General features: G+C 42.3%; 1 protein-coding gene and 1 long non-coding RNA gene across 6 annotated transcripts; one reads left to right on the forward strand and one right to left on the reverse strand.

Moving 5' to 3' along the window:
• Nucleotides 1–18,231: 18,231 nt before the first annotated feature.
• HMGA2 (high mobility group AT-hook 2) lies at nucleotides 18,232–211,632 on the reverse strand. 5 transcript variants are annotated; one of them, XR_007244920.1, is made up of 6 exons: nucleotides 210,827–211,632; nucleotides 209,748–209,834; nucleotides 184,709–184,759; nucleotides 57,662–57,813; nucleotides 49,216–49,248; nucleotides 18,232–22,272 (listed from the first exon to the last, which is right to left on the reverse strand). XR_007244920.1 is itself a non-coding variant. In XM_048502170.1 (6 exons), exons 1-6 carry the CDS (start codon nucleotides 210,938–210,940, stop codon nucleotides 22,262–22,264), a joined length of 429 nt encoding a protein of 142 aa, XP_048358127.1. In that variant the 5' UTR covers nucleotides 210,941–211,632; the 3' UTR covers nucleotides 18,232–22,261. The 5 variants fall into 5 exon arrangements, 4 of the variants coding, with proteins under 4 accessions (XP_048358127.1, XP_048358128.1, XP_048358130.1 ...); XM_048502170.1 differs by having other exon boundaries at nucleotides 57,662–57,794; XM_048502171.1 differs by lacking the exon at nucleotides 57,662–57,813 and having other exon boundaries at nucleotides 210,827–211,629.
• Nucleotides 210,403–219,890, forward strand: LOC125435791. Its single transcript, XR_007244921.1, has 2 exons — nucleotides 210,403–210,784; nucleotides 219,661–219,890. It is a non-coding gene; the product is annotated as an uncharacterized LOC125435791 (long non-coding RNA).
• The last annotated feature ends 68,468 nt before the right edge of the window (nucleotides 219,891–288,358 follow it).

The raw sequence follows: 288,358 nt of genomic DNA on the forward strand, positions 1-288,358 counted from the left end.
TACCTCTTCGTGTGCAACTCCGCAGCGTCCCCGTGCCGAAAAGCCTCCGCTGCTTATGACCACGGAGACTATTTGCTCCCCACTCATTTGCCATTAAGGAGCTAACGTGGGCGGCCAAGAACGGGAGTTTCGTGGAAATAGAGGCAATGAAGCGTTTTCATTGGCTAGCACAGGTGTGCGTCATGGAGGGAGGGCGGGCCTCCATTTTCATTGGCTGGGACGAGGTCGTTTTTGATAGGCTCGGAAGTCCACACGTCATCAGAAAGGCGCTGGAAGCTTTGGAAGCATTTGTTTGAGACGTCTGCACATGCTGACGTCAGCATTAAGTCGCGGAATGGCGGAAATGCAGAAAAGAAACTTAGCGCATGCGCGACGCGCACGCTCCTACTCGCGGCGATATGATTGGGCAGGCAGGAAAAAGAAAGTGAAAATCAGTTCTTGCCGCCTCCACCGACTACTCGTCTGGTCTGCTCTGCAGCACCTCGCTGTGTGAATTCGCAAACTAAATTCGCTGTGAATTTGCAGCAGTAAACCGCGAACAAAGGGAACAATATCGTCACGTCACGTTGTGCACACGTCTCAATGCCTGCATTGTAATATAGGGTGTCCCGATGATTCTACATCTTCATGTGGCTTCATTCCGCGCACTGACGGTGATGCCCTCCCCAAACAAAATGGAGGATTCTTTCCCCTGATTGGCCGGAAAGCTCTGCGCCCCAGCGAATCAACCACGCGTCATCTTTCGGGTTCCCCACCACCCCGCGCCAAGCGCGGGGTTTGGGAAAAGGTTGCTGTTTTTCGAAGAGCAGATTTGACGCGCGCCAGGGAGGAGGAAGAGCGGCAATTTCTGCGCAGCCGCGCAGTGGACGCTGGGGATGTGGGGAACGTCCTGGCTCCTCGCGTCTGATCAAGAGAAAACCCCGCGGCTAATGGTGAGTGGGGAGCGACCCACTGTCTCCCAAGCCTGCAGTTTAAAACTTGATCTAGCCAAGCTGAATCCAGCTTGGGAACAGCAGAGCTGAAGGCAGGTGTTGGCTCAGCAGATCTCTGAATTCAATTCTGTGGCTCAGAATTTTTGAGGTTCGGTTTTTAAAAACTCAACTTTTTTTTTTAAAAAAAGGTAAAATAGCCAGCATGGAAGTTTGGCTTTTAAAAATCTATTTTGAAAATTTCCTGGTCTTTTAAAGCTGAACAAAAAAAATACTGGGAAAAACCGGTGCACACCCTTAATGATCTATACTAACCCAATCTTATTAAATCTTGGCTGCTGATCCTGGTTAGTACTTGGATGGGCGATCACCAGAAAACTGCAAGGTTGCTATGCCGAGGCTGAAAATGCCAACTACTGGATGTCTCTTGCCTTGAAAACAAAATGAGATCACCACAAGTTAGCTGTCACTTCGGAGTGCTTTCCATTACCACTTCCTGATACTTTTAACTGAAAATTCCATGGATTTTCTTCATGCAAAGCAGAAGATCTACCACTGAACCACAGCCTTCCTGCAAATAGGTCAGTTAACCAGAGCCCTGTCAAAGAGTTTGGTTCTATGGTTTTCTGAAATTAAGTCTTAGGCAAGTGAAATTAATTGGAACACTAGGCCCTTTTAACATCTTGGGAGCTGTAATTAGATCTACCGCCCCCTCTCTGGGAGGGGTTTTTATTGTTAGTTTTAAATCCTGGACGCCAAGTGGAATGCTGTAGTTTCATGTTTTAAATATGTATATTTATATTGATTATTTATTGTTATTATTGTTTCTGGAATATTATTTTGTTGTTCACTGCCCAGAGCCCTCAGGGGATGGGGCGGTATACAAATGTAATTATAAATAAAAAATAAATAAATAAAATACATTGCCCAGGAACTGTTTGGGGGAGGAACCTGGGAGAGGAAGCTTTGTGGATGCTATGACATCATTTTGCGATCTTTGAATTCACTCCTTCCCTGAAAAATTTCAGAAATTCACAAAACTTTAAGGTAAATAAATACCATAGCAACTTGTCAATTTCCTACAGTATTGCAGTGTGAGTTCAGTAATATTACTTGAGGGTCTTTGCTCAGAAGCAGTGGCGTAGCGCCAACGGGACGGGGTGGAGGGTGCAACACCGCTGGTGGAGCTGTGGCAATTTCCTACAGTATTGCAGTGTGAGTTCAGTAATATTACTTGAGGGTCTTTGCTCAGAAGCAGTGGCGTAGCGCCAACGGGACGGGGTGGAGGGTGCAACGCCGCTGGTGGAGCTGTGTCTGGGCCATGGTGGGGGTGTTCTGGGGCAGGGAGGGGCGAGCATCGCTGTGGCAGGGGCGCATGGTGCAGGCATGGCACAGGCACAGTTTCCCCTTGCTCCGCCTCTGCTCAGAAGTGACATGAAAACATTTGTGATCAGTGATGTTGTCCACCCCAACCCTCCCCAATTTTCCTGCTGCTGCTAACTGAAGTGAAGGCAGGGGAAGTGGGCATCTGGAAGCCCTACAGATTTGTAAGTGGGGCAAATTGCTGCTCTCTTTTCAGTGGCAAATTTGAATGAAATCTGGGCCTTTTCCAAATAATGTGAAAGCTCCATTGTAGGGACATTCTATTAAAGAAAGAAATGTGTGAACTAAAATAATAAAAGCACCTCCAACTATTGCATTTATTATCTATAAAGACAATATTTTGAGCCTGTAGCCTTAACATGCATCTTACACATTTTATCTTACTCTATACATGGCTCCTTTGTTTGCTATATTCATGCAATGAGCAGTTGGTCCACAGCAGATCGTCATAGAATTGTTTTCAGAACTATAAAGACAGTGCCCTGAACCTTGTAGTTAGATGGCTTGTGCAATCTTCATATGGCAATTGTTATGTGTATTCTAGCACTCAACAGGCTTTACCACGTTGAAATAGTTACTCTCTGTGGTTACCAGTGTCTAGTGAGTCTGACTCAAGGTTTTTTTCATATCTTCTGAGGCACAGGTAATTACATTTTTGTTGCCCACAAACCCCTAGCTTGGCACCACATAGTAACTGCTACAGGAGTCATCATATGCTCAGTTCCCAGGTTATCCCACATAGCCTGGCCACCATCAGCATGCTCTCAGAAGTTTTGTGGTGGAACACAAGATGCGGTAAGATCTCGATCAATAGTAACTCTCATTATTGCTTCACCAGGAGACCCAGTTCTGACGCTCTGTTACTTTCTAGATTGACTATAATTTGACTAGTATCACACATATAAGAAAATAAGTTCGAATTGAATCATGTTTCTCTATAAAGACTTTATTGCTTCCTAAACCGACAAAGAAAACCTGAGGCTCCCTGGCTGTGGCACATGATGCACCTGAAGGGAGGATGCCTGCGACAGGCTAAGGGGAGTCTGGGTTTCCATATCCATAATGGCTTCCTTGCAATCAGTTTGAGACCATCCTTTATTGCTCCTTTGCTTGTGTTGCTTTACATGTTAGCTGCCTTGGAGCCTTACAATTCATCTTGTCCAGGGTAGTTCAATGCACTCCTCTGACCAATGCACTTCTCATTTAGTCCTACTCAGTCTTCCATTCTAATCATCTTAAGATCCATTCCCAATAACCGAGAATGCTCTCCTTGTTCTAGCTACTGCCCTTCTGGTTGGCAGCATAAGAGCCAGTGTGATGTAGGGGTTAAAATCAGCAGACTCTAATCAGGAGGACTGGGTTTGATTCCCACACCTCCACACAAAGCCTGCTGGGTGACTTTGGGCCAATTACAAATTCCCTCGGAATTGGTTGTGGTGGGTTTTCTGGGCTATGTGGCCGTGCTCTGGTGGATCTTGTTCCTAATGTTTCGCTTGCATCTGTGGCTGGCATCTTCAGAGGTGTATCACAGAGGGAAGTCTGTTACACTGTGTCCAGAGAGCAGGGAATGTTTGGGGTATATATTGTCCATGTCCCAGGGTGGGGAACCAATCAGTAGTGTTTGGATAGAACTTGTTATGCAAAGATGTGGTTGATAGTATTGTATTGCGGGTGGGGCTTATCAATCCAGTGAGTGATTCACCTTTTCATGCCCTGCGGCATCAGCAGTATTGGTGAATGCAAATTTATAGCCAATTTGCTGCTTAACAAGGGTGCACAGTATTGGAACGATCTATTGCGTTGTTTACATAACAGTTTTCATCTCATTTTCAGCAATAATTTAAATAGAAATGTTTAGTTTTCAGTAAAAACTACTATTATGTTCATCTATAGTCTCCTTCTGTACATAACAAAGGTCATGAATAGAATAATGAGTGTTTGAGGTTTCTAGGATTGCTTTGATGTAAATTCGATTTGCCACTGGTATTCTCCATTTACCACACATCTCCCTGGAGAATGGTTTCCCTGCACAACATATGAATTTGTTGTAAATCATAATACTTGGATTACATCATCTCCAGTGTATCAGGCTAAAAGAACAATATCACTTTTTTTTCTCTGTGTGAAATTTCCAGTTTGGTGGCATTTTTGCATCATAATAAATTCCAGACAGCCTTTCATGGTAGATCTAAAGTCTGCTGTAAAGTGATCCTACAGGCTACAAAGACTGTTGGAATTCTGTCACTGGCTGCAAGGGAAGGCTTTTAAAGTTTTTAACTTTTCTTTGTTGTAATGGTGCACTGTTTTGAAATTAGTTTTTTCAACATGTTTTTAAACGCATATATTCTGCCAGTTATAAGCTAAAAAATTAAATCTGATACCAGAAGTGTCCATGCTTTCAAAACTGTTTCCTTTTCTTTAAAATGCAGCATCAGCAACAAAATGAAACTGGTATTTCATGCCAGTTTTGCTATCTATACATATGTCAGGTTTATTTTTCAACCCAGATTCAGATGTTACCAGAACAGGGTTCTAGTCTCTACCCAGTGCCCAGTATAATGGTCTCTACCCTGTGCCCAGTATAACAGTCAAATGGGAGTTGCAGGTGCTCCTCAATTCCTTGGTGCGTAGTGCTCAGTTTGGCTTGTGGCTGTGACATAAGCAGGGAAGGGGCTTAAGAGTGCCATTTTCTCAATTAGAAACAGTCCTGAGGTACAACTATTTGACCTTTTGGTGAAATCCACGTGTAGAGCTTTTGTTTTTAAACGAGGTTACTGTCCCGGGATAATGGCCAGCCCCAGTGCCAAGGCAGTAGTTGCCTCTCAGATCTTCACAGTAACTAGTGAATTAGGTACTTTTATATTGGACATTTCCCACATATTGCCAAGGTCTGTTAAGAAGTCTGCTATCAAATAAGTCTTTGAAACTATTTATTCTTTAATACCTGCAAAGTACGGTGATGTGATTTTTTTAACAGAACAATTATGAAAAGTTAATATGCGGCAAGTACTTAAAGCATCTATGAACCTGCTTTATAACTAGAGCTTGTTATAGTACAAACTACATGAATGTACGAGACCACTGGATGAAAACTTCGCTGACAGTGTTACAGAAAAGGTCAGGATTTAACTTGTGATCCTTTATTTGTTTAGGGTTCTGTAAAATATAGCTAGCTAGAGTGATTAAGAACATTTCTCCTGGTAAAATCTGTTGTCAACTCACCCTGTTGGTTAATGGGAACAGATCCTAAGAAGTAATACTTTGGAATTTTTTCCTTAGCACTGTACTGGAATGTAGACAAATTTCCTAGAATTGTACATTCTACAGCCTACCAGTTTTAACCTGTCCTGAGACAGATGCTGTTAAATTACACAACAACTGGTTTCCCTGCTAGCCAATTGTTGTTATTCTGTATTCCCACCTTGTTAAAGAAAATCAGAATAGACAGGTGCTCCAGTGCTGGAGTGGAAGAGTACAGAAACTAGATTTTTTTGACGGGATAAATATCATTCTTCATTTTACTGGATGCAAGGATGCCTTTTTGGTTAATAAGATGTTTTTGTCCAAAGACCATTAGGAAACCTCCACATTTCCCAGAAGGGAGTTCTTGAATCCAACCCATAGTCTTAATTTTTTTCTCTACCTGTTTGGAAACTGAGACATGTAGCCTATTATTCTGTTCAGCAAGCAGGGAAGCCTTCCTCCAATCTAAGGAGCTTTCTCCAAAGTTAAGCCTCTTCCAGGGAGGAGCTACTTAAATTAGAAGAAGTTTCTTTAGAGTAGGGGGAATGTTTGCTTCCTGGATTACGGCCCATACATTTTACTTAATGGGCATTACCAGAATAAAAAAAGTTTTTTTTCTTCTCTGGAAACTTTGAAAATTGAGATGAATTCCGGTTCAAATGTCCAGAGAAAGCTGCTCAGTTCATTGGTTTCTTTCTTTAAACAATCCTCCTTTAAACAGAACTGTCTGGACCAGTTCCACATAGAAACTGCAGCTTCCACTGAGCCTCTTATATGTTAGAAGAAGAAGAAGAAGAAGAAGAAGAAGAAGAAGAAGAAGAAGAAGAAGAAGAAGAGTTGGATTTATATCCCCCCTTTCTCTCCTGTAAGGAGACTCAGCTCCAAATAGTGCTGTTGTTATATTATTTGTTTGGATAAGAAATGTACTTTGTGGTTTGATTTAGGATTTGCTATTATTTACTTAGTATAAGTTCCTCCCACCAATTGTACCAAATCCCTCAAAAATCCATACATTTGTTTTTAATATTTAAATCAGGTCTCTGTCATTCTTTTTCTACTAAAAACTTGCTGCTCTCAGCCACTTTTCAGTTTTCTGCTCCCTGCAGAAGCACACAAGCTGATTCCCCATTGCAGTCTGAACATATGTTCATGTCTTCATGGGTATGTGATAACACAGGATGAGAACCAAGAACTTTTAAACTCTAGCCCTTTGGCTTACATGATGCTTTGGAAAGTTTTTTGCAGGTTTTTGCAGGTTTCAGTTACCTGCAAAAGAGCAGGGACTAGAGTTAAAAGGCAAAAGGTTAGAGTTAAAAAGGTTCAGGAACAGAGTTTGTTCAGATAGCTCATATGCTCCCCATTCTCTTCCCTTCATTAGATCAAATAGCAATTTTAAAGCTGTGCATGCTTTTAAGTTACACAAGATTCTTCTTTGAGCAAAATGGGTATTCTTAACACAGAAAGATGAGAGTAATTCTGCATATCCAGCTGTGTATATCTGAAGAACAGGGAGAGCTTTGTGGACAGTGGTGGGTGGGGGGCCTCTTTTGAGTCATGTATTCTAGTACTGAAAGCAACTTGAGTATCCAAAACTCACAGCTCCTTCAAGGTCCACCGATTTTGCAGGGTGTTGTAGCTTCTGCTGCAATAAAAGTCATATTATTCTATGGAATTCCCCCTTTCTTTCCAGCAGATCAGTTGTCTTGCCTTTTCACTTTGATTGCAAAAATTCTATAGTTTGGTTCTATTCATATTCACTAAAAATTAAAACTTTCCTTCCTTGCTTGCTTCCTGTATTCCTTCACATCCCAATTTTGTCCCTGATGACAACAGAGCATTCAACCTTCCTTCAATTTATCCTCACAAGAACAATCCTGTGAGATTAGTTAGGCTGAGGGACCATTCTGAAGTCAGCTGATAAACTGCTTTGGCAGAGCACGATTTGACCCCAGTTGTCCCAGGTCTTAGTTCAATGCTGTAATCACTGTGTCATGCTTGCTCTCCCTTGTTCTCATTCCGTTTTGCTAGTGCAATTCTTTGACAGGATATTACAAAGCTTAGAATAGGATAACTGAGAGATCCCTCCATGCATTTCCTTGTGATTCTGCCATTGCAAACTTGGCAACAGTCCTGAAATGTCATCTTTAAGAGCAGGAAGCAAGGCATCTCCCCTGCCAGACCCTTGGCAAACACTTGCCTGTCCTAGGTTGCTCTATTCCTGATTTGTTAATTTTTAGAAAACACTGCAAGATCTGCCATATGTCAGACCGAGGCTGGTGCTGAGAGACTCGACCTCTGTGCTTTTAATCTTTGTGGTCTTAATCTTTTCCCATTTGCTTCTCTGTGGTTGTTTGGCAATTGTTCATTCTGTCCATTTCAATTATGATTTAGGTTCACAGTAGTATCTTGCCAGCAGAACTACTTTTGGAATCCTAGCAGATGGATAAGTTTTGTCAGGGCTGTCTTCTACAGAAAAGATGCTCACTCATCACTTGGGGGGGGGGGGGTCCTTGTCCAATTGCTTAGGCAGTAGTGAGATGATTTGTGCATTTGGCACTGGCATTGATGGCCTTTGTTTATGCAAGGCAAGTTGGTTGCCAGGGCTGCACATCCCTCGAGGTGTATATAGAACCTTGGAAATGTCTATAATTTAGAGGTATGAGCATTGAAAAAGTAAATTTGCACACTTGAGCTGATGTATGTTGAGGCTTAATTTTTTAAGCATAAGGAAAAGGCCGTCCTCAAGGTCACTTTTTCCAGATCAAGGATAATTACTAAAATGAGTGGAAATGACTCTGAAGTTGTTAATGGAAAGCAGATATAAAGAAAATTGTGAATGTTTCCTGTGTTCTGTAGAAAATGAAAAATCACTGTATGTCTTTCTTAAACATATTTCCTCTGGAACTCAGGAGATGCACCATATAACTTTATGTGTCTGGTAAGGAAAAAGGTTGGCTTCATGTTTTTTGTGACTCCTATTTTTGAAGGGGAATTGTTTTTTGGCTTCAGCTAAGCCCACCCAACTCAAACGTTGCTTGAGAATATTGTTATTAATCTGCCATAGAAGAAAAGTTCACTGATTTCAGTGACATTTATGTGATTGAGCTGCTTATGAGTGCTCATTTCCATTTGTAGGTGTCAAATATAAATTGGGCATTCTCTTGAAGCTTTTCACATTTGAAGCTTTTAATATTTTCTGCAGGTGTGAACATTATTATAATAAACTGAAGGAAATCTCCAGGGGTGACAACAGATGAGCCAAAACAGAGCCAAAACAAAACCATCACAAAACAAGAAATTATAACGGACTTCTCTCTGTGGTACACCTCTGAATATGCCAGCCACAGATGCAGGAGAAACATTAGGAACAAGATTTACCAGACCACGGCCACACAGCCCGGAAAACCCACCACAACCACTAGATATAGTGTTTGGAGACCCAGGGTCTAATTCTTACAGGGTTTGCTGCAACAAGTAATTAACCTCATAGGAGTGTTGTAAGCATAAAAATAGGGAAGAGAAACCGCTCTGAGAACTTTGGAATAAAGGCATGATAAAACAATCACAATAAACTGATTTCTTAGAAGTTTTGCTCTCCCTCTGGGAGGAAGTGATAGTCTTAGGCAAATGGCCTCAAGTCAGACACATGGATTATGACTCACAATGTAACATTATGGAATTACAATGGATGATTCCCCTTGGTTATTGCTTGGCATCTGTTGTAACATAGACCCCCTGCCAAATTGTGTTCCCTATGTGGCATTGTGTTTAGAAACTGAACAATCAACCTTAGAAACAAAAGCCTGCTTGAGAACTTTTAGGTTCTGGTTACGTGTCCATTTTCAACAGGACCCTTCAAGCTATTTATATCTAATGATAACTGGCTCCCAACTAGCTCCCATTATAAACAAAATCGAGGAAATTGGCATTTCTATTGAATCCTTGGATATGTTGTCCCATGTTGAAGCCTATAACAGTTTAAAAGAAAGATTACTAGAAAAAGAATCTCAAAACCTATTTGCAGAGGCACCCAAAACATGTTCACCCCTTAGCTCCTCGATACCAAACGGGGATGCATAGCAGATTATATATGCATAATGCTGAGCCCTAGCCTTAGGAGAGCGGTTCAATGTTCTGCCTTCAGCGCTGCTATATGGTAGATTTTTAAAAATAGAGGGTACGAAGAGATTCTGGTCCTGTAACTCTAATCAACTGGAAACTTTAACCAACTCCCTCTTCTATTGAACTAAATATGAGGAAATTAGTAGAAAATATGCAAATTCTCTTCCCTTGAACTGTGACTGGATTTCAGATACTCAAAAGATCTTATACTTGCTAAATAACCCTGATCTTGTAGTATATGAATTGGTGGCCAAGTTTTTACTAGAAATTATACACCCTAAATGATAGTTCTGTTTTTTAACTTTGTTGGGTCACTCTGTTATTAAGAGATTCTTTGTTATCATTCTCTTTGGGGATTGTTTTAAATCTGGTTTTTGTTTTTTTTCTCTCTGGCCGTTTCCGCACGGCCTCCTTCCGCCCCCACGCCGCCAAGAGTGCGGGCGGCATGGGGGCGGAAGCCCGTTCGCATGCTAAAAGCATCGCGAAAGGGCTGCCGGAGGTCGGCTCAGATCGGCAGGCCCGGCTTCCCACGGAGTCCGCTTCTCTGCGCCCTCGCTTCGCCCCACTCACGGTGTCCTCCTCGTGCGCCTGCGGGGTGTCACAGCCCACGCCGCTGCCCTCCGACCCTGGAGGTCGGAGGGACAGTGTGGGCAGGGCTGGCACGCCTCGCATGGCGTCTTCCAGGAGGACACCGTGGAGTACGAGATCGGAGACAGCGCTCGGCGGGCGCGTTCACTGCCACCGCAGGGAGATCGCCTTCCCAAACAACAACCCTTTAAAGGTTGTTGTTTAGAGAGCGGCTTGACGCGCCCTGGGGAGTGGAAAAGAAGAGTCCAGCTGCGCGCTGCGTTGCAGCAGCGGGCGCTTCAGGTGGACCAATGGCGTCTGGGGTGCCTTTTTTGGCCCCAGGTCAGTTGCGTCATAAATGGGCCGTGCGGAAACGGCCTCTGTATTTTACCTGTATTGTCTTATATGCCAATAAAGGTTTGGTGCTACTACACAAACACACTGGGTTTGGGACTGCCAGAACAGGCATGTAATTTTGCAGTTCACAGAGATGACTTAAAAAATAAGATGCTATGACAGGGGTAAATGTGTGGAATGGATTTGTGCTATCCCCTTTTCTCTTTCAAATAAGATCAGAGGGCTCTGGGACATGATACCATTGGCGGGGGGGGGGGGGGTTTGCATCAGAAGAATGAACTGACCAAAATTGACCTCTGTTCTTGCAGGAGTCTGTGCAAATGGTGCAACTGTGTGTCCCTAATATTTTCCATACCTTGCCCTCTATTACATAGCCCAGGTGGTACAACAGGCTGCAGTGAGAAGGTGATAAGCAAATATATTTTCTATAGACTTGCTCCATTCATGGTCCTTAGAACGCACCCCAAATTTGACACTTATAACTGATAATTGGATTGGAGACCTTTAAGGCAACTATTAAAGAATAAATCATTTTACAGAAGGAATATATTGGAGAAATGTATTGCTGTTTGGCTATCAAGTCTACATTTGCCCTCAAGTTAAACATTAATTTCTAGAGGAAATTCACCTGTGCATAAAAAACAAAACAAAAAAACCTGTTACCCCCTGCTTTTATATTGGGGCACCTTTTTTCCTGAAATGTAGTATTTTCTCAATATGTACATTTTGAACTTTTTGTCCTTTTCAGAACTAATTGTATTGCACAATTGGACATGGGAATCAGGGAAGATGGAATAATAAATCAGCACATCCATCTCTCATCTGTTGACTTATGATGGTGATAATGATGTCTTTGCTGATCTATTAAATTCAGTAAAATATCTGTAACATTAAAAAAAAAACCTGAAGTAACTCTGCAAAACCTTGGCAAGCTCATAAGTCCAATCAAGATGAATCTTGCTCAGTCCCAGGATCTGAGTACCTAAATCAATAGCAAAAATCTGCTGAATGGTCATCTTACCATCTTACTGACAACTGTAATTTTAAGTAATTTACATATTTATTGATTTTAAATGTGATTGTTATTGTTGAATTGTTTATGATGTTTGTTGTCCACCGCCCAGAGCCCTTAAGGGATGGGGCGGTCTACAAATACAATAATAAATAAATAAAATAAAATAAATAAACTAGTAGGAACTTAAAAAGACAGAGCCATGGCTTGGAAACATGCAGGGTGGCCTCCATGTACATCCTTTGTCTTCTCGGCTAGAACCTTTGCAGGAGAGTGCAGGGCCTTGAACTGTCAGTGGAATGACAGTCCCTAATGTTAGGGTTCATTGTGCATGAAATCTCATGGAGTGGAGTCCTGTTCAGACTAGACAGAATGTGGAATTGCTAGAGTTTGCTTACCTAGTTCACCTAGTCTAATACAAAATCCAGACTGTATCACTGACAAAGTACTGCAGTCCAAGTTTCTGTGTTCACCTCCCATTAGTTTTTCAAGCCACTATTGTGTTGATTTCTTTTAAAAAACACACTTTGAATGGGACTGCAGTGCTAGTAACTCATGTGGAATGGCAGACATTCTGAGGTTAATACACAATTGACACTCCAGAAGAATGTGTGCAATAGTATCAGTCTTGCCTAAACAACAGGATCAAAGGTTCCAATTTAAAATCCCCATATAACTCAGATAAAGAAAACTGGATCTCCTGTTCCTTTAGTACAATCAATGGCAATTAGAAAGAGGAATTAGGGATTCCATCCTATCAAAGTTTCTGCAGGTGAAAGAGTGATGGGGTCCCTTTTGCCTACTAAAAGGGCTAAGCTGCTGGGGATGTTGGACCTGCAGAGACAAAAGCCAGGTGGAATGGAAGGCTGAATTGAGATGCGGATTTGGACTAGTAGGATCCAACTCAAGGATTACAGCTATAGTGCCACATAAAGATTTAACTCCCTCTCCCAATTTTCCAATAGATCAATAGTTGAGCAGTTGAATTATATCAGGGAAAATGTAGTGTGAGGAAGGGTTTAAACACTTCTCATGCAGCTGAGGGGAAGTAATATTCATTTGCTCTCCCCCAATCATGACTGCTATTGATTAAAATTAAAGAGACAAGAGATCTTATCTCTTCTGGTTTTGTAAACTGACTATCTTATAACCCCCCACTCCCCTTGCATTTTTCCAGTTTCTTTCCAATTGAGAGAAAAGAAGGAACTATTCATCTTTCTTGGAATTCAGTAAATTTTGGAGAGTTGTCTTTTTCTCTTCTTCTTTCCCCATGAATCTTAACCAAGCTATTTTCCCAAACTGCCTAAAGTAATTTTTTGCTTGCATGGTTTCGATTCCACAGATGTCAGTAAGGCCAGATTGAGGGTAGGGGATAGAGAGTTCAAACAGCAGGACCATTTTTGCCATCAAGTCATGGCTGATGTATTGTGACCCCATAGAATTTTTAAGGCAAGAGGCATTCAGAGGAGGTTTGCCATTGCCTGCCTCTTCCTCACACCTCTGGTATTCCTTGGAGATCTCCATCCAAATACTTGCCAGGGTTGAGACAGAAAGTGTGTGACTGGCCCAAAGTCACCCAGAAAGTTTTCATGATAGAATGGGGATTTAAACCTGGATTTTCCTTCAACCACTACAACATGCTGGGTCTCCCAAATGGTAGGAGAGCTTGTGCTAATGGGGTCACAAAAAGGATCAACTAGCTGGGGAAAATCAAGCTAATCCCATCACCTTGAATGGACTTACTTTGACACTCCCTTTGTCTGTGTTGGTTGAGCAATGCAGGATTTTAATGACGATGTATCACCATATTAAGTGCTGTGTGGAAACACAGCTTCAATTCCACTTCCATCAAACTGTAGAAATCACTTGGAAGCAATGTGAAACAACCCTCATGAGGATGATCCCTTAGCTGCAGAACATTCACATAGCCAATTGCTTTGGTACAATGAATGGCCAAATGAACGGGATAAGAAAGAAAAGTTAGGAGACTGTTTCTCATGCAAACTGTTTAAAACAAATTTATCTTACATTTGGATGTTCATAATTTCAGTTGAGCATCATAAGCACTGTAAACTCTGAACTAGGAATCCAGAAATATAACTTCTCCAAGGTCTGGTAAGTACATTTTGGAGCATGACTTGTACCACTTATGTTTCTACACAAGCGGGGAAAATGTAGCTGATTGTATTGTGTGAATCAGGCAAAACAAAGGCAGGCAGAGGCATAGCTAGGGAAAATGGAGCCTGTGGCAAAATATGAGTTTTCCATCCCCCCTCATATGGGTGCCACCCTCCCCCACCATGGCCAAACAATCTACTAGCTGGAGAGATGCAATGGGCCCTAGAAAAGGGTAGAAGAGGAAGGACATCCCCAGCAATGGGCTTTAGTGGGACTGTAGCAAACCCCACCCTTGCTGAAGGTGTGACACTTAACTGGGTGTGCATCTGTGGCTTAGGGATGGAACATGTTGAAGATTGTGGCTTGAGGTAGGAAAGAAGGTGAGGATAGGTGCAAGGTGGAGAGGAGTGGGGTGCGGGGCAGGTGGCAAAGTAAAGAATGGAGTGGAACAGAGTGGCTTGGGGCGGTGGGAGGGTTGAAAGGGCACGCTTGGGGTGGCAGATTGGGAGAGGGTGGAATGGGAGGTTTCAGATGGGGAAGGTCAGAAAGGTCAGGGTTCTGGTGGAGCAGGGTGGCAAGGGGGAAGGTTAAAAGGTAAAGCTTTGGGTGGTGGAGTGGAATGTGTGGCTAGGGGTAGGGGATGGTTGTAGTAGAGTATAAGGGTGGGTAGTGTTAGCAGGTTAGTGTTTGGGTAGGGGAAAGTGGCAAAGTGAGGGTTAGCGTGGGGGAGGGTTGAACGATAAGGCTTTGGATGGTGGGAGAGCTGGAAGGTGTGGCTAGGGGAGGATTGGTAGGTGAGTATGAAGGTGGGGAGGGTTGGCAGGTTAGTATTAGGGTGGGGGAGAGTGGCAAGGTGAGGGCTGGGGGTGGGAGGGCTGGCAAGGTGAGGCTTGGGGCAGGGAGCGTTAGAAGATAAGGCTTGGGGTGGGGAGGATTAGAAGGTGTGACTGGGGTGGGGGAAGGGTGGAAAGATTAAAATTAGGGGGGGAGGGTGGAAAGTGGCTGGGGAGTTGGTAGGTATGAGGGTGGGGAGGGTGGGGAGTTAGTATTACTTTATATTACTCTGAATAAGTCACCAGCTCTGCTGTCTCTTTCCTGGCCCAGTGACTAGAACAAGTAGGTGACCTGAACATATAAAATTCTTTAAAAGGTACAGTTAATGTTATGGTTGAAAACTGCATTTTCTCCATCTGTTAATGTGCCTATGTGATTGATAGGATTACTTTTGTTCATTGTTGGGGCCCTCAATGCATATTTTACAGGGCCATTTCCCTACATACACAAAGAAGTTTCCTATGGTGGAGGGAGCCACTTTTGTGTGTATGTGGTGGGGGTGGTAGCTTGCCAAAATAATAAAATAAGAGCACAGATTCTGTAAAGCTGTGTATGCACATTGAAGTCCCAGACCTCACATTGATGTTGACTTTAGTGGTAGAAGCTATAAGTTTAGAAGGGTGTAGCTCTTCTTAGGTGGCACTATCAAATATACTTGTAGATGTTGCCACTTTATCCCCTTTGACCTGTGCCTGGGGGGGGGGTCCCAGCTGGGACCCCTGTTGCCAACCCACCTTCCCCTGCCTGGATGTTAGAACTTCAGGCCTCACTCCCGTTCTCCGGGGAGTGGCTGGACTGGGACAGCCGCTTTAGCCACAGGATGTCCCGGCTGTCTCCTTCTCTCCCCTCCTTAGGTCTTCTTCCCGTTGATCCCCTCCCTGTCCCCCGCAGTCCTTTACCCTCGCCTTCCACGCAATCACACCCACCCTCCTTCCCTCCTTCCAGTTCTCTCTCTCCCCGCTTCTGTCCGACTTCCCCTCTTTTATCTGCTCCCTCATTGGCCGAGGAGTTGAATAGCCCTCCCCTCTTCCTCCATAGTCTTTGCCGCCACCCGTCGTCAGCCCAACAGGGCTCAGCTGTTCCTGCCCTCCCAGCACAGCCCTTTCCTGGCTGCCGCAGCACCTGGGCTTGTCGACGCCTCGATCCTCGGCTGGAGGAGCGACGCGTCTTCCCCTGCCGGCCGGACCTTGCCCGGGCCCAACGATGCAGCGACGGGTCTCCCAGACTCTGGCGGCGTCCTGCGTTGCCGGGGAATCCGCTGGTCGCGCTGCCGCGGGGGTCGGGGCTACAGCCGGGCCGTCCACCGGATGCGGGACAGGGAGCCTGGCTGCCGTGGGGGTCGGGGCTACCCCCGCCCCCGGACACCCTTGTTAATGTATTTTAGAAAAAAGCTTATTTTTAATGTATAATCCCTCTTGCCTTAATAAAGATAACCCATGTGCATTCTTACAGTTTTGTTTATGTGTTTACACACACTTAATGCATGGAGTGCCTATCCCTGCAGTGGGGATTCCTTGTGGTTCTCTGTTTACATGGGAGAAAGCACCCCACTGCCTACTGTGCAGCTTCCAGTCATTTTATCTGTCCCCACTTCTGGGTCATTACCTGTCAATCTCTTAGATTACCGCTCCCCCCCCCCCAAGCCTTTTAATTTTTTTAAAGACATTTGTTCAAAGCACTTTAATTAAAATTAATATTATTGTTTTTAAAGCTGACCAATGATCACCTAGAAATGCCTGCAAGGTTAGGAGAAGACAAAGAGGGGCAGAAACTGCAAAGTCAAAGAAAACATCAGTGTTCACCCGCTAATAGGAAATGCAGGGCTTCTCGCACTGTGTGAGTGGCTGTTTCCACACAGCCAGAGCAGCGGGGCTGCATCGGCATGGTTCATGCCGATGCAAGTCCCAGGGCTGTTCACACTAACAGCCCTGCTGGCTGTGCAGCTGGTGGAGCAGGCTCTACATGGCCACACAGCCCCACAAATGCCTCCTTACCTCCTCCTGGCTTCCATCACTCTGTGGAGGCCAGGGGACACACCCCCATGGCCAGAGCGATGACTGCAGGGATGGAGGCAAGAGGCGTGTCCCTTTACCCCCACAGTGTTAGCCCACCCCTCACACCCCACATTATTGAAATATGGATCTCATATTATTTTTCTGTTCAACTGTATTGGTAAAAACCAATTCCCATGTTTGTATGGGTGGATAGCAGAGTGTCCAAGCTAAAAGCAAGCCTAAGGCAAAACGGACTGTTTGCAAAGATTAGATCTATGAGTTACTCCAGTAATACAATCTGGAAGCCTCATAGACCATGGACATATCTTGATTACCACATCCCGCTAAGCTATTCTGATGCAATGAATCCTGGAAAACTCCCTGATATTGGACATTATATTTAATCTACCTTTGAGAAACCATTTCCTCAACAATTGCCCCCTAACAATCAATCCCTTCCTGATACAATCAAAGCCTCAGCCAAATTGAATACCTGAGCAGAAACTCCAAGGAGTTACTCTGCATAAAGCCTTTCAGAGCTCCTGATGTAATCAAGAAACAATTGACTCTATTATTCCGGGACTTAGAAACAATAGATAAGTCCTTAATTAGCGCAGCCCTGCAATCCCAGCATGATAACCCAGAAAATCCAGGAATAGAAACTTACTTTAAAATCCAGGAATAGAAACTTACTAGCTCCCGCCCCAAACTGCTCACAGGGGTATAAAAATACAGCACACCTCATGTTCCACGCTGCTGAGGCTGACTCTTTACTCTAGTGCTAGCTGGCTAGCTAGCCAGCTCCTAGCGAGCTCGCTGGCTTGCTCCAGCATTAGAAGTTGGTTCTCAGTGCTGGCTCTGCAAGCTCTCCAGGCTGGCTCTCCAGGCTGGTTCCAGCTGCTGCTGGCCCCCAGTCTCCATGCTGGCATAGGAATCCTTGCCTTCTTCAAGAACTTTTTCAGCTGAATTTAGGTAACGTATAAGTCCCCTGCTTCCCCTCCTATTCTATCATCCAAAATCTTTTCCTACCTGTTTATATTCTTAGGAACTGTGTGTATGAGCCTTAACATCTCACTGTATGACTGCTTGCAACCAAAACTTATATAAAAATATTTAAAACTACAATTTGGTCTCTTTTGCCTTCTCTGTAGAACGTTTCAAAAGCCAATTCTGGTATAGTTGTCTAAAAGATCTCACCTAGCCTGCCTCTCGCACTGCCAAGCTGAGTTATTTTCCCCATTGCTACTTTTAAAAGATTCTCATACTGTTAAGCTAGGTAACAAAAGTGATGGAAGCCAGGAAGAGGTAAGGAGGTGTTTAGGGCCTACGCAGGGAAAACGCCACCTTCCACCTGCTGCAGTTTGCCCAGCAGTGGGTGGAAGACGCTGCTTTTGAAAAACCTGAGCAAGGGTTCAAAAGCAGCATTTTCATGCCGCAAGCATGCCTGCTGTGTGAACAGTGCCCCAGGGACAGTGTTTTTGCTGTCCTTAGGGCACTGTTATTGGGCTGTGAAGAAACAGCCATAGTGTCTGCAGTCAAAACACTGCCCTGAAGGAACTGTACCCTCACTGCAGGGCAGAGGACCAAATTGGCCTTGGTCTACCAGGACCAGACTTATATTTTTTCTTTCATTGTGCTGTGACAAAATTCTAGAGATCAAATAACATGGGGATCACAGAGGCTATTATGTTTATTGTGCTGAACAGATGGTGATAATCCATTACAGGAACATGTTCAACAAGCAAGCAATTCAAAGTACAATCATAGACAGCAATTCTATATGGATAATATAGCAAAGGATTAGGAGACAGGCAAGGAACAGGAAAAAAGGTAAACTGTAATTATACATCCTGATACTTTTCTTCTACAAGTATCTCCATCTTACAGAAATGACAGAAAAGTGAATGTCCAGTCTTATTTAGCAGTGGCCAATGACAGCAAAGAACAGTCCTATAAAATTTATCTCCCACAAAAATAAACTATATATATAAAAAAATTTTATGATGCTCTTTCTGTTTCAGTGGCCTCAAGCAGTTCTTCTCAGTCTGAAAAATGAGGTATAGAAGACCCTGAGAGGTAGTAATGTGTTTTGATTGTTCTACAATATATAGAAAGTATAATTTGATCACAGCCAGACGTTTTTTGGAATTTGATATCTGACCCACTTGCGTTGATAACTTCTGTTTTATCACACGGATGCTGCAGTGCATTCCAGCAGCTTCAGTACAGAGGAAACTGATGCACACATGGAATTCTACACAAAGGGAAATTGATGCTCTATAAAGAACTCTCATTTGCTCCAAATAGTTAGACAATAGGCTATGTACACAGTGCAGATTTCCCATTGTGTGTTCAGAATACTCTCTGAAATAGAAGAGAATGCATAGCCCCTTCAACCATGGAGCCTGTGGACATGCTAGAACTTCCACAGAATTTTTTTAAAAAATTATTATGGCCTAGTTATTTTAAATCTAAAAAAGTATGAGGTTTTAAAGACTTGACCCAGTATCCCTGGTTAGTCCACTTGATATTTCCTTCCAGTGGCAGCCTCTGGCACCTCACTGAAAGGTCCCATGAGTTGGAGGGAGGAGGCTATCACTGCATAGGGAGCTGAAAAACTCTAGTGCACAAGTGGAACTGACCTGCAGCCCTTTGGATCCCTGCCAATCACTTGAGCAGACATGTTGGAGTAGAGCCCCTGAAGACCTTTTGTGAGGTTAACTAAAAGTAAAACCTTCTTAAGCACCCCAATGTTCTCTGTTTCTCCTATAAGCTCTTTCTTAGTGATCCCCAACAAAATGTACTCTTTTACTTGAGGAGATTACGTGTGTTTTCACTGATGAGTAAGTAGTATTTCTTAATTACATTTGGCTAAGTATGAAAGTCATAATGGCACAAGCCTTCCTGAGAAACTACCCCTGGCCAAAATTATAAAAACGTGTGTGCAATGCTTGGTCATGTGAATATTTTTCCTCAATTTTTTTTCCTACCCAAAGCAGGTATAGAAAGTTGAAATTTGGACTGTAATTTTGCATTGGGGGGGGGGGGGTACTTATCTTTAGTACAGAAGATCCTTTTTTCTTACCAAAATATTGTTGTTCAAGTTGCTTTTTACCAAGCATGGAGAAAAGACAGGAATACCTGTACTTTTTCCCTCCAGGGCACAAAGCACTTCAGAGAAGGTGATTTTGATCAGAAAAGCAATCTGTTGGAAATGAGAAGCTCACCCCCCCACCCCGAGCCAGAGTGCAACCTCACAAAGTTGTTCTGGAAACAGAAATGTGAAAAGGCATTTATGCAACTGACATGAAATTTGACTTGCAGATGGGAAAAAGAAAAGAGACAGAAGTATTGAACAAACTCTATATAAGAAGCATTTAAAATAAATCTGGTTGATACATATTATAAAAAATCACATTTGTGAAAAAATATGTGAAAATACTTGATAAGTATTCTCGTACAATCTACTAGTTTTTTTTAAAAAAACACACATTTGTGATTGCATTATGCAAAAAGCTAAGCTTGTTGCCTCCCACCTACAAAAGGTTCAAGTTTCTTTGAAGTTTTTTTGTTAAAGAATTAAAGTAAATTACAACATTTTCATTTCCCACAAATTCTTTTACAAAACTAGGTTTGATTAGGGATTTACTGCAGTCCTAAACATTTCAAATCTTCTCAAAAACTAATGATGAAAGAAACAACAAGTTCATTCCATTTATAATCTGGAGGTAGGTTTTTGTCAATCAACTAGTCCATTTCTTTAAAAAAATTCATGTGAGGTACAAACTTGATAGTAATGTTTAAACATTGCAGTTAATTGTTTGTCATGTAGTGTCATTCATCAAAGAGAATCATTTTTACCAACCTTGTGAGAAATTCGGTACAAAAATATATTCAAGTTAATGGAACATTACATAGAAATTTAGCAGAAAAAGGCATAGTACGTAAAAAAGAAAAAATACATTGGGCTAGATCCAGAGCAATGCAAGTGGAGTCCCACTCATGCAACAAGGCTCTCCTGCCTTCTCCCAGAGTTCTCTGGCACCCTATCAGCCACTCCTGAGGTCAACGACCTTCAACTGTGATGTGGGTCATGGCATTGGGTGGACAGAGGGAATTCTCAGAAACTGGTGGAACTGCATGTGGAATTACCTTCCATTTGCACAAGAAGCCCTTTGGATCCCAGTCATAGTTATACTGGAAAACTCTAAAGTTCTTGACTCCTTAACTGTAATTAAGTGTCTAGAGTAGAAATGGGGGTTGAGGGTGTAGAAATTCATAATTACCTATCCATTAATTATTCACTGCATTCTATGATTATAGCAGCAAATGTTTATCACTGTTGAGTTAACTGTAATTATCAGAGGTAGTATTGAATAGTAGGGTAATATTGCATTTTTTTGCTAAAAGTGCTGATCTCCGTGAAAAAGATTTGGGCATGGGACTGCCCAGCAAATGATATTATGCCAGCAGTTATTGCTTAAAAATCATACACAAGCTTACTTGAGGTACATGGTATTGGCTCTTGTGCTGAGATGTGTGAGTAAAAAAAGGGATCCATTCCCTTTGTAACTAAGGAGTAGGTCTGGCAGTGGTGGGTTAATTCAACATATCTGAATTTTGTCCTCCATTCCAGTATGACCATGACTTAGAATTAAACTGAGATATTGGTTTAAAGCAGTGGTGGGATTCAGCAGGTTCGCACCACTTCAGCAGAACCGGGTGTTAAAATGGTGCTTGTAAACAAACAGTTGTTAAATTATTTGAATCCCACCACTGGAACCGGTTGTTAAATTATTTGAATCCCACCATTGGTTTAAAGTAATAAACCCCCCAGATTTTAGCTTCTAAATCTCAGTTGAGAAGAGGTCTGACGTTAGTAATTTCTGAACAACATGAGGCCTTTCCAAAAAGGTGAGGTGTGCTGTTGAGTTCTATTTTGTATTATTTTTGCAGATATATGTGTATTAGGAAATATACAATGTATCTTTGTCATGTTTTCCCTTTTGCAAAGTAAAAGTACCTTTTTTCTGGCTTTTCTCCTGAACATCAGCTGAATTAAATGAAAAAAAATCAGCCTTCAACTTATCTGAAATAACAGTAATATTTTTTAAAAAAATCAAGCACAAATCTAGAACAAGGCTATAAAAAGAGTCTAATCCTTATCTTTGGTGTTCTAAACAGGAAGTTTACTAAGCTAGGGAGTGGGTTGACAGAAGTGTGATGAAGCCTGGTGTTAAACACCAAAGCCTTCCTATTTGAATGCCCATTATAATTAATATGTTACAAAAAAAATCTTATTTATATGCAGTGCAGTGAATGACTTAAAACCTGGTTCAAAGATTTACTGACCCATTCACCCTTACTTAGCAGCTCAAACAAACTATTAGTAGGTTAAGGAAAAATAAACAGAAAATCAGTAATTATATGTTGCATCATTAATCTGTGTCCCCCTGTATTACAGCAGTTTTTCACTAAACCTGGGACAGTGAAGGGATTACAACAAGGATAATTATTAAGTCCTTTTTAAGGTTAAGTGATTTCCTTCCCCCACCCAGGCCAAAATGGAAAGATTGTGGCAATACAAAGCAAGTGGTCAAGGCAGTGTCTTCTCCCTTCAAAAGACGCAACTGCTGATGAGGTAGAAATTGTGAGGTGTGGTCTCCTAGTCGTCTTCTGCAGATTCTTGTGAAGATGTTTCTTCAGCCTGTTCCTGCAATGTTCGAACAAAATGTCAGATTAGTATTATTATTAATTATATAGGTTCACATATTATGTTTCACCAAAGGATCTAAGGAAATCTGTGAATCAATACGCCACTTCTTCCAGGAGCTTCTTTGCAGTGGAATGCTACACAGTACTGCCTACTGAGTTATGTTCCCCCCTTTCCAATGCCTATGTGCGTTAAATGATCTTTTTTAAGCACAGCATTCCTCAAAAACATCTTTCCATGCACATGTTACTTGGATTAGAGAGCATTTATAGTGCCTTGAACCACTTTCGGGGAAACTTGGGGACAGTATCAAAATGGCCACAGCAGCACAGAGCCTACTGAAGTTGACTCAAAATGGTGAGTTCTACTGTAGAAACAGGCACGTTTCTCTGATAGTCATTCAAGGCACTATAAATGCTCTCTATTCAATGTAACTGTTTAATAGTACACAGAAAGATCTTTTTGAGGAAGGCTGAGCTTTAAAAAGGTTGGGGTGTTGTGTGGTTTCCGGGCTGTATGGCCGTGTTCTAGCAGCATTCTCGCCTGACGTTTCGCCTGCATCTGTTGCTGGCATCTTCAGAGGATCTGATGCCAGCCACAGATGCAGGCGAAACGTCAGGAGAGAATGCTGCTAGAACACGGCCACACAGCCCGGAAACCACACAGCCCCCCAGTGATTCTGGCCGTGAAAGCCTTCGACAATACTTTAAAAAGGTTCTTTAAAACTATTAGAATTGGGACTATTTTCTACAATGGAAACATGCTAATGTAACTTTTGCCACAGCATGAACAACCACACTTTGTTCTTTTAGTGAGACAGAGTATAGAAGAAGAAGATGATTTTGGATTTATATCCCCCCCTTTCTCTCCTGAAGGAGACTCAAAGGAGCTTACAATCTTCTTGCCCTTCCCCCCTCATAACAGACACCCTGTGAGGGCTGAGAGAGCTCTGAAAAGCTGTGACTAGCCCAAGGTCACCCAGCTGGCATGTGTGGGAGTGCCCAGGCTAATCTGAATTCCCCAGATAAGCCTCCACAACTCAAGCGGCAGAGCGGGGAATCAAACCCAGTTCCTCCAGATCAGAGTGAACCTGCTCTTAGCCACTATGCCACTGCTGCTCCCTATAGTCACTCTTTCCACTAATAGCCAGTGTATAACCTCCTTTTGGCTCCATAGCAACTGTGTTAAGTGGTTTGATGGTATATAGGTACACTTTGCAGCTGTTTCTCACAAATGTGGTATCTTCCGCAATATGCTTCTACAGAAAAATAGATTCCCCAAACTACTGTGTAAAACTAATTTCTCTCTCATGAAACACCATTCAGAAAACTGAAACTATTATTTTCTAGTACATCACTCTGAGACGGCCTAACATTGTCAAAAAAGCTTTTAAAAACCTGTTCAGGCTTATTCTTATTTTTTAAACAGCACATATTTGTTTGGAGATGCCAGTATATCTACTCCTTCAACACTGAGACTGCAGAAAGCATTTCTTTCTAAATACAGAGAATTACATATAAAATGGGGTTTCTTCCATTTAATAATATTTACAGTACTTTTTATCATACAAGGAACTTCACAACAGCTATCTAATTTATCTGCTCATAAGGCAAGGAAACAGCTGATGCTTGGAAATGGGGACTTGTCCACGGCCACCCAACTAGCTTCACAGGCAAGTGATGATATGAACTTTGGCCTCCCACATCCTAACCTATCATACTATACACTCACTGAAATAATTTTCCAACTTGGCTATTTTAAAAATATTTTTAACTAAGTGCAATCTAAGTGCAATCTAAAATGCACATCAAGCTAATACAGTTTGAGAGTCAGTGTCCAAAAGTTGTGTGATCCACTCAAAAAGAAAATCTGATATAAGGTTTCGTGTACTCTCAAAATCAACACACACACACACACACACACACACACACACACACACACACACACACACACACGCCACTAGTTTTAACATACATAGGGGCCATCTTATAACCTTGCTCTACTGTGGCATCTTCTTTACAATCCTTATTCAATTAATGTGAAATACCTTTCAGGATATGGGTGATAAACTGGAGATAATAAACATTGCTGATAAAAAGGGCTATTAGTGAGAAGTTGATTTTTATCAAATGCCGCACACCATCTTGTTAAGACAGCATGTGAAAAAGATCTAGGGTGAATAGGTAAACATTTATCCTTACAGCAAACGGGAGACCTTTTAAGAATGACCAGCTTATAACAGTCCTCATTCTTTAATAGATTTGATTTTCCACATGGCTTCATTTTGTCTGGGTGGCTCACTGACACAATTTATAACTCTCTTCCTTTCCCAGGCCATGGCAGTGCACCATTCAGCAAAGCACGCCTTACAGCTTGTCTGCATTATGTGACCAAACTTCCATTCATTAGTGTTTGAAACACTTCAGCTGTGAAGGGAATCCTAAATGCTACCATGTGTGACACCACTGCACAAGAGCAGCACTGAAGGGGGAAAAACAACTCAAGCTTTAATCATAGGCCTCTGCTTACTGCAATCCCCCCCCCCCCCCCAAAAAAAAAGGTTTCAAACATCCAAACCCCTCTCCCCACCCAAAAAAGAGGCTAGAAAAAGCTGTAAATCCAGGGAATAAACACAAGGACAAATGAATGGATGACAGCTTAAAAATATAACCACAGCAGCACCAAGCCATGAGCTTTCACACTGGTTTTGTTTAGTCTGCTTTGGTTATGTGGGAAATGGGGAAAGCAAGAAGCAAAAAGCCGCCCCCTCCCTCGCTAAACTGTGGGCCTCAAATATTTAAGCCAGTAGGTTTATACCTCTTGACTAGGAAACAGGCCATGACCCTGAGATAGTCTCTGGAGAGTGAGGCAGAAAGAAAGATGTAGCATGATCAAAGCCACAGACAGACGAAAGAGAGAGAAGTCAAGTGTCAGCTCACCTCTGACCTTATCTTTTCAATTAATATTTAAATTCCAAAAACCACTGCCACACAGATAACAGTATTCTTCTTCATAATAACTCACTACCAGTCATCATAATATTCCTATAGAAGAAGAAGCCAATTAGGTGACTTTTACACACCATACCATAACTGCTTACTTTTTAGACTCTACTGCCATCCTAGTGAGAGGCTAGTTGAATTTCTGTTGTCATTTTTGTTTCCTCAAAACAACTCCACCATTTGGTGAGTTAGCTATAGAAACGCTGATTTGCCCAAGGCCCTGAGACAAGGCTGTGAACCTTGACCTCCCACATCCCAAGCGACCCCATCCTAAAGCAGTGTTTCCTCTTAGTCTTTCCACAGGAGGCTAGAATAGCTGCTCTGTCCTATGAGTCTACTTCAGCTGCTGGGATAAAAAAAATGGTGTATCATGAATAAAAGTGATATCCTGCTTTTTTCAAAAGGGCAAGAGCTATCAAATTCTGTTCCAGCTGCTATTAAAAATCTCCAAGTACAGGGGTGAAAAGGGGAGATGCTTCTGTATCATTCCAATGGTTTCAGGAATTCCATTGGTGGCTGTTGCTGGTATCACCCTGCCTCCAGCTTCAAAATATCACTGTACTAGTGCCATCATGCTTATGGCTGTAATTTGTCCAGTCTCTCCAGGGATAATGTCTTTCGGTTTGTTTCATATATTCTCTGTACAATTCCTTGAAATACTGATACTAATGGATACTAATAGATTCTTATGTCCTAAAACACACAGACGAAAATTTTATAATGGGTCAATATAGCATGGGTATTTTTGTTAGGTTATCTGTAATATAATCCAGCAATGCTTAAAAGCTAAGAAAAATCACATACAGAAAACTTCTGTTCTCTCTGTTCTTTCTTAGCTTTTTTAAAAAGAGTAGTTGCATCACTGAAATGCATCATGTAAAAATTTTAGATGTGTACATTAACATACCCGGGGTGGGGGTGGGGAGATAAAATTGCAACAGCTCTCCCTGACCTGTTTACATTCATTAAAAAGTACAGTTATAGTTTATATGTAGCAAATTCCATGAGATGAGAAACTTATGTTTCAAAGGTCCTTTAGTGTAGATCAGGGGTAGGGAACCTTTAACACTCAAAGAGCCATTTGGACCCGTTTTCCACGGGAAAAGAAAACACTTGGAGCCGCAGATAATTTTTGACATTTAAAATAAAGATAGCACTGTATATATAGGGTTTTTAAAAAACCTTTTACTCTGCTCATTCTGAGAAGCGCATGGATGCGCCCGCCCTGCTGCCTGCTGCCTGCAGGGCAGGCAAGGATGAAGCCGGTAGCTCGGCCTTGCCGGCCGCCTGGAAAGCGCCCGCCCCGCTCCAACGGGGCGGGCGAGAGGGGAAGCCCATGGCACGGCCCAGCCGACCATGGGCAGTTGGTGTGCCCGCCCTGCTGCCTGCAGGGCGGGCAAGGATGGGGCCGGCGGCTCAGCTCGTGGAGCCACAGTGCAAGGGCAGAAGAGCCGCATGCGGCTCTCGAGCCGCAGGTTCCCTACCCCTGGTGTAGATAGTTCTAGTTGTGTACGCTTGTATGTACTGGTAGGTTTCAATGAATGTATGTAGGTTAAAAAAAGTAAAAGGTAAAGGTAGTCCCCCTTCTGCTTTTCCACTTTTCTTCTCTCTGGCAGTATCTGAAGTTTTTCTCCCTTCCACTAACCTAGGTAACTTTTTGTTTGTTTTTGTTTTTCTGTGCTGAAACTAAGCAGCTTGGAGGCCTCAACATGTGGGCTGTGAATTACTAGCAAATCTTCACAATAGCCGCTGAGCTCTCACAGCATAATTTTGCAAGAGAATAGTGACATTATTTTCTCAATGACACAGGCATTGCTTCCATTATTTTAGGGGTTTACACACCCCATTTTTAACATTTCATTTTCCCCTGCAAATCTGGAGCTTTCCTCAGTCTTATAGAGAAAAACTCCCATTTTTTACATAGTCACATTGTATGAATTTTTAAATTCACACTCTGTGACTATTGATTAGAATTAGATATAAAGATAATAAGTTGGTCTCTGAATGAGTCACATAAAATAATATCTATTTTCAGACACTATACAGAACTTTTCTTTGATGGACTCAAATACAGTTTGCTGCCATGCTCATGCACTTACCTTCCTCTTCCTTGTCTTTTTGCAAATCATGCATTTGAAGTCATCCTGATTTGGGAAGTCTTGAATTAAGCTCCAATTTAGCATGATATGCAAATCCGCTAACTGAAGCTTGTTTTCCCTCCACCCGTCCCCCAAATAAAAACTGGATTACTAAACTTTGATGTAATCTAATGTTAGAATCCTAATTTTCTGGGGTGAGGAAAACAACCTCCAATTCATTTAGCTAATACCATGCAGCTGTCATGACAACCTGTGGCTAGTTTCAAGGCTTTCTGAACTCATGAGGGAACAAACGAATGTGCGTGCACTGCAACAAGTTATGTTTGTGCTTATCATGGACAAATCACAATTTGTGATGATGTCTGAATGCAAAAAGCAGTTAAAATAAGTCCAAAGAAAGTAATCCAGACAGTTCTCTTTTACGAATGGGTAAAGGAACCTACATATTTATGTATGAAGCCTATGACATCTGGAGGAAAAAAAGCTGATTAGGTTCTCCAAGGATATTGAAGGATAGGATTTATGTTTACAGTTTTGATGTATCAATGGCTCCAAGGTTAACCTCTGCCCACTCACTGAAAATGAACAGGGACTTGGCTGAAATATACCTAAAAAGGACAGCAGAGCAAAATTTCCAAGAAGTATTTTTCAGTAGAGATACATTTTAATAAAAAGACAACATCTCTTCTTGTGGACAATCTTAGAAAGTTTTCAAATTTCTGGCTTGATTCTGGTTGGCAGAATATGAAACTTCTAATCAGTATCATACTGCATTGGGGGAAGATGGATAACATCTAGGATGAAAACACTGATGCTATTCAGTACAACACTTCGTATCTATTGTAGGTTCAAGTTCTACAAGATGAAAATTCAAAATATATTTAAAACGAGAGGTGTGCATTTGGTAAAGCCCCCCTCCCAAGGCTGTTAAACTGTAATACAATCCTGAAAAGGCTTAAAATGGCTTGTTGGGGAACATTTTGGGATCTGCAGCTAGAAATGGAAGTGATCCCTTTAAAAAGAAATCCCTTGACAAAGAAAAAAAAGTTTCAGCACATTCGCACTGGGTTCAGCAGGACTTTAAAGTTTAACAAACCCCTTTGGCTCCATTATAGCCTACAGAAAATCTTTCTGGGACTCTGGGAGTTGTTAAGAGGCTGCACCAAATTTAGATCAATTAAAAAATAACCTGCCATTTTGAATTCCATAGTAATATCTGATGTCTATATTTCCACAGCTACATGCACTTCGTATATTAAATGATACTGTTCTTCCCCCACATGCTGGTTTCAGGCATTTTCCCTGTTTCTTCTCTTGCTCTCAAAGTTCTGAAATCCATTTTCCTGTGGTGAGTCTGAGGCCGTTTCTGCACGGCCGTAAGGGCGCCTCCACGCCGGCAAGAATTCCGCCGGCATGGAGGCGGAGGCCGTTCGCATGCAAGCATGCGGACGGCCTCCAGAGAGGCCGGCAGACGGCAGGCGGCTCCGCACGGAGCCGCCTCTTCCCCCTTCCCCGTTCCACTCACCGTGTCCCGTGGAATTACGGCCTGCTGGCGTCGCCCAGCCCATACGCTGCCCTCCGACCTCCAGGGGTGGGAGGACAGCGTGGGCGAACGGCTCAGGCCGACGACTCTGAAACGGCTGGAACTGAAGGCAATCAATGTTCCCGGTGCTTTTATTCGCTGCGCGCCGCCCGAGGCTGCGCTGTGGAAGGAAAAACAACCCTTTAAAGGGTTGTTTTTCAGGGCGGCTTGACGCCGCCCTGGGGGAGAGGGAGCGGAGTCAGGTCGGCGCTGCTGCATTGCAGCAGCGCCGCCTGTGCGAATGGCTCCCTGGGGACAGCGTTTATCCCGTCCCCAGGGCGCCATTAATGGGCCGTGCGGTAACGGCCTGAAAGAGTCCTGATTAACACTAACTTATTTAGAAAACATCTAAGTCGGTCTATTTTAGCTTCAGTTAGTTTCATTCTTTCAAAAATAAGGTTTGCAGTTTTAGAAGTCAGTTGGGAGAGGTCAGTTATAGCACTGTGAGAAACTCTCAAGTTATCAGTTTTAGTGTCATTGTTTCCTTCTTAAAACTCCTCTCTATCTTCACAGTTGGTATCAGAATCATAATTGGATAAAGCAAATAGGTTTGAGGCTGGAATGAATATACTGCCTTGGAATGCGGTGGAGTCCCCTTTGGAGGTTTTTAAACAAAGGCTGGATGGCTATCTGTCAGGAGTGCTTTAATTGTGTATTCCTGCATGACAGGAGGTTGGACTTGATGGCCCTTGTGGTTTCTTCCAACTCTCTGATTCTCTTCCATGAATATTCTGGGGAGAAGTTGTTCAGTTTTTTTAAAAAATCATCAGTGTATGTTTGCTTACATGTTGGTGGTGAAGACAGATCTTCTGCATCATGGGCCCATTTACAAACACCCATTGCTTAAACACCAACACTTTAGTCAATTAGCTAATTTAATTAGATGCCAGACTGGGCAATATAGCTTGTCCCAAATCAAAAGCAGATTCAAACTTTCCTATCACCACCCTCTATTCTTGATACAAACAAAACTAAGGGTAGGAGTTCAGTCTCCAAAAACACTGCTGTAGGCTGCCTATATTATGTGAATGGATGTTTAGATGTGATGCTAGGCAAGCAATATCTCAGTCTATCTGTTCCCCTTGGTTTAACTGTATCCAAAAGAGTATATAAGATCTGAATATTTGGCCAGCATTACTTCTCATAATCTCAGAATGGCACTTCCATCCATTTTCAGGCAATGCTGACAGCATTAGCAGTTGGAAGATACTCACAGAATCCATTGGTCTTATGCCTGTGAATTTGTGGGGAGTAGTGGAGGACCTACCACATTTTGTTTTACTCTGTCCTCCCTATAAAGGACCCAGAGACAAATTTCTTGCTGTTCATTAACAGATCTAAATTTTTGTTCTGACCTTGAGAAATTGATACTTCTTTTATCTGATACAGATCCATTTATTTCATACAGAGCTTCACTTTTTATCCTGGCTGCTAGAAAATTACAATACATATATACCATTAAAATCCCCCCCTCAAAATTGTTACTAACTGAATGCTGTTTAATTTCTCTGGATATTTTATACAACGTATATGATTTCTATTTTATATGTTTAACTTTTATACTTATTTCTAGGCTTGGTCAATACCCTAGAAATTTGGTAAAATTTGGATTTATTTGGGCATAAAATTATCTGTATGCTTGAATAAGACAAATAACAAATAACATATTTAGGTATACCTGGTGTTGTTTCACGTTTTGGCCTTGGGGGTGTGTGTATTTTTAAAGCTAGTGACACCAAGATTTCAGGATATTATCCAGAGACTGTCCTGATGAAAACATCCAAGTTCAGTGAAGTTTGGTTCCAGGGGACCAAAGTTATGGATCCCCAAAGGGGGTGCCCCCATCCTCCACTTTTTCCAATGGGAGATAACAGGAGATGGGGGCTACTCCTTTGATACCCTGAAATTATGGTGCCACTAGCTTAAAAAATGCATCCCTGACAGGCACCCCAAAAATTTGCCCAGATTCTCTGCTTTGCTGTGCCTTGGCTCCATTGTAGCCAATGGGGAAATTTCTGAGTGTGTAAGCAGGCTGCACATTTGTGAAGATAGAGGCACCAGACTTTCAAGGTGGCTCCAGGAGGCCTAGTTGAAGATGAACCTCCCAAGGAAACTTTGGCAAAGTTGGCTGGTTCCTTTCAGGAGATTCACACCAGCAGCCCTGCTGGAAATTAGGCGCCCCTACCAGTGGTGGGATCCAAAAATTTTAATGACAGATTCCCATGGTGTTGGGATTCAAACAGTGGCGTAGCGCCAATGGGACTGGGTGGGGCACGGCGGGGGCGTGGCCGGGCATTCTGGGGGCATGGCATTAATAATTTCTCTGTTACTGTAAAAAACTCTTACTGTAAAAAAAAGTTCCTAATTTCCAGCTGGTATCTTTCTGTCCATAATTTAAACTCATTATAGCAAGTCCTATCGTCTACTGCCAACAGAAACAACTACTTCTCCTCTAATTGACTGCCTGTCAAATACTTAATACCTTCAAATACTTAATTTTGTTTCTAGAAATCAAAAGAAGGATGCTTTTCCTTAAACAAGGAACTTTACCATATTTCTAAAACATGTTTTTAAAACAGCCCAACAGGGAGAATTATCCCGTTTTCTACCTTCGCTAACTTAATACATAGGAAACAACGGGACTTTGTACCAACTGTGAACTCATGAGTGGTCACTACAGTTTAATTGAAGATTCACCATCACCACTGTTTATTAGCTACTTCTGAAGGAGACTAATACATTCCAGCCTCAAGAATAATTTGCACTTTAGGTTAAGACACAAATTCATTGAACATGGATCCGATGGACCATTCCTACTGCATGGGAAGTGGCATATTCCAAGAGCTAGATATCAAGGGCTACTGCCAGGATACACAGGTCATGACTTTTTAAAAATTGAGTAAGCATTAGTAGGTGGTACCTTTAACCTTTCATTTTAACAGCAGGCCCTTTTGTAGCCATGCAGCCCCATAAATACCTAAAACCAGTCAGTAGCTTACTCCCTTTTTATTCCCTGGATGACCTTGGGCTAGTCACAGCTTTCCTAGCTCCACACCCACCTCACAGGGTGTTTTGTTTGTGAGGGGAAGGAAGGGCAAAGGAGATTGTAAGCCCTTGCTAGAGTCTCTACTGCAGGAGAGAAAGGCGGGATATAAATCCAACCTCTGCTTCTTCTTCTGTTTAAAGTAAAAAATAAACCAGAGCATCATCCAAATTGTGAACTAGGAATTCCTGACAATCCATAACTCGTATATTCTGCAAATATTTCACATTAATTAATCCAGGATTAGAGACACGGATTAGCATAACGTTCTCACATACAGGAATACAGAGCTTTTAAGTGGCCAAGCATCATGGTAAATCACAATTTATCATAAAATGAACAGAGTGCCAAAATAAATAGCCTACCAAGCAAGTAAAGAATCCCCTGGACCCAACAGTAGTTAAAGGGTCCCTCCTCTTACTAGCCGGCAAGCTCCAGGCTACGAGAAAGAAGAAGAGAGGGGGAGGCGAGGGCGTGGAGATGGAAAAGCGGACCCAATTAATAACCCCCTCTTGGCACACACAAATTTATTTATTTATCTATTATTAGTTTTATATACCGCCCTCCCCCTGAGGGCTCAGGGCGGTTCACAACAGATTAAAACATACATTAAAACATAATTTAAATATTTAAATATTAATTACATAAAAAACAGAACCCATTTAAAAATATGGATGGCGTCTGGCTACCCCCCTCCCCCCTTGTGCCCATGGGAGGCCAGATGACACGGTAGATGTATATTTAACCAGGCTGGCCAAACACCTGGCGGAACAGGTCCATCTTGCAGGCCCTGCGGAAACCCGCAGGGCCCTGATCTCCCTAGGGAGCCTGTTCCACCAGGTAGGGGGCAGGGCTGAAAAGGCCCTGCCCCTCGTTGAGGCCAGCCTGATCATTTTTGGGCCAGGGATCACGAGTAGGTCCTCCTCCGAGGAGTGGGGGGGCCTACCAGGGCAATATTGGGAGAGGCAGTCCCTCAGGTATGCAGGTCCGTGAATGGCTTTGAAGGTCAAAACCAACACTTTAAACATAATCTGTAACTCAATCGGCAGCCAGTGCAGATGGTATAGGATCGGTGTAATTCGATCCCTGCTCGAACTGCCAGTAAGCAGCCTGGCTGCTGCATTCTGAATGAGTTTTAATTTCCGGATCATGGCTAAAGGCAAGCCCGCGAGTTACAGTAGTCTAACCTGGAGGTGACAGTTGCATGGATCACCGTTGCTAGATCAGAATGGGAGAGGTACGGGGCCAGTTGCCGTGCCTGCCGCAGATGGTAAAAAGTATTCTGGGCTAACCGGGTGACCTGGGTCTTCAGCGACAAAGCTGGATCCAGGATCACCCGTAGGCTTTTGGCCGATGAGGCAAGCTGAAGCGCCTCACCATGCAGCATAGGCAGGCCAAAGGACTCCGGACACTCTCCCCCCCCGACTCCAGCCAGAGGGACCTCCCGGCCTTTTCTTTGCTTAGGATTTTAACTTCAAGCAGCCGACTTGCACTCAACCAACCAGCAACAGCATCTAAACAACGCTGGAGAGAATCAGGGGCCGAAGACGGGTGACCCGCCATCATGAACATGAGCTGCGTGTCATCTGCATATTGATGGCACTGAAGCCCAAAACTCCAGACTAAACCTGCCAGGGGGTGCATGTAGATGTTAAAGAGCATTGGGGAGAGGAACGCCCCCTGCAGCACCCCACAAATTATGGGATGACGCCTGGAGTTCTCTCCCCCCAATGCCACCTGCAGTCCCCGGCCTTGGAGAAATGAAGCCAGCCAACACAAAGCTGACCCCCGAACTCCAATACCAGTGAGGCGGTGGACCAAAAGGTCATGATCTACCACATCAAATGCTGCAGTGAGATCTAATAACACCAGCAGCGCCGAACCGCCTCTGTCCAAGTGAAGCCGGAGTTCGTCCATGACGGCAACCAACACCGTCTCGGTCCCATGACCAGCGCGGAAGCCGGACTGGAAGGGATCCAATACGTTTGCATCATCCAGGAACTGCTGGAGCTGCTCCGCCACTGCTCGCTCAATTACCTTACCCAGAAATGGAAGATTCGAAACTGGGCGGTAATTGGCCAGATCCTGAGGATCTAACAGCAGTCTTTTCAGGAGCGGGCGGACCACTGCGTCTTTAAGCCGACCTGGAAAAACTCCTTGCTCAAGGGAGTTGTTGACAATATCCAACAGGTGGCTCTGTAGTTCCTCCCTGCTAGCTTTCACCAACCAGGAAGGGCATGGGTCAATAATTAGTAACCCACTCTCGGGAACTGGTGAGAACCTGCTGGATCCCACCATTGGCCCCTACCCAGAACACCCCAATAAGATAAGAGATGCTACAGAAAAAAATCAACTTCCTTCATGGGAAATACATAAACCAAATGCTGGAAAAATTAGAGCAGTTTTGCTATGGAAGTTGTCTTCAGTATACAGAACATTAACATGCAAAGGACATCCCCTAATAATAGTTATTAGAAATGGGAGTGATTCAGACACAGTGAAAATCAACACTGAGGTCACTGACCGCAAAACAGGAGGAAAATTATTTATTTATTTAGTCACATTTTTGTTTATTTTGTCACATTTTAAATATGGAAATAGCTGGGGTTTTTTTAAAAAAACTTTTGAATATAAGCAAAATGTACCAAATTAAAAGTTAAGGAAGTGAGATAATTCCAATAAGGTAATTTATCCAGATCAAGGTATGCTGGGCTACATTTTGCAAAGATATTTGGTAGGGCAGATAGCTGGTGAGGAGTAGTTTTTAGTGATTTAAAAAGGTCAACCTGTAGAAGACTAGTAAAAGAGTTGCCAATGTTATATGAGGTTTCCACAATTTACACTTCTTGCTTATGTTTTTTGAAAGGCTTGTTCTTGACATTTCTTATGCCACAATAGTTTATAGGCTGTAATTGGAAACATAGACTCACTTGTGTTTAAAAAGATGAAGTCCCCCCCCCCCCACCCGTATTTAATTCCTCAGTGGCTACTGGTTTTAGAGAAGCCCACAGCACTTTCTATGTAATTTATTACACTTCTATAAAGTGATTATAATTCACTTAAGTACCACAAGTGACAAATTGTTCTTGCAAATATCTATAGTTCTCATTTGAAACACTGAAGGATTTTGCGAAGTAATTTTATACTGTATTGCATTTGAGGTAGTTTGGGCTTGCTGCAAATAGCACATGTATCTGTCTGTGAGGAGAGAGCCAGACACTAGTAGTGACTGAGAAAGACAGAGGCTGTATTCAGAAATCATATTTAACCAGGGTTAAGGAAAAATGTGCATGAACACAGCCAAATTGTCAGTCTTCTGACAGTGCTTTTCTTTTCTCTCCCTCATTTTTACTTAAAGAATTATGATTTTAAAACTAACTTCAATTAACAATGATGTACAATTACAGGCGTCTAGACTAGCAGGAGTTATCTCTTCCCACGCTAAAGTCCAAATTACTTGTTGCATTTTACTCATGGTCCCAACTGGGATTTGCAACAGCATGCTAACTGCAAGTTCTCTGTGGTGACTCAGTTAAGAAGTTCTGCAGAGGTCTGATTCAGACTGGGACTGTGGCACAGTGGCAGAAGAAGCTTCTGCCTTGCCCACCACACCAAATCCCAGAAGTGAAAGACCTCAAAAGGCAGTTATTTGCCTCACTGGGGCTGTCGCACATGCATTGAATACAGGGCAAATTACACTCCTGGGCCATTTGGAGTTAGGAAAAGGGTGTGTGGGGCGGGAGAAAGCACCCATTCCTCCCCCAGCACCACAGCCTCAAACAGAATTGTATCAATTGGCTCTTGCCAATGGGTAACTTGCAGCTCGCATTCTGTTGCAAGTCCCCATTGAAACCCGGAGTTAAAAATAACGTGTAGTTTGGCCCTAAGTTTCTAAACCTAGATAAACTCTGGTTTAGAATTTGTTAGTGGGGGTGCTGATATCAATTATCTTATTTGCCTTCCGAGGTCACTGGAATTAATGGTTAATTATGACTTTCTGTGTAACAAGAAAAGGAGAGGAACTGCGAACTATGGCATTTATTTGAGACTAGTACTAAGCCAAGCTTTTGTAAACATTTTTCCTTAACCACAGTTAAATGTGATATCAGGATAGAGCCAGTGACTATAGCCCAATGTATGCTTTTCTCTAAAAAGGAAGTTTGAGTTCCGCATAAGATTGAGACTTATAGCCACTTCATATGTTGAGCAAGAGGAGAAAAAGAGAAACTTTAAATATGAACTCCCACCCCCATCAATCTATTGATGCTGATGTTATTGTAATTGAAAAGAAAGCAATATTAATTCCTGCAGTAGTGGCTGTTGAAGTGGTTGCTGCTGTAAGATAAGAAGCTTCATTGCAGAGATAGCCATGATAATTGGGAATTGGACTTAGGATCAGAATTTATCCATCCTAGAAAAAGCATATGTAAAACTGGTAAGGCATTGATTGGAGTAAGCTCCAATGAACCATTACATTGGAGTAAGCTACAATAAACTTGCATTAAAAATTTACCTGCATAGGATAAGGCTCTAAAGTACTTATAAGAGGAAGGTGCACATACCAGCCAAAACAATGGCTGCAGGGTTCGAGTTAAATGTTAAAGCAGCTTTGAAGTTATAAGAAAGAGATTGAAAATTTAAAGCCAAGAGCTGTGCACACCTCATTAGAATCAAGCTATGTGGGAAGGCCAATCTGCTGCTTCCTGGTCAAGCATGCTTACCCACTGGAAAGGGGGCTTCAGAAAAGCAAGATAAAAGAGCCTTTCAAAGTAGAAGTGCACAGTGACATTTTTATGAGCGCCAGTCAAGAAAGTTTCTGAGCACTGAGCAGCTCACAGCCATTTACATAGCGAATATCACAAAGGGCAACGAAGACAGCTATAAAGGATTTAACATGCTGGTTCTTGGGTGGAGTGGCGCGCTACAGAAGGATGAATCAGACAACTTTGGTTGTCATAATTACAATTCCAAATCTCTCTGGTTTTCTCTTGATTTTTTTCTTCTTTAGATGAATGAAGAATTCAACAGTTACATCTAAATTTTCACTGAAAGGTGCTCAGGGAAAAACAAAACCAAATGGAAGGAATGTATTCAGCCCTCTGATATGGCAAAAGGAGACTAAAATTTTGTGGTACAGTCTGCAGTATGAATTCTCTCCATTTCATCTTGAGGGGTTTTTTAAAATGAACTTTAAGATCCTTCTACAATGCTTTTAAAATGTCTGAAGAGTTTGGTCGTTGATCTTACCACACAGACACTGTACAGCAAAGCCGAAGTTCTGGATTTAATTTTCAGTTTCAGACTAAACAGTGCATCTACAGTGAAAAGCAAGGCGACGGCTCCTGAGCAAAATGGGATGAAGGAAATGCTTTTCTTGAAGACCACTGAATGTGAAACTACTGAGCACCCTTTTGAACCAGAAAAGAGCTTTTCAAAGCTGAAAATTTTTGCATTGGTTTTAATAAGTCCTGCAACTTTAAAAAAAAGCAGAAACACTGTATTAATTCAGCTGCCATTTCATTATTTAATATTCCAGCATATATATCTGTAATTTAAGCCATCTTGTGGTAAATCTAGAAATATGTGATTCTGCCTCCCTAAAGGTGGTAATGGTTTGATGACATACCCTTCTCATCTGGTTACTATGATAGTCTCCTCAAGAGTATACAGTACTGTGGTCAGAGGTCTTTGTTTCTCATGGTCTCGAATACCCCTGAGCAGCAGAATATAGCTCCATCTGCCAAACAAACGATATTTCTACAAACAAGGCTCCCCACCCCCCCAGTTTCTTTTTGTACTTAACAGCTTAATGAAAAAATGCCTGTCTGGTTCAAAAGTTACAGCAGCCATTCAAAGGGCATTTAGGAATGCTTTCAGTGTCTCTGTGAAGTAGCTATAATATATAATGTGCCACACAAGCTGGTCCTATTGTTCTGTGGAAACTCTTCAAGTGAAAAGTGTGGCAGATCCATTCATTGTATGGCTGCTATGTAGAAGCCATAATATGGAAAAAATGTTAATTTGAAGCCTCTACCCAGCTACCACAATGTATAATGTGGCATGAATGGGTAATGGTAAATCAACATAAGATTGTTAGCAGAGGAATTTGATAGGAACATACACATGGATTAATTACACAGCACTGTACATCTCAGATGCTACCACCACACTTACCAAAGGCCCACCAACTATGTGTAATGGAAGTATCCACCACCCACTATCCTCCTGATATAGCCACCATGGTGTGAGACAGAGGCAAGGTGCAAATTTGCCATGCATGTAAAGTCTCAATATATGAGAACCCAAACCCTGGAAAATCTAGCTGTCAGTTTGTGCATACAGCAAATGTACATGCACTGTACAGACATACATTGCTGCTGTTCATTCAACAAGGTGACAGTACATATTATGGAGGGATAATTATGCATAACTGGCCCAAGGACTTTTGGTGCTCTAGGCAGTGAATTTATTTATTTATTGGATTTGTAACTTGCTCTCCCTCATCGAAATGGACTCAGAGTAGTTCATATGCATAAACTTATACAGTAAAACCAATTGCATATTATATTTCCAATCTAGCCTTATGGCACCTTTCCCTTATACATAAACCCAGTGAGTGAGTGAGTGAGTGAGTGAGGGAGGGAGGGAGGGAGGGAGTGAGCGAGCAAGCTTATTAATAAACCTAGATAAACAAAAATAAAAAATAAAAAGAGGAAAAAATGGGGTCCACTAAAATAACACTGCTGCTGCTCTCAACAATAATTCTAGTGGAGAATCTCTGTCTTACAGGCCCTGTAGAACTCAGATAAATTCTGCAAGGACCTGGTCTCAATGGACACAGCTTTTTATCAGGTCTGGTTGAGGACAGCTGGACAAACTTCAGGTCAGGGACCACAAGTAAGTTGTTACTTGCTGCTTGCAATACTCTCTGGGGGACATATTACGAGAGGTAGTCTTGAAGGTATGAACGGTCCCAAACTGCTCAGGGCTTTAAAGCTTAATATCAGAACTTTGAATTTGAATTAGCACTCCCTCTGGAGCCAATACATCTGATGGAGCACTGGCTGGATATGCGCTGTCCATGGTACACCCATGAAGTCCCATTCTGAACCAACTGATGTTTCTGGATCAGTCTTAAGGGCAGCCCCATGTACAGTGATTTACAGTAGTCTAATCTGGAGGGGCCATTGCATGGATCATTGTGGCTGGGTCGGGATAAGCCAGGTAGGTCACCAGCTGTTTAGCTTGGTGCAGATGGAAAAATGCCTGTCTAGCTGCATGTGTGACCTGTGCCTCCATAATAAGGGAGATGTCCAGAATCACATCCAGGCTCCTGACTGTTGGCATAGCTGCACCATCAACAGAATAACTATGCCACAGCGCCAAACCTCAAGGAAATGATTGCACACACACACAAACACCTGCATTGAGACAGGAAGCCATGCCCACTCTTCTTGCCCTCCAATAGTGCAGCAAGGCAAGGTGCACCATGGGTAAGCTTCTGCCTACCTTCCTCAATCCACCCCCACATTGAAAGGAGGTAGTGAGAGAAGAACATAAGCCACTGCTGATTATTCTTGCCTCCTAGCAAAACAAGCAGAAGCAGCATGGCAGAAGGAAGGAGGAGGACTGTCCCAGGCTCAGCCCTCTCTTGCTCACTGGTGGAGGGAGAGAAAGTGCAAGCTAGCTGTGGTCACTCACTAGGGCCCAAGGGTGTTTCTCTGTTTTGCTGCTTGCTGCAACACTCCAATGCTGTAGGCAGGAGGGCTGGTAAGTGACAGACCTATCTGGCAATCTTCTGTTTCTGGGGCTCACGACACTTGTCTAGGGCTGCCTAGTGGACAGGCAGGCCTTGGGTAGTAGTAATGTCTAATAATGGTGATGTACTTGAACCTCCAGATAAAAGAGAATTGTCTTTAAAACAGGATTTGTAGTGGTGAAAGTGTCAGGTTTGGATATGGGAGACCCATTTTTGAATTCCCACTAACTCATAAAAGCTTTCTGGGATAATTTGAGCCAGTCACGCACTCTCAGACTCATGTACTCACAGGGCAGTTATGAAGATAAAGCGGAAGCCACTTTAGGTCCTCAAGGGGATGAAAGTGGGGCAAATAATACTTGGGTGCTGAGATGCTCAGGAGAAAGGGAAACATAAATATTTTGAATAATTAATGTACTTAGCTACCATATATACTCGCGTATAAGCCGAGTTTTTCAGCCCTGTTTAAAGGCTGAGAAAAGCCCCCTCGGCTTATACGCGAGTCACCATTTTCTATCAATGGCAAGCAGGCTGGGGGCTAGCTGGGTCAACCTCCCTGCAGCCCGGAAGCCCCTTGTCGCTGCCCTCCTCCAGAGTGAGGGGGGAACCCCGAGGCACCCTGGCTGGCTGGGCTTCCTCAAACCGGGAGGCAGAGGGAGCTCCTTATTTGGGCAGTGACATCAGGGGGAGTCACTGCCCAAATAAGGAGCCTTCCTCTCTCACCCGCCGCTGGAGTTTGGAGGAAGCCCAGCTAGCTGGCAGGCAGAGGGAGGTCCTTATTTGGGCAGTGACTCCCCCTGATGTCACTGCCCAAATAAGGAGCTCCCTCTGCCTGCTGGCTGGGTTTGACAAAGCCCAGCTAGCCGGCAGGCAGAGGGAGCTCCTTATTTGGGCAGTGACTCCCCCTGATTTCACTGCCCAAATAAGGACCTCCCTCTGCCTCCTGGCTTCCCACCCTCGGCTTATACCCGAGTCAATAAGTTTTCCCAGGTTTGGGCAGTAAAATTAGGTGCCTCGGCTTATACACGGGTCAGCTTATACACAAGTATATATGGTAGATATGCTCCAGTTGATTGGGGTTTGGCTGTTGAGATCAGAAGAAAGAAATGAATTAAGTATTCCATGGAGCATTCTTCAGTGGGCTTTGTACTAATCCTCTGAAAGTAACTCACCACCTCAAAGCTCAACCCAATTTTAGGAGAGTTTAAATTGTATGTTGGAGTATTCACAATGAAAAACAGATTAAAATCTTTACAGCCATCAGCTCACATTGACTGTGTAAATAATTACGTGAATTGGTTTGTTTTAGTAAAGCAAAAACCCTGAAAGTCCTAGTGGCTTTTTATCATTCTAATTTGTATTAAGAATATGCAAACAGTAGTTCAGAAACATCAGGGAAACCTGCAACAATTAGTGTGCATACCTACCTCGGATACAAAGGATAAAAAATTATATTATTCCTGACTCCAAGGACAACTTTATTTATTACTTTTTCTGACACAGAGGTCAATCTCTTTTGTATTAGAAAAAGCATTTTTGAAAACAATATTTTAGAGGTATAATGCAAACATTTTCTGCTATAAGCCTCTGTAAGATCCTTTCCGCACAGGTCAATAAAAGCAGGGGAAAGGTGGGTTATATGAACCTGCCTTCACCCCAGCCCCTTTGCACAGCTGGCTGTCCTGTGGACATTGGCCAGGGTGCACGCCTTCTCATGAAGGCACTTCCCCCCCTGCCCCTGCCTGCCTTTCCCCCCGCTGCCTGCTTGTGAAGCAGGCAGGGCTGCCCCCGGGCCATGTTACAGCCCATTCCCCCTGCATTGCTTTGCAGATGGGAGCCGGGGAAGGAGTTTTTGAGAATTGGGTTATGTGCAATTCTCATGTTTTAATGTGGCTCACAGCAGCAGCCAAGCCAGATTAGAACAAAAGAATCGCATATAACCCAATTGTCAAAAAAACTGGGTTGAGGGGGAAATGTGGAGTGGATTCACATTAGGATCAGGATCCATGCAAAGTCCCCCTCACACCAGGTTTTTTACCAGTGTTATCCCAGTGTTATCCCAGTTTAATTGGCCCATGCGGAAAGGGCCGAAGTTTCTGATCCATGGGTCCAGGGAACATATTCTCCCCACCATTCCAATATATACAAAAGATGTTCAACTAAAACAGACTGGTTCTTAGACCAAGCCATGTGACCGCAAGGATTATACTAAATGTTAATATATAATCTGGTAATATATGATTTCCTGTAAACAGATGGGCTTATAATGATGCCAATCATTCTAAAGACATTGTATTTTCAGCCCTTTTTTTATAGAACATCAGACTATTCAAAATTTTAGATACTTCTGCATGCTATTTTTATGCTCCAGAAAATATAAAAATAAAGTATGTCCTGTTATTTTTAAAAAGTTTCACTCTGACCATTTTTATAACATTTCCCCAAGAATAAGTATTTCCTTTGTATTATTACTACAATGTATTTCATCTACATGATACTTAGGCTTAAGATACAGCTGTTGCGAATGGCTTGCGAAGCAGGAAACTGGCCAATTTTGTCCTTTTGGGTTTTTTTGGTAATTTAAACAAACAAAATGACTATAGTACATTTTACTGGAAAGATCAGTCTAGTTTTAGGGCATCAATGACAGTTCAAGAAACTTGCCGTATTTGGATATGAGAGATACATAAGTACTTTTCTCCACTGGTAGATCTGCTATCCTTTTGTAACTCAAGTTCACCACAGGGATTCTCCCTGTTGTTATAAATCATTTCAAAGCTATCATGAGAACCGCACATATCTAATGATTTAAGAGTTTGTATTAATACTGAGAGAATATCACTTCCCAGTGGAATCTGCTATTGCATTCTCCAGCTGCAAGATGGGGAATCCTCAGGGTTCTGTAATTGTCTGAAAATACTGCTGAATTTTACACAGAGCCTTCTTGGCTCTAAGCAAGAAAGCATCTGTCTCGCAAGTAAGATTTAGTGAATGTATTTGCCATGTAGTGTGTCTAAAAGCTAGAACACAGTGACATTTATAGAATTGTGGTAAAAAAAGGGGAGTATTGTATGATGTACAATGATCTAAAAAAACAAACAAACCCAGTTACTATATAGAGATGGCAACAAACATTACCAGTTTAATGTAAAGCAAAAATCTAATCTGAACATCCTTGAAAATATACCACTCTAAAAAGTTTAAGCCCAAGCCACCAGCAATAAAACAATGTTTTACTTCATTATACTGCATATGCACAGGCCTGGTGAACATAGCAGGCACAAATTAACGCCACCAAGCTAACATAATAGGATCTCTGAAATAGAACCCAAGTCAGTTTCAACTGTCAAAATAAGATCATAGATGGCTGATATGTTCCCAACGGATCCTTCGACTGAAATAGGACCAAATAGGGAAATAGGCTCTAATTGTGATCTTTTCTTTCACCCTGTTATTTCTCATCACAACTCCACCATTGCTGGTCCCAAGCCCGGATGCAAAAGGAGTGGGTTGAGAGTTAAGTTAGCAACCCATCCCCATAAAACCCCAATCACTATGGAAACAACAAAAAGAACTTCAAGCATTTCCGGTAAACCAGGAGGGAGATTGCTTTCACATAACATGATGTGAGAGCAAACCAGCACTCGTGTCCGGTACCTGATGTCAGAAACGATCTTCTCTGCCAAAAACATTACAAGCGTTGGAGCATGGAACATACGAACCCTTTACCAAAGTAGACTACTTGCCCAACTCCTACAGATATTTGATGACTACCAACTGGACATTCTAGGTGACAGTGAGGTCAGCTGGACAACAAATGGGTGGATCAACAGCAATGGCAACACCATCTTGTAAGTGGGTCATGAACATTGACATGAATGTGGGGTCGGCCTTATCCTGAGCAAACGAGCTGAAAAAGCACTCATCAATTGGCAACCCATCAACAACTGGATCATCACAGCCTGTTTTGCTCATGGACATGACAAAGCAACTGTTGTACAGGCTTATGCACCAACGAACAGTGCAGATGATGCAACAAAAATGAATTTTACAAACAGCTCCAATACGTCTTTGCTAACATCCCAAATCACGACCTAAAGCTCCTGATTGGTGATTTCAATGCCCAATTAGGTGGCAGCCGACAAGGATTTGAGAATGTGATTGGAGCTCACACATCCTCTGTTCAGCTCAGAGACAATGGTGAGCGATTGCTGTCGTTCTGGAAAAAAATGGGTTGTGTGTTGAAAACACATATTTCCAACATCGGAGGATCCACAAGAAGACTTGGCAGTCACCAGATGGGCAAACCTTCAATGAAATTGATTTCATCTGTAACAGCCAGAGGTGGAGGTCAGCAATGCATGATGCAAGGGTCTACAGAAAGGCAGATGTTGGATCAGACTATTATCTAGTCAGAGTCACTGCCACTGCCACCACCTTTGCCTTGGAACTCCATAATTGCTTCAACCTTCTCAAGAAAATGGCAAATGGCTGGAGTAATCTTAGGGACACCATCACAGAATGTGCCCAAAACACTATTGGGAGATGCTGAGGGTGACGGAAGGAACACTGGATCCAAGACCAAACATGGAAGCTGATAGATGAAAGAAAATCCATAAAACTGAAATGGGAGCAGGCTAAAGGTGCAGATGAAATGGAAGAGCTTGACTGACTTGTTAAGAAAAGCTGCCGAAAAGACAAGAAGGATTGGATGGAACAGAAAGGCGCAGAAACACAAAAAGTAGATGACTGAAATTATCTTAAAACCCTCTACCACATCATCAGTGAACTGACTGGAACCAAGGACAGCTCTAATGTCCCGATTAGGGACAAGAATGGAAAGCTCCTAACCACCCAAGAGGAGCAGAACAAAAGGTGGATTGAACACTTTCAATAAATCCTCAACCAACCAGGCCCGGCTACCACATATGACTTTGATTCAGAAGATGCCCAAGACGAGTTCCAAATGAACACTGGTGAGATTACCAATTGAAGAAGTAAAGACTGCAATCAAGACTCTCAAAAACAACAAGGGAGCTGGGTTGGATGAAATACCCGCAGAGATTCTGAAACATGGTGGGCAGGCAATGGCAGAAGCACTGACGTTGCTATTCAACAATTGCTGGCAAAGGGGTGCAGTCCCAGAAGATTGGCAAAGAGGTCCATGGTCAAGTTCTCCAAGAAGGACTATATCTCCAACTGCACCAATTGGCAGAGCATCACACTCCTCTCAGTCCCTGGGAAAGCATTCTGCATGACCTCCATTGTGATCCTGACAGCCATTTATGCTAGTGAGACCTGGAAGGCATCAACAAGTGTCAACAACAGGCTCGACAACTTCCAACAAAAATGCCTACTCCAGATCCTGAAGATCCAATATTATGACCACATCACTAACGAAGAGGTGCTCCAAAGAATTGGCACGTGCAAACTCCATACCATCGTTGCACACAGAAGACTGACTGGCTGATCACGTCCTTCACATGGAGAATGGTTGGATCCCAAAGATGGCAATGTGGTGAATACCTCCTGATGCCAAATGACAACGAGGACACTCCCAAAACATTTGGAGAAGAACATTTGAGCAAGACCTGAAGGTACTGAATATTGCATGGGAAGAGGCTGAAACACTCACCCAAGACTGGAAATGCTAGAGAACACTTGTTGCCCGATATGCTACTGAGCATGATGGATTTGATGATGATTTCTCATAATTGCCATTTCTTCTCCTGGCCATACACTTTTGTGTACACCCCTGTCCCATGTAGACTGCTTTCAATTCCATCATCATCATAGTTACAACCATCTATGGCCATGGATTGAGAAAGCTGCAACTGTGCTTGGGATGTCTGTCTCCCAAACACGTAGTAAGAAAAAATCAACCTCCCTTTACCAGAAGGAACAGTTTAAACATCTTATTGGTATTACCTCTTGAATCATGCGGAATAATATTTGTGTTTATCCACAAAATACTGACACAATTATTCATAACGACAGGAAGAACTCCCTTGGGGAACCTGTGATAGGATACCTGATATCCTTGCAAGCCTGCAGAAAGTTTTAAAAGATCTTGTAGAAAAGTGTATACTTTTACACTATTTTCTTATTTACTTACTTTCTTGCTTCATTTATAATATAGCTTTCTCACTGAGACTCAAGGCAGATTCCAAATGATAGAACTGTACATATGGGTGTTATGATTTCAAATCTATGTTCTTAGCCTATTTGCCTCCTGGGCATTATATTACTTTCTTTTTGCCCACTAGATAGAATCATTGGCTCTAGCTTTTCCCTTATCTCTGAACTCACGTAGCTGGGTCTTTGGATTGGGTCTTCGGTTTCTGACTCCAGCTCTCCCTTACAGGATTGGTGAAAGAACTTGCAATTTGCTTTTCAGGTAGAAGAAGAATCTAGAGCAAGCTAGATCTTTCAGATCCAAACTGTAATGAAATATGTCAGCTTGTTTGGGTGCAATATTTCCAAGTCTCACATACTGATATGTTTCTAACTTAATCCATAATGTCCCATGAAAAACCATCTGTGAAGATATTTTGAAGGAAACAGATGGAAAAGGAAGTGATTCCTCTGAATGTAGTATAAGATTTACATTATCCTCCATGAAACTCCATGTAGTCCATATGTTTATATAATTTATTACTATTTCCTTAGACAGCTCAGATTAGGAAGCCTGCATGAGCTCATACCCTTGTTAATTTTGACCATGAACTATTTACTTTTGCAGGCCAATTTGACAGGATAGAATAAAAGGGAAAAATAAAATAGACTGAGAGGGAAACATATGGCCCAGTTGTCTGGGCCATGTTTGTCCAATTCGAGGACAGGCCACCTATACTTGTACAGGACAGTTGCGGGCCTAGATTCCCCAGATCTTATTTACCAAAAAATGAACACCTCTAGCCCTTGTAGACCCATAAATAAGAAGCCAAGAAAGCACAAATTATTCTGCCTGCTCCCACTTTCTAGTCAATGGGGAGAACCACTGCTATGATAGTCATTGCTATGACTGACTTGCCTGCTATGTTTCTTCCTGACAAACTTCGCTGCTGAGAAGAAAGAATTAACAAATCCTGACATGAGAAAATGCTTTCCTTTTGCATGATGTAGGTGTATGGAGGATTGAATGCAGGCTGTAGGAGATCATTGTTTGAATCCTTGCTTAGCAATAAAATATACTGGGTAACCCTGTGTCAGTCTCTCATTCTTTCTCAGCCTACTTTCTATGAGCAGACACAAAACAAATGAAAAACAATGCAATGATTGATGTGCGCTGTTTGCATATTTTGAAAGCACATGGCAAAATATGCAGATTCAGCTATCCGGTTATAGGGAACAAGAAAACAACTATCTCAGAACTACAGACAGAATTTTCCTTCTTCCCAGGCATTATAGCTTTCAATTGTTTAATATTTAAAGCTTTTGAAATATAGAGTTGCCAATTATTTGATTCTAAGATTTAATGTGCTGAGTTGCTTCACTGTCCAAGTGGCTGCTTGAGGGCCCATACTGGTGTGGACTGATCATGTCAGAGGATTCAAGGTGAGCTACAGAGAAAGTATGTCTTCTGCTTTCTGTTCTAGAATGATCCAAGCCACAGTGCAGAGATATACTCTGCACTGTGTTTTTGGATCATTCTTTCTGCGGTCCACCTTTTTGATTTAGTTTGTTATAAAAGTCTAACAATGCAATCTAAATTGGGGGGCGGGTACATGGAGGTGGCGAGGGATGCCACTACAAAGGTGGTGATGCATTGCCTTCATGGGGACTTCAGGCAGCGTGGAAAGGAGGGGGCGTTTAAATCCCTCTAGCCGCCTGAATTGCCCCATAGGACAAACAGACTTACACTGGACTTTCATGCAGCATAAGTCAGCAGGGCTGGGAGCTGGCGTTCCCAGTCTGGAATGCCAGTGGAAGCCAACTAGCATCAGCTCCACCCCCAGGAATGTTCCAGCCAACTCTGCCCTGCACTGGCATCCACTTGGACACCAGCACAGCTTTGTGATGGCCTGGACTTCTGGGTTTGCCTGCCATAAAGCTGGGGGGTGGGGGGTGGAACACTGGTGTTTTTGCACTGTCTGCTGGCGTGGGTGCCCCTTACACCAATGGAGGGGGCAAATTCACTGGCACAGCCCTCCAGCACTTCCACAGCAAAGTCATCCCCCCATCTAAATTGGGTTGTAAGTTCCTGATCAGGAATCCTATGGATAAGTGCTGAGCAGCAAATCTCTAACAAGTGGCTCCAAGAAGACTGAAATATGAGTCATTATCCAAATAATAAAATAATCCCTTTCTATAATTATTTCATTAATTATATTTTAAATAGCACATGTTCCTATTTACCAAGTGGCTACTTTTTTTTTGTTCAATCTGTTGTGCTTTGATTTGCATTTCACACTTCTTTCTAGTGGTGCCCCAAACCTTCATCGCACTAAATGAAAGAGAATACAAAAATTTCAATCGGTTGACTAAAATTCTGCCAAAATGGTTGACTAAAATTCTGCCAAATTTAGCAGAAACAAACCATTTTTATTCTGAACCTCACACAATCTATTCTTGTACTTCATATTAATTCACACAGAATAACTGCCATTCTCAAATTCTATTCTTAAAGTCAGTAACATAAACTTCAAATCCAAAAAAATAAAACAAAAAAAGAATCAAATGCCACAACAACCAATGCAGGAGCAGAACAACATTCAATTCCTCCTGCCTGCAGAGCAGCAGGTCCCCAGGAGCCCTGCCACCTCCCCCCACCCCCAACAGCTAGCCTGGGCTGCAGTACAGCTGATCCACAGCCCAGCACCCAGGCCCACAGAGCTGCTTATCTGCAGACCTCTCACCCTCTCCCCATCCCAAGCCACACCTTCCAACCCTCCCCCACCCGAAGCCTCACCTTGCCCCCTCCCCCACCAGAACTCTCACCTTTCCGACCTCCCCCCATCTGAAGCCACTCCGTCCGCCCTACCCCAATCTGCCACCCCAAGCCTCACCTTGCTGCACTCTCCCCACCCCAAGCCACTCCTCTCCAGTCTTTCCCACCCCCCAATCACAGACCCAGAACCAGGTAAGTGCCAAGAGTCGTGCTGCGAGCAAGGAGGGGGCACTACTGCCCCAGTGAAACCCATTGCAGGGGAGATGCTTCCTCTTCCACCCTTTGCTAGGGCTCATTGCATCTCCCCCACAATGGGCGTTGATGCTAGTTCATCTACAAACATTAATTGAGAAGATGCAAAACTATTCCCTTTAAAACAACAAACTGCCAAAAGTGGGCTGTAATTCATGCAAGTTGAATATATGGCAGCACAAGAGTCTTGGTTGTGTAATCTGAATAAAATCATCTTGACTAGTGTCAAAACATTCCTTTCCATTCCCTACACATAATTTTATTGTCAGCTACTGAGCTTAACACTCCCTAAATAATTTCCATATCCATTTCTTACCTGAGCTGGTTTCTTCTGGACTACCTGTTGTGGCTGCAGAGAAAAACAAAGCGTCAGAATGAGTATATCTCAGGATCCTGATTTCATATAAACTGTACAAAATATGTATTGTTGAAGGCTTTCATGGCCAGAATCACTATGATGTTGTGGGTTTTCCAGGTTGTATGGCCATGTTCCAGTAGTATTTTCTCTTGAAGTTTCGCCTGCATCTGTGGCTGGCATCTTCAGAGGATGCAGGTGAAACGTCAGGAGAAAATACCACTGGAACACAGATGTACAAAATATGTAAGAGATCTGTAAGATAGTACAAATTCCCTGTTCTGAGTATATGTCTAGAACTACATATTTTACCATTTTGTTATATCAAACTGATTAATTAGGAACTGATTAATTAGGAACTGATTAATTAGGAACCTTCACAACACTGAACAATTAATAATAGTTGGTAACCAATTTTTTTGCATAATCTCTATGTTCAGCTGCATGCAGTTAAAATCATGCATACATGATTTCAAGATGGATGCCAGAAGTACATGCAAGATATAGTTGTACAGTATATTCTGTTGTTCTTCATAGTATTTCAGGAGAAAATACAGATGTATGTTAAAGATTAATGATATACCACTATATGCTACATAAACCTAAAGTGACAGGTTAACAGTTGCTATTATTGAGGCCATACTGTTCTGTGTACAACATTATTCTGTTCTAAAGGATTCCTATTTGTCCTTTGCATCTGGAACTTGAGTGGGAAGTATTTTTAAGCATGTGTTCAATTTTCTGTTCACTCTAAAGATGTAGATTAAAATACAATGGGCTGTTGAACAACAAGGTTCTGATTTCATTCCCTTTGGAACATGCAAGAATTGTCTATCCCTGAGAATGTGCAGCTTCTTGAAAGGAAAATAGTTCAGTCACTCTGCAAAGAGCTGACAAAGGAATTAACTACACATACTCATTTACAGATAAAGAAGTATCCTTTGGAACAAAATACAAGACATCAATTTAGGACCAGATTTCAACAAACCAAAGCTCAAATTTATAGAAAAGTTGTCAAAAATATTTAACTCCTATTGAATTCTGTATTCAATAAGCTGTGAGGAATGGGTGCAGGGGCAATTCATTACAGCTTGTACAGGGAGGTTTCAGCTCTTGGTCAAGGGTTCAGATCCACAGAATAGCTTCAAATGGTTTCTGTAAGGCTCATAGGTGGGATTCACTCAACTTTTCCATTGGCGGAAAGGGAGGAAAAGTCTCTTTGACTAACGGAAAGCTATGTTGGGCATCATGGGACCTGTGTGGACGAAAGCCATATGAATCAGGAGCTGCAGTAAGGGGAAAAGTTGGGCAATATTGAGTAAAAAAGCTGGCTGGATCCCATCCCTAATATTTTAAAAAATAACAATACTTGGATACTTCAGATTGTGTAGATAGCACTATATTTCCGTAGGCCTTGCTGATGTCAGAAGATTTTCCATTGAGAGGAAATAATCTCAGTGTTACAGCCCCTGAGAAATGTCAGTTTCTGGAAGTCTATTTAGACCACCTCTATGTGAAGTTTGTTACATTTGAATAGGTCCTTGGTAAAAACTTTGGGAAACACTGAGAAAAGGCATGGTAATACATGGAAACAAGAATTCACCACCATCATGGAAGGAAGAATTCTACAATTGCAGAATAAATCCCAGTCCTGCCAAAGGAGAGATCTTATTCAAACATAGAACTCATTCATTCACAGATCTCAGCTTGACTTAATAATTACTGTAGGAGCAAAGTCCAAACAATTTCAGCCCTAAACTATACAGTGCTGCATACCAATGGTAAAATCTTCTACTCATGCATATCAACAGAGCTCTTAATTTACTATATTTGAGGGATCTTTTCCCTGTTTAAAAGCTTTAATAACTTTATCTGAACCAAAGCAGTTTCCCTTGTTAAACTTGAGAGCAAATAAGTATTGTAGAGATGGTATCTTTTTTTCAGGTTCTCTGTGTTGATCATAACGTGAAATAAATTATCTTTCCGTTGGCATACCTCTTTTTCTGGCTGAAATGAAACCATTGGAGAAGTATTAAAATTTTAAAAAGAGAGGATAAACTAGCATGTTAAGCCATTGTACTTCATGTCACAGGTCAACATTTAAAAAATCATAAACTATCACCCAGCCTGATAAAAGAGAGCAGCCATCAGCTTGAAGATAGAGGAAAATCTCAGAACAAGAAAGATTTCTGTAAACCTTGGTCTATATCCATTCATTCAACGTACTATATTTTCCCTTTGCTTTAAAATATAAATATATGAATGGACACTCTATTGTGCTTTCTCTTATGCAGCTATTCATTAAAGTAAAAACAAACCAAAATAAACTTTCAGAAAAACTTTTGGGTCCAGTCTGGAGTCACTGGGTGCCAAAGGCTGAGAAAACATATTGGCAGCTTCAACCCCAAACAGCACTGAAAGTATTCAGGGATCTGCTTGGTGGTCTGTAAAGTATGAAGTACTGTATGGAAGGGCAGCGGGTAGAATTACTGTGACACATACTAGGCAGCAAACCAGGGCTGGCCTTGTTTCAGACATTGTCTTTCCTCTCATTGAAGTGTCAGGACCTAATTCATGGAAAATTTGGCGAGTTGGCAGCTGTTTCAGAGGATTTCATTGAGTTGCAGTGTGCTGGAGTCACATGAATGCAGGGTAGCTAGCCAAGAAATAGGGGGATTTCTGAGCAGAAGAAATGAGTCAGCCTGCAAGAATGTCTGTGGGTTTGATGTGGTTTTGGAGTAAACATGTGTACAGGTGTAATTGGCAGGGGAGGGGAAAGAGGCCACAGGAGTGCTAATGGTTGACATTATTAAAAAGAGCAAGAGCTTTTGAAATGTACAGCCATATTGCAGCAACACTTCAATCCCAAAGGACAGCGTGGAGAAGGAGTCTGATCAGCTCAAGATTTGCAGTTGATATTCAGGGAGAATTACCAAGGATTGCATCTGCCTGCATGGGACAATCCCCTGCAATATAACTTAATACGGAAGAAAGTTGCCAACTAAGATTTTAAAAACCCACAACAAACTACCTATTTAACCATAAATGTCTTTGTGCATTTGCAGCTCTATGTTATTGTGTAAGGAGAAAGGCATTGTGAACAGGAAATGGGTAGGGGTGTGTGCGTGTGCTAGTGTGATAGTGATATCTTCTCAATGAGTTTAAATTTTTGTGTATAATCTATACTAAACTACAGTTTAATGCTCAGCTACTTGAAAAAGAAGCTTAGAATGCTTCCTTTTGTAATAATTAGACCCAAAACATTCCGATACAAGCTAGGCTCTTGGCTCAAATTACAGATGGGAAAGGAAAAAGATAGATTTGGGAGTGAGAAGGGAAAAGAGCTGAAAATGTAAACAGGGCACTGGGGTTTACCACATCTCATCCAATGTTCAGCCCTCTTTTCTGCTGAATGCTTTTGGAATATTGCCAGACTATGCAGCAAGAAAACTTTTGTCTGGATACTGGGCTCAAATGGGCTATTTATTCGTGGTTCAGAGGTTGTAAATCTCTGACTACCAGTGTCATAGGCCCTATTGTTGAATCACCACAGGAACTGGTTGGCCACTGGGTGAGGCAGGATGCTGGACTACATGGACCACTGATCTGATCCAGCAGGGCTCTTCTTATGTTCTCATATCCAAGGACAATTCGGAGAACATTGTACAATTATAATGATATTTAGTATTATGCATTTTCCCAAAGCATTTATACAAATTATCTCAGTAATCCATGCCACCAAACCTGCCCAGCAAGTCTCCAATATTATCTTTGTATTAGGGAATAAGAAACTGAGATAATATTTTGCCTAAAATGATCAATTGGGTGTAGATAACTTCCAGTTGAGAGCCTTTGATCCAAAAGCAGGTATCTGCTGATGGAAAGGATGTCTGTCCATAAAAAAGGGCAGCCTAACCTTCCCTGTCATACAGCAGCCAACTGATTTCCAAAATGCTGTTCCTGGATGACAGAGGACCCCACTAATACCAATCACTTCTTTATTAGCGGAATTTTTCTGTAGAACTCAATCCATACTTGTCAAAAAGCTTCCAGAATGCCTGTTTCAAGGAGTAGTTAAAAGAAAGGCAGAAAGGGGAGAAATCAATGGCTGTGCATGTATAAGAAAAACCAGAGGCGTTCCTCCCATTGGGCAAAGTGGGCAGTTGCCCTGGGCACAGCCCTGTGGGGGGGGGGGGGGGGCAGGTTTGTTTGTGGGATTTTTGTATTTTCAGTGTTTTTCCATTTTTGGCCTGCAGAGGGCGCAGTTTTTAGGCTAGCAGCACCAAAATTTCAGGGATGTTCTGGGAGACTCTCCTGATGCTATCACCCAGGTTTGGTGAGGTTTGGTTCAGGGAGTCCAAAGTTATGGCCTCCCAAAGGGGGTGCCCCATCCCCCATTGTTTCCAATGGGAGCTAATGGGAGATGAGGCTACACCTTTGAGGGTCGATAACTTTGGACCTCCTGAACCAAACTTCACCAAACCTGGGAGATATCATCAGGAGAATCTTTTACTGATACCACCCAGGTTTTGTGAAGTTTGGTCCAGGGGGTCCAAAGCTATGGGACTCTGTGTGCAAAGGGGGTGCCCTCCATCATCCATTGTGCCTACTGGGAGCTATCAGAAGATGGGGGTTAAGACCTTTTAGGGTCCAAAGTTATGGACCCTCAAAGGTGTAGCCCCCATCTTCTGTTAGCTCCCATTGATGTAGCCCCCATCTTCTGTTAGCTCCCTAAACCAAACTTCACCAAACCTTGGGTGTGGTAATTAATAGGGGAGTCTCCTAAAGATGCTCCCTGAAAGTTTATAGGTGTTGCTAACACCATTGCACCTCCCTGCCAGCAGGCACCTTCCTGAAATTTCCCCTAGATTTTCCTTTAAATCCCCCTGCCTTGACATGGATTTAAAGGGAGAATCTGAGGTCCCTAGTTTAAACATTGCAAGTGATAAGCTGTTTCAGGGTGGGGGAGAATCAACCCTGGCAACAGGTCATCATCATCCACTGTTGTTTAAATTGGGAACCCCAGATTCTCCTCCTTTAAGGTGGATTTAAAAGGAGAATCTGGGCAATCCCTAGTTTAAACACCATTGAAAATGATGCTGTTTGGGGGTGGATTCCAGCATCACTGGTTTAGGGAGCCCAGATTCTCCCTTTGGAAACATTGGAGTGACAAGGTTTCCCACCAATTGGGGGTACCTGGATACAACACCATAAAAAAATGTTTTCATAGCAGTAATAAAACATTTTGAGCATTTTTGAAAATGTTTTCAAAAAAAAATTTTCTGCTGTGTGGCATGGCCTATTGCTGTGCTCAGGATTTCCGTGAGTTGGGCCATGTTCTATAAATGTGATGGTGGACTTTGAACAACCTTGGTGTAAAAAAATCATTGCTTGGTCACAGTGGGGGAGGGTGTGGCTGCCTTAAAATGGGGCGCTAAACTCCAGTTTGTCTAGATACACGCTCACTGGCTGGCGTGGCTATAAGGGGGGGTGTGCTACAATTGGGTAATGGCCTGGGGGGCATCAAACTCAGGTTTTGCCCAGGGCTCCAGTTTGCCTAGTTACGCCACTGAGAAAAACACTTTGTTATAGTCAGCATTGTGAGGCATGTACCCAGCCTGGCAATATTGCATGTAATGCTGTCCATGGAGAGAGGAAGGTAAGGGTGATTCATGGAAAGGGAGGGATATCTGATACCCTTGTCTTCTGCCAATCCCTAAAGCCCAGTTAACTGTATTTCTGCACCTGGTCCAAGAACAGTTTATAGGACTAGGCAGTTACTGGAGTTTGTGCTTTTACTGAAGTTTCCGGAACAAAAGGTCATGATTTCAGCTTTCCTTACCTCATGTTTACAATTAACTAGCCACTTGTGGGGTTTATGAACATAAGAGTCAAAAGTAGCTGGAATGCATCCTAACATTTGATACTGTCAAGAATATTTGTAGTTAACTTCATATGCTTAGGAATTAGGACAATAGTAACCTGTAGGAAATTTTGGAATTTCTGTGTTTTATTTTCTTTTTCTTCCTTTTTTATTGCATTTGGCACAGTGTACGGACTTTAATATCAAGTATAATAAGTTGAATAATGCAAATGAGAGCTATAGTTTTATTAAACTAGCTTCCTAAATTCTCCAGGAGCTTTATAGAAAAACACATACAATCTCATGGTGTTGCATTGTGTGTTCCTGCATTGCAGGGGGTGAGTGGCCCTTGGGGTCTCTTCCAACTCTATAATTCAGGGGTGGGCAATTATTTTTTCCATGGGGCCACATAAGAAACAGAAAATATTGTGGAAGGCCAGGCCAAAAGGCAGGGGGGCGAGGCGCTTTTGAAAGCCCCGCAGAAGCCGGCAGCCAAGGCAACCGACTTCTGCAGGGCTTTCAAAGGCGCCTCGCTCCCCAGTACAGCAGGGGGGCCAGTCAGGGTCATCCGGTGGGTCGGATGTGGCCCGTGGGCCGTATAATGCCCAGGTCTGCTATAATTCTATGATTGCAGAAATCATTTCACCACTTGGAAACTAATTTTTACTTCACAGGGGTTAAACAGAAGAGTAGTATTCCCAAAATGATTTCATGGGTACTCTTTTTGGACTCAAAATACATTCCCACAAAAAAGCCAATTCAAGCAAATTAACATTTTCAAGACTTACAAAATATCAAGATTGCACTAAAATAACCTTTTGTGTTGTTGTACTGCTTTTTAAATTCTGAAGTGCCTAAGTTTGTTTGTTTTTTTTGGTCCAGCAGGACTTGGACATAATAATTCTCCTGGGATTTGTTTTATAGGATACAACAGTTCTTAGTGACACTGTCAATGTTCATCATGCAATAGCGAGTGAGATCGTCTGCAGCTTTCAGGCTGGGTAGCACCAACATGCACTGAATTTCATTACTGAAACCCTTGGAACTATCTGTCTCTGTACACATGTATGACAGTGAACAATCTGAAAAATGAGTTCAGTCAAATGCTAAATAACTGTCACTCTGTGAAGTAAGGATCTTAGGCAAGGACGTAGGTAAGGGGGGCTCCCGGGCTTAAACTCCCCCATTACATGTCCAAAGCTCCGCCCCCCCGTTTGTGGGTTTTTTGTATTTTTAATTTTTTTTCCAGTTTTTAGCCTGCAGTGGGGCACATTTTTAGGCTAGCAGCACCAAAATTTCAAGGATTTTTTTGGAGACTCTTCTGATGATACCACCCAAGTTTGGTGAGGTTTGGTTCAGGGGGTCCAAAGTTATGGACTCCCAAAGGGGGTGCCCCATCCCCCATTGTTTCCAATGGGAGCTAATAGGAGATGGGGCTACACTTTTGAGGGTCCATAACTTTGGACCCCCTAAACCAAACTTCACCAAACCTGGGTGGTATCATCAGGAGAGTCTCTTAAAGATACCCTGAAATTTTGGTGCTGCTAGCTTAACAATTGCACCCCTGACAGCAGGCACCCTCCAAATTTCCCCAGATTCTCCTTTTAAATCCACCCCCTTCGGCATGGATTTAAAGGGAGAATCTGAGATCCCCAGTTTAAACATTGAAAGTGATGCTGTTTCAGGGTGGGGGATAATCCACCCCAAAACAGCATCACTTTCAATGTTGTTTTAACTGGGGACCCCAGATTCTCCCTTTAAGGTGGATTTAAAAGGAGAATCAGGGCTTCCTAGTTTAAACACCATTGAAAGTGATGCTGTTTGGGGGTGGATTCCAACATCACAGTGGCCACCCATGGGCCCCCTCCCCTGCAAATCTCAGATTCTTCACCAGGATCCATTTTCCCTAGCTACACCTCTGCGTGGAGGGGAGGGCAGAAGGGAGTGCTGGCTGGTAGCCCAGCCGCTGGGGGGTGGGGGGCAGGCAGGCAAAGCAGGGGACGGGCGGGGCAGGGGAGTCTGCTGTCCCTGGCCTCAGAGAGCTGCTGACTGAATCTGTTGCTTAGGAGTGCTTTTTCACTTACATTTAGGGTGCAGACTCTATCTCAACAGGTCTGCAATTGTTACATTCATCCAGGCTTTTCCCAACTTCCAGAAATAATTATTTGTTCACCATACTTTTTACCAGTTTGCTTCTGAGTTCAATTCAAGGAGAAGTTTTAATCTACGTAGCCTTTTACAGCAAGGGACCAAAATACCTGATAAACTGTCTTTCCCTTTTGACAGCAAGATCAAGCAAGAACAGAATCTTCTTTGTGATAGTTCTTACTCTCTGGAATAATTTCCTGAAGAGTAGAAAGGAATGTAGCACTTTTCTTTTTATGGCATTTGGCTGAATAAAGTTATTTTGCCGTTATTACTTTTGTAATTTTGACTTGTTTATATTACTGTATTTTGGTGATTTAAGTCATTGTTGGTTGGTAATAATGTTAACTAGGGAAAAATGGTATAGAAATATTTTGAATAAACAAACAAAGAAATTACCTGTCACCTCAGGGACCATTTGCTGTTCTCTGCATTTACGAAGAGGCTGCTGGTGTCTGCTTCCTGGCTGCCATGTTTCCTTATTGAGTTGTGCATGTTCGTATGGCAGCCAGGACTGGAGCTTGGGCAGCCACTGCCAATGGTAGAGAAAGCTGTAGTTATGACAAGGGAAGGGAAAGGGGATAGTTCCTCAGCTCTCCATTTGGAGAGGATCAGTGGGACATACAGTCTACGTACTGAGGAAGGGTAAGATAAACATGAAACTGAGCCATAGTTGAGCATCATAATGTTCTTCCTCAGGCAAAAAATGGTCAGAGAAAAATCAACAAAAATGCTGATATTAATGTATATTTCTGAGTTATGAAAGACAAAAGTGTACTTTCTTGACCCTTTTCGGAATATTCTGGAAGAAAAATGTCCAAACACAGTTTTCAAGGACAGATGTGGCCTTAAAGTGACTTTATTTAATCATTTCTGGAATTTTTTCCCCTATGCAAACACATTTTTCTCCAGGAAAGAAAGAAATATGGGCTAGATCCCATGGAACATTTATGCTGATACAAGAATTGGTTAATGGACCACAACTTCTTTCCTCCCCCTACTGCTGCAGCTCCAAATGCCCCCCCCCCCATCCTAATGCTAGAGGAAGGGAAAAGGAGAAAAATTGTTCTAGGCTGATGGAAACGCTTCCATCAGAGGAAATGGTCTACTGGATCCAAGCCCATATTTTTCTCTAACACAATAATTTCACAAATCTTTAGGCACAGAGCACTTGCTGAGAACTCACCAATGTTTTTCAAAGTTATCACGTAAAGCATCCATAAGAATAAGATGTAGATTTCACTTGACCATTTTAAGATAGTAATAAAGCTTCTACAAACTGCCATTTTTGTTTGACTTGATGGATCTTTTTAAAGATCTCATATGTGTAAAGATGAACATCATCTCCTGGCTCATTTTAAATTTAAAGCTTCTATGTGATGAATTATAATTTCTTAATTCAAAATATAATTTTCCCTTGCACAGTTTCTTAGAGTTAATGAATTACAATTTCAATTATAATAATATCATACAAGAGGTCAGTGACAATGCTGAAAACATTGCAATTTATGGAGGTTTAACCAGGGCAGTCCCACATCAGCTCATATAGTAATTTGTACTGCCTTTCTTTGGTATGTGAGCATAATGTGATATTTTGTTACAGACCAGTCTGCACAATCAGAAACACTTCACTGTAGGCCAAACACATCCTAATTATTTGTATGATCCTTTACACCATATACATTTTTGATTCCCATTCTATCCTTCCTCCAATTGACAGTTCTCCATTTTGTCCTTGCAACCTGAAGTTACCTAATGAACTTCATGATGCACAGAATACTGTTTCCAATGGGAGATAATAGAAGATGGGGGATACACCTTTGAAGGTCCATAACTTTGGACCCCCTGAGCCAAACTTCACTAAACCTGGGTGGAATCATCAGGAGTGTCTCCTAAAGATACCATTACAGTTTGGTGCTGCTAGCTGAACAATTGCACCCCTGACAGCAGGCACCCCCCAAATTTCCCCAGATTCTGTTTTTAGGAGCAGCAGTGGTGTAGGAGGTTAAGAGCTCGTGTAACTAATCTGGAGGAACCGGATTTGATTCCTAGCTCTGCCGCCTGAGCTGTGGAGGCTTATCTGGGGAATTCAGATTAGCCTGTACACTCCCACATACGCCAGCTGGGTGACCTTGGGCTAGTCACAGCTTCTCGGAGCTCTCTCGGAGCTCTCTCACCTACCTCACAGGGTGTTTGTTGTGAAGGGGGAAGGGAAAGGAGATTGTAAGCCCCTTTGAGTCTCTTGCAGGAGAGAAAGGGGGATATAAATCCAAACTCTTCTCTTCTTAAATCCACCCCCTTCGGCATGGATTTAAAGGGAGAGTCTGAGGTCTCCAGTTTAAACATTGAAAGTGATGCTGTTCAGGGTGGGGGAGAATCCACCCCCAAACAGCATCACTTTCAATGTTGTTTCAACTGGGGGCCCCAGATTCTCCCTTTAAGATTGATTTAAAAGGAGAATTTGGGCTCTCTAGTTTAAACACCATCGAAAGTGATGCTGTTGGGATGGATTCCGGCATCACAGCGGCCGACCATGGAGGGAGGGGGGCGCAAAACTCAGATTTCACACCGGGCTCCATTTTCCCTAGCTACGCCTCAGCCCGAAGGGAAGGGCAGAAAGGGACTGCCAGTTGCTGGCTGGGAGCCCAGCTGGTAGGGGGGTGGGGGGGAGTGGGGTCTGCCATCCCTGGCCTCAGAGAGCTGTTTTTATAAGCACTGAGGCTGGGGGCAGGGCTTGGGGAGATGTGGCCATGCCCCAGGGGTGGGAAGGCATGGCCCCACCCCCGAACCCCCCCATAAGAAATCTATACCTACGTCCCTGGGCAAAGACAATATGAGCAAAAACTTAAAACTTAATTATGTTGGGCAGGTATGTCCACTGAGTTCCTGGAAGCCAGGGAGCAATTCCAGACAGAAGGCTGCGAATGAGAAATCTGCTGGCTGGAAATTGAGAATGAGGCCCTCTTCCATAAGATGAACTTTCTCAGCAGAGGGATGGGAGACCTCATCCAGCAGGTACTTGGGCTGCACATACAGATGACCTACAGGGCCCAAAGAGCAATCCCACAACCCATTCAACCAGCCCCACCAGCATGACCACCGGTGGGTAGTCCTGGGAATCAACCTACTGCACCAGTGGGCTAGCTGCCCGTTTCACTGGCCCTGCAAGCACCACCCCCGTGCCATTTGAGCTGTGAGGTATGAGCCTCATTTGGGACTGTCTTAGTTAGCCAGACATGACCCTGAGATCAAATGGAGCCAATGTACCATACAATTCAGCTCCCTGCTGTGTGCAAAGCATTCTTGGGAGATGCCTGGAAGTGGGGAGAGATGCATACTGAAGCTGAAAGCAGGGATGGCTGAGGTCAAGCTGGTGGTTTGACTCATGAAGAGTTAGCATCCATTCCTGAACTGTATAGATACCTGCAAGAGGTGTTTCAAGAAAAAGAACGTGATTTTCTACCTTCCCATTTTGCAGTTGACTATGGGATTGAGTTGGTAGATGGAGCTAAATTACCAAAAGGGAAAATGTATTCCATGAGCCCCAAAGAGAATTCATAGACAAGAACTTGAAAAGAGGATTTATTGAGCCCTCCACTTCTCCCATGGGGGCACCTGTTCTTTTCAGGAAGAAAAAAGATGGGGGCTTCCTCAGCCTGAATTTTGCAAAAAGTGAGATCATACCAAGATAAGTCTTCTATCAAGTCCTTCCAAGATGCGCTAGTTCACAACATTTACTGCTGTTGCCATCACAACTAAGCAGGATCCGCCCCCCGCAGTCAGTTTATATGAATTTTTAAAAGTTTTAAGGAAAGAAGAAAGGGGAAGAAACATTTGCCTCAGCTGAACACCTGTGATGTACATTTGCCCTCTTGGGTAAACTAATTTGCACTGACAGTGTGAGAGTGATCTGAACTAGAATGTTTTACAACCACTTATAAAGAATTATTGCTTTCACTCTAATAGTTTCAGCAATTTCAACTGGGGGAATTCAGACACATTATTTTGGGTGTTTCTGCATGCATTATTTGCCTTAATACTGTTGAGAAGTGGCTCTTCCCTGCTTACCCATAGCATTGTTGTACATTTGTACCTGAAATTTCTTTGGCTTTGGTTCAATCTTTCTTAAGTGTTCTATGTGTGATGGATTAGGCTTTAAAAGTGTTAATATGAAAAGGTGCAGTTCAGCCAGAGCAGGAGCATCAAGTGTTAACCAGAGCACCACCTAATTGGCTGGCTGAGATGCAGTAGCCAGGAGCCACAGAGAGGGTGTGCCTGCATATATAAAAGCAGAGAAAGCCTGTCAGAAAGACAGATGGGGAAGCAGAGATTTTAAAGCAGTTTGTGAGCTTGTGTGGCACATATATAATGTCAGTCCTCAGATTCAGTCAGGGGAGATCATGTCTAAAGGCAGAGAGAGCCAGAGACAGGGTGAGAATGACTAGGGGGTCTGTGATCTCTAAGAGATATCAAAGACTGAGAGGAAAGACCTTTGTTTTCAGTAGAGGCTAGGAGGCCTGGTATGGGTAGAAAACAAGAGGGAAAACTTATTTCATGGGGACACTCCTAAGACTACACAGAGGGCTTGGCTATTGTCTCATGAGGAGACCACACCTAGATACTGAACCAGCGAATCCATGAGGGTGTGATTAGTTTAACTGGAAGAGTTAAATGTGGGTTTAGTGAAATCCCAGAGCTTAATCTGTCCCTAGGCAGTGTGAGTTCCCTTCGGAGTTAAGGGTGGGTGTTTTAGGAGAGTGTTCAGGACGGTGTTGAAAAGGTTTACCCTAAACAAAGACACCTGTGCATGTGTGAAACTACACCTTGTAACTGAAACAGCCATATTTAACTGTATTTTGATCTGTAACCTCTACGTAAATAGGAACCAGAAACGCTTAAGTACCTCTCTGTAACATCAAACTGAGAAGAAAGCTTGTAAAATAAAATCTAGTTTTGTTTTAACTTTAAAAGCCTCTTAAGTTCCTTATTTTTACCTCAGAACTGGTGGCAGAGTTTTACTAATCTTCCTGACAGGATTTTTGACCAAAGGGCTGGTGTGTGCATAAGTGGGGAGTACCTACGCGATAGACTCCTGCAGAAGTTAGAAGATTCCTGCAGGAGTCTACTGCATACCGTGCAGCTGTGGACAAATCTACATAGGGACCACCAAATGCAGCACCCAGACACAAATCAAAGAACATGAAAGGCACTGCAGACTAATTCAACCGGAAAAATCAGCAAAAGCAGAACATGTGACAAAACAAACTGGGCACAGACTATTGTTTGAAAACACAGAAATTCTGGGCCACTCTGACAACCACTATGCCAGACTACACAAAGAAGCCATTGAAATCCACAAGCACATGGACAATTTCAACAGAAAGGAAGAAACCATGAAAATGAATAAAATTTGGCTACCAGTACTGAAAAACACTAGAATCAAGACAGTGACTAATGAACACCACCCAGACAAAGGATGTCTCCAGGCAGTAAGCAATCAAAGGGCTAGTCAACACCACCCAGACAAAGGATGTCTCTAGGCAGTAAGCAATCAAAGGGATCAAAAGGCCAGGCTACTACAATGCAGATGCCCTCACTAATTGACTATGCTATCTTCATGGTTACTCACATGCTAAATGCTTGCTAATTGCACCCTTTACACTTGTTAACAGGCAAATGGTTCTTTCTCTCACCCTGGACATTCCACAGGTACATATATTCCACTTGCTTTACTACCATCAGATCCTCTGAAGATGCCAGCCACAGATGCAGGCAAAATATCAGGAGAAAATACTACTAGAATACAGCCATACAGACCGCGAACCACACAACACCCCATTGTTAATATAATTCATCATTATCTTTGCCTAGAGAAATTGGTGGGGGAGCATGTCACCAGCTGCACAACCTCTCAGCTGGACTTTTGCCACCTCTCTGTTCACAGATGTTAAATGAATGGGGATAGATTTAAATATTCCCCAAGGAGATCCGCATCACATCCCCACTAGTTTTCACAAGTCAGGTGGACTTCACAGCTCTGAGGATGGCCCACATCTTCCTTGGAGATTTGACTGAAGTGATCCAAAATTGGGCCAGAAGACAGGGAAGAGGTGTTCAGAATACTACCTGCAAGTATGTGGCTAGAAGGTCCTGGCAGAATAAGACTTTATCTGCAAAAAAGTTTGTCAAATCATCACAGCTAAGGTGCTGTCTGACAAGGCTGTTAATTGCCAAAGCACCCTAAACAATTGTGCTGTATGTAAGCTGTATTATCTGTTTTCTTTTCTGTATTATCTGTCTTCTATCCCTCTTACCCCTCCAAATTCTCAATTTAATCCCTTGGTGTATATAACTTTCTATTAGGAAAAATGTTAGAAAGGAAAGGCAGCAGCAAGCACTTTAAGGTTGTCTGGAGTTCATTTTTTCTTTTTGAAGAATTTTCTTGCATTCTGAATATCTGTGATCTTGTGATAGGATCCATTGTTGGTGAATCCCAACCTCTTAATCAGCAACAATCTAATGAATTTTCTTCTTTTTTGAGAATGTCTGTAAGATATTCTTGGTGCTTCAGCAAAATCTCACGTGGCAATTACTTCATGAAAAGTAGTTCATGACCTGGAAAATGCATTTTTTTGATAATGCAAATGAAGGATCTCTTCTTTAAATGACCTTTTTGTCACGTACATGACACAGTCCAGGGAGATTCTTACTGTTGACAGCTAAAGATCTAATACGATACATTTTATCCACCATAGACTCTATTTCTGTAACAGGAAGATACATGAACTCCACTAGCTCTGGAGTTCTTTTCTAAGATTTTTGCCTTCTTTTTCTGGCAGTCTGCGAATCCTCACTTCACACTCATTTTGCTTTAAATCCAGACAGAGTAATTTCTCAGCTTGATGGTTAATCCCTTTCTGATTTACTTCTGCCTTTGTCATTAGTGATTTAAATTCTTCTGTAATCCTTTTAAAATATGTAATTGGTTCTTTAATCTCAATTTTATGTCTCTTATCTCCCCCCCCATCATCTTGTCCTTCATATCCAACATCTCATTTTGCATAGAAGATAGCAACAGATCAATTTTTTGTACTGGATCCAACGCACTGAGGTCATATGCAGCATGCATTCTTCTTTTCTCTGGCATCTTCACTTTGGACACTAGATGTCCTGCTTAACTCATCAAAAATCCTTCTCGATTCACTCAATTTTAATCAGTTTAGTCTCTGTGCAAGCTCCTGTCTTCTCTCCTTTTAAAAAAATCACAGTCACCAGGATAAACTTTCCCTTTCAAGATGGGTTATAGTTATAGTTCATTTGCTTCTCCTCCTATTCTTCCATTATCTCTTTTAAGAAAACAGTTTTGGAAGAGTTTTTCACTTCGATTCATTCAAACAAAATGGGGATCATGATGAATTTCATTAAACCGACATACAAACAGATAATACTCATCCTTCAGGAGCTCTGTAGTTCTCCATGGTTTCAACATAAGGTGCCCACAATATGTGCCTCTTGCATTCCATTCTATCAATCATAATTCACCAGAAGTATTGTATCACCAAGACTTCAGACAGCTAAAGCTACCTCTTCTTCCTCTATGAATTTGACATGAAGCAGGCTCCAGTGGGAGAAGTAGGCTGGGCTACTGGCATACTTCCAGTGCCCTTTGCTCCTCCTCCCACCTTCAGGAGCAAAGCGCTTCCTATTCCAGCTTCATATAAATTACAAAGCTGGTCTTGCCCACAGGATTACATTCCAGAAGAAATAAACAGAGAGGGAGTCCCCTATCAGGAAAGATGTCGCTATTAGAGAAGACAGGAACCAGATCCAGTGACCCAGATTTGTTGAATGAGATTTTATCTGTCCCATAAGGCTTGGTACATCATTAGTATTTTTTTTGGAAAAGTACATTAAAAAAGGATTAAGCAATAAAATATGATGCAAATGAAATAGTAATATAGTTTTTTGTGATATGTTAGCTTGCACATCATTTTTCACTTCTAAATGTTTATTCTGAGGTCACTATTTTTGCAACAGCAAATTTATTTACTATATGAATTTTATTTCCTTGGTACACAATTAGAAATGCAGATTCAACTCAGCAAATAATCATTTGCATAGGTAGTACTGTCCTTGGATCAGAAAATAAATTGTTCTTACAGTGATCCTAAAGAGCTAGGTTGGCAACTCCAGATTGGGAAACACCTGAAGATTTGGGTGGGGGAGGTCTGAAAATCCAGGATTTGGGGGAAGGGAGGGATTTCAATGGGGTATAATGCCATATCCTCCAGGTAAACTGGTCTCTATTTACTAGATATTATATGTAATCCAAGGAGATCTTCAGACTCCATCTGGAGGTTGGCAACCCTATGCCAAGCTGTTTCATTAACCTAACCCAAAATAATGGCTTCCAATGACAACAATAAAATCTTGTGCACAGTTCTGAATACTGTCTTCCTCTGGCCTAATCTCTTCATACGCTAACATTCATATCAAAAATTCACTTCTTGTCAGGCATTGGAGGTACCCAGTTAAAATTCCCACAATAGGAAAGATCCATAGAAGTTGCCTCTAAAGTGTTACATTAGCATGAAAAGGTGGCTGGAGCCACAGGACTTGCCTGATGTTTGTTTTTGGAATGGAGACCAGAGTCCACCCTATACATTCTCACCTTCAAATAAAACTCAAAATAAAACCAAAAAAACCTTGTTGGTCACTAGAGGTCTCAACCCTGGAGCACTGATTCTACTATCAGCAGCCTTGATGGAAAAAAGAACCCAACAACTGAGATGCAAGACAGGGATAATGCTATTATAAGTGAGACCAGTGCCCAAATGTGTAATAACTGGTGGATTTCGTCTGCCTTGGAGAGTTATTAGGTAACACAACATTTGTTTAAAGCTTGAACTCTGGGATTCATTCTGTTTTTCCTGAATTCAGCATAATGTTCAAGAATATTTAATTTCTTTTATTTCATTTATACATTACTTTTCTCCCTAACGAGAACCAAAGCAGTTTATACCATTCTCCTGTCTTGCATTGTATTTTCTCAACAACCTTATGAAGTAGATTAAGTTGATTGTGTGTTGATTGGCCCAAGACCATGCAGCAAAATAGCAACACTAGTCATACACCTAACTTGATTGACTAAAAGTGCCCCCAAGCATTATTTACCTGCTGTAGGGTAAGGAATAACGCGGACCTAGATAGGGTGGGGACTGAGGGCAGATAGGAGACTGGGCTTTCCCAGCTTGTCCTTAAGGGGTGGGAGAGGGGACACAGATGGATGGACAGGCTGGTGGCAGGCTCAGCAGGGCACCTGGGGGCCATGTGCTGTTGCCCCACTAGTCTGCCTTGTCTTTGGAGGGTGGGAGAGGATGGGCAAGGGGATGGTTGCTGTGGGACAGAGGCAGGGAGGGCTTGTTTGGGGTTGGGATGGTCACTGTGGGGGGCTGGGAGGGCTTGTTTGGGGCTGGGATGGTGGGTGTTGGTGAGGGAGGCGGGGAGGGCTTGTTTAGGGTCAGGGTGGTTGCTGGGGGTGGCGGGGAGGCAAGTAGGACTTGTTTGGGGCTGGGGTGGTTCCTGGGAGTGGGGAAAGGTGGGGAGGGCTTGCCCAGGTTAGTTTATCTGCAGGATGGAAGCAGTTACTGGGGGGGGGAAGGCCAGGAGGGCTTGTGCAGCCCTGGAGCAGTGGCGCCGGAATGTCTCCCACGAATGGGGGAGCAGGACTCACCGTGAGTTCTTCTTCCTTATTGGTGGAGAGTTTGTTGTTGGACATTCCATCCCTTAGTGTTTTATTATTGGTAAGATGTTTTGTTCAGTGTAGAAATAAACTTCTACTTTTTATTATTTCCTTCAGACAAGAAAGGATTAAATTCAATTATCTGAATGCATGCTTTGTAAAATATATTCATTATTGGTGGCTAATTCCAGGAGGGTTGCACTAGAATAAATAGGATTTGGAAGATTTCAACAATGGCTTGGATCGAACACTTGCTTTCTGCTGGTGGAAGGGCACTTCCACATTGGAGAAGGGAAGCGATTTTCACCAATTCCCACTCTTATTGGATACATTCCCACTGCACTCAAGTGCTGTTACTGAAGGGTCTGGTGACCCATGAGAGAGGCAAATAATTTAAGGACCACAGTGAACCACAGCAGGAAAGGAAAGTTGGTAAATTTCATTCTTCTTGCTGAAAACTGCTTATGCTACTTTGGATTCAAGCCAATGTTTGTTAAACATCATAATGGAAATCAGTGAGATTTCATTACACATATGGATGTTCAAAGTTAGGATTTCAAATGTTTTCTGAAAAGGAGCTAAGCATTGTACTGAATTTTGAACAATTAATTATTTTTATGTGCAGCATGTCTACAAGAGAAGTTAAAAATAGGGATGTTTCAAGTAGACTCTGGGTGTAATTTGAACATATGCTGGCTGGGGCACTGTTTAAATAGATGAGTATTTTATGCGTTCACTTATATGGAATGCAAAGTGACCACTAGGGAAAAGATCAAGAGAGTCAGTGACTATTGAGTCTGTTTCATAAATAAATGCAATTTTTTAAAAAAAATGTGACAGTGAACAATTTCCACAATTGCCATCTGTCCATAATCAAGCATGCAATTCTGTCCTCACTAAAGGAAATCCAACTAATGCAGCATTTTTGCTTTGATTTTGCTCTCATGAATGATAATGTGCTTGTCTTGTTATAAACGCCATGCCACCTTTCCCTGAAATGAAATTCTATTCTAAATACTGCACTTGTGAAGAATATCTCAATAACAGTTTTTCTCTCTTCAAAAGTGATTCATCAACTTTTCAAATTCACACCCTGCTGAATAAAAAAGAAGCATAATACATTTTCAGTATTCAAAAGGTAAGCAATGCAACCAATAGTTATCCACTCCACCTGAAGTTCTGCAAAATAATTTCCCATTGTTTTATTCTGAAAGATGGAGCTTGATGCTATATAGACTTCTCATAGTCAGCTCAAAAACACAAGTTTGCCTGAAGGTTGTGAATAGTATACAGTGGAATCTTGGTTTTCGTTGGTAATCTGTCCGAAAAGAATCGATGAAAACAGAAACCGATGAAAACCGAGGCAAACATTTCCATAGGAATCAATGTAAATCCAATTAATTCATTCTAGGCACTCCAAAAAACATACCAAAAACATATTTTTGGTCAATAAGCATAGTGTTTAATGCTGAAAACAGTAACAAACAATAACACTAGGACCAGGTTCAGAGCCAGTGGACCAATGTCGCACCAGAAAGCCATCCAAAGAGGTCTGTTTGATGCCTCTTTAAAATTTGTCTGAAATGTGGCAAGACATTGTCATTAAACAAGTTGCAGACACGTCCTGCAACAGCTTTGTCCGGGTGATTTTTCTCCACAAACCCCTACACCTTACTGCAAATCGATGAAAACCGAGGCAAATCAATGAAAACTGAGACAAATTTTTCACTGAAAAAAATGATGAAAACTGAAGGCAATGAAAACCGAGGTTCCACTGTATAAGAAATACCACCTGCTATTCAGGGATATCACAGGAAATTTGTTTTCCATCTTTTAAAGTGTTATTATTGTGAAATGAGAACCAACATTATTTAATTATCCCAAATGTTTTATAATCCTTGATAACTGCAAACAGAGAAACCAAAATAATTACTGCCTTTTGCTGAGTTAGAAACAGAGTTGCTAGCTCTGGGTTGGGAAATACATGGAAATTTTTGGGGTGGAGCCTAAGAATGGCAGAGCTTGTAGAGGGAAGTGACTTCAATGGGTATAATATGCCATAGAGTCCACCTTTCAAAACATTCATTTTTTCCAGGCGAACTCTCTGTCGCCCTGAGATTACCTGTTATAACATGAGATCTCCAGCTACCACCTGGGGGTTGGCAACCATAGCTATTATGGTCATTATGATCTGACAGAAAGAAGACAGAAAGCTTGAACTTGAAAAATAATCATGTTCCACATACTGTTCTCTGATCTGCTCAATAATATGGAAGTAATTTAGCATGCTAACTTGTGAGTCTTGTTATTGAGCAGCCCTTTGCAAATGGATTATGCCTGATGACATTCTTCCCCTTTTCTTTAGTAGCACACAGGCAATGCTGTTTTAAAATTTGATCAAAATTACATATGCCTTGGAATGCCAGCTCTGGGTAGGGAAATACCTGGAGATCTGGTGGGGGGTGGGGGGTTGGAGCCTGAGGAGAGAAGGTTTTGGGGAGGGACTTCAGTAGGATATAATACCATAGAGTCCACCTGCCAAACTCTGTCACGTGGAGATCAGCTGTAATTCTAGGAGATTGCTAGCCACCACCTGGGAGTTCACAACTCTATATAAGGCCCAAAGTCTGAACCAAAACAAAAACTTATGCGTGTGCATTACTATTCAGGATCTCAATAAAGTATGTTCAACTTTTGAAGTGTTCTGCCACTTCTGTTTAGGCTTATAATAGAAGCATGATTGAAGGGAATTTTGCATTCCTTTCTGAGAACAACAAAAGGAACTTCCCTTTGCTAGCAAGGTTTCTTTCATGCAATTTTCTTTTCTATAACCTGCATTTACAGCCCTTGGCTTCATTTGTCCAATCTACCTTTTAATTGTCTTGGATCTGGTCACCCATGGGACTTTGTTGAAGACGCTGCAACTCTATGTCTCACAAAGTATGAACCTACCCATATCATAAAACCTTTCTAGGAGTCCCTGGTCAATGTGTCCTCACCATACGAAGTGTGGTTAGTGGCTATATGGGACAGGGCCTTCCCAGGAATGCTCTCTCTCTCTCTCTCTCTCTCTCTCTCGCTAAGATCACCTTGCTTGAGTCCTTCAATCACTAAAAACTGCAATACTTCTGCTAATACTATTACTGGCTTCATTGATCTGATGTTTTATTTATTATGCTATTATTTTATTTATTTATTATTTAAATTTAATATACCGCCCACCCCCAAAGAGCTCTAGGCAGTGTACACAATACACTAACAGTTAAAACCAATAACAATAACATAAAACCATAAATACAAAATAAAACAATGCAAAATATTACAAAAATATCAGATGGTGAATAGCATAACATATTATGTCCTGAGGGGTCGTCAAGATGTTACATAAATGACCTGGAAGTAGGGGTGGGTAGGGGATGATACCAAATTAGGTAGGGTGGTGAGAACCACAAAGGATTGCAAAGAGCTCCAAGCAGATCTTTATAAATTAGGTGAGTGGGTGAAGAAGTAGCAAATGCAGTTCAATGTAGCAAAATGTAAAGGGATGCACATAGGGGCAAAAGATCCAAACTTCACATAATTGCTACAGGGGTCAGTGCTATCAGTCACAGACCAGGAAAGGGATTTGGACGTCTTAGTTCCATGGGAATGTCAACTCAATGCATGGCAGCTGTGAAAAAGGCAAACTCTATGCTGGGGATAATTAGGAAAGGAATTGATAATAAAACTACAAAGATTGTCATGCCCTTATATTGTCATGTATGGGCGGTATACAAGCATTAATAATAATAATAATAATAATAATAATAATAATAATAATAATAATAATAATAATAATAATAATATAAAGCAGTGATGCAACTGCCCTTGGAGTACTGTGTTCAGTTCTGATCACCACATCTCAAAAAGGATATCGAAGAGATAGAAAAAGTGCAGAGAAGGGCAACGAGAATGTGAGCTCACAAAGGCACTGCGAGTAGCAGAGTAATGAACTAGATGGACTCTGGTCTGATCCAGCAGGCTCTCTCTTATGTTCTTATGTACGGACAAGCTAGACTAAGATGTAACTTCAATACAGATTGAAATATAGCTTGAAATATAGGGGATGGCACTCACTTCAGCGGCTACCCCTCCCCAAAGGCCCGGTGGAATAATTCAGTCTTGCAGGCCTTGTGGAACAACTCAAGATCCTGCAGGGCCCTAATAGATGGTGGTAGAGAATTCCACCAGGCAGGGGCCAAGGCACTAAAGGTTCTGGCCAGGGTGGAGACTAGCCGCATCATAGAGGGGGCAGAGACCACCAGTAGATTGGCCTTCACAGTGTGCAGAGGCCAAGTGGTGGTCCAGCACTCCATTGGGAGCCAGTGCAGCCGGCACAGCACAGGAGAGATATGGTTCCGTATAGAACTACCTGTGAGAAGCTGTGCTGCTGCATGCTGGACCAACTTCAGCCTCCAGATCAACCGCAAGGGAAGGCATAGAGCGAGCTGCAATAGTCCAATCTGGAGGCAACCATAGTATGGATCACAGTGGCGAGGTGGGTCTGGGAGAGGTAAGGGGCCAGTCATCACGCCTGGTGCAGATGGAAAAACTTCATCTGGATTGTACGGGCCACCTGGGTTTCCATAGATAGAGAAGAATCCAGGTGGGCCCCCAGGCTACCAACAGAGGAGGCCAGCGATAGACAGATCCTCTCAAGCAATGGCAGTTGAAACCCCTCCCCCCTTCACGACCCACCCACAGGATCTCCATCTTAGACGGATTCAGTTTTAACCTGCTATGCTTCAACCATCCAGCAACTGGAGAATGCCTGGGAAGAGCCCTGACAGGAAGGCAGAGTGACCAAAGAGAGATTTCTGACTGACCTTGTCTGAGAGAAAACCAAGACAATTGGCCCGTAAGTGTGACTATGCTGGTGGCAGAAATGCAGCCTCCAGCACAGGCTGACTTGTGGTCATGGAAGGTGGAGATTTACCTATCTATGGGCGATTCCCCACTGGCAGAGTCGACCTAGGTTCGACTTAGGTTTGTCCCAGCAAATCTTTCCTGCCGCTGAGTTCGACCTGGGTTCGTTTAAGTTCTGCCCCCCTCAGAACTGGAATTTCTGATTCCAGTTCTGAGGTACAGCTTTTCCTACAAACCTAGGTTGAACTCAGTTGGAAGCTAGACAGTGGGGAATCAGCCAATCAAGAGCTGTGTTTTGGGCATGCGCAGAGTCGCGGCGGGAAAAACGCGCCTTTTTAATTTTAACTGCTATTTTCGAAGTTACGATGATGCGACCATGGTCTTAGTTGTTAAATCTACATATCTATGTTTTGGTGCCAATTCTACGTAGCTGCGATGTACAAAAACTAAACAAAAAGGGCGCATGCTCATGTTTCCCGCCGTAAAGCAAGAGCCAATCGGAAACAAGGAGCAAAAAAGGTACCGAAGATGATCCTGCCTTCTGGGCTCGGTTCCAGTTGAACTCAGTTGCTGTGGGGACTGACGAGAGTCGACCATAGGTCAGTACCAGTTAAAGGAACTGTGTCGAACCTAGGTCGACTCTGCAGTGGGGAATCGCCCTATGCTAGCAGGGTTTCCTCAGATGGGGCTAGATCTGTTTCCAATGAGTCTCTACCACTTGATGACTGCCTAGTGAGACCAGGGAGATGGTAAGATAAAATTAGGGAATGGAGAAGCAGAGCATGAAGTGAATGTCTGAGGAGAGGGGCTTGGTTCTTCCTATAAGAGGGGAAGAAGCCAGCTTGGAATGCTGATGGCATTGGCTTGATGTGGTAACGAGAAAAGAAACAGAGAATGGCCCACAAGGAAGAAGTGGAAAAGGGAGAAGAATGCAGTGGTAGAGACAGGACTCTGCTTAGCTCTAGACCTCAGGGAAGAAGGACAGAACCACCTTAGAGAACCTTCATAGGAGGCAGAGCTCAGTACCTTAGGGGGGCAAAGGAAGGTCCAGGCAGGTGGTGACTGTTGTGCCTGGGGTGATTTTAGCTTGCTGTATTACAATAAACCAAGTATCAATAACTGGACTTTTGAGCCTCTGGACTCTTCTTACACATCTGGGGGGCTATAATATTCTGGCAACCCCAAACCAAAACACATTCTAAACAAAACACAGTCCCATAACACTGTTCCTAAACAAAACAAGTTCATGTCAGAAACTGTCTTCAACTGCAGTATGAGCTGTAAACACAGAGGAGGAAAATAGCATCAAGAAGCAATAACAGTCAGGAGAACAAAATGGTACCAAATTACCAGCAAAACTGTGAGCTGAGTATTTTTTAAGCAATTTGACCATATCACATTTCTAGAGCCTTTTGGAGCACATTAACTTGTGTTTGTATATATGGCCATTTACACACTTGTGGTTTCCTTCACACTGAGTGCACATTACTTTCTGGCTTGATTCTTGATTGTACACACATTTCCGCCCTCTTCAGTAGTCATACCACCTTCAGATCAGAGAATCCCAGTGGTTTTAGATAGTCTGACAGAGTGACTTTTCCTCTCCTTTTTCAGGGAAAGCAAAGGAGATCACCATGTGTTTAGCTTTCTTTAGGTTTTTGCGCTCCCACCTGCCTTTCCCCACCCATACCACAGCAGTTCTTCCCTTCAGGCCACCATATCAGAAGGATCAAAAGGGCACTGCACACATTCTACGCAAATACCTCTAATATCCTAGGTCCTTGGGAAGGACTCTATATTCAGAGATGAATTCCAGACACTTGTGCTGTGTTGTTATGTTAACAACAACAACAACAACAACAACAATAATAATAATATCATAATCATGATTATTGTCATAAGCTTCCGAGTTTTTCTGTACAGGCTGAGTTGGATAGAAAAACTCTGAAGCTTATGACACTGCACCATGCCTTACATCCACACAATGGCCCTTTCCCCACTTACCGTTTGCTGCGCGCTACTCTCCCCAAATAGCGCATGGTCCAGCGGCGCTCCCCACGAGTCCGGGCAGCGACAACGCAGCCGCCCCGACTCTGCGCTCTCACGTCCCCTCAGCATGTGTCATTTTTGGCGCTGAAGAAACAGCACCTTCTGACTGCCCCGCGCTCGGGGAACACGACTCCGTGGCAGAAATCGCCCACGCTGAGAGTAGCGCGCCACAAACTGTAAGTGGGGAAAGGCCCAGTGATACTGATAGATTATACCTTCCCTGGAGATCTGGTGGCAGAGGCTTACTGCAAGTACAGCAAACAGTGGAAGAGGAGAAGCATGCACTGGCCAATTATGTGAATGAAAGTCAAGAACAGGCATTGATTGAAGTAAAGAACATTTGTTGAAGACCCAGAAAACCAATCAAGAATACAGAAAGAATGTGATTAAAATGAGGACTGAAAGCTGGCACAACAAAGCACTGCATGGCCAATTTCTGGAGAAGATCAAAGAAAACGAAAAGACCTGGCTGTGGTTAACAACTGGAACTCCGAAAAAGGAAACTGAATCCCTGATTTTAGCCACTCAAGAGCAAGCCATTAGAACAAATTTGATCAAGGCCAGAATTGAAAAATCCTCGGATGATACAAAGTGCAGATTGTGCAAAGAAGCTGACAAAACTGTAGATCATGTCCTCAGCTGCTGCAAAAAGATTGCCCAGACTGAGCACAGAGAGACAACTCAGTGGTCAAGATGATCCACTGGAATTTATGCAAGAATTACAACATAAGAACAGCTAAGAACTGGTGGGAACATTGTCCAGAGAAAGCAATGGAAAATGAGAAGGTCAAGATCCTGTGAGACTTTTGAATCCAAACGGTCAAAGTGTTGAAACACAATACATCAGACATCACCATGACCGAGGACAAGAAAGCGACCATCATTGACATAGCAGTCCCCGGTGACAGCAGGGGCAATGAAAAAGAATACACGAAGGTCACTAGATACCACGGTTTGAAAATAGAGCTTTAGCGTCTATGACCCAAACCAACTGAGGTCGTCCCCATAGTATCGGCACCCTGGACACCATCCCAAAAACACTAGGGCAGCACTTGAAACATCTTCGAATTGACAAAATTAACATCTGCCAAATTCAGAAAGCAGCCCTGCTGGGATCCGCACGAATACTACGCCGATACATTACAACTTCCTAGGCCTCTTGGTGAGGCTTGAATTGTAATGAAGGCCAACAACCAGCTAAAGATCTGGCAGCTGTGAAATCTACCATTATTATTATTATTACTAGCGGGACATGGCCACACGTTGCTGTGGTTTATTGTGGTGAAATGGGAAAGGAACAGTAGCAGCAAATCAATTGCAGAGGCCAGCAGTACGTGCTCATGCAAACACTCAGCCTGATACTGTGCGATGTCATTGATGTGTGTGCCCGCATTCCTTGGGGGCGGGGGATGGAAAGGTACTCCTCACACACATCTAGGCTGGCTGGTTATGATTCTTTACCTGGGAGTAAGTTTGGTTGGTGGCAATGGGTGTCACTTCTGAGGAAGCCCTCTGAGGGGCGTGACGCAGCCATTCAAAGTATGTCATGGTTGCTGTACCGAGCTTACTCCTAAGTAATGCGTGCCTGGTTTTCTTAACTGTAACCGCAGTATTCAGGGAATCTAGGGTGCCTGGCCCCTCCCTCCCGCCCCTTGCATGTTGCCCCTCACTCTCTTCCCTCCCTCACTTCTCTTCCCTTGCATGCCACCCCTCTCCCTCCCTCCCTTCCCTTTTCCTCCACTAGGATGGGTGGGTCATATCAAGATGCTGGGCCCCCTGCCTCCCCTCCCTTGCATGCCACCCCTCACTCTCTCCCCTCTCTCACTTCTCTTCCCTTGCATGCCTCCCCCTCCGTCCCTTTCCTCTCCCTCCCTCTCTTCCCTTGCATGCCACCCCTCACTCCCTCTCCCTCCCTTCCCTCTCCCTCTTGTGTATTTGTTTCACTTCCACTCGAGTTATTGCCTATGTACTGTTTTCACTGCTCATATCTGGCCATCTGAGCAAACATTCTAAGCAGCACGAACATTCTAAGGGTGACAGTTACACACAGGCAGCTGCATGTCCTTCACCAGGGAGCACCAGGAAAAAGGCGTTTTACCTGGGCCAGGTGTGAAATTTCAGGTATATCGCCTGGCTGACTATAGTGGCTGGGAATTTTCAGAGGAATTGGCCCAGCAGTTACTGAGTTATACTATCATCAACAAAAACACTGTTAGGTTTTTATATATATGGATGATGATGATGATGATGATGATACCACACTGGCAGAATTACACCAAATTGCCTCTTCTCAAGATCAATTCCTCCGTACAATTTGTAGGAGGTTGGAGCCATCCCATAATGCCCATCCTGTATTAAACCAAACACTTTTAAAAACTGTATATTGCACATCACAGCTGATATATGTGAAATTCTGGGACACTGATTTGTGAAATCATAGTTGAGCTGGATTGAATGCAGTACACCAGCACCTAAGTCACACTGTGTTTACAATGGCACCAGAACTCAGAAAAGCAATAAAAAACCCCTTAGGCTTGTAAATCTGAGATCTCTCGTATCCAAAGAACCATTTTCCTAAACTAGTTACCAGGACATTTTAATTCGTGTTTTTGTTCTGTTAGTAATGTTAGTTTTCCACCAAACTGCCACCCCAGCAATCTTTGTCAACATGTAAACATGCCAGCAACACATGAGCATTCTTATTATCACACAACTAAGACACCTTGCTGGTGGATATCTGACTGGCACTATGTTGGTTTGGATCTGATGGGTGTTTGAACTGTGATAGTTTTTCAAAGCTTATGACTGATTGAAGCTAATCACTATGCTGACAGATGTTCATGAAATGTAAGCTTCTTCCTTATACACTTTAATACAGCTGCTAGCAAGTTTCAGCTGGGTTTGAAAAAGTCACTCCCTGCTGTAGTGTGGCTCAGTTAGAAATATCAATCTGTCTGACACATTAGAATGCTTGGACCAGCAGTTGAAAGTTCAAAAGGTAAGAAACACCTCTCACCACGAACAAACAGTGTGAGGTACATTTAAAAATAACCCTTTCAATTGCAATTAGCCTTTGGAAAACTCTGGCTGGTTGGCAGCTCTTATGCTGAAAAGTGACCTAGCTAAGTCAAGAGTGCCTAAAACATTTTTTGCCTTTCTTTAATGTGCCTTGAAAGCTAAAAGAAAATCTGGCAGTGTTTAATATTTCAACATAATATGTTTAATTTTTAAACATTCATGTGTTTTTATGATTGTTAATCAATATTAGCATAGAATATAAAACTGTTTCATAATTTCTGTAGGGTTTCCTTACAGCTACTTTCTCAAATATAGTTTTTTGTGGTAAGAAGAGCGCCACAGAAGAAAACAAGAGCCAATAAATATGATATGTATGTACACACACATTACACTTAGATGCATGTTCCCACTTGCTGAATGTAGCATAGTGTAGGATTGTATGAGTTTCACATGTTTGTGTAAAACTTAAAGTGTATTTCATGCTTGCTCTATCTGTCATGCAAACAAAAAGCTTACATGTGTTACTAGAGTTAAAATGGCAATCTTCTGCCCTCTGCCCTGCATTAAAAGCATTCATACATATACACAAATAATAAACATGGGGTACCATAGGATCACATTTGAAGTTACATAGCAGATTTGTGATTAGATTCCCTTACATTCCTTATTTTGTCCCATGCTGTCCTCTCCAAGCTGCTATTAGCCATTGTTCAGGTGGAAAAAAACTGTATGGTATTTGGTGATTTTCTCTGACTGTGTCTAGTAGCATCTTTGCTTTATGTGCATGATTTCTAACAGGCAAATAGCATGGAGAAAAGAACTGTCTTTACCACAATCCAAATTAAGTTCCCATGGCAACCTTTTTATTGTTCAAGGCACAATAAACAATTCCATCACAGATCTGCCACAAAATGAATAGTTTTCGCCTCTGGTTGTTTGATATGCCAAATCTGGCAGATTTTTTTATTTCCTCTAGATGAGTCCTATAATAAGCCTTTGATGATTCTATGAGAAATCTGCAACTATTTCATGATTTTAGTTTTTGGGCTTTTCCATTCTCTAACTATGGTTGCTAGCTCCAGGTTGGAGAAAAGAAGCACATTGCACTTACCTATGTAACCGTGGTTTATCAGTTGTGTTTCTGTGCAGGCACACATTAAAATTGTGCATGCACAGGCTTGTTTCAGAGACCAGAAAGCTTATTTGCTGTAGCCATAGCTTTAAGAGGCACTCACTCCCCCTCCCTTTGTTTAGGCAGGAACTTTCCTGCCCAAACCCAAATGTATAAAGGAGAAGGAGTGCCATCTCCTCAGTTCTGACAGCTTATGCACTAGAGGCAAAAGCCATGGGTTGTTCTTTCCTTTGCTACTCTCATAGTGTTTCGTAAAACAAACTAATTCAGTCAGTTGACAAAGGTAACTGTGTTTCCATTCCACTCCCTCCCAAATTCCTCTTTAACTAAAACCCTACTTTTTGGCCCACACAGCAATTCTATTTGTTCCCATGCATCTCCCCTCTACCCTCTTTGCTTTCTTGGGTTGTCTCTGCCATCTATTTTACTAACATTTCCAAGCATATGGTCCGAGTGCTTTAAATGCCATGGAAGATTATTGTCACATGACTCAAACCCCAGCATATCTGTTGACACAGTATCATCTTTCATAAATTGCTGGATATCATTTCCTCACTGGCATCACTCTTAATGACAGAATTACTGCCAGCACACAAATCCAAGCAGCCCTTATGTACTTAAGGGAATAAATAACTTGGATGTCTTTTTTTAAAAAGGATCTTCAGTTATTTTACTTCCACAGCTTTCTCCTAAATATCCTTGTCCTTTCTTAAGCCAGATATGAGACTTATGTAATTTGGTGGAAAAGGCAGAGGAGAAATTATATTAAAATTATGAATGAAATAAAGTTAGCATAAACAATCTGTAATACAATACACACACATGAATTTTAAGCATTTATACTCCTTAAAACAACTTTTTCACTAATAAAAATTAACAATTTGGGTTAAATAAAATAATAATTTTCATTTCTGATACATGATAATACTGATCATGAAAACAGTATTATATAAATACAGTATTTTATATATACACACACAGTACACACACACACACACACACACACACACACACACACACTGAGACACTCCAAATACTAAAAAAAATCTATATAAAGAGGGGAAGGTGATAAAATGTAGGTAGTATTGGGCACATTGGCACGTACAAAGCCTAGAATGTACAAAGCATTTTATTAAGTCTGAAAAAGGGGAATTATTGCAACTTCCAGAAAACTGCGAAAATGAAGTTTGCCTTATAAAGGAGACAAGAACTCACCACACGGAAAACCAAGTAAGAAATGTGACAGAATGTCAGGGCAAGGAATTCTATTACCATTTTGCATTCTTGAATAAAATCTGGATTTGGGACAAAGCATTTTCTGGTAGCAGAAATAAATATAAATCTATGCTGACAGAATGCAACCATAATTTACAGTTCGGTTTCACTCAGTTACTTACCCATAAGGGTATCACAACAGTCAGGACAATTTCTTGTGATGTAGAATTCTGAAACTTGATACAGTCCCAAGGCACTCTGACTGGGTAAGGAACCATCATTCTGGTCTCATTTTCTTACATCCTTCATGTGTGGTTCCACTTCCAGATCAAGCACCTAGGACTGTACTTGCTGAGCACTTTCCCAAATCTCATTACTCAGTTATTCAGGAGAGAGAAAGCGGGGTTTTATTCAGTTTCCTCTCATTCTTTTAACTGCAACTCCAGCTGTTCCACATGTGCTGCACTGGATTAGAGCTATGAATTATTAAAGATGTCTGAAAATTGGATACATTTGCATCTAATAGTCTAAAATGTAGGTCTTGAAATGTATGTTATGACATTCTAGTACACAGAGTGTGTACTAGTATTGAATTCTAGGACACAGCAAGCAAAACTGCACATCGGACATTGGACTATGGAGGTCTTATTACCAAACTGGGTAAGGAACATATTTGGTAGCAACCAGGAGCATTTATCTATTCAAGTTTTGTTTACTAACAGAAAGATAGAGATATCCACAGTGGGAAGACAAGAGAGAAAAACTGAAAAACAGTGGGTTTTTTTTAAAAAAAAGCAACCTGATAATCACAAGCTGGAACATTCTTATAGCTTTCTGTTGACACTCAGGACATGGAGGATGAAGACATACAACGACTTTTCTAGTCATATGATTGTTTCATCATATGTACTACTACACCTGGAGTGCCATAGGTTGGCCACCCCTGACTAAGGTTTAACTTGAGGAAATAGTACATGTTGTCTTCTGGGACAAACTGGGAGGTGTTGTGCCTCTGAACAATTACTGTACAGTTATCCAAAAGATTGGAGTCAGATATTTCAGAGGTGCAATTTCAGTGCTTGCTCTGAGAACCACTTTCTGTAGCTACGCCCCAGCCAAGGAGTACTGAATAAGAAGTCATTAGGAAATAAAGCAAACCAAAAGATATGCATCTGATCAGCATGCCATCCAAACAGAACACCTTGTTCTATTCCTCGCCTTTGTTCCTTTGGCGAAAGAGGTAAAAGTTTTGCTTGTATCCTTGATAATGTGGAAGTGTTGCTGCGAAACCTGAGAGAACCCAGAGATTCAGCTTCCTATTCTTCATTCTCTCCCCAACCCCACAAAGTGCAGGAGAAAGTTTCCAGGGTGAATAAAAGACAAAGGGAAAAACACACAAACACATGCACAACGAGAAAGAAGAAATGGATCAGAACTGAATGTGATCGGGTATCTTTGCTTCTCTACAAATAACTCTGGGAAATTAAATTATTCACAAGTGTGCCTGTTTACACATAAAGCAAGTGTAGTCTGTGTTTTGCTTTGTAGGACTGATTTCCCCCCCCCCCCAAAAGTAGAGCATGTACAAAATGGGAGACAACCACTGTCTTACAGACCTATCCAAATGATGAGGAGGGCACCACAATTGTGTTGCCCCGATGATCCCAAAGAGGCTTCTCGGTGGCACAAGGAGGCTTGCAAACAAAAACAACTTCTCACCTCCAAGAAACCTCTTACCCAACAGAGGGTTGGGTAAGTCCAAATTGGCTGCTGGTGGCTTAAACTGGCAAATGGATGGGAGGAAGCCAACTAATGTTGGCTCCTCTCCCAGCCATGCCCTTGGACCACCCCAAGGCAGTTGCACAGGCTTAAACCGGCTAATGGTTGGGAGGAAGCCAACTAATATTGGCTCCTCCCCTAGCAATGATCTTGGACCGCCCCATGGCAGTGGCACAAGCTCTGGGACTCTGGTACAGTGTCCTGCACCATGTCCCAGAGCCAGGGGAGAATTGTAGCAGGTGCACACTGGCGGTTTCACCCCTCCACCAGGGTAAGTGCTCCGGGGAGGGCATTTTTGCTGGCGGAAGCCCAAACTGCTTCCACCAGCAGATTCAACCCCTTCTTCTGGATGATGACTCTTGGTTTCACAACTTATCTAATTTCTGAGAGCCAGTGTGGTGGAGTGATTATACCCAGGCTCCAGTCAGGAAACTCAAGTGGGTGATCATGGGCTAGTCACTTTCTTTTAGCGTAACCCAATTCATAGGATTGACATGTGGATGAAAGAGAAGAGAGGAGGATCATGTCACCTAAGGAAAGCGTGGATTACAAATGTAATAAATACATATTTTGGTGTATCAAGTGCCTGGCTTCACTTTGCCACTTTTGCTAATATGTGTGAAATGTTGAGGGGGTATCCTTTGGGAAAGGGAACAGAACCACTGAGAATGACATTTCAATGGAGAAAAGAACAAAAAGGTCACAGTTAGCAACGTATATTACGCTTCAGGACTATTAAGGTTGAATTTTTCACAGAATGTTTGGAGCAATAGGTATTACATTTACTCTCTTGAAACTTCAGTCACCTGTCCATTATCACAGACTATGATTTTTCATCTCATTAGTACCACTACATGGAACTGGATATCTGACTTCTAGACTTTGGATTCAGAATATATTGCTAGCAGTCTCCTAATTCACCACCATGGTAGAGGTGGTCTCTATGACTGCTAACATCAAGCCTTTTCAAAGATTTATAGGTTCACGCTAACACCTTGCATCTGGAAATCCCCTGAGGTCAGTGCAAATTATAATATGCTCCATATGGGGGAAACTGCCAAGCACAAAAACAGGCATATCCTATATAAAGTAAGTTTTCCAAATGGACATTATGCCTGGGGCACCCTGGAATAATGCACTTGGAAGGCAACCCTATTAAGAACAACTCTATCTGGTTATTTCTATTAAGAAATGTACTTCTGTGTCTTCTTGCCAAAACTCCACACTACAAACATATTTAAACACAGATAGAAGACTAAAGACCCCTTTCCTCTCTCTGTACACATTTCCCTCCCTCTACTGCTCTCTATAGGAAATCAATAGATCAATATATATTATTTAAACATAATTATTAAAGAATTATTATTTGTTAATTAAAGAATTATTATTTGTTAAAACTATGTATAGCAACCCCACCAAGGCGTATATTTCTGAGGAACACACACAGTGATGAAGAATCTACATTCGTAACTTTTCTGACTAGGCCAGTGAATGAAATTACAGAATTAGAGCATCTTAAAAAATAAATAAAGCTCTGAATTCTTCTAATGTGCATCTTTGACAATCAGTTACCATGAGTTTTGGGAAGCTGACATAAATGTCAGTGCAAATGCGTCATTTATAAAAAGTCTCGTGACAGGTGCAATTTACTCAATATAGATTAGAGAGACATTAACCCTTTTCCTGAGGGCTGCCACTATCCATATCTACAATAGGAACAGTCTTTTTGAAGTGGAGGTCACTGACATAAACCCTCTTCCTGCCTTCTTCAGAGCTTTAATCACATCCCTCTTTAACACAAAAATAACAACTGAATATAGACATAGCACATCTATCAAAAAATGACTTGGCTTGGTGTGAAAAATCAGTCTCCATTCTTTTCTTGGTAGGCAACCCCCAGCTCTGCACTTGATAAATACAGGTTTTTTGTAGTGACAATCTTGTATTGTTCTTATAGCAGTTAAGTGAAGAGCCATGAATACCTCCTCACCCATCAGAAAGACAGGAAGAAAGATAGTTAAAAGAGAAGGAGATAGAGAACTATACCAGTTACTTATCTGGAAACCCATAGCAGTATTGACATGTACATATTAGACATCTCTAACCTCAGCACAAGATGGCTGTGCCTTTGGACTGTTTTAAGGCTTTTTGTGGGGACTGAACTGCCTCTGTTCCTATGTGTGACCTTGACAACTTTGCTCAAATCAGCATGGGCTGCTACAGGTGCCAACCAGAAAATGGACAAAATCAACAATTGTCCGCATGCATTGCTTCCTCCATGGTGGCTTCTGCCTTGTGAAATTTATTTTATTTTATTTATTCTATTTTTATCCTGCCAATCCCCCACAGGGCTTGAGGTGGCTTACAAAATAATTAAAACATAATATAATAGGGTATTGGTGGAGCCAGCAGCTGGGGGGGGGGGGTTTATGGCACTATATCAATGGCACCCGGGACAGAGGGTACCCCCTGCCCCTAGGCAAATATGCCACTGCTGGTGGGCCACTGCGAGTAGCAGAGTGCTGGACTAGATGGACTCTGGTCTGATCCAGCAGGCTCTTTCTTATGTTCTTAACAACACATATCACATTAAAAACATTAAAACTAAAAATTAAAGAAGAATAAAATTACATAAACATGACATAAAATCTGATTATTCATAACAAAATTGGACTATAAGAATCAGCTTATTACACTTGACTTTTATAGCAGGAGATAGTATTATCATTTCCTAAAATTAATAACGTATGACTCTTTAAAAACATTTAAGCCAAAAAATTAAAAATACCAAAATCTAGCATAAAATCCTATTATGCACTTCAAAAATGAGTACATATTGACCGACAATGTTACAGCTTAGCTTTTAAAATAGGAGCTTCAGTTGAATTTTTTCTAACTTTTGCTGCTAGAAATGTAAAAGTGGCTACTTTGGTTGTAATCCCAGCAAACACATCAGCCATAAGGAAGCTAACTTTGTCCTTCTCACTGCCTGTCAGGCCCATCAAGATGTCATTGAGCTATTTGGCTCAAATAGATGTATAGAAGGGACAATGTAGGATGTAGTATATTAAGTCCTCACTTTGGTTTAAGCTACATCTACATAATTGTGACTCTTTTGGACTTTTAACATATCTCCCCAATAAACATTCTGACTTAAATGTTTGAAATCTCAGGCTTGTAAATGATTTTCTTGAGTTTGCATTTGTAAGATCCGTGAGATATCGAGCGAAACATTTGTTCTTTTTAACCTTAGAAAACCATGGGGAGTATTTCAGTGTGGCAGGTTTTTTTTAATCTTGTAAAGCGTCATTATTGAATAGTCACTCACAAATTTTGCTATTCTCTCATAGCAAATAGACATTTTCCTAGGCAGGAATGTAAATTTAGAATGGGAGAAATTTGTTCCTCCCATTTACTTGTTCTCACCTTATATCTATAACTTAAGCTCACTAAATGATCATTTTTTTTAGAACCGATAGCCTTTTATAATACAAGAGTATTCTGAGGTGTATTTTTTGTCATAATAGATGGTATGCCTACTTCCATATGTAGAGCAGGGGTAGAAGGCGGAAGGCCGAGAATCTTCCTTCAGAAAAACATTTTGAATCATTTCTAATTTTCCTACTAAACTAAACCAATCTTCCATCCCCAAATTTCTGCTCCATACAGAACTTTACTTTGGAACATTTTCAGGATTAGAAAAATCAATTGGCCTCCTTTGACATTAAAAAAAATTTAATAATGCATTTGTAAACTGTCTTGTACTGGAAATTTTTTCTTTTACGTGGGCTCTCCATGATAAAGTTTCCTGAAATATTATGCTTAAATATTTATATAAGGAGGTTTGCTCGACAGGCTGATCCGCTATTTGCCAATATAGTCCCAAACAAATATGAGAATTATCATCCACTGCTTAAGCACTGCTTTTGTCAAAACTATGATTCTGCGCATTATTAAACATGGTACTTTTTGATGCAACAGCATCTATGCCAAAATGTATTTTCACTTTCAGACGGATGGGAAAAGGAGGCTAGGTAGGCACTAGGGCTCAGGTGGAGCATTCTACAACAAAGAAGGTCTGCCAATGTTTTGTTCTGTGGCAAAGGAACATACAATCTACTAACATCCTTATGTGAAACAGAGCATGGACACATTTTATTGAGGCCCAGGGGTTTAACAAGAGAGACTGGGCTTCAAGGCCCTCTACCATATTGTGGACTTTTTAGTTTACTTCAGAAACAAAATGGGATTTTTCTTCCACATATGGGTTAACAGTTCCAGTGGTGGAAGTATTATAAGTTTGTGCCAGAAACAGTGTTTGGGCCCTGACTCTCTTGTAAACTGAACATGAGAAGGGAACATCAGAGAAGCTGCTAACAGCCATGCATGTATACTTTATTTTCATATATTGTATAGCACCTTGTGTGCACCAAGCTCTTCAAAAACTTTTGCTTCATTAAATATCACAACAGCCAGCCAAGGAAAGCCCCTCTTATTTTTGCAGCTGAGTGTTTGAGACCCGCCCAGATCCACTGAGAAAACCAATGACTGAGACAAAACTTGAACCCATAACCACATCTAACACTACAAGCTTCTCATCTCTCTTTTCTTCCCACTCTGCACATATCCACTTTTCCCATCTACTTTTTTGTTCCAAGCATCCAAATGCATATGAGATATAATCTGTTTTCTTAATTTGTTAAACTTAAAAGCTACAGAGAACATTATGGTTTCAAATGTATTTTTTAGTCAAAAGCAATGCAAAATATGCATTAGTCAAAAGCAATGCAAAATTTGCATTAGTCAAAATATGCATTTAGTCAAAAGCAATGCAAAACTTGGCCAAAGTGCTATTTTTGTATTTCTTCTAACTAAATCATTGTCAAACCAATTTCCTTTCAATTTCGTAAGGAAGAAAAAAAATATACTTGGACTTTAGCTGAGAACTATACACTACATTTTAGTCTGGAGAGAAGTTTATGGCTATGTTATACACTACTAATAAACAGTGCAAGAATGGAAACATTGACAGGACCTCCACTGAAGCAATACCAGAAAGAAAGAGTACTATATTAAATTCAATTAACATACATTAGAAATTGCAAACTTTGTTGTGTGACAACCAGTATCAATGATATAAAAGCACCTTTGACCAGTTCTTGTTCCATCCCTAGTAATGTTATAGTCAGATGCAACACACTATATAGAAACTTTATATTTCTTTTCTATATGGAGGAACTACACATTCCTGACCATAAACAGATCATGGTTTTACTAGCTCCAGTCTGTCATAACTACTGCATTTACTGGTTCTCAGAAAGAGCAATGGAAACACAATAAGTCGGTATGTATGTGAATTGAAGGCAGAATTGGGCTCAGTAAGATTAAACAGAAATTAGTGATTCCATGAATACAAAATATTTGAAAGTTCAACAAAATTTAAAAGAACAACCCTGGTTTGTTTCCTGCCCTTAGGACATGCAACACCTTACATCCTTTTACATTCCACAAATATTAACATTTACACAGAACTGGACAAGCCCCAGAACAAGCATGCAACAACGTCAGGTATAACATTCACTTTGATGTGTTCTAGAAAGCACTCCATAGGATTTGGAGTTTACCAAGGTATGGCTAACATTAAATTCATAACAAGATCCATGCAAATAACACTCTTATTGTTACTGTTTAAAACATTTTAGTAGGTTGAGTCACTAGAAAGGGAGACATAAAAAAAAGAAAGGGGAAAACCCCTAAAGGGGCAATCAGTACAAAGAACAGAACACTGTCTTGCACTTCTGAGTAAACAAAATACACCCTTTCCTGAAGGATGCACTTCAAGCCCAATTTTCATTGGGCAGAGGCAGGCAGTGTGCTGTAAAAAGTAATTACAATGGAATTTAAACTGTTGCCAGAGTACAGAGTGTACAAGCCATTATTTAAGAGACTCATGGTATAGATAAACCCACAAAAGGGTTTGTAAAAACAGAATTGGGATTGTACCAGTGCACGCAATGCATTCTGAGTCAACCACTACTCAGAAGGAAACTGATATACAGTTCAGATGTACTGGTGCAGATACACCCTCAGACTTACATTCAAGATGTTTTTTTGGTCTCCCAGAAGCAACACACACAGAGTCTCATCCTTCCCCCACCCTTTGCTGGCCAACAGGGAAATAATGGTATGAAAAATGACACATGGAATGATTGCAGAGAACAGATTCAGTTCTTCTGTTGAATCTATCAAAGATCTACCCCAGCAAACTGTCTGGATAAGAGACTACCTGAGCTACAACTTCTGGAAGAAAGTGGATACCTGTCAAAGAAAGAGTGAGATATAATAAGAGTTATCAAATATCTAGATGCTAGTTTAACACCATGGAGTTTCTGCTATGCCAAAAGGTACAGATCCGTTCTAGGGCAAGAATTACAATGCAAGTATATACTCGAGTATAAGTCAACTTTTTCAGCACATTTTAATGCTCAAAAAGCCCCCCTCAGATAATACTTGAGTATATACAGTAATTCCAAGATGGTTGCCGGAGCTGTGGCACACCGAGAAAGGAGAACACACCAGCTGTGGCAGAAGCATTTTGCCTGCATCCAACTTTGAGTATTAAATTCACCATTCCCTTTTGTGTTTTTATGTAAAGCTTGGCTTGTAAATCCTCCAGCTTTGATAAAGCCACAGTCTTTGCAATTAGAGTTGCTCCATTGGCTCTGAATGTCGTGTTAGGTATTACTCTATGCCCTTGAAATTTGTGTTCTGACATCTTCTTGGAGAGAGATTCCATTGCACTTGTAGCGTTTAAAGACTGCAAAATGCAAGTCAAGATTTGTTACTAGCAAATCAGGTCAAGCTGAGTTTTTGTGCAAATTCCTCTCTGTAAAGCAGTACAAATTAAAGCTGAAAAGAAGGTCTTCAGTTCTAAGGACAGAAATACCCTCTGTGATATTTAGCAAGTGTGGTAGGAGACAAAGAGACACTGTAGATCTTCCTAATGCTAAATCTTACCTTTGAATAAAATATGTCCCTAAAAGCGTACACTGTTCACAAGGTGGTGCTAGCAAACGGTATCTCCTTCCTTTAAAAACTGCCTTGCTTAATGACATTTTTAAAATTCTAGTGAGCCATTTTTGTCACAGTCTTTGGCATGAAGCAGCCAGGCAGTCTCCCTTCTTGCCTTCATCCTGTTCGTCCTCTGATCGTGAAGATTTTTTTTAGTCAACTTTGCTTACAACCAGTGAGATACCTTCATGACTTTTATTGGTATCTATTTTACTTTTGAAATTTAGCAGTAGCTGCTGCATTTCCCACCTTAGACTTACACTTGAGTCAATAAGTTTCCCAGTTTTTTGTTGTAAAATTAGGTGCCTCGACTTTATTCATGTTGACTTATACTCGAGTATATACGGTATATCATTTATGAGTGTGCTTTCCTTTTACTTCATGTACACTGGTCAACAAGGAAACTGCACACACACTACACTAGAGTACTGGCAAAAGACTGAAGATCTCTTTGCTTTTCTGCTATGTTAAGAAAAAGACAGTTGTAGGTTACATACATACATAAGCCTTTATCGGAAAGCAAAATGAATAGTGTAGTAGGTTACAAACCAAGATTCTCTACACAAGAAGACAAAAGCAAAGGATAGAGCAGTCGTGTCATCAGGGTCAACCTTTAAAGCAAAATCTGGGATTTAGTCATGCTGGTTCAGTAGAGGGAGGAACATTTTATACGCTAAAGCTGGAGGTGGTAATTTCAATCTGTATACATCTATCATTATTCCTCCATAGAAACTAGATGGAAATTCCATTTCTACAAGTTGGAAATATCAGAATGTCTCCAGAACCTTTGTACATGTATGGTGTTAATGGGATGGTGTTAAAAAATCCTGAAGGGTAGGAATGCGATCTATAAAAGAAATCATTAAATACAAATTGGAACTTGTAAGAACGTGTAGGTGACATCACATTTCTCCCACCCCACTATTTCTTCTGTCTCTTTCCTGGAAGTCCTATAGCTTCTCTCCTTATCCAGTTTCCTTCTCCTCTCCTAAATTTTCATTCTCCAGGTGGGGCCTGGAGATCTCCCAAAATAACAACTGAATTCCAGATGACATAGATCTGTGTCCCTAGCTAAAAAAATGGCTGCTTTTCCCCATCCCCAAACTTTACCCTTATCAAACTCCACAACAAAATTTCCAGGAATTTCCCAACCTGGGGCTGCAACCTTTGTCAGGCCTAGTCTCATGGAGTCCTCCTTCAAATGCCAAAATAGGACTGGCAAAGTCCCCCTTCCCCTGGTTTTTACTGACAGAGCCAAGCTTGGAATATTATGGTTGCCTGTGGTCAAGACAGACAGAAGATCATAGTTGAAGACACAGAAATTCTTGACAATTCAAACAGCTATTATGTCAGAGTACACAAACTATTTAAATCTACACACACTGGGCCAAATGCAACAAAAATGAGGAAAGTCTGAAAATCAACAAAACCTGGCTACCTGTACTAAAAATCACCAAAATTGAAAACCAGAGACATTCAAATACAATTGCAAACACAACACCATCCCGAGCCATGTGAATACATCTCAACCCCCCTCCCACCTGTGATGTGGACAAAACATATACCCCACCTCACAATCACTCCACACCGTAGCCCCTTCTGCACAGGCAAATAAACAGAGGTATAGGATGCTAAAAAACCCTGTTTTTTTGGGGGGGGGGAGTTTGCCTAATGCTATTTCCCTCAAATCGTTTTTTTGGAAAATCGCTAAACAAGCAATCCTTTTCAAAAATCCCAGGTTGCAGCTGCTGGTGAGCGAATGGCAGGGAAGGAGGTGCTTTATTTGCTTCCATTTTCCCCTTTTTAAATTTTGTGGCTTGCTTCTGCATAGTTACACAGGTGCAGATGGTTATATTGTCGTGGGACATTGTCATGGCTGTAGGGATTAATTTGTGCATGCCTGCATAGCTACGCATATGTGGGAAGTAATTTTTTAAAAATAGATGCATCTCTGTGTGAAAGCATGACAGCAACCAGGATTGTTTCCGTGAGCTCCAATCACTGCCTGCACGGATTCATGTGAACACAAAAACAGGAAAATGGGTTCCTTTATCCTGACTGCAACCCCTTATACATTTGCTGTGCAGAAGGGGCCTGACTCATGGAGAGAAACACATCTCACTGTGACAAAACCTCTGAAGATGCCAGCTTTTGGGAGCAAAAACTACCTGAACATGGCCATACAATCCAGAAAACCCACAACAGTTTTTTAAAAAAGTACCCAACAAAGGGCACGTTTGAGGAAATACAAGGTGTAGCAAAGATTTACATTTGAGCCAGAAAATTCAATGTCCAACAATATAAACTGTTTTGTTTCAAAGGACTCAGAGGACTTTAAGCGTTTTTCATTGTTCCAATTCCAACTAGTCCAGAAAACAGAAGCGTAGCTGGGCAGGAGTGTGCCCGTGTTTTCCGCCCCACTGCAGGCCTGCCCCTCCTCCTGCAGCACCCCTCCCCTGCGCCACTCCCCACTTACCTTTTCCAGCTGGCAGAAAACAGCTGAAAATGGGCCAGGCTGGTGGGGCTGGGCCAGGCCTGGCGAGGTGGGGTCGGTGGGTGATTTTCATGCCCCCAGGTACGCGCATCGTGCACCTCCCGTCCCCTTGTAGCTCCACCACTGCCAGAAAATGCAGTTTAAAGAAACTCTTGCTATAACAGGTAAAAGGGCCTTTTGACTGCCACTGATTTTAAACTATTGCTTTGTACTATCCATTGAAGATTCAAATACATGAAAAACCAATCTGCACCAAAAAAGGACCTTCTCACTAGAAACCTGACCTCCACAGTGATCCCTTGATGATTCTGCTCTAGCTTCCAACAGAACTCCAGAAGGGCTTCACCTTCAATCAGTGTTAAATGTGACCTTCTGGCTACTTCCCTATATGAGTTTAGCTTCAGGCTTCCTCTTAAAGTTCAGGAACTATAAAAAACAGATTATTAGATGCAATCAAGACTTTGATTTCAAAGACCTTTCCTCTGTCATTTTTAATTAACATATTAAGCCATGATTGCCATTTTAAAGCACCAATCCTCTGAGAAAACTGAAGCTACTTTTTAACAGCAGTATAATTAGCAAAGATTGCACTAAATTTCAAGCAAGTAATAAACTGGTTTAACATAATACAGAATCTTTAGACAACATATTTCTGGAGAAACTGGAAGCAATTTGTATTTGTGTGTGTGAGCACTGGTGTGCATGCGGACATACACATATATCCTCACTAGTTTGTGAAGTGAACTTTAGAAACTTCCCATGAAAAAATATTGGATAAATGTATAGAAAGGCACCATAATATTGTAAAACATTCATGTATCTGTTATCAATCATTCAATCATAAAATTCAGGATAATGAAATATTACAACTGCCATAATAATGTATAAAGTATATTGCAGATCTTCAAAGTCCTTTACAAATATTATCTCAATAATCCTTAGCATATTCCTATAAATTGCCAAATATTATTAATGCCCTCTTCATTAAGCAGTTGAGAGCTGACATTTGAGAGAAGAGTAGCTTTCCTAAAACTACCTACTGTTGGTTGATGTGAAGTCTGAAATCAGAATTTTACTGTTCACATGCCTTTGTATAAGAGCTTGCAAAAAGTCTGCACAGACATAAAGCTGCTCTAAACCAAACCATGGTTAGGCAACTGGCTTTCTTCCTTCTTAATCATGAATTTTTCCTCCCTGTGCTAGCATTTCCACAAACCATAGTCTGGTTTCAAATCACAGGGGGCAACAAACGCATTTAAACAGCAACCCAAGATAACTAGGGTTAGTGAAAACATCAGCACAGATATCATTCTTTATCTGTAAATCAGTTGTAACCAATTAAACCCATACAGTTATTTGAAAGATTTCAGTTGATTGCAGCAGGGTCAGCATATATAGTTTCAGATATGGGTCATTTTGCAGCATTAACATGCAGTATAGCCCCTAGACAATATGACTTAAACCTACACTATTAGTAACTCATGAACAATAATGGAGAATTAGTTATGAGGAGGAGGTGCCTTGCCAAGGGAGTCATGATTAATCAAGGGCAAAGAGGATTAGTCACACTAATCGCTATGTGCAGTGATTCAGTTAATTCTGCCTTGGTATTTTTTTTTGAAGCATTCATAAGACATTAATATATTTCCTTTTTTAAAACAAGACTTTTATTATGAAGTTGCCAGCTAGGCTGTTTGATTCATAAATAACTTAGTCTCTCATCAGTTCTCAGTCAGCTAAGGGCATCTCTGCTCTACATCAAAAAATGTTAAGAAAACACTACTTTTTCCCAATTAGTCCCATACCTACTGCACAAGAAAAGATGTTTGCAAATAAAAGATATAAGCAAAACAATACTAATCTAGTATTGTGCCAAAGTCAGTGAAGAGGGCAAAGGTGCTGGTGGCCAGCTGACCTTCATAGCTGATGTTAGTCGGCTTCCACCCAGGATTTGCAGCTAGTCACACGGACTTACACCACCCAAGTCCATTAAGCCCTATGGATAGCTTTCCGGTGACAGGTTTTTTTTTGGGGGGGGGGGGTTGGCCTTTTCTGCTTCCCCACACTACCAGAAAGCTCTCTGGGAGCAGCGGACAGTGCTGCAGCAGTGCCATCCCCAGCTGTCCAGGGCTCTGAATTGGGCTGCCCAACCGGGGTGATCCCAGTTTGAGTCCCTACTCTGTCATGGATGGTTGCTGGGTGACCTTGGGTCAGTTACACACTCTAAGTTTAACCTACCTCACAGGGTTGTTGTGAGGATAAAATGGAGAGGAGAACAATGTAACCTGCTTTGGCCCCCCAATGGGAAAAATACTGCATATAAATGAAGCAAACAATAATAATAACAATAATAATAAACAGAAACTTTTGATGTTTCCAAAGCATAGCTAGGCATGTTGAAAGATCAATATGGAAACACACTCAATGTGAACAAGCCAAAAATAAAATAAAAGATGGGAACAATACACTGAGGAACTATACAGAAGAGATGAAAGGATGATAGATGCCTTCCAAAAACAATATTTTGAAGAATAACCTGCAGTTTTAGAAAGCAAAGTGAAAGCTGCACTGAGAGCAATTGAGGAAAAAAACCAAATCAGCAGGAGTAGCTGGGATATCAATATAGCTATTTCAAGCCACAGAAATGGAGTCCATCAAAACCTTAACAAGGGGGTGGAGGTGGAAAGGCAATGGGGGCACGGATAAGGGGGGTTGGAGGTTGGAGGGGAGGAGAAAAATGTTTGGAGAATTTCTCTTGGGCAGTAAAAGCCAGCTCCAAAACCGTTTTTTTTAAAAAAATCACATTAAAAGGCATGTGAAAAGCACAGAGAAAAAAATATGGGTCAGTGAATCAAGAACCAGAGCAAAATATTTGCGGAAATGAAAATATAAAATGAAGCTTCTGAATATATGAAACATTGTAAACCATTTGTGTAGAAGAGCCCATGAATGATGATGATGATGATAGTGATGATTATGATTTATTTTATTTCTATACCATCCACAACCAACACTCTCTGGGTGGTTTACAACAAATAAAAAACAATAAAAATACAACAAATAAAAGTTAAAAACTTTTCAAAGTATAAAAATATTAAACCAATAAAAGCCATAAAATTATGTATTTTATTTCCCTATCTGTTCAATCTCTATGCATAACAAATCAAAAAGAAATATGTATTAGATTCAGATGAAGATGAAGTGAAAATTGGTGAAAGTCTGAACATAAAGAAGACAAAAGTAGTGTCCACTGAGGAATTACACATTTTAAGGCTATTAAGAAATAAAAGAACATTTTCTATTCCTTGAATTCCATCATCAACCACGCGCCCCCCCCCCAAAAAAAAACTGTAACCAAGAAATCAAATTGAGACTGGAAAGGGCAGTCATGAGGGAGCTAGAAAATATTCTTAAGTGTACGTGTTGCTAGTGACCAAGATAATTCATACCAGAATGGTTGTGGTGGGTTTTCCAGGCTGTGTGGCCGTGGTCTGGTGGATCTTGTTCCTAATGTTTCACCTGCATCTGTGGCTGGCATCTTCAGAGGTGTATCACAGAGGGAAGTCTGTTACACACTATTATACACTGAACCACAACCATAGCTCTCAGTTTGCAAGGCCTGACCAAAGCTGTTAAAAATAAGATGTTTTGGACATCATTAATTCAAAGGGTCACCATTATAAGTTGGAAGCAACTTGATGACACTTATCACACACACATATTTTTCCAAAGAAAATGTTTTGCCCACTGAAACAGAGTTTTGAAAGCTCAGACTCCCTTTCTGGAGTCTGCCTCACTCCAACTCTCCCCAGAGGAAAAAATAAAGCCCCTGACCAAAAATGGAGGGAAACTCTGTGAGAGAGTTTTGGCTTTTACGCAGCCAGACACCACCCTTTGTAGACACACACAGGAAAATAGACTGGAACTCTTTGGTAACGTGAAACAGAATTTTTAAACTTTATTTGGCTAGAAATGATGGCTTCTCAGTTGACTTGAGAGGTTTTAAACGCTTGTTGGTTACAGAAAGTAAAACTTATTTCTTGAGAGGTTATTCAGTCAGTTACACTAAAGTTTTCTGTTTGGTCACACGCAGGTGGCCACTATATTCCTTCTCGTGAAGAGGTTCTGGTTCTTAAGCTTTATATACACACAGGTTCTGATTTACTTCAGCTTTCTCTCACAGAGGTTTCAGCTTTTAGTTGTTACACACACAGACACTAGATTTTCTCTGTTCCACACCCTTTCCAATTCATTTAAATACCCAAGTCTTAAGACTGGAAGGACTCTGGCTTAACACTTGCCACCTTCCCTTTCAGACCCCTGTTACGGCCGAACTGCCCCCTTTATGGACTGGTCTTCTCCTGACTGGGTTTTGAACTGAAGTTGGACAGACACTAGTCTGGACAGCCAAGCAGCCAAGCACCTGAGCGGCGGATTCACCTTCCACCAAGGCCAGGGCTTTCCCTCACACTCCATCAAGCCTCCTCAGCCTGACTAGAGCAGTCTGACTCCTGCCAGAACGCACAAGCATTGACAGATCTCTCTTTCTCAGCTTTCTGGAACCTAGTCCAAGAATGAACCAAGACAAAAGAACCCACAGCACTCCTGCTACCTCCTTTTCTTCTCCCTGGCAATTTCCTTCAGCCAATCAGGACTGAGCAGGACTTAACTATTTCAGGGCAGTCTCTCCCCGGAAACCACTTCCCAAATATGGGCATTTGTCACACCCACGCATCTAAATATAGTCTGTTTACCCATCATTGTTGGGCCTGTTGTGCTGTAAATCATTCATGTCAGATGTGCTAAATGTAGGATGTGAAATATTGATAAACCGCAGTGCTTGTACATGGTACAGACCAGTATGCAGCATATTTGCCTTGGTTTGCTAACATTTCTTAAATTTTGCTAACATGATTTAAATTGCATATTTAAATGCCATCGAAGTTGTTGCTCCCTGGCGTCCTCTACACCCCCGTTCTCGATGCGCTCCATGGTATACGGAGGAATTGCGCCATATGAAGCGGGGGCTTAGACACCTAGAACGAGTGTGGAGGAAATCTCGTGACGAGGCTGCGCAAACATCTTATAGGACGTTTATGAAAGCCTATGAGATGGCGATGAAGGAGGCGAAGAGGGATTTCTTCTCCTCCTCTCTCGCATCCGCTAGCCCCCACCCAGCACAACTGTTCCGCATAATTTGGTCTCTAACCTCCCTATCGGAGAGTTCTTCAAATTCTCAATTGAGCATTAGCTGTGAGGCATTTATGAGCTTTTTTGCGGACAAGGTCACGTCGCTCCGCCACGATCTTCCTTCCACGTTGGCTACAATTAGTGAACTGGAGACTCCCTTGCCGTCTTCTGGCCCTTGTTTGGCCCAGTTTTCCCTGCTCTCTGAAGCCGCTGTCGACAGAACCTTAGCTGCTGTTAGACCTACTACCTGTCCTCTGGATCCGTGCCCGTCCTGGCTTGTGAAAACTTGCTGGGTGGAGTTATGACCCCATCTGTTAAGTATCATCAATGGCTCCCTTAAGCGAGGAGTCTTCCTGGATGGGTTGAAGGAGGCAGTGGTCCACCCACTCTTAAAAAGACCATCATTAGATCCAAGGGATGTGGCCAATTACTGCCCCATCTCGAATCTTTCGTTTCTGGGGAAGGTAATTGAGAGAGTGGTGTTGGAGCAGCTTCAAGGTTTTCTGGATGATGCATCGGCCTTCGACCCCTTCCAGTCCGGCTTCCGTGCTGGGTATGGGATGGAGACGGTTCTCGTCGCCGTCACAGACACACTCCGTATACAGCTTGACCAAGGCAGATCGGCGCTGCTGGTATTGTTAGATCTTACCGCAGCGTTTGATGTGGTCGATCATGACCTTTTGACCCACCGCCTGGCCGCCTCTGGAGTGCGGGGCACTGTCCTTAAATGGATTGTCTCGTTTCTCCAGGGCCGGAATCAGCAAGTGAGGTGTGGGGATCAGGCCTCTCGGAAGTGCCCGCTTCAGTGCAGTGTACCCCAGGGGGCATTACTATCCCCGCTGTTATTTAACATCTATATGCGACCCCTTGCTCAGCTGGTACGGAGTTTTGGGCTGATTTGTCATCAGTATGTGGATGACACACAGCTCATTCTGTTGATGGAGGGGAGAGCAGTCACTGCCCCTGCAGCTCTACAGCACTGTTTGGAGGCGGTTGCTGGTTGGTTGCGACAGAGCAGGTTAAAACTGAATCCGTCGAAGACGGAGATCCTCTGGCTTGGCCGTGAGGGAGGGGGACTTTCCAGCCGCCAGTGTGGGAGGGGGTCACATTGACACCGACCCCCTCCGTGTACAGCCTGGGGGTCCACCTGGATTCGTCTCTTTCTATGGAGACCCAGGTGACCCATATAACCCGGTTTGCTTTTTTCTACCTTCGCCAGGCCCGGCGGTTGGCCCCCTTCCTCTCCCAAGTGGACCTAGCCACTGTGATCCATGCAACGGTCATCTCCAGATTAGACTATTGTAACTCGCTCTACGCGGGCCTTCCCTTGCGTTTGATCCGGAGATTAAAACTGGTTCAGCATGCAGCGGCATGTTTGCTTACAGGCAATGCCATCTGGGTTCATATCCAGCCTGTGCTGCGTCAGCTGCATTGGCTTCCAGTAGAGTTCCGAATCATCTTCAAGGTGCTGGTGCTGACCTTTAAGGCCTTACGCGGCCTGGGACCATCGTATCTTCGAGACTGCATCACCCCATATGTCCCTATACGGCCTCTTCGATTGGTAGAGGCCAATTTACTGGTGGTCCCTGGCCCCTCAATGATGCGGCTGGCCTCCACGCGGGCCAGGGCCTTTACGGCTCTGGCCCCAGCCTGGTGGAACGCTCTCCCTCCAGCTGTCCGGGCCCTGCGGGACCTTGGAGAGTTCCGCAGGGCCTGTAAGACAGAGCTGTTCCATCGGGCCTTTGGAGGGACCAGCCACTGATAGTGCCCCCCCTTTTTAGGCCCTTACATCCGGGCCGTTTGTCATCTAATGGGACTCACCGCTTCTCCCCCTAGGGGAGGGGATTTTGAAAATTGAGTTGCTGGACGTCACTTATCTTTAAATTTGCATTTATTATATTAGTATACTTAGTTTTATTGTTCTTATTGCTGCTTTTAAAGGTTTTAGTTATCTTACAATTGTACCACGCTATATGTTGTACACCGCCCAGAGCCTGTCGGGGTCAGGGCGGTATAAAAGTCTAAAGTATAAAATGAATGAATGAATGAATGAATGAATGAATGAATGAATGAATGAATGAATGAATGAGCAAGTTTCCAAAAAAATTTGATACATATTTTTCTCAAAAAAACTCACATCCCTTTGCCTTCAGCAGGTCTCTGAAGAAGCCTTTTTCTAGATCAATTTGAAATAGCAATCTTAATGAAAAGAGTGAAATGACAGGGGCAGATTGTCCATTTAACTTAGTTCACAGTGGGCTGAAATGCTAGATGGCTAGGAATGAGCAAGTCCAGCCCCAGAAGCTTCACCGGCTCTGCATTTCTTCAGCAGCAATGACTGATATTAACTTGCCAATTGCCACCACAGAGAATGAGTGAGCTGGTGCTGATTGTTGGCACTGCTGGTCAGGTCTGAGCTGATTGGCTGCTAGGGTGTCTTGCTGCGCTACCAGGTCCTTAAATCTGGGTTTGTGAATAATAAATCTATAAGTCATCAACCACATTTGAAACTTGTTAAATTAGTACAAAATGCCCAAATCCCAAATCCAACAGTATTGCTTATTCATATCTGATAAAATAGTGGGGGAATTACAATTCGGGTCACAATCTGAGGATCATTTAATTTTGTACAACGGAACAAGTGGAATCTTGGACACAATTTCAGCAATATCTGAGACTGATGGAAAAGGAAGATACTGGGGAAGAGACACTCTCCATCAGCTGGCTGGATACCTGCCTAGCTGGCTGGTGGCCACCAGCTGGCTAGCTATCATAACAGCAGCAAGTATTACACTAAATACAACTGGAAGACAGGAAGAGAAAGAGGGAATTCTTCTCCTATGGCTTGTATATGCATTCTAGAGAAGAGTTCAGGGACTGAAAAACTTACCTTTGTATTGAAGGTGAGGTTCACAAGCTTCCTAAGATCATATTTCTGAGTTTGGAAGCAGGGGTGTAAACTAGCATTTGTAGTCTTCCTTTCTCGAGTCAGATCTTATTAAATCTCATGATAATCATTCCAATAACCATTCTGTGGCAAAACCATTATCAGAACGACTTGTTGGGGGAATTTTTGTTTAAAATGATTTCATCTATTTCACAAGCAGCTTCTGAAAATAAGTGTAGAACTGTCTGATCCTTGTGGTTTCTGAGATTAAATTTTATGGACCAAGACTACATTTATCTTACTCCTTTGAGAAATTATTATTTACAACATTTTCTTCTGTGGGATAGTACAATATTTGTTTTGCCAAATTCTAAGAAAGTTTTTAAAAAATGTACTCAGAAAGAGAAAGATTATGAATTGTGTCACCTGTAGAAGATACCTTGATGCCAAGGCGAGACATTCCTGAAAATAATTTTCCTCCCCATTCCTATCCCCAGTTCCAAGTCCAGAACCTGCACTATGCAAAACCAAACTTCGGGATCATACTCCTCACACATCCTCTTCCCATGTGACATAAAATCGACTGGAGGGGAAACACTGTAGACCTCCCAGTAGGCAGAACATTTGTCACATATCTTAAGGAATCTTCTTCTGCAACAAAAAGTGGCTGAATAGACTATTGATTTATAAGGTTTCATAAGTGTTCTAAGATGTGCCACTACATCCATGTGAATTTAAAAGAAGTGTATTTTAAAAAGGGGGGGAGGGGCAGGATGAAGAAAACACAAAAGTGAGAAAGAAGCAAAACATTCCTCTCCTTTGCAACAGCAGTTCCAATTCCTCTTCCACTAAAATTACTGTGTTTTGTTTACGGTGAAAAGATCCCAGTAATGCCTCAGTCCCATCAAACAGCAGACCAAGTCCATGAATGGCACCTATCACAGCCCAGGGTAAATCCAATGATTAGAGGAAATTTGCCAAAGGGCCTTTGTAGCTAGAAAATGCCCACTCCAGAGAGGAATGCAGAAAATTCCTATGAGCACAGGCCCTCCTTTGTTGGCAGTCTGGCGGTATTCTGGAGCAAATAAAGGCACACAAAATAGGAACTTAGATGCAATGAACATTTGAGGAAAATCTTGTTCAAAGCATTCGTTAAAACATTCCTGATTTTATAAAACTGTAGTGACTTTGTTCATAACCAACTTAAAAGAGTTTCTCTCAAATTACCATTTTTCAGTCACTTAATTTAAATGTTTCTTTTGCAGAAACAATGTATTCCTTTTTCCTGCTATTCGCCTAAATTAATTGAACAAATAATGTACTAGTCCAACCATTTAAACGCAGATCACAGGGCAGCTCCCTGTGTATTAGTTTTGCAAATGGCCTGAAAGAATTCTTGAGTGCTTCAGTTTGGTTAACTAATGCTATTAAAAGCTGGAGCTAAATCCTTACCAAACAACCAGGTGTGACAATATTTTAGTAGGGGTGTGTGAGTGCACTCTCTGCCAGCCACCTCTGCACGGTAGGCCACCTTGGTCTCATAGGAGCTTGGCTACCCTATTGGAACAAGCAAGACACGACTCTGGCTTCTGTTCATAAGCTCTTTACTTTTGTCAGGTAATTAACAGCACTCCTGTAAGCAGTACAGTACAGTATGATCTTTATTAGGCATATTATATAAAACAGTATATACAATGTAATCATAACAACAAATACGAAGTAATGGAATATCCAATATCCAAATTATATTGAAAAAAATATATATACAAGTCATTGAATGGAGGATGGAAAGGTGTTAACTCTAGCAAGCATAAATGCTCTGCGCAAAGATGGGTTATCAAGATTAAAGAAATATTGTGCCATTTTTCATTGGAAGGTGATTAATTTCAAAGTGTCAGGCGAGCACATGGCCGGCTGCCATCATTTAGGGGTTTAAAAAATTCCATAGAAAAACCTAAAGATTTTATTTTGGTGTCTACATTGTATAACCAGAGAATACTAAACGGATCGATTTTAAAGTAGGATAAAAGAGAGTTGGCATTTGGCCTAAAGAATATTTTTAACCAGAATCTAAAGAATATAATCCAAGCTTTGGTTTCAACAAAATGAAGGCCCATCTCCGCATAAATAACAGAATTAGAAACATATGTTGAGACTCCCAGAATTTTCCTATAGAAAGAAGACTGTATTTTCTCAATATTACTGTCAAAATCCTGAATCCAGAGTGGTGTTCCATAGAGTAAAGAGGATATTGTTTTTGATTCAAATATTTTGGAAGCAGCCAGAAAATTTGGTTTCCTTTAGCATAGAAGAATTGTATAATTGGAGTAGATGAACAATTGGCAGTTCTGGTTATTTTAGCTTTATGTTTGGTCCAGTGAAAATTGTGCTGGAATATGATGCCAAGGTAATTAAATTCCTTAACTTGTGTAAGGGAATTTTTCCCAATTGACTAATTTTGCGGATTCCAGCTTTTTGAAAATGCTAATATTTTTGATTTGGAGTAATTAATAACCAGACTATTTTTTTACAATAATCATAGAAAGTTTGTAAATATCTTGAAAGGCTGACTCTAGTAAATGATAGAATAGTGGTATCGTCTGCATAAAGTAATTGGGGAGTATCCCTAGTATCTAATTTTGGAGAGTGGCCATTAATTTTTTTGAGAGCTGGAGCGAAATCATTTAAAAAAAATTAAAACATGAGGAGCAAGTATACATCCCTGTCTTACTCTGGTGGTAATTGGGATTTTTGGTGTTAGTTCACCGTTATTTGTAAATTTCACTTGAGCAAAATTATCTGAGTGATTTTTTTTTATAAGGAATAGTAGCCATAGATCCATTTTCAGCTTCCTGAGTTTTCCCCATAGAATTCCCCTTTGGAGGGAGCCAAAGGCACTTGTGCCCTGATTCATGTATTTGTTTGCTAGAAAAGCAAGGAGAAAACAGTGATCTAAAGTGGATTTGCCTTCAATGAAACCAATTTGTTCCTGTCCAATAATTGAATTCTGGAGGATCCAGGACTTAAGAAGGCACTCTAGATGTTTTGTATAGAGTTTACCTATAATGGACAATAGGCTAATGGGCCTATAATTTTCTGGAAAATTTGGGTTGCCTTTTTTAAAGATAGGAATAATAATGGAGTTAAGCCAAGTCTCCAGTATAATTCCTCCAGTGATCTATAAGTGAAAAGAGGTTAAGCAAAAAGAGGCAGCCCCATGTGTATTAGTTTTGTGAATGGCCTGTGAGTGCACTCTCTGCCAGTCACCTCTGCAGGGTAGGCCATCTTGGCCTTGAAGGAGCTTGGCTACCCTATCCAGACATGACTCTGGCTTCTGTTCATAAGCTCTTTACTTTTGTCAGGTACTTAACAGCACTCCTGTAAGCTTCAGCGCCTGCATCACATCAACCAACCTCCCCCTTTTGTTGACTCCCCTTTATCCCTCTCAGAAGATTCCCCCTTCTGGGAGCTTCCTGCCCCAACCTCCTAGGGGCTGGTGAGCTGTCATGCTCTTCCAGCCTGAGAATGGAACCCGCAAGTGAGGACTCGAGAGAACAATACACATTATCATATTGAACACATGATGGCATCTAAATTTTTTTGCTTACAATAGTCAGAATGAAAACAAACATACATATAATTTTAATATATTCACAAACACACATACATACATTAAATATCACTACCTCTGTAGAAAACTCCATAGCTTACTTCTTACCATCAAGTAAAGCTATCAGTTTATTCCTATTCTCTAGTTTCAGTTCAATATGGTAATCAGTTAAATGTTATCCTGCTATTCCTTCCTTGAGCTTCAAGCAAGTGCATGTAATCCTTTTAAGCATGTGATGCAAATCTGGTTGAGAGTGACTGGCTCAAGGTCACCTAGCAAACTTTACTGAATCCCGAACTTGTCTAACATACCATGCTGTGTGCCAACATATTCTTAATTGGTTACTGATCCATAAGAGGACCTTCCCTTCTTATCTTAAGTCTGCTTAGGTTTTTTAAATAGGGTATTTGATAGTACATTTACAGAGTAGTAGCATTTATGCCGGTGTTGGGGAGCCATGCAGCAGTGCAATGCCTGCGTGCCAATGCAGCTTTGGCGCCAGCACTTCTCTGCCACAGAAGCCCATCCTGGTGTTCCAGGAGGTGTTCTTGGGGATTAAGCCATCTTAAATCAGTTTCCTGAGCCCTTTCTGGGCCCCTTCTGCTGGTGCCCACCTAAACCAGCAAAATCAATGGTGTAGCCCACTGAACTGCATATGCTACTGGCACAGGGAAAGGAGCAGTGTCTCTTTTTGTTTGCTGGTCTGTCCCTGGTGCATGGCATAGTGGTTAAGTGCTTGCACTGCCACTCACACGGCTAGGAATTCAAGCCCCCTGTGGATCAGATATCCTGGCAGTTGGCTCATGGTCAACTCAGCCATCCATCCATTCCTTGGTCAGTAAATGAGTACCTAGCACAGGGGTAGGGAACCTGCGGCTCTCCAGATGTTCAGGAACTACAATTCCCATCAGCCCCTACCAGCATGGCCAATTGGCCATGCTGACAGAGGCTGATGGGAATTGTAGTTCCTGAACATCTGGAGAGCCGCAGGTTCCCTACCCCTGACCTAGCACATAGCTAGGGGGTAAAGAATAGCCGGGGAAAGCAATGGCAAACTACCCCACAAAAAAGGCTTGCCTATGAAATCACTGCTTGCAGTGGTACCCCAGGGTCAAACACAACTGAAGGGGAAACTTTACCTTTTCCCTGGCTGCACCACAACTAATCCACTGCCCATCCAAAGCTTTTCAAAAGTAGAGGTATACATAAAATCTTCATAGCGCAAGTACATAGGTGGGCGGGAAGGACATTATCCCTATATTATCCTTATATGGACAGTGTCCGGGGGCGGCTGGAACGCCCCTCCCCAGACTTAATGGGCCGCACGCAATGCCCCTACCTGGACTCGAAGGGCCGTCCAGGCTGAGCCAATGGCCAGGGAATGCTCTCCCTGTTGCCGGAAGAGAAGCGGCCAGACAGGGCGGGGGGCAATGGTCTGAATGCATTGTGGCAAGCTGGCTGCGGGCCGAGAATGAGGCCCAGGGGCGGGATAGGGAGCGCCCCAGAAGGCACCAGGGGGGATTTAAGGCAGGGACGGACAGACGTGCGAGGCTTCGTGCGGAAGGCCGAGGTTGGGGTCCGTGGAGTCTGGAGAGGGTAGAGCGGAGGCAAGAGAAAGGGAGAGCAGCAGAGGGAAGAATAGCGGAGAAAGGAGTGAGAGCGGAGAGTGAAGAGAGGAGGGGGAAGGAGGGAAGAGGAGAAGGTGGGAGAACAGAAGAGACTAAAGATGAATGGAGGAAGGTCGTGAAGAGAGAGGGAGAGCTGAGAGAGGGAGAGAAGACCAGAGGAGTGAAGCCTGGGAAGGGGAAGAGTGTAACAGGCGGTTTGACGGGGAAGCCTGCTACTCCGGCCAGGGAAGCCTAGGGCAAGGGAGTGGTGAGGCACCTTTACCAGCAACCTATGGCTCAAGTCGCTGACACTGGCGCGGGCACCTAAGACGAGGAACCCAACATCCCGGAAAGGGACAGTGGGACGGATTGCCAGCCTCAGCCTCAGGGGGGGAACGTCACAGACATATAGGACATTATCCCTATATGGATCTAAAATGGTCTAGGCACACACAGTACCTTGATTCTTGAGCCACCATAGTTAGGGTGAAATATGACATATAAATGTTTTAATAAATAAATAAATGTCTTCCTTGTTCGTAAGGGGGATTCTCACCCCTAATTATTTAGAGGTGATCAGGCAAGATCCAAAATAAGGTGCACACAAGTAAAGGTCTCCAATGGGGTGGAGAGGTATGAAGGCCCAACTATTCCACAGCAGACTAGGGCCAATTTTAATATTGCAGTGTTCACAAATTAAATCTGGAATTCCCACCCATTGTCATATGTAACAGTTAGGCATGAGTTGCACATTCTTCTGGTTTTTTCCAACAAGCCAAATAGCACTCCGAGAACTTTTTCAGGTTAGGAAAACAGTGCAGAGGAGAAGACTTATGTCCTTTCTCCATGTAGGTTGTGATTGCCATCCAATTCAGGCACTGTGAATATCAGAATTTAGAATGTGCGACTCACATTTGACTGTTACACAAGACCTTAGTCCCAACTTGTGTACTCCATAATGTGTATGTAGAGAAATGGCTCCTTCCCCCTCCCTTTCCTTTTTCTTTCCTCCTCCCATCCTCCCATCAGGTATCATAGATTTGGAAGACTTAGAAAGGAAGTTCTACCTGACCTAAGGGGAAAAGTTCTACCTGACCTAAGGGGAAAAGATATCTTGACTCAGCCTGACCAGGTCAAAGGAGAGTGGGGTCTGGGGTCTGGTAAATTGCTGGGAGTGAAGGGACGAGGTCTCTTCTCTCTTTCCTTCTGCTGGGGAGCAGACCTCTTGCCTGGGCTGTGAAAGCAGCAGCCATTTTTGGACCATGTGCTCAGTCAGGTAATGTGAACTTTTTGAGAACTGCAACCTTCTAAGTTTTACATGCCTACCTTACGTTCAACAACTCCTAGCTAGGGTATGTTAAGAGATGGGGCTGGGGATTTGTGTTTATATTGCCTTTGCTTTGGAAACCCTTGCTCAATCTGGTGCTCTGCTAAAAGATAATTGTGACTTTTATTTTTAATAAATACTTTTAAAACCTTAGATGTGGAGAACAGTTTTCTGTACCACGAATGCCCCATTGTCTTGGAGCTATCTAAGTAGGAGGAGAGAGAGGAAGGCTGAGCGGTTTTTCCTCCAGGATCTCCAATCTACCCTGTGGAACCCAGGAGAGGGGAACCAAGGGGAAACTGAGGCAGAGGCCTCACGGTTAGAAAGGAAGCCGGGGAATCCTGATCTTTCCCAGCAGGCAGTCCTCAAATGATCAGGGGGTGCCAGTGGTTTACCCAGAGAGAAAGTTAGCCCTCCCCAGGAAAAGTTGGCAACCCCTGGGAGAGTGCAGAGAGTGGAATAGGGTTTGCCAAGAAAAGCAAGCCCGTTTTGCCACAGTGTAAATTAGGTAATTTTTTTCCACTTGCCCAACCTCACCCCAGACCAGTTAACAGAAGCAATTTTCTTTGAAGCAGGCTTCACAAAATGAATCTCTGGTGGAACCCTGTCTCTATAACAAGGTCCACTGTTTACTCGCATCTTTTAAAAATTGTGTTCTTGGAAGCAGTCAACGCAAGTCAGTTAAGAATCTAATTTTTACACAATAAGGAACTAAACATGATTTTACTTATAAGCACAGATTGTAATAAGTGTACGGATGTACATATAGATGCAAGTAGCAGAATACCTAGGTCACCTCTCTGAAACCTTTAAGTCTACTCAGTAAGTAGAATGCTGTTACTAATGATCAAGACCAGAGCCCTTCGGGGGTAGGGCGGTATATAAAACTCAGAAATAAATAAATAAATAAATAAAAGTAATGTGAATTATTATTCATAAGCCAAAAGCAGGCCAGTTGTTAAGATGAAGAGCCAAATAACAGAAGACAAATTCATACATATTGGAGCTTTATCGCTTCCTACAGCATGACATAGTAAACGGTAGTGGACTTTAATCTGCAGAATCAGGTTTGATTCTCCATTCCTCCACATGAGCAAGAACTCTGTAATCTGGTGAACTGGATTTGTTTCCCCACTTCTACGCATGAAGCCTACACTTGGGCAAGTCACAATTCTCTCAGAGCTCTTTCAGCCCCACCTACCTCACATGGTGCCTGTTGTGAGCAGAGGAAGGGAAAAGAGTTTGTAAGCCACTTTGAGATGCCTTGCAGGAGAAGTATGAATCCAAACTCTTCTTCTGCTTCACTTCATTTACTTTAAAAGAGGGCTGTTTCCCATGTTATGGTTTAAAAACATTTTAAAGTACAACATGAAGAGGGTTTTATTTGTTTGTTTGTTTGTTTGTTTATATATTTGGTTTATAAACCACCCTCTCCCGAAGGGCTCACAGCGGTGTACAACATAAAACTTTAAAACATTAACATTATTTCAATTGAAAACCATGTAAAACACTAGTAATAGATTTTAATGAAACTTTAACTATAAAACTGTAAAAGATGATGATAAAACCTCCCCACCTCCATCCCCCAACCAAGCCCACTGGAGGCCAGGATCAAATGGGGTCTCAATCAACCCGGCTGGCCAAGTGCCTGGCGGAACAGGTTCGTTTTATAGGCCCTGTGGAAGGCTTGTAAATCCTGCAGGGCCCTGGTCTCCTTCAGGAGCCTGTTCCACCAGAGCGAGGCCAGGGCTGTAAAAGCCCTGGCCATAGTAGAGGCCAGCTGGATGTCTTTTAGGCCAGGGACCGCCAATAGGTTCTCCTCTGATGATTGGAGGGGCCTAGCGGGGCAACATGGGGAGACACAATCCCTTAGGTATGTAGGTCCAAGGCCGCTAATGACCTTAAAGGTTAAAACCAGTACTTTAAACATGACCCAGAACTTGATAGGCAGCCAATGGAGATGGTACAGGACCAGTGTTATCTGGTCCCAGCTTGATGTCCTGGTAAGGAGTCTGGCTGCTGCATTTTGGATGAGTTAAAGTTTCCGGATCACCCTTAAAGGCAGGCCAGCATAAAGTGAGTTACAATAAGGTGACCGTTGTATGGATTACCGTGATTCATCCGCTCCGTGACACATCCGCTCCAAAAAAGAAGCAGGTACTGCCAAGTCATCCTAGATTCTTGCCATATATTCTTGGTATACAGATATATGCATTCCCTTCCCATGTAGACAATGAATTGATTTGTGGGTGCATTTCTGAGCACCTTTCTATTGTGATTGTTTAATAAGTTCAGAATCAGTTTCTCACAATATATTTCAGTTATGAATCTACATTTGATCTGTAAGTAATCATGAACATCCTCAGTTTTAGATGCAAAAATATTAGATTTCTGCCACTGGGTATAAATTATGTTTTCCTTGTGCATTTCTGAATATTGAAACACTTTTACGACACACTAAAACAAGACAGATTTATATAACTAGAGGCAGCTTTACAAAATTTATGTTTATGGGAAGTGAGGCTATCTTTCTCCCCAATGTGTCAGTTGCTACAATCAGCAAAGCCAAACTTTTTTTGGTTTATACAACATTAGGTTGGGCTTTAAGATGCTAGTCTTTAAGATGTTGCTGGTAGGAGGTTGATAATTGTATAGTTCCAAGTAAACAAACAAAGCCCCTTCATGTTTGAAAGAAGACCTCTGGCTAGCCTTCCCCATTATATGCTGTTTTTATAAGACCTGGCGGGGGGGGGGGGTTGAGGAGGGGAGGACATTGAAATGTAATCCTGTACTTGAAGCAGTAAAATCTAGGAAATGCTTCACCCACATGATTCTGCACCAACTAATGCTCTACAAATATGACCCAACTGTACATTGACTGAATGCATGGGGAGACCAAGTGGGTATGAGCATGCAAACCAATCACTGAGTTGTCTGCATGATGTCAAGATATGGAAGGACTGCATACTCCTTCCACATGATTAGCGATGTTTGCAAAGCAGCTGATCACAGAATGAAACTGGACACATGGACACTTCCTCCAAGCATTTGCACTATTCAGATCATTCTGCAATTATGCAGAACAAGGGAGTAGGGTCTCTCACCTTACACTGTCCATCAATACATGGACAAGTCAACTGTAGAAGGTTTGGGTCTGAACCTTTCCAAATAGATAGAAATTTTGATGTGGGGAAATTTTCAAACAACCAATCCTGTATGCTCTTTCTGAGTGGATAAAGCTGTAAGAGACTGCAGTGCTAATGAAGTGTACGGTTTGATTGAGTCTAAGCCCTGAGCTAAATTGCAGCAAAATTATTTGTTAAATTGTTTTTGATTAACCAAAACAGTACATGACCAAGTTGATGAGTAGGCATAATATGCAGTTTTCTAGAGGCTAACTACTGCACTGCTCTCACTGTTCCCAGGATAAGAATGGCCCCTATATTTCCCACCATATTTCCTTAAAACTAAAACAAAACCATTTGCTGTTTAGTGTGAAGCATAACCTCCCCAAGATGTTATCTCCAATTGAATCCCTGAAGTATGCGTAATTCTCATTTAAGCGGATTCAATAAACGTGACTTCCTTCCCCTGCCTCTCCATTTCCTACAGATTCAATTATCTTAAGGGCTTTTCTTCACAATATGTCCTTAACAGCAATATGTTTCTTCATAAAACCAGTTATAGACTTCTATTTAATATTAAGGTTTTTTTTCCCTCCTGCCAGACTGTTCACTAAGATGAGGAAGGAACAAAGCAAGAGTGGTGCAGTGGAAGTCTGATCTGGCGTGTGCATTCACTTGAAACCTAATAAAATACTATTTATTTTCAAAGCTCAGTGACCGATGCTCTTGTGTTTTTCAAAACAGTAATGAAGTTGCAAAGGTGCTGCCTTTTATTGCTCTGCAAATGTTGTTCATTTTACTATTTGTTTTAAATGCTCTTTTACTGCTCCAGGCGGACTTGCATCTATAAAGTAGTGCAATGGCAGTGATGGAACACAGAACCTCGCAAGCGTGTGAGTTTAGGGGCACAGAATAAGCTACTGAAGATTACTTTTGGTCAATTCCTAACTTGCCCTTGTGTAAAAAGCCCAGAACTGTCACAAGCATGTTTTGCATAAAATAATTTCAAACTATTACAATAGGAAAGCAACCATGTTGTTAATACAGCCACTTAACACATCATCAGTTTTGGAATCTTACAGGGCTACATCGGTTATGAGGGAAGCACAAAAAACATGGTTGGGAAAGGCTGTAGCTCAGTGGTACAGCATTTGCTTTGTATGCAAAAGATGCCAGGTCCAATCCACAGAATCACCATTTAAAGGGAGCAGATCGTACGTGATGTGAAAGGATCAACCTGATTCCCTGAAGAGTACACAGTATTGAGCCTGATAGAACAATTGTCTGACAGGACAAGATAACTTCATCGGTTCCATGTTATATACCATGGACATTAGTGAATATATAGTATGGATTGGGTCATCTATCATGGATTTTCACCCATCAGTTCAGTGAATCAGAACATTCCAGCTTCAACAAACATCCCATTTGTAGTTAAAGACGCTTTGTATTTCTATTGGAATCTGTGATAATGTTTGCCACCAAATGTCATGGGAACTTTATCATGCTGTATATATTTATCATATGACAGTGATAGATCTGTGCCAAAATACAAGGTGTGAAATACAACAGGGTGCAAATTCGTAAATACTTTGGGTACAAAAATTGAATTCTACTATATCAATATTTCTATCTCTCAACATGGATGCTTAAATAGAGATTGGAGCTATGAACACAATTGGGGAGGACATGTTTGTAGAAATATCTGAAACACACACAAATTAGGCATTAAACCTCCGCAAATAACAGAATTGACATTCATAGTTTTAACAACTATGAGGCTGCTGCTAGGCAACCACAACAACATTGCTAACCTTTAAGGCCTAATTTTTGTCACTAAATGGTAGGGAAAAGGGACAGGCCTTTTTTGTTTTGGCCTTTCAGGGAGGACTCATCAAGGCCAGCCTGGCAGCAACCACTGGGTGGCTTGATACCACACAGCTTGTGTAACTCATCCAGGCCTAGCTGCTTGCTACTGTTTAACACCAGTCAGCGTTGAAAGTCAGTGCGGTATGTTGGTTAAAGTTTCAGACTAAGATGAAGACTAAGAGAAAAAGTGGTACTTATACCCAGATTTCTTTGCCCAAAGGAGTCTCAAGTTAGTTTACAGATTCCTTCCCTTTCCCTCCCCACAGCAGAAACCTTGTGAGGTAGGCAGGACTGGGAGTTCTGAAGACTTGCGACTAGCCCAAGGTTAACCCAGCAGGCTTCATGTGTAGGAGTAGGAAAACAAATAAAGTTAAACAGTCTGCTACTCATGTGGAGGAGTGGGGAATCAAATCCAGTTCTCCAGTTTAGAGTCCACCACTCTTAACCACTACATCATGTGGCAAGGAAGGCCCATGTTCACATTCCCATTCTGCCATGGAAGCTCAGTGGGTGACCTTTGACCAGCTTGTACACCAAGCCTAACTTACCTCACAGGGTTGTTGTGAGGATGAAAATGTAGAGAGGAGAATGATGTAAACTGTTCCTACTGTGGAAAAAGATGGGGTGGGGGTGGGGGTGGGGGTTTTGCAACCCAGGTGCTACTCACCTCAGTCATATGGGGAGCGCATTTCGCCACTTGCCATCTCCCTCCCCACCTTGCCCTCCTGCCAGCTTGCTTGCCCACGACCTCACACTCCTGTCAGTTCTCTGGCCCACTACCTCACACTCTGGCCCTCCACCTTGCTCTCCTGCCTCTGGCCTTGTTCTCCTGCTGGCTGGCTCACCTGCTGATTTGGTGAGGTAGGGGTGAAATTTTGGGGGGCCCTTGGGAGTGCAATTTCAGTACTTACCCCAGGCGCCATGTTTAGCAGTATGTCATTGGTGCCAGGGAGAGGCAAAGGTAGAAAGTTGAAGCCAGAGTGGCAGAGAAATATGGGTTGGATGGTGAGTGGGAAGGAGAGAAAGAATCAGCAAAAAAGAGACAATGGGCTTTGGGAAAGAGAAAAAGAAAATAATGGGTTAGGAGGAAATGAAGTGTTTCCTGTACATTTTTGTGGGTCTACTGCTTATGCCTCCTAGTTTCATTCTCTGAATCAGCCAAAAATGAGCAAGAAGTATGTCTTAACATAACCACAGCAAAATACTAACTGGGGTCAAGACTGCAGAGGTAGCCTTGAGCATAAAAAGTCCTCCTATATTTCTCAAAGGTTCTCCTGTACTAATAGCAATTACGAAAGTTCGGCTGTAACTTCACCCCTTGTTCACACAGGACCTTGTCTCACCTTAACAGGAAATAGGGACTAAGTTAGCTGAGCCTGAATATAATGGAAGTCTGTGACTGCAGTGTAGCATAGCCCTCAGTATAAATCTGTCAGAGACAGGCTCTTGGAGGAAGAGGAACTTCCATGCACTGCAAACCTGTGTGTGATGCTACCACAGATTTATGGCATTTGAGTAGTAATAAGCCTTTGAAACAGCAGTAGCCTTGCAAATGTTCAGGGCCAGAGAGATTACCATTACTAGACAAGGTGACACATTTACAAGTTTGTTCATGACCAACACCTCCTTATAGAAAGGAAAAAGGATAGTTTCATGCTATTTCTACAAAGCAAGACGGGAAAAAAAGAATAGAGCTTAGAACATATTTGGCACAACTACTTTACATGCTCTGGCCTGTAGCATTAAACTACAAGACTGATGCTATTTCCACTACTCGTACCATAAGCTGCAGCCATAAGTTTCACACCATATTAATTTCAATTGGACTGCTCATGATGAAAGATGCTATTCCAGCTGTGAGCACCCCCTTTGTTTGTCACTCCTGCAGGGCAAGGCACCTTGGTCTCATAGGAACTTGGCTACCTTCAAGATCAAAGAAGCTCTTTACTTCTAGTCAGGCAGTTAACATCACTGCTGCTATATCAATCCCATACTCTACACATCACACCCTTTTCATTCCCTCCCTGCTTGTACACCAACCAACCAACCAATCTGGCATTACTCCAGTCTCCTTTTTATCCCTCCCAGCAGGGCCCTTTCCCCAAGAGTTCCCTGTTCCAGCCTACCTGTGGTCAGTGGGCTGTCTGTCAAGCCCTGTTGGCCTGGGATCTGCTTGATTGCATCCTGGTCAGGGCTTTGACCTACAGCTGATTGCAGCTTTGATTGGGGCTGTGTTGGCTCTGCCCTTCTTCATGGAATAGCTGAGAACTACTCCTGCTGCTCAGTCCCTCCTACCAATTCTCTGCAGTTTTTCCTGGCTTCTGACCTCCTGGAGGTCCCTGCTCTTACTGGTAAGTCTGAGGGCATGGCTGCTGTTTCTGAGGTGTCCTGCAGTCCATGGGTAGGCATCTGCGACAGTGGGGAGGGTGGAGCAGGCTGTCGAGAGTTTTTTCCAGTTTTTAGCCTGCAGGGGGGCACATTTTTAGGCTAGCAGCACCAAAATTTCAAGGATTTTTTTGGAGACTCTTCTGATGATACCACCCAAGTTTGGTGAGGTTTGGTTCAGGGGGTCCAAAGTTATGGACTCCCAAAGGGGGTGCCCCATCCCCCATTGTTTCCAATGGGAGCTAATAGGAGATAGGGCTACACTTTTGAGGGTCCATAACTTTGGACCCCCTAAACCAAACTTCACCAAACCTGGGTGGTATCATCAGGAGAGTCTCCTAAAGATACCCTGAAATTTTGGTGCTGCTAGCTTAACAATTGCACCCCTGATAGCAGGCACCCCCCCCCAAATTTCCCCAGATTCTCCTTTTCAATCCACCCCTTCGGCATGGATTTAAAGGGAGAATCTGAGGTCCCCAGTTTAAACATTGAAAGTGATGCTGTTTCAGGGTGGCGGATAATCCACCCCAAAACAGCATCACTTTCAATGTTGTTTTAAGTGGGGACCCCAGATTCTCCCTTTAAGGTGGATTTAAAAGGAGAATCAGGGCTTCCTAGTTTAAACACCATTGAAAGTGATGCTGTTTGGGGGTGGATTCCAACATCACAGCCGCCACCCATGGAGGGCCCCCGCAAAACTCAAATTTTGCACCGGGCTTCATTTTCCCTCTCTCCTCCTTAGGCTCCATCCCCCAAATTTCCAGATTATTCCCAACCCAAAGCTGGAAACTCTAAATGGTATACATACCCTGTTTCCCTGAATATAAGACATCCCCGGAAAATAAGACGTAGCAGAGGTTTTGCTGAAGTGCGAAATATAAGGCATCCCCCAAAAGTAAAACGTAGCAAAGTTTTTGTTTGGAAGCATGCCTGACGAACAGAATACAGAAATATAAGACATCCCCTGAAAATAAGACATAGTGCATCTTTAGGAGCAAAAATAAATATAAGACACTGTCTTATATTCGGGGAAACACGGTAATAAGAAAAGCACAGAGCTGAGCATGTTTTTTGGTCTGGTAAGGGTAGTAGTAAGGTAGTATTAGTAAATCAACATTTGTGTCATCAGGCGCAATTCAAATTCTTGCAGTTTTCAGCAACTTGAATCTATGGACGGATATTCACTGGTGCTCTGCCTTGCAGGAAGAGTAGGTTTCATCCAGGGGCAGAGATTTCTGTATTGATGCAATCCCACTTATGGTGCTGAAGATCTTGGAAGCCCTATGGTTAATAAGAGAAGGGTAACCTTAATGTTTTCCCCTTGCTTCAGGGTTTTTCACTCCTTCACATTCCTGTTTGATGCAAGATTAAAGATTTCTGGCTTTTTAAAAGCTCTTTAAATGAAATATAAATATTCCTTATTTCAATATTTTTTCAGGCTGCCATGATTTTTTTAAGGGAAATGTCAGCCATCGATCCCTACAAGGAGTTGGGGGAACCCCCCACTCCTTGCAGGGATTGATGGATGGTATTTCCCTAAAAATCCCAAAATAATGTTAGCAGCCCACACAATATCAATATCAAAATATTGATATTACATTTAAATAACTAAAAAAATGCCATCTAATTTGTGTTAAATGGGGGAGCAACCTAGAAGTGGGGGCAGATAAGCCACACAAGAGTCAGTGGGGCATCTCCTCTTGTGTAAACAAGGAAACGTGAGGAGATCCCACTGCAAAGTTACTGCTGGTGAGTAGTGTTCCAGGCAGTGCTCCATCCATAATGGACCTATGAGTGAAACTAATTCTCAGCAAAATAATAAACTGCTCAGTGTCACTATTTATTAATTTAAAGCAATTTTTTCCAAATCATCCTAATAGAAGGCTTCCTACGTTCTACCACTAACTGCTTAACTGAGTGACTCAAGCCATAAATCACAATTAGGCCTGTTCTCTTACTACTAGGAAGCCAAGTTCAATATTTTTCCTGTGAGGCATGCCTGTACTATAAAAAGAATGTGATATTTTAGTGTCCCTGCACTCTCAGTGTTGGCACTAAATCTTTTCCTAGGCCTCCTGGCATATTTCTAGAGTACAGTATGAATCACAGTCATGTGGCCTACCTTGCTGCCAAATGCGCTTTCGCAGCTACCAGTGCAAGTTCCTCTCACGTCTCTGCCAACAATGTAATGTTCCCCAGCCAAGACCATCAAGTGTATGTGTCAGTGGAAGAAGGAAAAAAAAAGGGTTCCCTCCATCGCCCTTAATCCTCAACTAGGAAATAAGCAGACAGTTGGTTATAAAACTGTAATTGCAGGGCTAAGTAGGTGGTGCATGAAAGCACTGGTTTCAGAAAAGGACAAGAAAAAGTGGGAGATAGAATATGGTGCATTACAGGAAAAGAAGAGAAAGAATGTGAATGGATACTGCAGTCACATCTGTTAAAGTGGCTCTCTTTCTTCTTTCCATACCCTAATAGATAAAAATATGATTTGCAGAATTTGGCGACGGGTGAGATCTGTATGTCAGTGATTCATTACTTTATCAGCAGATGAGGAATACAATACTGTCTTGCCCTTCTGATCTAGCTAACAATGTAACATCCAAATTAACCTTTAAACATCCAAGGAGAAGGTAGATGGAGACATACAGAAACAGAATTCACTAAATTGTGTCCAGGGTGAAAATTAAAAAAATGCTGAATTTTAAGGGGCAGTGCCTCAGAAATGGAAAAGAATTAAGGAATGGGGGAAAAGAATTAAGGATTGGAAAGGTGCAAGATACATTATGAATATTGTGGGAGCTGCCAGCGTGGTACAATGTTGAACTGTGAACTGGGAGACCTGAGTTCAGATCTCTGCTCTGCACGAGGCTCCATGGATAATCTTGGGCCAGTTACTCTTATGTAATCTTATCTCACATTGTTGCTGTGAGGATAAAATGGAAGAGGAGAGAAACGTGTATGCTTTCTTGAAAGAAAGGTGGGATTACATATAATAAAGAGAGAACCATTTTCATCTTGCAAGGTGGTATCTTCCACTTCTCAGCATTATTTTGGTTCACCATCACAGGTGGATTCTGCACAGCACAAATATAACAGGGGTAGGGCACAATACAAACCATCTGGAGGGGGGACTTCACACAGGTCCAGTCCCAAAACAAGTTTGCCCTGTTGTATTACCAACCTGGGATTTTTGAAAATCACTAAACCAGCAATTCTTTTGTAATTTTGTAATCCTAGGTGGAGGGCGGTCTATAAACCTGACAGACAGACAGACAGACAGACAGACAGACAGACAGACAGACAGACAGACAGACAGACTGAATGAATGAATGAATGAATGAATGAATGAATGAATGAATGAATGAATGAATGAATGAATGAATGAATGAATGAATGAATCAATCACAGGTTGGAGCACTCCTGCAAGATCAGTCAGGCAGGAGACACTTTATTTCCCTCTCTTCCACCTGTTCATTGTAAGTTCTGCACCTTTCACCATCAGGGAGAATCCACCTGCATGCCATTCTGTGCAGGTCATTCAGCAGGTTGTAGGCAGATTTTCTGAGCACCCCACAGGGTACAAAGTCCCCAAGCACTTTGTCTCCCTGTGGCAAGGATTATGACTGATATACATGTTCATTATTACCCTGTTGCAGGGAGGTCACTTTAATTTTTTTAAAGTGTGCATGTTGTACCTGCACAGCTAGGCAGGTGCAGCCAACCATAATGTGGGATGATCAGTATGGCTGCATAATGTGGGATGATCTGTATGCCTGCACAGCTACGCATGTGTTGAACTGCATTTAAAAAAATAAAGAGAAGCAACCCAGATTGTTTCCCTGGGCTCAAATTGCTGCCTCATCAGCATGCATGTGAACAAGAGAAAGGAAAACAGGTTCCTTTATAACAACTGCAACCCATTATACATTTGCTGTGCAGAATCCACCACAGTTAACCTTCCCTGGAAATAACAGGAATCTCAACTTATAGAGAAAGAATTATGGAGACTGCATTAGTTAGGAAAGTATTGTATGTGTGTATAAAGTCAGTTCAGAGATTATACAGCTGCTAACAGAATAGGAAGAAAGATGGAGACAACTGTAAATTTATTTTTTATCCACCATATCCACACTTGGTGAACAATAAATCAAACTGAAAAGGAATGAAAATCAATGCACAACTCACTCAAAGTGAAGGAAAGGGAAGTTGCTGTAAGTGATTATCCAGCTCATTCTGCCAGCTGAGAAAAAGATTTGACTACCTCCTGCAAACTACTTTCCTTGGTCCTTTTGAAAAGCTGGGAATATTGAAATTCAATATTCTTACTAACCCCTTCCGGTCATCAACACATTCCAGGAAGAGAGAAAAGAAATGGTCATGTTTCCTCTCTGCAGAACCCCTAATACAATCTCACATGCCATGGAGATGAATGAAGTATAAATATGCAGACAAATTTGAAGTTTCTGACAAAACTGGAAAGATAAAACTTATATCCATGCATTTGTATCGGTTTTACAGACCACCATAAACTATTCGCACATTTTCAAGGAAACAGCCCACCATGAAGGGGACTACTGAAGTAAGAAAGCAGAAAGATTTCTGTCTTGAAATCCAGATAAATACTGCCTGAGACAGCCATTTACCTGCACCTGTTTACAAACAACCCCACAATTCTAAATTCATTTGCCCCAATTCAGGCAAATTCAGGCAATGCTGTCAGCACATGTAAAGAAAACTCCACATTCCTATTCATTAGCCCTACTGTGACTCTAAGATTAGCTGTTCTGTGGCTTTAAATAACATACATTGTTTTGCATACTATCTAACTGTAGTATGCCTCATGCATAGCTGCCCAACTGCTGATTCCTCATCTGAACCTCTGAAATGACCTGGACTTAGTCTAAGTGTTCTTCCCCTTCAAATTTAATCAACATTGACTTGTGACATTCTGATCATACTTGTTAGTGCCTGCTGCTTCAGGTCCACTGTATATTTCAGTAGTAGTTTTGCTTTCAGCTTATTTCTATATAATGCTCCTCCTAATGTCTCTATGAACATCCGTGGTTACATCTGCTGGTTCTTAGGGGTGATTTCTGTGATTTTCTACTAAAAAACCCAATTTTCATTGTTAAAGAAGTTACTATTAAGAAGGAGCAGCTGCACATACAGAGATACTGGTTCACACATTTATCTATGTGAGTATCTCACAGAAGGGACATTTGGAAAGCATCACCTCTAGGAAAAAAGTTTGACATTCACAAAAGAAAATTACCAGTAGGTTTTGTCTCATTATAGAATTCAAATTTCAACCATTTCATCTTTACAATTGGTTGCCATTCATTATCAAGCATCCTAGGATGACCAACCTCCAGGTCGGGTCTAGGAATTTCCTAGAATTACCACTCAATTACCACTGGCTAGAGAGATCAATTACCACAAAGGAAATGGCAGCTCCAGAGTCTGTCGTAGATCCCTGAATTATTTCTGTGAATGGAAGGATATGCACTCAAGAGTGCAGCTTTCTTCCCTCTTCCCTCCCAATCTGATGAAAAAGTTGTGTTCCATGAGCACATATCTTTCCACCCATGAAAATACTCTGAGGGATCTAGGTTTATGGCATAACATCCTGCTGAACTCTCTCCCTGCTCCAAACTCACCTTTTCCAGGCACTGACCCTAAATCACTTGGAATTTCCCACACCTCAGCTAGCAATTCTATAAAATACATGTATAGTATTAGAAAGCCTTGACTTCAGATGCAATGCTATGATCCTGTACTCTTTCTTGCATCAACTACATTTTAACTAAAAGAATAGCATGATAACGCCACTCCTTGGTTCGATAAGGAGTGTATAGCAATCGACTATACACACTTGGGCGAGGTCACGCCACCAGGTTTTGCGTGCCTCCACCAGTCACGAACACAGGGCCGGGGGGTGGTGTAGCAATGTTCATCCGTGATTCTATCCCCTTTAGGGCTGCCCCTGTCCCGGAGATCACCGATATGGAGTGTGTTGGCCTAGAGTGGTTTACTTTGGAGAGGTTGGCCGTCATTCTGGTGTACCAGTCGCCTAGCGCACCAGGAGACGGCCTGCTACGGCTACTGGAGGTGGTGGCTGACTGGGCGTTGCAGTTTCCCAAACTTATTGTCTTGGGTGACTTCAAAGTCCATGTTGACACTGCCTCATGTGCTGTGGCTGTGGACTGGTGTCATCCATGGCAGCACTGGGCCTCTCCTTAGTAAGTTCTGGCCCCACTCATGAGGCTGGTCACACACTGGATTTGGTCTCTGGGTCAGGGGTTGACATGCTCATATCCTCTGTTGATAGAGTGCCATGGTCTGACCATTATGCCCTGAAGGTTCAGATGGACCTGCCGAACCACTCCCGTCTAGGCGACAAGCTGATTTATGTCTGCCCATGGAAACTTATGGATCCGATTGGTTTCCTGAATGCTGTGCAGGATCCTGAACCCGCCAGCACACTCAATGAGCAGGTGGAAGACTGGAATTCCAGGCTTTCTGATGCCATCGAGGTTGTTGCTCCCCGGTGTCCTCTGCACCTCCGTTCTCAGCTGGCTCCGTGGTATAGAGAGGAGCTACGCTATATGAAACGGGAACTCAGACATCTGGAGCAAGTGTGGAGGAAATCTCATGACGAGGCTGCGTGAGCATCTTATAGGAAGTTTATGAAGGCCTATGAGATGGCAACAAAGGAGGCGAAGAGAGCTTTCTCCTCCTCCTCTCTCACATCTGCTAGCTCTCGCCCGGCACAATTATTTTGTGTGATTTGGTCTTTGATATCTGAGGGTTCTACCAACCATCAATTGGCTCTTGGCTGTGAGGCATTTATGAGCTTTTTTTGCAGATAAAGTCACGTCACTCCGCCAGGACCTTCCCACCACTTTGAATACAATTAGTGAACTGGAGGCTTCCTTGCCGTCTTCTGGCCCTTATTTGGCCCAGTTTTCCCTGCTCTCCGAAGCCACTGTTGACAGGGTCCTGGCTGCTGTTAGACCTACTACTTGTCCTCTGGATCTGTGCCCCTCCTGGCTTATTAAAGCTTGCTGGGAGGAGTTGCGACCCCACCTGTTGAATATCATCAATAGCTCCCTTGAGCAAGGAGCCTTTCCAAGTGGGTTGAAGGAGGCAGTGGTCTGCCCATCGTTAGATCCTGGAGATCTGGCCAATTACTGCCTTGTTTTGAATATTTCGTTTCTGAAGTGCGGGATTGAGAGAGTGGTGTTGGAGCAGCTTCAGGGCTTCCTGGAGGACACATTGGCTTTCGATCTCTTCCAGTCCAGCTTCTGTGCTGGGTATGGGATGGAGACTGTTCTCATCACCATCACAGACACGCTCCGTATGCAGCTCGACTGAGGCGGATCAGCACTGCTGGTATTATTAGATCTTACAGCAGCATTTGACGTGGTCGACCATTAACCTCCAGGTTAGACTACTGTAACTAGCTCTATGCAGGCCTACCCTTGCGTCTGATCCGGAGGTTAAAGCTGGTCCGACATGCAGCAGCTCGCCTGCTCACAGGGGGTGCCTTTAGAGATCATATTCAGCCTGTGTTGCACCATCTGCATTGGCTCCCAGTCGAGTTCCGAATCATTCACAAGGTATGGGTGTTAACCTTTAAGGCCTTATGCAGCCTGGGACCTTCATACCTTCGGGACCGCCTTACCCCATACATCCCTGCAAGACCTCCGCATTCGGCAGAGGCCAATCTACTGGTGGTCCCCGGCCCCTTAATGATGCGGCTGGCTTCCACTTTGGCCAGGGCCTTTATGGCCCTGGCCCTTGCCTGGAAGAACACTCTTCCTCCATCTGTCTGGGCACTGCAGGATCTTGGTGAGTTCCGTAGGGCCTGTAAGACTGAGTTGTTCCACCAGGTCTTTGGAGGGACCGGCCACTGATTAGTGCGCCCACTCCTTTTGCTCTTCCTTACATCTTGGGTCCCTTAAACATCAATTGGACCCACCATTCTCACCCTTTTCGGGAGGGTTTTAATGTTGGACACTGATAATTCTGTATTGAATGCTGTATTTTAACAGGATTTAGTATTTTATGGTTAATGGAGTCTATATTATTTGTTTTATAATTTGTATTGGTTTGTGTGCTCCATTTGTTCTGTTTTATCCTATGTTGTGCACCGCTCAAAGCCCTTCGGGGGAAGGCCGGTATATAAAATTAATAATAAATAAATAAATAAAAACTAAAAGAACAGATTACTGTTGAAGGCTGTCACAACCAGAATCAACTGGTTGTTGCGGGTTTTCCACAACCTACCTGTAAAGATGCCAGCCACAGATGCGGACAAAACATTAGGAACTAAAATTACCAGACCACTGCCACATTATCAAAAAAAACCCCACAACAATCAATAAAAGAACAGATTATTTGCATTTCTAAAAACCATCTTCTTTATGCAACACTGGTCCCTTCTGCACAGGGAACACAAACAGGTTAACTGAACTAGGGTTGCCTGTGTTGCCATTTGCATGGTGGTTGCAGGGGCCATCCGGGATAGCTGGGATCTCAGCATCAGAATGTGGCATGGCTCGCACAGGAAAACTGTGTTTCCCTGCAAACTGTGCATCTGATAATGCCCCCACCCGGGAATTCTTCCACACACACTTATCGGCACAGAATGGCGGCTGCCTAGAGAATTCACTCTAATAGTGGCTGCCTGGAGAATCCACCATAATGGTGGATGGGGGAGGGGAATAGAACTCTTCCTGCTTGCCATAGTTCACACAGACCAGCAGGAAGTGTCTGAAACCCATGTTAAAGGGAAAAGTCACTAATTTAGGGACTTTCATTGAATCTGGGTTCAGCCAAATATAATGGGTTAGAAGCATTTGGGGGCGAGTTCTGTGGGAACTTCTCCCCCATAACGTTTTTTCCACACCCCTGAACCTATTATATTTGGTCTGTGCGGAATCACCCAAAATTTTTCTCCAATTATTCAAATCCTCTGAAAGGTGTTGTGTGTATTACTGAGACAATAGAGAGTGCTTGTGCAGCCTACATACTCATTCTGTTGTCACACACTGCTTACCTAATAAGCAGAATCTAAGGAGAACTACAGCTCATTTGTCCTTTTCAGTGCTGAATCTGTCTGAAAAGTTTAAATCACACCATGGCCTTTACTTTAAAGTTGATTTTTTTTAAAAAAATGGCATTAAGCCTTGTCATCAGTTTACCACCCCTTCACAAGCTCAGTGTAAGAAGGAAACTATTTAAGTCTTCCTAAATGTATGCATGCTTTTCCTTTTTAATTAATTCAAGATATGGTTTTGGTTTGTTTATGAATACTTAGAAACAAAAGAGAGAATCAAAACACTGATGTACTATTCAGAATGTGGATTTTTATAAAATACAGGGCTATGGTATGAATAATCTAAACTAGCATGCTTTATGGAGGATGTTACAGCGTACCTGAACTCAATGGATTCTGGAAAACATCTAAGATTTATTTAAAATGATACTGTTCAAAAATGTTTATCTTTCAATTATAATAAAGGTCTTGATTAAATAATAAGCTGTCTTAAAATTAATGCAAACAAAGTCTGTATTTAGAATGTGTTAAAACTTAACCAATGATCCTTTATTTCAAATGGAGTGAAAGCTGCATAAAGCAAGAATCCAGTGGCTCCTTCAAGATTAATTTAATACATTGTAGCATGAATATTTGTGAGTCAGAGCATATCCACAGTTGCGTGCAGATGTGCAGATTCTGCTTCCCTCATTAACCACACGTATAACACATAACTCTTTTTGGAAGCTGGGCAAGCATATCAACCCCTAGCCCTTCAGGCAGCATACCGCTGAACCCGGCACCGTACCCCCATGGGGATCGGGACAGGAGGTTACTAGATGCCACTTGGGTGCCTACCCATTTGTGACACCCCCTCCTGCCAGGGGTAGCGAGCTTGAAACAGGACTTCCAAGCCTGCACCCTCAAGCCCTCCACTATCCCCAGACCTCTTATTGAGGCCCCCGCCATGGGAAGGTCTGGCATGCAAGCCTGCCTCCCCTAACGGATGTGCCCCTATGCCCTGAAACCGCCCAGACTGCGACAAATGTCTAACAATAAAATAATATTCATTAAAACAACAGCCCAAAACTTAGGGAGGGAGGGTGGGTTCTGCTTGTTGGAAGCCTCGTGAGGAGGCTGGGCTGAGCTGGGCATAGGCTTAAATAGCCTGCCCGGCTCCCTTGTCACGTGACAGTTCCCCCGTCACGTGACACTTTCACTCAGCTGAACAGGGAAGGCAAGCCAAGTGCTCCCTCCTCCCCTGCCGCAACGAGTAAGTCCTGGGTGTGCTTTTTAACGGGGTGCCCCATTTCGACTTTTTTAAAAATAATGTAAAGGCAATTATGGTGAAAACATATAACAAGAGCAGGACTGGGAGAAGTAAGCAGGCTTAACCATTACATACTTGACGCACAGCATGTATTGTATTTATTACTGGAGCAAATTATCCATATTTAGGACTCTAACAAACACAACAGACTTTTGCTTTCTACACCATGGATGACTACAGTTCTGTTCAATGAGCACAAGCTCTCATTTCTGGAAGGTTCTAGAAACGAGGACTGGCTATCATGCAGCAATTTATGCTGGAATTTGAATTTGTGCCTCTCCTCCCCTCCCCCTCTAATAACTGATTCCCTAAAATATGAAAAAAAATTGCTTTTGAAACATCCACATGTAGTATGAGCCCTTCGGGGAAGGGCGGTATAGAAATTCAATAAAATAAAATAAAAATAAATAAATAAATATAGGAAAACCAACAAATCTTGATCTTGTTTTGAGCCCCATGGTGGTGGTGGTGGGAGGGGGGGGGTTGAATTCTCTGGTGGACACAGCTCAGGCTTCAGCTGGTAGAATTACCCTCCCTGGAGAACTTACCCCAGCAGAGAAGTGAAACTACCAATGTGTGCCCACCTCCCCTGGTGCTGGAACATGGCGTAGGACACCATCAGAATCTCAATGCCCATGCTGCCACCACCAGCAACCCTTTGGGGTTGCATTAAGTCTATTCAATCCCATAGAGCCCCATAGAGGCTTTGGTTTGAAAGCCTCCCCGCACCACCGAGAAACTGTTCTGGGAGTGGTGGGATGGCACCGTCGCAGTGCCACTGCTGCCCTCCTTGCTGCTTGGATAGGGCTGGCTGTGATTTCCATGGGTCATTGTGTGTGTACACAGAACCAATGAAAAACCAGTTAAGCTGATAGAACTCTGTAATTTTAAAAAGTGCATTGGTTTTATGACTACAGGTTCAGAAGTGTTATGATAAAGCTGCAAACCAGTATATTAATTGTTCACACTGTCAGTCACCCTGCACATAAATTCTGAGAACATGTAAATTTCAAACCATAAACTTGATTAAAGTATGATTTAGAGTGTTCTCTTTCTTTCCTTTGGTGATTTAAAAACAACCTTGGTGATCCTACAAAAAAAGGGTCTGTAAAGTGCTTACTCTTTGCTAGGCTGTGTTCTGAGTATATAAAATCTACTTCAACAAAACAGCTGATTCAGTAGGGTTGTTTTGTTTTGTTGCTGGCTCTACTACAGATTCCACTGCAAACACCGGCACAGCAGTTAGAAGCATCTGAAAAGGGGCTTCCTTTCAGTAGTGCCGACTGCTTGAGCATTAACAGAGAAAATGGCCCCGAGCCAGTTGGCAGAAATAGTAGAACTAGCAGTGCATGATTTTAATGCAAGCAACTCAAAGGCCAGGCACACATACTCTCTCCCCCCATCCCATTGATGAAGGTTGCTCTTGGCACACATCAGCACAAAGCTTTTCCATGCCTATTTCCATCTGGTCAGAGCAAATAGATTTCATTGCCTAGAAATACAAGGCAATACAGCACAGGTTCTTGCATCATTGGCACAGGAAGCTAATAAATGAAAGGCAACTGTGAAGAGTCACTGTCATGCAAGGCAGGAGTTCTTTCTTTGCCTTTTTGGAAGCAATTCCAAAGGACTTCCCAAGTGATCTGCTTAGAATGCAAATATGTAAACATAAGTATCTTAGTCAAATCAGATTATTTATGGAAGATAGGATAACTGGGCTTAATGTTTCCTGCATAAACAGACCTCTAGAGTTGCCAACCTCCAGGTGGGGACCTATGTGGCTAATGGTACTGTCATACCTATAACTCTAATATTCAGTAAACAATTAGAATATAAGTGTTTATACTGTGTTAGACTTTACAACATAAACAATATCACTTATTATTGTGATAATTTATGCAAAGATTCTTAAACCAAATTGTCCCTCAGGAAAGGGCTCAACAGCAACAAATTAACATAAACAATATGCACATGGGCTGTTACTCCCTGGTCATTGAGTGACACTGTGAAACCTTCACAGTGGCCCATTATCTTGTAATTTTCCAAAAAAAAATCCTTTTCTAAAAAGGCTACCAAAAAATCCTTAAGGTTATTTTATGTTCTGTTGCATAAGAACTGGCTCTCCACAATAGCGACTGTCCTGTATCAATGCCCCACCAGCAGGCTTGAGGTATGTGCTCCAAGTGTAATGGGCCAATATGTACTTCAACCAAATTTTATGCTTTTGACTGATTGAAGTACACTCCAAAAAGACTGTCAAAATATTCATAACTTTTTTTGAAATTAGTTGATGGTTCTTAGGCAAAGAAGATAAAGTGCGGCCATGCCTAAAACACGGCCACCATTGGGGAAGGAAAGAGGGGCCCCAACGAAGGCTGTCTGCCCAGCCATGGGCAGGCTGGGTGGTTTTAAGGTCCTGTTCATGCATGCATGAAGGCCAGGCGGCTTTGAGCCTGGTTCGTGCATGTGTGAGGGCTGGGCATTGATTGGCCGACATGCTCTCACAATCGGCGCAAGAGCACATCATCAGAGTGGGCCGGGCAGGGCCTATATAATGCCCTGCCTCATGGTCCGAGGCCCACTTTGCTTCGAGACAGCAAGCGTTTCAGACTTCAGGAATCATCAGCTTTTTGGGGGGGGGGGCTGATCAGGGCTCAGAGGTAAACTGCCGCAGCCTTGTTGGACCAGCAGGGGGGGGAACGATCAGGGCTCAGAGGCAAACTGCCGCAGCCTTGTTGGACCGGTGCAGGTTGGCATTTGGTGGGGGGAGTGTTACCAGGAGCAAGCATGCTCCCCCAAATCTGTACATCCACATTTGAAACTCTCCTATTCAAAGCAACTTTTAGCCTGGCCTTCTTTGGAGCCTTCCGTAGCGGGGAGCTTGTGGCCACATCAAGGGATGACGCCAGCACTAGGCCCTTGTCAATCCAGGATGTTAACATTGCAGGGCATTCCATTTTCATCTGGCTGCGCCAGTCCAAAACGGGAATTCACATATCAATGCAAGCTTCCATAGTCCCTGGCCCTTGCCCGGTAAAAGATGTAGCAGCCTATCTGGCCATCCTGCAGCGGGGTGGCCCTTTATTTCTACACACAGATGGTTCGCCACATTGCGATACCAACTGGCTGCCGTATTGCGGCTTTACCTCACTGCCTTGAACCTCCCACTAGCATCTTATGGGTTACACTCATTTAGGATCAGGGCAGCATCTACGGTAGCAGCACTGGGGGTACCCACCAGCAGGGTCATGGATGTCGGGCATTGGCGCTCAGCATCCTACAGGACATACATCAGGCCGTTCTCCGAGAACTGAGGTTTTACAACACCCGGCTATGACTCATTTGTTTTGTCTGTCAGCTTTTTCAGGTTCACTGAAAAGTGGTCCCACATATCCCAGTGCTGGCAAGGCAGTGAGTCAGAAGACTGTAACTGTCTGTGTTGAATGCTGCCATCAAAGTCAGTAGCAACAGCAGCACCAACCCACCTTGATTCAGTTGCCTTTGAAGATCATTTGTGAGGGTGACCAAAGTCAACTCCATACCACAGCCAGGATGGAAGCTTGGTTGAAATGTGTCCAGCATCCTTTGGGAAGTCCTGGTGCTGTTCCATAACTGCTCTCTCAACTACCTTACCCAGGAAAGGAAGATAGCACACTGGGCAAGAGGATGGAATAAGAGGATCCAAAGATGGCTTTTTTAAGAGTGGCCTTACCACTGCCTCTTTCAACCCCCCGGGAAAGACCCCTAAATATATGTCTCTGAGATGAGCCTGGCTTTAACCATCCAAGATGGGCATAAGTCCAAAGTTAGAACCATCAGCAGTCAACTTAGTCTCCTGCAACAAATGTCTTCTCTAACACGTGAATGGTATTTCGTTGGAAGTATCCTAAGATTGATGGTCATTTTTAAGAGATAGCCCAGTGTCCTAATATCCAAGCCCACAATATTATGGTAACTTCTCTGATCTTCACTTCATCTTTTGGGACTTGGTGGTCACCTCCATGTGATCACTCTCTCTGATTCCCTGTCTTCCAGGAAGGGAGTCCAAATCTCCTGCCGCTTTACTTTTAACTTTTAAGACTGACCCAGGTTTGTACAAAAATCTCTTCTGGCTATACCTGGCCCAAGTGCAGGTTTTGATGCATGATGCATGGCCAAGGCCCAGATTCTACATTAAGTATGTGGTAATATGGCTGCTCTTGAAAAATTCATGGAAATATCTACTTGTGCAAAATGCAGCTGCTCATAGTTTGACAGTAGCTTGGCCTGTTTGATTACACTTAGGGTTGGAGATTCGGACAGTCCGAATCTGGATTTTTACCGAATCTGCACGGATTCGGACGAGAAGGGTCCGAATCTGAGCTGTCTGAATCTGAGCTGTCTGAATCTTAACCAGCCGAATTGCGTTTTTATTTTTTGGTGTTTTTTTCACGTTTCAGCCTGCAGGGGGCGCATTTTTAAACATATCGGCACCAAAATTTCAGGGTATCATCAGGAGACTGTCCTGATGATACCCTCCAAGTTTGGTGCAGTTTGGTTTAGGGGGGCCAAAGTTATGGACCCCCAAAAGTGGTGTCCCTATCCCCCATTCTTTCCAATGGGAACTAAGGAGATGAGGCTACCCTTTTGAGGGTCCATAACTTTGGCCCCCCTGAACCAAACTGCACCATACTTGGAGGGCATCATCAGGAAAGTCTCCTGATGATACACTGAAATATTGGTACCAATACATCTACAAATGCATCCCTGCAGGCACCCCCAGAAATTTGCACATAGACGGTTCTTTGTTCTTAACAGTGACTTAGCTGCATTAGCTGTCAATAAAGGGAATTTCTGATAGAGGGCTGTGGAGTGCACATTTTTCATAGGTAAACCCACAAAACTTTCCAGGGGTATCTTCAGGAGAGTCTCTGGATGACACCATCTAGGTTTGGGGAACTTCTACTTCAGGGGGGGCAGTGGGAGATGGGCCCTACTCCTTTTGGGTCCCATAGAATTTAAAACCTCCTGGAAGCAAAATTCCCCAAACCTGGATGGTGTCATCCAGGAGACTTCCTCCCTGAAGATACCCCTGAAAGTTTTGTGGACCATACCCTTTCAGAAATGTGCACCTCACAGCCCTCTACCAGAAATTCCCCATTGACAGCAATACAGCTAAGAATCACTGGCAGAACAAAGTAAATCTTAAGCAAATTTCTGGGGTGCCCAGGTAGGGGACTTTATTCATTTTGAGATGTATTGGCACCAACATTATCCAAGGTTATCATCATCAGGTGATCTGTTCCTTGATGTTGCCCCACCAAGTTTGGTGCAGTTTGGTTCAGGTGCATGGACTCCTGCAAAAGGGGTGCAGCAAACTATCCCCATTGTTTCCAATGGGAGCTGATGAGGATGGGGGCTACACATTTGAGAGTCCATAACTTTGGCTCCTTCTGAACTAAACTGCACCTAACTTTGGGGTAATTTCATCAGGACAGTCTCCTGATGATACCCTGAAAGTTTATGTCACTTCAGCTTTAAAAAAAATGCTGGTTTAGGTGTGTTTTACCGCTCACTCACCCAGCAGGCTTCATGTGAAGGAGCGGTGAAACATGAAAACCGGAATTTACACTAAAGCTAGTGGCACAGAATTTCTCAGGGTATCATCAGAGGAGACTGTCCTGATGACACCCCCCAGGTTTAGTGCAGTTTGGTTCAGGGGGGCCAAAGTTATGGACCCTCAAAGAGGGTTCCCTATCCCCCCATTGTTTCCAATGGGAGCTAAGGAGATGGTGGCTACCATTTGAGGGTCCATAACTTTGGGTCCCCTCCTAAACCAAACTGCACCAAGCTTGGGGGGGGTGTCAACAGGACAGTCTCCTGATGATACCCTGATATTTTGCGTGCTGATATGTCTAAAATGCGCCCCTGCAAGGCACCCCCAAGAATTTGCTTCCGAAGATTCTGTGTGCTCTGCAGGTGACTTCTGCATTGCTGTCAATTGGGAATTTCTGGTGGAGGGCTGTGGGGTGCATGTTTATCAAGGTATAGTCACAAAACGTTCAGGGTAGTTCTTCAGGAAAGAGTCTCTGAATGTGTGACACCATCCAGGTTTGAGGAACTTTGCTTATGGGGGCAGTGGGAGATGGACCCTACCCATAACATTGAACCCTCTTTGAAGCAACGGGTCACTCAAACCTGGATGGTGTCATGAAGAGACTATCCTGAAGACACCCTGCAAAGTTTTGTGGGTTTACCATGAGAAATGTGCACTCCACAACCCTCCCACAGAAATTTCCCATTGGCTGCAATGGAGCCAGCCAGCCACTACAGAGCACAGAATCTGGGGAAATTTCTTTGGGTGACTGTGAGGGGTGCAGTTTTAGAGCTACTGTCACCAAAATTTCAGGGTATCGATAATAAGTACTGTCCCTATGATACTCCCCAAGTTTGGTGCAGTTTGGTTCAGGGGGTCCAAAGTTATGGACCTTCAAAAGTGTAGCCCCCATCTCCTGTTAGCTTCCATTGGAAACAATGGGGGATGGGGCACCCACTTTTGAGGGTCAATAACTTTGCCCCCTCTGAACCAAACAGCACCAAACTTGGGAGGAATCATCAGGACAGTCTTCTAGATGATATCTTGAGATTTTGGGTGCCGCTTAGCTTTAAAATTGCGTCCCCTGCAGGCCAAAACGTGTAAAAACACTAAAAATTCAAAAAAATAATAAAACGGACCCGAATTTTTCGGATTTACCCGAATTTTTGGGCATATCCGAATTGGCTATGATTCGGATTCGGGTATACAAATCATTTTATGCCCCAAAATACCCAAATCCGAATTTTACCGATTTTTTTTAGTATTGACCAACCCTAATTACACTATATAAGTGAGACAACTTTACTGATTCTCATTGGCTCATTCCGCACACGCAAAATAATGCACTTTCAAGCTGCTTTCACAACTGTTTTTGCCATTCCGCACAGCTTCAAAGAGCCCTGAAAGCAGCTTGAAAGTGCATTATTCTGCGTGTGCGGAAGGAGCCATTGTTTCTGGGTTCAGTTCAAGGTGCTGGTTTTATTCTTTAAAACCCTAAATGGTTTGGGACCAGATACCTCAAGGACCACCTTGAGGAATCAGGTCCCAAACCCATACCTAACAATTGAAATAATCTGAAGAGGCCCTGCTTTGTTTTTCTCCAATTTCTGATATGAAGGAGAAGCCATATGAAATATTGTTATTGTGGAACTTCCTTTCCAGTGACAAACTGAGCTAAGTTAGTTTTTCATAAAGCAGTGAATATTTTGCTCTTTAAAGAGGACTTTAATATAGTTTAATTTGTTGACAATTTATGCTTCTGTGTTCTGGCTGATTTTATACTTTTTACCATGTCGCTGTTCAAAGTTTACTTGGAGACCAGACATTGGATCTTTTATAATCTGATTAATATTTTAGGTTTGTTTATACAAGTGGTTAAATACTTTGAAGATCATTTGAATAAATAGATAAAATAAAGATTCCAGAATCTATGGCATATGGCAAAAGGATGAAAAAAACATTTTAATGCTTTATATACATTACAATCTCTTGAAAGCAGTGGTTTCTGCACAAATAAAATGTTTTGCAGACACTGAAAAAACATGTTTTTCCTTTGGGGGGGCTGCACAGCACAAAAAAAAGTGTTGCCAGGGAAAGTGGGTCTTTTTCTGACTCCCCCCCCCAAGCTGACTGCAGCTTGTCAGTTTCATTTTGCTGCACCTGCCATTTTGCGCTGCTGAGATTTTCTGTCCCTGCCTCCATTACTGAAGGTCTTCCACAGAGGTTTCCTCTGCTAGCAGCTCATCCATGCACGATTTCACTGTAAACAGTACATGAATAAAGTTTCTTTGCCTGGTGATCCCATGCACATGTTGTTTTCCTTTTTTGGTTTGTTTTGAGGGGTAAAATATGTGCATATTGCAGATTCTCGTGTTCTGTTGTGGCAGCTTCATAGACATTCTCCCCAAAACAAAAAAAAGGGGGGGGGAGGAACAACTTGTGTGCAGGATCACCAAGGAAAACAAACTTTGTTCATGTACTTTTTACAGTGAAATAATGCATGGATGAACTGCAAGCAGGGGAAACCTTCATGGGAAACCTGTAGCAAATGGCGGAGGCAGGATGCTCTTGAAGAGGACAGAAAATGGCAGGTGCAACTGCAATAAAAATGAAAGTAAGAGCTGGGAGGTGGGAGAAATAAAGCATCTCCTGCCTGCTTTTGTTCGCACAGGCAAGCAGGAGTTGTCCTCAACCCATCTTCAGGGGGGGAAAAGATACGGTAGCTAGCTTAGTGATATTTGCAAAAAACCCAGGTTGAGAGAAATAAAACACCCTGAAAATGTTTTGGGGGAGAAAGCGGTGCAAACCTCTTCTCCAAAACACTTTATATAACGTCCTCAAGATGTTATATTTCTGCAGTGCAGAAAAGACCAGTTGTCAAAACTATGAACCAAACATAGTTTAAAAATAGTGTTTTAAAGTCATGTTAAGGCATGCTACCCACACTTCTATTTCAGTGCCATGTAAACATGATCAGGGTTCAGCTTATACATGTCTTCTAATTACATATTATACAAATCACTGACTCACTATCTTGGCTCTTCACCCGCTGTCTCATGTATAACATTTTGAGAATATGTCGTATGCTTTTCTGATGGAAACTGGAGAGGAAACTATAAAATTTATTATAATGCAGGTATATGTTAGTATCCTTCTTTGTTTCATAACTAGAGGGCTACATTGCACAATAACACTTTTGTTCAAAGGGACTAACAACTTCAGAACAAGCAGCAATTCAATGGTTGTTTTTGGGGGGAGGAGAGGATCTCAAAAAATAACAGGAATTGTTCACCAATTCTGGTAAGCCAGATCCACACTGTGCACACATTGCACTAATTCAGTGGCCATTCCTGCCAGGTCTAAGGAAGTATGGAAGGCTAACTCAGGCTGGAATACCAGTGGATAAAGAACAAGCATCCTGCATTTGTCAGTCCACCTGCCCTCCCAACTAGCACTGAATGAATGTGCTCTTCTTGCTAGTCTCAATGAGCGCTGTGGTATCCATTCCAGAATGCTTTTGCAATTTTGCATGGTAAGAAGAAAACAGGTGTTGATGGTGTAGCATAAGGATCTAATGCTGTTCCACCAAGCAGGGCAGGAACATTTGTTTAAGGCTGTAGGAAAGTCTTTCAAAAATGTATCTCATTATGTGACAGACTATGGAAACAAACCAGTGCTATAATGCTGCATTGTGTTTAATATGACCACATGATCCCTTCAAACAGATTAGTTGCTGCTTAGCATAGTTGAATCTTACTTGACCGTAATAGCAATATGGGTAGATTTTCTCCTCACTATTTAACACATGCTTGTGGGCAAAGCTGGCATTCTAATTTGCATTAATGACTGGGTGTACATTGGAACAGGAACGGGGTCTTTCTTCCAGCTAAATTAATACACATTGTAAAGATATGGAGCCAGCATGGTGTAGTGGTTAAGATATCAGACTAGGACATGGGAAAACCAGGTTCAGTTCTCCACTCACGCCATGGAAATGTTTTGAGTAACCTTGGGCCAGTCACACACACTCAGCTCTGATCCTGGCTAGTATTTGGGTTGGGAACCTCCAAGGAATACCAGGGTCATGATGTGGAAGCAGGCTATGACAAAGCAAAACAAAACAAAGATGTGACTTTGTGCAGATTAGACTAAAATTCATTTTTCCAGCTTATGCTCTTATAATGAAATTGCCACAAGACTCTTTGGACAGGAGAACAGAAGAACAACATAAGAAGATTAAGGGGGCATGGTTGCCATTGTGGTTAATTTGAGGAAAGTCCCTGCAAGATACCTTATTTAATGTCCGAGTTTGGCAATCAGCAAAACAGCTCATGATATACGCACAGGCCCGAGCTTCCTCCTTACTCCTGAAGAAGAAACCCCAATGATACACAAAAATTCTGTAAACAGGCAGGCGACTTGCATAAAGACAGAAGGAACCGATGCTAGATCTGCTGCACTTTTGCCGGTACTGTAAAGACCTGTGAAAACCTAACATGCTGGGATTGAGGTTCCTTGACAGTCTAACGAGCTATTGTCTTCCAACGTTAAGGATCTGGAGACCTGTCAATTGGAACAGGGGTCTGTTTGTCGAGCAGCTAGTGGCAAGCTGGTAGAACAAATGGAGCTACGGTATGCCTTCTGGTGACTTCATTACAGAGAATAGAACAGGCAAAGGGGAAACACACGTCTACTGGGAGGAGAGAGCTAAGAATGGGAAAATCAGGATTCTGGAGCAGGCGCTGAAGGGAAAGCAGACACCAGAATTTTGAAAGCTATCATCTCAATGCCACTTGTCCAACAAAAAACATCTCAAATCCTAATTACAAGCCATAATAGAAACTACAGTTACTGTTACAAAACAAAAGATAGATATAATCAATCAACATTGCAAATAATAGGAAATCAAATAAGGCAAAAAGGCGTTGGATTCTTTGGGAGAGAAAATGTGCACTTCGGAAGTCAATAATACTTTTGAGCTAAAAATGAACAAAATACTAGACATGTTAGGAAACTTTCAGAGTAATATGAATAAAAGATTTGACAAACTAGAACAAAATACCAAGAACCATTTTAATAAACTAGAACAGGAAATGTGCGATATCAAAAAAGAATTGGGGAAATTTAAACAAATAGAGGAAACCATGAGATGCCCAGAAGCCACAATACACAATAACTTAGAACGAATGAATGCAGTTGATGGCAACATACACACACTCAACAAACAATTTCGGCAACAAACTGACACAATGGCAATGATAGAACTCAAACACAAAGAATAGATGCCTAGGCTCATTCCGCACATGCAGAATAATGCACTTTCAAACTGCTTTCAATGCTCTTTGAAGCTGTGCGGAATGGCAAAATCCACTTGCAAACAGTTGTGAAAGTGGTTTGAAAACGCATTATTTTGCGTGTGCGGAAGGGGCCCTAGATTAAAAGTTCTTCCGGAAGCAACGAATGAAAATCTCCTTAAACGTATATTATCAATGCTCTCAGCAGCTTGGGGCCTAGAAGAAAAAGACGCTGCAAAAGAATTTGATAGGCTATACCAAATGAACTCAATAGCAGCTAAAGAGAGAAAACTATCTTGTGACATAATAATCAAATGTGAGAGAAAAAATCTCAGGGACAAACTTTTACAAAGACATTCCATTAAAAAATTAAACATAGAAGGAACAGACCTGATAGTCTTCAAGGAGTCCCAAAAATGCTACTACAAAAAAGGAAAAATTACACAGAACTAGTAGAATTGCTACAGCATGACAATGTTGCTTTTCGATGGCTATATTCTTTCATTTAAACAATAAATATCACAACATTGTTAATACAGAAAGGGCACAAGACTTCTTAATATATTGCAAAAATAATTCAAAACACTCAATAAATTGATACAGAATTCTTTCCTGTCCTGGAGTGACATTATATGTTAAATAAATTTACAATTTCAAAGAAATATGTAATGATTCAGAAGCGTAATTTTTAATGATAGAAATAAAATGGAATATGGGAACTGGAGGGACGCTATATTAAGAAAGACAAGATATACATGTTTTACCAATAGAATATAGTATTGTTAGGTGATGGAACACTGTCAAATTTAGAATTTACGAACAGAATAGAATAGATATTAAAGAGTTAATACAGAGTTAATAGCAGCAGCATTAGAAATAAATATATTGAATTATCAGTTAATATTTGATGGTTAGATGTGAAATTGTATATAGATATGACAAGTTATTGTGATACAGATTAATATAATTGGATGTTTGTGAAAAACTCAAAAAAAACTCAATAAAAATTAATTTTTAAAAAGACTCTTTGGACAATATAAAAAATGGCCCTAGTGATACCCTTTAAAGTAAATCAAAGAGTTGATTGGTATATTTGTGAACTCTAAACCATAACACACACATTCATGTATACAGAGTTCATCCTCTAGTGGTGACCTTTTGGCCTATCCAGTTGTTCCCATTGTTTCCTTTCTGGTATCTTTCTTACCTTTAATAAAATAAAAAAGTAAGGCCCTTCCTAAGCCCTGATAAGTAGCAATGACAAGTGTTGACGGTTTAACTGTTGCTCCTGTCTTGGCTGTAGGCTAAACATAAAACATAGATAGTCTACATCCCATATCTGACATGCTGGCTACTTCAGGCCATGGAAATAATCTGAGAACAAAGTTAAACCCTCTCCCAAAGAAGAAGAGGAAGAATGCTGAATGACACATACCTATTTCCCGGAAAATAAGACATCCCCTGAAAATAAGACATAGTAGAGGTTTTCTGAAGTGCTAAATATAAAGCATCCCCAGAAAGTAAGTCGTAGCAAAGTTTTTGTTTGGAAGTATGCCCGTCGAACACAACACCAGAGCATGCAGCTGTGGAGCGGAAAAACAAGACATCCTCTGAAAATAAAACATAGGCATTATTGGGAGCAAAAATTAATAAATGATTTTCGGGGAAACACGGGAGGCAATAACCATTGCTAAAATGGATTAATTTCAACCTGCTTTTGATCAGGCTAGCATGGTGGTGTAAAGTAGGGGGGGGGGGACACACACCCCAATGAAGAAATGTTGGAAAAACTGAAATATATGCAATACAAGTGGGATCCCACAAGGATTTGCAGGAGGCATCTCATTTCCCCTCCCTTGATATTTCCTCTTTGCCTTTTTTGAAAGCTCCCATTGCCTCTCCCATTTTTCCTGCTTCCATCTCTCCTTCTAGGGCTGTCAGCTTCTAGTTTGGGCCTGGAGGTCTCCTGGAATCATAAAGGATCTACCAAACATGGCATTATACCTCTTTGAGGTCCCTCCCCTCTTCAAACCCCACCCTCCTCAGACTCTACTCTCCAAATCTGTAGGAATTTCCTGGAGTTGGCAATTCTGTCTCCTTCCCAACCAACAACCAACCTACCTGTATCTATTCCTTTGTCTTAAGTTCCTTTCTCCAAACTCTTCCTAGAAAACTGTGGTCCAGTTGTGTGGTGCTGGTCATTGGACCAGGCCCTGTTGTATGGTATGGAACCCTCAAGGGCATGTGAGGTGGTATCTCACTTTCCCCTGTATCTCCCACCCCATACTATTTTCTCTTTTTGCCTCCTGGCAACCTCCATATGGTCTCCCCTTTCCTGTCTCCTTCTCTCCTTCTCAGCCATTCACCAACATACTTTTTATTTGCTTCCAATCTTCAGCTATATTTATGATGTATTTGCTTCAGTTAGACCCCACTCTTTCTCCACAGTGGGTACTGAAGTAGCTTACATTATTCTCTTCTCCTTTTTATCTGTACAACAACCCTATGAGATAAGTTAGGGTAAAAGTATGTGACTCACCCAAAATCACCCACTGAGCTTCCGCAGCAAGATGGGAATTTGAACCTGGGTCTTCCAGACTCTACTCTTAAACCCTAGCTGCTACATCATACTGACTTTCATAGGGTGGCTGCTGTTATAGAGTAGCAAGCAGCCAGATTTAGTTGACTTATGCAAGTTGGGTGGTATCAAGTCACCCAAAAGTTGCTTCCAGGTTAAGGGTTGCCAACGTCCAGGTGGGGCTTGGAGATCTCCCAGAATTACAACTGAATTCCAGGTGACAGGAGATGCTGTATCCTATGTTACCTCAACTCATGTATCTTAGCTTCTTTCTTTCTGATGTCCTCCATTTTCTGCCACTTGACTCCTCTGTACTGCTGGCCATTCGCCAAAGTTGCCCCAGGATGTTTGCTCTGCAGGCATTGCTGCTGGCCATCTTTTTGGCATATAAAGTACATGATTCAACTCAGTGTTTTCTTCTGATTTCAGCAGTATATAGTTTTTCATTTTGAAAAAAATGATGAGGTGTCTTTGAAGACATGAACACACAATATGAGAATTGGATGTGATTTAAGAACACATAAGTCATGTGTTCATGTCTTCAAAGACACCTCATCAAAAAAAATTTAAACCCAAAAAATTATATATTGCTAGAATTGACAGAAAACACTGAGTTGAGTCGTGTACTTTATAAGCTAAAAAGGTGGCCAGCAGTGATGCCTGCAGAGCAAACATCCCAAGGCTTAGCAAATGGCCAGTGGCATGGAGGAGTTAACCAGAACGCTGTCACGGCCCCCTCGACGCTGCGCACAGGAAGTTCACGTCGGCGTGCGGGAGGCTGCACGTGCGCAAGCGCAAGCGAAAGCAGGCAACGGGAGGTCGGGCAGAGCGGTGCAGGGCGGTTCGCGACGGAGCCGCCTCTGCGCTTCCTCGCCTGCCCCCCTTTCGATTGGTCTCCCTGCGTGGCCTGCCATGGAGCGCCGCAGTTCGCCCATGCCTTTGCCTCCGACCCCCTGGAGGTCGGAGGACAGTGTGGCGGGCTGCGACGCCGCGCAGGCTAATTTGCGGGAGCATCACAGTAAGCTGGGGCGGAGGGAGAAAGGCGTCTTCGCGGCGCGGTTCACACCCGGCGCCGCAGGGAAGATCTGATCCCTCTCTGGGCAACAACAACCCTTTAAAGGGTTGTTGTTTAGGGCGGCTTGACGCCGCCCTGGGGGGAGGGAAGAGGCGTCAGGTCGCCGCTGCTGCGTTGCAGCAGCGGCGCCTGTGCGAACGGCGGCCTGGGGGCGCCTTTTTTGGCGCCCCCAGGCCGTTGTAAACGGGCCGTGCAGATACGGCCAAAAAGAAAATGGCAGATGAGAGAAAAAGAGAAACTGAAAGTGAGAGCTGTGTGATTGGGTGGGAGAAATAAGTCATCTCCTGAGCTCCGCACAGCAAGCAGGAGATGACTTTAAGCCAACTTCAGAAAAAAGATCACTAGTTCAACATTTCCAGAAAAAACTTCTAGGTTGAACTGAAATTAAATGTCCTGAGGATATTTTGGGGGGAAAGCTGTGTGGAGTTCCTTCCCAGCACGCTTCTTTTCATGTCCTTAAGACATTTTATTTGTGCTGTGGAGAAGAGGATTTCAAATCAAGTGAGAAGCAGAGGTGGTTTGCCATTGCCTTCCAGGTATTGGCCCTGCTTAACTTCTAAGATTTGATGAGAACAGAGTATGCTGCCTTCCCTCCCTCAGTAACACAGTACACTCACACAAAATGAGTATAATGCATGAATCTTACAGGTGTATTTTCTGAGTCTCAAATTTTAGAACAACGTTTTGTGTTTTTAACGGAGAAATGAGTCCTGCTTAGGTCAGAACAATGATTCCATTTGAAAAGAATTAATTATTTTCATCTGACAATAGAACTTCTATACCTAAAAACAGCTTTTTCAAACAGTTTCTATATCTACTTACAAGTATAATTGATATTTCATTTTAATAGTTGAACTCCTACTAGTAAAATTTTTAGCATCTTAATTAGTTCAGAACCTTAAGAAACTATGTAATGGGACAAAGTCTGGGCAATCCCACACTGGTTTTAAACACACAGCAATAGCCAAACTACTCCTAAGTTATTCTTGCCCACTCACAAAAGCTGTTGTGAGATAAGCTGCCCATCAACACTTTCCCAGTACTTGACATTGTGAAGCTTCAAGCACTGATGTCAAGGGCCAAGAGGGTTGAATTGGTCAAGTGTTGGATTTAATCACCTCTCCCTGTTCCAAGATACCTCAGGGTGCTTGCTGAGTAAACTAGCTGTGTAAATTAATTAAACCACTAGCCCACATTAAACTTGCCACTTTCGTTAGGGCCTTACTAGTCTATTCTAATGCTAACATTAGGTAATGGTTAAGAGCAGGTGGAGAACCAGATTTGATCCCCACTAGTATCCATTCTCTTAGAACTGTCTCAGCCCCACCTACAGGGTATCTGTTGTGGGAAGAAGAAGGGCAGGAATTTGTAAGCCGATTTAAGACTCGTTAATGGTAGAGAAAGGCAGGATATAAATCCAAGCCCTTCTTTTATCATTAATTAAAAGAACTAGGTATTCAACAAGTTCATGCTTTCAGACACTATTTCTTATATTGCTTCCCAAATGATGTCCAAGTGTGCATGAGCATGAACTCAACTCAAAAGACACTTCATATTTAACATTCAATCTTGATAATTAGAATCTTTTTACATTAAGTAAAAAAATTCCTCTGCCATGCATTTGTCTTTCTGAAATAATGTACCCTCCTGTATCTTGCCTGTAGCTGACAAGAACATAAGAACATAAGAACAAGCCAGCTGGATCAGACCAGAGTCCATCTAGTCCAGCTCTCTGCTACTCGCAGGTGAGATCAGGTGTTGTCTTGATATATTTTATTTAATATTCTTGACCATTTAGATATTGTTTTATCCAGTTTTATCATTTTTTTCATACCTAGCATTTTAGTTCCCTCTGCATAGTTTGGTTTCTTTTTGACTGGTTATTGTTTCTAGCTGTCTTCTCTTTGTAATGTCTTTCCACACTCATATTTTTATTTCTTGTAAGTTTGGGTATGGAAGTACACTCTGCACATCTGATGAAATGAGTTCTGACTCACTGAAGCTCACTCTGGAGTAATTTTGCCAATATTTAATACATCAACAGATTTCTGTTTTGATTTTGCTGCACAAGCCCAAGCCAGCTACCTCTCTGGATTTATTTCCACAACTGATGAACATTCCAGAACTTTTGCAACTGAGCCAGATTTGGACATAGGTTGATATTAATGTACCCATACAAGACTTTGTTTACCTGTCCCTCACCTAGTGGCTGCACACACACAGCTATGCAGATATCAAATAAAAATTCCTGTGAACACCTAAGATTGGTGGTCCTCTGCTTGTTAAAGAATGCTGATTGAAAGGCTTGGGAAAGTGCAGCCCTACTGTTCGTGTCAACATTCCAAACCCTCTGCTTTTCCCAAGGTCTCAGGCAGAAAATCCTTTTTTGTTCTTATCAGTTCAAACAAGAACAATGAATTCCTCGAGCCCACAAGAATGTGACAAGGTGCCAACAAAGCAAACCAGGAAGGTGATGTATGGTCTTTAGGCTGTAGTTGTTCCAATAAATCATTGCTCGATTCATTGCTGCAAGGAGTGAGTGTGAATGGCTGATAGTCCTATTTTCAGTTTGTCCAAATACAGATTTCCTTCACCTGCTTTCATTCAAATGAACTAGAAATCTAGCCTGCATTTTTGGCAATGAAGATAATGACATCTGTGTTGTACTAATGAACTAGTGACTGAACTGATTCAATTTCAGATTTCTCTTTTGGGATATTAAGGATGTTTTAAGAAAGATAATTTGACATATATATGTTTTGAGAACATGAATAATTCCCAAATAACTGATTTGGTTTCTATTGAGTTATATGAATTCTTAGAAATTCAAGAGCTTAGTAAGGTGCTTTGTAGCCAGTCTCTTCCATTTCTGAGAGGGAACATTGCAGGCTATTAGTTTCATTGTGTAGTCTGTAGAGAGAAGGTTAAAGAATAATGACTAAAGGCATTCATCCACAACAAAGGTCTCAGCAGGTAGGTCATAAGAAGCCATTCTTTCTCATTATTTATTGACAAAATGCAAGCTCCTTTTAAAAAGTCACATGGCAGGATACATTTTAGGATGAAATAGGAGACCAAAATCAAATTTCAGTTAGTCCAAAAAGAACACTGCAGCAAAAAAAAAAATCATGTTGAATGATGCAAAATTATATCAATTTCTGTCTTCAAAATATCTTTTGGAAGCATCTGGGAAAGGATTTACTTTCTAAATGTTTGATAACCACACAAGTTAGGAAAGTAAAGAAATCTTCCCACAAGGCAAATTGTGAAGAGAAAGGGCATCATGCAAATGTTCAGTTTGGTGTTCTCATATTATATTGGAGAAGAGACCTCACACAACTATCAGCAGCTGGATGTACAAACTCTTATGCTAGCTCAAAGACACACACACAAACGTGCATTCCGTAAAATTATGGACAGCAACCACATTTGGGTATCCCTAAGCATCCACATCTGATTTATGCCTGAAGTTCCTACAATCAAGGTTTCCTAATATGCAAAGAATTTCCATAGATATCTGAGACCACGGAGCAGAAAAAAACCAAAACACTCCAAAATCATAAATGTATTTATTTGGTTCAGAAAATGTTTACGTTGTCTCTCCAGGGAATCTTCCCAAGGCAGGTTAAATGGGCAGTTTGTGTCTATTGCCATGACATGTCTCTGTTAACAATGGTTTCTTACAAGAATCACAGAAATATCTGCTTTCATTCAAAAACTAATGTGAGATCTTCATTTGGTGATCCAATTAGTTGATCTACTTTTCCATTCATCTTGCTCTTCCCTTCCCATTAACTCATAGCAGGCTGACTAGATGCCTCAATAAACAAAATGCAACATAGGAATGACTGTTTTAATGCAAATGTGTATATTAAGAGTATACATCATCCCTTGCTGCAAGGGAGATTTGGAATTCACTTTATTAACAATCACACAAGTAATCATGGCCATAATTCATCCTGATACCACATAAAGAAGTACAGCACAAATGCAGGAGGGACAGCTAAGATGGGGGTAACTGAGAAATATTAAGATAGCTTGGCTCAGCTCATTCCCACTTTCAGCTCTTCCCACTTTCAGTATTCAGTGGTAAAGAAAGCTCATGGTTTGCTTCTGCCCTGAGATCATCAGCAATTTCTGATCTTGGACTGTTGAACACGTCTCTGTCAGTCTCCGGAAGCAGCAGAGAGAAGAAGCAGTGGAGAAGAGGACTGGGACAGAAGGGTCCATTGAATACTTACTGTGAAGGGCCTTTCTACTGGACAGCTAGGGGGATATCTTGTTTGGGTGTCTTCTTCACCACTTGCAAGGAGGCAGGAACAACGTAACAAACTAATGAGCCCTTCCTGTGATGTACCCCAAGGCTAACTGCCGCAGTATTTGATCTGACAAAGCAGTCATCCTACACGGCACAGACACAGGAGGACAACAAGGAACTATGAACTGTAACTATTGCTCCACAGGAACCTAACTTGTCAACAAACACTAACGAGAACTGGCATTGGGGGCTGATAGCAACCAGGGAGGGCCAAGATATCCCCCTAGCCGTCCAGTAGAAAGACCCTTCACAGTAAGTATTCAATGGACGGGGGCAGGGGATTTCTTGATTGGGACCTCCCAGAGCGGTGTCCCCAACAAGAGGGTGGGTTGAATCATTCCCCAATGATGTTCACCAGAACCCTTTTTCCGAAGGCTGCTTTGGAGGCGGCAATGGAGTTAAGTCTGTAGTGCCTAACAAACGATGAGGCTGATGCACAGGTAGCCGCTTTACACATATCCTCAACCAATGCACAATTTCGGAAGGCTGCGTTGGTTGCTGTACTTCTTATGGAGTGGGCCGTCACTCCATTAGGTATCGGCAAGGATTGTGCCTTGTATGCTTCGATGATGGTAGATTTGAGAGTTGTGCTGATGGCCGCTCTTGACATGGGCAGGCCCAGGTTGGGTGGACAAATATTCACAAAGAGCGATTCCGATTTTCTAATGGGCTCAGTTCTAATTAAGAATGCCTTAAGGGCCCGCCACACATCGAGGTTATGCCAGAGCCTCTCTTTTGGGTGAGTCGGGTTTGGCATGAAGTTTGGTACCACCATTTCCTGCTTTAGGTGGAATGTAGAGTGGATCTTGGGGCTGAAGGTCGGGTCCAGTCGGAGGATTACTCTGTCCAAATGAAAAATGCAGAATTTCTTGTCTGCCGATAACGCCTGCAGCTCCGACACCCGTCTGGCTGAAGTGATCGCGAGTAAGAACAGGGTTTTCATCCTTACCCACCTCAGTGGGATTGATTGAATGGGTTCAAATGGCGGCTGCGTCAAGGCCGTCAGGACAGTGTGGAGACGCCACGACGGGAACCTATGCACCAGTGGTGGCTGTGACAACCTAACGCCTCTAAGAAAATCGATAACGTTAGGGTGTTTTGTTAGAGACATGCCCTTAACGGCTGGGCATACCGTGACTAGGGCCGAGAGCTGCCATCTTAACGTTGAACTTCTGAGTCCGAGGTCGAAGCCCTTCTGAAGGAACTCAAGTATGTCTCTGAAGAAGGGCTTTTCCGGGTCAATGCCCCTGGCGTTGGCCCAACGTACGTAAGTTCTCCATGACGCGTTGTAGATATTGATGGTAGATTTCTTGCATGCCGCAAGGATGGTGCTGGTGACCTTACCTGAGTATCCTTTGGCAGCTAGTCTCCTCCTTTCATATGCCACTCGGTCAGGTTTAGCCAGCTGGGATCCGGGTGATAGATGGGGCCCTGAATAAGTAGGTCTGGGGCCGCAGTTAGAGACAGTGGCTGCTAGATGGCCATCTCCTGGAGTGTTGGGAACCATGGTCTTCGTGGCCACCTGGGAGCCACCAGGATGACCTCTGCTTTTTCCGCTTGGATTTTCCTCAGGAGTCGTGGGATCAGTGGAAACTGGGGAAATGCGTAGAGTAAGACCTGTGGCCAGTCGGCGGCCAGTACGTCCATCTCCAACGCTCCTGGTGGAAATGTCATGAACATTGGTAGTTGTGCATTGTTTGGCGCGGCGAAAAGATCTATTTTGGGCGTTCCGAAGACTTTGCAGATCATCCGGAATTCTCTTGGATTGAGCTGCCATTCGCTTTCTAGCACCTGCTGTCTGCTTAACCAATATGCTTGATTGTTTAGTTTGCCCCTGATGTGCTGGGCCTCGAGAGACAGCAGATGTTTTTCCGCCCAGGCGAGGATTTCCACCACCTCTCGATGCAGCCTCGGGGCCCTGGATCCCCCTTGGTTGTTTATATATATTTTTGCTGCCACATTGTCTGTTCGCACCAGGACATGTTGTTGTCGTAATTGCGGGCGAAAGTGTTTCAGTGCTAGGAATATCACCCTAGTTTCTAGCAGATTGATTGGGAGTTTGGTCTCCTCCTTCGGCCACGTTCCCTGGGTAAACTGTTGGTTGAGCGTTGCTCCCCAGCCCTGAAGACTGGAGTCCCTGAAAAGTTGCGGTCGGACTGAGTGACAGTAACGCTTGCCCTGTAAGAGATTCTGCTTGTTCAGCCACCATTTCAGACTGTTGCGCACCAATGCTGGAATTCCGATTGTTTTGTCCCTCTTCTGGATGATATCCCATTGGAATCTGCGTAGCAGCTGCTGTAAAGGCCTTGCATGAAAGCACGCCCATTGGTTCAAGTCCATAACTGAAATGAAGAGGCCCAAGAGGCTGGCGGCCTTGAGTAGCGAGGGGCGAGGCATCGCTAATAGTGCTGAAGTCGTGTTCTGAATTTTTTTTGGACTTTCTCTGGGGGGATAAAGAGGGAGTCCTTGGTCGTATCCAAGATTGCCCCCTGGTGCTCTATCCTCTGCTTTGGGATCACTGAGCTTTTTCCTTCGTTGACTAAGAATCCATGGGATTGGACCACTTCCTGTACCTCTGCCACATCCTCTCGCGCTTGCTGCTTGGACTTGGATCTGATCAGGAGGTTGTCCAAGTAGGGGTGTATGTGTATACCCTGTTCCCTCAGCTGTATGATGGGTCCCAGGAGTATCTTTGAGAATGTCCTCGGAGCCGTGGCCAACCCAAAGGGCAAAGCCCTGTACTGGAAGTGATACTGTCCCACTAAGAACGTTAGGAACTTTCTGTGTGCCGGATGAATCATGATGTGTAGATAGGCTTCTCTTAGATCAAGGGAGGTCAGGAACTCGTTGTGCCCCAGGGCTAAGGATATAGTTCGAAGGGTTTCCATGCGGAATTTGGGTAGACAGATTGACTTGTTGACAGTGCGCAGGTTTAGTACCACTCTGCAGGCCCCATTCCGTTTGGGGACGGTAAAAAAGTGTGAATACGTGCCTAAGAACCTCTCCTGCGTCGGAACCGATCCTCTGGCCTGGATTGCCAAGAGATGAGTCACCGCCTGAAGAGTCTGTCTTGCTTTGGGAGATTTTTTACGAGATGAATTGCTGTTTTGGAAATTGTAAGAACTCTATCACATAGCCCTCCTGAATAACTCCCCTGGACCACCTGTCTACGTGGGGTCCCTGCCAGGCTGCGGCGAACCTGGTCAGGCATCCTCCCACTGGGGCCTCTGTGTAGTCATTGTTTCTTGAATTCTGGTTTAAAGGGCTTCCCCTGTTGTTTGCTCTGGGGAAGGCCTTGTTCCGAAAGAAACTCTGCTGTTGCCATCCCTGCTTGTTCCCCTCCCTGGGAAATCTGGGTAGAACTCTACTAGATCTGAAGGTGGAACGGTACTGGAGGTGTTGCTTTTCTCCTGTTTGACTGCCTTAGGCATTGGTTTCTTCTTGTCCTTCGTCTCCACTAGGACTCTGTCCAGTTCACTGCTGAATAGGGCCACTCCCAGATACAAATATGTGGTTACCACATTTTTGAGCATGTGTCGGCTTGCCAGGGGCGTAGCCAGGCATTGCATCTGGCAATCATGCTTGTCGCCATGGCTCTTGCCACCAGAGCGAAGGCATCCAGGGAGGCGTCGGCTATGAAGGCGTTGGCCAAAAGTACCCGTTCCACCCCCTCCCTGGTGGCTGTATCTAATTCTGGGATCCCTTCCAGAATCCTCTTGAGCCAGACCATACTGGCCCTAGCCATGGTGGAGGCCGGGGTAAGGGTTTTAATGGCTGCCGCCAGCCAATCATGCGTTTTCCTTAAAGCTGCCTCTGATCTCCTGTCCAGGGGGTCCCTGATGCTACCCTCCCCCTCTTTCACTACCAGGTCTGCTGAGTGAAGGGCTGCCACCGGGCATCCACCGGGGGGGGGGGGGGCTGCAATATAGTGTGGAACTGTGGAGGTATGAAATAAGTTTTCTTAAATGATGGGGGAAGAGTTTTATATGCTGCTGGTTTCAACCACTCTTTTCTTATTTGCCCTACAAAGTATTCAGGGACTAGAAAAAAATTTCCCCTTCCCGATCCTGGGGAAAGTAATCTGCATTTCCCTTGGGGAAGCCTTTCAGCGGTTTGGAAGAGGTAGTGGGGAGGTCAGGATTGGGGTGGAGGATCCTCTGCCCCCTCCTGGTTCTGGAGGTCAAGGGCCGAGATGGATTTAGTAATCAGTAGCTGTAAATCCTCAAGCTTGAAGAACTTGGGCGCCTGCTCTGTAGCCTCTATGGGATTTTCTTCGGAGTCTGAAAACCTTGCCTCCCCTGCCCCCTCTTCCTCTGCGGAGGAATCTTCCTCGTCTGGAAATTCTATTGGGCTCCTATAGGTCAGGTCTGCTATGTCTCTAGAGGGACCTCCGGTCCGATTACAAGTTGTGCAGGACGTCGCTGCTTGGCGTTCCCCAGCGTCCAGAGCTTTCTCAATTTGCTCGCTGAGGAAGTGGGCGAATGCTGCTGGAGGGGCGTGTTGCCAGGCTGCAACCGCTTCTGCCGCGGGGTCTGGTTGAAGACTGGTGCCATTTTGCACCTCCGCCCCCTCCCCCTGGGTCCCCTGGTCTTGCCTTGGTGCCGGCGGGACCGGGTCATCATCTCCTCGACGTGGGGGGAAAACGGGGACTCCGAATCCCACAAGGGGTAGGAGGAACCGGTTATGGAGCCGCCTGAATCAGCAGCACCCTCGGAAGGTGCTGAGCTCCCAATAGCGTCTTGTTCTCGTGCGCATTTCTGCGTGGGCATGCCCTCCTTGTTGCTGCTGGAGATTTTGGTCACTCTCTTTTTGGTGGTCGCTTTTTGGCCAGCCGGCAGCAATGCTGTTAGGGCTGCCTTGTTCTTAGCTGCATGAGTTCCCTCTGTGGTCGATCGAGCAAACCCCTCCCTGGGGGTGTGTGAAGGAGCCCATCGCCATCTTGTGGCGGGAAACGGCGGAACAGGTGGGAAGCTGACTTCGGGGTGTTTCCCCAACTAACCTTCCACCTAAGTCTGCCTGAACTCCCCTCCTAGAACTTACTCACACTTGACGAGGGATAACAGAGGGAAGACACAGGCACACACACACTAATAACAATCAAGAGCTAGGGCCCTGAGGAGTTATGCGAAAAACCATGCACTCCCTGCAGGCAGGAAAAAATACTGAGGCAGTTAGCGTTGGGGTACATCACAGGAAGGGCTCATTAGTTTGTTACATTGTTCCTGCCTCCTTGCAAGTGGTGAAGAAGACACCCAATCAAGATATCCCCCGCCTCCAGTAGAAAGGGCTCAGTGAGCTCTTGTTTTCTTTTTGGAATGCTTTTCTCAAAGCTACATCTTTTAAACAGTGTATTTTTAACAGGGGTTAACAGGGATTTTCTCTTTTTTCTCTTTGTCCTGGGGCTGCTGATAGATGGGGCTGCTGGGGCTGCTGAGGCTGCTGATAGGTGGGGCTGCTTATAGATGGGGCTTCCTATTAGCTGTATTGCTCAGTCAGTCTCTGGAAGCAGCGGTGCATGCCTAACAGTGCGCAGAGGTGTTTTACTAAATAAGAACATATCTTGAGGGATAGTAGAAGGTATAGAAAACTTAAGAGGGAGGCACTCATTAAAAGTCAATTTGAATATCTAAACAGAATTAGATATGAAAGCAGGAAGGCAGCAGGGGTGTGGGGCTTTCCAGTGTTTTGCACTGAGTGTCACATGTATGACTATCTGCCACTAGGACAGAAGTTGTGGGTGTGCCCTCGCTGCAATGAGCTCCTGGCACTCAGGAAATGTGTGCATTCTCTTGAAGCCAAGGTGGCAGACCTGGAGAAGCTGAGAGCAGAGAGGGTGACAAGGCTTTCAGGGATCTAACAGCTGGGTCCCAAGAGGCTTGATGACCGCATGGTGACTTGCCTGCCTGGTGCAAAGGTTGCGGATGTCACACTTTGTCTAGATAGGCTGTTAGACAGTGCTGAGGTGGAGTCAGCAGTTGTGGTCCGCATTGGCACCAACGACATTGGGAAATGTAGCCGGGAGGTTCTGGAAGCTAAATTGAGGCTGCTAGGTAACAGGTTGAAGTCCAGGATCCTCAAGGTGGCATTCTCAGAAATGCTACCTGTTCCACATGTAGGGCGAGTTAGGCAAGCGGAGATACAGGGTTTCAATGCGTGGATGAGAAGGTGGTGTAAGGCAGAGGGTTTCAAATTTGTCAGGAACTGGGGAACCTTTTGGGACAAGGCAGGCCTGTACAAAAGGGATGGGTTTCATCTTAACCAAAGAGCAACCAGGCTGCTGGTGCTCAACATTTAAAAGGTGGCAGAACAGCTTTTAAATTGATCCCTGGGGGAAAGCCAACAGGAGCTGAGGTGATTTCGGTTCACAATACAGTATCTATGGGGATGCAGACAGAGGGGGAGGTTTTTCTAAATCAACCACATACAAGTGAGGAACAGAGCAATGTGATAAGTGATAGTGTCTACAAAGGGCTAGAGGGCAAAGCGCATAAATCCCAGGTTAGGGACAGAGACAGAGTATACAGGTGTCTCTATGCTAACAGTGGTGGCTTTTGACCCGCAAAATGGGGAGAGCTGGAGTACAGAGTTTTGGGGCGAGGACTTTGGATAAAGTGGACATCACAGAGACATGCAGGAATGAGGCGAATCAGTGGGATGCTGCGTCCCAGGTTACAGGCGTAATTTCAGGATAGGACAGGCCGCATTGAGGGTGGGGCTGTCTTCTACGCCAGCGTATACATAGTGTCACAGCTAAAATAGACAATGGCAAGGGGCTTGATTCCCTGCCAGAATCACCTGTGGATGTCAATACCAGGGTGTGAAGGATAGTTTAATATTAGGAATATATTATCGTCCCCCTGACCAAAAGCTATCAAGAGTGATTCCAAGATGGAAAAAAGAAATTAGAGAGACCACCAAAAAAAGCAAAAACGTAGTGGTAATGGGTGATTTTAACTATCCCCACATAAACCGGAAAAAAATGCATGTTCAGGGGTCAAGGTAAGGAGAGAGTATACCCTTGGATATGATAAAAGACTCTCGGCTTAGGAGCAGATGGCTGTGGAACCAACCAGGGGAGAGGTGATCCTAGATTCAATTCCCAGCGTGGCAAATCGCGGACCTGGCAGGCGCGGAAGTCAGTGTTGTTGAGCCTATAGGGAACAGCTACCACACCGGTCAGGAGGCCGCATCTCTGCATTAACAAGTGATAACTACTTAATGTAGTTGTGCATTCACCAGCGGTAAGGGAAATTTCTCAAAGATCAGAGGGATAGTGCGCAGGAAGCTGAAAGGGAAAATCAGGAGAGTCAAAGCTGTTCAAGATGCTTGGAGGTTATTTAAAAACACTGTAATAAAAGCTCAGCTGGAATGTGTTCGCCACATCTCAAAAAGGATATCGAAGAGATAGAAAAAGTGCAGAGAAGGGCAACGAGGATGATTGAGGGATTGGAGGACCTTCCTTATGAGGACAAGCTGCAGTGTTTGGGACTCTTTAATTTGGAGAGAAGACATCTGAGGGGGGGTATGATTGAAGTCTATAAAATTATGCATGGGGTAGAAAATGTTGACAGAGAGAAATTTTTCTCTCTTTCTCACGATACTAGAACCGGGGGCACACATTGAAAATGCTGGGGGAAGAATTAGGACTAATAAAAGGAAACATTTTTTCACGCAATGTGTGATTGGTGTTTGGAATATGCTGCCACAGGAGGTGGTGATGGCCACTAACTTGGAGAGCCTTAAAAAGGGCTTGGACAGATTTATGGAGGAGAAGTCGATCTATGGCTACCAATCTTGATCCTCCTTGATCTGAGATTGCAAATGCCTTAGCAGACCAGGTGCTCAGGAGCAGCAGCAGCAGAAGGCCATTGCTTTCACATCCTGCATGTGAGCTCCCAAAGGCACCTGGTAGGCCACTGCGAGTAGCAGAGTGCTGGACTAGATGGACTCTGGTCTGATCCAGCAGGTTTGTTCTTATGTTCACATCTAGAAAAGCTCTCCCATTGGAACCATCACTAAGTATAAAAAGCTTATCATGGCTTATCAGCCTCTGATTGCCTGCCAGGTTCCCATCCTCTGCATTGGATTACAATCAAAATAATTCCATTGTAAATTTATCTTTTGTAACAACTATCAAATCCCAATAATGAAAAGGAAGAAAGATGGAAAGTTTGGTATGTAGGTTATAAGGGGTGCAAAGTAGAAAGGTTCCACTTCATCAGCTATTTCCTAACATGAATTCAATGGGCAATTTGGCAGAGTAAAAAACCTGCAGAATTTGATCCTTCATATGTACTGAGTAAACCTTAACAGCCCTGGAGAATCTGTTCTGTTTCAGCGACTGCAAGATGCATTTGTTAAATAGCTTCCTTAAAATCTATATTTTGCCTAACAGACCAGAACAGCTGAGTAAATAATTTATAAATGTATTAATATTGTAACTTGCATTGGCTTGCTTGGAATGAATAATGTAACAAGAAATTTTATTATAAGCTTTCAGTAGAACACACATCTACTATTTGTCCTCAGTGTTAGGTACTCTGAGAAAAGTGAGGGAAATATATGTAAATGACAAAGTAATAGCAGCAGCAGCAGTTAGAATATGGTCATGCAACCTCTTCAGAGTCCTCCTCAAGGCAGCTTACAATTAAACATGTGCTTTAGACTGGCACCTAAAAGACAGTAAACACCAGGCAAATCTGAAGGGGAATAATGTTCCAAATGAGAGATGCCACTACAGAAAAATGTCCTGTCTCCAGTCGCTACCTGAATCACCTCTGAAAACAGTAGCATAGAAGGCAAAGCTTGAAAGGAAAGTAACTGGCAAAGTATGCGTGGAGATGGTCCTTCAGGTATCCTAGCCCCAAACTAGGAGGTAGTAGCAGTTATGGTAGATGCAGCAGCCACAATAATGATAATCATCTCAGCAAAAAAATAATAATGGGATACCTATGATAGCAAAACACTAGAAAATAAAAGAGGGAGGCACCAAACCTTGAATAAAGCTCTTTTAACTCAAAAGAACACAGCATGCCTTACTGGAGGTGAAAGTAGAAAATATGTTTATTAACCCAGATCTGCCACATTTACATAAACTGTGAGGAGTCTGTTTTTAACAGAAAAAAGGTGCACCTCCACCTCCACCCCCACCCCTGACCCCGTAAATCTGTACTCCTACTGCAGCATGCCTTCCACTGAGTTCTTCCTCTTAGCCATACTCACATCTAGTATTGGAGGTCAGCATAAAAAGTGCCCAGGGGGAAAAAAGCTTTAGGGGAAATAAGCCACAAGTGGGATAGGATTTAGCACCAGTCCCCAGGGAGATCCACTTTCCTGTTAAAACCAGACTCTCCCGCCAGGCTACATCTTTCTTATGACTAGAACAGATAAAGTTTCAAACACTGGTTTGTCCCATCCTGAAACTTTTTCTTGGGTTGAACTAGTTCATTACAAGTTAGAAATATATCAAGAACTACTTGTGAGATGACAATCTGGAAATACTGCCCAATTCCTCCTAATCTCTACCTCCAAAGGGGAAGAGAGACTAGAGCAAGCTAATCCCATCCCACATTTTTTTACTTCTCAACTACTCTCTATATTCCATACAGCCTGGAAAACTCAGTTCTTATTAGGTCATAGGTTTTCCCCTTTCACATAACTTACAGTCATATTTTTCTACATACCTGGGGAGTCCCCCAAGTATACAAAGTTCCCTATACAGTCTGTTGGTTACCTGATTTTTATGCTTTCAGCATTCACCTACTGATGTTAAGTGATTCTCCTTTGCTTCTCCAACATCTCCTCTCTATAGCTGCCTGGAAATTAAACTAGACTGCAAAGCCCCAGAATAACAAGATGGATTGATATCTATTAGGACAGCCAGTGCAATCCTAAGGGAGAGGGTGTAACACAAGTGTAGCTGAACTACGTCCTAAGAAATAGTTGTGCCATAGCCAACAGCAAAATGGAAGTTGATTTTATTTAAGGAACTGATATGGCAGAGACTTTGTAGGTGTGGAGACTTTGTGGAATGGCAGCAGGACCAATAGGCCAGCTAACACTATTGATCAAGCTGCAGACATGTGACTGAGGGTGGGAGTGGGTGCGTCCAGGCACATGAGCTTCCAGTTACTGCCTAACCCCACCCCTCTTAAAGATACCATGCAGGGGATATCTGCCCCCCCAGGAGTTCTACCCATGTGTCAATTTGTCCCCTGACTGCGAAGGGATACAACCCAGCATGCCACAGAGGCATCGGGGGACTCCACGGCCACAAAGGCCACCCAAATTCCTCTTCCCAGGGCCTACATCCACATGTCCAGAACTGCCCTGAACATTCAACGAGCATATCACAACTTCCCCTGTCATTGCACAACTGCCTACTTGGTGAAAAGGAATAAGAGCAGTTGTAACTGCCAGGTGACAGAGAGATGTGCCAGGGCCACCACAACTGATTGCAACCCCAACTCTACCTCAAGGCACCACCACAACTGCATGGTGTGAGGGAAGAGTGGAGACAAGGAGGAAGTGGGGAAGCGAGTAACATGCAGTGCCCAGTGCAGTCATCAGCAGTAGGTCACAGACAAGGCTGGCGAGCTGCAAGACGTCTGTGTTGCTTCTACCATGACCAGGCATGTAGAGCTCATGTAGAGAAGGCCCAGGTGCACATCCATGCATTTTGCCTGGGGATAATGTCTGGGATCATGCACCTAGGTATGTGTGCTCTTTTGTGACACTTATTTATTATTCTTCTAGACCACTTTTCCCTGAGTGGGTTCAGGGCAGCTTACAACAAGGAATTCATAACATCTTCCAATATCATTCGCTAATGTTGAGACGACGAACCTCAACCAATGGGCACACAGGACTGTCCTACGCGCCCATTGGTTGAAAAATTGTCATAACGTTCAAAAGCCAAGTGAGTCCAACAGTGCTCAAAAACCAAGCCAGCCCAGCAGAGCAGTGGCGCCTTGCTGCCCTCTGCTCCACCAGGCATGCCACCAGCCTTTGGGCCTGCCACCCTCCCACCACACTAAACAACCCTGTTGTCATCCCGCCACCACCTCCTACTAACCTCCCACACTTACCAGACTCCTGAGACCACAGGATCATCAATAGGTAGGTGGTAAGTGGCCTGGGGGGTTGGTAAAGTGCCACTAAAGTCCCTTGCGGGGAAGAATGCTTGCTCATCTAACCTTTCCTAGGGCCCACTGCATGGGCTTTACTTCTAGTAATAATATAAAAACCCATAAAATTGATAATAATTCCAATACATATGCTGTACCTTGGTACCATTTAAAACCAGGGTAGATGTAGGTTTCCTTGAAACAGGAAGGGGGGTTTCTGGGGAGATTTTTCCCCTGCTTCAGTTCTATAGTTTTACTGATTTCAGGTCTCCTCTAAAAAGGGGAGAAGGCTTCAACTTTTTCAGAGTTAAGAATTCCTACATCTTGTGAGCAGTATTACAAGCACAGTCATACTTGGATTTCTTTCTGTTGACAGATTTATGGGCACAATCACAACAGTTTCAGAGAAATCAGCCACTGGGATAGGTCTCAAAATAGCACATCTGATCAGATGCCTATTCCCTTGACTGTGCAAGCCCTAGGACTAACTCTGGAATATGGGCCTTCATAGCTTACATAGTACTGAGCCCCAGACTTGGAAGCAACTGTCTGATCAGGGAATGGCTGCTTGCATGGCTGGCTTTTACTTCTAAGGTGAGTTCTGGGTCCCATGTCCAGTCAGGAGCCACCCCCATGCCTCCCCCAATGCCACCAGTTACCTCACATTTCAGTCCCTGCAGGGGCCAAAAGTGCCTTGGGAAGACAGCTGTGGTGAAAGATTAGCATATCCAAATCAGTTCAGGTTTTATGAGAAGAGAATAAACCTCCTCAGACTCCATACAGTGTGGCAGATATTCACTGAACTGCCTCTTTGGTGGGAACTGGCTTTGGCCTTCCGGCTCTAGCTGGGGCTTTCAGGCCTGTGTGGCCATCCCACTATTCCTGTCCAGGGGAACTCTCAGCATTCCTAAAACCATCCCCCACATCCCCAAGGATGCTGTCCCCTCCCAGTCCACCCCCTGATCATGCTGTGAGAGGTGGCTTGCATGGGCTATCTCTCACCCTCTCCTATGATAGCTCCTGAATCCCGATTCTCTCCAATGGTCACTGCAAGCACTCTTAGCCTTCCTGCTTTTGTTATGGGGGCTTCAGTGCCATGGATATTTTAAAAGGTGTCATGAGGCAAGAATGGCTGAAAAGTTAGCTGGTTGTTTCTCATGGGAACAGTGCTGCACTCCTTCCCACCTATCAAACTCTCCCATCTTTTGAACCACTCTCCCTCATACAGAAGAGAGATGTTGTTTGGAGTCCATAAAGCTGGGGAGGTTATAGGGAAATATTAAAGGAGGGTTCTAGTCTGTGCATATAACTTTGGCTCTGGTGCCAATTCTCATGCCATATGGTGCCTGTGAGGCAAGTTCTGTAGGACAAGATCTGCACCCTCTGAAAGGCATTTATTTGTTGCAGCCAGAGGCATTAGAATAGGGAAACCTGCAGATGGATCTGACAGAATGCAGACTAGTGCAGTGTCTTACTTGCTGGATCATCTTCTGTCAATGTCTGTGGGAGAAAAAAATGACAAAGAGCTGCACCAGAATGCCAGAAGTTTACTGGCAGGCATCTCACCCAGTCAAGTCACCAGCCCTTAGGGGTTGGGTCAGTCAGCCCTGCCTTCTTGAGCACCATGGTCTCATAGTATTGGTTGCCATCAGCTCCCACCTGCTCAAGCCATTTTCCACACTGATCAATAGTCCTCCTTTGCCTCTATGCTACCAAAAGAAAAGATACCAGACAACCATTATTGCAGAATCAGCATACTGTCAGGTCAGCCCTGCACTTATATCATCAGTGAAGGGAAGGGCAATTCCTGTCGAGGCTTGCCATTATGTAAGCGTGGAGCTCAGGCCCCCCCACCGACCCAGCCACCCACCCAAAGTGCCTGACTCATCAATGTGATGGGGGCCTGGCTGGAAAAGAAGCCAGCATGCATCTGCATCCATTGCCTCTGTGTGGCACAGGGTACCACATAGCTCCTAGGTGTTCAAGGGCAGCCAGCCTCAGTCGAGGAAACGGGTACTGACAATGAAGTTTCTGCGCATGGTGGGCTCCTTACCTGACATGGAGCATCTGGCCTGTTGGATTCTGGCTGAGTGGCTGTAGTACCTGCAAAGTTTCTAACACTGGAGAGCTAGGCTATTGGAGTGTGTGGGCTAAGCCCTTCTGTGAGGGAACTGGTGCAAAGTGCCTAAATGCCAAACACTTTCTCTATGCTTTCCCCATCACCATGGGTGCCATGCTGCCCACTCTAAGTCTGCATGGCTGGTAGCTGTCAGACAGTGTCCCAAGGCCCATTCCACTTGGAACCCTGCCATTGGTTGATGGCGAGGGAGCATGACCAGCAGGGATGGGCTTCTCCATTAGCCCGCCACTTAGTCAGCATTCTGAGGAGCTTTGAGGCGGCTCACACCAAAAGGGAGGACATTAGCAAAAGCCTTAAGATGGGGCCTATGAGTGGTGTCATCGATTTTCTCAGTGCAACTTTGTGCTTGGAAAAGAGGGCATTCACTGGGGCAAACCCCTCACAGATTGGCTTAACTCCACCCCTACCAGTCTGAAATGTGTCGACGCACACTCCTGCACCATAGGTACAGCAGAGCTGAGCTTCAATGTAGCTATGCTGGTTCACAAATGTTGCACAGCTGTGTGGAAGTTTGGTACCCATGTGAATGGGGCTTGTGCTGGCATAATGGCTATTTATGCCAGAATTGGGCTCACAACTCTCTGGGAGGAGTTTTTCCCCCCTTCCCACAATTGCACTCTTAGAGAGGATTTGACTGTTCAGTTCACTTGATGCTCACAAGTAAAATAAGATATCAAGCAAAAATGAAATAGGTCTTTGATTGGAGACAGGAATTCCAAAATTAAAAGTATCACTGTTATACTCTATATTCAATAGATCTGCTGTTTTCCAAACTTCAATTGTCCATCTCTCCTGAACTTTCTGTATATGTATTCCTGTCTTGGCATGTCTTTGTTATTATGTAAACAGCACGTTTATGTTGATTTGCAGTTCTTCAAATATTTGGGTCTCTGACCAAGACTTGGAGGCCATTTGAATAAGAGCTTGTTTACAAAGCTATTTCATATACCTATACACTTCCTTCCTATGGAGCAAACAGTATAGTGGAAGCATAATTTTGAGTGAGAATACAACACAAAGGAGAAAGGGTTAATCCCCAGTGGTGGCGAACCTTTGGCACTCCAGATGTTATGGACTACAATTCCCATCAGCCCCTGCCAGCATGGCCAATTGGCTGTGCTGGCAGGGGCTGATGGGAACTGTAGTCCATAACATCTGGAGTGCCAAAGGTTCGCCACCACAGCCCTAAATATTATTTGTAATTATTATTTGTAATTCTCTACCAACCACTGTACATTAATCAATGATCTCCTGGAATGGCCCATTTAAAATGTCATGGTGTCTGAATCTTATTGTGTATCATTGGAGGAGGCCATAATGTAAAATTAAACTATTCTACTTACATGGTAGCTAATCTTTCTGACTTCCATCATCTTATTTTGCAATAAATATGGCTAATTCTATTCCAGTGAGTATGGGAATAGGTGTCCATTTTAAATACAATATAATGTTTAAATAAATCTATAATCTAGCTATTCTTTGTGGAGGCATAAAGTAGCTATTTGAAACAAGAGAGAGAGAGAGAATGTATTATGTTCTATATATTTGAAAATAATCTATATGCAGTATCACTACTGCAAAATTTAGAGAGAATCATATCAATTAATGTCTTGTATGAATTCTGTGACGGACTGCAGAGATGTGTGTTTTTTAAAGTGCAGTTCTGCCCAAGCAAAGCCACTATTGTTCACACAATAGGCGCAGTGAGGCACAGATGCCTAGGAACAGGAAAGCCACCTGACTGGCTGAGGGAACCCTGCACTCTGTTTGGTTACAGAAGACTTGATGTCATTGAGCGGAAGTCGAATGTCTCCCTGTGTAAAACTATCTGCGAGGTTTTTGAGTCTTTAGCATTACTGTTGTTAAAAGCTTAACTGTGCATAACAACTCTTGGGGAGGGATAGTTTAGTCAACATGTGTAACTGCTACTGTTATTAGCCTGATTGCTGTGTAAAAGCACACATAAAAAGACTGGGGGGAAATGGTGGAGGGGTTTATTGGCAGGCCAAGCTGAAGGGCCATATAAACCAGGAAGGAATATCTTCGAGAGAGAGAAGAATTCCTGTAATACCAGTTGGTCTGAGGTATGGTTTTGCTTTGGTTTTATGTTTGTTTCTGATGGAGAAGGCTGAATGAGGGTAGTGGATCTATGTACCAAGCCTGTGTTAGAACCCTGAATAAGAACAATCCATTAGCCAGAACATTTAAGTTTATGGAACTGTACAATCTGTGAAACATCTAAGAAATTGAATAACATCTAAACTGAACTGTAATTGAGAACTGAAAGAGATGGTAATGGAAATGATAACTTGGAGAAAGGAATGGATAAGGCAGGATAAACATATATTTACAAAAGAACTGGGCAGAGTATCAGTATTTGGTTGTTGGGGGTGTATATTTGATTTTTGACATATCTATGAATAACAGCAAGCAAAAATAAAGTAATTTTTTGAATGAGAATGAAATTTAACTTCTTATGCCATTAAAGGTTTTTGAAATTGAATTGAAATTTAACCTATTGTGAAAATTCCTTTAATATAATACAAATCCCTCACTTATGACTTCCATTCTTTTTCTGTTTATATATCTTTTTAAAAATCTCCTATGTGCCGACAAAATGCCAGTAAAGCATAATGAAGTCTGAAACCCCCCCTCCCATTCAGATACTTTCACCTGAGCTAAAAACTCAAATTTTCAATGAGGCAAAAGAAGACTTTGAAGTCTGAATGACAAAAATCTATGTAAAGAAAAGCAGGAAACTTTATCTAATTTCCCTGTTAGCTTTCCTTTACACACACACACAATATTTTGCAACAAGTTCTAAGAGACAGAAACAAACATTAAAACGGAAATTCTGGACTTTAGCTCAACAAACAGCTTTTGTTGTTGCTTTCCTTGAGTAAGGAAAAAATCATTTACAGCAACGATACAACCAGCAGTTTACACAGATATTTGGCTTCCACTTATATATCACCAATGACCAACTCAGAAACCAATACTAAACTTTAACAGTATTTTTCTATTCATTTATTTATCATCTTGTCATACAACCAAAAGTCCATAATACAATAAAATTATTTCATTAAACTATTGGTTATCAGAAATCAGTACACAGGCATCAAGTCTCAGGCTCAAGATAACGAGAGTTGTGTGACATGTTCTTCCCGTGAATGAAAGAAGCTATAGTTTCTCTCTTTTTTTCATTTTTCTTCTTGCTTTAGTGGAGGGAAGGTGATACCAGATTTTTGAATTTCCCTTCTTCCTGCACTGCCCAAAACTGTTAGTAATCTCTCATGAGACTCTTTATTAATTATGACTTTACATGTTTCATTGTGGAATTCTTTCCATGGCAAAGTCCTCATGAGTCCTGGCACAAGTTCATTTCAAAATGTAATTATAAATAGAAATCATTTTAACTTACATTTACAAAAGTTATTTAAGCCCCCACCACAAAAAAAGCAGGTGTTATGATGCATCGTACAACAGTATCAGAACATGAAGTCTTCAACTTGGAAACACACAGTTTTGCAACCTTCTGAAATGAAATTGCTTTTATTTTCATTCTATGTTTACATGTACATAGTCAATAAAACAACCTAAATGACATCAAACATACACATACACAAAAAGTCCTCCTTGAAATAACATAAAAGATCTAATATAAATCCACGAAAGCCAGGAAATTCAAAGATAAAGGAAGACTTTCATAGCGGGGGGAAATGTTTAAATATATTATACTTCAGAATAAATTCACCTCCCCTTCACATGGTTGTCATCAAGACTTTTCAGACACAAAAGAATACTGTGCATCCATTTCTGATGGACTACTTTGGTGGATTTAAACCAGAGGAAAATGTAAAGTCATGCAATTAACATTTTTCTAGCTAGTTTATACCAATAAAAATAATTTTATCTCCTGCATTTATACTACACATACTCTCTCCTTAGTGCAGTGGTTCTCAACCTTCCTAATGTCACGACCCTTTAATACAGAGTCTTAGGCGACACAAGTGAAAGGGTCCTTCGACCCCCAAAGGGGTCCCAATCCCCAGGTTGAGAACCACTGCCCTAGTGCAAAACATGTCTGTCATAACATACAAAACATGCTTAAATTAACCCATATCATGGTGCAATCTAGTCAGTATTGTCTATCTGACAGTAGCTCCACAGGGTCTCAAAGGGTCTCAAAGAAATGTATTTCTCAACATCCAATAACTTTAAATGTCTTTGCATATCCTTTAACTGTACACACCACAGCCTGATGTCTAAATTCATGAAAATTATGTGCCCTTCTACAAAGCCACAGCCTCTTCAAAGACATTTTAATGGTTATGTCATCTCAGTGAGATTTCAATTAGCAAATTATGATTCCGTTGAAGAAAGAAGCACCTGACAGCCCAATCCATGGGGTGGGTGGGCAGTAGAGCAGTAACCTTGGGACACAGCCACTGCGCTGCTGTCAGAGGCAATTGGAGGCACAGGCACTGGGGAAAATCCATTGAGCAGAGTAACTTATTCCACAGTTTTCAGTGGCATAAGTCTGCATCTCTGGAAGGCAGAGTTCCCAGCCTGAAAGAACACTGGGAGACAACTAATGTCAGCTCCACCTTTGAGAACGCCTCTGGAACTAGCTCCCCTATGCTGGCATGGGCAGTTTCAGCAGCTTCCATATTCAGCCACTGCGCATCTGTGCAGCAGCCCAACACTGAGGTGGGTGGCCCAATGCTGGCATCTGTACCACTTTGCATAGAACAGTGGGCATGGTATTGTTGTAGGGTTCCCACTGCTTCCAATGCAGCTTCAACTGCAGCTTCAATGCAGCTTAGAGTGCATTCTAAACATGCATAGGCTCTTTATAAACCTCAAATAAAGTCAGTTGCAATCACATTTACCTCTGAAACACCTGACGATCTTAGTGTGGATAATCTAGCCAAGTATAATGTCTTCAAGCATAGCCATAGGCTGATGTTTTAGGAGTTATAAACAGAACATTCTAGTCATGTCATCTGCTCCCAGTCTTCAGAAATTTAATAGTCAACCCTCCTTTAAGCTGTTATTTCCACAGATGCAATGGGGAAGAAAATCAGAGGATCTATTAATAAATAACTCTTATGGGAAATAGTAAGTCGGGGAATCAAACTGTTGAATAAGAAGAAAAAAGTCATCTTGATACTCTTTGCAAAAAAGTTCTTTTAAGTTTAGCTATTTATACCACCAATATATGCAATTCATTATATGGCACTGTTGTTTTCTCAATCAAAGAAAAATAGATTAAGGCAAATAGTAATATGTTAATTGGTGGGCAACTTGTGGTCAATGAGGCATTTTCAGCATGCATTGAGATACCAAGCCTTGATCTCACTGCTAAATGGCCAAAATAGATCATCCCACTCAACAATTACTCTTTCTTACTTATCTGATATGCCACAAATTAGGTTTTTCTTCAACCCTCCCCGCTCCCCTCCAAAAAACTATACTTTCAGCACAATCCACAAGTAAGGGTGAATACGGTCAGGAGGCAGCTCAATTGCACTATCTCTATGCTATCTCCTGACATGGGGCAGTTCTCCCCCTCCCACATTGGGCTGTCAGTCATCCATTACTTTGCTTCGAGAGTGTCCCATACTACCCAGGATATTACCAAAAGTCTTATATTGGCATTTACAAGTACTGCCATATATTCAGCCATAGAGCATGATAGCTACAGGATAGATTGGGTAAAGAGACAGACAAAACAATTAATGTAACCTTCAAAATTACATTAATAACTGCTACTGGAAGGTCCTCTTACCCCAAATCACAGTTTGAATGTCCTTTGCACACTTATGCTACAGGAATTGGTTCAGCGTGGTGCAATCCCATTCTACCAGGTCAGTTTTGAAATCAATCATGCAACCATTTATGTGAGGTCGGCTGTGTCAGTCTTTAACTAAGGGAAGTAATGACTTTATGAGAAAGATCTACATGATTGGTCCCACCTACATGATCACATGAACTCACAAGCATGGAATCATGCCATATTAAAATAGCTCCTGCACTGTACCATATGAATATGAAATACGATCTGTGAAGCAAAAGGTAGCACTCCTTCAACAGGTCACAGTTCTGCCTCATTTTGATTTCACCAGGGCTAAAATGTTGGCCTTTGTTGTGAAAGTAGACTTCTGTCTCAAATTCAAAGTTATCAGACATTAAAATGATCATCATTTTGTAGTAATCAGAATTCCACGGACTTCAAATGATCCAAATGTCACTATTTTGGGTGGCCTGTGACTACCACAGCTTCACACAGATACTGTCTGTATCCCTTGCTCTGAAGAAGACATGCACAAATAACCCATTTACAGACTGAATAAGCAGAGTATTTTTGGACTATATTTATTTCAGTTTCCCAGTTATTGTGGAGCAAGTGTAACAATTTTGGGGTACATTTGGGAAAAGAAATGTTAAAAAAATTCAGATTTCTAAGAACTGGAGAGCTATACTGACCAGACATCAGATCTCTTGTTGACCAGGAAGTACCATAGCAATTTTGATAACTCTATGAGAAAGTTCTAAGTCTTTTACATATGTCTCCATAATATCTTGTTCTGTACTTAATGTAAGAGACTTCCTCTTGAAACTGTACTGGATCTATGCATATTCAAATCATATGCCTGTACTTTATGTAGACCAGACAATGACCTCAGTATGAAAGCTACAAAGGAAACATTACCAGAACTAGGTCTATCCACAACAGGAAGAGCTTAGTTGCACCCAATTATTGTAAAAATGGTTTAAACGTTTATGAATGCATACTCCCCACAGCTGCTTCTTCTATTCTGGATTTTTAAAACTATGATCCCAGAGCTGATGGCAAGTTTTTCTTTGCCTTTTCAAAAGTTCCCAAACAGACAAATGTAAAAGCAGGCCTTCAGGACATATTTTGTCATCACCAACATGTCACAATATAGTATGAATGGAGTTCTAAGTGAATGCAAAGGAAATCTCTCAGATATGATAGCACAAAGCAACGTTGTTAAGATTATAAAAGCAAAAATTCCACGTGTTTGTATTAGGACTTGAAAAGGGCTTCCAGTTCATCTGTAGAAGGCTAATTGATGTGACAGTTCAAGTGGATTAAAATAACATATTGGATCAAGTCATCCTTTTAAACTTCATAACAGAAGTTCCAGTCTGTCTTTCAAATTAATGTAAATTATTTAAACACACCAGATGCAAAGTCCCAGTATTATGACAGAGCCTCCAAGTTCCGCCCTCCAGAAGTTTCGCCCAATCACTTTCAAATAGCGGATTGGAACATCAAAAAAAGGGGGGAAAGGAGTTTGACATTTTAACTGCTGGCCAACTGGCAGAGATTGGAGCTATTAGATTTTGGTGGGATATGGATTATAAGATCTGCTGGTTAGGGAGACTTCAGGTGTTTCAAAGATAAGCAGGTTTGGGTGGTGTTCTTGTAAAAAAAGTTAAAGGGGGAGGGAAGCCTATCTGCCCTGTATCATAAAAGTTTGGGTTTTGTTCCTCTCAAAAACTATTAGAAGCATTTCTACTGCATGTTATGTCTCACAGTCCCATTCAATGGGGGAGGGGTAAAAGAACTTAAGGGAGTGCAGCGGCCTTGCACTGACATGTTTGGCCTCCCCTGGGCACTTACCCTGGCAGTGGGGGCAGACATGCCAGCAGCCGCCCATCCCTCAGCCCCACTGCTGCAAAAGCTGGAAGTCTGGAGTGCAGCAGGGCTGCACTGGTGTCCCAATCAGATGCCAGGATGAGAGGTGGACAGGAGCATTACCGGGGCAGAGCTGACAGTTAGCTCCCACCCAAGGTTTAGAGCTGGGAGTGCAGTGCCTGGCCCTCTGACCTTATACCAGTGATGGCGAACCTATGGCACGGGTGCCTCCAGCTTTAGATGAGACAAACCGTCAGTCAAGCAAGAAACCTTTTTTAACTGTTTCTCAGGCTTCAACTCTCCAGTAACATTAATGTAATAATGAGAGGGCTGAAGGTAAAGGAATAACTAAGCTACATATAATAGTGAGATAAATTTGCCTTAGTTGCTTTCATCAAGCCTACTGTGTGGTTCTTTCAAGCCTACAATCCCCTTATAATGGGCCAAGTGAATACCGGGTAGCATCTTGAGTCGTGGTATTGCCCTCATTGAGGACTAGAAGACTATGGCTCATTCCGCACACGCAAAATAATGCACTTTCAAGCTGCTTTCACAACTGTTTTTGCCATTCCGCACAGCTTCAAAGAGCCCTGAAAGCAGCTTGAAAGTGCATTATTCTGCGTGTGCGGAATGAGCCTATGTTTTTCCAAAAACCTCAGTTATAAAAATATACCAGTAAGCGTTCTTAAAAGACATTTGTAGTGTGTGAAATTTAAGTCCCTAGCCTCTAGGTCTAGAGATAAGTGCAATCACACAACTCATAATCTTTATATATTTTTTCACTTTTCAACTGCTATTACTTCAGATTTGTAAAGACCAACTGAATACTTTAAAGTACTCTACATGGAATGCCTTTGAAAATGGTTCAGAAACTTCAGTTGGTCCAAAATGTGGCTTCTAGGGTCCTGTCAAGGGTTTATTGCAGCACTTCTATCATTCCTGTGCTGAAAGATCTGCACTGGTTACCCATCTGTTTCCAGACTTAATTCTAAGTACTGGTTCTTACTTTTAAGGTACCAAATAGCTTAGGGCCAGGGCACCAGAGCCCTCAGGGATCTGAGGGACCATCTTCTCCCATGCTACCTAGCACACCAGTAAAGATCTGCCTCTCAAGCCTTGTTCTCTGTGCCCATCTTCAGAGGTTGAGGCAGCTGGTGACTAGACACATGACATTTTTGTAGTGACACGTCACCTGTTGAATGACCTTTATCATGAGGGTTACCTGGTGCCTATTTTAATTTCTTTCTTCTACACCTTTTTTTCTAGGGTTTTTTTAAATCTTAGCAGAATTTTAATGGTTAACTTTGGTTTATGGACAGTATTTATTCTCCTTATATTCAATGGCTTATTTTTAACAGTTTTTTTTAATATTGTGATTTTTATTTGTAAACCACTTTGATCAGGATTCTGAAGATGCAACACAAATATACTCTAAATAATAAATTAGTTTCCACATTTATTTACATTGAGTAAATGTAGTATAAAATATTTTAAAATGTACTGAAAGTAAATTTCTAACACTTATATTACCCAAACAAGCATGGATTGGAAGAAAATATATAAAAATAATATATAACAATTTGAAATGTTTATGCTTAACAAACTGATACATATAATTCTAAACCCCTCAGAATTCCATGTGGACAATTTATTAATATTATCTGAGCCCCATGTTCCACATCATCGTAACTTATACTGCTACTGCTGTATACTCCAAATGACATCTAAAATGTAAAGACCATATAGGAAGGGAATATAATCCTTGCCAACACTGCCATTCCCTATTGCTGAGAGCACCAGAAATAGACACATCATAGGTTCCCTACTGTGTAGTTTTCACTTTATCAGATTATGGTGAAATGTAGCCATACTAAACTGAGTCTGGAAGTACAGTCCTGAACAAGTCCACTGAGGTCAATGTAACTCAGAATACTTCTGTTTCTGAATGTACTAAACGCCACAGAGAAAATATGAGATTTAATTGTATAATTTTCTCCCTATAAGAAGCTGCTGCTATGCACTGAATTTATATTTCCAGCATACTGGGAGTTGTGTATTTGAAAATTTGGCAACTGTCACTGTGTTTCACATTTCTTACTTGCCTTCACCAAGATAACAAATCCAACATGCAAACAATCCAACTGGCAACAATAAATATTAAAGTTATAAAAAATCCCTCCATTCAGCATTATTTTCTTCAGTACCCTTCAGAAGACAATCAAAAGGCTAAGACTAATGAGTCTCCAAAGGGAGCAGATTCTATGTGTATAGCAAAATAACAGAAATTGTTGCACACTGTCACCATTTCTACCTTTTACAGTTTTGCAATCTGGATGTGGACTGAGGAAGGTTTCCTGGCCCAGGTAGCACATTATGACATGAAATAGAGTATACAGAACGCTATTGTACAAAGCACACTGTGAGAATCTTTTCTTCCAGACAGATAGACAAGAGAGCTGTTGTACTATCTAGAAATACCCTAAATGTTTAACAGCCTTCTGCTAATCAGAAAGAAACTGGAACAGACCAAAATATTATTAAGGAACCTCGTTGGGAATTGAGTATGAAAAGTTTAAACAAAGACCTCTAACAAGGGGGTTTCCAAACACATACCCCCAAGGTGTTTCACATTATGTAATAACTTATAATCAGAGCCTCTGTGCCAGGGTGGCCTAGAAATAAAATTAAATACTTAAATTCTTATTACTGGCTTATAAAAACTGGAATGTAAGTAATTTTCATGCAGCACATATATCCTCTGCAGTTATCGAATTCAGCAAGCATACACCTTAAATTACTAAAGAGAGGTGAATGTTTCAACTGGTAAAGTAGCGATTCAAGTAACCATGCAAATAAGGTACAAAATGAAACATGTTCCATAAAGGCAGGAAATTCTATAGTTTAGTGCACTGGAAGATTTCAGAAGGAAAACAATAACTTAACATAAAGCTAGGTTCATAACCTCTGTGAATCTCTCTCAGATCTATTAACGGAAGATGGCCATATACCTTGTGTATTTTATTTTAAAAGGTCTCTTTTCCAGAGAAAAGCCAAGTTGCAATGCAGCAGACCTCCTCAAATGCTGTTCACACTGGAATTTAATGGGCTTGATATTAAGGGGGAGGGGGGAAGCATCTAACCCAGCTGCCTCAATTCATGTCTCGGGATAGGGAGATGGGCAGTAGGGAAGAAAAATGGATCTGATAGTTTTTGTGATGCTACCAGGGGGCAAAAAGGACACACTGAAGTCTGTGGAAACTAAAAGACTTTTATATCATCCTTGTTTAACTTACTTCCACCCCACTTAAGGAAACCACTGGATTAAATGCATGCTTAGTTCAGTGGGATGTATGGTCAATGGAGGAGATGGATAATAAGGCAGCTTTCCATCCTTGCTGCATTTATCTGTAAAACACTGGCTAAACCAAGCTTGCTGCCAATTTCCAGCCCATACTTTTAAAATGCACAACTGGTTCTAAAGAACCAATGATATTCAGGTCAATCCTCAAGCCTTGAAATTATTCACCACCACCTTGTACTGAAGCTGATAATTCCAAGTGAATACTGAAAAAGTTGTGAGCCCTATGATTGATAACTGCTGGTCTCTGGAAAAGTAACACATACATTTTCTAAACAAATAAACTATTTTTTATAAAGGACATTATGCTCCATCATCAGCCTGCAACCTAGGAGAAACTGGCATATAATGACATTCCATGGAAGCAGATTCTCTTGCAGAAAACCTGCAGGCCTTGTATTATTATTTCCCCTTATTGTCCGGGGAAGCATGATCTTCAACATGACCTCCGCATTCATTCTTCTACCACTCTTGACTTTGATGCTTGAGTGAATCTAATATATTTTCTAAAAATGTAAATTATGTCTTTGCCCATCATTGATGCCCATTTTCTGACATTGATTTATTCAAATAAATTTCTTCTTTCCTTTGTCATTGGTGTAATGTTACTTCCTTCACTTGCAGTTGTAGTTTTTCTTTTAAAATCTGAGCCTAGCACCATATAAATTTTGCAGGAAATAATGTAGATTTCAGGACAGGCTACGCATAAAATACTTTTTTGTTGGCATAAAAGCAAAACACCTTGTATGTGATTTCAAACTGGACACCATCATCTATTTTCCAAGTGCACCATTGCCTAGTAACAGAAGCCAATTTTTCATACATAGCATATTGTATGTCACAATGAAAGAAAAATTGAGAGGTTCAGTTTAGTTACTGCACATGTCTTTTATATACATGACTGAAACCTCTGCTTAATAATAGAGATCATTAAACAACAACAACATTTATTACAATCAAGAGATCAGTAAATTATTAAAAGAAGAATACTTGGGGAAATTTTAAGACTAAACTTACATCTCCCATGAGGATAGGGAAAAGGGAGTTTGGAATACCTCCCAGAATATCATATATATATAAATGGAATCCTTACATGCTTGTCAAAAGGTATATTTAGCTCTAAAGATAGTAAGTGGCTTGCCTGACACCTCGCTGAACTAGTAATAGAACCCAGGAATCCTGATTCATAATCCACTTTCCTAAACATAGATCAGTCACATTTGGAAACTCTCGGTGTCACAAACTTTAACCCAACAAGTATTGGATATATCCATCACAGGCAGAAACCAGACACTGTTTTCAATTAATTAATAAATAAATTATACCTAACAGCAAGAAAACTTTAAAAACTAATTGGCATGATTTTGGTATTTCTGTTAGTAATGTTAGGTTTACAAATTTAGATAATATATGAATTGGGTTCAAGCATTCTTGGGATCAGTCATTTATTATACACATAATTACAAGCAATTTCTTGTGTGAATTAACTCTGCTGAAAAGTGCTGGATCAGTATAGATGATATTTGGCAGTATGCTTACAGAAAGAAAGATGGAGAAAGACAGCCCCATCCTCTTGAATGCCTATCCAAACCTCCGACATTGATACATGACCACATAAAGGCATAGCATTTCACATAATTCACTGCATGTCCACTTGGGCAATGCAGTTTATGGCCTTTATTAAATATGGGAGTTATTTATTTACAATATTGTAGCCTTATTTTCACCTCCAAATAGGACTCAAAGGAGCTTAAAAATCACAAACTAATGAAACAAAGAGTCAGAAAACAAAAAGCCTATTTATTAATTCTCTTAGACCTCTCTGTCATCTATCTAGTATATTCGTATTCCATTCATTTTCCAAACAGTTCAGAACAGCATATATGGTTCCCAATTTCTCATAATATCCTCACAATAACCTTATACAGTATGTTAGGCTAAAAGAGACTTGCTGGCACTGTGACTTGGAAGCTTGGTTGTGTCTGTCTAATGTTTTCTGGGGCTCATTATTGCAGAATACTGGTGTAACAAATGCTTTTCTCTTATTTTTCTAATTGTTCTAATTTTGTAAAGAAATCCTTTCGATATAGAGATAGTATTTTACATATTTTAGAATTCAATCCAACCCATGTTGAGCGTCTTTTTGGACAGCACGATTCTCTAAGGAGACAGTAGTTGTAGGCAAAAACAGTTCCTTAAAGGGGACATTGTAAATATACAGCTCTTTTGATGTGAAGAAAAGGGGTTTTATTCCCTTACAAAACAGGAACTATTATTATCTAGAAAGCTTGTCTTTTGTATTTATTTGACCTGTTACTACTAGAATATTTCTACTGGACATTTCATTGTTGTACCAGTTGGATCACTACCTGTTTCACTGTATATTATTGCTCTACACCAGTGCAAGAGGTGGCACTCAGAGCCCTCTCTGTGGGCACGCGCAGAGTCCCTCTCCCCCACATCTAGGCTGGCCTGGGCCGCTGGGCTTGATTATTAGCATTAAACCTAAGACCTAGTTTTGGGTAAGCAGTGTAGGTAACCCTGTTAAGTGCTATTAAACCCCACTGATTTTCATGCGAAGAACGAAAGCGCGATCCTTTACCTGGGAGTAAGTTCGGTTGCTGGAAATGGGGCTTGCTCCTGAGTAAACCGTCCTAGGGTCGTGATTCACCCTTTGGAAGAGTTGCACAGTTGCTTCCAAGCAAAGCCACCAACTACCACCAAGCTTACTCCCGAGTAATGCACGCCTCAGAGCCAACCGTTTTTTCTAAACTAAAACCTCAGTATTCAGGTTAAATTGCTGTGTTGGCACTTTGCAATAAATAAGTGGGTTTTGGATTGCAATTTGGGCACTTGGTCTCGAAAAAGTTCGCTATCACTGCTCTATACTGTTATTCTGAATATGGTTACCGTAGGTTGTAGTTTTCTAGTATTATCATTATTGCTCCAGGCATCTTTTTGGTTTCACCTTCACACTGTATTAAATTTTTACACAGCATCAGATTGCAGTTGAAGTAAACTTATTTTTTGCTTGGACTGTTTTGGTTCTTCCACAGGAGGTATGATTTGACCAATGATTGCTGCTTGCAGTGATGGAAGCAGCTTAGAAATGTCTTTTTTTCCTTAGTAGGAAATAATGGAGAACTGCTAGGAGTACCAATTCAGGGGCCCAGAGAATTGGCACGTTGGTCCAATCTACATAAAATCAAGAGGTTATTCATTGGACAGGCACCAGTAGCTCTGCTGCAATTTGGGTGCCAGTACTTTTAAAAACACTCCTCCCCCCAGCCACTGAGAAAGTTTCGCCACAGAGAATACTGGACCCAACCCCCCCCCCCGCCCCCCAAAAAACAGAATACCATATTGGTTTTAGAATTTGGGAACATGAAAGATACCAATATTTTTGGGTCCTATGTACCTGAATCCAGAAAGAAAACAATTTTTTGCACATCCCTAACCCAAACAGTAAATTGAGTCTGAACAAAGTATAGATGTACTTCACGTAGTTTCAGCTTATTCTTTGACAGTTGGTTGACCAGGGTAAACAAAGAAACAGCCATTTTGGACTTATTTGAAGAAAAATATAGTTGAGATCCATCAACACTCAAGTAGAAAGTTTGGATGATCTTATTCAGTTGTCTTCTATGCATGTTGAAAAACATGGCCAATAACACAGAACTCTGGGGAACATCCCCAGTTGAATCCCAAGCTACCAACTCAGTCCTGAACACAGTCCAACATGCAAACTGCTCAAATAAAATTACAGTAATTCCATTCTACAAGCCCTTCAACAAAGGTAATTAGTATCGTAGGTGCTATAGTACCAAGTGATCAAGCAAGACTAATAGGCATTTCCTCTGTCCATCTGCAAGTGAAGATCATAGACCACATCAACCAAATAAATCTGTTCCATAACCAAACCTGAAACCAGTTTGAGAAGGTTCATGGACCTGTAAAAGATCCCGAGGTCCTGAAAACCTCTTTTTCTTAACAAAACCATCTGCTCAGCAATGATGAACAAATATTAACATAGATCAAAAGGTAACACCTTGAAAGAAATCTCAAAACAGTCCACCTTTATTGCAGGGGTCACTTAAAAGTGTGCACTCATTTAAAATGGCACTCTGTATACTTATAATATTTGATCACTGATGTATCTTCTTTATATTTATTTATTGATAATCCACCTTCTAACTGAAACTCAAGGTTATTTGTTAAATACAAACAAAATAAACAGCCAGTAAACAAAGCAACAAGGTTTGGATTGCTGAAATCTGAAAATGGAGCTGAAACAAAGCTTAAGTATTAACAAAACATTTTAAATGATGCAGAAATAACACACTAGGTTCATACTTACAGCGACAGACAGTACATACTATACACAGTAGTATAGTTCACAGTCTGTACACCTTTACCAAAGTTTCTTTCTGAAGCATTTTGTTACTATACAGCCCTAATTATCTGTGTAGAAAAAAAAACCTTGATTAATTCAGTTTTGCATAGTTTGCAGCAAGCCATGAGAGCAGGAGTCTTCCTGCCATCATCAGAGACCATTACATAAGACTCAGGCCACAACCGGGAATGCATGTATTCAGTCGGTTGTTGATTTAACCCATTTGCAGGGTGACCCCTGGAGAAAGCCCTGCTCTAGTGAGCAAAGTTGTCATGATAGAACATGGGGGAGATATGGTCCCACAAATATGAGGGGCCAAGGCCATGAAGGGCTTCCTAGGTGAAAGTCAATACTTTACATTGTGCTGGCAAATGATGGGCAGCTGAAGGAGTGACTGCAGAATAGGAATAATATGCATGCTCTGCCTGGTAGTAACTGAGCTGCAGCATTATTATTTTTTTCACTGAGATCATTGAAATGTTTCTGTTATTGGACCCCCTTAAAAAACCCAACTGTATTGGATTAGTATCACTCATAGCTATAATACTGATTTCATTGTATGTGCATTCAATGTTTTGAAAGTTAAGGAATGGTAGGCAAAAGAATAGGTTGTGTCTATAAACCTTCTTACTAGTTCCTGGCTCACACACCTCTGTAGGCAGTACTGGGCTATGCAATAAGACACCCATGGCAGAGGATGAGGAACAAAAAAGGAAATGGCTTTGCACAAACACACACACACAGATCAACAAGCCACACAAATACAAGACAACTTATTTTCCAGGAAGATCCTTATTTTCACTAACTGCTTTTTGTCAAAGCTGTATTTTATTAGAAAATAATAATTATCACTATTGGATGTAAAATATTATTTTTAGGCTGCTCTTTTCAAAAAGCTTTAAAACAAAGATATTCTATTGGATCAATAGATTTAATTACACTTTCAAAGATGTTAAAAACCAGATGTAACATAATTTGAACTGGCAGAAAGACTTGGCTACCACAATTTCTACAGAGGTCTGTTAGCTAATGCATCTCTGTGTGTAAATATTGAAGGAAACAGCAGAAATAATAATTTGCAGTTTGATGAACAACATATGACAAGGAGTCCTACACTCACAAAAAGTGTAGGACTCCTTGTCCTACACTCACAAAAAATATTGCAGATTTACTAAAAATACCTGCCACATGTAATTTTGCACCGTTTACCACAACCTAAGAATTATTTTAAAAAAAAACCCAACCACAATCTCTATTACAAATAATAGTGTAATGTTAGCTGTATATGTATTGGAACTACAAAAAACCCTAATACTAATATGATTTAAATGCTTAAATGAAACTTGCATAACAAAGGTGCATTGTAATCAGAACCTGGCTGTTAAAATACACTAGGCCACTTGGAACTGGGTAACATTTTTCATTGATTTTTACACTTTGCTGATTCATGACCCTCCACAAAGACCTCTGTGCATGCTTTCATGCATGCACAGAGCTTATTCTTACGCCATTCACTTCAATAGAGAGATCCATTCTAATTGTACATCTTTTGCAGGTATTGATGTGAAGTTCTTTTGAATGTACACATCACACCTCCTACATTCACAAAGAACTACTGAGTTTTCTTAACAAAACAGCCACTGTTTCATAACTATAATAATGCCATGAACGCAGTTTAAAATATGGAACAAGTTTTTACCCTACCCTACTCCTAAAGTTATATGAATGACATTTCAATGATCTGCTACTACTAGTGTGATTATCAGAAAGTTTTAGCGGTACTTGTATATAATTCACGCTAGCTTTTCCCGTTCCCTGCTTAGTTAAAGAGGGGTTAATTCTGCTCAGTTTGCATTCTGTGTGAACCAGTGACATAGGCATAGATTTTTTATGGGGTAGGTTTGGGGGGCAGGGCCACACCCCCACCCACCAATGGGGATGTGGCACGCCCTCAAGCCCCGCCCTCGGCGTAAGTGCTTATAAAAGCAGCTCTCCAAGGCTGGGGACGGCAGACTCAGAGGTGGGATCCAGCAGGTTCTCACAGGTTCCCGAGAGTAGGTTACTAGTTATTTGTGTTTGCTGAGAGGGGGTTACTAATTGGTGATTTTGCCACATGATTTTTGCCTTAGTTACTCCCCTCCTCTCAGCAGTAGTACGCAGAACTTGAAGCAGTCTAGCAGGAGGTGCACCGGCGTGCGTGGCAGCCTGCGCCTGAATGCATTTGTTTCCCTCCCAAGGACCGGCGCAGCGGCTGCATCCTTGCCACAGCCCCGCCCAGGAATGCTCCGCCCCCGGAATGCCTGGCCACGCCCCCGTCATGCCACGTCCAGCCCCATTGGCGCTACGCCACAGTTTGAATCCCACCACCATGGGAACCTGTTACTAAAATTTTTGGATCCCACCACTGGGCAGACTCCCCTGCCCCGCACCCCCCCACCAGCTGGACTCCCAGCTGGCAGCCAGCAGTCCCTTCTGCCCTCCCCTCCAGCAGAGGCGTAGCTAGGAAAAATGGAGCCCAGTGCAAAATCTGAGTTTTGCGACCCTCCCCCCTCCATGTGCAGGATGATGGGGGATGATGCTGGAATTCACCCCCAAGCAGCATCACTTTCAATGGTGTTTAAACTAGAGAGCCCAAATTCTCCTTTTAAATCCACCTTAAAGGGAGAATCTGGGGTCCACAGTTAAAACAACAATGAAAGTGATGCTGTTTGGGGGTGGATTATCCCCCACCCTGAAACAGCATCACTTTCAATGTTTAATCTGGGGACCTCAGATTCTCCCTTTAAATCCATGCCGAAGGGGGTGGATTTAAAAGGGAATCTGGGAAAATTTGAGGGGGGGAGTGCCTGCTGTCAGGAGTGCAATTGTTAAGCTAGCAGCACCAAACTTTCAGAGTATCTTTAGGAGACTCTCCTGATGATACCAATGATACCACCCAGGTTTGGTGAAGTTTGGTTCAGGGGTCCAAAGTTATGGACCCTCAAAGGTGTAGCCCCATCTTCTATTAGCCACCATTTGAAACAATGGGGGATGGGGCACCCCCTTTGGGAGTCCATAACTTTGGAAGTCCTGAACCAAACCTCACCAAACCTGGGTGGTAATATCATCAGGAGAGTCTCCCAACAAATCCCTGAAATTGTAGTGCTGCTAGCCTAAAAGTTGTGCCCCCTACAGGCCAAAAACTGAAGAAAACACTAAAAAATAAAAAAACAAATGGGGCAGAACTTCGGAAATATAATTGCGGGGTTGAACCTGGGGGGAAAAAAACCCCATTACCTAAGTCGTTGGTGTGAACTGATCTTTGATTTCAAGGAAAAGTAAGATACTGAAATATGCTTCATTTCAGTAAGGGCAATTATTATTTCTTCTCTCGGTTAAATTATTCAACAAAAGTATTTCACTATACTTTATTTTCCCTGCTATTCTATTTGTGATCCAACCAGACAGATTCTAGAAACTATTGCTGTTGCTACTTTTTCTTCAGAAAATACATTAAATGTGGGGCTACAACACAAAGAACATTTTGAAACTTCAAACACATTAAAAAGTCAGTGTAATATACTATTAAACTGACAATTTCAGATGGAAGCCATGTTGGTGTTCAATAGAACAGCTGGACTCATGGCCTGGAGCACCTTACAGAGCAACAAGATTTTTGGGGGGTATGAGCTTTTGGGGAACTTTCAGTCCAATCCAGAGCGGAGGGACTGAAAGCAGTTGAGGAGGCAGCAAAGCCCTAGGTGGCAGAAATACCCTTCCAATGGCACCTATACTGGCAGAAGGGCAAATTCTCTGGTGTGTGGCCACTGCAGCCTCCAAGGATGCCCTGACACAGTGCAGAGCACCACAGCAGCAACCCTGCACCCTGCCAGATTTGCCAGCATAGAAGAGGCTTTCAGAAATGTGGCTGGGGGTAGAGCCAATGTTAGTTGGCTTCCACCCTGGCATTGTCTTCTGGGACCCTGGTGCCTAGGACATGAACTTACCCTGGTATCTGGGACATGGGATCCTGGTGCCTGGGACATGGACTTACCTTTTGGGTGGTATAAGCCCATTGAGCCCGATAAAAGACTTTTCAGCTGCAGAGAGGCTTTTTGTTTGTTTATTGCCTCCCTCCTAAGCATGACAGTAAACAAAAATCACCTGATAACATTCCATTAAAGTCCTGTTAAAGGAACAGGAGTTTTTTTTCACCAAGCAATTAGCAATACTATCTAGGTATAAGCTGGGTCCAATGCATCGACTTAACCCTGACCGGATTCTCCAGAACTGTCATCTTAACCAAAAAGTACAATGTCACCTATGGCTAATGTCTGATTAGTACAGAGGAGAAAAGTGGCACCTCTCATTTTTAGGCCAAACTATCCCCACTACAAGAAAGTGGAACCAACCTCTCAGCACTATATGTATGAGTCCCAAAATAAACTAACTTGTCAACTGGATTCTGGCTGCTGTCCCTTCTGTCAACTTGTTACCTGGCACTCTGGAGTTTTCCCTTTAAAGTACCCAGCTCATCCTATTCTTTCCATTCTCTAGCAGAATGATTCATCCACAGAACTTTCACTCATCCTCTGCAGAGATGATGCAAACTCTCATCCCAACATGGAAGTCACAGTGCAATAATAGAGTAGGAACTAGTCAATGCTGTATTGTGTATCAAGGCGTAGTTCACATGCAATGCCAAAGCCTTGAGATCACTGGTGGGATCCAAAAATGTTACAGGTTCCCATGGTGGTGGGATTCAAACTGTGGCTCAGCGCCAATGGGGCTGGGCAGGGCACGACGGGGGCGTGGCCGGGCAGTCCGGGGGGGGCATTCCTGGGCAGGGCTGTGGCAAGGATGCAGCCACTGCGCCGGTCCTTGGGAGGGAAACGAATGCACACAGGCGCAGGCTGCCACGCACGCCGGTGCACCTCCTGCTAGACTGCTTCAAGTTCTGTGCACTACTGCTGAGAGGAGGGAAGTAACTAAGGCAAAAATCACGTGGCAAAATCACCAATTAGTAACCCCCTCTCGGCACACACAAATAATTAGTAACCTACTCTCGGGAACCTGTGAGAACCTGTTGGATCCCACCTCTGCTTGAGATGGTAGAATAAAGACTGCAGGTGCTAAAAAATTTCCATGGGAAATGAAAGCAGAGAGAGAAGTTGTATCCCCTCTCTTTGCTTGCTGTGCTGGTTTTCTATTTGTGGAAGAATTTTAAACACAGTAAAGTACTTGAACATTTTTTCCTCCAGGATCTTCCATCTGAAGTAGTATACACTATGCTATCACCTCAGGTCTGTCATCTAATTGCCACCCTTTTGGATGGTGTAAGCCCATTAAGCCCCATGGAGAACTTTTCAGCAGCAAAGAGGGGTTTTTTGTTTCTTGATTCCCTCGTCCCACATGTGCGTGAGAAGGAATGTGCATCAGTGTATTTCTCACATTTGTTCTGCACGTGTCACTTTTTGAAAGATACCTGCTTTAAAAGATACCTCATGCAAGGTGAGGGTCATGAGAAGTGCAGGCCTTATCTCAAACACTGACAGAGAAGAAAGGTGGCCAGCAGGTGCAAATTCATTTCAGTTGGGCCCAGCCCTACCTAACTGATGTACTGTTGGCCCAAGTAAGATCAATAAATCAGTGTAGTGTTGGTAGAAGTTTGCTACTGTCTTTTAGTTTCTTTGGGGTGGAGTGTTTCCTAGAAACTACAGAACATTACAGCAGACACAAAGGAGTTTTGTTTTTTAACCTTATCTTGCATATACCACATCTAATTTTTTTTCTCTTTCATAATCACTTTCCAATCCCTAATAAAACCAACACTTTGTAACTGAATTACCCAACAAATTATCTGTGTCATCCTTCTTTTGAGAGACAGACTGAAAGAGAAGCCAAAGCACATTCATGTTGATAAGGCTCACACCAGGTGCTCTCCCAGCAAACAATAGTAAAGTGTCGTGGAGTAAATGACCAGGCACTAAATGTTAAAAGTTGTGATTACTTGCTTTAACTATTTCATGAATTCACTAAGGAATTCACTCACGTCTCAATGGACTATTTTCTAATTACCTCGACTCTCTGGAAAGCTCCCACCCATCTGCAAAATTCTATATTGCTGGTGACTTTAATTCCAGACTTGGATGCGATGATGAAGATGAAAATCTAGATCCATGTAATTTCATTCCTCTGGTATTCCACTCAAACTGGCCATTTCTGCCAAGAGTCTCACATGATACAACTAAAAAAAAAGGTTTTTTCTTGACCGACTTCTGTTCTCCAACCAGTAAAATCATATTAAATGGAAGACATCCTGATGACCACCCTGGAGCCTTTACATTTCATTCTTCTAGAGGCAGCAGTATCATTGATTATATTATGATCTCTCCTTCTTTGATTGGATTTATTACAAATTTTCTAATTCTAATTGACAACAGAGTGGACAGTGACCATCAGCCTCTGGTCACTTACATTAGCTACAACAATCTGCACCCCATAACTACCCCTACGCAGACCAATGTAAATCCTCCCTGTTTCAAACCTCCAACCAAATGGTCCATTAGAAGAAGGCACAACTGATGACTCTGCTAAGCTCTGAGTCTTTGGATAAATTTTTGTTGGCTATTGAAAATGCTGAATCTGCCAAAGTTTCACTCTCTTTCTATGAGAAATTAACATCCTTAATCATTAAAGCCACTCAATCAAGTACCAAACCCAGAAATTCAACTTCTCACTCTACAAGTGATTCCTAGTTTGACTAGGAATGCTTTCAATTGAAATCTCAACTTCGAGATCTTTACTGCCTCTTCATTGAATGTCCAACCCAATCAGCACATGAAGACTAGATCTCCAGTCGGAAAGACTGATGCAGATTAAGAGAAGACAATTGTAACAAAAAAACTAGAATATTCTTATCGAAGCTACAAACTCAAAGGACCCCCAAATTTTTTTTGCAATTTGTGTCTGATGTCCCTGTACCAAGTTTAAATCCCACCACTCCATTAATACCAGACATTATATGGTGGAATCATTACAACAATATCTTTTTTGATCCCACAGTTCCTGCTATCATTGCTGAGGTTTCACCAATCCATGAGATGCCAGAATGGCCACCCGTCTCCACTGATTAGGTACCCTGTTTGATCAGGCAGTTGAAGAGAGGCAAGGCCCCTGGACCTGATGGTATCCACCCAGAAATTTTTATTAACCTTTTTGATAACTGGTCTCCAGTCCTTGCCAACTTATTTACCAAAATTGATCACAGTGGCCTCATTCCTAACTCTTGAACTACAGCAACGATTGTGCCCATCTACAAGAAAGACAACCCACACATTTCCTCTAATTATAGGCAGGTCAGTTTACTTTTTATTGCCGGCAAACTCTACGCAATGCATCTTCTTAACAAATTGCATGTTTCAGCAACCCCCTTTCTTGAGCCTTTGCAAATAGGTTTCCTAAAAGGTCACTCTACCTTTGATCATTGCACAGTGCGCAATCAACTTGCAAAGAAATACAGCAGCACCCTAGGGGGAAGACTCTGTGCAGCATTCCTTGATTTGAGAAGTGCCTTCGATTTGAAAGGGATGTTTTATGGCGCAAACTACTATTAATGGACATGGATCCCTGTCTACTCATACTCATTCATAGATTGTATTCCCACACAAGCTGCAGAGTTCGCTGTAACCTAGTGGGAACGCCACCTACCTCATAGGGTGTCTGTTGTGGGTGGGGAAAGGGAAAGGAGATTGCTAGCCCCTTTGAGGTCAATTCCCCATTTCAAAAATGGAAGCACATTCAAACCATTTTGGGAAAAACCAGGACCATTTGAGCACGGTTTCAGCGTGCCCACTGCAGCTTCTGCCCCACAAACGATAATCAGGCAGCAGCCACGCAGGATTCCCCACTGTAAAGCTGTCAAACGCACGTTCATCTCAGCAGCCAACCATACTGATTGGCTGCTGCTGCTGATGGGCGGGATTATTTTTACTTTTTCCCTGTCGTATCCACGTCTGTGCGAGCATGCACAGACCGACACAGAAACAAAGAGACAAAGTAACCTTTTAAAAACAAACCGAAAAATTACTCGTCCCTGGCTTGGCTAGAACTGGCAAGCTTTCACACCTAAACCACAGAAGCTATACTGGCAGAAGGGGATAAATACTAGTTTAAATAAATACTAGTCGCCCTGGTTTGCTTTGGGCTGGAAACAAAGGCGATCTGGGAAGTCCAGCCCTGTAACGCTGCTTTCAGCCCAAACAGAAAAAACTTGTCCTGTTCAAAAATCAGCTCCAATTCCTTCATACACAATAAAAAAAATTACTCATCCCTGGCAGGGTTAGAACCGGCAAGCTTTCACACTGCAGTGTAAGGCTGCCTTAGCCACCTAAGCCACAGGAGCTCTACTGGTAGAAGGGGATAAATACTAGGCTTTAAGTGAATGCTCCCTTGCATTGCTATGTCACTGCCTCCACATTTCCTCAAAATGATGTCGATCTCGGCACCATGGAGGGGAAAAAAGAGGCTGTTTCCTGATTTGACTAAAGGCTCCATGTCACTACCAGTGACGGAAAATTCAAATACAGATTCACCCCTGAGGTTCCCCACTGCTACTTGTTCAGCACATGTTTTTTCAAAAGGTGTACTTTCTTCCAGGTTCTGAAATAACATGCGTTGAGGGGGGGGGGGGGAGCGGCAGAAACGGGGTGAATGCGCATTCGACGCTGGTGTAGTGGGAAGTTCTGCAGGAAACCTGGATATTTGGAGCGCCGAGCACACATTTAATGGTGAATGGGGAATCGACCTGAGTCTCCTTACAGGAGAGATAGGGGGGGATATAAATCCTACTCTTCTTCTTCCAATAGAGGCATTAAACAAGGCTGTGTATTGCCCCCTCTTATGTTTAATTTGTTCATTAGTGACCTGATCTTCTGAAAATATAAAGCCACAATCCCATCCTGAACTTACAGAAGATCCCTGTGTTACTATATGCAGATGATGCAGTTTTGCTTTTGCAGCCTCACCCGCACTCTCCAGGCATTTTCTGATTATTGTAAACGCAATGCTCTGGAGATAAACTATACCAAATCCAAGATCATGGTGTTTGCCAAATCTTGGTGATCTTCTTCTTGGAAAATCAATGGGAACACATTAGAACAAGTGCCATCTTTCAGCTACCTGGGGGTGATGTTTCATTTCAATCTGAAATGGTCACCTCAACTCAGCCACATTACTACCCTTGCAAAATGCAATACTGCCACAATTAAACACTTCTTTTTCATCAAGGAGGTCAACACACATCTTTTGCAGTTAAAATCTTCAAATTTAAATTAATCCCAAAGATGCTATATGGGGACTCAATATCGGTAGGCGGCCCAATCAAAGACCTTGAAAGAATTCAGTCCAAGTTTTTTCGCAACCTCTTGGACTACCCAACTGTGTTGCATATGTCAGTCTATGCCTAGAAATGGGTTTAAATCTTATGACTACGAGAGTCTGTACATCAGCCTTGAAATTTTGGGTGCGCCTCCATCATAGTGCAAGGCCAAGGAGGTTAACATGGCACATGCTCGCTGATTCATACCGCTCCAAATGGAAGCAACAAATTACAAATTATATCACAACCTTAGATTTCTCTGTGGAACTTTTTTCCAACTCGGATGAGAATAGTACCTTTCACATCTTAAAGCAAAGAATATTTGATTTGGAAAGACAAAAACTGCTATCTGAAACTAACAGGCCTTGCTCATAGTTGAGCTATGGACTTCTTCCACATGATGGATCCCTTCCAGTCTACTTCAAAAATCTCTCATCCCCATTACTGAGACACTTTTTCATGCAAGCCCATCTAAATTTTCTCCTCTCTGAAGTTCTTCATGGCAGATTCCTTCAGGTCCCGCTACAAGCAAGCACTTGTCAATGTTTGCCAAACCAAGTGCTCATATATTCCTATATTGTTCTCGCCATACAGAACTCAGGAGTCTTTACATTGAACCTCATATTAATTAATGTATTGCCACTTCTGACCAAGACAAGATACGTCTGCTTTTGAATGATCGCTGTACCAAAAGAACTGTTGTTGTTGAGCCGATAGGGAACAGCGACCACAATGCTGTCAGATTCAGTATCTCTGCATGCGAACAAGTGACAACTACTAATGTAGTTACATTTGCCTTCAGAAAGGGAAATTTCTCAAAGATGAGGGGGATAGTGCGCAGGAAGCTGAAAGGGAAAATCAAGAGAGTCAAAAATGTCCAAGATGCTTGGAGGTTATTTAAAAACACAGTCACAAAAGCTCAGCTGGAATGTGTTCCGCAGGTTAGGAAAGGCAGCGCTCAGTATCCAAAAGAAAGCCACCATTACGGTTAACAAAGGGACGCTTGAGGAAATTATTAGGAAAAAAAAGATGTCTTTTAGAAAAAATGGAAGTCCAACTTAACTGATAAAAGAATACCAGAAGGAGAACAACACAAATGGTGGCAAAAAGAGAAGACAAGTTAGCTGTAAGGGAGGCAAAAAAAAAGGATTATAGAGGAACACATGGCTGTGAACATCAAAACCAGCAACAAACAGTTCTTCAAGTACATCAAAAAGCAGGAAGCCAGCAAAGGAAGCTGTGTAGGCCCAGTTAGGATGACAAAGGAACAAAGGGTGTGCTAAAAGATGACAGGGAGATTGCAGAAAAGCTGAATGAATTCTTTTGCATCTGTCTTCACCCAAGAGGGAGGTGTGAGGAAAATTCCTCCTGCACCTGAACCAAGCTTCTTAGGAGGCTTATCCGAGGAACTAACAAAGATAGTGTGGTAGACAAGGAAGAAAAGTTCTGGCAGCCATTGTTGATAAACTACAATGTTACCAAATCCCCTGGCCCAGATTGCATTCACACCAAGAGTTCTTAAAAGGAGCTCAAGCATGAAATTGCTGATCTTCTCACTTTTAATATGCAACTTATCCTTGAAATCAAGGCTCCATCCCTGAAGACTGGAAGATGGCCAATGTCACACCAATCTTTAAGAAAAGGGATCACTAGGGGGACCGAGGAAATTACAGGCCAAGTCCAGTTTGATATCATCTGTTCCTGTGAAGTAAATTAGTAGAATCTGTCATTAAAGATAAAATTATAAAACATGTAGAAAAGCAAGACCTGCTGAGAAAGAGTCAGCATGGCTTTTGCAGAGAGCAAATCCTGCTCTTTACAAACTTACTACAGAGTTCTTTGAGGATGTAAACAGGCATGTGGATAAGGGGGAACCAGTGGACATTGTCTACTTGGATTTCCAAAGTTAGGCTTTTGACAAAGTTCCTCACCAGAGACTATTGAGAAAACTCAGCAATGAAGGAATAAGAGGGGAAGTCCTCCTATGGATTAAAAAACTGTGGCTTGAGAAACAGGAAGCAAAGAGTGGGTGTAAATGTGGAAATTCCTCACAATGGAGAGATGTAGGGTAGTGGTGTCCCCAAAAAAGGATCCTGTGATGGGACCAGTGCTCTTTAACTCTATTCCATAAATGACCTTGGAAGTAGGGGTGGGTAACGTGGTGGCTAAGTTTGCAGATGATACCAAATTATGTAGGGTGGTGAGAACCACAAAGGATTAAGTAGGGAGCTCCAAGCTGACCTTGATAAATTAGGTGAGTGGGCTAAGAAATGGCAAAATGCAGTTCAATGTAGCAAAATGCAGAAGTGATGCACATAGGGGCAAAAAAATCCAAACTTCACATACATGCTAAGCAGGGGCTTCAGTGCTATCAGTCACAGACCAGGAAAGGGATTTGGACGCATGTCTTAGTTGATAGTTCCATGGGAATGTCAACTCAATGTATGGCAGCTGTGAAAAAAGGCAAACTCTCTATGCTGGGGATAATTAGGAAAGGAATTGAGAATAAAACTGCAAAGCATTGTCATGCCCCTTATATAAAGCTGTGGTGCGACCTTCGCGACTTGGAGTACTGTGTTCAGTTCTGGTCGCCACATCATCAAAAAAGGATATTGAAAGAGATAGAAAAAAAGAGGTGCAGAGTAAGGCGGCGACTTCGAGGGATGATTGAGGGACTGCAGCACCCTTCCTTATGAGGAAAGGCTGCAGCCGCTTTGGGACTCTTTTTTTTTTTAGTTTGGAGAGGAGACGCCTGAGGGGGGGATATGATTGAAGTCTCATGTGTACCATGCATGTGGGTAGAAATGCTGGACAGAGAAGAAATTTTTCTCTCTTTCTCACAATACTAGAACCAGGGGGCATTCATTGAAAATGCTGGGGGGAAGAATTAGAACTAATAAAAGGAAACACTTCTTCACGCAACGTGTGATTGGTGTTTGGAATATGCTGCCACAGGAGGTGGTGATGGCCACTAACCTGGATAGCTTTAAAAGGGGCTTGGACAGATTTTATATGGAGGAGAAGTCGATTTATGGCTACCAATCTTGATCCTCTTTGATCTGAGATTGCAAATGCCTTAACAGTCCAGGTGCTCGGGAGCAACAGCCACAGAAGGCCATTGCTTTCACATCCTACATGTGAACTCCCAAAGGCACCTGGTGGGCCACTGCGAGTAGCAGAGAGCTGGACTAGATGGACTCTGGTCTGATCCAGCTGGCTTGTTCTTATGTTCTTATGTTCTAACTGCGCATGTAGCAAAGTTTTTGGCGACAGCTTTATCAATAACCACACACTCCTGTTGATCACCTATTAACCTTTTCTATTTGTTGCTATTGTTAATCTGATTGTTGTTTTATTTATGCCTAATAAAGGTTATGAAATTTACAAAATGAATTCACTAAGGACTGTTATAAGCTTTTGTGGGCCATAAGCAAGACACCACAACTGGACAACATCTCCCAAAGCCTCCTATGACCCAACATCTTCTTTGGCAACTGCTGCTTCTTATTATAGAGTTCACTTCTGTCCCTTTCACCACTGCTAGAAGAATGAGAGAAGAGGGAGTCTCAGGTCAAGAGGCTCCCAGTAGGAGAAGGAGCTGGCAGAAGTGAAAGAGAACAGGTAAGAAGAGAAAGAGGAGCTGCTGGATGCTCAGTGCTGCCCCTCAGGCACAAAGGAAAAAGGAAATATTGATTGATTGACAGATTGATTGATAGATAGATTGATTGTTTGGTCTTATAGACCGCCCTCCCCTGGAGGGCTCAGTACACTTTCTTCGGTCCACTGGGAGAGTTACTCTGACAGCCTACTGAAAAGCTATGTCTCCCCCAGCCTAGGTCAGATGTGTTTGTGGGTGGCGGGGTGCTCTGAAATTCAGTGCATCACCATTTGGATTGGGACCGCAGTGCATAATAACAGGGAGCTTAGACTCCCTCCCTCCACCATTTTGCCAACCTGATATGGCGTGGTGGGAGCTTCACTTTGTACACTTGAGGGTTACATCTGTACTGATGAGCTACAACAGGGGTCTCCAACAAGTAACTTGTGCATTATTGATATCTTGCCAGTTGATGCAGAGTAGCTCATGTGCCTCCTTGAATACCCAAGGGAAAAAAAATCACAAAAAGATCTACTCTAGGCTTTTTTAAAAAAGTGTTTTTAAAATGATATTTCTGCGCTGCTTAGCCAATGACTCATTTCTGGGTGCATCCTAATCCATGTTCTGTTTTTAGCACCAAACAAAACATGGTAACTTGCTCAGAGGGCAGGTGGACAAGTAGCTCAGGACATTGTTCATTACTCAGGAGTAGGTCTCATTAAGAAAACAGGATGGTGACCCTAAGCTACACATCAAGTGTCCATAACAAAATGAGTACAGTCTACTGTTGGGCCTCTTTCAGTTGGGCAAACAACACGGAGGGGAATAAGCCCCTTGTGCTGATCCAAATCAGGACCATGCACACTGGGTTAACAAAGATATTCAGAATATATCCCCTATACCAGAGTTTGGGAAATCTTCAGGGAATTAATAAGGTATAGACAAGCTGTATCACTTTATCAGTGTACATTTATTATGTGGAAAAGGAGAAACTGTGGCTCCCTTTTCCCTGCACTGCAATCCCCTTCAATTGAAACTTTGTTAACTACAATATTCACAGGCCCAGATTTTGTCAGTGGTGGGCTGCCTGTCAAATTCCACCACATTGACCATTTCATCAAAATAACTGAAAATCAATTAGCCTTCCTTAAAGCTGTCTTTTTGAGAAACATAAAGAAAAACCTACCCATTTCCTAGGTCGGCCTCTTGGTCGTTTTTCCCCAGTGGCTCCTGCTTTCTGTGAAAACAAAGAGACATACTATAGCGTCAAAGTATTTGGAACTGCATTATATATTGCATTATTAGGCAATGTTGGTGGTTTGTTCATTAGTACATAATTCCTGAAACACTGTTCATTTAATTTATCTATTAATTATATGAGAAATACAAAGAGAACACCATTGCCATTCCTCTTTCTCATTCTCTTTTTTTTCTTTTTTTGGAGCAATGCTGTTTCCATCGTTTCATAAAACAGACTGAGAACCTCTTCGCTTAAGGAAGGAAACTGCTTTTTAAAAAATGATAGACTATTCACTTGTGTTCTCTTTGCATCTGAATTGTTGATAAGAATACATGGAAAGCAAATCACCATGCTTGACAGACACTATTCTTTGGCCATATCAGTTTAAAGAACTTTGTTTTGTGGGCCAATACAAATTCAAAATATCAGCAATGACAGTGCATACAAAATGCTGGGGGCTGTAGGAAAATTAGGCAACAAAAAGTTAATCTCTAACTTGGATACAGACTAATCAGTGCTTGGGAATGCATACTAAAAACAGTTTAATGCATATACAACACCCATCCCCATTCGCGCCCCTGTGTTTATTCCTTATTCTAACTCACATTCAGGATTCTAATTTACGTTTTTATAAGTAGTAATGGATTAAATCCAAAATTATGAATGTGTGATTTTTTAAGTTTAAGCTTAAAAAATTGTTGATTTGTCATGAGCCTTCAAAGAACTATCTGCATTTATATCCATATTTAAATGTCATAATTTGGTGTAAATCAAATATAAACAGAGCCCCATCCTGTGCATGTTTATTCAGAAGTAAGCCACTCTAAAGTCAATCTGCACCACTCACCCAGCTATATGCATGGGATACAACCTTAGTACTCAGGCAGTGTGCCTTGCCTAGGACGGGGTACCCTTTCTAACCTCTTGCGGCCACCCCCCATTTGGTCACGGGGTTTCAACATTTCAGGGTCGCTTGTGTGTTTTTTAAAGTTAATTCAGTATTTTTCACATTCCGCCTGCAGGGCGATTTTTAAGGCTAGTAGCATTCAAAATTGTTCGGGGAGCAAAGTTATGGACCTCGTGGGGTGCCCCCATCCCCATTGTTTTCAATGGGAGCTAACCTGCGATGGGGGCTACCCATTTGAGGGACCATAACTTTGGTCCCCCTGAACCTAACTTCACAAAACTTGGGTGGCATCATAAGAATAGTTAACAGATGATACCCTGAAAATCTGGTGTCACTAACTTTACAAATACACCCCTTCCAGGCACCCCAAGAAATTTGCCCAAGATTCTTTGTTTTGCAGTGACTTTGCTCCATTGTAGCCAATGGGGAATTTCTGAGGGTGTAGGCAGGCTGCACATTTTTGAAGATAGAGGCACCAGACTTTCAGGGTGGCTCCAGGAGGGCCTCCTGGTAATAGCATCCAAGCTTGGTGAGCTTTGCTTCTGGAGTGGGGGGGGGGAGTTGAGAGAGTTCTGAGAGAACTCAGCCCACAGGCTTTCATGTGCAGGAGCCTTTTAGGGGCCCATAAAATTGAACCCCCAGAAGCAAAGGTCTCCAAACCTGGATGCTATTACCAGGAGGCCCTCCTGGAGCCACCCTGAAAGTCTGGTGCCTCTGTCTTTAAAAATGTGCAGCCTGCCTACACACTCAGAAATTCCCCATTGGCTACAATGGAGCAAAGTCACTGCAAAACAAACAAAGAATCTTGGGCAAATTTCTTGGGGTGCCTGGAGGGGGTGTATTTTTAAAGTTAGTGACACCAGATTTTCAGCGTATCATCTGTTAACTATTCTTATGATGTCACCCAAGTTTTGTGAAGTTAGGTTCAGGGGGACCAAAGTTATGGTCCCTCAAATGGGTAGCCCCCATCTCAGGTTAGCTCCCATTGAAAACAATGGGGATGGGGGCATTCCATTTGGGTGTCCATAACTTTGCTTCCCCTGAACCAAACATTGCCAAACTCGGGTGGTATCATCAGGGCAGTCTCTGGATGATGCCCTGAAATCATGGTGCCGCTAGTTTTAAAAATGAGCTCCCTGCAGGCCAAAAAACACCAAAAATACCCCCCAAAAGCCCAAATACTTTGCATTCGCATTTGTTCATATTTGGGCAGGACATAATCAGTCAATTTTTGTCCGAATGTGCCCAAATTTGCCCAGATTCCCGCCGAATCTCCAACCCTCAAAAGTGATGCTGTTTCAGGGTGGGGGAGAATCCGCCCCCAAACAGCATCACTTTCAATTTTGTTTTAACCGGAGACCCCAGATTCTCCCTTTAAGGTAGATTTAAAAGAAGAATCTGAGCTCCCTAGTTTAAACACTATTGAAAGTGAAACACTATTGGGGGTGGAGTCCACTGGAGGTGTTTTGTGAGAGATGATGCTGACATTTGTTTGGTAAATGTTTTGCTGGGGGTGATTTGTGAGAGATTTACATGCTTAATACCTACTTGCACTGGCTTGGAGTTGTTTCTCAGGCTAACAACCTACCTCATAGGGTTGTTGTGATTAGGAAATTAGGAAAAGAGTTGGTGGGGAGAGAGCCATGTATGTTTTGCTGGGAGTGGGAGGTGTTTTGTGAGCTGGTGCAAAAAATCATTGTTTGGTCATGGTGGGGGAGGGTGGCCGCCGATACACCAGGCCGGGGGGGGGGGCCTCCAAACTCAGGTTTTGTCCCCGGGCACCAGTTTGCCTAGGTACGCCCCTGTACTCAGGCCATACTTCCTCGATATCAATCTTACTTACAACAACTTAATAATCTTATACATGTGTCATTATAACAGGAATTGGCTATATGATGCTTAGGCATTAGCATAAAGACACATAATGAGACACTAGTCTAGGTGAACAAGATTTAAAATTTGGGTGTTAAGCTCATGCTTCTAATTACTGTTATTTTTTTAAAAAAATATTTTACATGTGTGCCTGCTTAAAAATGAGATCCTATATAAGAGCCACTAAACTCAAAAAGAAGTAAACTGGACCAAAGCTTTTCCCAACTTGTTTGCAAGTAGAGTACAACAAGTGAGGGATCCACAAAGACTTGTGGGGGACATTTCATTTCCCGTCCCTACTATTTCCTCTTTCCCTTCTTTGAACATCACCACAGCCTCTCCCCTTTTCTGCTTCCTTTTTTCTTTGCCACCCACAAGTGAGACCTTTCGGGGAGGGCGGTTAAAAAATCAAATAAATAAACAAACAAACAAATAAGTTTACCTTTAACTCCTCCCCCCATGCCCCGTATTCAGCTTTCCCTCTTTTCCTCCCCCGGCAGTTATTCCCTGAGAAAACTTTGGTAAAAGTACACAGTACCATCTGAGCTAAGCCAATTTGTGCAATGGGAAACATGCAAGGACTTGTTGGGTTTCTCATTTTCCCCTGTATTCCTTTCCCCACACTATTTCCTATTTCCATCCCGGGAAGCTCACATCAGCTTGCCCTGCTTCTTTGTCTGCTTCCCACACACCAACCAACATGTGGGTTATTTATTCCCCCCCAACTTCAACTACATTTATTATTATTTCATTAATAATTTTTATTAATTTTTCCATAATGGAAAACCTTTATCCATAATGGAAAACCAAGGCAGCTTACACCATTTTTCTCCTCCATTTGATCCTCACAACAACTTTGTAAGTTTATTGGTGACTAGCCCAAGGTCATCCAGCAAGCATTGTGGCTAAGTGGGGATTCAGATCTGGATCTCCTACACCCTAGTCTGAAAATTTGTGCAACAGGTAGTAATGGAATTTAAACCCTCCAATATTTGCCTGGCCGGGGGGGTGTTTGTTTTAGATTTCAGATTTCTCTGCAAATCTGGGGCTTTTTTCAGCTAAACAGAAAGATCTGTGTTGTCTGTTCATGGCCACAATCTCCAGATTTAAGGTTCCTCAGGCAACACCACACTGAGAATTATATATTGACAAACAAAATGTTCAAAATTCAAAACAAAAAATCTGCTTAGACTTGTTCAATCCAATGGTTTTCATTTTGCTTTTCTTTGGTCTCTGGCTTTTTTCTTTTTTGGCATTTTGCAGTTTTGTTTTCAAGGTTTCCTCCTTAACTGGAAGATTTAGAAATTTCCTTTTATCCTTTTTACAGTTGTGATTATCACAGTTTTATCATACATCTCACAATTTTAAGCTTTAAGAAATCCTTTCTAATCCTAGCAGTGCCTATGCCCTGTAATTAATAGTGTGTGCATGTGCTTTCATTTGTCCTTTGGGAATCTATCATCTTAATGTATCCATTACCTATTGGCAAATCCCTCTATATGACTATGCCATGTAAAGGGAATTCCATTAAAAAACCAAGAAAATACTGCTGCCAGTTTTTACACCCCTGGAAACTATAAATGTAGGTAAATATATTCAGCACATCACTGAGAAAATGTGTGAAAATATAAAATTCACACTAGCGAAGGGCAAAATTATCACTTCCAACGTTAAAAAGCATACTTCCTCTTTAATCATTTATACCAGCACTGAGCGTAAGATGAAACTTTCTAAGGACAACACTTGCTAAAGACACTGTGTGGCTGCCTACAGAAACAAACAGATCTGTAACTGAGTTCCACTCTAAATTATAGTGCACATTGCTTCAGACACAGAAGCCATCATTTCATAGCTGTTTTAACTTAAGACCCTGTATTCATTCATACAGGCCAACTCGCTTCTTTATGCAAGTGACTTCCAATTATCTTAAATAATTATAAGGCTAATTATACGCCAGCTTCACTCTTTTGCAAACAAGTTAATGACAATCCATATCTGCAAAAGGAATTCTCAGGTTACCAAAGGAACTCAGTTATAATAATCAGGATTACTTGGACATCAATCCCAAGATTCAAGACAATCTTGATGTAATGTTTTTTATTTATCTTCAAGTCAAATTTATCTGCAAGTCACTAACAAATCCAAAGCAGCATTCCAGTATCTACTGCCTCATCACTTTTGAGAGAAAATTTAGCTTATTTGTGGATTTCCTATTAATACCATATTGCACTGAACACTGGCAATGCTACTGTTAAAAAGTGAAAAACTCACAGCAGGAACTGATGCCTAATTGACTGATAGTTTTGCACTATTTAGACAGTTCTATAAGGTTGTTTATTGTTACCTTTTTAGGACACCCCTGTAAAAAAAGTGAAGCAGAATAATATGAAATATTGGAGAGGAAGATCAGAAAGTTGGAGTTGTTTGAGGAAAGAGAAGACAAAGAATTCAATCATGGGTCTGGAACAAATTGGTTTTACAGAAGGAAAAATCTACCAGAGGCCATTGTTTCCTTTTAGCGTTTTTAGCAAATAAATACATGAGACAGGGCACAAAGAAATTACATGTGGCATTTATTGATCTAAAAAGTGGCTTTGACTCTCTCCAAAGGAATATTCTTGAGGAAAAACTCAGGAAGTTGCAGATGGAACCTCGACTATTATTCCTTACAAAATATATTCACTCTTAACAAATTTAGCCAGGTTGAATATACAAACAAGGGTGAACTATCCCCAAAATTCCCAATTAACACTGGAGTGAGACAGGGATGCATTCTGGCTCCACATTTATTTAATTTATTTTTAAATGATTTAGACCCAGCTCTTTATAAAGTAAATGGTCATCCCCCAAAATTAGACACCAGGGACATCCCCCAATTACTCTACGCCGACGATACCACCATCCTATCATTCACTAGAGTTGGTCTTTTAAGATACTTACTTACAAGCTTTTTTCAAAAAGTTGGAAACCACAAAATTGGACAATTGGAAACAACCCCCTTTCCCAAGTAAAGGAGTTTAATTACCTTGGCATATAATTTCAATACAACTTATGATGGTCTAAACATAAGGCAAAAATAATCAGAATCGGTAACTGTTTTTCCACGCCAATCATACAATTTTTTTATGCCAAACGAAACCAAATTATCGCAGCTGCTTCCAAAATTTTTGAAGGAAAAATAATATCTTCCCTACTCTATGGAGCGCCCCTATGGGATTTTGAGCCCAATATAGAAAAAATTCAGTCTGCCTTCTACAGAAAAATCTTTGGAGTCCCAAATTGTGTTCCCAATTCAGCAATATATGCAGAATTGGGCCTACACTGTGTGGAAACAAAATCATGGACTGTCTTTTTTCGATTCTAGTTGAAAATATTATTTAGGGCAAAAGAAAACTCGCTTCTTTCTTATTTTAAATCCAATCCATTGAGTATCTCCAGGCTAGCCAACCTAGAAATGAAAATAAAAATCTTAGGTTTCTCATTGGAATTTTTAAAATTCTTAAATGAGGAGTATATTCTCAGGCTTCTCAGTCAAAGGGTCTTTGACGCAGAACAGCAAAAACTTTATCCATCACAACCAGCTATATGTTTGCCTGAGTCATTATAACCTCTTCTCATGGTAAGATGGGGTTCAATATTTTTTCAGTCTTGATAATCCATCTCATCGTAGAGCATTTATGCTGGCGAGGTTAAATGCCTTCCCCTCTAAAGTGATGGAAGGAAGATACCAAGGCATATCAAGTCTAGAGAGACATTGTTTGTGCCCCGCAAATGAGGTAGATTCAATCCAGCATATTCTCTTAAACTGTCAGATTCATTCTAATTTACGTAGCATCTATATGAATCCGCTTCTTAAAACAAAATCCAGCCTTCCCTAGTCATACGTAGTAACTTATTGATTAAATGATCTATTGCCTGTAACAACTCTTAAGGTTGCAACCTTTTTAGCAGAAGTAATAAATGATAGACGATATAAAAAAATCTGATCTCATGTAGTCACACAAGTTTCCAAATATACGGGTTCATACGTGACTTAGTATAGCGACAAATGTGAGCCGTTATCATAATTAATCTAATTTTAATTGTTTGATTCTAAATATTCTGTCATATATCCGAGGATCTGTACACACAATGTTTTATTATGACTTGGATATTGAATTTCTTTATTTTTGTATCTGTGTATAGGATTTTTTTGTTTGCAGAGATTTATATTTTATGCCTAATAAAGGTGTACTGTACTGTACAGAAAAGCGATTAAAACCTTTAAAAAACCCTGGCAGGTATACAAGATACCTGTAGCTTAACTGATTGTAGCTTTTTGTTGCTAATTTTCAGGTGCTGGAGTTTTTTTGTGTTTGATTTTTAGCTGTCAGACTTGGATGTTTTATGATTTAATGAATTGTTAGACATCTTAAGTGTCTTGACTGGAGGGAGAACACAACATGTCAATTCCAGAGACAGTAACAACAGAGACCTATGAACATAGTTCATTTGCCATCTGGAATTATTCTATGTTTTTTTAAAAAATATAATTCCGGTTGAGAAGGACAGTACCATTACATAGGAAACAAAAGAGATGACTAATTACTTAGTTGTGGTATATTCAGATAACTTTAGAAACACAGAAACCACCACAGTGAAAGAAAAAAGGGCCAACAAAAATTATATATATATTTATATCAGTAACAGGAGTGTTATGGCTACAATGGACTATTCCAGATCACACAAACATCTCAAAGAAGAGCTCTTTTAAGGAAGGCAGGATTCACAATAGATCTTGACACTTCTCATAGTATTTTTAAAATTTTGATGAGAAATGTTCATACTATAACACCACCACAGGAAAGCCCTATTAACATATTTGCTAATGTTGCTCATCCTGCTACTCTATATGGAAGGACCCAACAACAGTACAGGAGCAACCACCAGGAGGGTTAAGGTGCTAACAGAGAAAATTCAATGGTCTTAAAAGACGGTAACACTGCTCGTCCTTCTCAAATATCCAAACCTTTTCTGTTCAAAATTCAAGCAAAAAGCTTCTGCTAAATTCCAACTCCGTGCTAAATCTTTGTCAGATCTCACCTATTTTTGTCAGATCTCACATATTAAGCAGAGTCAGTACACAGGATGGATGGAGACCACCAAGGAAGAATTTACAGAGGGAAGAATTTATAGAGGAAGAAAATGGTTACCCACCTCTGCTTTGATTTTGCCTGGAAAGCCCCTTGCTGTGATGTGGTTACCATAAGTCAATTGTAACTTGACCGGCAATGACATACGCACATACAATCTCACTAGAGACTCAAAGTTGCTCTCCTTAGGATTAAAAATGTGTAATCCGTTGAGGACGTGCTGTTAGATAGACAAAGTATCTTTTGAAGATACTGAAGAAGCTCCACCAGCCAAATATTAAGTCACTTATGTATGTGGCTAACTTATTCTTTGTACTATTTAAAAAGGAATCTCTGCAGGTCAAATCTATCTAAAGCCAGAACAAAATCTTTTTTTTTCTGTTATAAGAAATACCACTAGTTCATTGTGGATGTATGCTAGCTTTAGACTAGCAATACATGTTCAACATGCACCATGCATCTCAACCAACATTCTACAAATCATTCTCTTAACATTACACACACACACACACACACACACACACTTAACCAGATTACTCCATTGTCTCTTTTATCTGAGTCTACTCTTCAACAGTTAGTCAAATTGTTTTTTGTTGTGATCAATCCTGGCATGTGGCCTAACATAACAATTTTACATGTGATACATTTCTCTGAAAACAGAAGAAAGTCCAAATGGAATTGTTTATAGACACATGATTTTTAAAATGCTTCTTTATAAACAAACAGCAATAGACAATTCGCCCAAATGGTTATAATTATCATACAACATTTCAGAAAACAGAGGTAGCCTTAGTAACTGTGTGGTTTAGCATCTAAAGAAAAAGACTGCCATAATTTATGTTTCCTCATACAGGAACAGTTCCAAAGCCATCAAGTGTAGTTGACATATGCTGGAACAAACCACAATGATCAACTTGAAAAATATGTTACTGCCAAGTAGACAGAAAAAACGTGCAAAACAATTGTGAGCCATTCATAATTTTTACAATCAGTATGATCACATTTATGAGCTAACAGACAATAACACTTGGGATATCCCTCAGGAACAGATTTTTTTCAACAATGTTCTTTAACATTAGTGTGCAACCTTTGGTTGAGATCACACAGAGCAGTGAGGTTGACTGTAACCAATATGTGGATGATACCCAACTAAACATCTTTTTAATTAAGCTACCAGAAACCGTAGTCTAAGTGCTAAACCAATACCTGAAAGCAGTGGCCAACAAGCTGAAAATGAATCCAGGATAGACAGACATAATGCTGATAGGGAGGCTAATTGTGCAGTGTATTATCTATGCAAACGCATGGTGCAATAACCCACTTTTCGGATACGATAAGTTACAGAGAGCAATGTTATTCTAAAAAAGTAAATTGGAAAGCAGCTAGGAGCACCTTCTAATATCTATTGAGTGTACCAATTGACCCCCTATCTCGATTATGCTGACCTTACGATTCTGACCCATGCCACTCTAACCTCACGGGTAGATCATTGTAAGGCATTGCATAGGGAGCTACCACTGAAAAGAGTTTGGAAACTGAAGCTAATACAGAACGTTTCTGCTAGACGACTTTCATATTTGTTTCTGGCATAATTCAGGATGCCAACTATTACCTTGAAAGCTCTTTATAGCCTGGAATCTGTACACCAAATGGATCACTTTTCCCTGTATGATCTTTGGTTCCAACTAATGTCATTTGGTGCCTTACTTCTGATTGCCCCCTCTATTGAGGACCATTCAGCGACAGCCTCTTTTTCAAAGGCTGTGCTCACACTTTGGAACAGCCAGATATACAGTGGAAAGCTCCATCACTATCTTCCTATGCAGTTTTAATGGAAATAACTAATGGAAATTATTTCACGATATCTTTTAAAATTGCTTATATTTTGTAAGCCACTTCTGGGTATTATGAAAAGGTAAGATATAAATATTTTATTTTTTTTGCTTTCCATAAGCATGCAATATTGTGCAACTCCCATTATGGAAATTAATAGCCAATAGATCAGTAATCATAATAAACTGGAATGCAGGAAACAGATCCATATCAAACAGCATATTCTGAACATTCAAATGACTGCTTTGTCATATACACAGATGGCCACTTAACCCCACTCTTATTGCACCACATCTCAGTTGATTCATAGCTGATAATCTTTTATTTATTTATTGAGCATCTTGCATGGTTCTCCTCTCAGTTTTTATTATGAACTTGGCACATGAGGCAATCACAGCTTGTATACCATGTGTCAAATTTTGCAGGCATGTGCTTAGCACTATATTGTCTGTCAGTATAATCAAAGCAAATAGTGCAAGTCAGTTGCAAAGACAAATTGAAGATTAAGATTATAGATGTGCCAGTCATCAAGCAGAAATAGAAAAGCTATCTCCTTCAGAAGAAGAAATATGTTAGATCAAGATTAAATGTGAAGCTATAATAGAACAAGACTGTAGAAAGTAAGTCCATAGATGTCAATGCAAACAAACTATTTACTGTGATATTCTCCATTACTGAGCCAAGTGGGGAATAATTATTTGAAACAAATGGACATCAAGGTCTGAGAAGATCAAACTCTGTTAAATCTGCCACTCTAAGTTTGAACAACTGACCCCAAAATAGGAGGTTGGATTCCGTTTTTCAAAGTCTAAATCAGATGTTTTTCAGATAGCCTGGGAATATTCTATCAGCTCTACCTCAGCATGGCCAATTGGCCATGATGACAGAGGCTGATGGAAATTGTAGTTCCTGAACATCTGGAGAGCCGCAGGTTTTCTACCCCTGGTCTAAATTTTCCAGATAAATTAGGAACTATATTACCAGCATGGCCAATTGGCCATGATGACAGAGGCTGATGGAAATTGTAGTTCCTGAACATCTGGAGAGCCGCAGGTTTTCTACCCCTGGTCTAAATAAATGGTGGTCTATATTGAGCCTTGACAAATTTTCTTGGTTCTTTAGTCTCACCTACATTTTAGAAGCCAGACTCATTTTTCAGTGTTTCATATTAATGATGATTTTTTTCTAGCAATTGCTGACGCAAAGAAAAAGAATGTCCCGTCAAATTGCAACCGACTCATTGCAACGCCTTCCATGGACATTCCAGGCATGAGATGGTTCATGTAGCAACCCCAGCCTCCACATCCAAGTACTGACTTTGGCCTAATTGATCACCAGTTTCCTTATAACCCCATTCTTGTTTACAAAAGCTCCATTTAATTGAATATTGGAGTCAGTATAGAAAGAACAGGTTTAAAAATGAATGTCCAGCACCACTGAATGTAAAATTAAATCTGCATATAAACAAGCAATGCTAAAAACTTCATGAAGATTTTTATGTCAAACAACAAAGTCTTCTGATGCAAAATTATAAGGAAGTTTTTGGTTGGATTGAGCCATGTTACAGGATCCCTTTCACCTGTGAAAAATCAGTGGGATCTCCTTTGTGCTTCCACTGAGAACTGCAAAGAGATATTACAATAAAGTAACTGTGGAAAATACTAGGTGCCACAATTAATTTTTTAGGAACCATGGTGAACTGGGAAACAGTTCATCCAACTATGGGTCATACTGTATGCAAAATGGGAAAACACAACACTATTTTAAAGATGTTATCTAGGTTTCTTCCATTACTGGGCTACTAACGTATTTCACCAGCAAGCCAATGTTCAGTATTAAAAATTATACAACCTTTACAAGAAATTCCAGTTTGCCAAGCGTTACTTTCAACTTTCATTCCATCAAAAAACAAGCATTAATTCTGAAGTCATATATTTCTGAAGTGGGCTGAATTTGATCTGAATGGTGTTAAATTCCTTGCAACCATACTTGTCAAGTATACCTCCTTATTCCTAATAATCAATTGCCTATATAATTTTACAAAGCACAGACAATGAATGTGAACAATTTGAATCACTGTAAGCAGAACACTGATTCTGACGTTTCATTTCAAAAATGTGTGGGATCTCTTATGTTTAAAAAATCCAGATATTTTAAACAGATTTTCAAGCAACAGACTCAGTTACATAAATTTCAGATTGCTCTGATACTCAAGTAGATAGATGTTTTCCTTTGTTTTTGACTTTCACTACAATTTTTGCATAGGCTCAACTTTTTTAAAGTCATGTTTGTATCATATACATTCATTTGGGATTTGTATAGTGTTCTTTTTTTATTAGTCCAGTACATGGAAGCTAAGTAACAGACATGAAACAAGCAGCTCAATTTGTCCTGCTGCATTTTGTATGCATTGTCAAGTTACACACTGCTAATTTCCTAACAAGTGCAGTTTGTTTTTAAATGCCCCCAGGCTAGCTTTCTAAATCCAAACATAAGCTGTGCAAGTTTAAAGAAATAACTATGCACCAGGAAATTTTAATCACACATTACAATCCCCATCCCAGGACAATCCCAACAGATTTAATGGTATTTGCTTCTAAATTATAACCAAGCAAAATCCAGCTACTTGTGTGCATATTTTAACATTCTTTGCCAATGGTGTAATATATTTGTGATTATGATGTATAAAGTTTGCAAGAGAACACCCGACCAATTAATCATGACTGCCTTCTTGGATCTCCTGTGTAAATTCTAGTGGTGCACGCTTATCTTGCACGCTGTGAGAATAAATACAGTTCAATTAGTTTGCTTCAAAAAAAGGCCACCCATTATACTCTCAGAATTCAACCAATTTTCACCACATGCAGAGCTGCCCATTTATGAGTAAAATGGCCCTACTAGCAGCTTACAAGTATTGCTTTGGAAGCTGGAGATAAAATGTAAAGAAATTTTACAATAATTTAATAAACATGCCTCAGAAAGTTACAAATAGATCTGATTAATTTCAAAAGTTAGCATTTTTCCCAACAACAAATCCTGCCACCACCAAAAAACAAACACACAAACCAGAACCTGTAAAAGAATTAGCATTTTTTTCATTAATTCAAATTACAACTAAGAGTGTGATGTTACAGCATACAGTGAAGATTTTGCTTTGGCATCACCTAAAGAATTCTTACAGGAAGTTCTAATTACTCATCCACACACAGATCCCCGGAATCATATCAGTTACTTGAAACTGACTTCCATGCTGTATGTAAGAGCTGCCATTTAGAAAGTAGTAACAATTATTATCTTATAATGTGTATTCTGAAAAACTTTCTGTGTATGGGCATTTGGGGTCAGAGATTAGTAAGCTGTGGAAAACCTACTCTTCTGGCCCCCAAATGAATCTGTATTTGGGTGCCCCATACTTGGCTAGGACAGAATGGGGGAGACACAAGCCAGGTTCAATAGTTCAACAATAATTTTATTACTTAGGAGAATCAATACCCTAACTCCTCCCTTGGATCTATCTAAATCAGAGTACTTGGTTGTCTTGAGCAGATTTGAAACTGTAGACTGTGTCTACTCTTGGCTACTTTCAAGAAAGTGCACTGTGTCTTGCTTCCTTTTAGTTCTTTCAGTCTTTGTCTGGTTCTAATTGCTCTTAACCTTAACTTGTGCTCTATGGACCACCATAAACGTCACAAATATTCCAGTCTCCAGCTACCCTTGACACCTTGCTCTGACTGACTGCCTAGAGCTAAAACGGGATTGCTGGATAAAAAAGGAAAAGTGCCTATTGGGAAATGTCTTAAAGGGATAGGGACTAACTAAAATACCCTCCCTTAGAAGACTTAACAATGAACTAAAACCATGCTAACTATGGGGAAACTGAAGCTTAATGAGGAAATAAGAAAAGCCGCCTAAAACTTCTTATGGAAGTTTTATTTCTATTAACTTCTATTAATTACTTATCTATCACTAATACATAACATCAATAATCATAACTAATAAACTTGATTGCAGAAGTCGACTGCGTGATTCACTGAAGTTCAATATTCAGGATCTCTCAAGAATGTCTCTTCAACTGTTGGGCATCCAAGGGTTGGGTGAGATAAACACATGTCTCTTTGGTGGGCTGACTTGTGCCAATGCAACAAGTGCTGAGTTCCAGTATTCCCATCTGGTCTTGTCAAGATCTAGCAGAATTAAATCTGGTCCTGTCAGCAAAACTCTGTTGAGGGATGTTCCCTTGAACAATGCACTGGAGTTAAACACTATTCCTACTTGGTGTGGCTTCTGAGGATGGTAGACTCCAAAGAATGGTAAATACTAACAAATACCAAATGGTATTATACCAACATTCTTGGTATTCTATATCAGGAACCCTCTCTGCATGGTTCCTTTTTATCATGGTATTGATGAACTCCACGACATCTTCTTTTAATTGAGGTTCTCTCTCCATGTTTCTCTGAAGAACTTTCAGGTGTTGCAATGCCATAACACGGTTGTTTGGCAACTTGCTTCTTGGCTCTTTAAAGGGTAATGGATACAAACTGTTTGTCTTCTTTAGACAAAGCTGGCCAGTTGTCATGGGATGTTGTTCTAAACACTGGCGCAGCTGAATTTTCTGTTTTCTGGGTGTGATTTGGACAGTCTGACATCTGAGTGGGTCGTCCATTCGGCATGAAGCTCATACAAAAGGTATGTGCATGTGAAGGAATTCTCTTGCGGTTCAAACAGACTGGGCGTAGGATAGTCCATCCTAGTTTCAACTTCTGGGCAAATGGTGTCCCTGACCTTTCACCTGTTCTTTGACTGCAAACAAATCTGGGCAATCTGAACCAATGAGTAGGAGAATCTTGGCATTCACATCGAGCTCTGGTATCTCATCTGCTACGGGTTTTAGATGCGCATGGTGCATTGTATTGCTTCTTGTGGGAATCTGTTGTTCATCCTTGGGGATGAGCTGACACTCAATAAGTGTAGGTAATTTAAACTGCTTTGTGCCGTCAATGACTTGCAGAACAAATCCCAAGGCTGTCTTTCCTGTCATGACCTGGTCTCCACTGCACGTGGTCATGACATACTCCATTTCTTTGGACTGTATGTCAAACCATTCAAAAAACTCTGGGGTTGCTAACAAAGTGTCACTTTGTGAATCTAACGCCACATACATACATTTGGCTTGACTCAGTGAGTCCTCTGGATAAACATCCGACAGGCAAATTGGATGGCAGGTGCACATCTTCTTTGCTCCATCACACTGGGCTGTACACGTTGCTGAAGCAGCTTTGGTACTTTTGTGTTGTGATGGTTCTGTAGAAGTTTTTTCTGCCTTTTTAGGCTCTTTCTTTGGAGACTTTGTTGGTGCTGTGCGGTGTAGTGCTGAGCAGTTTCTCACTGGAACATTCTTGACACTTTACCTTTGCTTTGCAATCTTTAGCCATATGATTTTTGAAGGAACAGCATTTGAAGCAGAGATTCTGCTCCTTCGCATAGGATAGACATTCTTCATAAGGTTTTTCCTTGAACTCTTTGAAGCTATTAAGGTCACGTTGCTTGTTGTGTACTGGACACATCACTTCTGTTGGCTTTCTGGTGGGTTGTTTATCTGAGTTTACTTTAGTCTCTGTCTTTTTGACCACAGCTTGTGCTTTGCTTTTAGGTTCTTCAAGCATCTTCTTCTCTTCGCTGGCATTTTGGTATAAAGAAGGAAATCCTGTTTGAGGATAATTTATTTCTTTAGCCATCCTGGTTATGAAATTTACAAGATGAGAGTATGGTGGGTACCTTTGTTGATGACCCTCTTTGTAAAGACTTCTTTACCCCAAGACTCTTTCAGTGGAAAAGGCAACTTGTCAATGACCTCTGTCTGAGTCAAATGCTGGTCTAGGCATGCTAGTCCTGGCAACTCTGGGTTATCTTTTGCTGACTCCAGCTCTGAAAGAAGATCTGCAAGGTCCCACAATTTCTTACGGTCTTTCATTGAGAGATTGGGAAAAGTTTTTAGTCTTTGTAAAAGTGAAGACTCTATTTCTGAGAATACTCCATATCGCTCATCTAATCTGGTCCATGTTCGGTCTAAGGCCATATGAGGGTTTCTCACATGCACTGTGTAGACTCTCTTTATCTGTGTGGAAGAAGTTGGTCCTAACCAAGCTATGAGCAAGGTTAGTTCTTCTTCTATGGTGAGCTTGAATTCTTTGATTACTCTCTGGAGTGTGATTTTCCACAACAGGTAATCTTCTGGTTGGTCAGAGAACTTCTATATGTCAACTAAATCTCTTCTGGGATTTCTGGAGAAAGTGGCACTCAGGACATCTGACAAATTTGGAGCCTCTGGCTGGGTGAAAGCATACTGTGGAGTTGTTGATACTGCAGGAACAGTTGTCATCTGAGGAAATTCTGGTCTCCATTGAGGAACTGCAGGATTGAAAGTATGTGCTGCAACTGAAGTAGCGCATGTTGACCATGTCACGCTGTGAGAGCTTCTGGCCAATCTTGCCTCTCATTGGCTTGAGGCAGACTATTCAGCGGAACTGCCTGTTAGCTGGTCACTTCCGGTGCCACTACACTAGGCTGTGGTTGAAAGTAAGTCACTTCAGGCATCTGGAACACTGATGCAGTTGCTGCACTTTGGGCATCTGGAACACTGATGCAGCTGGTCGCACGACTGGAAATTGTTCTGTACTTTTAACTTCCTCTGGTTCAACAGCTGAGGCTTCAAGATTGGTTGTTGGTGTATTCAAGTAGGAAGTCACCTTTACTATAGGGTCTTCTTCCTCTACTTCTTCGGAACTGAAGGTGAATAAACTTCCTCTAAGGCCATGTTCCAAAACCTGAGCTCTAACTATAAGCTCTTCTGCCTTTGCTCTTTGCTCTAGGGTCTCCTCTTCAGCCTTTGCTGTGGCTTGTCTTGTAATAATTTCTTCTCTTTTCCTCTAGAAGTCTGCTTGTTTCATAGCTCCAGCCGCATCTGCTTTGGCTCTCAAGAGCTCCATTTCCATGGCTAACTTTTGAGAACGGCAAGAGTCGCTACTCCAATATGAGCCTGACCTTGTGCTTCTGGGACTGTGGAGGTAACATAGGGATCATTTGTTCTAACTGCAGATGCATTGTGGCTTACCTTGCTTGATGCTTTACTAACATATTTTCGTGGAACACAAGGTGCCAGTCCCCTTCCTATGCTTCTTAGGAGGGGTGAGGAGTCTGCAACTGCATCAGTGTCTTCTTCTTGCGTGGACTGGACCACCGGTTGCTGATCTGCTTGCCATTCCTGTATTTTGTTGGATAAATCAAACATGACATCATGAAGAATGGGTTCATTGCCATCAAAATCACACTTGCCTGTGAAAAGGGTAGCTTTCAACTCTGGATGGAGAATAGGAAAGCCTATGCAAATGTACCAGGGTAAAACTTGAAAGGTCTAAATTACCTCGTGGCCAGAACAGAGTTTTCCCAGCCCATGACAGACAAAGGCTGGGAGATTCCACTTCGGGAATTGGCCAGAGAACCATCTCTGGGCCATGGGATCCCGAAATAAGGACAAAGAAATGCTATGAGAATGTAATATGCTGAGGAAGCTATGTGAAAGCAATCTTTTTTATTTTATCTTTTGAAATAAAGACTTTAAAAACTCAGCAGTTGGGGTATCTGGTTGGAAAAGAACCCGGATTTCTAGAGGCAAGGCTGGAACCCTCTAGAATAAGACTGGTACGTGACATTATAAAACACATTCTCTTTTTCTTTTATGCTGTGCAGCTCTCAGCCTTCATGCTTAGGAGCTGGGAGTCTCAAGCCTTCTAGAGCCATGGGCCAGCTGAGTTTTCCGTGGTAAGGCACTGTCATGCTGTAAGACTGCCTTGCATGGGACCTGGCCATCTCTTTGTATTGCTCTAGGTCATACCCTGCTTGACTGGTAGCCAGTGACATAGGTATAGATTTTTTATGGGGGTGGTTTGGGGGCAAGTCCATGCCCCCACCCACCCTTGGGGGCATGGCCACACCTCCCCAAGCCCCGCCCCTTTCCCCAGTGCTTATAAAAGTAGCTCTCCGCCAGAGATGGCAGACTCCTCTGCCCTGCCTACCCCACCCCCCCATCAGCTGGGCTCCCAGCTGGTAGCAGCAGTCCCTTCTCCCTCCCCTCCAGGTAGAGGGGTAGCTAGGGAAATTGGAGTCTGGTGCAAAACCTGAGGTTTGCGTCCCCCCCCCCATGGGTGGCTGCTGTGATGCTGAAATCCACCCCCAAACAACATAACTTTCAATGGTGTTTAAATTAGGCAGCCCAGATTCTCCTTTTAAATCCATCTTAAAGGGAGAATCTGGGGTCCCCAGTTAAAACAACATTGAAAGTGATGCTGTTTTGGGGTGGATTATTTGGGGTGAAACAGCATCACTTTCAAGGTTTAATCTGGGGACCTCAGATTATCCCTTTAAATCCATGCCGAAGGGGTTGGATTCAAAAGGAGAATCTGGGGAAATCTGGGGGGGTCACTTCTCCTGCTGTCAGGGGTGCAATTGTTAAGCTAGCAGCACCAAACTTTCAGGGTATCTTTAGGAGACTCTCCTGATTATACCACCCAGGCTTGGTGAAGTTTGGTTCAGGGAGTCCAAAGTTATGGACCTTCAAAGGTGTAGCCCCCATCTTCTATTAGCTCCTATTGAAAACAATGGGGGATGGGGCACCCCTTTTGGGAGTCCATAACTTTGGACCCCCTGACCCAACCTTCACCAAATCTGGCTGGTATCAGCAGGAGACTCTCCTGATGATACCACCTAGGTTTAGTGAAGTTTGGTTCAGGGGGTCCAAAGATATGGACCCTCAAAAGGGTAGCCCCATCTACTATTAGCTTCAATAGGAAACAATGGGGGATGGGGGAACCCCCTTTGGAGGTCAATAACTTTGGACCCCCTGAACCAAACTTCACCAAACTTGGCTGGTATCATCAGGAGTGTCACCTGACAATAACATAAAATTTTGGTGCCGCTAGCCTAAAAATGCACCCCCTGCAGGCCAAAAACCAGAAAACACTTTAAGATACAAAAAACCCACAAATGGTGGGCGGAGCTTCGGACATGCAATGGGGGGGTTGAACCCTAGAATTCCCCCTTACCTACATCCTTGCCGGTAGCTAAAAGGTCTTCCCACATTTTGGAGCATTAAGGCTTCATAAAATCCACTTGGTCCTGCAAATATGCAGCCATCTTTTCAGTGGGTTTTTTTTAACTCTAGTGCTTTTTTGTGATGTAGAACTTGCCATCTTAATGGTAATTCACTTTCTTCTTTATTTTTTAACTTTGGGGAAAGTCACTTCTAATCCAAAGGATTACAATTTTCTCAGCCAGCTGCTTTAGGCCAATAGTATTTGTTCTCCTTTCTTGTTACTAGGCAGACTTCAAGCCTAATTGCTTGCTCTAGGGTGGAGACTTACTGCTAACACAGAGAACAGAAACCTTCTTCAGCCTGCTACTCTAGGCTAATAGGAATTGTCCTGCTGCTGTTGCTAGGAAGACTTCAACCTTAATTGCTTACTCTAGGGTGGAGACTTACTGCTAACTCAGAGAACAGAAACCTTATTGCCTGCTACTTTAGGCCAATAGGATCTGATCTCCTCTTGTTGTAGGTAGACTTCCAACCTTTACTGCTGCTTGCTCTAGGGCAGGGGTCCCCAAACTACGGCCCAGGTGCCAAATGTGGCCCCCTGAAGCCATTTATCCGGCCCGCCAGGAATGGCGGCGATGGCTCCATTCATGTGCAGTGGGGGCTCGAGGGAGAGGAGGAACCGGCCCCAACAGCCATTGATTGCAGTTACATCATGGCACCCCCAAATCTCCATGAATTTTCTGACCCAGAGTTGGAAACCTTACATGTGGCAATGCCTGCTCCGCCCTTCCCTCTCGGCTACTCCATGTGTTGCTCTCAGGCTTTCTGTTCCGCCTCACTCCCGTTGGCATCAGCCAGGCTGGCGAATCGCTCGCTAGGGAGGAAAGAACCCAGGAAGATACCTGATCCTGGGTTAGATGGAATGCTTCATTGGGAAAGTTCTGCTTTTTTTTTTTTACAGGGGAAGGTATTCCACAGCCTCCCCAAGAATATTTGGAGCCCACCCTGTTCTTGACATACTTTGGTCACTATTCTAAAAATAGACCATGACAGAAAGGCTGAAAGGTGAAATCAAACATTTTACAATCTTTTTTGCATAGGAATTTGTTCATAGTTTTTTTTAGTCCGGCCCTCCAACAGCCTGAGGGACAGTGAACTGGCCCCCTGTTTACAAAGTTTGGGGACCCCTGCTCTAGGGTGTGGCTACTGATACCATAGAGAACAGAAACCTTATTGCCTACTACTTTAGGTCAATAGGATCTGTTCTCCTTTTAGTTGCCAGGCAGACTTCAAGCCTGGCTTTTTACTCTAGGGTTCTGCCTTTAAGAGCAAACCATTCACTTTTGAACACTGCACACAGTTGTGCTGAAGAAAGTACCACAAAGAGCAAAGAGCAAATGTCCCCAGTCTTTAAACACACTTGGCAGGTCAGGGTATACTTTTAAGCTCTTATTTTGCTATTTCAAAGATCATAATTATATAAAGTGGCTGCCGGTAATTCAAAGAAGTCTCTGCATTCAAAATGGCCGCTTACATTTTAGCAAGGCTAGTTTCACTTTTGCAAAAGCTGCAAGCTGGTTTTCGTTTTGCAGACTGCAGCACACAAGCCTCTTTTCCAATTGCTACTCCCCGCCTTGCTTCTTCCCACCAAAGGAACTGTTATAGCAGCAAAATAACTTGCAGGTCTACTCAGGAGTAAGCACTTACACTTGCTGGGCTTTTCTTCCTGCTGTCCAGCCAGGGGACCCTCTTAATGGGAAAACAGGATTTTGGGTCTATTCGGGAGTAAACGGTTGCCCTTGCATACACTTCTCTGACTTCTTTCATCTATAGGAGCCTTTTTAATAGGGAAACAGCTTGCAGGTCTGCTCAGGAGTAAATGGTTGGGAGCTGGGCTGCTGTATCTTTACTGCTGGGGCTTTCCTTCCAGTGCTGGGAGGCGGCGGTACTGGGCACTGGGCAAGAAAACCCCCTCTGCCCAATGGAACAGGCAGCCGCCTGCTCCGTAGGGCAGAGGGGGGATGGCGGTTGCGGCCTGCCCAGTGCCACCGCCTCTCGCACTGCGGGAGGCAACAGTGCTGGCAGGGAAACCCCTCAGCCTGAAGAGCAGGCAGCCGCCTGCTCCGTGGGGCAGAAGAGAAAGGCATGGAGCCGCCACCAGTTTGGCCCCTCCACTCACCTTTCCTTCCAGCGTTGCTCTGGAGTGACACGCCCACGCTACCTTTTGACCTCCAGGCCACACGGAGCCGCAGTATAAGACTGAAATAATGCGGCTTCGGAGCCGCAGGTTGCAGAACCCTGGCCTAGAGCTAAAACAGGGGATTGCTAGGTAAAAAAGGAAAACAGCCTATTGGGAAATGTCTTAAAGGGACAGGGACTAACTAAAATACCCTTCCTTAGAAGACTTAACAATGAACTAAAACCATGCTAACTATGGGGAAACTGAAGCTTAATGGGGAAATAACAAAAGCTTCTGTGAAGGCATGACATCTACTAAATATTTGCCTACAAGAGACACATGAAATGAGACTGGGTTCTGCTGAAATGAATACATCACTCCCAATAGTACAGATGCTTTTTCAAAATACACTTTTGTACATCTACCATTCATTTGAATGGGAAAACCATAAAAGGACGCCCTGTAGATTACTTCCTAATGCAGCACCCTTGATAACCTAGAAAATTTTTACTACATATTCTAAATAAAAGTCTATTTTTTTTAAAAAAAAACAACATGGTTTTAATAGTAAAGATCTGATAAAGATCATCAAAGTTATGAACTATGCTGTGAAACTTTTGTCTCAGTAACTGTTGACATGTGATTTCTGAAACTTCATACCATGCACTATCAGACTGTCTTCTATAGCCATCACCAACATTGTTTCAAAAACATGTAACTGTATTTTAATTAATAGTTCTGTATGTCCTTAGCATACTTGCCCTTCAAGTAAATCCCACCAAAATGCATTAGTTCCACTTCCCACTAAACATGGTGAGATTCACACTAGAACTATATATTGCTTAAATACGTATATATTTAAACAACTTTGCTGACAATGTAGTTTAAATGTGTATTACAGGAACTTTCCATAGAAAGTAATTTTTGCTTGAGTAATTAAATATTCAAAACAACAAAGGCAAGTTTGGTATTTTTAAAAAGCCCAACAGGCTTTATATCTTGTTTTTACACATGTATTTAAAGCTACATGAAGAGAGTGTTGTAGTGAGAATTAGGTTATTAAATTCCTTGTTAAAAAGACATGTTGCTTTGTTTACTGAAGACATGTTTTTAACAACAATTACAAAAAGGAGAGATTTTAAAAACACTTCTTACATTTGTATTCAACAGACTGAAAAGAAAAAAGGCACAAAACTACAGTCAGCCCCAAATTATCATTTTATTATAAGTTGCTATGGTAATTTAATTCATACAGAATAGGGTCAATTCCCACAGACCAAAAAACCCTACTGAAAAATTAATTATAATTATAAAAGCCATAATCATTTTTCAAAAACCATACCACAATAGAACCTATAATGACTAATAAAAGCAGTAGAATATACATTAGCACCAAAATTGACATCCAGACTTAGAATGATCTTGCTTTCAGCAAAGTACTTATGTATGAAGAGTGCTGGTGCTTACTACTGTGTAACTTGTCTATAAGAACAGGAGTCCTATATTTGTTTACTTCCAAAACTACAAACAACTGTCCACAAGTATTTTTCTTGTAAAAATTGCATTAGCCTTGTATTACAGGTCTCATTTGTACACTTAAAAAAAGCAAAGTTTTCACCCCTCAGGTTGAACCTGAAAGCTTAACAAAACCAAACCAAAATGGAAACAAAAAAAAGATTTAGATCAGTGACAGATGTATTAGTCCTTACCCACTGTCATGTTCAAATTGCAGTTGTGACAGATCTACTAGTCCTTCCTACTAGCAATGTACAAATTGCTATGATGGTTTAAGCATTCTTTTTAAAAAACTAGTTACTCAATATTCAAGGCAGGCTGGAACAGTCATTCATACTTACCGGTACTTTTGAAAACCATATATTTTTAAAAACATTCTAATTTCTATCACTACATCATTGACTAAGAACACATTCAACAAAATATTGCTCTTCACCAGTCTGGGTGTAAGATACATAAGCTTGTAGGATCTTTATTATTCAGCATTAATTTCACAGTGCTGAAGCTTTGTTTCTTCACAATCCGGGATGCAAAACTGCTTAAAGGTATATTGCAAGAACTGTGTTAACTTTCCCAAAAGATAGTAGCACCAAGCCTTTATTGGCATATAAGACAATACATGTAAAATACAGAAGAAAAAAACAAAAACAAAAACTAGATTCAAAACAATCCCCAAAGAGAATGATAACAAAGAATCTCTTAATAACACAGTGACCCAACAAAGTTAAAAAACAGAACTATCCTTTAGGGTGTATAATTTCTAGTAAAAACTTGGCCACCAATTCACAAACTACAATATCAGGGTTATTTAGCAAGAATAAGATCTTTTGAGTATCTGAACAGTCACAATTCAAGGGAAGAGCATTTGCATATTTCCCCTAATTCCCTGATATTTAGTGCAATAGAAGAGGGAATGGGTAAAGTTTCTAGTTGACTAGAGTTACAGGAGCAGAATCTCTTCACGCCCTCTATTTTTTTTAATCTACCATATAGCAGCGCTGATGGCAGAATATTTAACCTAGCCAATGTATTTGTATTTGTATTTAACCTAGCCAATGACATAGCTCTACTAAGGCTAGTGTTCAGCATTATGCATTTGTAATCTGCTATGCATCCCCATTTAAATGGTATCAAGGAGCTAAGGGGTGAACATGTTTTGGATGCCGCTGCAAATAGGTTTTGAGATTCTGTTTCTGGTGACCTTTCGTTCAAATTTTTAAAGGCTTCAGCATGAGAACATAATCAAGGATTCAATAGAAATACCAATTTCCTCAATTTTGTTTGTAATTAATGGGAGCCAGTTGGAAAATTTGGATTCTGATATCATTAGATATAAATAGCTTGAAGGGTCCTGTTGAAAATGGACACGTAACCAGGACCTAAAAATTATCAACCAGGCTTTTGTTTCTAAGGTTGATTGTCCAGTTTCTAAGCACAATGCCGCATAGGGCATACAATCTGTCAGCCCCATGATTTTGTGTAAAAATTTAGAGTGGACCAATTTAAAGAGTAATTTACCAATTTAATCCAAATGGGGGCTGCATACTGCAGTTGAGATTCTATTTAAAATTTAAAAACTTTCAAAGCAGACGGAATATACCGGTTTCCCCTGCTGTAGAAGTGCAGTATTGCATTTGAGTAGACTGAGGCCATATCGAGGGCTACTTTCCATTGGGTAGACCATGATAGATTATGGCTGAATGTTAACCCAAGATATTTAAATTGCTTTACTTGTTCTTTTGGATTATCTTGTATTTTCCACTTGAAGACTTTTAATTTTTTGGCAAATACTAGGACTTTAGATTTCTCAAAATTGATATTTAATTGATTAGTTTCACAGTAGATGGCATAAGCATTCATTAGGCGTGATAGTCCAATTTTAGAGCGGGACAATAAAACCGCATCATCTGCATATAATAGTATGGGAATGTGGGAGGGGCCTAGTCTGGGACTATGACCATTAACTTCTGAGAGTGCCAATGGTAGATCATATAAAAATATGTTGAACAAGAGGGAGGTTAAAATACAGCCCTGTTTGATGCCTCGTTTGACAGGGATGTTACTTGTGAGGAGGCCCTCTGGTAAACATTTTACTTGGCATATTGTATTGGAATATAGCTGCCTGATTAATAATAACAATCAAGGGTAGGATAGGATAACTGCCCTTACATGTCCAAGATACACCCACAGCGATCCTGCATGAAATATTATTAAATTGCACAAACCCCTGAAGTTCAAAGGTTAAATAAGTGAAATCAGTGGTGGAATTCAGCAGGTTCGCATCACTTCGGCAGAACCGTTTGTTAAAATGGTACTTGTAAACAGCCAGTTGTTAAATTATTTGACTCCCACCACTGGAACCAGTTGTTAAATTATTTGAATCCCACCACTGAGTGAAATCCTTTGGACAGGGGCTGATGAGTGGTAGTTAACTTCCTGCTCTGAAGGAAGCTCACCTTTTGAGCTGCTTTTGAAGGACTCTTGTTTTTGCTCCCTTTGGGTCTTCCCCTTGGTCTTTTAGGAGACGGTTCTCCAGCAGGTTCCTAAAGACAGGGCAAAAAGAAGGGGGGGGGGGATTGTGGCAATGATCCTAAGAACATGCTGTAGCACGCAACATCCAGAAAACCCATCTATGTCAATGATTGACCCACATCTAGCAATGAAAGGAAATAAAGAGGTATATTGTTTAAAAAAATTAAATTCATTTTTATTTTTAATCTGAGGCACTTGTGCTTGGCCTAGCAGGGGTGTGTGGTTTTGCAAGGGGCATAGCAGACAGGCCTGGTTGCTTGGGACACCTCTGCCCCCTGAGGTACAAAAAAATAAGGCCTCCCCTGAAAATAAGTCCTAATGTGTCTTTCAGAGTGGAAATTAATATAAGACCCTGTCTTATTTTCAGGAAAACACGATACCTTAATAAAACAGTACAGGCTGCAGAAGCAGCCTGTTCCCTTCAGGCTGAAACCGGCCAGGTGGGAACTATAGATTTCCCATGGGACCTTGAGTTAGTTTCAGTAAGGTGAGTGTGGGGTGGGAGGAGTGGGTGGAGCTGGAGGCAGGGATGCCGTGAGGGCTGCCGGGGTGCGACCCCCCCGCGTGTATGGTGCAACGCGCACCCCCCCCTCCACACACAAACCGGAAGCTACGCCTCTGCAAGGAGCCAACAATGGAGAACACGTGCGACAGAGGAGTTTGTGTGCCCTTCCTGCCCGAAATTAGTGAGTGGGGAGAGGCAATTGTAAGCAACTAGTTTGGGCAGGATTGCAGACGGCGGCAGCCTCTGTGAGTCCAGCACCCAATAGACACTGACACGGCACGAGATTGAGATATAGCTAAGGATAGCCCATTCTTTCTTTCACGCACATTTAAAATCTCCCCCAACCAGCGCTGGTTGGTGAGATCGGAAGCTACTTCTCGTTCCAGCGTACACCGCGGCCGCGCGGTGTTTGCAAGACAAAAAAACAAAACTCTGCATGTGCAAGCCTCAACAATGGTGGGTCTGTTTGCGCTCTGAGCTTTCCGCGGGGTTACTAACTTGTGGCTGCTTCCTAGGTCTCCCTCGCCCCCTCTTCGGTGGGGTTGCAGGTTGCTCCTGGGCAGCCGTGGAAGAAGTCGAAGACTGGCCGGCTCCTTCACCTCGTGCGCTCATCGTGACCGCTCGCTGGGACTGGAGCCTTTCCACGGTCGCTCTGGCGCTCTCCCCTCGGCAAGGCACCTTGGAAGAAACGGAGGCGGCGGGGAGATGTTTGAAAAGGCGACCTCGTTTCCTCGCTGCCCCCAGCCTGCGAAAGCAGCACCACCACCAGCACCACTACACCGGACGTCCTAGTGCTACCAGGGGAAGAGAAAAAGAGGAGGCGGCGGCCGCGGCGGTGGTAGTGGCGAGGGAAGTGGTGGTTGGTGTTGGTGGCCTAGAGGAGGGGGGAGCTCCTCTTTTTACAATTTAGCACCAGGATGGAAGATGGAGCAACTGGCGAGGTGGGGGGAGATAATAGGAAAGGGGGCTCTGGAAATGCGAGGAGAGAGCAGCAGGGCTGGGTGGGCGGGAGACGGTCTTCTGTTTAGCAGAGTAGAGCCAGTCTTGGGGGGAGGGGCGCTCGGTGGGATCAGCGAGGCTCGTTAAAGACAAGAGACACTGAAAAGAAGAAGGGAAGCCCGCGGGTCTTTCAGTCACGCCGAGTCGGTGGAGGCGGGGGCTGTTAAAAAATTAAACCGGAGAGACAGAAGAAACGGCGTTTCCCGCCAGCCCAGGCTGCAATATGGCTTGAATGAGCTGCCCGCTGCTGGGACTGGAACTATTAAGAGACTCTTGCCCACAATCTCAACTGCAATAAGTTTTCGGGGGGGGGGGGGAGGAAGCTTTACCAGTGTGGGGGGGAAAAAGTGGGAGGGCGTTAGGAGGCCACCTCGAGGAAGAAGAGGAGGCAGGGCGGAGGGAGAACCCCTCCACAACCGGGGCTGGCCGCGAACCAAATCAAAGTTCAGCACCGCAGCGGCGAGGGAAGCGTGCCGGCAGGGCTGGTCACGCCGCCGCGTGTTGTTTGTGCTCGGCGCCGGTGCAGAGACCAGAGCTGGTACCTGTCAAAGCCGTGGTACTGGATGCTGTTTATGAATCGGCTGCCGGGATCGCCAGCCTGGGAATGTTTTCAAACGCAGGAGAGCCAATTTTTTTTTGTTGAAAACTGAAACAGCAGTCCAGCGCACTGTGAGTGTGAAGTCCCAGCAGACTGATGGTGATCCCATGGAGTTTTGGAAGGAGGGAACTCACAGGGATGGTTTACCATTACTTTCCTCTGCACAGAGGCCCTTGAGTTCATTGTTGGTCTCTCATCCAAATATTAGCTTCTGAGATCCAAGGTCGTAGGTATAGATTTTTTATGGGGGGGGGGGTTAGGAGGTGGGGCATGGCTACGCCTCCCCAAGTCCCAGAGGCACTTGCGGCCACGCCTCCTCACCCTTGCCCCGGGGCATGGCCACGCCTCCCCAAGTTCCCACCCCCTAAAAGGCCACTGGCGCTTTATAAAGCAATGCTCTCCCGAGGTCCGGGGATGGCGGGCCTCCTCTGCCCACACCCTCCCCTGCCCCTCCCCTCTGGGCTGAGGCATAGAGGGAAAATGGAGCCACAGTGCACAATCTGTTTCGCCCCGCAGTCAGCTGGGGATGAAGGAGATCACCCCAAACAGCATCACTTTCAATGGTGTTTAAACTAGATCCCACCTTTAAAGGGAGAATCTGGGGTCCCTGAACTAAAACAACATTGAAAGTGATGCTGTTTGAAGGTAGATTATCCCACCCTGAAACAGCATCACTTTCAATGTGGTACTCAGTAGGTTAAGAGCAGGTGCATTTCTAATCTGGAGGTACCAGGTTTGATTCCCCTGCTCTGCCACTTCTGAGCTGTGGAGGCTTATCTGGGGGGGAATTCAGATTAGCCTGTGCCACTAGCCACCTGCGCCGGCCCCACTAGGTGACTTCTTAGGGCTGGAAGTCACAGCTTTTTGAGGGCTCTCTCAGCTCCCACCCACCTCTACAAGAGTGTTTGTTGTAGAGGGAGCAAAGGGGCAACTGGAGAATTGTAAGCCCCTTTGGAGGTCATCTACAGGAGAGAAAGGATATAAATCAAACTCTTCTTCTTTTTTTCTAAACTTCTAAAGGGACCTCAAGATTCTCCCCTTTAAATCCATGCAGAGAGGGTGGATTTAAAAAGGAGATTCTAAGGAAATTTTAAGGCAGTGCCTCGCTGTCAGGAAGCTTAATGGTGTTAAACTTCAGAAGCACCAAACTTCTCAGGGTAGTATCTTTATGAGTCTTCTCCTAATGATAGTCTGTTTTACCCAGGTTTGGGTGAAGTTTGAAGTTCAGGAGGGTCCAAAGTTGCTGGACTCCTCAAGGTTGCTAGCCCCATCTCCTAAAAAGGCTCCCATTGGAAACAATGGTTGGTTCATGGGAGACACCCCTTTGGGGAGTCCATAGCTTTGGACTCCCCTGGACCAAACTTCCTAAAACCTAGGTGGTATCAATAAAGAGACTCTCCTCTGATGATCCCTCCCAGGTTTTGTTTGAAGTTTCCCAATTCTAAGATGTTCAAAGTTATGGACCCTCAAAGATGTAGCTCTTCTATCTTCTATTGGCTCCCCATTGAAAACAATGAGGAGGATGGGGCACTCCCCTTTGGAAGTCTACTTAGCTTTGGACCCCCTGACCAACCAAAACTTCCACCAAAACCACCAGATTGGTAAATATCAATAAGAGACTCTCCTGGATAATGCACCCCAGGTTCTCAGGTGAAGTTTTGGTTTCCAGGGGGTCCAAAGTAATGGGACCCTCCAAAGGTGTCAGTCCCCTCATCTTCTAGTAGTTCCCGGTGGAAACAATGGAGGATGGGGGAGCACCCCCTATGGGAGTCCCTTAACTTTGGACCCCCTAAGCGAAATCTCACTGAAACCCGGGTAGTATCATCAGGAGAGTCCCCCCCAAGCAATCCCTGAGAGAAGTTTGGGTGCTGCTAGAAAACTCCCAAAACAATGCGCCCCTGCAGGATAAAACCAAAAAAAAGCATTAAAGCGTTTTAAAACCCTAGGACAAACAGGGTGTGTGGGCGGAGCTTGGGACATGAATTGGGAGGTTTCAAACGAGCCAAGAACCCTCTCCCCTTACTCTACGTGCATTACTTTGAGATCTGATGAGTTTGGACTAGCCTGGGCCATCATGTGCTAGGAGACAATGGCACTCTAAAGAGAAGATTGAATCTGAAGTGCATTCCAAAGTCAGAACTTCATATGTCATCCAAATTGCATGATGTTGTACATTTATAAGATGAACCTTGACTCAAGTAAGCCTTGACTAAAGATGCTTTATGCTGAAATAAATTTTGTCTCTGAATTGCCAGAGGACTCCTGTTTTGAATCCAGCAATATGTAAAGTCAACAAGGTGTGTGCAGACCAGAATGGCTGTCAAAAAGGTTTCATGTGAGAATATTCTTTTCTGTACACCACCCACTGTCCCCATAGAATACAGTTTGCTGACACTTTCTGCTTGGTAAACTATCCCTTCATTTAATTGGAGTCATCTTGCCACAATGCTGCAAAGACAGAAGTCAAAAGGAGCAAAATCAAATATGTCCCATCTGCTCCTTTTGTTTCCTGTCCTTACCCTTTAGAATAGTGCATGATTCCTAATTTCTATCATTTCTACCCAATGCTTCTGTACCATTTTGTGACTTTTCTCTAGACCATTAGAATCACCAACGTTGATATGCAGATTCTGATAGGCAGACGTTCCGTCTATCAAAACCAGCGTCCCATTACATTTGGCACCTGTATTTATACCACTTAGTAATCACTACCTGAGTTCTATGGTACAGTCCCGATTCAGAAAAAGAAAAAAACCTCTGGGTTTTATTTACATATTATTTTTCTCATTTTTCCTTTGAGAAACTTAGTGTAGTTTCCCAGATCATTTCCTATCCAACCACTAATTATATTTAGCCTGTTTAACTATTAACAATGTAACAGCATCATGTTTCCTAGTAGTCTCTGAAGATTAATGCTGTATTTTCCCACACAGATTTACTGAAGTGGAACTGTGAAGGCTCCATTAATAACAATATTATTAATCATTTGAAACCACATAAAAACACACCAAGAAAAGGGGACTTGTTATTGACAAGACAGTAAATTTACATAGGATGTGTGATACATGGGTCAGACAAAACAATTCATGACTATTATGCAACAGTTATTCTGTTGCTGTTAATAGTCTCAGAAACACATTCCCCTTTATACTAACAAGGACACAGATCACAACTATTTACTCTCCTATGCTGTCATCTTACAAATGCTTCTTTTTCCACATGGTCACGTAAATCCATTATGCTTTTGTGTAAAATTGTATATTTTTGACAGCCAGAGGGTAAATGTGGCTACAGGAGGAAAGCCCAGGCTAGCCTGATCTCATGAGACCTCATAGGCAATGCAGGGCCAGCCCTGACTAATATTTGGATGGGAGTCCACCAGGGAATACCAGGGTCATAATGCAGAAGTAGGCAATGGCAAATTACTTCTTGAAAACCCTATAGGGCTGCCATAAGTCGCTAATGCATTGTGACCGGCGGCACTTTTCCAGAATTTCTTTTCTGTAGGAACAACTGGAACACACACCATACCAGGTGGAATGGGTGCAGCAAAGAAAAAAAAAAAAAGACTTATGCCTTCCCGGATAAGGGGTCTGAACCTTTATTTTGTCCCACAGTTTGCCTTGCTATGTAAGCAATCTAAATAATTGAACATTTAGAGATAGGGTTTGCATTTCCAGAGTATTACTTGACTGAGTAACTGTATTAGGAGTCTTCAGAAATTTCAGAACCTGTCCTTGTGATAAATCAGGTTAACTTGTGGAAGACAGTCCCAGTTTCCGAGGGAAAATAAATTACACTTTGAAAATTCTGAGTTTGAGGGAACACCAATATTTATCTCAAGAATACAAATTCTGCTACTAACTGTTCTCTATCTCCTAAGTAGTTTCTATCCTCTCCTCCAAACCACCAGTTACGTTCTTTTTCTGTTTCCCTCATGGGTGCTGAACTTATTCATTCAGGAGCCACTTGGGTTAAGTCTGTAAAGTGAAGTTACAAGTAGAGACCACACTGGTCAAGCTTAACATCACTCTATCTCTGTTTCAGGTTATTTTTAACACCGAAACATTCATACCCACCCACGTTTAGTTTGAACTGCTGTGTTTATGCTGACCAAACTCTGCCAATTCTGAATAGGGGAGTATGGGAGAGAGGGAGGTAGATGAGGGGAAAGAACAGAAGCCCCAGAAGCCTCTAGCTTATCCTTATGAAAACACACACACACATACCTCTACACCTGTAAACTTCTGATGTGCAAGAGAGCCAGGATAAAAGGGGGATGGGGAATTCTCTTGTTGGTCATAGATACTACTAAAATAACATTCCAGTGAAAGGGGGGAGTTGGGAAAGAAAAGAGCCCTGAGACCCAAGAAGACAGTTGGGATACCACAGATACTAAGCTCCACATAATTCATTTAAACATGACCAGAAATCTACCTTTCAAGTCCTTTTGAAATTAGAAATGTTCCCAAATTATCACCATCTGGAGTTCTCTTTTTGTTTTCAGTATCCATGATCTTGCTATGTATTCCAATAGATTTTTCCACAGTCACCTCTCTAATTCTGCCAAGTTAACAAACATGTCAAGGCTTCAGAAGTCATTATATGCTTTTTATAGCGGCCCCCCTCTAGACACCCCTCTCTTCCAGCGAGAACATCTCTATATGCTTTTTATTGATATAGAAATCCTTTCAGGACAGTCCTGTTCCACTGAACAGCTGAGCTGAGATCCTACACTTGCATACAACAAGATATTCTAAGTCTTGGGAACTCCCACTTTACTTGAAGATTACATTCAAAGATATACAGATTTGTTTAATACTGCAGGGCTGATAGCTCTAGTGACCCCCACTGCATATTCACTGTCTTTTGTTTAGAAAGTGTTTGTCACACAGATGCAGTGGCTGAAGGAGGTTTATCATGTGGTTCATATTAAAAGAGTATCATGAGAGCTGTATGCGCTATTCTCAGCACAGATATAAACGACACGGTACTTATCACATATATTTCAGAAATTTTAAAAAATTATCTAAATTTTGATTGTTGGCAGCTTCCATGGACATTTTAATGGTCATCATTACCTGTGGCATGTCCATATCTGAAAACTTTAGAAACTGCTCTGTCTTATAAACAATTAAAACTCTCACTAATCCTGACTTTGGGATCTGGTTAAATATTTTTGAATTTTAACCCATCTACTACTGAGATGCCTTCCTAATTTTTTCTGAAATTTTAATAAGTATATTATCTTTTATTCAAATAATTGAAATTATGAGTGAACTGCCTTGGAGTTAGAACAGTCTGCTATGGAATACTGCTGTATTTCTTTTTATTTTCTGGTGTTAGTGGATTTATTGGTACCCTCTAGATATTGTAGGCTGAATCTTATGATTCATTTCTGCCAAGTTTTTTGAAGGTTTTTGCCCCTCAAAAAAAGTATTTCGCCACTGAAGCAAGTATTTTTATATCAAAGGAAGACTTAGTGGCAAGGGATTATAGGGTTTACACATACATTTGTCCTTAATTTTTTAATAGCTTCTTGTCCACTTTTCTAAAATTTTGCTTAAAAGAAGACCCCATGGAACAAAGCCTAAATCTTTACTGAATTCTAGTAAGAATATATCAGGTACCTACCAACAGCAGTTTGCCATGATTTGTTCATTGTTTTATTATCACCTTTCTGCTCATCATTCTGTTTTTTCTAGATACCTTTAAAGCAGATATTTTATTATTTGTTCTGATCTCTTACCAGTTATAGATAATTAATACGTAATTTCCTTGGTAATCCTAATTTATATGACAACTATAGTTAATTTTCTGCCTTCTTACCAAACTAGATTTTTATCAGTAGGCAGCTAATGATTCTGAGATTTGGTTGATTCCTTCAGGATTCTTAATTTCACAAGATCCTACTGACATAAATATATTCAGATTTTATTTTTTAAATATATATGGGTGCACAATGTTATGTGTGTTCCTAACTTTTCTTCTTTTTTTCCTCACTGATATTCTACTTATTGGCAGAATATATCATCATAGCTGTCTTCTTTTCAGGACTGAAGATACTTGATATAGTATTGTATTGAAAGAAGGATATTTAATGTATTTCAATGACCACAGATATATTAGGATTCCAAGCCCTGAGCTAATTTTTCTAGCATCACCTTGCTCTTTTGAAGGTGATCTTTACTGCTTATGAAAATAATCCCCCGTCTCTACAAGCCTAGAGCCTATAAACAATACCTGACAGACAGCTTGTAGCAGTCTTTGTGGGCAACACTATTTCTTCCAGGCAATCTGCAAGAAAATTGAAGTTTTTGGCTGCAGGTGCAGTCCTAATTCTTTCAAGGAAAGAAATGTGCTGACATCAACATGGGGAAACCCCGTTGGTATTTGGGCAGAATTCTCAGGAGTTAAGAAACAGTTTCTACACATGGGGAGTCTCTTGCCCAAAAACGCAAGAGCATCCCCAATCAGTCATCAGCTGAGCATGATAATGCATCTCTCTTCTGGAGAATTCACATTGAGCACTGCCCTCTCTGTGTACAGTTACAACCCACCCCCCATTTCACCCCTCATCCCCCACCCCCAGCTACAACAGAGTACTTGGCAACCCTAGCCCTGGTAAGTATTTGGGTGGGAAACCACCAAGGAAGTACAGAGTTTTGACACAGAGGTAGGGAGTGGCAAACTATCTCTGAATGTCTCTTGCCTTGAAAAACTCTACTGCGTTGCTTTAAGTCAGCTGTGACTTGATTCTAAAATAAAATAAATTTAATGGGAATATAGCAGCTTTTAGTTCAGGGGAGAGTAGAAGAAAACATTCAAACATGATAGAATAAATTGCCATTGCTTTCTAATATTTTCAAATTAAATAAATTGTGGGTAACCTTAGGTTCCATCTTCAAGGTTTTGCAGGATCAGGGATTTTGACAGGGGAATTCAATTGGAACCAGTATTGAAATGTCCATAAGCCTGTGTGCAGTATCATTTTATTCAGTGTATATGAAGCATTGCTGTAGAGTGTACGCAGGCAGCTAGGAGAGTGAGGGTAGGTTTCCCCTGGATTGCCAGGACAGGGGAAAGGGGCATGTCTCACCTTTCTTCAGTGCTTCCAGTGCAGGCTGGTTGTGGTTCAGTGGATTTGAGCATCCATACTTGTTGATGCAGAAAGGTCCCAACATTTCATAAATTCTCCCAGCATCTACAAAAGACCAAATAGTAGGTGGGATTTGAAGAACTTTCTGGCTTGAGACCCTTGAGAAGCATTGCCAATCTAAGTAGGCAATATTTATTTAAAACATTTATTATTATTATTGTTATTATTATTAATAATAATAATAATAATAATAATAATAATAATAATAATTCGATTTGATAATTTATTCGATTTGATTATTTATTCAATTTGATAAACCCTGCAGGGCTCATAGCCATCTTTTCTACTTCCCCTGGAGAACCTCAATACATCTTTTCTTCCTTAATGCCATCTTTTCTTCAACTTAGCCATGTAGCCTGCTTTCCTTATGTGTTCTAACTTTTCTTTTTTTCTTCCAGAGATTCTTGTATTTACCTGATAGGAATATCTTTATATAGCTTTGGCACTTTTTTTTCTTGAATGGGTGACAAGAAACTTCATAAATAAAACGGTACTATGGGCAAAGAGCCTGATTCAGTATATGGCAAATTCATGTGTATTATTCTCCCCTGCTTTTTCTTTCTTCATCTCTTCCAGATTTTCTCAGCCCTTGAAGCTATGGCTATGACCTGGACTTTGTGCAAGGCAGAGGGAAATTTGTTCCCCACCCTGCCAATTCCTTCACAATCACTGCAAGTTCTCAGTCCTCCCATCACTTTTAGCACACCATGATGCAGCTGGTAAAGTTCTTTGTGGTTTAAAAGAAGGATAAAAAGACTCAAAGGGAGAGAGAGAAAGAAAAGGAGGATACAAAAGGAACTTGGGAAAGAAAAAAATCTTGAAATGGAGCTTAATAAAAGTCAAGAGATAAAAAAACAGAACTTCTAGAAGAAGGAAGGAGTATGCGAGCGGGTACCAGAGTATGTAGAACTCAGGTACCTCGCCAAGCCAAGATTGCTGAGTGCCACGGCTTCCATGGATGCCTCACCAGGGATCACTGACTACTACACAGTGAATTGCCACCCTCCACTCCCCTTGTCAAAAATCCTTGCGTGCATGAAAGAATCGCTGTTCTCCACTCCCCTCTGTCTAAAATCGCTGTATGTGTAAGATAATCGGCACCCTCCACCTCCCCTGTCAAAAATCCCTGCTTGTGTGAGAAAATTGCTGCCCTACACCCCCTCTGTCTAAAATAATTGTGTGCGTGAGAGAATCACCGCCCTCCATCCCCCCATCAAAAATCCTTGCATGTGTGGGAGAATCATTGCCCTCCCATTCGAGGCGCCTGCACACCCCATTTTTCTGTCTAAAAATCAAGATTTCTCCCTCAGTGTTTTTTCCTCACTGCAATGAAAGCTACATCTCTTATCAACAGGGATTCTCTCACATGCATGGATTTTACCGGAACAGAGGCGGGGAGGCGCCCGTAGCTACTCAACATCTGTTGATTGGTGGGCCCTAACACTCTGTTGTTGATTGATAAATATAAGTGTAGGAGCCAGAGTGGCAAGGCGGAAAAAACTGCCCCAGTTCTGCTGCCGTGTTTTTCATGGCAGCGGAAGCCACTGAAGTTAACACAGGCATTTCAAAAGATCCTCAAATTTGGCAATTTTTGAAAGCTGCGGACAAAGCGGATATGCTGGCGGGTGAGTCTGGGGCAAACAACATGGCAGACATGCTAGCAACGCCGGAACCATGAAGAATTCTCCATGGCTGCACAAGATTTATTCCCCTGTAGCGATGAATTTTACATTTTTGCAACTGTGAAAAACTGCCTATGTTGCTCTTTCATAAAGTGTAATGCATAAAGCCTGAGACCAAGTGGCCCGCTTTCTGCCGCACGGGCCTGAATTCGGCGGTACCTGGGGACTTGCAATGGCCAGTGGAATAGGATACGCCTGGGGGGCACAGCTGTTAAGCAGCCGCTTGTGCCGCTTCGCTGAGCAATATGGCTTATAAAGCCATGATTTTCCCTACCTAAAACTTCGAAAGCAAAGGTTTACCAGAAAGCGGCGGCTTTGGAGCCGCCTTACATTCGTCGCGAATGGCGAACCAGCCAGGCTTTCGAAGCGCCTTCCCTCCCCATGTCGATTCGACCTACCTGCTCTGCGAAAGCCCTCGCGGTATGCGTCGCGGAGGCCTGGGGACACGCCCCCTCTGCCCTGGGCGACTCCGGGGCTGATTCGCGCAGGGCAGGGGGGGCGTGTCCCCAGGCCTCGGCAACATGCCGTGAGGGCTGCGGTGGCAAGCAGGTAAAATCGACTCGACGCATAGCTTAGCAGCGCCATTGTCCCGGTAGGTTCTGGGACCATTCATGCGAACTGTCCCAGAGGGGTTGGGTCGGCGTCATGTACGCCGAACCAACCCCTACCGTGGCCATGCGGAAACGGCCAGTGTTTGTAAAAGAGATGGCAACTGAAAAAGAAACCACCAAAGAAGCAGCACAGTTGGTAGATGAAATAACAAAATAATGGTGCTACATCAAATTGTGTGTGTGGGGGGGGGGTTCACTTCAAAATTTCAGAATATTAGGAAAGATTTTTTTTAGGAAAGTTTTTGTTTAAACTTAGACTCATAACAAGTGCCTTTTTTGCTTAATACATTGTTTCTGAAAATATTTATCTAATAACTTAATTGAAATGAAATTGAAAAATCCTGAGTTTGTTTTGTGTAGACAGAGGGAACTACCTAAAAACATTAGAGAGTAATTACCCATGCTTAAACAGCTGTGATAAAGTGTCTGGTATGGCTTCTGGAGAGATTCAAGGAAAGTTACTAATTATGGTAGTGAAAAATAACTACAACTTAACAAAATGTATTATTAATGCTGCTCCAGTATAAGAAGGGGTGGGTACTAACAACAAGGTTCGTGATCTTGTTCAGTTACACAGACAATAAAAAGTCTGAATTAAAGAAGCCATTCTATCTTCTGCATGCTTCTTGGCATTGCTATATATTACTATTAATTAGGTGCATATGTTTTGATGGTGCCCAGAAGCTGTGCAATTTCACAGGTTGCAGAAGTTAGGGGTAATCTTATTTTGTGTTTCCCATCAAATCTTATTTTAATACTTTAAACCTGGGTTGTATTCCCATTTTTGGCACTCCCTAACATCAGATGCTTTGGAATCATTAAACTTCTTTGGTGGCCACAACGATCATTTTGCAATAGTCTTCCCTCATATTTTCCTCAAGTGAACTTCTTGTTTAATAATATACTGGATCTGTGTGCAAAGTTGAAGATCACATAAAGTCAATGGGATACCCCAACACTTCTACATTTAGACAACAAGATTTCTCTGTTTCTTGATGTTTCTCTTATCTCTCTCCTGTACCTAATTTTCCTTTTTTCTTTTTCCAGTCTTTCCTTTTTCTTAGCTTATTCTTGTGGCTACTACTAGAACTGCTTGTTTTATTACCCTTTTGCTGCTTCACCCTCACTTCCATCCTTCCCAGTGTCAAGTGAATATTTTCTATTGTTATTTTATTCAAATTAATTTCAATAAATATTGTTAATTGTGGGGAGGGGGGGAGAGGAAGTGACAAATCCAGCAAAGCATTTATTTGAGATATATTTAAACCCATCCAGGAAAATGAAGCAAAATTACAAGTTAGAACCATGCTGGCAAGTACACGTAGAACTAATCATTATTATGTGCCTTAGAAGTGTATTTAATTGCTATTTATATTTTGGGGTATATAATCTCTACCCATTCTTGTCTCCATTCTTCACTATGAAAATTGGGGGGAGGGGTAGAAGATAAATGTATGAATTCAAGAGATTCTGAAAAATAGACACCAAAATTGAGGCCACAATGAAACCATACATTCATGTCTTGGCAATTATTAGCATCTCAAGGAGGAAAGAAGATGACTTGATTTTTATACCCTGCTTTTACTTGACCTTAAGGAGTCTCAAAGTGGTTTACAATCACAATCTTTTCCTCTTCATACAATGGGCAATTTGTGAGGTCGGTGTGACAGAGTTCAGAGAGAACTGTAACTACTCAAGGTCACCCAGAACATTTCATGAGGAAGAGTAGAGAAATAAACCCTGTTCTCCAGATTGGAGTCTACTGTTCTTAACCACTACACCATACTGGCTCTCGTGTTATCATATAATGTAGTTGACCTTAACTGGCAATAAGAATTCTCAATATACAGTAGCCTTGGTATCACATCATTGGACCTTTTTCTTGAGGAAAACATGGTTATGGATCTGTCTGATAAATACAATCAACAGAATTTCTTGTATAATTTTAAATTAAGAGTTTAAAGAATTTTTAATGGGTGTGATATTTCATTTTAGCACAGTTTTCAGCCTCCATATTATAGCAGCATAGGCAGTTCTGTGACTTCAGCACTTCTTGTACATATCCAAAGAGAATCCATCAACAATGTGAACATTCAGCAATAGTCTGAGGTAATATTTGGTTTCCAAGCTTTTGTCTAAAAACCCCATTCTCCAGTCTAAAGCGTGTGTGCATGTGTAGAAGAAGAAGAGAAGAAGAGTTTGGATTCACCCCCCCCCCCTTCTCTCCTGTAAGGAGACTCAAAGGGGCTTACAATCTCCTTTCCCTTCCCGCCCTCAACACACACCCTCTGAGGTGGGTGGGGCTGAGAGAGCTCCAAAGAGCTGTGACTCACCCAAGGTCACCCAGCGGCCGTGTGTTGGAGTTCACAGGCTAATCTAGTTCCCCAGATGAGCCTGCGCAGCTCAAGTGGCAGAGCGGGGAATCAAACCCAGTTCTCCAGATTAGAGTGCTCCTGCTCTTAACCACTATGCCACTGCTGCTCTTGTATAGATATATTTTTGCTCCTCTGTCATCATTAAAGTTCCTGGGAAACCAACTATACTGTGGAGAGGGCCTCTGTGAGGCTCACAGCCCAATCCAGAGTGGCCAAGGAAAAAGGGGAAATAGCTCCTGGAGTCAGTTCAAGTGCACTGGTATGTTTGCCCTCCCCAGGACACTTACCCCAGCAGAGGGGCTAATATGTCAGCGGGTGGCTGCTGCAGCCTCCCAAAACACCCAGATGTGGTGTCCAGCACCATGTCAGTGCCCCCACACCAAAACCAGTCTTGTTGGCACAGTAGAAGTGTGGTGTAGAAATTCCTGGGGCTGGAGCTGATGTTAGGCAGCTTCCACCCTGGGTTTGTGGTCACTCATGCTGTGACCCAGGACATAGACTAATGCCATACTAGAAAGCCTATGGAGGGCTTTCTAGCAGCAAGCAGGCAGGCTGGCGGGCTGGCTGGCTGGCTGGTTGGTTGGTTGGTTGTACTGGGGAGAATGTTATACTGTTTAAACCCATGTCCTTTCCACAAGATACAATTTATATTGTAACACCACATCTTGTCATTTTGTGATTTTAGAGGGATATATACTGCATGGACTTTTAACTACACAGATATGTAACAAATGTATGTCATTACAGGCTTGAACAGAACAACATCAGTGGGGTGTGGCTCTAGTACAAATTTTGCTTCAGGTTCATTTTGTACCTTTATCCACCCCATAAATTACACAATGAGTACATGCCCTGCAGAGTTTTTGTTTTGTTTTATTATGGTTATATCATGGCTTCCTCACCTTGTTTTTTTTTAAAAGAAGAATCAATGAAGTTCATGTTATGATCCAGTGTGTCTAGTTTGAGCCAAATGGATATAAGCAGCTGTATTTTAAAGCAAGGTTTTCCATCTTTGTTTTCTTAAAGTTTTAGCATTCAGGTTCTAATTTCCATATAAAAGATTATCTTTTGCTGATAATTGCACAAAAGGATTCATAGTTTAAACTGTATCCCATATCCTGTTACTTTTTATAATCCCATTTTCTCATGAAGTGTTTCTTTTCCTCAATAAAGTATGTACATATACACCCCTCTGTGATTCTGGAGGTACCCCAAGTTTTCGGAATTATGCAGTTACATATTGTTATATCTCATTTTAAGTAAGTATTGTTTGCATTTTATGCTATATTCATTCATAGAAACATGGTGTGATAAATATTTTACTTATTTATTTCTTCTACTTTTATACCGCCCGTCCCCGGGTCCATATGAGGGTCCAGGGTCCATATGAGAACTGGAAGAACATGATATCAAGAGATAACACCTGTAAATCTAATTCACATTTTTTTCCGCTCAAACACTCTTGTAGGTGTAACCCGAAGTTGCAAAATTTGAACCAGGGCCTCACAGACTCTACTCTGAACTTCTAAACTCTGGCACCACATTGCCTTTCATAGGGGGCCTGCTGTTGAATAGTACCAACCACCCAGTTGAGTCATGCAAGTCAACTGGTATCAAGTCACCCAGAAGCTGATGTCAGGTTTAGGATTGCCAACATCCAGGTGAGGTCTGAATATCACCCAGGATTACAACTGATTTCCAGATGAAAGGTCAGTTTCCCTGGAGCAAATGGCTGCTTTGGAGGGTGAAATCTATGGCATTATACTCTGCTGCGACTGCTTTCCTCCACAAACATATGATAACCCTGCCAAGACCTCACCCCCAAAGCTCCAGGAATTTTCCCACCTGGAGCTGGTAATTCTAAGGGGAACTGATTTTTGTAGCAAGGAGATATGTTGTGACTCAGGGAAACTCTGCTACCACTGCTGCTTCTGTGTGTGTGTATGGGGGTCAGGGCAGGGGCATATCTGCCATGGGGACATAGGGAGTCGAATGTCCCCGGGTGCCCCCCATTTGGTCATGTGGGGGGTGCAAAAAATTCAAGTTCATTTGTGGTTTTTGTGGTTTTCAGTTGTAAGCCTACAGGGGGCACGGTTTTTAGGCTAGCAGCACTACACTTTCAGATATTTTTAGGGAGGCTCTCCTGATGATACCATCCAGGTTTAGTGACGTTTGGTTTAGGGGGTCCAAATTTATGGATTCCCAAAGGGGTTGCCCCATCCCTCATTGTTTCCAATGGGAGCTAATAGGAGATGGGGACTACATCTTTCAGGGTCCATAACTTTGGACCCCCTCAACCAAACTTCACCAAATCTGGGTGGTATTATCAGGAGAGTCTCCTAAAGATACAATGACAATTTGTTGCTGCTAGCTTAACAATTGCACCCCTGATAGCAGGCACTACCCAAATTTCCCCAGATTCTCCTTTTAAATCCGCCCCCTTCAGCATGGATTTAAAGGGAGAATCTGAGGTCCCCAGTTTAAGCATTGAAGAAGAAGAAGAAGAGGAGGAGGAGGAGGAGTTTGGATTTATATCCCCCCTTTCTCTCCTGCAGGAGACTCAAAGGGGCTTACAACTCCTTGCCCTTCCCCCCTCACAACAAACACCCTGTGAGGTGGGTGGGGCTGAGAGAGCTCCGAGAAGCTGTGACTAGTCCAAGGTCACCCAGCTGGCATGTGTGGGAGTGTACAGGCTAATCTGAATTCCCCAGATAAGCCTCCACAGCTCAGGCGGCAGAGCTGGGAATCAAACCCGGTTCCTCCAGATTAGATACATGATCTCTTAACCTCCTACGTCACTGCTGCTCCTACACCACTGCTGCTCCTGAAAGTGATGCTATTTCAGGGTGGGGGAGAAACCACCCCAAAAGAGCATCACTTTCAATGGTATTTGAACCAGGGACCCCAGATTCTCCCTTTAAGGTGGGCGCCACAGGTCAAGGGAGGGCGCTGACCCTCCAGAGCCAGAGCCCGTGCCAGCACGCCGACTCAACCCCTTCCAGTCTGCATAGCAGTAGACCTGGGTGCCCAAATCCCTTTCCTGGTCTATGACTGATAGCACTGACCCCTGTAACGATTTTTTTACCCCATGTGCATCACTTTACATTTTGCTACATTGAACTGCATTTGCCATTTCTTAGCCCGCTCACCTAATTTATAAAGGTCCACTCAGACTCTTCACAATCCTTTGTGGTTCTCACCACCCTACATAATTTGGTAATTAGGAAACAGAGGTGGGGGGGGGGGAGCCATGTATGTTTTGTTCGGGGTGGGGGGTGATTTGTCAACATCATATCTCACAAATCACCCCCCACCCCCAGAAAAACATAGATAGCTCTCTCCCCACCAACTATCTTTCCTAATTTTGACCTCACACCAACCCTATGAGGTATGTTGTTAGCCTGAGAAACAGCTCCAAGACAGTGCAAGAGGGTATTAAGCATGTAAATCTCTCACAAATCACCCCCAGCAAAACATTTACCAAACAAATGTCAGCATCATCTCTCACAAAACACCTCCAGTGGAATCCACCCTAAACAGCATCACTTTCAATGGTGTTTACACTAGGGAGCCCAGGTTCTTCTTTTAAATCCACCATAAAGGGAGAATCTGGGGTCCCCAGTTAAAACAACATTGAAAGTGATGCTGTTTTGGAGTATATTCTCCCCAACTCTGAAACAACATCACTTTCCATGTTTAAACTGGGGACCTCAGATTCTTCCTTTAAATCCATACCGAAGGGGGAGAATTTAAAAGGAGAATCTGGAGAAATTTGAGGGGTGCCTTCTTTCAGAGGTGTAATTGTTAAGCTAGCAGCACCAAAATTTCAGGATATTTTTAGGAAGCTCTCCTGATGATACCACCCAGGTTTTGGTGAAGTTTGGTTCAGGGGATCCAAAGTTATGGACCCTCAAAGGTGTAGCCCACATCTCCTATTAGCTCCCATTGGAAACAATGGGGTATGGGGGCACCCCCTTTGGGAGCCCATAGCTTTGGACCCCCTGGACCAAACTTCAAAAAGCCTGGGTGGTATCAGTAAGAGGCTCTCCTGATTATACCACCCAGGTTTGGTGAAGTTTTGTTCAGGGGATCCAAAGTTATGGACCCTCAAAAGTGTAGTCCCCATCTCCTATTAGCTCCCATTGGAAACAATGGGGGATGGGGCACCCTCTTTGGGAGTCCATAGCTTTGGACCCCCTGGACGAAACTTCACAAAACCTCGGTGGTATAAGTAAGAGGCTCTCCTGATTTGGTTTGGTGAAGTTCGGTGAAGTTTGGTCCTGATTATACCACCCAGGTTTGGTGAAGTTTGGTTCAGGGGGTCCAAAGGTATGGACTCACAACGGTGTAGACCCATCTTCTATTAGCTCCCATTGGAAACAATGGGGTATGAGAGCACCCCCTTTGGGAGCCCATAACTTTGGACCCCCTGCACCAAACATCACCAAACCTGGGTGGTATCATCAGGAGAGTCTGCCAAAGAATCCCTGAAATTGTGGTGCTGCTAGCCAAAACACAGCACCCCCTGCAGGCAAAATACTGAAAAAACACTAAAAAATTCAAAATACACATGAATGAACCTGCGGGCGGGCGCACCAATTGCCCGCGGCCAGTTGGGCTGCGCCGCGGGCTTCCCCTCTCACCCAACCCGTTGGGAGCGGGGCAGGCGCTTTCCCGGCGGCCAGTGAGGCCGAGCCGCTGGCCCCATCCTTGCCTGCCCTGCAGGCAGCAGGGCAGACGCATCCATGCGCTTCTCAGAATGAGCGTAGTAAAAGGTAAAAAAACCCAATATATACAGTGTTATCTTTATTTTAAAAGTCAAAAATTATTTGCGGCTCCAAGTGATTTCTTTTCCCATGGAAAATGGGTCCAAATGGCTCTTTGAGTGTTAAAGGTTCCCTACCCCTGATTTAATGCATCAATTAGAATTAATCTCAAGTAATGTTAATATAAGGCCATGAACTCTTTCCTTTATTCATAAAGATTTACAGGACTTGTGTGTTCCATTTAGCATCAGAGAGACATTTGATCAGCCATTCATTATGTTTTCAGCTCTGTAACTTTTAGTTCCAAATATGCCATAACTGCAGCCTGGTTCTGTGAGCATCCTGTACCCACTGAAGTTTGCAAAGCATTCTATATAAGAAGTTGTGGCCTTAACTTCCATTTCAAAGCAAACTGGGCCACACAGAGAAATCTAGCGATTGCTGGAAGTACAGACAGCACCATGGCTATTATACTTTTTTTTTTTTTTACTCCAAGGGCCATTAATTTGTCCCAGCAGCCATCAAAATTTTCAATGCCAAGGTAGCTCAGTAACTGCTTTCTGGGGCACCACTATGGATAGGATTCTGGAACTGCTCAGCTGATCTGATTCAATCTTACTTCTTATATAAGATACTAGGTGTCCCCACTGTGTGCCATATAGAATCATAGAATCGGAAGAGAACAGTCTGGGAATGGTCCATGGGGAGATGTGTGTGCTGTAGTGGGGTATGGTAGGTATCTGGATCCCACATTCTCACACAATACTACTTGTATTTGATGATGATGATGATGATGATGATGATGATGATGATGATGATGATGATGATGATAAGAAGTCTCAAAGTGGCTTGCAATCACTCTTTCTTCCCCTCTTCGGTGACTTGTGAAGTAGGGGGAGCTGAAAGAGTCTTAAGAAAACTGTGACTAGCCTAAGGTCACCCAGCAGACTTCATTTGGAGGAGTGGGGAATCAAACATGATTAGAGCTCATCGCTTTTCATCACTACACCACACTGACTCTAAAGGATGGCAGTGCAGGTGCACAGGAGTCAGGAGGAACATAGTGCAAGGGTTTATGAAGGGGTGTCAAGTAAAATGATGGCTATCTGGGGTGGGTCATCAGCTGGGTTGTTGTGTTTCCACCTTTGAAGTTTGTGAGGGCAAAATGTCAGCTTCAAAACATTTGCTTGTCTTTGGCCTCTCTCCCCGGGGATCAAACATGCTATCCCAGGACCTTTCCACTGAGTGATTTCTGGTTTCATTAGGCTGGTGGGAACATCAGGGCTGCAACCAAGTGCTTAATCCCAGTTGCCATGCTTATTTAGTATTGCCTTCCTGTAACATGTTGCTGATCTTGGGTCTGAACCTCATCTGTGTCTTTCTCTGTTTTCTTTCTTTCTGGTTAATGGTCCTTCCTGCACAACAAAATTAAAATGTCCTGTGGACATTTTAAAAAGATCCCTTTTGGCTTTTTGTGTTCCCATAGCTTGGGGAACACAAGCATTGCCAGCCAAAACATATTTTCTTCTGCCTACTGCATGGAGTTCCTGTCAATTTCAGATTTGCTTCCACTATTTTGTGTGCTGCTGCAGATTCTCCTGCCTACACCATTTGGTGAACGTTTTCCATGGAAGAAATCTCCACGGGGAACCTTCACAGAAAATGTCTGAGCGCACAAAATGGCAGACATGAACTGTGAAAATGAAAGCGCTTTGGGTGAGAGAAATAAAGCATTTCCTGCCTGCTTTTGTTTGCTCAGCTGCAGGAAACATCTTCAACCCAGGTGGGGGTGGGGGGAGAGATCACTCGTTTAGTGATTTTTGACAAAAATGGGTTGAGAGAAATAAAATATTTTGAAGAAGTTTTGGAGGAGAGAGCTGTGCAAACTTCTTCCCCAAAATGGTTTTCAAAATGTCCTTTAGACATTTAGTTCTGTTGTGTGGAAATCACCTATGTGGTCTCTAGATCAAATCAAGCCTGAATTGTCCATAGATGCTAAAATGACTAAACTGAGGCTATCATGCTTTGGTCATATTATGAGAAGACAGAAATTACTGGAAAAGACAATAATGCTAGGAAAAGTTGAAAGCAACAGGCAAAGAGAAAGATCCAACATGATATAGATTGATTCAGTCAAGGAAGTCAAATTCTCAGTCTGCAAGACCTTTGAAAGGCTTTTAACGAGGTCATTAATTTATCTTGTCATAAGATGTAAGCAACTTGACAGCAGTTAATACACACAGAGAGAGAGAATATCCATAGGCAGCCAATCAGCACCATTGATATTACATCAGTGACTGGCTGCTGCCATTATAGCAGCCTTCAGGATTGGTCTGCCTATTATTAACGTCAATGTTTTTAGCTTATAAGAAAATCCAATCTAATAATTAAATTTTCCAAGTGAATTCTGTAGTTTTCCTGCACAAATTTCTTGTCAATAGGGATCTTAGCAACAGAATATACAGTGGAACCTCGGTTTTCATCGGTTTCAGTTTTCATCGATTTTTTTCAGTGAAAAATGTGTCTCGGTTTTCATTGATTTGCCTCGGTTTTCATCGATTTGCAGTAAGGTGTAGGGGTTTGTGGAGAAAAATCACCCGGACAAAACTATTGCAGGCTGTGTCTGCAACTTGTTTAATGACAATGTCTTGTCCCATTTCAGACAAATCTTAAAGAGGTGTCAGAAACAGACCTGTTTGGACAGCTTTCTGGTGCGACATTGGTCCACTGGCTCTGAAGCTGGTCCTAGTGTTATTGTTTGTTACTGTTTTCAGCATTAAACACTATGTTTATTCACCAAAAATATGTTTTTGGTATGTTTTTCGGAGTGCTTAGAACGGATTAATTGGATTTATTGATTCCTATGGAAAAGTTTGCCTCGGTTTTCATCAGTTTTGGTTTTCATCGATTCTTTTCAGACAGATAACCAACAAAAACCAAGGTTCCACTGTATCTGGTATTTAATTGTGGATTTTTCCTAGACTACTTCTGATAAAATTTACATGCTTCACTACAAAATTCAAATTTTATCTTGTGCTTTTTTTCTCCAGATAGATAGTTAGCAATAATAATTGAACAAACAAAGCATAGAACAAAGATAGGAAAAATACAATGTCAGTTATATAGCAGTGAGCAATGCTACCCCAGACAGCAACAAACAAGTGCCACACAAATATTAACTATTAGTTTTCATACTCTTTCTTTGTGTGGTTTATGCTCTCTTTTCTCATTTCTTCCTCATGTAATAGATGCATAAACTCTGAGGATCTATCACTGCAAAATAGAGATTACATCTGAGTATGTCAAATTAGTCCTCCCAGTGGAGCAGTTTGCTAACAGCAGGATAACAAGATGTGGGTTCACACATGGACCTCCCAAGCTGATCTGTCTTGAGTGCTGAATCTCTTATGTGGTTGGGTAATTTGGGGGTGGGAGGAGAACTCATATTTAAAAAAATACAGAAAGAAATGTCTGATTAGGCAAATCCACATTATTGTTCTCCACATTCTTTCACTGGAATGCCAAAATGTATCTGTTTTAACAGAAAAGTATAAGACAGGTAGATTTAAAGTTCAGCATTCTCTCTCTCTCTCTCTGGCCCACTCTGCACGGGCCATAAAGACCAGTGTGCCACTGGTAAAAACGCCATTGTGGGGGAGGAGTTTGCACCACTGCTGCTGCTGGAGTGCAGCTGCAGAATCCTAGTCCCTCTTCAACGACGCTTTTCTGACTCGTTAGTTTAGCAAGTGGTGTTTTTATAAGAAGCACTTCAATTTTCTGTCAAGCTTTTTTTAGCTTTATTGTTCTAATGGAATTAGAACAATTTTTTTAGCTTTATTGTTCTAATTTAAAATCATAGTTTGCATGTTGTGTCCAGTGTTACATAACTCAGATTTAAATAAAAATAATAACACATATTCCTTCAACCATTCAATCCTATGATGAATTCTGTGTGAACAGTAGATCCTCCAGGGAGTCATAAACCAACATGATTCTGTAGGTATTTAGCATAAATAAAGGGAGTTTGGAGCTACATGAAAGATTTGTGTTAAAAACACTGTTGGAAAAGGCAGAACCATATTGGCTACATATTACTTATGAGGCAATTCAGGAGTGTAGCTTAATTCTTTTGAAGTTAGCAGAATCATGGAGCTTTCTAAATTTATTCAGGTTCTGGCAGATGTTGAGAGCAGCACATGGCTACAATAAGCTTTTTTGCTGAAAGCCTATGCTAAACGAGACCATCATCTACCAGAAAGGATGTGAACTGGGTTTTTAGCAGGTAATCAGTTTCCTATTGGATTATGGCTTAAATTCAGAACTTAACCACAAGCTTGACATAAATATCCTGCTTTTGAAAAATTCAGAGCCGATATCAAGCTTCATTGAAAGTAAAGAAATGAAAAGATCAAAGTCTTAATTTTACTAATCACTGGGCACATGTATTGAAAGGTGAGTGAATAAGGTTTGCCAGATAATTTCAAATTTATTTGCTTGGTACATTTATCTCCTATGTTTCTTCCACCATTGCACCCCAGTCCTGGGTGGCATAGTAACACGTCTGAAAAGGCCACCAAGCAAGCAATGACCAGATTTTCACCAGTTGAGCCTCAGCAAGGTTCATTTATAAGCCATGCTAATGTGGGTTCCATGGGGCTTAATTAAGAAGAAAATTTGCAAGACAAATCATTTTAAACAGAATTTGTTTAACTCAAACCACTCCACCATACAGACTGTCACCATATGGACTAATAAAGCTAAATATAACAAGTAATAGAAAAGCACAGCTAATAGTTTGTTGTGCTTAATTAAACCACTAGTTCTTTCTCCTCCAGTCCACTAAATGCTAATATTCCACTTAACTCCTTTTGCAAAAGAAATTCAGTTCTAACAGACTGGGCCACCCAGAACAACATCATAATCTGTAGTTGGAAAACAGTGCAATTCTATGTCTACTCAGAAGTTAACCCCACTACATCCAGTAGTAGGGTGTACCTTTAAGTAAATGGGACTAAGATAATGGTAATCATCATCTACATATCTAATAGTAAAGTGGGGGACCCCATCTGCAGATATCTAAACCTGCACATTGGGGTCACATAGACTGTAAACAGGATTTCATGTAAACTTTGTAGAGGGGTTTTAAAGTCTTCCCCAGATAAGGACAGTTCTTGGCACAAGCTACCTCCAGCAAGGTCATTGGTGGACCAAAACCTGTGGGCCCAGATCTGTGCTGAAGCCCAGAAGCTGCAGCCTTGCATTGAAGCCTGGGAGTCTTGGCTCGTCCTGCAGCAGCTGTGTCCAGTGATTAGAATTGTAAGCAGACAAGATAGATCTTTCTACAACCTGACAAATTTGTAATCTGAAAAAATAGTTTTATGGTTACATGTCCCAAATGATAAAAGGAATGCTTGTAACTTTGAAAAATGGAAGCCCTAAGTGGCAGTTGCTAGGCAATCACAGCATTCTAGGCTTGAGTTTTGTCAGCAAAAGACAGGGGAAGAGGAATGGTTCCTTTCCATGACTGTTTTGGCTTTTGAAAGTGGACTTATCAGGCCTCAACCACTGGGTGACTTTATATCACTCAGCTTGCATAACTCACCTAGAAATCGCATCCCAGACTTCAGCCTGGGAACGCCGTTGCGGCGGGGAGGAAGGAGAGCAATGCCTCCTCCCCCTGCCAGCCGACCAGGACAGTCACGTGGCCAGGAACCGGCATGTGACAGGGGCTAGCCAGCCTATAAAAGGCTGGGCTGGCAGGGATCGGCCTCTTTTGAGGCCGGCAGCCAGAAAGGGAAGACGTTCGTGACGCTCCCTTGTCGGCCTCGTTAAAAGCCTCTGTGCGTCAGAGAGGCCGACTGCCAGGAGGCCGGGCGGTCACTCCGACGATGTTGGGGCGATCCGATCGATCGTCCTATCCGATATTCGGCAGTTTGTTGGGGCATTCATCTGGGCGGTTGGCTTCTTCGGCTCCCTCCCTCCCCTTGGATTTTAGGCGGGGGCTTGTTGGCTCTTGGCGATCGGAGCGATCATCCCGTCCATCCAGAGCATTTGTTGGGGCACTCATCCCGGTGGTTGTTGGCTCCCCCCTCCCATTTAGATTTTAAGTGGGTTGCTGGCGTGGGATGCGGCTGAAGGGAGGCCTTGCTCCAGCAAGCACCTGGAGGTCTATTCCAATGGAGTCCCAACCCTTAACTATGGTTTGAATGCATTCATTAAATTCCAGGGGCTGTAACGGGTCAGAACCCAGCAGGGGGAACGGTGGGCCAGAGCGTCCAGAAACCACCTCAAATGGAGTTTTCTTAGTGCTGCTATGTACCACATTATTATAGGCATATTCTGCAAAAGGCAACAATTCAGACCAGTTATTCTGATGGTAGTTAGTATAGCAACGCAGGTACTGCTCTAAGGTTCGGTTTGTGCGTTCTGACCGGCCGTCGGTCTGCACGTGATACGGAGCTGCTACCGCAGATTCGACCCCCAACAGCCTCAAAAATGCTTTCCAAAACTTAGAAATGAATTGAGGACCGCGGTCCGAAATTATCTTGGTGGGAGAGGAATGCAAACGGTAGATATGTTGAATGAACATCTTCGCCAACTTGGGAGCCGAAGGAATAGTGGAACAGGGTATGAAATGTGCTTGTTTGGAAAACAGATCCACCACCATCCATAGAACTGTATTACCATGACTCTCAGGTAAGTCCATGATAAAGTCCATGGAGATAGCCTGCCATGGGTAAGAAGCAGGTGGAATGGGTTGCAATAAACCATGGGACTTGCCCAAGTTGAAATTCTGTGAGGATAAAGCTGTCCTCAACTTGCACGTCCGCCCTTTCGGCGTGGCCGGAACCCTGGCTCCGGTGGTCCCAAGAAGGACAGCAGCAGCCAGGGAGGATCATTCTCCATGCAGAAGGCCTGAGGTCCCGGAAGTGTTGCAGTGCCTCGCCCCGTCCCCGGTGCATTTAAAGTCATTATGTCAGCTTTTGGATAGGTATCCACGCCGGCCAGAAGCACGGTTTTTACGGGAAGGGTTCCAATTTGGCTTTCACATCCCCTTTTCTGGGAACAGGTTGGCAACTTCAGCCCCAAATTTAAAATTAGCCAGGGAACTACCTGGGATAGTGGCGGCCAAAATTTCAAAGGAGTGTTTGGCCGGCAGGATCACAGGCCCCTTTGCTGAGCCTCCGCTGACCAACCTAAGGGTTTCCCCCATTGGTGTGGTACCCAAAAAGGCTCCCGTGGAGTATAGGATGATTCAGCGCTTGTCCTACCCCAAAGGGGGGATCAGTGAATGACTTCATCAACCCGAGCATTTGCTCTGTCCGTTATGCCACTTTGGATGAGGCAGTGGGTCTCTTATCAGGCCTCAACCACTGGGTGACTTGATATCACTCAGCTTGCATAACTCACCTAGAACATGCTACTTGCTACTATTCAACAGCAGACACCCTGTGAAAGCCACTGCAGCATAGCAGCTAAAGCTTCAGAACAGAGTCAAGGAGATTTCAGATTCAAATTACTTGTCTGCCATGGAAGCTCACGAAGTGATGTTGTGCAAGTCATATACTTTCAGTCTAACCTGTTGTGAGGAGAAAAAGGAAGAAAGGAGAATAATGTAGGCTGCTTTGATCACCACTGTGGAGAAATGAGGAGTAGAAATGAAGCAAATAAATAATAAATATTGGGGTTATAAAATCCCAAAATAATAAAAAGAGTGCTTGCAGCAGTAAGAAACAGATTTCCTCTATGGATGTTGCTAGACAACCCCATCAAGCTTGGTTTCTGTCAGTAAAAGGAAGGATGAGGGAGCAGCCTTTCTCAATAAGTACTTCCACATTCTCAGTAAAATTGACCTGACAGAAAAAGGGGGATGGATACTAAGAGCACCTGGATTCCTCCTGTGGACCAGTGGCCTATTTCCCTGCCCCCAGTTGGCTTAAGCAATGCCCAGTCCCAGCCAGCCCCACATGAGGCAAGGCAGAGGATGGTGTCTGGCCAAGCCTCTCACGAAGTGAAGTAATACAAATGGCAATGCCCAGCAGAGACCCACACAAAGTAAGGTAAGGCAAGCTTGGTGAGAGGTGAGCCAAGCCTAATGCAAAGTGAGACAGAAGGTGGTGCCCAGCTAAGCCAAGCACAAGGTGAGGCCAAGGGCAGTACCCAGCTGTGTCCAGTGGAATACAAGGCCTGGGTAGATAGTGCTAGGAGTAGGGAAAGGAGGAAAAATGAAGATGAGGAGGAGATAAACTTAGGTTCATTGTTGGATGGAGAAAAGGAAGCATGAAAGAGAGAGAAGGTATTCGGGGGGGGTCGTAGGAAGGATAGAATAAGGGAGGAGAAAGCAATAAGATTTACTTCACAAGTCCTCTCAGGTTCCTTATGTTGTAACAATATAGTTCCATAGATAATATTGGTCATACTAAGTTTAATTTCTCCCATTTACTAATTGATTAAATATATATATAATTTCCATACACCTTACAAAAAGTGAAAAGAGCCTGGATAATCATATCCAGCTACCCAACAACACAACCTGACTCTCCCTCTCTTGTTATCTCTCTGTTCAACAACTCTGCCCCTACACCTGTGACGTTTTGGGGGCACATGTCCATCAGGGCAGGATTTCTTGTATGGACATATTTAACCTAGGCCCACTTTTCCTTTCCACTGTCCCTACAGGAAGTGATATCACTTCTAATGAGACTTTTAACAGGCATATTTGCCATGAGCACAGCTTTGACCTAGACATTTTCCCTCAGCCCACAGTCAGCCTGTCTAGCTTCACCCCTCCCACTTTCTCATGCTGTTTGGCATGCCTTCTCCCTCACTCTCACTCTGCTGCCACCTCCTTCCTGCTTCCTTCATGCTGCTGGATCACTTACTCTTCCTGCTCCCCCATCCTTTTGCAGCCCCCCCCCCCACTGGATGGTTACATCTTTGCATCCCTTTTTGATGTTTTATCTTTGTTTAAAAATATTTTGTTTTTTTATGTTGATATATTGATATCTTGATGTAATAGAGTAATCAATGTAACCAGTGGTTGATCCTGACATGCATCCAATGTGCCTGTGGTCTCATTCCCTCTGTTTCCAGGGATGGTATGAAGACCACCACCACCCCGCACGCGCACACACACACATACACACCACACCACACCACACCACACCACAGAGTGGCAGAGAGGGATCCAGAACACCCTGCAGTGAATTCTGTTTGGAATCACAGTTAAAATCCTGTACACAATGAGCCATAAACTGGCTCAAGGTTCTTGTGCAAGTGTTTAATTAACAAAAGTGCAAGTGCAGTCAGTTAAATAAAGTGCTACGTGTGCATATCCTTCATACTTACACACAAGCCAAAATAATCCTGTCCAGGAATGCTAAAAGCTTATAAACCAGACAGACAGTTTAGCCTAAACCAGTGGTGTAGCACCCACAGGTACATGTGGGGTCACATGTCCCAGGAGGAGGCCATTTGAGTCACATGGGGGGTGGAAAATCTGGCCAGGGAGAGGGCCTTTCCATTTTGCGCACCAGGCAGGGAAGTGGCACTGGGGCCAGCCTCTCCCCAGCCAGCACCAGCCACGCTGCCTCTGGCCCTGGGCGCACTGGCTGAAACTTCTCCTGTGGGGACAGCTGGCCCCGGCACCACCTCCCTACCTGGCATGCCCAAATGTGAAGAGGCACCGAGGCCTGGTCTGCAGGGCCTCGCCTTGGTGGCTGGCCCTGCAGGAGAAGACTCAGCCAGCACGCCCAGGGCTGGGAGTGGAATGGCCAGTGCTGCTGAGGGCACACTGCCTGGGAACAGGGCGTTCCCATTTGAGCATGGAAGGCAGGATGGCGGCACCGGGGCCCTGCCCTGCCAGGCTGCCCAGGATCACCACCTGCTCAGGTAAGTGGGGCGCAAGGGGCATAGCTTCCACAGGGCATGGGGGGCATTTTTCCCTGCTATGCCTCTGGCCTAAACTGGGGTTTAAAGTCTGATAGTCACTATAATGGCACAAAGTTCATATGGAATCTTTTCAGTACAAACGTTCCTGACTGGACTCAGCCAGGTTGACTGTAAACACAGTTCCTCACATCCACTTATAAGTTTGAAATCTCCCGGTATATCAGCATATAGAGATCTGAAGTTTTGTTGCTGAATAGAGAATTGAATGGACTAAGTGATGATTTATGTTTAGTTATAAGAGTTGGAAGACTTATGCTGTATTTTTAAGAACCTTATCAGAGAAATAAGGAAATGTAAATACAAATAGAAATGTTGAGTTGTTCAATTATATATAAGATTAATATATAAGATTAGACACAGCCAGAGTGCAACGTGTGTATTTTTGAGTTTATTTGGGCTAATGTTGACATTGCACTCTTAAAGATAGTTAGTACTTTAGGGTTAACATATGAATAGCTAACATATCCCATAGAATCTCTTCCAGCTGTGGTAATACAGAACTTCTAATAATTTTTATGGGATGCTTTTTCATACAGGGCTGGATGGGCAAAGCAGGTCAGAAAGAATCATCATCAGCCATGTCAACATGGTCTGGGGCAGGGGTAGGGAACCTTTAACACTCAAAGAGCCATTTGGACCCGTTTTCCACAAGAAAAGAAAACACTTGGAGCCACAAATAATTTTTGACATTTACAATAAAGATAACACTATATAGAGAGGGTTTTTTTTAACCTTTTACTCCACTCATTCTGAGAAGCGCATGGATGCGTCCGCCCTGCTGTCTGCAGGGCGGGCAAGGATGGGGCCAGCAGCTCGGCCTCGCTGGCTGCTGGGAAAGTGCCTGCCCCGCTCGAACGGGGCAGGCGAGAGGGGAAGCCCACGGCATGGCCCAGCTGGCCGTGGGCCATTGGTGCACCTGCCCTGCTGCCTGCAGGGCAGGCAAGGATGAAGCCGGTGGCTTGGCCTCACCGGCCGCCGGGAAAGCACCCACCCCGCTCCAACGGAGCGGGCAAGAGGGGAAGCCCGCGGTGCGGCCCAGCCGACTGCAGGCAGTTGGTGCGCCCACCCTGCTGCCTGCAGGGCGGGCAAGGATGAAGCCGGTGGCTCGGCTCGTGGAGCAGCAGTGCAAGGGCAGAAGAGCCGCAGGTTCCCTACCCCTAGTCTGGGGGAAAGCACTACTAAAATAGTAATTGTTGGGCATAAATATTGGCAAGATCAGGAAGTGGTGGTAAAATCAAAGGATGGGCTGAGCAATCCTGTATCTCAGAAGCCAATTCAAATGTAAGTTCAGAGACAAAAAAAAGAGAACCTTCCCCAAAACAAATTAATGTATAATTGTTCTGGGAGCATCTGTTAATTGTGGTCTCTTATAAATATGATTTCCCCACAATTTCCTAATTATGAAATAATTTACTTTGAGAACAATGTGTCAGGATGTCTTTCTGCTGGGAGGGGGAGCTATTGGGGAGAGCTGTTGCTTTGTGCTTTTTGTTTCTGCAGGTGCTCATCAGCTTTCTGGCCTTGAAGCTTTGTGGCTGAGACAGGCTCTCAAACTGGACTCTTTCTACTGTCTTGGTTCTCATCAGGGGGTAGGGATTCATTTGCAACAACGTATTATCAACAGTTTTGGCTCCCTTTCGCCAGAACTGTCTTTCACTGTTACTCTCACGTCATCAATAAAATCCTTGAACCCATCAAGCAAGTTATTGTCTGAACAGGGATATTGACACAATGTTACTACACTTTGAATATTTACCTTAGAAAAGGCAGAATGAATGCAAAAAGACATATCCATTCATCTTACTCCTGGTCTCATATCAATGCTTAGTCATTTAATCTGTCATGATGATGCTCCATAAATACAATCAAAATGTACTCATTTTCATGGTACACCTTTTTGGCAACAGCTAATCATCCCTTAGCTAATCATCATTTAGTCAAACTCTTGTCAAATTTTGTTCAATTTCATTTTCTTTCCTCAATATTCTGGTACATTAATAGTCAAGTGCTTTTTACACATAATATGGACCTATTCAGCATAACTTAATAAGCCTGTCAACATAAGCATCATTCACTACAGATGCCAACTACAGATGCTGTAGAGGAAGAAATTGAAACCTTCTGTGCAAGTGTCCAAGAAAAAACTAATCACACACCTAAACAAAATGTGCTGATAATCAAAAGTAACTACAATGCAAAAGAGGGAAACAAAGTAGAATAACATATTATTGCAAAATTTTGGCTATGAGCATGAATTGAAACAGGACAGCAACTCATACAATTCTTCAAAGATAAATTGTTCATCACAAACTCACAGTTCAGGCAACAGGACAGATAATTGGATATATGGTTTTAATATATGACCAATACAGAAATCAAATGGATTATATAATTGAAGCAGAAGAAGGAGAAGTTTGATTCTTTCTGCTAAAATAAGATCAGGAGCTGATTGTGGTACAGACAATGAATTGTTACTATCAAAAATTAGAATAAAGCTGAAGAAAAATACTAAAACATTTATAGTGCCAAAATACTATGGCAGCAGGAAGAGTCCAATTTCCTCCCCTTCTGTTCACCATTTGAATGGATTTTCTAGACATGTTCAGATGCGAGGAGATTCTCGGGGGGGGGGGGATTCTCAGTTGTGGGGGGGGGGAATCTCTTGCTGCCCATCATTCAAAGTTCCCAAGCATGGGGGAGAGTCTTTCTTTTTTCTTTTGCCTGGGTACTGTGTGGCCTAGAATCCACTGTAGCTTCACATGCATCCTGGGAAGGGGAAAAATATCTCTGTGTGAAAGAGCTGCAGCATTTGCTGCTGCTTCCTGAATGGGTAAGCTTCTCATGTGCAAAAGGGGAGAGGGGGTAACAAGTTACACTCATAATGAATGAGCTGTGCAGAATGCACCATGCATAGAATTGTGCTGAGGACACTAATACTGTAGAATTAGCAGCCTACCTGTTCCCCGATTGCTCTTTGAACTCCAATACTGGGTGGTTTGTTTTGCCACTTGACAATTTATCACATGGTCCAAGCAAGGTTCTGAATTGCACATTAGGACTCTAGTTTATCCATTAAAATCCTTCACCACAGAAAGACATTCTGAGTAGCTGTTCACTGTGGGTTCTAGCCATGCATCCTTTGTCAGCCCTTCTCCACGCTTCTCAGTTTATTTGGCAACAGAGCTATAAGAGGCTCACAGGGACCCAGGCAGGCGGTAGCTTCAGTCACAAATGACAAAGGAAGTGTTAGTCATACAGCAATTCCTAAATAAGATCAATTACTTTTCCCTGTCAACAGGCCCATCTCTTTCCTTTCCTTCTACTCTAAGCCAATGCTGGGGAAAGAAACACTCCCACCTTGCGATTAGCTCTGTCTTGTCAGTTAAAGATCTAGGACAATTAACCCTACTGTAGGGGAATGAATCATGAATCAAACTACAGTGGAGGAAAAAGGTGTCCAAGGGAATCAAATGACATTTAGTCATGTAGCCCAGAAGATACTCAGAACTCAACACACATAGATGTACACATAATGGCCACAATTGAACACAGTTAAACATACTAAGTATGCCTGTATGTAAATTAAATCCCACTGTACCCAAGTGTGCACAAGACTGCAGTCTCTGTTAAACTGTGTGATAATGAATGGCCCATATACATGCAAGAATAGTTCCAGATAAATTATAAAATGCACATAGATCTTTGGCAAGGGAGCTTGAGAATTCTAAAAATAAATGCACCTTTTGTAATTGAGAAATGTTCCGGAAAAATCTCACAAAATGTTCAGACAAGTAGCCAAACACATGCTAACAGATTAAAGTTAGTATGTTGAGTTGTCTTTTGTATCAAAGAACTAAAAGGGAACTTTTATTTATTCAGCTGAAATAATGGGATGAAGCTCTTCCATATAACTTTTTGTTAGCATGTTACATCATAATTAAGCTTTGTAGAATTCTTGATAAAAAGGTTGTATGTGAATCAAAAATCAATTGTGTTTCCACTGTGGATATTCCATTAAAATCACTGGCAAGTAACAACTGGGAAAGGATTGAGCCTCCACTTTGAAGGGAATTGTTCCAAAATCCCTAGTAAAAAGCAGCTAAGTAAACAATAGAGTTTTGCTATAACATTCAGGAGATTTCAACAAAAACCTTTCATTACTGACCACACATATTTTCATCTGCCAAACTGAGGTCTACTTCCTGACACCTAAATAGCTGGGGTTTTAGATGCTTAAGCAGAGACAGCTACAGTACAGCTCTTTAGAAATAGGTTACTTCCTCTCTGAGAACACCAGAGCAAACTGGAGTAGACATCCAATCTGTCTGCTAAGCAGAGAGAAGGGTCTGGGTTGAGGCTAGCGACCCTTCTATGCCCACCCACATTGAGCAGGCACAGGCGGGGAAATAGCAGTTTATAAAATCGATGTTGTTGCTTCCACTATTAAACACTTCCTTTCTCCTTTATATAGGGGGGATGTAGGAAGAGAGAGTGGTGGCAGAGCTGTGAAAACTTGAGACCAAAAAGCCTCAAATGTCTCTTGGAAGCTAAAAAACAAACCCAAAGGTTGTTTGCCTTTAGTGGAGTAATTGTTATTTGCCACCCGAGGGTGGGACTGGCACTGCTCAAAGTTCCCAACCAAAATAACAACACAACACTCTTGTCTGTGGGTTAAAATTTTGGCCATGGCCAAACTGTTTTATTGACAACGGATGAAAAGAAGCGTGAGGCACAGCATGGGATCTGATCTGAACACTGGGCAACCCGAGTGCTGTCCCCCAGTGAAAACTTTCCTCCAACCCGCCTGTTGGAGGAAACCGTTAACCTTGCGAAGCAACCGTGGAACCCAGCTGGGCGGAGGCCACTTTCTGGGGATCCGTTTTGCGCAGCACAGCGATAGTGGAACTCAGGTGGGTGACAGGCCCCTGTCTGAAGATCCAATTTACCGCTAAGGGGCGCAAGCCTCAGTAGCCCCCGGCTGGGCATCCTGACCCATGGCTTGCTCCACCCCAAACCTCTTAAGGAGGTTCCGCTAAAGAGGGTTAGCTCCGCAGCTCCCCTCACCATCAGATCAGTTCCCATGCACAACCGCCAAAGAGAACTCGCCGCCACTCTGCTCCAGGGAGGGGCGAAGGGCTGGGTAGAAACCTTATAGAGGCTTCCGGCAGCCCCTCCTGATGACGCTGAGACCCGTAGTGGGCCTGGCCACCGCCTGCCTTCTGCCCTTCTAAGGGGAGGCATAGCAGGGCCTCTTTGCAGTGCCCATCCCGGGCAGCAATGGCGGGCCCTGCTAATTCAGGGCCGCTCTTTATCTTCTCTTCTCCAGTGTCCTGAAATCAGTTGGAATGAATGAACTAACAAAACAACCAGCCCTTCTTGATCATGGGTAGGGAGCAGACATTTTCTGATCAGCAAATGCTCAAAAACATTGCACAAACTATTACCCACCTCTGAACAATATACCCTGTTTCCCCGAATATAAGACACCCCGGAAAATAAGACGTAGTAGAGGTTTTGCTGAAGTGCGAAATATAAGGCATCCCCCAAAAGTAAGACTTAGCAAAGTTTTTGTTTGGAAGCATGCCTGATGAACAGAATACAGAAATATAAGACATCCCCTGAAAATAAGACATAGTACATCTTTGGGAGCAAAAATTAATATAAGACACTGTCTTATATTCGGGGAAACACGGTATGATTAGAAGCTCTGTTGGCTGAACTAATTCTTTAGGCAACACAAGCAGTTTATGTCCAAATGCTTTAATCCTGAAAGTAACTTCTGCCTGTAGTTATTTCAGCAAACTGCTTGACTGACTTAAGAAGTTTCTTCAGGAAACAGTTTCTATTGCCTCTCTGCCGAGAAATTAGTTGTTACAGCAAATTTTAGCGTATCAAATATGTGATAAAAACAGCAGAACCAAGTAAATATGCTGACGCTATCAAATAACACAGTGAAGCATAGAATCATGGAGATGGGGGATAATATCGAGGAAACTGTCATAGGTCACTTAAAAGAGTGCAACTTTTTTTCCTTGCTAGTCAATGAAAATACAGACATATTGGACAATGCCAGCCTAATGTGTTTTGTGAGATACAAATTTGATAATACAACACACAAAGAATTTCTCTTTTGTAAACCTCTGATAACAAGAACAACAGTTAAATAAATTTTTAATTTGATTGAAAATTACATCAATCAAAATGGTATTAAATAGAGGAAATGTGTATGGCTGGGTAGTGATGGAGCTCACACAATGACAGGCGCACGTACTGGACTTTTTCTGGAGATCAAAGCCATAGCAGCAGACTGTGTATGGGTGCATTGTAGCAATCACAGAGAAGCATTGGCTGTCCAAAAAAAATGCAATTGCTTTTAACAGTAACTATGCAAAAGTGTGTAAAATGTATAAACTTTATAAAATCTAATCTGTTGAATACTTTAACTTGTGCAAAGAAATGGGGAGTGAACATGAACATCTTTTACACTGTGAAGTGTGATGGTTATCAAGAGGGAATGTTTTAAGACTTACTGAAATGAGGGATGAAGTTCTTAGACCAACATCCCACAATGGCTAGGGATGTAATATTTGAATTCAAAGACAGATTTCATGATATCAATTGGTTAATCAAGGTATCCTACCTTTGTGACATTTTTGATTTTTTGAATAATTTAAACCTGACATTACAAGGTAGCAATGTGACTGTATTTAAAGTGCAAGAGAAGGTGGAAGCTACAATTTAAAAAACTCAATCTGTGGTCCTGTAGTGTCGAAGCATGAAATTACGAAGCTTTTACCAAGCTAACAGAATTACAAAAAGAGTATAATATGAGTTCCATTTTGGATGATATTTCAGCTGCTATCAAGGAACATCTGCTAGGACTGCAGACAAGTCTGAAGGAATATTTCCCTGCAATCAACAGCAACAAAACATGGATAAGAAACCCTTTTACAGTTAACGTAGAATCTGAGACAGAATTGCCGGATTCAGATATTGAATCTATAATTGAACTGTCTTGTGATAAGCACTCAAAGACATCTTCAACAGAATACCACTGATGGATTTTTGGCTGTCTTTTCAGAAGTACCTAGTTTTAGCAGAAAAAGTGATAAAATTTCTAATGCCTTTTGTCACAACCTGTAAGTATGAAACAGGATTTTCAACACTGGTTTTCCTAAAAATAAATAAATATACAAATCGCTTGGAAGTCAAACCAGATTTAAGAATAAAGTTATCTTTTTCTCCAAACTTGAAGTTTCTACTTAATAAGAAACAGCATCACACTTCTCATTAATACATTATTTGGTTTTGTAATAAATTTAGTTTGAATTCTTTACATTTTTGTAAGATTAAATTATTCTTTATAATAATAATAATAAATGAAAACTCCATGGACATTCAAATTTGTTTTATTTTACTAATAAATAAGCCATAAAAATGTTAGTGGGTCACTGAGGAGAGGTATTAAAATTACCGGGCCACGGAAAAGAAAGTTTGGGAAACCCTGGTTTAGACTACATGACCGGCTGACATATAGAATCCTTCCTTCCATGAAATTAGTGGGCTAATATTAACAACAAATAATATTTAATACAATTGTTTCCAACAGGTTTTTTTTTAAGTTGCAAACACTCTTTTTTTAAAAAATGGGTCATGCCTGGATGACTTAGTGTTGCATTTGGAGATCTTGGTGGTTTTTGCAGATTCTTAGAAGCCAACTAAAATTCTGCAGTACCACAAAGTACAATAATCCACTAGCATGAAAGCAGACAGAAAGCACCATACCTTAGAAATCAATGGAATTTTATAGAAAGTATTCACTGAGGCTTCTTCCACACTGAGGTTTTGCTGGAACTAGTGTTGAAATCAGAGCATCAACACGAGGCAGTCACCTAATCCTCCACTTCCAGTATTTACCCCCACTTTAATGCAACCCTTCCTACATCTGGTTTGATATTGTATTTCTGCAAAGATTCTCTGTTTCCTCAAAATAGTTCCTTTCATGTCCCCAGACAGTCAGTACCCTGGACAGCATGTGGTGCAATGTTCTCATGTTTGTTTTTAAATCCTATTTGTGCTAGTAGGAATCAAAGGAGTAAGAAACAGTCACCACAACTATATAGAAGTCCTAATTCTCTTGTACTGTGCTTATTTTAGTATCCCCTAGCACTTCTCCAACTAGGAATGAGAATGGCTCGTTCTCTTCAGTTGGGATGGACCCTCTGCAAGGCTGGGGACTTGGTGGGTGTCTAATTTCTCTGATGCCACCTCTAATCCAAAGAATAGATAAGACTCTCACTAGTAGTCACCAGTTTTTACTGGTACTTCAAATTTGCTGGGCAGTCTTACAAAAGGGTTTTCTGGCCATGTAAATAATAGATTTGGATCATGAGTATGAATCCAAATTTTCTCATTGATATGACACTTCACATTTTTACCACACAGAAAGAATAATACAGGGAAAGTAATTTATTGTGTATAAAAATCACACAATAATAGTTGAATGGACAATTATCTTTGATTTCAAACTGTATCAGCTTGTGAATTTGTAATCATTGCAGAAAGAAAACGTGTTCACAAAAAACATTGTACTGTATCAAAAATGTCACTTTTTATTCTAGCCTGTCAGTCTATTTGGTGCATTCAGGAACAAACTCAAAATAGCATGGTTCTGTCTTCCTAATTTTATCCTCACAACAACCCTGTGAACGAGGCTTAGCTGAGATCATGACTGGTCTGCATTCCCCAGACCCTAAGGGCACTTTTGCACATGCAGAATAATGCACTTTCAATTCACTTTCACAATTGTTTGCAAGTGGATGATGCTATTTCGCACAGTAAAATGCAGCTGCAAAGTGCATTGAAAGTGGATTGAAAATGAATTATTCTGCATGTGCAAAAGTGCCCTTAGAATGAATTGTACTGCTACTATTGTACTGATTGTTTTACTGATAATATTGCAATGTTCTTGCAGTAATAATGCAATTTTAATGTAGATTTTGATTTTTGATTCAATATATTAAAACAAGCATTTTTAGGTAGCTCCTCTGATAAAGGATGAAAAAATGTACTTTTAGTACCAAGCCATGCAAATATTCAAATACAGTTAATGCATGTAAATGATAATAAAATGATGATCTCCTTTCTCTTCACTGCCTTTTCAAAATGAAAGTCATACATAATACTACATAGATCAGCTGCTCAGATCTTGCCAGTGTAGTTTACATTAAACTAGGTTTTCTTGAGAGAGTCATAGTTTAAACAAATAGTTGTGTCTATTTTAATCATTTTTGTCCTCCCTTTGAATTATTTTTTCCTCAACATGAGCATCCCCCTTTTAAGAATCAAGTTTAGCTTTACAAATTGGTTTGCTCTGTCATGTCTGTACTAAACACAGCTGTTACTACAATGTAAACATATTTTAGAAACACAGATGAAGAGTTATTCTGTCCCTAGTGTTTCTAACATATGTTCACATTCAGAACTTTTTTTGGCTTATCTGTGGTTTTACAAAAATAGTGTGTTTAGGTGTTCAAATCTCACCTTAGACCTAAGGCTACGGAGTGACTTGAAGCAAACCACTTTTCTTTCTAATCAATAACATGGGAATAATACATTTTGCCTATTGCATAGTTACATTAAGATGATTACATGTTTGCTTAGGCTATTTGCTACCATTTATTACTACAGAGGTGGTATTGCTGTTAAAGTCACTGCAGTCTAATATTTTATGTTATTTTCCTATCTTTTTCAGAGCAGATGTGTGATGATATTTTGTTGCAACAGAATTACAGCAATTGTTTTTCTAGTGTAGATGGGCAAAAGTACTGTTGAAGCAACTAACTGCAGGAGCAGTCAGGGGGCCTTTTCCCACTCACCATTTGCTGCGTGGTACTCGCGGCAAATAATCCGGGGGCCTGCTGCAGTCCCCACTACCTCAGCAGTGACAACGCAGCGACCCCAATTCTGCTGCTCTCCTTCTCCCTCACCGCGTGCCTTTTCTGATCCTGGATTGAAGTGCAACTTTCTCAAAACCCCCGGCAGAGCGCGGGCAGTGGGGAAGTCCAGGGTTGACTCCGCGTTTGAGTGTCCCGCCCCTGGTAGTGACGTGAAGCATTTTGCCCAATAAGGAAGCAGTGGGTTTCCCTTCCCTGTGTGCGCAGCCCCTTTTTTTTAATATCATGGAGAAGAGATCAACGTCTATGTGTAACAACGTGGAGTCCTTCCTTTACTTCAGGGCGTCACAAGCCTCAAAGCCTCAGAGAAAAGTCTCCCTGGTGGGAGAAACGTCAAACTCACTCAAACCCCTTACTGTTTGGAGGGGGGGTCCTTGAGTCTTTTGGTAAAGCGGAGAAGGGGCAGAGGGATGGGGGGAATTCTCCTTCCCAGTCGGGGCCTTTTGCCCCGTAGTCCTTGGCTTTCCCCCCTCTTTTCGCCCTCAGCCACCTCCTCTTCCCACCCCTGAGCTGGCGGGGAAATGAGAGAAAGACCCTGACCAAGCAGGAGGGGACGAAGAGGGAGACCCGAAACTGAGGAAGCGCCTTGGCTGAGTATGCTGAACAGCCGCTCCAAGGGCCAGGAAGGAGCCGGAAGAGAGCAGGGAATCAGTGGCAGAATGCGGGAAGAGGGAGTCCGTGTGTGTGTGAGTGACAAAAGGAGCGCACGTGAGAACGAAGCTGTGCGGGCGCTCCTGTGTGCGCCTGTGCGCTGCCTTTCTTCCTTCCTTCCTTCTCCAGGAGGTGTGTGTGTGCATTAGGGAGCAAGGAAGAGGAATGAGGAGGAAGAAAGCGAGTGAGAACGCTCCGCTCTCATGCGCGCTCTCTCTCGTGGCATGAGAGCTGTGCTCTGCAGTGTTCAGGCCTGCGGCTCTCCCTGGGCTGTTTGCCCTCCTTTGCCCGAGAAAGCAACGCAGGCTTGGAGCGCCGACTCCACCGGCTCCGATCCGCACGCCTTTCCCCGGGGGGCGTGCATGCCTGCATGCAAGGTGGGCTTCCCTCCCCCACTCCGGCAAGTGGCCCGCAGCAGCAGCAGCAGCCAATCAGAATGGAGTCCTGCCCTGCCGATCTTAGCAGAACAGCGGGGCCATGGGGAGTACTGCGTGTAAAAAACCGCAGTAAAAAGGTGAGTCTGACAGGCGTGCAGACATGCGTGGGGAGCATTAACCCGCGCTCAAGAACACCAGTTTTAACGAGCGTGGTGTGACTCCGCTTTCAATATTGAAGTGGGAAAAGGCCCAGGGGATGATATGGTTAGATGTATTGCACCATTACACCATAATTTAAAAACATCCTGCAATGTGCACTTCAAAATGATTTCCATTACTGTTAAAATGTGGAGATAGTGGACTTCTGGTTTGGTCAGTGTTCCGCTTGGATGCAACTATCCTTTGGGCTAGGGAAACCCTCTGAATATCCAGTTAATCCAACATGTTTGGATTAATTTTTTGACCCCAAATAGGGGGGGAGAACAAATACAAGAGGTGGGGGATTCTAGTTTTGCGACCCGTGCAGTGCTAAAGGTTGAGATCTAGCTCTCCACTCAAGCAGAAAGGGAGGCAGAGAAGAACCACCAAACGGATATTAGCTGCGAAATAGACTATTTCAATGAATTATATATTTACCCCAACTCTGGAAACAAAACGCAAGTAACTGGAAGAGAACTTTTAGCCTGACTCACAACTTGTTTCTTGTTGTCTGGCCACGCCAGGGGCGGAGTGGAAGGAAAGAAAGAAAGAGCGACGAAGGTTGAGCAGCGCAATGAGCGAGTGAGTGTTGTTAAACTTTCCAAAAATTCAATAGACTTGTGCGACCTTATTCTAAGGCGGCAAGGATATTTCGTGGAAGACAATAATTAGAATATCCTAAATAGAAAAGCAGAGGCGTGGTCGCCTTAAAGAAGGGGGGAAGTGGTGAGGGTCAAGGGAAGTGATCAGGAAACGAGGTGAAGTTTCCGCTTCCGAATGCATGCTTGCCCATAGAGCAGGGGTCCTCAAACTTTTTAAACAGGGGGCCAGTTCACTGTCCCTCAGACCGTTGGAGGGCCGGACTATAGTTTTAAAAAAACTATGAACAAATTCCTATGCACACTGCACAGATCTTATTTTGAAGTAAAAAACCAAAACGGGAACAAATACAATATTTAAAATAAAGAACAAGTAAAAATGTTTCTATGGATGTTTCAATGCATGTTTTTGCATAGGATCAGGCTGTATTCCAGGGACGTAGGTATAGATTTTTTATGGGGGGGTTCGGGGGTGGGACCACACCCCCACCTGCCCCTAGGGCATGGCCACGCCTCCCCAAGCCCCACCCCTGGCCTAGCGCTTATAAAAACAGCTCTCCGAGGTCGGGGATGGCAGACTCCCCTGCCCCTCCCCTCTGGGCAGAGGCATAGAGGGAAAATGGAGCCCGGTGCAAAATCTGAGTTTTGCGCCCCCCTCTCCTGGGCAGCCACTGTGATGCTGGAATCCACCCCCAAACAGCATCACTTTCAATGGTGTTTAAACCAGAGAGCCCAATTTCTCCTTTTAAATCCACCTTAAAGGGAGAATCTGGGGTCCCTAGTTAAACAACATTGAAAGTGATGCTGTTTGGGGGTGGATTATCCCCCACCCTGAAACACCATCACTTTCAATGTGGCGTAGTGGTTAAGAGCAGATGCATTCTAATCTGGAGGAACCAGGTTTGATTCCCTGCTCTGCCCCTTGAGCTGTGGAGGCTTATCTGGGGGATTCAGATTAGCCTGTGAACTCCCACACATGCCAGCTGGGTGACCTCGGGCTAGTCACAGCTTTTCGGAGCTCTCTCAGCCCCACCCACCTCACAGGGTGTTTGTTGTGAGGGAGCAAGGGCAGGGAGATTGTAAGCCCCTTTGAGTCTCCTACAGGAGAGAAAGGGGGATATAAATCCAAACTCTTCTTCTTCTTCTAAACTGAGGACCTCAGACTCTCCCTTTAAATCCTTGCTGAAGGGGGTGGATTTAAAAGGAGAATCTGGGGAAATTTGGGGGTGCCTGCTGTCAGGGGTGCAATTGTTAAGCTAGCAGCACCAAACTTTCAGGGTATCTTTAGGAGTCTCTCCTAATGATACCACCCAGGTTTGGTGAAGTTTGGTTTAGGGGGTCCAAAGGTATGGACCCTCAAAGATGTAGCCTTCATCCTCTATTAGCTCCCATTGAAAACAATGGAGGATGGGGCACTCCCTTTGGGAATCCATAGCTTTGGACCCCTGGACCAAACTTCACCAAACCCAGGTAGTATCATCAGGAGAGTCCCCCAAACAATCCCTGAAAGTTTGGTGCTGCTAGCCCAAACAATGCTCCCCCTGCAGGCCAAAAACCAAAAAAGCACTAAAATGTTTTAAAAACCCACAAACGGAGGGGCCGAGCTTCGAACATGAATAGGGGAGTTCAAACCCGAGAACCCCCCCTTACCTACGTCCATGCTGTATTCTTTTCTAAGTGACCATGCATATGATCACATAGTAGTGGCAAGATCCCTGAGCTGCCTCAGGTAAGGGATCCCTGCCAAACAACTTTCCATCAACAAACACTACAATCTTTCCTGTGAATAAGGTTATTTCTTTAAAAATGAATTTTATGAATTCTCAGTAAAAATACATATAATAGTATACAAGGACAAACCCCCCCCCCAGTCCTGCTTACTCTCTAAATAGATTTGGGGGGTCCCAGAAAGGTATCATGAGTATTATGGTATCCGTGGGGACCCCCTGCCCTAAGCAAAGCCTTTCTGATTTGCAGGGGCTTACTTTGAAAGCACAAGCCATTCTAGTCCCAGAACACTTATACTAACACCACAGTCTCTTGTTTCCCGTTGGGGGCTGGCATTGCAGACTAGGGTTGGAGATTCGGACAGTCCAAATCCGAATTTTTACCGAATCTGCACGGATTCGGACGGATTCGGAAGAGCAGGGGCCGAATCTGAGCTGTCCGAATCCTAACAGATCCGAATCCATGGGATTCGGATTACCAGCCGAATTGCGTTTTTATTTTTTGGTGTTTTTTTCACATTTCGGCCTGCAGGGGAGACATTTTTAAACATATCAGCACCAAATTTTCAGGGTATCATCAGGAGACTGTCCTGAGTGATTACCCTCCAAGTGTGGTGCATTTTGGTTTAGGGGGGCCAAAGTTATGGACCCCCAAAAGTGGTGTCCCTATCTCCCCATCTCTTTCCCATGGGAACCAAGGGGGTGAGGGCCTACCCTTTTAAGGTCCATTACTTTGGCCCCCCCTGAACCAAAACTGCACCAAACGGAGAGGGTATCATCAGGACAGTCTCCTGATGATACTACTGGAAATATTGGTACCGATACATCTACAAATGCACCCCCTGCAGGCACCCCCCCCCAGAAAATTTGCACAAGATTCTTTGTTCTGCAGTGACTTAGCTGCATTGTTTACTTGTCAATAGAGAATTTCTGAGGGGGCTGTGGAGTGCACATTTTTCATGGTAAACTCACACAAAACTTTCTAGGGGTATCTTCAGGAGAGTCTCTGGATGACACCATCCAGGTTTGGGAAAAACTTTACTTCAGGGGAAGTGGGAGATGGAGCCCTGCCCTTTTTGGGTCCCATAGAATTAAGCCCTGAAGCAAAATTCCCCAAACCTGGATGGTGTCATCCAGAGACTCTCCTGAAGATACCCTGAAAGTTTTGTGACCATACCTTCAGAAATGTGCACCTCATTAGCTCTCTCTACCAGAAATTCCCCATTGACAGTAATACAGTTTCTCAAGAATCACTTTCACAGAGACATAAGAATCTTGGGCAAATTTCTGAGGGTGTCTGCAAGGGACGCATTTTGAGGATGTATTGGCACCAAATTATCAGGGTATCATCAGGTGACTGTCCTGATGTTGCCCACCAAGTTTGGTGCAGTTTGGTTCAGGTATGGGACGCTCAAAGAGGGTAAGTAACTATCCCCCATTGTTTGCAATGGGAGCTGAGTAGGGAATGGGGGGCTACACCTTTGAGAGTCCATAGCACTTTGGCTCCCTGAACCAAACTGCACCAAACTTTGGGGGCTATCATCAGGACAGTCTCCTGATGTTACCCTGAAAGTTTAGTGTCACTAGCTTTAAAAATGCTGGTTTTGGCGTGTTTCTGCATCACTCACTCCAGCAGGCTTCATGTGCAGGGGAGGCGGTGAAACATGAAAACCGGAATTTTTAAAGCTAGTGGCACCAAATTTCAGGGGTGTCATCCAGGGAGACCTTGCAATTGATGACACACCCATGCTTGGTGCAGTTTGGTTCAGGGGGGCCAAAGTTATGGACCCTCAAAGGGGGGCCTCTATCCCCCATTGTTTCCAATGACAGCTAAAGAAATGGTGGCTACCATTTTGAGGGTCCATAACTTTGGCCCCCCTAAACCAAACTGCACCAAAGCATGGGTGTAAGTCATCAGGACAGTCTCCTGATGATACCCTGATATTTTGGTGCTGATGTAATGTATCCAAAAATGTGCCCTCTGCAGTATCACCCCCAAAAATTTGCCCAAGATTCTTTTTTCTGCAGTGACTTCTGCATTGCTGTCAATGTGGAATTTCTGGTGGAGGGCTGTGGGGTGCACATTTATCAAGGTACAGTCACAAAATGTTCAGGGGTATCTTCAGGGAGAGTCTTTGGATGAATCACCATCCAGGTTTGAGGAACTTTGCTTATGGGGGGCAGTGGGAGTATGGACTCACTCCCCATAACATTGAACCCCTTGAAGCAACGGTCACCAAACCTGGATGGTGTCATGAAGAGACTCTCCTGAAGACACCCCTGAAAGTTTTGTGGGTTTACCATGAGAAATGTGCACTCCACAGCCCTCCCACAGAAATTTCCCTATGTGGCTGCAATGGAGCCAGCCAGCCACTACAGAGCACAGAGATCTGGGGAAATTTGTTTTGGGTGACTGTGGGGGTGCAGTTTAGAGCTACTGTCACCAAAAAATTTTGGGGTATTCATAAATGTACTGTCCCTATGATACTCCCCAAGTTTGGCGAAGTTTGGTTCAGGGGTCCAACGTTATGGACCTTCAAAAGTGTAGCCCCCATCTCCTGTTAGCTTCCATTGGAAACAATGGGGGATGGGGCACCCCTTTTGAGGGTCAATAACTTTGCCCCCCCCCTGAACCAAACTGCACCAAACTTGGAGAGAATCATCAGGACAGTCTCCAGATGATAACCTGAAATTTTGGTGCCGCTAGCTTTAAAATTGCGTCCCCTGCAGGCCGAAACGTGTAAAAACACCCAAAATTCAAAAAAATAATAAAACGGACCCGAATTTTTCAGATTTACCCGAATTTTCAGGTATATCCGAATTGGCTATGATTCGGATTCGGGCATACAAATCATTTTATGCCCCAAAATACCCAAATCCGAATTTTACCGAATTTTTTTAGTATTGACCAACCCTATTGCAGACCCCCAGCAGTTGAGCTGACTGGTCCCAGAGGCCACCATTCCACACTGGGGGCTGTCATGCCAGGCAAAAAACAGGCTTCTCCAAATTTGTTCTGCATTTTCTTTTGTGTGCTGTAATGTCTTCAATGAAGCCCATGCAAGTCTACTGGCATTCCTGGGCTCCATTGCATCCAATGGACCTTCAGGTATCTCTTCCTTTGTTCCCAATGGGAATCTCTGTTGTTTGTTTTAATACATCTTTCCCGTGCCAGCTCGCACCCACCTTTGCGCGCGTGTGAGCTTTCAAGAAGCTTCCTCTCGAGCAAGCGCATGTGCACTTGCAGCCTTGGAGACCTCGGTGCATGCAAATCTTTTTAAGGATCCTCTCAACCGCAAGCCCCACGGGAGGCGAGAGGTTTCTGTTCCTAGGGGCTGCAATGCCCGGCACACAGGAAGCAGCCCCCTGGCACGGGAACTCCTGCAACCAGGTGCCTTGAAGGTGGCAGGCGGGTACACCCACCAGGCGATCCTTGCCGACCGTAGCTGCAGCCATGACTACTGACCGTGCTCACTGTTGTCATGCGCCGCTCCCAGCTTCAGTCATCCCGTCTGGCTTCAGTGTCCTGGTTCGCCACCTGCCAGTACCCAAAGCAGGGAGGAAAGGCCCCTGCCACTGGCCTCTCCCCATCTTGCTTATAAGAAAGCCGATATGAAGAACTGAAACTATACAATCTAACAGACATTTTGATTATAAATCCATTCAGTTTTTGCAGCCCAAACACTGGTTGCTATAAGGCCTTCATTTGAAAGTGTCACTCATGTGGTCTCACAATGTAATATGTACAAGAGCAGTATGCCTGATTGTTTTTGTACAATGGGATAGATTTCTGCATGACTCACATTTGGGTTACTTGAAATTACCCACCATGAGCATAAATACTGGAAAGTATAGGGCCCGGCCATAGATTAATATTGCCCTGCCCCCTGGGTGAGGCCAAAGTGGCAGAGCACCCACAAACACAAATTTAAAAACTTGTATTTAATAATAAAGTTATTATAATAATTTCAGAGAGGTACCCATGCTAGATTGTTGCAACAAAAATAAACAAAGTGCCTTGAAAACAAAAAAAATCTATAGCAGATGCAAAAGTGGTTTCTAGATATTTTGAGTTCTGAAGAGCTGGAAAAGGCAGGCTAAAAATACTTTAAAACAATAAAATATTGCTCACAAGAGCTTATGCTGAAGTAAAAGTTAGTCTTTAAGATGCTGTTAGACTCCTGTTTATAGTTTTTACTGACACATTCCAACTGTGGGTTCTCATATGCATGTTCTTCCTGCCAGCACCCCAAGATATAAAACCCAACCTGAACCAGGACTTTGGGAAACCCTGGTAAGGCTGCCTCTGAGCATGTGCAAAGGGCAGAGACTCTAACTACCTCAGCTCTCTGACTTTTAGCACATAGGTGAGATTTCCAGAGATAACAGATTTCTTAAACATAAAGAAGCTTTATTTAAAAAATATTAGGCTAGAAGTCAGATATGGAAAATAACTATCATAGTAAAGGATACATATATAAGAAAATAAATTTAAACGATGTATCTAACTTAATTACATCATGCTGGTTACCTTTAAATGCATCAAGCACTTTAAATGCATCCCCGCCCCCCTTCCCGCACATATACCAGCATAGATGGTTTTCCATAAGTCAAAGCAGTTTTCACCCTTTCTATCTGCTCTCCTGTCACAACTTCTCACTTCATTTCTCCTTCTTCCTGAAAGGAAGTGTTCACCTTTTAACCCTTCTGCCTGCTGAGATAAAAACTCACCCCTCCCAATCAAGAGTCAGATATCTCTGTCACATGGGCCCTTCTTTTGCCATGCTACCAGGCTACGCATCTGAGTTTTATGATTCTCGTCCATCACCCTCTCGTTGCTAAATGTACAAAATGGTTAGCCAGTTTCCTGTTTATCATGCCTTCTTCCCACTTGGTGTGTGAATCATGAAATCAAACTCATTATCTTTATGTCCTTCATTTCTATTAAACATGGTACTTTTCTAGGGGCAGTTTTATCGATTATTTATGCACAGTAGCAACCTGGTTTCTTGGATTGCTTTATCAAATGGCCCTTTCTGTTGAAACTGGGGGTTTCAACATTCTCCTATTCTGTATAAAAGTTAGTGGGCAAATGTTCAAAAATTTCCTCTCAATTGGATGGTAAGAATGTTAAAGGCTTAAACAGATTTCCTTTTAAAAAAAATGGAAATGAAGAGATTGGTTAACATGAGTAGTTTTAATGATTAACAAAAGTGATTTTTAAAAAGAAAAATAACAGAACCTCTCTCTCCTTGCAAACACACAAATACACAAACATAACAGTAGACAAGTAGACATCCTTACTTAACTTTGGCATCACACTGTAATGTAGAGATTTCTTACCTATTGCCGAACACTGAACCTATTGAAGAGGAAACATCTCCCCCACCTTTTCTATAATGCATATCCTTGTCCATGCTGAAGCTGGAGCACATATGAAAATGATTTTATGTGTGTGATCTTAAGAGTGGACAGTTTTGTATGAAACAATACATTTCTAACATTTGGAACTGCTTTAAGGCAATACTTTGGATTTCCCACTAGGGTTGATCCTGAATAAAGTACATAATAATTGAGATCTTCCCCCTCCTGCTCACTTCTGTGACCCTTAATATGTGAGTTTTAAAATCAGTCTGTTTGATGAAAGGATTTCATTTAATAATTCATCTCCTATTTTCATCCATTATAATTCCTTTCCTGCTGCCCCCTGGAAATGTTACAATTTTCAAATTACAACAGCCAGGCTGGCCTGGTTCTCTCCCCCTGTCCTTTCTGCCCACCCCTTTCCTCAACACAATTCATTCAGTAATGTTGAACTTTTTGCTATACAAATGACATCCAGAAATTTGCCATATATGGTCAGCTTAATGACTTCAGCAGTTAATTTCAAATCTAGGCTTGAACCTGGGCTGAAAAGGAACAGAAAAGTTAGTAAGCTTTCTATTTTTAATATATTCTTTCTCTTGAGTTTTGCTTGAGTTTAATTGTTAATGGAAGCTCTGTTTAGCACTGGAGTAGCAGAGACATATTAGCATGATGCAAAAGAGGGATTCTTCGCCATTGAAGCCAAGTCCACTAATTAGCAAATAAGTGTACTGTGGGAGCCTCTGCTGCTTCTGGCTAAGAGCTCAGCTGTTGCACTCTTTGCAAAATTCAGAATCTATTAGGCTGAAAGTCACTGATCTTCTGAGGAAACCATATCACTATGGACCTTCCTGTTTCTTTTAAACATTCTTAATGTGATCATGGAAGAGGATATCCTAAGGTCAGACTTTAAAATGTAAAGTTGTGAGGTGATGATTAAATGGGAACACCGTGAAAACTTCACTCTTCATTATGTTAAAATAGTCCAGCCTGGGCTTTTATAATTACTTCCAGAAGAAAATTGAAAGTACTTGAGGAAATGATGAAAAGTAAAGCCTTTTGTTTATTAGTGTGATTTTTAAATGTTTTTTTTTAAATTTACTTCCCTGTGTCTGGATTTAAATCTTGCAAGCATATTTTATATGACGAAAGTATTCCTAAGCATGCTTTACTCTTTGATCTCCAAAGTCTAATGGTTTCTAAGGCTCAAGCTACTTGTGTCAGCTGTAGACCCTATTGTTGAATTCTGGGTCTAATCCAGTCATATACAAAATGGAGCAGATTGAGTGAAAAGATTGGATTTGGGGGGGAGGGGAGGGCATATGGGTGACAGATGCATTTCACTCTGGTATTTTTTTCTTCAAGCCAGGCTTACTTCTGGGATCAGATCTGAGATGTGGGGTAGTGATGTTGGTGGATTCTGCATAGCAAATTGTAATGGGTTGCAGTCTTTATAAAGGAACCTATTTTCCCTTTTCCCATTCACATGCATGCTGTACAGGCAATGATTTGAGATCATGGAAATAATCTGGGTTGCTTTCATGCCTTTTCACAGAGACACTTCTCTTTTTTTAAAAAAAATCCTGCAACACATGCATAGCTGCACAGGCATACAGCAATGAACACCCACAGCCAGACTGATCATCCTAAAATCCAAATGGCAGCACCTGCACAATTATGCATGTACAACATGCAAAATTAAAAAGCAAAAAAGGGACCTCTCTGCAGCAGCAGGGCAATAATGAATCTGTTGCTGTAGATAGGTCATACTCTCTCTGCTAAGGGATAAAATGTGCATGAGGGACTTAGTACCCTGTTGGCCACTCAGAGAATCTGCCCACAACCTGCTGGGTGACCTGCACAGAATGGCAGGTAGGTGGATTCTCCCTGAAGGCAGACAACATGAAACTTACACTAAATGGGTGGAAAGAAGGGAAATAAAGCATCTCCTGCCTGGCTATTTGTGCTGGAGTGGTTCCAACCCGGGATTTTGTAAAAGAATTGCTGGTTAGCCATTTTCAAAAATCTCAGGTTGAGGGAAATAAAACGGGGCAAACTCATTTTGGGGATGGGACCCAGTGGCTTAGTGCCAACAGGGGGGGCGCAAGGCCCCAGGCTTAGATGTGGTGAAGGCGTGGCTGGGCCATGGTAGGGGATTGGACCAACTGTCTCCAAATTGCTGAACTGCTCCTATACTGTATCATCCCTTCTATAATGTATCTATATCTGTATCTGTAATGTATCTGTATCTATAATGGATTGGACCAACTGTCTCTATATTGCTGAACTGTTCTTATACTGTATCACCACTTCCTTCTCAAAGATCCGAAACCATTATAGATGAGGTTCCTGGTGTTTTCCTAAATAAATATAAGCCACGTCCAGATATGTTTATTCTTATGGATGTAAATACCAGACATCTTAAGACCATCCTTGGGTCAGTGAGAGTTAGGCATGCCTACTTTCTCAGTTCCAGTTGTAATTATCTGACTGATGTCTCCTGGGAAGCACATTATGATAATAATCACATGCTTTAATCTGACAGACAATTCAGGCATTCAAAGAAAATATTCATTCTTGTGAAGGTTTATTTCTGGAGTCATGTAAACTACTATGCATGAATGTCCTGGGCTACAATTGGGCTGCTTTTTTCAGGTCCAGTTCAGCCTCCCATACAGCCTGTCCTATCATCACTTCTGACCTGTCATTCACATTGCTGTCCTGGTTCCTGAACAATTTTCAGCTTCCTGCTTATGACACTTGTTTCCTCCACAGACATGATGACAATACAGTGGAAGTGTTGCATATTTGTGCTGAATCTGCACCCGCAGGCTGGATTTCTGACAATATCTCAGTATTTTTCTTTGATAAGGCTGAGTTAATGCAAAGGTTGTTTCTCCCAGCACACAACTTCATGTTTATGATTCTATGTCATACTATAAGGCTTGGATAAATGAAAATATTTCACCTGAAGCACAAGCCATCACTTTCAAACTATCACTTTCACAGACATCACTTTCTAAGCCATCACTTTCAAAGACAGACTAGGACTTCAGAATATATTGGACATGTTCATATGGAAGCAGGCAATACTTAGGTTCCTTAATCAAAGATCATCTATGGAGCAGTCTAGTGGGGGAGGGGCAAAAATGCATCCAGGAGCTGTGCAAAGCTATGCCAATACATATCCCTCCTCTGCTGGCATAAGAGGTATGTCCTGGTCTGCCAGGCTCCCAGCTAATCAGAAGCACAGGAGCAAGAGAGGGAGAGAGCAGTCTTACTCTGAGTCCAGAGAAGCAGAATCCAAGCAGGTCTGGTAAGAGGCAGTCAGGGGTCCAAGCAAGGTCAGTTCAGGCAATTCAGTCCAAATCAGAGGCCCTTTCCGCACTGCGGAAAGGGCGCTCCTCCACCGGCAGAAATTCTGCCGGTGGAGGGGTGGGGGCCGTTCGCACGGGAGTGTGCGAGCGGCCCCCGCAGAGGCCGCCTCTTCCCCGTCCCTCTCCCACTCACCTCGTCGCCTTCATCGCTCTACTGGATTGCTGAGACCCGCCCACGCTGCCCTCCAACCTCCAGGGGTCGGAGGACAGCGAGGGAGGGTCTCAGCAGGCCAGTAGAGCGACGAAGGCGACGAGGTGAGTGGGAGAAGGACAGGGAAAACAGCGTGTGTTCCTGGTGGTGCCGTTCGCACCGTGCCGGCGGGAACGCTCTGTTTTCCCAAAAACCTCCCTCCAGGAGGGAGGTTTTTGGAGGCGGCCTGACGCTGCCCTGGGGGTGGTGGAGGGGAGCCAGGTCGGCGCTGCTGCATTTTAGCAGTGCTGCCTGTGCGAACTGCTCCCTGGGGATGGTGTTTTTGCTGTCCCCAGGGCGCCGTATATGGCCCGTGCAGAAAGGGCCAGAGTTTCAAGGAATCAGACTGCAAGCAGGTGTGGCAGAAAGCTCTCAGGCTTTCAGCAAGGTTGCTCCTGCCACTTCCTAAAACAGTCTCTTATTAGCCTGTGCTGTGGCTCAGTTTTGATTCTGAGCTGACTCACAGCATTCTCTGAGCTGCCTTAGGGCTTCCAAGTATGCACTGCGTCTTTCAGAGTGCAGTTCCTGCTGAGTGTGAATCCTTAGCCTGCCTTACAGGCTCAGGTCAGCTGGGTCTGCTAGGCTGGCCGTCAGTGGCTGGAGGTGGTTCTGCAACCACTCTGGCTTCCAACTCTTGACTTGGGCTTCTGTGAGGCTTCTGGCTATGCTTGAGGTTCTGGCTATGCTTGAGGTTCAGTTGACTGTGGTTCCAGCATAGTGGTGTCATCCTGCCAGTGTTCCTTATCAGAAGACTCTTGACTGGCTATTTCTGAGCCCATGCTAGAAGAGACCAAAATAAGAAAAACGTTCCAAATGCTGCTATTGGCAATTTATATATATATATGTAAATGCAATGTGTAGAAACTTATATATACTCTATATTCTCTCCACCTATATATCACTCTAAAGTGTATAATATAAATGCTCAACAAAATGATAAATACAAAATACTCAAGAAAAATTAATACATGTAATACTCCACTAATATCAGCTTAATGTGTATCAGTTCACCCAATTGGTTTTATCACGCAATATCGCTCCATGACAATGTCAAACGTTTCTAGCAGCTATTGTCCAGTATGTGTGTTAGTCACGCTGCACGTAATCAGCCACACCTGGTATCCCAGTCTGTGTGACCTACGTATTCCAAGAATAATCCTCCATATGGTATGTGGAAGCTCCTGGCTGTACGACAAGATTGGAGAATCACTTCAAACAACTTTAAACTCTAAGATTAATAGCGGCTACTGAGAGTCTTACGTAGTAATCCCATACTCCATTCACTGTATGCATGTTGCAATCTCAGCAATACCTTCAAAAGTCATAATGTGTTAAAATGTGTTTTCAGTTGTCTTCATCAGTGAAGGCATCTTCTTTATAACATATAATCAAAGTCACTACAGGAATCTAATGCAAAATATATATTTTTGAGTGTGCTATCTGGACATGTATTTTATTCCTATGGCATCCATTTTTATTCCTATGGCATTAATTATTTAAACAGTTCAATGGTTATATAAATATATAAATATAAATATAAATTTTAATATCTGATTTCTAATATTTTTAAAAGGATTATAAATAAATATATATCTATTTGTATAAATGTTAATATCAACTACAATATCAAATTTTAAATTCATATAAATAACTACAATTTATAAATATGTAATAATATAAAATATGTAATTATTTGTCCAAATAACATACTCACACTCATTTTAGAATAATGGTATACTGTTCTAAACATGACTAATCAATCCTTTTCTTATGAATGGAGTCGAGCTCCAACATTTTATACAGTAGTAAATTGGTAACTTTAATCTCTATAATCTCTTTCTATATAAATTTATATATATATAAATTTAAAGTTTATCATGAAAGCAAGCCTGGGAGAGCCAATGCTTGTTTCATTAAAACCTGGGTTCTTTTCTCCAATAACTCCAACCAGCTGAGGTCTCAACGATTTTTATTGAAAAACAGAAATAAAAGAAATAAAACTTAGATGCAGTTAAGGGATTGCTTAGGTGGTCATATCCCTTTTGGTTCTTTGTCCCCATTCCGGGAACCCATGGCCCAGAGATCCTTCTCTGACCATGTCTCAAGATGGAATTCCAAAACCTTTGTTTTTCCCTTCCCAGGAAAACTCTGTTCAGGCCATGAGGTAACTTAGGCCTTGAAGTTTCATCCTAGCACCTCTGCATAGTTTCCTGTCCTCCCTCCAGGAGATCAAAAGGCAAAGATGCTTTTCACAGTCATATGTGACTTTGCTAGTTTTACAGTACTGTTCCATCACAAAGTTGCATGACCATTATAAATAACATGTAAAGTTAAAGTCTATATATATAAATTTAAAGTTGCATGACCATTATAAATAACATGTAAAATCTAAATCCCTATTGAGTCCAACTACATGACTTTTAAATGTATATGTCCAATGTGTTTCCTGTTGTAACAGGTGTTTTTTTAATATCTATTTTTCTATCTGATAGATTATTTGCATGACATAGAACTGCAAATTTGAAATCCCTTTATTATTGTTTGTAACAAAGTGTTGACCAATGGTGCTTCCTCCCTCTTTATCCTTAAGTTGCTAATATGCTCCAAGAGCCTGACTCGCAATGATCTCATGGTCATTCTGATGTACACTGAATTGATTTTACAACTGATAATGTATATACTTCTTTTGATATTGCAATTAGAAAAGTGCTTTAGAGTCCATGTACATTTGGAAATGGGATCCATTATTACAGAACAATTTAAAGAGAGATCACACAGTGCTGGCAGTTATAAATTACCACTGACAGGTAGTACAAGTCCATAAATTGGTTTGATGTCAGTATGGGTCAACTGTTCTCGTATGTTGTGTGTATGTCTGAAGCCAATCTGGGGTGGCATAGAACAACTGGGAATATCTTGTACAATATGGCAATGTTTATGAACGATGTCTCTGATGTTATGTTCTTTGGCCATATAATCCAGCGCCCAAGTCAACCTATCCATAGGTTGCTTCCTTTTGTCTTGCATTAATTCACATCTAGGCTTGCATTAATTCACTTCTACGCTTGTACTCTATTGTACATAGGTTGTAGAATATGTCTAGGATAATTTCTCCCCTAATAATTGTGAAGTATTCTATTGGCTTCTATTTGGAAAATTTCTTTTTCGTAAGAGTTTCTTTTCACCCTTAATAATAGGCTATAGGGGAGGTTCTCTCTCAGATATTCTGGATGTAATGAAATGTAATGTAATGCTTTGTTCTTATCCGTTATGATACGGAGCAAATGCTAATTGTCTGTTTCTATCAAAATATATATAGGTGTCCAAAAATTCATTTTAACAAAACTAGCACAACCTGTAAACTTAATAGAAGCATGTAGGCTATTAAGCCATGTTAGAAACTCTTGAAAAAGAAAACCCAGTTTCATAATGAAAAATAAATAGTCTATGTTTCTCTTGTATTAAAAAATGTAATGAGCAAAGGGATTCAAATCTGAATTATTGATATATGTCAATTTGAAGTTTTGCATACATATATTTGCAGCAGATGGCACAAAACTCAAACCCATGGCAAGTTCCTTATATTGTGCATAGAACGTCTCATTGAACCTGAAGTAACTATGGTCCAGTATCAATTCAATTAGATTAATCAGAAAGTGGGTGGGCGGGTCCTGTTTAGTTCTTCTATCCAATGTTTCCAATAATATCTGTCCGACCTCATCGTGTGGTATGTTGGTGTACAGAGATGACATGTCTAGGGTAATAAGACTGGAGCCTTCCAGATCTGATTTGCCTTCCAGCTTATTAATAAGGTCTCCAGTATCTTTGATAAATGTGGGCATAGCCTTAACAAATGGTTGCAAAAACTTATCCATGTATATAGCCAATGGTTCTAGGATAGATGCTGAGCCCGATACTATGGGTCTACCAGGTGGTAAATTACCCACTTTTTGTATCTTGGGTAAGATATAGAAAATGGGAATTCCGGAATATTTTTATATCAGAAATTCTGCTGTCTTACTGGCGATCTAGTCCACAGTCAAAGCTTCCTGTATGGTTATTTTAATAACCGAAGTAATGTGTTCTGTTGGATCTACTTTTAGGAGTTTGTAATATGATAGATCATTCAATTGTCTATTGGCCTTCAACATATAGTCTGCACTGTTTTGGATGACTATGGTTCCTTCCTTGTCCCCATTCTCAGAGCACTGCCGAAAGTGAAGGATGCTCACAAAAAACAGGCTGACAAGCATTGCCACCCCCTCTCCTTGGATGTGGGAGATATTGTTTTCCGCTCCACTAAAAATCTTAGGAACATTCATAAGTACCAGAAATTAGGACACAAATACATTGGTTTTTTCCTGTTGTTTGTAAAATCAGTGAGGTGACTGTACAACTGAGACTGCCCAAGACTTTACATAAAATACATTTTTCATTACAGCCTCATGAAAAGGGCCCAAGCTCCCGACATATGGCATCCTATACCTACTCCGCCTCTTCTGATTCTAATTGATGGGACCACACATTATGAAATTCAAGATGTATTGGACTCTCGCATCTATTGCAACCGCTTATAGTATCAAATCTCATGGAAGGGTTATTCACAGAATGAATGGGTGAATGCCACCTGCAGTCGAACTCCCAAGCTCATTAAAGTTCGAGCATATCCGAACAAACCAAGGGGAGGGCCTTAAAGGGAGCAGAAATGTCATGATGGTGCCAGTGGGAGGGGGAATTACTTTCGCTTTTGCAGGTGCAGTTTTATCACATCTATCTGTGGCCTTGGAGTTCTGCAGATGAGAAGAGACTGAAGGCCAGACAATGTGAACTGTCTGCTTCTCATATGGGGGTGGGGATCTTGCACTCATATTATCAAGAGTTTGGCACGGTTTTTGCCAGAACTCTCTTTTTACGTTCCTGACATGTTTTCAATAAAAGCCTTGAACCAATCAAGTGATTTATTGTCTGAATGGGGAATCTGACAGGTATGCAGGCAGAAGGCTTCGATTCATAGGAAGTTTGAGATGCAAATGCAAATGCTGCTTCTCCTTGCATGTTACAGTCAGATTTTGGGAATGGACGTCAACCATCTGGAGATTTCCTGGAATTGCAACTCATCTGCAAACTATATAGATCAGTTCCCCTGGAGAAAATGGGTGCTTTGGAGGGTGAGCTGAATGGCGTTATACCATGCTGAAGTTCCTCTCTAAGTCTCCAGGACTCTCTTAATCTGGAGCTGGTAACCCTACACAAATTCAATGTATCCTATTGCACACCACAGAATCCTCTAATTCCATGGCCAATACTTAGAAGTTGATCAGCAGATTAATTGTTGGGGAAGAGATTTCCTGTAGGTAAGATGTTTGAAAAGTCCTACACTAGAACTATAACATAAATAGGAAGTATGACTTCTTATCTAGTCAGTTTATCTGTGTTTTTATTCTTCAAGAATTTACTGACTGCAATCTGCTCCTTTTATGCATTCCCAGCTGAAAGGGTTTTGTGTTTTTTTAAAAAGGAAAAGGAAAGGTACAGATTTAATCAACTGGCAGTAGAACAGGTAGCATTTGTTTTCATTTACCACAGCCTGAACAAAGCATATACTGTAGAGCTTTAGAGCTGCAGGCATACATATGGGCCACCTCTGCTGTCAGCATTTCCTTCTCTATCACATTCGTCTCTTGTCTTTGGAAATTCTATTCATCCCATTCTGGGAGTATGGGAGCATTAGCATTGTCCTTATCTATGTGTTAGAATATTTCCTTAATGCAGAATTTGGCAACTTGTGGAAAAAAGAGGTATCACTGATTCTTCCGAGTGTTGTATAACGCCTTGCTGTTTTATTGAATGAGAGAGTAAACAGTCACATAAAACCTTGCACACTATAAATGGCCAAGAGATAGTTTTCAAACTTACCTATTATAAATTTACATCCATGCTTGGGAGAAGAGGGCAGGAGAGTGTTAACTATGTTTTTGGACATAGCTCACCCTCAATATGTGAACCATGAAAGGCTTTATTAGTATTTTCCATTGAACTTCATTCACCCTTTTGCTTTGCTTTTGATTTGTGATTTTAACACAGGAAAAAGCTAGTTGTTAACAAGAGAAAAGCCAGTTAACAGGGCTAGAAAAAAATCATGTTTGTGTGTATGCAAAACCCCCACCCCCCAATAAAAGTTTATTTTGGCATTTCCCAGTTTCCAATGAAACTGATAACAACACCTAACGAAAAGCATTTCATGTTATTGGATGTTTTCTCCTTCTGAAATCACAGTCCAGAGTAGTACACAGAACTTGTTAAAATTCAACTTTGGTTTCTCCCTGTCTGGTTTAGTACAAAAACTTCAAACCAAATAGGAATTAGCTGTCTGAAAACATCCTAGTTTGCCTTGTTTATATATGTGTGCACACTAGCTGTTACTACAATGGGGGGAACATACGTGGATACTGACAGGGTCTTTGGGGACACAAGAAAGTCATCACTTGTACTCTTGATCCCTACACAATGTCAGGAAAAAGATCTGGAGCCAGTAGTTAAAATAATTAATCCCTCCTTGGCCAAATGGATGCTCCCTAGTTCTTTGAAAAAAGCAGTTACTAGACCTTTGATTAGCAGTTACTAGACCTCTGAAAAGCAGTTACTAGACCTCTGATTGCTATGGATGATGTGCTCAAGTATAGTCTCTAACTTGCCTTTTTAAAATAAGGTGACCAGATGGTCACCTTGTGAACCTGGGACGGGGGTAGGCAGCTGAGTGTGCGCGTGGGCAGCCGCAGGAGCACACTGTCTTCTGGGGCTGCATGCGCATGTACGCGCGGCCGCAGGAGCGCACGGCCTTCTGGGGCGCTGCCGTTTCTCACCCTGTGACAGGGCAGGAAACGGCAGCGCCCCAGAAGGCCGTGCTCCTGCAGCCGCGTGCACGTGCGTGCGCAGCCGCAGGAATGCACTGCCTTCTGGGGCGCTGCTGTCACAGGGCGGGAAACGGCAGCGCCCCAGAAAACAGTGCTCCTGCTGCCCCGTGCGTGCGTGGTCACAGGAGCGCACTGCCTTCTGGGGCGCTGCCGTTTCCCGCCTTGTGACAGGGCGGGAAACAGCAGCACCCCAGAAGGCCGTGCTTCTGTGGCCACGCACAGGAGGCTGCCGTACTGCCTTGCGCCCCAGAAGGCAGTGCGGCAGCCTCCCAAAAATCAGGACAAATTGTGCGAAGGCGGGACTGTCCCGCCAAAAGCAGGACAGCTGGTCAGCCTATTTTAAAAGAAAGGTGATTGAACATGTGGTAGCAGAACTGTTCCAGGCTTTATGAAACTTTGAATGTCATTAGTATGCAGATAATTCCCAGCGATATCTTTCATTATCTAAGCCCCCAAGTAGCTGGTGGTGGATGGAGTGGAGTTAGCATTTGCAGAGCAAGTTAAGAGCTTAGAGATACTCACGGACCCATCCATACTATTTGAAAAGCAGGTTGGTGGGGTACCTATGAATGCCTTCTATACTCTCAGAAAAAATGTCAGTATGGTCAGTTGAGGTACTACTGTTGAGAAAATTGTATGCTTCCACATTAGAATATAGTCCTGAATATGAGAATTATCATTTATTTTTACCTGCTCCTTTTGTCAAAATATTATTTTGTGCATTACTGAACATGGTACTTTGATATAATTAAACAGAATGCAAAAATGAATTTTTCTTTTCCAACTTTCAAATGGACTGGGGGGAGAGGGAAAGTAGGGCAAAGTAGGCATTTAGCCAGGCAGAGCATTCTACAACAAAGAAGGTCCAGCATGTTGACCTCTGTGGTGAAGGAATATAAAACCCTAGTAAAAACTTTTTCTAAGGCAGTATCTGGTTAATCAGCATCTTTTTTTTTATTTGCTGACCTTGCCCCATTAATCCATGTTCTTGTAACCTCACACCTGGACTACTGTAGTGATGGGTGATGGGCTATTCTTTGAAGTCAACCAGGAAGTTGCAGGTGTGAGGACCAGCCATTGGGTACACTTGTCTATTTCATTGGCTACCAAATTATTTCTGGGTTCACTTCAAAGTGCTGGTTATGATCTTCAAAGTCGTTCATGACAAAAGAGCCACATGTCTGAGAGACCATCTTTCCCTCTATATACCCATGTGTCTGCTGTGGTCTTTAGCTTAAGAACATAAGAACATAAGAACAAGCCAGCTGGATCAGACCAAAGTCCATCTAGTCCAGCTCTCTGCTACTCGCAGTGGCCCACCAGGTGCCTTTGGGAGCTCACATGTAGGATGTGAACGCAATGGCCTTCTACGGCTGTTGCTCCCGATCACCTGGTCTGTTAAGGCATTTGCAATCTCAGATCAAGGAGGATCAAGATTGGTAGCCATAAATCGACTTCTCCTCCATAAATCTGTCCAAGCCCCTTTTAAAGCTATCCAGGTTAGTGGCCATCACCACCTCCTGTGGCAGCATATTCCAAACACCAATCACATGTTGCGTGAAGAAGTGTTTCCTTTTATTAGTTCTAATTCTTCCCCCCAGCATTTTCAATGGATGCCCCCTGGTTCTAGTATTGTGAGAAAGAGAGAAAAATTTCTCTCTGTCAACATTTTCTACCCCATGCATAATTTTGTAGACTTCAATCATATCCCCCCTCAGCCGCCTCCTCTCCAAACTAAAGAGTCCCAAACGCTGCAGCCTCTCCTCATAGGGAAGGTGCTCCAGTCCCTCAATCATCCTTGTTGCCCTTCTCTGCACTTTTTCTATCTCCTCATTATCCTTTTTGAGATGCGGCGACCAGAACTGAACACAGTACTCCAAGTGCGGTCGCACCACTGCTTTATATAAGGGCATGACAATCTTTGCAGTTTTATTATCAATTCCTTTTCTAATGATCCCCAGCATAGAGTTTGCCTTTTTTACAGCTGCCATGCATTGAGTTGACATTCCCATGGAACTATCAACTAAGACGCCTAAATCCCTTTCCTGGTCTGTGACTGATAGCACTGACCCTGTAGCGTGTATGTGAAGTTTGGATTTTTTGCCCCTATGTGCATCACTTTACATTTTGCTACATTGAACTGCATTTGCCATTTCTGAGCCCACTCACCAAATTCATCAAGGTCCACTTGGAGCTCTTCGCAATCCTTTGTGGTTCTCACCACCCTACATAATTTGGTATCATCTGCAAACTTGGCCACCACGCTACCCACCCCTACTTCCAGGTCATTTATGAATAGGTTAAAGAGCACTGGTCCCAAAACGGATCCTTGGGGGATACCACTCCCTACATCTCTCCATTGTGAGAACTTCCCATTTACACCCACTCTTGTTTCCTGTTTCTCAACCAGTTTTTAATCCATAGGAGGACTTCCCCTCTTATTCCTTCATTGCTGAGTTTTCTCAACAGTCTCTGGTGAGGAACTTTGTCAAAAGCCTTTTGGAAATCCAAGTAGACAATGTCCACCGGTTCACCCCTGTCCACATGCCTGTTTACACCCTCAAAGAACTCTAGTAAGTTTGTAAGACAGGATTTGCCTCTGCAAAAGCCATGCTGACTCTTTCTCAGCAGGTCTTGCTTTTCTACATGTTTTATAATTTTATCTTTAATGATAGATTCTACTAATTTACCAGGAACAGATGTCAAACTGACTGGCCTGTAATTTCCCGGGTCCCCCCTAGTTCCTTTCTTAAAGATTGGTGTGACATTGGCCATCTTCCAGTCTTCAGGGATGGAGCCTGATTTCAGGGATAAGTTGCATATTTTTCAGGGATAAGTTGCTGATTTCAGGGATAACTTGCCACGTTCTGAGCGCTCCTTCAATATAGGTGGCATACCTGGCAAACAAAATAATAAATAAGAGTCTGACTTTATCTTGAGAAACTCCACCATCTAAGCACCAATTCAAAAAGGATTGTTCCTCTGTTCAGTTCTCATTTCTGCTTTTCCAACATCAATGTCAGTGACCTATGTGAAAAACAACAAAGTTAATTCGTCTGACAGAGTGTGATTATCTGCTCCCACTAGGAACCAGTTGTTCTGTTAGGCCATAACCATGACTTTTTTGCATTTGCACATTTTGGTTCTTTGAAAATAAATACAAATCTAGAAATTCCTAGACATGCATCACATATTCTAGCAGTCCTAGATTTATATCTCTATTCTGGAAACCTCAGATGGAGAAGTTTTATCAGAAAACGATTTCCCCTTCTTCTACCTGTCTACCAGAAAGCCAGCACGGTATAGTGGTTAACAGCAATGGACTCTAATATGGAGAACCAGAGTTGATTTTCACCTCTTCCACATGAAACTTGCTGGTTGACCTTGGGCTAGTCACAGTTCTCTGAGAACTCTGTCAACCCCATGTACCTCACAAGGCACCTGCTGTTGGGAGAGGCAATTTTAAGCTTCTTTGAGTCTCCCTATAGTAGAAAAAAGCAGGATATAAAAACCAACTCTTCATGTATTTGTTTTCATGTATATATTCTGAAGACTTAAATATACTGTGTCACACCATTGGTCTATCAAGGGCAATACTGTCTACTCTGACTGGCAGAGACTCTCCAGAATCTTGAGAAGAGGCCTTCACATCAGCTACTACCTGATCCTTTTTAACTGAAGGTGTTGAGGACTGATCTTAAGATCTTCTGTATACAACTATAAACTTTGTCACTGAGCTGCAGAAATATAGAAATCTCGGGGTGGGTGGGGAATGGCCAAATAAGAATTTAGTTTTGGAGTGATATTTTCAAATGATTGTTGATAATTCCACGTTTTCTGTGTCTAGCAATCATATGGGCTGGAATAGTAGACACTGAAACATCTCCAGGCATTTGTCTCAGAAGAATGATGTATATTGTAGATTCAATTCCAGAATGTTGTTCTAAACTAATCCAATGTCTGAAATAGATAAGTGAATGAACAATAGCTTTCCACATCACTTGCATGTTGGAACTGTCATTTGTACCACAATGTTTTAATATTGATGTGTTGCTGACTGAAAGGTTGAAATTGCATCAATGGGCTAGGATGCAATTGCTGGGGTATGACTGGCATGATCAGATGTAATGTGGTAGAGGGGAGAGACTGGCTGAGGAATTAGATGATGATATGATATAATATGTGTAAGTTCAAGTACACGTTTGGCTGAGATATGGATGCAGTCTAGTCTTCCTGGACCATAGGAAGGGAGACAGAGGACCCCTACTGTTTGTTCTCTGCAAAGGAGCATATATAATTCAGAGAATCAAGTGGAAACTATTCTCCTGCAAGATTACTATTTTTTTAAAAAAATAAATGCTTGTCTTCTTTATGGTTTGCTACCTTGGAAACAGAGGGAGCGAAAAAGCTATTGCAAAGGACTCTTTTCACGCCTTTCACAGAGAAGTTCCTATACTGAACTTTAAGTATTACATCTTTGATTCCCAAGAGCCCCCTTAGAGCCACTTTTTGGCCCAAAACTTGATAAAAATATAATAATAAATTAATGTCTTTTCTTCAAGGACCTTTTATTTTCATAGGCTGACAACACATGAAGTATTGCTTCCTGATAGAAATCTTGCTATCCTCCTGCCATGTGTAGCAGCTTTCCAGATCTTCTCACAGGGCTCCATCTTCAGTTTTGTTGAGGTACAGCCGGAGATGTTGGGGAGTCTTGTTAGTTTCTCTCAAAAGTCTGAATAATTTTTTAAAAAGACTCAGAAGATTCCAGAGTTGAATGTATTTCTCTGTTTGCTTTCCAAGATTTATTTTGAAAAGGTGCCAGAGAACCTTTGCAGTCAGAGCTAAGTGAAAGTAGTGAACACATGAGTCACATCCTAAATGCTGGCTCATTACCAAGGGGCTTTTCCTGTGCCAGGGCGATAAACTCACAGCCTATTTTTTGACAAATTGCATTTACCTAGCTCTCAGTAGCAGCTCAATTATTTATCTAAGAATCCCTGTTACAGAAATACCTATGTCACAGAGGCAGAAGAAATTGTTCTGATTTATATAAAAAGACTGACATTCTAGCATTAAGTAAATGAAAAAATGCATAACATTTGCCATTTTATAATCACCTCTGGGCAGGATATCCAGCCAGACATTACCACAGTCTAATTAACCTGATAAGAACAGGGGCTACAGTTAAGGTTCAGAAAACATGTCACTCTTCCCTTTTCACCTTCCTGAAACATTTTTTAAAGGATAGGAGTATAATATTTTTTAAAAAAATTAGGCTGGTGTCTCTTAATGATCGCTACAGAGCTTGGGAGTAATGACCGCTCTGTCAATGGGAAACTACTTAATGACTGAAGCAACTCCTTGGAATAAGTTTTGTATGATACTTTTACTTTGAATTTAAACATGGAAATAAGTGATGGAGTTCTGCAAAGCTGGTTGGAATTGTGCATGTAGAATCTTTTTTTTTTTTTACAATGTAATGTGCTTGAGTTGTTTGGACACAGGTGAATAATATGTCAGATTTTCAATTCCTATGATCACAACTGATGAGCAGGCAGCAATTCAGACCGCTCGGTGACTGAATATCTCTGTGTCTACCTAGTAGTGAAATCATTCTATGCCTGCTGAGTTAATCAGCAAAATCATAGGAACCTCCTGCCATTCCAAGTTTCCCTAGCTGATGTGGACTATTAACTTTGATGACAAATGATTCTTTCGGAGTTAGTATTATCACGTCCTCCTGTTAAGTGAGGAAACCTACAATATTAGATAGACAATATTTTATTGAAAGCTTTTTGCTACAGCCCTATAACCAAATATCTCTATCAGGCTTTACAGACACTCCTACTTCTCATATTTTGATTTCTCCTTGTAAGTACAGATTAGCAAAGGGCATTGAATATGCTAAGACCAATCAAAGCATCACCATGTCTGACTTTATCTACTGAATATCTGCTGCAGCATGCATTCAAATAAACGAAGACATGAGAATTCTGTGCTGACTAGAAACTTCCAGAAAGATTGTTTTTAACTACAAACTGAAGCTTATTAATGTGATAAAACAGACTTTGTTAACACTTCTATGTGCATTGGGCAACCCATCTTTTTAGATGTCAGTATACATATAAAATATTATATTTCTACCCCACTAAAACTTCCCTTTAAATATGCTGAAAATGAAATGAATGATTAACAGTGCAATTTTATGCAGAATTAAGCAAATGGTTAGGACTGCACTGTAAGACACCTTGAAAAATATCGCCAAACATTTCTACTGTTCTTCCATTCAATCCAATGGGTAGATCTTCCTATACTATATTGAAATGAAGTAATTACGTTGGATGGGTTACCATAATCCATTAGTACATTAATTATCAGCATAGCCACATCTAACGGTACTTAATCTAAAGATTGGAGCCCTGAACAGGCAAAACTTACCTTTCTACAAACCTGAGAAAAATCCCAGGGTTGCAAAAAAAAAACAACCCCAGAAATCTTTTTAAAAACAAAGTGTGTTAGGCGAGCCCAAGTTCAAATGCCTGTTCTGGAACCTTGCAGGATGACCTTTAACATAATCTCGGACTAATCCATCTCACAGAGTTGTTGCAAGGATAAGGTTTAGTCCCCCATTGGGGAGAAAGTGGGGCATAAATGAAATAAATAAGCTGAAGACCAGGAGTGAGAAGGTTGGTTACTGAGTGGAAAGAGAGAAGGGAGCATGCAAAGGATGGAGGATATGGAGGCTGCTAAGGGAGGAAAAGGAAAATATTGTGTGGTACAGCATGAGGCTGCTTGCTGGCATTTACATCTGGCATTTGCATCTTTATTGAGCAAACACTCCCTCTGAATGTACCCTGGCCTGTTGCGATTGAAACAAAGAGGAACATTCCTTTTATCTCTGGGGTTGGGCTTCCTGTGATCAATTGGTTTAGTTCCCGCCCCCTTTGACCTGGACTCTTGGATCATGAGTTTTTCTTGTTTTTATTCTGCTCACGATAGCCTTTTTGCTTTTAACACTCAGCCCTAATGAGTCCCATAATCTCCTCCAACCCATAATCTTTTCCATTAAGTGTAGAAATCAACGCAGACTAAGATTCTGGCAGAGTTTAAAAACAGTCCAATTTTTAATTCCTCCTCTAACACTGTACCAGCAGTTGCAAGCTTGTCAATTATATTTAATAATCTTTCCAAGTGGGTTTCTTCATTTCCATTGTCCTGTAACCTGATGAAGAATTCCTTAAACATAGTAACTTTGCTCCCACGATCTTGTTCACCAAATACTTAGCGTAGAGCATTAATCATTCCTGTTTCTTATCCTTTTCACTGTTTCTTATTCTTTTTTGTAGACCGATTGGGAATTAGCCAGTGTACTAATAATTACATTTGGTGCTTTCTCATTTTCAGGGCCCGAAGTTCATGGAGCAAGAAATGAAAAATTAGCACAATTCTAAAAAGTAATATAGAAATCTGGACTTATTCACATACAAATTAAGAGGTAGTGTAGAGAGTAGGAAAAAAGTTAAATGGGACATAGCTACAACCTATCTTTGCAAGAAAACCAGCCTTCAGAGATACCTGATTGAGGACATCTGAAATGAGATTGACTTAACAACATGAAGCAGACTCATTATATTGCCTTCAGCATCTTGAAGGACAGATTAAAGATATTTAGATTATTTTTTTCTCTTCCCTTCCAATGTAGGTTTAGCATCTTTATGTCTAAAGCAACCCAAATTCACATTGCTCACATTATGAGAAGACAAGAGTCACTGGAAAAGACAATAATGGTAGGAAAAGTTGAAAGCAGCAGGAAAAAAGGAAGACTTAATATAAGATGGATTGATTCTTTAAAGATAGCCATGATCCTCAGTCTGAAACATCTGTTTTGGAGAACATTAATTGATAGGATCATCATAGGTTGGAAGCAACTTGACAGCATTTAAATGTAATTTACAGTACATTACTAATCAAATATTAGTTACATGTTATTGCCATAATGATTGTGAAAAAGAGACTATGAGCTCTTAAAACAGATCTTAGATCACTGAGAAGCTTACAGGGTCAAGGTTTAGTATTGTAATTATGGAAAATGAGCATGTGGATGAACAATTTTGTCACAATAATGAGAACAGGAATTGTAAATTAGAGTATTTTACCCTCCCTACACAACATCAACACTATTTCTAGTAGTAACCAAATAGTACAATAGAATTTAGAGAAAAGAAAAGTGAAATTGTACAAGATGCAAACAAATATAAAGAGTGTACTATAGACTTCCAGTACAGAATATGGCACAGGGTGACTGTGCCAGTCTTGGCTCTAGCTTTGCCAGGTACAGAAACTAAAGAGTGCAGTTCTGAAAAGCTTCTCCAGATGAAGGAGATCAAGGAAGCTGTATATACTTCTGAAGTGTTCTCCTCCAAGTAGGGTGAAGAGAGCCAGGGAAGCTGCATGCACTCCTGAAGCGATTTCCTCCATGTAGGATCACACAGAAACACCAACTGTAGCAGTCCACTGGAGTTGAGAAGTTGAAGGCAGCAGTAACAACCATGTTTTCCAATTTGAGTTATTGACTCCCTTTGGGAGGAAACATTCAAGCTGTTTATCCCTTTTGTATGGGATAAAGACATAAAGAGATTGGAAGAGGAGTCATTATCCTGCTGCTGATAAGCCCAATAAAAACCTGGAGATCTTCGTACAGGTACAAAATGATGAGTAACTGCAAAATGTTTTTTAAAAGTTTAACGAAAGCTACACTAAAAGACAATCCCAGAGAAGAAGGCATTCGAATGAGCTAGCCATTTTAAGGCAAAAACTTTTAGATCTTTTCCCCTTCGCAGTTGATGGGTTCCCAAAACAAAACCGGAATAGAAACAACTTTACTACTACATCAGCAACCAGAGAGGAAATTTAAGCCCTACATTAAATGACTGAAAACTTGGTGAAACTGTAGAAACAGGGACATGGCAGCAATTAGAAAGAACTCAGTGTCTCTTGAATTAAATCTTAAGACCATATCTTCCAATATGCCAAGTTTCAGGGCAGAAATAGACTCTCTGAAAGACTCTGTCACTACCAACATTCCAGTAAGAATAGATATCAAGGAGATGAATGATGAATTCTAAAAAAGTAGCACCAATAGAAGAGAAAATGGAAATCCAATCTAGCAAAAGAGGAGTTAAATTTAAAAAATTGCCTCAGTCCCAGCCAATCATTTGGAAATGAAAGAAGAAGAAATGGTGTCTCAGATTGAGAAAATCTACAGTCACATCAAAAAACCAAAAAGTGAAAGGATTGAGTAAAGAGATTGTTATCTATTTTCATTCTAAAGAAATGGCAGATCAGATTCTGGAAGTGCACAAAAATCAACCATCAAGAAAGAAGACAAGGACATTATTGTGATGAGGGAGATTCCTTTAAGTGCCTCACAAAAAAAGAAAGAATACGCATTTCTGGTGAACATTTTAAGAAGGAACCAGATAAGATTTTTGTAACTTACCATATACTCATGTATAAGTCTACTTTTTCAGCATATTTGTTTGCTTAAAAAAGCCCCCCTTGACTTATATGCGAGTGAACGGGTGGCGAGTGGGTGGGGGGTACGGGTGGCGAGTGAAAAAAGGCTGGGAGCTGATGGTGTTTTTCTGCACCTGCTCCCTGCTTTGTGGACACAAAGGCAGCTCCCAGGTAAGCCTTGGGCTGTTGCTTCGCTGCACTACAGGTGGCCAGTAGCTTCATTCACAGTGAATATTCAGTGAATAGGTGTGAATATTAAATATCAAATTTATATGTTACAGAATTTTTGTTCAGGCCAGGAAGCTCCATGAATGCTAGGGAGCCATACTCATTGGGAAATCTGCACCATTGGAGCCCACGGTGGCAGAAATCCACCCCCCCCACACACAGGGTGCTCTGGGGTGCAGCCACTGCCAGCACCTTTCTTGGCCCCCACCTAGTGTTTTTGGAAAGCAGGTGGGACTTCTGTCCAACTGAGGTTGCAGACCTGCAAAAAAGACTTGCTTTGGGACAGCAGCTGCCATCACCATGCAAGCATCTTCACTGTGTAATGATAAGCTATCGGTGTTGAAGGAGAACCTGTAGGGACTTTTTAAAATGGGGGATCTTGTTGAGCATCTTCCCTATGAAACTCTGAAGAGATACTGTCTGTGAGAGTTATATATTCCACTTCAGAACTTTTAAAGTTATTGTTGATACCATACTGTTTGAAATAAATATTCAAAAACATTTTTATTGGTATCTATTTTTATTTTTAAAATTTACCAGCACCTGTTGCATTTCCCACCCTAGTCTTATACTCAAGTCAATAAGTTTTCCCAGTTTTTTGTGGTAAAATTAGGTGCCTCGACTTATATTCGAGTAGACTTATAGGCGAATATATATGGTAAATGGTTATAAAAGCTCATAAATCAGTAGTTTACTTACTGTGTAGGGTGATCATGATTTTATTTCAATGTGTAAAGTGAACATGGTGTTAATGTAGAACTCAAAGCCAGAGAATCAAGTCAATAATTTCTTACAATTGTTAATATGCAGTGAAGTTGAGAAAATAGGATGCTTTACAGTACTAACATGTACACTGTCATTGCATCTTCAGTGGATTAATGCTAGTTGTCTCCTTTAAATTCATGTACCTCTAGGTTTGAGGACTGAGCACATCTGTTTGCAATTTACTCTTTAAAACTTGGTTCAATTCCTATTTGAGGAACCATTGCCATTTTGATTGTTTCAAAGAAACCAGGAGCTCTTGTAGCAGATCTTAAGATCGCTGAGAAGCTTGTATGGTCTAGTGTGGTGAATGTGTCCATGGTGTTAATCTGGCATGTTCAAGCTGTTTTCAAGTTGTTTTATGAATATTGATGACCTTGTTAGTCTTGTAGAATATTGTACACTGATGAAGAGTGCTGAAGCAGGACCAGAAGCTTGTCTGTGACTTATTCTGAAGTATTTTGGATAAAACTGCTGAACAGCTTGAACAAAATAAAGAACTATGACTAATACAAAGTCCAGGACTTGATTGTCATTGCACTAGTTTGCAACTGATAGTCAAAGAAGGCCTCTGCCACTACATGATGAGGTTTCTTTACAATGAATTTGCTCTTATTGTCCTATCTAATCAGTGGATCTTTAACAGAAAATATTACTTGTAAAGTGTTGGATGTTAATAGATCAGTGCTAAATTTCAGTAAGCTTAAGGAGGATCAAATATATAGTAGTTGGACTGCTCTGTCTAATGGACAGATTTATGAATGCCTCTAATGAATAAATGATTTGAAATAGAATAAATCAATAGTTTACAGCAAATCATACTTTGCAGCTTCTTCTACTGTTAGGAAAAATATTATTTACAAAAAGATATTTTCTGGGACATATCAAAGGGAAATTACATTCCTCTTTCTATTCATAGTAGTATTGCCAACCTCAAAGTGGTGGCTGGAGATCTCCTGCTATTACAACTGATCTCCATGCAACAGAGTTCAATTCATCTGGAGAAAATAGCCACCCTGAAAAGTGAACTCTATGCCATTATACCCCATTAAAGTCCCTCCCCTCCCCTCCCCTCCCCTCCCCACGCCACCCCAAACCCCACCTTCCTCAGCCTTCACATCTCAAATCCCCAGGTCTTTCCCAACCTGGAGCTTACAAGCCTAATTCATTGCCATTGACAAAAGAATTATAAGAAATAATTACCATTCAGTGACATAAAAAAATACAAAGGCTCTACTTAAAAATGCAGATTTTACCCAATAGCCCACTGTGTAATCCTGAGATAACACAACATAGGAAACAACCTTGTATCTCAGAAACCATTACAAAATAGCTGTTGGTAAAGTGGTCTTTTTAGTAACAACCACTGGAACACCATCTGTTTTAGCTAAAATTACTGTCTAAGTGACCCCAGTTTCAACTCTTAATCTCATTTTAATAAGAAACCTCCAGAAAACTGAGGAAGAATTTAGCTTCATACCACTACCAACATTTTCCGATTCTTTATCAAGTTGCTCTTAAAAGTGCGTTGTATTTAAGAGGTTTGAATGTGTGCCCCTAAGTGATGGACTCATCTGTAAAGGAGCAGATCCACTTAATGTGCTCAGCTGCAAACAAGAGCCAATTGGTGCCTATGCAGTAACATGCCACCACTTGATTGATGTTTTCCTATTACTTTGCCAGAGTGCATTAAGTTAAGCCTCCTTTTCATCTCTGCAAATACTTGGGACTACAGATGGCCCCCATTTGTAATCTTGAGGAACTAGTACATTGGTGCCTTTACCTAGTGTTTGCTTAATACAGATAAAGGAAGGCTGATGAGAGCAGATATTTGTAAAGGTAATTACAAACAAATGAAGCAAATAAACAAGCAGTACTGAGGACTGGTTCGTAACAACCTGATTTGGAAAACAACATGGGTGAATTCAGAGCACCAGTTGCTTACCCTAATTTCCCCCACTTTCTCTTTCCTTTTGCAATTACTTTCTGTGGAATCCATATGGAACTGGACTGCATGTTGGAGCCTGATTTGCAATTAGTTCCAGTATCACAACACATTCAACAACGTGGTTCAAACCAGACTTGCACACAAAAATGCTGCAAGAAGAGAGGGTGTCATAAATCACTGCTAAACTGCAGTATTTGAACACTGGTGGCAAAAAACATTTCTTTGAAAGTTTATTATATAATGTTAATAACATTAATATTGCAAGGGTGCAAAGAGCAGTTATCAATCACAGTAGTATCCTTATACTCTCAGCCAAAACACTGAAAGGCAGAAAACAGTTGAAAAATGCTCTTTACCCAGCCACAGTTTAAAGATTTAAGGAGATTTAACTTTTCTTTAAAATGGGTTTAACTATTTCCACCAATTTCCTTTTCCCACTTTAGAACCCACAGTCCTCCTCCTGAAGGTTTGCTGTCATGTCCCCAAGTAATGAAGTTTCATGGGGCTCAGTGATCTGCAGCAGGGGAAACTGTTGGGTACAAGCTATTATGTTATTAACCTAAAGCTTGAAAGAACAGGACAGACTTTGCCTGGTGCCTAAAAGATAACAGAATGGTGTCAAGTGAATGTGTTTGAGGAGGGAATTCCATAAACAGAGCTTTTCCTGTTACTTCAGTCCATTGCCAAAAGCTACCCATCTAAGGTGGGGTTAGCTGGACAAGGGTCCCCAATGATAATGCCTGTGGAAACGCTCCTGTGGACACATTTTATTTTTCACATAGAAGAAGAGTTGGATTTGTATCCCCCCTTTCTCTCCTGTAAGGAGACTTACAACCTCCTTTCTCTTCCCCCCTTGCAACAAACACCCTGTGAGGTAAATGGGGCTGAGAAAGCTCAGAAGAACTGTGACTAGCCCAAGGTCACCCAGCTGTCATGTGTTGGAGTGCACAGTCTAATCTGAATTCCCCAGATAAGGCTCTACAGCTTAAGCGGCAGAGCGGGGAATCAAACCCGGTTCCTCCAGATTAGAGTACACCTGCTCTTAATCTCTATGCCACTGATGTTCCCCTTAGAAACTTACATCATCATCATCATCTTCATCATCATCATCATTATTATTTATTCGACTTAATAAACTGCTCTCCCCCAAAGGGCTCAGAGTGGTGTACAAACACAAAATACAAAAAACATCGAATAATATCATTAAAATACATAAAACCAATAAAAGCAGTAGCAGCAATACAACCCAATTTAATAGATGGCATCCAGTCTTAACCCTGGAAGGGGACCGGCAGACAGCCAAAGAGAAACAGATGATACATGGGCATCAGGAAGAAGTGGCAGCTCAGCGGCTAGCCCCCCCCCCCCAGCCCGGTGGAACAGCTCAGTTTTGCAGGCCCTGTGGAACTCCCCAAGGTCCTGCAGGGCCCTAACAGCTGGAGAAAGAGCATTCCACCAGCCAGGGGCCAGGGTGGAGGCTAGCCACATTATAGAGAGGTGAGGGACCACCAACAAGTTCGCCTTCATAATTTGTTTGAATCAGTAGTTCATAGATGCCAGCCCTCATGCTCAAAATGTAAATTTAAACAAAACCATTCAACTTGCTATGCCAGTAAACTATTGGTTCATACTATTTCTCCATACTAATGTAGGAAAGGTATCCATATCCTGTATGAACTACTGCTAACAGACTAGGGAAAGAAAGGGATTAGCTCTCTCAACTGAGCTACTGTTATATCACAGAACATTAAAGAGGAAAACTGCATATATATAATTTATTTACATGATTTATAGTTTGCTTTTCTTCCTGGGATATGAAGTGGATTATGACCTTTATTGGCATGTATAAACATTTAAAACTTTATAAAACATTGGGATAAAATGCATTTGCTACAAACTTAGCCACATCTTCAGTTCTTCTTGGACTGTGATCATTTAAAAGATAGCGAGTCTTGTCCATATCAGAGTTTAAGCTATCAGTATTCAGGTGGGGATCAATGAAGACTCTTCTTAGGGAGCTATACTGGGTACAGTATAGCAAGATGTGTGCTATAGTTTCTTTTTGCTTGTCAGGGCAATGGCATAATCTGTCCTTTGATGGGATCTTTAAATATCTTCCTTTGAGGTCAGCCGAGGGCAATATGTTCATTCGTGCTTGCATAAATGCACATCTCAAAACTGGTGCTGTTAGATTATGAAATATGCAGGTAATATTCTATACTTCGGGGTGGGACCAAGATTCAGAGGAGAACACATTTTATTGGCATGCAAAAATATGTGTTGCATCTCAGTGTCCAGGATTCTTTGTTTGAATTCCTTATATATATATATGGTTCTTCTTGATTGAGGAGTACCGGTAAGTCTAGAGCTCAACCCAAAGATTTGATTTTATTGATTATTAATTCATTCCATTTTGAATGTTGAAAATCAAATAGCATGTCCCAGATAAGATTGCTGTGCTGTGCCTTAAAATGTTGGTGTATCCAGTACTTAATTGTTTTTAGCCATACTCTGGTTTCCATGTAATTCACACCGGTTTCCAGGCACAAGGCGGAATAGTTCACACAATTTGGGATTCCCAACAGGCTGCGTAGAAACTTGGACTGTATTAGTTCCAGTTGTTTAATATTTCCGCCAACCCAAACAGGGGAGCCATATAATAGTTGAGCCAGAAGTTTTGATTGATAAATAGTAATAGCCGGTGGTAATGTGCTGGGCTCCTTTAGTATAAAAGAAATGTTTAATGGCAGCTGCACTTCGGTCAGTTATAGTGGTAATTTGTCTCAGATGGTATGACCAATTAAGATTGTTTTGAAAGGTCACTCCCAGGTAACGAAAGGATTTGACCTGTTCAATTGTGTTGCCTTGAAGGTGCCAAGTATGTGGCTTCCATGCTTTACCAAAGACTAGTATTTTGGATTTTGTATGGTTTAATTCCAATGCGTTTTCTTTGCAGTAATTGAAAAACAAAACTAATAAGACGACTGAGCCCTACTCTTGTACGCGACAATAGGACCACATCTTCTGCATACAGGAGAATCGGGATCTCTGTAGAATTCAGGGCAGGACACTGACCGTTTGTTTGGCGTAAACATGGAGCCAAATCTTGAGGAATAAGTTAAAAAGATATGGGCCGTTTCCGCACGGCCAGGATGCGCCCCCACGCCGCCAAGAGTTCTGGCGGAGTGGGGGCGCAAGCCCGTTCGCATGAACGGGCTGAATGGAGGTCCGGTAGATGGCAGGCGACTCAAGACGGAGTCAGGCTTCTTTCTCGTTAGTCGCCCAAGACATCGGGTAAGTCCTCATCATTGCGCCTGTTGGTATCGCAGAGTCTCGGCTCCGACGCTGCCCTCCGACCCTGGAGGTCGGAGGACAGTGTGTGGGCGGCATGCGACGCCCAGCAGGCTTACAACGCACGCAGGACACCACCCGTGAGTATGCTGGACGTGGAGACAAGCGCCTGGGCGGAAGCAGCGGTTCGCGACCGGGCCACTGGAAGATGCTTCCTCCCCAACAACAACCCTTTAAACAACAACCTTTAAAGGGTTGTTGTTTAGGGCGGCCTGACGCCGCCCTGGGGGGAGGGAAGCGCAGTCAGGTCGCCGCTGCTGCATTGCAGCAGCGGCGCCTGTGCGAATGGCGGCCTGGGGGCCGTGTTTTTACCGTCCCCAGGCCGTCATTAATGGGCCGTGCGGAAACGGCCATGGACACATCCCTGCTTTACACCTTTGTTCGTTGGTATTGGAGAGGTGCAATTTCCACTGCTATTATAGTGGATTCTACAGTTGGTGTCAGTGTAAAGTCTTTGTATAAGGAAAAGCAAACGGGGGTCTATGTCCATGGGTGTCAGTTTGCTCCATAGCAGCATCCTGGACACAGAATTGAACACACATTTAAGGTCAAGAAATGCCACGACTAAACCACCTTTCTTCAAATTATCATATTTTTCTGCTAGGTTTAGGACAGCGCAGTGATCATAGGTAGAAAAAGGCAAACTCTATGCTGGGGATCATTAGAAAAGGAATTGATAATAAAACTGCAAAGATTGTCATGCCCTTATATAAGGCAGTGGTGCTGCACCAAGCATCTCTGGGAGATACTGTGTTCAGTCTCTTGGTCACCAGATCCTTCAAAAAAAAGGATATTGGAGGAGATAGAAAAAGTGCAGAGAAGGGCAACAAGGATGATTGAGGGACTGGAGCACCTTCCCTATCAGGAGAGGCTGCAGCGTTTGGGACTCTTTAGTTTGGAGAGGAGGCGGCTGAGGGGGGATATGATTGAAGTCTTACAAAATTATGCATGGGGTAGAAAATGTTGACAGAGAGAAATTTTTCTCTCTTTCTCACAATACTAGAACCAGGGGCATCTCCATTGAAAACAATGCTGGGGAAGAATTAGGACTACAATAAAAGGAAACACTTCTTCACGCTAGAACGGTAGGATTGGTGTTTGGAATATGCTGCCACAGGAGGTGGGTGGGATGGCCACTAACCTGGATAGCTTTAAAAGGTAAGCAATTTGACAGATTTATGGAGGAGAAGTTGATTTTATGGCTACCAATCTTGATCCTCTTTGATCTGAGATTGCAAATGCCTTAACAGACCAGGTGATCGGGAGCAACAGCCGCAGAAGGCCATTGCGTTCACATCCTACATGTGAGCTCCCAAAGGCACCTGGTGGGCCACTGCGAGTAGCAGAGAGCTGGACTAGATGGACTTTGGTCTGATCCAGCTGGCTTGTTCTTATGTTCTTATGTTCTTATGGAATTGATACAAGAAGTATTGTCAGCTGAGTGCTGGAGATATGTTCCAGTTTTTCAGGTTTCCTTAGGCTTCTGCATAGCAGCAGTTTATATGAGCAAGCAATTCTAGCTGAGAGTATCTATCAGTTGGACTTGTTGTCACATTTGGAGCCAATTCCCTGCTTGACACTTGGTATAGTTCTCTCATGGGATTGTATACCTGGTCTTTGCTTTTCTCCCACATGAAGGCAGCTTTTCCCTAATGTTTTAGCTATCCACATTTAGGAAAATGTTGACTTGCAGACCTTCTCAAACAAGCAATTAATTTATATCATGCCCTGTCCAGGTGCCTTCTAACAATATGTAGGCCTTTAGAAAAAAGCACTGAGCTGATTCTCAGTCAGACACCATGAAACAATTACTCTTTCAAAGATACAACATTGCATGTTATGGTCAAGCACCAGTTTACATGGGATATACATGATCCTGCTGGTTCATGACTGTTGACTCCATTTTATAATGCATTATGGTTCCTAAATGAAGGTTTCTTTATTTGTTCAGAGAGCGCTTTCGAAATGAGAAGTGTAGCCAAATAGTCACTCCCTATATTGATCCCTAGAGCCAAAAGGTCTGTGGAATGGAACTTATCTGTCTCCGCTGACACACTCATTGTTCACCCCAAAATGCTACTTCTGGGGAGCGAAGAGATCAACAGGCAGCTATTGGGAGAGTTATTCTTCAATCATTATTTTGTTGAGCAGTTTTACACCCACATCCTTTGGTGGGACTTCACAGAAGACATGAAGATGAAAACAGGGTTGCACTTAATTGTGACTGTTATTCAAATAGATTCTATGCAGGCACACATCCTCTCTCCTTCCCCACTGTGGGCTACTGTATATGGAACTATCTGCTGTTCCATAGAAGTGATGGGAGAACTACGGGAGGAGTACTCCCCCCAACCCCCGCTGTCAAACAATTGTTTAGGTGGGAAAAGCTTCTGACTCTGGCTTGAGGTGGAAGACAGGGCAAGCGCTCCATGGAGCCAATCTTTCCAAAAGCTTACAAGTGAAATCTCTGCAGTGGGTCTGTGCATGGACAATTCCCATGTGTACCTGCACAGAAGACCACCCAGTGAAAGTTACAGGTGAGCGTATCCCTGTTTTGCCTTACCCTGCTTTTTTCTGCAGAGGTTTACTATAGAGTAAAGAAAATCAGGTGCAATGTTTTTGTTTTATGGATCAAGTGTAACTCTTTAGTTGCACTTTTGCTATAAGTTCATTTAGCCCTCCTTCCCCACCCCCAACATCTAGTAGGTTTCCAGGCTGGTTTAACAGGCTATGTATGTTTGTGCAATGGCTGCTATAAAGAACCTCACACACAATACTTAGTTGTGCCCATAGTTCCTTATCCAGACAGGATGTATGTGGACAATTCTTCTCTTGCAAATGTGCAGCCCTAACAGAACAGAGTCAAAGATTTGGAAGCATGTAAACCTCATAGTCTTATAAGCCTAAAGCTTAAATATAGGTTATGTGATTTACATGTCCACAGAAAAAGATATTATATAAACGAGTGCAACACACACAAACACATACACAAATGCTTTAGTGCTCTCATAGCATTTACCTCTGTCATTTAAAGAAAACTGTAACTCTGTCTTTATGGGGTTTCTTTCCATTTGGTCACCAAGCCTTTTTCATCACCAGTAGTAGGAAGCAAATGATCAAGAGATGGATGACCTTTAGTGACCTTGCATATCTTCTCTTTTCATATGTCAGGCAACCAAACAGCAAACAAAGCCTGGATGTTTATTTTCTTCTAATCAATCAAACTCTACTAATGAAGTGTGACAAGGTTTATCTATCTCTGCAGTTAAGATAAGGTGCAGCTGGTTTTATTACTAGATTCCAACCATCAGCCATTAGAGAAATTAAATCCTGAAGCATTTATGCAAAAGCAAAAGCCATGCAATACCTTTTATTAGGAGCAACAAAAATAACCCAAGCAAGTGTGCAAACTTCTGAGTACTTCAGAATTCCTCATCATCATCATTGTTGTTTTTAAAGTGGGTAAGAGAAAAAAAGGAGTTCAGTGTTTGCACTATGTCTTAGGTTGGTCCCAAACAAAATGTTTGTTTATGAATTTTGAATTGGACAGCAATTTGCCCCTTTAAAGTATTTTAACCCCCCTACCTTATGCCCACATTACCTCAATTATGAAGTGATTTTTCTCTACCTGCTTCATCCATTTATTTTGCAATATCTGTCCTTCACTGACTTCTGCAATAAGATAATATTATAGGCCAGATGCATACTGTAATAAATATGTAAACATCAACTCCAACAGTTTTGTTTTCCCAATAAAAAGGAGGGAAAAATTGACTAGAGTAACAACAAATGTGGTATAATTTAAGCAACTGCTTCACAAAAAAGGTCCTCAGGATTGGGCTGAACGCATTGTGTGTAAAACAACACAACACGAGTTCTTGGAAAATGACTTGTTGGCATACCAACAGACTTCTATCTTGTATGAATGAATTTATCAGTTTCATCCAGTTCATTACACTCATTTAGTACATCAACTGCCTTACCTAAATAGACCAGATGGAAAGGAGGAAAAAAGCTGGTTATCATCATTCAGCATCCTTAAAGCTCCAGTGACTTCTCTTGTGGTTTCATGAAGATGCCAAACATTACAGAGAAAAGGACAGAGCCTTGCAGCACCTGATAGCATGAGAACCATAAGTGGAACAGAATTTCTTCTGCAACACCTTCAGACATCTTCCTGACAGATGGGAGTAGAATCACCAAACACAGTGGCCCCAGTTGTCATCCCTCAGAAATATTCCAGAAGGATATTTTAGTTAATTGCATAAAAACTGCAGAGCAATCATACAGAATTAATGGCATCAGAATCCCTCCGCCAGAGAGAGCGCATGCGCGTGCGCACACATATACACACAAACACCCCCTCCACACACACAACATAAGCAGAACTGAAACAGATCCAAAAAACCTGCATCCTGGAAAGTTGAACAACTGCTGCTGCCACCACCAGCAACTGCTGCAGCACCTTGTCCAGTAAGGGAAGTGTTAGTCACTGGTCAGTATTTTTTCCACACTGAACCAAAAACCAGGCAGCCAAGAGCAGGCCTTCCCTCACTGAATTTTTTGTGTTTTACATTTATGGCCAGATGTGCAGAGGTTCCATCTGGTGAATAACCACAGGACACGTCTTGGAATTAAAATGGGCCGCAGCCCTTTTTTATTGAGGCAGAAGCTGGGCAAGCAAGAGGAGCACATCCGAGCAGCCAGTCAGCACCCATGGCTGACCCT

The sequence above is a fragment of the Sphaerodactylus townsendi genome, linkage group LG06 (assembly GCF_021028975.2).
Source record: "Sphaerodactylus townsendi isolate TG3544 linkage group LG06, MPM_Stown_v2.3, whole genome shotgun sequence".
Classification (NCBI taxonomy): domain Eukaryota; kingdom Metazoa; phylum Chordata; class Lepidosauria; order Squamata; family Sphaerodactylidae; genus Sphaerodactylus; species Sphaerodactylus townsendi.

Coding starts and splice junctions, on each gene's coding strand:
- HMGA2 (XM_048502170.1), bottom strand. CDS start 210,940: ATGAGCGCACGAGGTGAAGGAGCCGGCCAGTCTTCGACTTCTTCCACG. Junction 209,835..210,826: donor GACCTAGGAAGCAGCCACAA/GTTAGTAACCCC, acceptor CCCTGTCTTTAG/GAACCTGCTGGAGAACCGTC. Junction 49,249..57,661: donor AATGGTCCCTGAGGTGACAG/GTAATTTCTTTG, acceptor TTTTCTCTGCAG/CCACAACAGGTAGTCCAGAA.